The sequence below is a fragment of the Trichosurus vulpecula genome, chromosome 1 (genome assembly GCF_011100635.1).
Source record: "Trichosurus vulpecula isolate mTriVul1 chromosome 1, mTriVul1.pri, whole genome shotgun sequence".
NCBI lineage: Eukaryota > Metazoa > Chordata > Mammalia > Diprotodontia > Phalangeridae > Trichosurus > Trichosurus vulpecula.
The window spans coordinates 413104938-413393295 of NC_050573.1; the positions used below are offsets into that span (position 1 = coordinate 413104938).

Consider the following 288358-nt stretch of genomic DNA (forward strand, 5'->3'; position numbering starts at 1 on the left):
AAGGCAGAGCTATGCAAAGTTGTCAGCCTCACTCTCTCCTCCAGAGTCATCCAAGTCCAGTAGCAAGACAAAAGTAAAGAAGAATGGTGATGGCCCAGGTTGTAGTGGGTCACCTTGCCCTCCCTAAATTAAGGTCTTTCTCAAGTCTCAGTGTGTTGAGGCTTAGCCTATTCAATGACTAAAGGCTAGATGACAATTGAGACAAAAGATGGCCCAGCTTAGAGATGGGGTAGAGGAAAGATAAGGGTAAGGAAAATTTAGAAATTGAAGAAACAAAAGCTATGAATAAAAATGTATTTTTTAAAAGCAAAAACAAAAAAGATATAGCCACTCTTAAGTATGGTCATCATAAATTTAAAAAAAAAAAACTTCTTTAATGATTTTTGTCTCAGGGAATTAAGGTCTTTCCCTGAAATTGATTATTGCCCTCTGTTCAAGGAAGACGGTTTATATCTTTGATTAAAGTGAGATCAAGTACTTTAGTCTAAGATAGTCATAATATTATTTCTTAATATTTATAATACAATAAAGCAGCAGTTATCAAAACTACCTGGTACTGGCTAAGAAAGAGAGTCATGGATCAGTGGAATAGGATAGGTATACAAATGGCGAAGTCAACAACTATAGCAATCTACTCTTTGATAAATCCAAAGAGGCCAGCTTCTGGGCTAAGAATTCACTATTTCACAAAAACTGCTGGGAAAATTGGAAAATGGTAGGGCAGAAACTGGGCATAGAACAATATTTTACACCATATACCACAATAAAGTCAAAATGGGTTCGTGATTTAGGAATAAAGGCTGATACTATAAGCAATTTGGGAGAACAAGGAATAGTTTATCAGATTTATGGAAAAGAAAAGAATTCATGACACAACAAGAGATAGAGAGCATTACAAAATGCAAAATGGATAATTTTGATTATGTTAAATTGAAATGTTTTTGTATAAAAAAAGCCAATGCAACAAAGATTAGGAGGGAAGCAGAAAATTGGGAGAAAATCTTTACAACCAGTATCTCTGATAAAGGCCTCATATCTAAAATATACAGGGAACTGAGCCAAATTTATAGGAATACAGGTCATTTCCCAATTGAGAAATGGTCAAAGGATGTGAACAGGCAGTTTTCAGAGGAAGAAATTAAAGATATCTATAGGCATATGAAAAAATGCTCTAAATCACTACTGAATAGAGAAATACAAATCAAAACAACTCTTAGGTACCACATCTCTCCTGTCAGATTAGCTAACACGACAAAACAGGAAAATGATAAACGCTGGAGAGGATGTGGGAAAACTGGAACATTGTTACATTGGTGGTGGAGTTGTGAACTGATCCAGCCATTCTGGAGGGCAATTTGGAACTATGCCCAAAGGGCTATAAAAATGTTCATACCCTTCGACCCAGCAATACCACTTCTAGGGTTGTATCCCAAAGAGATCACACGAATGGGAAAGGGACCCATATGTACCAAAATATTTATAGTGGCTCTTTTTGTGGTAGGAAAGAATTGGAAATCAAAGGAATGCCCATCAATTGGGGAATGGATGAACAAGTTGTGGTATAATGGAATACTATTGTGCTATAAGAAATGGGGATGATACGGACTTCATAACAACCTGGAAAAACCTACACAACATAATGCTGAGTGAGGGGAGCAGAGACAGAAGAACATTATACACAACCACAGATATATGGATTCTGTGACGACTAACACTGGTAGACTTTGCTCTTCTCAGCAACACAAGGTGCAAAGACAACTCCAAAGGACTCACAATGGAGAATGCTATCTACATCCAGAGAAAGAACTATGGAGTCTGAATGCAGATTGAGGCACACTTTATGCTCCCCTTTTTTTTCCTTTTTTTTTCTCTTTTGTTTTTGTTTTTGGGTCTTGTTCTTTTTCTGGTTCTGTTTCCTCTTTCTCATGATTCATTCCATTGGTCATAATTCTTCTTCACAACTTGACTAGTGTGCTATACATAGAAGATACATTGGATTCCATGCTGTCTTGAGGAGGGAGGTGTGGGGGGTGGGGGGGTTGAGGGGGGAAGGTGGGGAAGAAAACCTGGAACTGAAAATTATGTAGAACTGAGTGTTGTAAACTAAAAATAAAAGCTCTCAAAAATAAAAAATAAAAACAAAAACAAAACAAAAAAAGAAAAAAAATATTCATAATACAGCCAAGGCCTTCCACAAATATTGCTAACATAAAACGTTGACACTGATCTTAAAGCCAGACCTTTGAATTGCCGTATTTCAAAGTGTTAAATCGAGATTTCAAAAAATAATGAGAATATACTAATATTCTTTTAGTGAAAACAAAATTATTTTGTTCTTAAGCAACATAATTTTTAAATTAATAAATCTTATCACATTATTATAAAATATTATTTCATCTTCATATCATCATTTTACCATTCCATTTATATGTATGTTTTATAGAATATATAAGATATTCATATATTTGTTCAGGTATATATATCTTCACATCTGTTGGAGATTCTTTTTGTGTTTGACAGGAATGAATAATCAAAAAAAAATTGAGATTATTGCCCTTTAACATTGAAGTCACAGGACTGCACCATAACCCCAACTCATTTACCACCACCATCCCCCTCAAAAAGTTGGGAGCCATGGCTTGAATGTATCTTGGGAAGTTCTTGTGGGAAATGTAATAGTTCAAAAGCTTAGTAAAAGGTGAGATTAAATGTAGATGACAGCAGCGATTTTTTTTTTAGCAATAAATTGTGAGAGCACGGAATTGGAGTAAAAGGTAGACTAGGCAGGGGACAATTTATGAGCTTGAGGGACCTACTCCCTTGACTCCTGGCTTGAGAAATTGTTTGACTTTTAGGCATATTTATTACAGACATAGGAAAGGACAGGAAGAATGAACAAAGGGATTCCCCTGAAGCAGTCATTTTCAAAATTTTCATTCAAATATCACTTCACTGGGGCAAAGGTTACCTAGTCTACCTGTTCCTACCTGCTCTCCCAAAATAATAATTTTAAAAAGAGAGGAATTATTATAATCATTCTGTTTTTAAAATGCTATCTTACACTTCTAAAAATATTCATTTATTTGTAATGGGCTTAATTTTTCTTGCTTTTTCAATGGGTGGGAGAGGAGGAAAGAGAGAGAATTTGGAACTGAAAATAAAATAAAATCGAATCTAAAAACATACATTTAAACCTGTAATGGAGAATATATTTATATACGTGTACCAGCCTTGGACAGTTTGGAGGGCTTTTGTGTACCACACCCAGAAAATCACCACTTTATAGCTCTTGAAGTTGGAGAATTGGTCTATGACCTATGACAGCATATCCATAAGATCATAAATCTAATGAGCTAGAAATGGCCTATGTATCATGTAGTCCAAACCTCTTATTTTACAGATGCAGAAAATGAAGTTTTGAGAGATTGTAAATCACCGAAGTTTAAGCAGGTATTTTGTAAGGCAGGTTTTGAACTCAGTTGCTCTAACTCCAAGGCTCCAGATTTTTCCACTATATCATACTGCCTCTTATCTATGGTCCATAGAGAGGATATATAAAAGGCACTAGAACTAATTTTAAAAGTCAGACCATCCATTGACAAGTACTTATTGTATCTCTACCAAGACCTCAGCAAGTGCCTTCACTGAGAGGCAACTGGTAATGCATTAGATAGAAAGTTGGGCCTGGAGTGAAGACACTCAGACACTTAATAGTTGTCTGACCCTGGACAAGTCACTTAACCTCCCTCTGCCTCAGTTTTCTAAATTGTAAAATGGGGATAATAATAGCACCTACCTCAAAGGATTACTGTGCAAATAAAATGAGATAATAATTGTTGTTTTTCCACACTTAACAGCATTTTATATTTTAAAATTACATGTAAAGATAGTTTTCAACATTCACTTTTATAAGATTTTGAGTTCCAATTTTTTTCTCCTTCCCTCCCCTCCTCAAGATGACACGCAAGCTGATAGAGGCTATACATGTAAAATCATATTGAACATATTTCCACATTAGTCATGTTGTGAAAGAAGTATCAGGATAAAAGGGAAAAACCATGAGAAAGGAAAAAAAAAAGAGAAAATAGTATGCTTCGATCTGCATTCAGACTCCAGAGTTCTTTCTCTGGATGTAGGCAGCATTTTCCATGAGATAATAATTGTAAAAAGTGCTTAGTACAGTACCAGGTACATAGTAAGCTGTATATAAATGAGTATTCCCTATCTCTCACTGAACATGGATGTTATAGTGATGAGGGTTTGGGGTGAGAGGTGCTCGACACCCCAAAGTACCGACACGCCGGGTCCTGCTGAAAGAATTCGACTCAAGCCTTCTCAGCCAAGGGAAGGGATAAAGTTTATTAAGAGTTAGCCAAATAAGCCTGCCCCGAGAGATCCCACCCCTTGCGACACCTGTAAGGAAAGCGGGCCAGACCAATCTGAGCTAGATTGGATCTGACCACCTTCATGGAGGCAAGATGGAGATTATATACACAAAGGTTGTGGGAGGGATTGAGGGGTGGTCTGGGGTGACCAGAAGAGGGGTCTAGGGAGGGACTTAAGGATGAGGTCAGACTCCCGGGTGGGGGAAATAGCTGAAGGCTATATGGAAATGACAACCCATCAAGGGCTGGGGTAGCCAGCTAGGGTATAGATATTTTGATCAGGATTAAGGATGGGAAACAGGATTAAGGGTGGGAAACAGCTGGACAATGGACGACTGGGCAAGGTAGGCATTTGGGCTTAATGGTTATAGCCTCAGGCCAAGGCCAGGTCAGTGGGAAGATTCAAGGAGAGTTCAAGGGTTCAAGGGGTTCCCAGAGACTGTGCCCTCATCAATAGGGGATGTTTATTTTGATGGATCGAGAATGTGACTTTTCTATGTATTCTTTCCCACAAGTGCAGGTTACAACCCCTAAATACTTTTACCATGGGTGACTCTTGTCAGGGTCTTTTCACAAATTTTCTATTGTCAATTCACGCAATATACCTGAGTCCTTTCTCTGGTTCTTTTAATATCTTGGTGGTACCAATGTAGTGCTTAGCATTTGACTCTTCCTATATGACTATCTCACCTCTCTTTGTTTTTCAGTTGCAGCTTTTCACAATTATGTCTTTCACACCATACTGTGGGGGATGTGAAAGTATAAAACATGGTCCCTGTCTCCTGGGAGTATCTTTTTTTAAAAATAAATTGTTACTGATGTCTTCAGTTTTTCACCAATTGTAGTTTTCTCTAGTATCTCTCCCCAGGCCCTCTTAGAGAGCTATCCCATATGACAAATATTATTTTTTGAAGATAAAAGACAAAAATCAGCACAACTGATCAATTCATTGAAAAAGTTTGAAAACATGTAGAATGTGTACCTGTGGATCTCCCACCTCCATGAAGATGTCCTCTCAAAATCTCTTCATGGAGCACCTAGATGGTGTAGTGGATAGAGTCAGCCCTGGAGTCAAGAAGACCTGAGTTCAAATTTTGCCTTAGACACTGTGTGTTCTGTGTGATGCTAGGCAAGTAATTTAACTGCTGTTTGCCTCTGTTTCTTCATCTGTAAAGTGGGGATAATGATAGCACCTCTCACCCCGAGCTGTGGTGAGGATCAAATGACATAATAATTGTGAAGTCTTTAGCACAGAGCTTGGCACATATTACATGCTACACAAAGGTGAGCTGGACAAAGAAATGTCAAAGCCCTCTAGTATCTTTGCCAAGAAAACTCCAAATGGGGTCATGAAGAGTCGAATAAGCTGAAACAACTGAACAACAAACATTATTATGTTTCCATTTAGCAGAGGACAAGATATGAACATGTAAAAGTAGTGAACAAGCCAAGATATGTGACTAAATGCTAAATGGTTAGGTGTAGAATACAAATGCAGGAAACCAGAGAAGAAACAGGCCAGCCACAGTTGGAAAGTCAGGAAAACTTCAAAGGGCAGGTGGGACTTGATGTACACCCTTGAGGCATGTGCAAAATAGATAAAGGAGAAAGGAGAAAACATTTAAAGGGAGAACAAGAAGAATGAAAACACTGAGGCAGGAACGAGTTTAGCGAGTTCACGGATCAGTGGGATCATTACAGAACAATGCAGATAGATTTTTTTTTCTTTTTTTGGAGGGGAGAAGGCAGGGCATTTGGGGTCAAGTGACTTGCCCAAGGTCACACAGCTAGTAAGTGTTTCAAGTGTCTGAGGGCGGATTTGAATTCAGGTCCTCTTGACTCCAGGGCTGGTGCTCTACTCACCACAGATACTAGAAATAATGGCAAATAAAACTGGATAGGTGGGGAATGGTACCACATTATAGAGCCAGAGGAGGTTAGGTTTGATATGCCTGGAAATATTGATTTATTGATGGATTCTTAACAAAGAAATGACATAAGAATAGCACTAAAAAGTATAAGAGAGTGGTACTTATATATTGAAAGAATTGAAAGAGCTATGGGAGAGGAGATATTTGAAAAGGTCATTAGTAAGCATTGTGGCTTGAGCATATACTTAGGCCACTCCTATGCTCTATGACTTCCAGCCCTTGCTGAAGGGCATACTCAACTGTTGGTTTCTGGTTGATCACTGGTTTCTCTTGATGGGGTGGGAGAGTGTGGGTTTTTCCAAAAGCCTGAGAAACGAGGCCAGGAAGAGCCACCACCCATTCAATATACTTAAAAAAGTCAGGCCAGAGTCATTGGTTTTTCTCTTCTCTCTGAAGACAGCCTACTTTCCTTCAGACTTCCAGCAAGATGAAAGTGTCTCCATGTTCCCAGCCACAGCCACAGCAGCAGCAGCAGCAGCTACATACACAAGGCAGTGAGTACATATGCTGGCCTAAATATTTCTAAGATTGTATCTGAGTTTCCTACCTGCCTTTTTGGTTTTTACTGTTTCTTTTTTTGTAGAGGTGCAAGAGTAGAGTAGAGGTGCAAGACAGTCCTCCCTCACTTAAATCCAATTCACTTGCATGTCATGGCATCACCTCCCTGATGTCATTGTCCTCTTCGAGAATGAAGGACAAGTAAGAGGGGCAAGAACTTTAAGGCTTAATTCATGATTCTAGCCTTGGTGGTTACCTTGTATAGATTGTGAGTTATGAAGTCTGGGGTGTTGATGGTGGAGAGGGTGCTTCCTGCCAAGAATTATCCAAGAAAGCAAAAGTCCAAGCCGTAATCTGGCTGGCCAGAAGACCTGGACCTTGCATTGCTGCTGGGACAATTCTGACCAAGGTGAAAGTGAAATCTGATTTGCAATCCCCTGAGGTTTCAGGGGTTTTTTACCATTTAGGAGAGTAGTTGAGTCATTGAATGAGTAATGGTGTTTCTGTGACTATTTATGAACTTCTAAGGGCTATTTGACTGCCTCATGTATTGGTGTTCAATATCTTACTCTCCTGATGTGTTTTTGTATCAGGTTTTAAATATTTTCGATATGCACTTATTAGTCATTTTTGGCCTAAGCATTCCTTTTGTGGTGAAGGAAATTAAAGGCTATCGGGGACTTCTCTCAACCCAGAGGAATGGGACCTTCTAGGAGAGGTGTAACTATCAGTGGGGTGTGCTTGTGTGTTGAGGGTGGGGGGGTTCATCTGATGACCATGAGTCAAAGATAGGAGAGCAAACTGGAAGCAAACACATTTCTTAGCACACTAAGGAAGATTGTTCACTGATACCAGCTTCAGTTCAAATCTGCTTAGAACATACAACCAACCAGCAGCATTCTATGGCAAATTTAGATAAATAAATAAAGCATTTCAACTATTCAGGGGGAAAAGGAATGTTTCTGAAGGAGTATTTGCCATGTAGCTGGCAAGGTTTGTTATCAAATGAGAAAACACCACCTGCTTAAGGACAGGACACAACGGGATGTGATGACACTTTTATAATTTTTAAAGAAGTCCTTTTAGGACTGCAGGTGCCTTTTAGCCAAGGACTAAAGGGTTTTTTTTTGTTTTGTTTTGTTTTTTTACAATAGTGGATGAGTCTATCTGCTTTTCCATGACTTTGCATGGTTATATTTTATTTCCCCTTCAGTAGTTGTTGGGGGACTTTCCACTATTTGGTTACCTAGTAGTTCAGGGATTTCTACGTTAAACTCAGCCAACATGAAGCTACTCTGTGCAAGGTACTGTGCTAGACACTGGTGATATAGAAGTCAATAGAGGATTAAATATTTGTGTCCCATTTTTTACCCTCAGCTCTGAGACTTGAGCTAGCCCTACACATAAAGGCAAAAGACTGAGGAGAACAAAGGAAGGTAATGTGTTGTTTTTGTTGGCCACCCACTGGAAATGATCATAAATTTCAAGTACATAAATGAATAGAAGAGGTAAGAAGGTGAAGGAAGACACTCCATATCTGGCCTGTTCTGGCCTATGTCTGCTGGTCGATTAGCAATAAATGAACCCGGAGGACTAATCAAAATCAACCAAGCCACTGTGAAATACAAAACAGTCAAAGAGAATGATGAGGGCACAGTCTCTGGGAACCCCTTGAACCCTTGAACTCTCCTTGAATCTTCCCACTCTACCTGGCCTTGGCCTGAGGCTATAACCATTAAGCCCAAATGCCTACCTTGCCCAGTCCTCTATTGTCCAGCTGTTTCCTATCCTTAATCTTGTCTTCCCAACGACCTCCCGCCCTTAATCCTGTTTCCCATCCTTAAACCTGATCAAAATATCTATACCCTAGCTCCGCTACCCCAGCCCTTTATGGGTTGTCATTTCCATATAGCCTTCAGCTTTGGGAGTCTGACTTCATCCCAGTCCTTTCAGGCTCCTCCTTAGACTCCTCCTTAAGTCGTTCCCTAGACCCCTCCTCTGGCCACCCCAGACCACCCCTCAATCCCTCCCACAACCTTTGTGTATATAATCTCCATCTTGCCTCCATGAAGGTGGTCAGATCCAATCTAGCTCAGATTGGTCTGGCCCGCTTTCCTTACAGGCGTTGCAAGGGGTGGGATGTCTTGGGGGCAGGCCTATGTGGCTAACTCTTAATAAACTTTATCTTTTCCCTTGGCTGAGAAAGCTTGAGTCGAATTCTTTCGGCAGGACCCGGTGTTTCGGTACTTTGGGGTGTCAAGCACCTCTCACCCCAAACCCTCATCAAGAAGACTTTGAGAGTCCTATCTTTCACAGGTAGGGGTAGGTTGATGGTACAGCGGATAGAGTACCCAGCCTGGAGTCAGGAAGACTCATTTTCCTCAGTTCAAATCCAGCCCCAGACTTACTAGATGTGTGACTCTGGGCAAATCACTTAACCCCGTTTGCCTCAGTTTCCTCATCTGTAAAATGAGCTGGAGGAGGAAATGGAAAACCACTCCAGTATCTTTGCCAAGAAAACCTGAGATGAGGTTACAAAGAGTGAGATGTGACTGAAGAACAACAAAAACCTGTGAAAGAACTGTGAGCAGAAGGAAGTAGTATTGAAGGTTGGCCTTCTCTTACTGGAGTCCTCTCTTACTGGACAATGATAAATTCCCCCAGTCTTTGTCTCAGAAGCCACAAGTTGAACCTTTCAGCATTTAAATATCTATTGGACTTTTACTGGACCTCCTCATCCAAGTTTCAGAAGCCACACCCAAATCTCATTCCTGGGGATGACTCATTCTTTTCTGCCCATCTTCTTAGGTAGAGGTGGGCTCTGTTACTTCTCCCCTCATTCCCAGAGTGTCTATTTGTATTGACAGCAATATTTGCCCAGGTCACAGACTGTCCTGACCTGCTCAAATTTAAGGGATTGAGCAGCCCACACCTGTAAAATTGTGTGTTTGGGGAGACCCTTAGCTAAGGTCTATGGCTTTTTTGGTGGAGTTCTACCCAGAAGGCAGGACTTAATTATACCTGATTCTGGGAGGGAGGGAAGGAGCACACTGGGCATAACAAGCCTTAAGGTGGGGTACATAAATGTAATCATTCAAACCCATTTCCTTTAGGAAATTCACCCTTTCCCTAGTAGATCACCTCCGGTTTAGCTTTTTCCAGAAAAGGCACAACTAACTCCTTTCTTTATCTAAAAAGGGACAAAGAGCATTCCTCCAATAAATTTAGGTGGCTCTTTAAAATAGGTCCTCAGAGAGATCCCCCAGGCTACGGAAGTACACACCTCCCAATGACATTGCTCTAGGGGACTCCACAATTTCCAGTATGAACTTTTTTATCCACCCTGAATGTCTAGGCCCTAGACTTTTGGATCCCTCCCTAGCCTCTGCTCCTGGGCTGGGAGTTACCTATCTCCTCTAGGATCAACCTGTAGCCTTCTTATCTTGGGTGGGAATTTCCCAGTTTTTGAACTAAAATCTGCAAACTGAATCCTTATCAGAAAATATAGGGTGGGTCTCTGGCTGGGGCTCCTTAATATGTACCCCTATCAGTAGAAATCTCTTCTTTTGCATGATCAGTCAGCTTCCCCTCCGCTTTCATTGCATGGTCCCTGAAGACTGAGAGCTCTATCTCTAGATGCTGAATACACTGTCCCAATTTACTTGAACTCAATAAACTGACAATCCAACTAACTTATCCTGGTAATGCTCACTGTAGTGCTTTATTTACCCTTCCAAGCAGCCTCTCAAGCAACCAAGGTAATCTCTCTGCCTGAGAGGCAACCTGGTCCCCACTCCACTGAGGGGACTCTTCTTACCCAGATCAGGAGTCACACTATCCTCCTCCATCTTTGCAGGCTTCTTCCCCCAACTCAACCATGATGTGAGCTATGAAGTCATCTCAACTCCTCCTAATCTGCTGAAATTACAACAAATGTTGGAGGCCGAACATTGATAATAGTTCAGGTTCAATACTGGGTTGAAATAAGACACTACCAAGCCATTGAACATTTAACAAAGGAGGTTTACTTTGCCCTAACACTGCAAGAATATCTAACAAAGACAGTGATACTTAGTTTTTTTCTGAATGCAGCCTCGCTCATCCAGAAATATGTCTTGTCAGTAAGTCATCAGGGTATAGCAATTTGCATGGTCTTAGGCATCCACTAAGTCTGAAAGATGTAGACTACATAAAATTGGGACTCTATGCCCCTGGATGGCCAGAGAGCTACATCAGCGAAACTGAGGCCAATCAGGTATCTGCTTTGTCTTCTTTCAGGTAATATCTCCCCATGTTGTAGGTAGGAGGAAAGAAGTTGTTTCAGGGAAATTTTGGTCCTATCAGAGATACCAAGATGGGATAACCAGATGCAAATGATTAACATACAATGATGTGGGACTAGAGTTCAGGAAAAATAATTGGCTAACAAAATATCTCTAGCTCTAAAGTTACGTGCATGTATATGTATGTGTATTTGTATATGTATACATGCACGTACATATATGTATATGCTTCCCTCTCAATTGACTTCAAGATATTTGTAAATAGCACTTGGTGAAGTATATGGCACATAGTAGGTGCTATATTAATAACTATTCTCTTCTCTCCCCATCTATAGTGTGTAGACATATAGACAGATGATAGATACTTAGATAGACAGAGACATATCTATATATATGGAACACAGAATGCTGCTGTATGTAGGCAAGAACTTAGAATGGTCCCTTTGTAGCTTGTAAATGCACTGAACTTTGTGTGGCCCATTTGCAGATTATAAAAGAAGTGAGACTGAGTGGCCCATTTTCATATCATTGGGTTAGGAAAGCATATGAAGATGGGCAGAGACCATGGACTAGCCATGTGAGATTTAGGGAACACACCTGGAGGAGTAGATTCTAGGAGAGAAAGCTTGGAACCTAAAGTAGGGTCCCGCTGTTTGGCAGATGGCAGGCCTTAGAGCTGAAATGGAGGGATCAGACCTGAGGATGCTTCTTACTGGTGATGGGGAAAGAGTTTTGTGTTTCTCTAGCCAAGAATTTCAGCTTAGCCAGAAACTAGAGGCAGCAGACACTATGGCCAACTGGCAAAACAATGTACCCTGAAGAGAGGGGGCCCAGTGAGTCCAGTAATGCATAATGCTTTGACAAAATGTTTCAACCATCAAAATGCATCTTGGACACCACAACAAGACATCAGGAGCCCTGCAGTCTAAGTATGAGCTGCACATCAAAACGTTCCCACCATGCATGATCTTTTCTCATTTTCCACACTGAGGACCCTTGTTGTAGATATGGGTCCTAAATTTATGGACAGGGAATTTTCCATTGTAAATCTTATTATACTATTCCAGTTAACTTTTTTTGCTTTGAGCTAATTATATCCTTTAGCTGGTTACTGAAAGAGAAGTACATTGGTGGGGGCTCAAGCCATATTTTAGGAGGGTAGAGTATAATGAAGTGAGGTAGCTATCCCTTGGGGAACTTGCTTGAAAAGTGGGAAACAGCTCAAAAGGGCGCTATATATAGATTTGGTAAAATCTTTGTAGATGGAATAATGGACTTCAAGGTGCCTGAGATCATCAAAAGCAATGAGTGTAGAGGGTGAAGAGAAGAGGACCCGGGACAGAGCATTTTAAAAATAATCATGCTGAGTAGATGGGAAAATGATAATGATCGAGTGGAGATGACTGGGAAGGGAAAAGTAAGACAAGAAAGAAGGAAATAAGAAGACAGAAAAGTCAAGGAGCAAGAGATTATCCAGATCATCAAGAGTGTCAAAAGGAAGATCAAGGAGGATGAGGAACTAGTCTTGTGTCTTAGAAATGAAGAAGTGAGTGCCCAGAGATATCCTGAGAAGGCAAGAGGAGTGGGTGAGGGCAAGGGCGTCTGCTAAGAAGGAACAGAATTATTTTGTGTAAAGCATCGCTCAAACAAAATCATCCAATCTGACTACAGTTGCAGTCACTTCAACATAGTCATAACGGAAATGGAGAAGTGAAACCAGAATTGCTAGATTGGTTGAAAGCTACTGTATGAGGAAGGATTAAAATGAATTGGACTTTTAGTCTGGAAACATGAAAACATAGGCCAAAAGGAAAAACAGACTAAAAGACATAATGAATTCAGCTTTGTTCGCCAAATCCTGGTGCAGTTGAACCAGGGGGCATGCCATGAAGCTTGAGATTTAAATTTAGGACAAATTGAGGAAGTGATACTTTCCCCAATGAGAGGCTGATTTAGGGAATTCGAATCCCCAAGAAGTGATACTGGTGAAAAATAAAAATAGCTTCAAAAATGGCTGAAATGCATAGATGATGGTTTTCCATAATAAGCCATATGCAGATAGAACGTTTTTGATGTTGATGTTTTCTTATCTGCAAAATGAGATTGCCCTAAATCATCTATAAGGTCTCTTCTCTCTCACAATTCTCTCAAGATTCTGGGCCACAGAGGACAATGATAATGCTACATCTTCCTTGTGCATTTCTTGTGTCATTGTTAGGAACAGAATACAGGTCTGACTGGGTCAATTTAATGTTCTTGTGTCTATAAGAAACTGAAGTATGATTTGATTATTTGGGGTTTAAAACAATATGGAATCTGTAGGGCAAAAGACCAAGTGGGCATAAAACAGAAGGCTAAACTGGGTTAGGGGGATCAAAGAAAAAGTTTATCCCGAGGGGTATTTGAGGGCAGTAGTGACTGCCCTGAATCTGAGGGGTGGCCTATAAATACAATGACCATCTGTCCTGGATTTTCTGGGCTGTCATGATTTAAAATATTTTGTCTAATACACTAAATGTCAAATAAGATAAAAAGGAAACAAACAAAGCCACCAAAATATTTGGGGGAACAAGAGCTCCAATTTGGGTTCTGGAATATGGTCATTTTATTATCATAAGCCAGAGTAAGAACACACTTGTGCCAGAGAGCTATTGGTCAGTATTCTTGAAATCTGATGGGCAAAGGAATATAGCGGGAGAGCCCTGGTGAATCCTCGAAGTGGAGAAGAAAAAGACATGGGCCCCAGAAGGGAGCAGCAAAAAACGATTTCCAACGAGGATGAACTATTTTCCCCTGGTGGAAAGATGAGTTCGGATGGCCACTGCTTTGTAGGAGATAAAGCTTCTTTGGTAGGTTGGGGATAACGCTTAAGTTGTTTTAGGGATTCTTCTGCCTCGCCGTAATACGGGCAGGTTTGTGTTTTTTAGGTTTTTATTTTTTTTATTCTACTTACTCCGGTTGAAGTATTCCTATTACTCACAATTTAGGGACAAAGTGGAGTAAAATGCACGAAAGCGATGAAGGGTAGGAGAACTGCTAAGTCTGACAGCATTCCACCTACAGGTTCCTATCCAGCTCCCACCCTGGTGGAGGCAGGGAGGTCTGAGGTGGGGAAAACCAGGCTTTGCCCTGGCGGGGAGTTACTATTAAAGACACAGTAGCCAGCAGCAGCAGCCGGGCAGTCTGTACGTGTGGCAGGCGGAGTGTCTCTGGCTGTGAGCAGTAGCAGAGAGGGGAGGGTCTGCGGCTTGGCGTAGCTGCAGCAGTCTCAGCGTCAGGCTGTAGTCTGTATGTGTGAATGTGTATATGTGTGTAAGTGAGTGTGGGTGCGTGCATGTGTGCATGCATGCATGTGTGTGTGTAGGGTGTATGTGTATATGTGTGTGTGTGTGTCAAAGAATGAGCCGCTTCCTGTCTGTCTTTCCGAGCTGGTCCTGCCATCGCCGGTGATTATCGTTGTTCTTATCTTCTGATCACCAGCACTCTAGCAGCCCACCACTGTTGGTGGTTCAGGCGGGGGAGGGAGAAAGTGAGACTCAGTGTCATCACCATCCTCTGGATCTATTGTCAGGAGAGGAAATTGGAATCAAACAGCAGCAAGAGGCAGCTGGGCGGTCACATCTGGGAATGCAAAATCGACTTCCCCCTCCTCCTGTCTCACCCTGGATCACTTCAGAAAGCACTTCTGCTTCATCCCCTGCCTCAACCAGAGGTTTCATTTTTAACTGACTATTTACAAAAACTGGAGGAGAAAGGGGGGTGGGGTGGTCTGGAAACAGAGACTGCTTTTTTTCCAGGGATTTCTTTCATGGGGATGTGTTCAAGGCAAGAGAGAATTCAGAAGGATATCGACATTGTGATACAGAAGTCCAAGGCAGAGAAGGACTGCCTGTTTGCAGGTGAGTTTGTCTCCTTCTCCTCCTCAGACCCCAGTGCCAGCTCCTTCCACCCGCTTAACCCCGGTTCTCTGAGCACGACTTGTTTGCCTGGGGGCTGCTTGTCCCCATTTCGGGTGTCATTTCACAACAGTCACAGTAACGAGATCGGGTGTCAGGAAGGGGGGGGAGGGGAGCTCTGTATTTCTCCCTTCCACCCCCTCCTACCCCCCCCCCCCCGGTCATACCCCACCCCCTGGTTTCCCTTCCTTCTCACCCCACAGTCTGGGGAAACCAGATTCAGGATCACAAACCAGATAGGAAAGGTGCTCCAAGCGAGGAGCTGAGGCTGCTGGAGCAATGCGCTTGCTTTTTAGCAGCCGCCACCAACAGATCCCGAGAATCATCCAAGCCCACCACCGGGCTCGCTGTTCCATTAGCGGGCGGCCGAGACTCGCGGCTTGGAAGGAGTTGGTTTGCGCAATGAATTGATTGGCGGCGGCCGTGGAATGGAGCTGGGGCTCCGCTCCCCTCTCCAGGGGCTCCACTCGGCACCGCTCGGCTGCGGGGCAAGGCTGCTGTCTCCGAGCTCCGAGCCCCACTGGGTTCTTTTTTCCCTCCCCAGTTTCCTGTCTCTCCCCCGCCCCCCCTTCCCTCGCTGGCCCTGGGAGCACTTATCTGGAAGTCCCCCAACCCCTCCTCGAGTCCTCGTAAAAGCAGTACCCTGCAATCTGTCTGCCAGGGGCTCCGGAGCCTGCTAGTGCCCCTACCTTGCGGTTGCATCCCCCCCCAATCAAAAAACAAAAAACAAAACCCACCCCCCAAAACCAACAACACCGAAGCCTTATTTAGAAGCAGAAAGCCTGGCTTGTTGCTGCTTGCTTCCTCCTCTGACAATGGAAATTCCCGCCGTTGCCATAGCATCGGGCACTTGTTGCGAGGGGCTTTTTCTGCTGCACGAGCTCCTTAAACCACACATTCCGCCCCCCCCCCCCGCACTTTCCCCCCTCAGCAAAATGGGATGGAGATCTTAGGTGTTTGCAACCTCCTCCTTTCCTCCACGCCTTCCCTTTCCTGCCAACCACTCCCCCACCCCGCCCCCCGCAGTAAAAAAAAAGCAAAATTTGCTTTTTAAAATGTCTCCAGACACAATAAAATATAATAATAATACTTCCCGTTTCAGATTTCAGATACTCAGACTCCACTTTTACTTTCACCTACGTTGGAGGCACCAAAAGGTACTTACGTGTACAGAGTTGCTTCATTTCCTGTTCACACATTAGTGTTTCCTTTGTTCTCGTGTGTGTTCGTGTGTATGTGTGTGTGACTTTTGCTTGTTCCTTAGCCATTGAAGTATACCTGTATTGAAAGATCTATACTTAACTACATTATAAATCACCACAGCAAAAGTACTGTATTTACCTTTAAAACATAACAGAACAAAAACATCCTACCACCAGCCATAAACAATTCACAAATAACATTTTATGTAAGATTTACATTCTTAAACTATAACTGAGATTAAAAGTACCTCAGAGACATGGATGGGCTGTATATGTTAGCATCCAGGAAAAAAGCTGCCTATGAAAAGAAAAGCTTCAGAAGATACAATAAAACAAGCTGATCCAAAGTGCTGTTTCTCTGTACACCTGTATATATTTTTATCTTGAATAATTGGGTAAAGATGAACTATACCAAAATAACATTCCTGTTTTTTTCAGACTGCTCTGTTTTGCCTTTCAAATTTGGTGGCAGATTTAGAGAGTTAAATGCTATTTGGATGCTGTTAGTAGCTCCTTCCACTCATCTTTTGAATACATACTTTGAATATCAAAGCTATAACATTTTTGAAAGAGCAGAAGGTTTATCTTGTATATAGGAAGCAGGGTTAAAAAAATGAAAGGTTAATAATAGAATTTATCTTGCTTGTTTTCTTTTTCCCACTTAAAAATTTTGTAATCAGTTTCTATGATGGCACTTTTTTGTATTCATTAGGCTTAAAGCTCAAGGTTACTTATAATTGTTTTCAAATTATGTTGGAATGTTGAGATTTGTTGTGTAGAATGTATTTGCAAAATCATTTGGCCTTCTGGTTTTGACACAGTTCAAAATGTCATCACCCAGCTAACAAATTTTGAAAGATGTGAAAACTTTAATAGAAAGCTTTCTTTGACCAAAAGGAAAAAAAACAAACAAACCCCAAAGCCCCCCAAGGCAAACATTTAATTTGAGCTCTTGCAGTTCAGAAAGCTTTCATTCACCACTACAGTTAAAAGCTATTCCTTGAGGTTTCTTAAGTCGTACCTGGGCTATATGCTTGTTCTGAAGATATTTATTGATTCGACTTAATAAGGGACAATACAAGGGTGAGTGACCCAAACCTACATTAACATGTATGTTGGGAGCTAATAAAGTATTGTGTTTCTTAACTTCCTTTAGCACCTTCTTGTTGGTAATTAAGAATGAGAAAGATTTAATAGACCAGAAGAGATTAAAATTAAGTCATGGCCACTGCACCTGATGTCTAAGGGACATACCCACTATCATTGCTTATTTTTATATTCAAAAATAATAATATACTATCTACATAGTGATGCATTAAAAACTTTTCCACATAGTTGGGTACTTGAAATACAGTCCTAGATGATTCTGTGTGTCCATTATCATGAAAGTATTGCATTGTAGTTCTTAATGTAGTAATGCTTAGAGGCCACATGAGTGTCATTTTATTTCATCATTAATACCAGAAGTCTGAAATTAAATAATAAAAGATGCCTTTTTTTATTTTGTAGTGTTAACATTCCAAATACTGTAGTTTTTCATGGTATAGGATTATTTTGTGGTTTTATGTAATATTTATGAAGGAAATAGTTTATGTCTCATAGCTGATTAAAATCCCTGGGGCCTGGATATCTGGTTAGGACAACCTTAGTCAAATGGCAAAACTGTTGCATGATGGTTCAGCCTCATAAAAAAAAATCAAACCAAACCAAAACACCAGCCTGTAATTAATTTTGCCCATGAAAAAGGAGACTTTTGCATCTCTGATATGATCAGAGATAATCCCTTTTCAGGTTTATCTCAATTGATAGAGGTAGCACCTTTTAGGGGAAAAAAAAAATCTTTGTTGCTTTTTCAGGGAATGTATAATGGTCCATTCTCAATTTTTGCATTGCAAAATCATTAACAGCTATTAGGAATTAAAAATAATAATGTTCCATTTTGTACAGTGTGCTTCATTATATTTAGAGGGCTTAGAGTCATTTCAGGTATAAGTCTTTCTTCCCCGCTAAGGTCCCATTAAAGAAAGTGAGTGGCTTATATATAAATACAGAATTCCATTCATTTAAATCAGAGTTGAATGATTTCCACATCAAGAGGAGTTGTAAGTGAAACAATATGCTATGTCCTATCGTGACACTTTTCCATGAATTAGTTGCAAGTCGTTCTTAAAAACTAAAGTTTATTCTAATATATTGCTCATAAAAAAAAGACTTATTGGTTACAGCTTTGTTAAATAATGTCGGCTTTAAATATGAAAAATACCGTGACAGTATAATAACTTTTACTTTTAGACATGATAGGTTTAGAATGATAGTGGAGAAACGTTTCTCAAAATGTGAAGCACTCTGTCATGCTTTGACTGTGCAGAATTTACTGCTCAGATGTTGGCAGAGTGTCACCAAATGCTGGATTCTTTATGCTTGTTACTTTACAAATTGGCTCTAACAATGGGATGTTCTTTAGAAATCCTGTTCTCTTTATCCCTGCCCCCCTCCCCCGCATTTAAAAAAAAAGAAAACTAAATCTGTCCTGGTATCCTAAACTCCTTCAGGGTGATCAGTTCCCATTTTTTCTCTTGACTGGTAAAGAAAGTATATAATAATTTCCTTGTATAGCAGTTTTCTCACCATGTCTAGAGAGGCCTTGAACATTTTGAGGGGCCACAAATTCAGCTGCTTTCCCCAAATGCTGGCTCAGAGCTCAGGTTGAGAGAATACTTCTGGTGAATAGTGGATACGCCAGGTTAGGAATCAGATTCTTTGAGTGCTGATGAAATTGTAAAATGCTCTGGTGTAGAGATAGACAAACTCTATAAGTCAAAGTCAAGTTATGGATTTATTAAGTGCCTCCTCTCTTCCCCAGATGGAGGAAAGGGGAGGAGGGAAAGCCTATTTATTAATATGTTTCCATTTTAACCAACCTTCCTAAGTGGATCATTTGCTTCTTGTCAGGGTTTTAGTAAATCATATTTTTAGTAGATAATATTTTTGTGGAGCGTCGCCTCAATGCTGGCAAAATGATGCTACCATTTTCCATTCTGCAATGGAAACAGTGGTGGTCACCTTGATTAGGTGTCACGAATTATTATCTAAAAATATTGCCAATTCAGCACTAGCACAGCTTTGTTTGATGTTGCATAAAACATCCATTTAATTCTTTTAATTCAGGGTTAGTTCCTGAATGTGGAGAAAAGGGAGATTGGTCTGTTCATAAATTCACTGTGAAAGCAAATGTGTGTCAACAAAGGAACATTGTTGTGAATGTGCATGTGGGAGCTAGGACTGGGATTATTTCTGGGGATTAAAAAAAAATTACATGTCATAGGTGCAGTTTTTAATAAAACAAATGCAACAATGACCATTTATGCTTAATTTTGTAATGTCTAGGTAAATTTATGAAGCACTGGTTTCATTGGCTCAACCAGAAATTCTGGACTCTACTAAAAGATTGAGATTTCATAGTTCTCTTGATTATAGGCCAGTTAGAAAGCTAGCCGAGAGCTAGTGTAGAATATACTGATTAATAATAAACTTGTCAGAATATAGGATGGCATGCTTGATTGATTATGTACATTGGACATAGCACCCATCTTCAACCCATTTCTCACCAAATTGGCTCTCTCTTCATCTGGTTTCTTGGGCCCTTTCTGTCATGGATTCTCACATTTCAGAACCAATGTGGGTGGTGACCAAACAGTTCAATGTAAAGAAGCATTTATTAAGCATTGACACAGTGGGATCTGGGGAGGACAGCAAGGTTTCTGAAATATGACTCTTCTGTTTACTGCCTTTGTCACCTTGGGCAAATCACTTGACCTCTCCGGGCCTCAGTTGCTCATCTGTTAAACAAATATGATTAGACTAGATCACCTCTTTCACATTCTTTTTTTTTTGTTTGTTTGCTTTGGTTTTTTGGAGGAGGGAAGGGAAGGCAGGGCAGTTGGGGTTAAGTAACTTGCCCAAGGTCACACAGCTAGTAAGTATGTCAAGTGTCTGAGGTCGTATTTGAACTCAGGTTCTCCTGACTCCAGGGTGGGCGTCCTACTCACTGTGCCACCTAGCTGCCCCAACTAGATTGCCTCTTAAGAGGTCACTTAAAGGCTCTAAAAAAATGAATGACACTAAGCATTTCCTGTTTACCATACATGATGGTGCCAGAGATGTAGAGACAAAAATGAGACAGCCCTTGCCCTTAAGCAGCTTATATTCTGTCAGAGAATACAGCACTTACAAAATCAATTTAAAAGTTTTTTTTTTTTGAGGGAGAGGGAACAGCAATTGGAGTCAGAAAAGGCATGTAGGTATGAGGTGACACTGAACTTCCCACTCCCATCTTTTGAATGTTAGCATTGAAAAGGATGTTCTAGACCAGTGGTTCTCAAAGTATCATTCCAAGACCCCTAGATTTCCCTTAGACCCTGTTGGAGAGTCTGTGACAGCTATTGGGGGTCTGTGAGGTCACAGCTATTTTCAGAAAAATACTAAGATATCATTTGTCTAATAAAATATACTCCCTTTTCCAACTGGTCAGATTTTCTTCATATGTTTGCTTCAACCAAAGTAACATTGCAACACATGGATTGCTGAAGCAGATGTTGGAATTCAGCTGTCCTATTAAGACAAACATAGAGATATTTGTAAAAAAATGTGTAAAACAATGCCACCCTTATTTTTTTTATTTTGGAATATAGTTATTTTTCCTAAAATTTTATGTTCACATGTTATTTTAGATGAATTAATGTTTTAATATCTGTTGGTTTTTATTTTCTAATATGGTATATAGCAAATATAAACCACATAAATAAAAGCTCAGTAATTTTTGCAAAGGGGTTCTGAGACCAAAAAGTTTGAGAACCACTCTTCTAGCCTGTCTAATTCATTCATTCAAACCTGTGTCACAAGGCCAAGAAGAGTAAAACGGCTTCTCCAAAGTCATACAACAAGGCTGTATCATCACACAAATGAATAAGGTTGAGTAAATAAATAGAGTGCTAAGTAGTGGCAAAAATCAGTGTTTTGTTTTTCTTGTCCAATTATACCCAGAGGCCAACTCTGTATCTTGTGCTTAATAATATTTGTTGAATTAAGTAGATTGGTATTGCAATATACTAGTAAGCCTTTTTTTTTCTAAAGTATAAAATTGGTAAGGGGAGCTCTGCCATCCCTATATAATATGATGAACTAATAAGAAATATGCTTATCTTAATGTATTTTATATGAACATGTTGTGTGACTCATCTTCATCTTTCCATCTTATTTGAGCACTAGTCCCATATCTGTAGCTGCTTACCTAATAATTCCATTTGGATCTCTTGCCTTTACCCTCAAATACCTTTTAAAAAGTCATATTTTGAAATACAAAGCAAAAACATAACCAGACTATGGTTGTTCTGATTTGTCAACTAACTGAAGTGCTATAGTTACAGCTCATTTTTAATGTGTTTATCAAAAACAAAAACATTAGTAAGCACTCATTAATACATTAAGTCATACTGTCCATTCATACCAAAATTTGATAGTAATAGGTCATATATTCTGTCTTTTTGTATGTGAATTCATACATAACCATGTCATCCAGCTTCGTTTACAATGAGATATTCAGGTAATGTCTTCACTGAATGACCAAGTCCACATCATGCTGAGTTCCATATTATAGTGACTGTAGTGTACTGAAGGGACTACTAGGTGGCACAGTGGATAAAGCTCCACGTGTGGAGTCAGAAAGATCTGAATTCAATTCCAGTCTCAGACATTTGCAAGCTGTGTGACCCATGGCAAGTCACTTAACCCTGTTTGCCTTAGTTTCCTCATCTGTAAAATGAGCTGGAGAAAGAAATGATAAATGATAAACCACTCCAGTATCTTGCCAAGAAAACCCCAAATGGGGTCATGAAAAATCAGACACGACTGAAAAATAGAATGTCAAAATAATTAGCACATCACATTTCTTTCAGATTTAAAATCCAGGTTATGTAGTCTTATTTTATGTCTAAAATATCTTCAAAGTTAAGATGATTTAAAATACTTTGTTTAAAACTTAGATTTACCAGTTCCTCAGGTTTGGTATTTCTTTTACCAAATAAGATCATAAGCTTTTCTGCACGTTTTTGTAAGTCTCTCTCACACCCTTCCCCCACCCTCCAGCTGATACAAGTGGCTAGCCTTTTAGTGACAAACTTCTTCCAATTTAGTTAGGTTGGTCCTTAGTAGCTTAGACTATCCCTAACTTTTCTATCATGGTGGGACCTACCACAGAGCTTGTGCTACTTGGAGTGGCCTTGAAGAACACTGAGTCATCCTCAGATCATGATGAGGCATCAGGAACATCAGTGGAGTTTTATATTTTAAGAACACAAAATGAATAGATTCTTCTGGTGTGCTTTTGACAGGTTCAAGTTAGTTTAAAAGAAATAGCTTTTGCAGTTATTTCCAATACCTACAAAACAGATATTTTTTACAAGTATGTATCCAAAGGTACTAATAAGTTGAGTGTGCTCCTAAGAAGAAATTATTGTACGCTTTAATTATTTGATATGATTTTTTCAGAACCATGAATTTAACATTAAATGCTAAGAATTATGGCTAGTAAGGTGAAGCCTTCCAATTAAAAGCAGAATTAATTATGGTGTACTATTTTTAAGGTGACTTGTAGTGATCTACATATACATTGTATTATACTGATTGCCATTTTAGTGAAATTAATTGGAATGTCAATATTTTAAAGCTAATACATACCTATGTTGAATATTACTTCTGCTTGAAGTTGTGTCAATCGAAACAGTGGGTGATTTTATGCCTAATTTTAAAAAGTACTGATGTGCTTAATTTTACAGAAATTTGCTGTCACAGGGTTAATAAACCAGGAAAATAAAGTGATATTTAAAAGCCAAAGATTTGCTTTACAGTTAACCATTCAGAATGTATTACAGTAAATATACTCCTCATTTATTCATTGCTTCCACTCTATTCCCTGTTAACCCAGGTAAACCTCATTTCTGAAAGTCAGCTGCTTCCATCGAGTATTATGAAGTAAGGGCTCTTTTAAGGCTATCTGTTTTAAAGTCTTTGTGTAAAGGCCAAGGCTAGAAGCAAAATTACACTGTAGACTGTTGTGCTGTTCAGTTTAAATGTATTGTTTATAGATTTTCCTTTAGAATCACTACTTCCTTACTAGTTCCTAACTAGGCCAAGGATTTGGGCGAGGAGGATTGGGGGGCAGGGGGAGGGGGGCAGGGAAAAGACATAGTGCTATTACAACCAGCCCTGAATCCATATCACCAAACAGGTTTTATTTAGTACCAGCATAATAGTCAGTGTTACCAAGGGTAATAAAAAAACAAACATAAATTATGTAGACTAAAGTATATAAATTTCATACATATTAGTCAACTCTGGGCCTTGGTGATACAAGTACTGTATAAAGAAACTATATGCAAGGAGCTTATCTTCCAGTGGAGGAAACAAGACATACATAGAATGAATAACTACAAATGTAGTATACAGATATATACATATATATATGTATAAGATAGCTAAATACAGAGTAGTTTTGAGAGGTAGAGCCTTTTTTAATGTATGTAGGTCTTGTCAAATTTATTTATAATAAATTCATAGTAACTTTGTGATGTATTTTCTTAATCAGTGGATGCTAAAAGTACAATAACTATCATGTTGTGGCCCATGGAATGTTTTGATGTTAAAAAGATAAGGAACTACTGCTTATAATGTGCCAAACCGAAAACTTTGTATTCCTTTATTTGGACATTTTTTCCATATATTATTAATATTAGATGAGTATTCTTTTATTTTAATGGAGTGTTGCATTCCAAAGCATGATTCATTATTGTCATTGTCGTTATAGTGTATCTTGGGGACAATGTATTTTCCAGAGTAGCATATCTTGAATTTTGTTGGGATATATCTCTAGGGAGGCTTTTCCTGCCTGATGTATCCCTTTTGTGGTTAGGATTCTCTCCAGGTCTCATTAAAAATATATGTATATATATATTTTGAACTTAACAAATAAAATGTGCCTTTCTGTATGCAAAGCAGATAAGAATAAGAGGACTGCACAGGCAGCTGTGAATCTGTATCAAGTACATCTCTTTCCCAATCATAAAACAAATTGTATATGTTATTTTTCAAAGCTGTCCTGTTTCTGTTTCCTACTGACCTTCCTTCTGTTGTCTTCTGTGCATAAAAAAAATGCTTCAATGATCTTGGTTTTCTACTCCTCCCCAACCCTAATGCCTCCTCCCCAATTTGCTAGCCTTATAGGTAGTCTTCCTCTGCCTCCAATTTCCTACACTCTCACCCCCAAGAAAGAAAAAAAACTGAAACAAACCCAAACTTCTATCAAGCATAGACAACCAAAACAAATACCTACATGGATGTCCATAAATACTTAACACCTCACTGAGAGGAGGTTGGTAGCCTGTTTCATCATTGGTTCTCTTCAGTAGTAATTTGCACTGCATTGGTTGTTTATCTCTGGTATGTATGTGTCCACTTTTCTTAACTCACACATACTCTTACCTATTGCAGGCATTATCATCTCACACCTGGAGTATTGCAGTTACCTTCTGGTTGGTCTTCTCTTTCCATTCCAGTCCATTCCTCATTCAGCTTCCAAAGCAATCTTCCCAAAAAACACATTTGATCATGTCATCCCCCTGCTCAACAAGCTCCAGTGGTTTACTATAACATCCAGAATAAAATACAAAACCTTTTACAACTTGGCTCCTTCCTGCCTTATCAGTCTTCTTCTACATTAGTCCCCTTATTCCTCTTCATGGACTTTGCAGCTACACTGGCATTCTTTCATTTTTGCTCTCTTATGCACATGGAACTATTCATATATGATTTTCTTCTTTTTCACTGATTCCCCTCATTCACGTGTGTGAAATTCTGTCTCTCCTCACTGCTATCTCCTGGCTTCCTGGCTTTCTTCAAGCCTTGGTTCATTTCCACATTCTACCAAGAGTCCTTTACCAGTATACTACATTTGTAAGTATCTTTCCTCTGAGATTATCTTTTTATACTGTGTACATTATATGTGTACAATTTTTTTGCATATTGTCTCCCATTCTTGAGATCTTTGAAAGAAGGGACACTGTTTTTGTCTTTCATTATATCCTTAGCATTTAGCACAATGCCAGGCAAATACTAAATGTTTAATAAGTCCTTGACTGATTTGATTATTTCCTTAGTTCTTCGTTCCTTATAATATTGTTGTTACATAAATTATTATGATTCTACTCACTTCACTATGCTTCTGTATACAAATCTCTGTTGTTGAGTTGTTTTACACTTGTGTCCAACTCTTTGTGACCCCTTTTTGGGGTTTTCTTGGCAGAAATCCTGGAGTGGTTTGTCATTTCTTTCTCCAGCTCATTTTACAAATGAGAAAACTTAGGCAAACCAGGGTTAAGTGACTTGCCTGTGGTCAGACAGCTAGTAAGTGTCTGAGGTCAGATTTGAACTCCCTTACTCTAGGCTTTGCGCTCTATCACTGAGCTACAAGTCTTTCCAGGTTTGTCTAAAACAGTCCTATGTCAGTTTTTACTATGAGTTACTCCTTTACTTGGGTATATCATAATTTATTCAGCCCTCCCAAATGATGGCTACCAGGCCTCAAATTTTATTGTATTTATTTAAATTATAGCCCTGTAATGCAAATTCCTTGAGGGCAAGGACTATTTAAAAAAAAAATCTGGTCTGTCTAAAGGCTCCTTAATGAATTAATGAATGAAAAAACTTTTATTTACTTTGTGCCTTGTATTTTACTAAATGCCTTACATACTTAGAACAAAATGGAACAGACTCTGCCCTCAAGAAATTTTCATTCTAATGAAGAATTTGGTTTGGAAAATCGCCAGTTGTATATTCCTTAGGATGGTTAGATTGACACACCCCTACTTGGAGTTTGACTGAGCTGATGACTGTTGAACTGGAAAAGGAGATGGGCGTGGACTGGAGAATGGTGCTGGTTGAGGACTAGGCCAATGAATGAAACATTCATTGAAGTGGGGGAGAATCTTTAGAGGATGGACCAAGTCTTCAAAGAGAGATTTCACCTGTAGCCTGTTTTAAAGACAAAATAATGTTCTTGGAAGACTTAGGAAAATATGGTATATTCAGATAAAATTGGCTAAGCAATATTGTACATCTGCTTTTGAACATGTTTCCTACCATAAAGATTTCATGCCTGTATAAGATTTGAAGTGATGGCCCCTTGAACAGCTCTAATTTACTGGTCTCTATGAACTTGTTGCCTCATACCTTAGACCTTTTAAACAAATGCTTCTACCAAGAATGTTTATTCAATTGAATTTTGCTACTAGAATACAGGTGGTAAATGTTTTTCTAACATGCAAAACATTTAACAGAATCTGGTATTCATTGCACTGAACTGCAGGCCATAATTTGCCATTTGGTAGATAGAGTATACCGCCAATATTGGGTCAGAATTTTAATGTCATTGATAATTTTCCAGTTACTAGAGGAGAAAAGAGGGAGAGAGTTTCTTTTATCCTTGAATTGGAAGAAAGAGGAGGAGTGAAAAGTGCCAGTTGGAGGACCTGTTTTAAAGCATAAAGCAGATAGTCTTTTGATGCCTACTTTTGTCTTTGGCTGCCAAGATGCTATCAAGACCCTGGAGGCAAGCGTTTTGGCTAGGGGTGGGGACCTTGAGGCCTGGAGGCCATTAGAAGTTTGGATTCAATCAAAGGGCCACATTTGAGGACCTAGGGAGACATATGTGCCTTCAGGGCCCCTGGTTCCCCACCTTTGGTTTTGGTAGTCTTTGCAAGTGGTGAGATTTCTGGGAGTACCCTGTAGGAAAGTGGGCTCTGGTGGTAGGTCCGTACACTACCTCTCTCTCTCTCTCTCTCCCCCCCCCCCTCCCTCCATGCACACACATATATACACATGCATACAGAAGAGAGAAGTAGAGCCACAGTTACGGGAAAGAGAGGAATATGCATCATTAAACGCTTCTAACACAAGAGACTGACCTACCACCTTCTCTCCCTAACCCAAAGCATGGTCTGAAGTGAGTTGCTGTTTGCAGGCTATGAGGCTTTGGTGCTAGAGGGATACATTTATCTAAACTACACCTGCCCAGTGCTATATTCTGGCTCATAAAAATGTATTACTTGTAGCAATTTGTGTTTGTGTACGTATACACACTTAATTGCAATATTCCCTTCTCCCTCCCAACCCTCCCATTAAGGTATACTCTATACCTGTAGGTTGTTGGGTCAGCATTCATGGGTTCTGTCAATAAATTTCAATCTCCAACATTTTCTGTGGTCAGTGTTACTTAGGAAACTCAACTAGGGTGTTTAACTCTCAACAGAGACTGAAATGTAACTGTAAGGTAAACTGATCTAATTAATTGCAAATGTCTGAGGTAATGTTTTAAAAGAAGAGGTAAGGTCTGCATGGAGTGTAGAAGGAAGAGAGACAAGAATTTGGCAGTGTTATTGCTAGCACTATGGGGAAGGAAGGTATTTTGACAGGTTGACGTGATTAATAGATATGACTGTGTAGTGGACATGGGTACATCAGGCTATTGTAAGTGCTGTCCATTAAGATTATCAAAACCCTTTACTGTAATCTTCAAGCAAATTTCTGGTGTTAATTTTGTTTTCCAGGTAGATTTCCTTACATGGAAGAAAGTGCACTGACTAGCCAATATATTTCTCATTTTAAGTTAATAGATTGATCAAGCCTCAGTCAGATTTGTGTAAGTTTGGTTAGCATCAATCAATCTCTACTGGGAGCTTATCATCCAAGAAATGACCTGGCAAAATGAGTTCATGAACCAGAAAAACTGATGACTAGACCTTGGACTTGTAATGACCTCATCAAAGTACAAACACCCCACAAGGCTCAGCCTGAAATAGACAGCTGGTGTTTGCCCCACACCACCTAAAGTGCGACACCACTGACATGACAGATGTTTTATGATGAGAAATGACAATGTTGGTATTTCAGGTCATTGACTTATCTGCATTTTAGAGTATTTTATTTTTATATGTGCTTCCAGTCTTTAATTTCCCTTTTAATTCCATGGCTCTAGTGGAGTTGAAGCCCTTTTTGATAAGGGCTCTCATTGATCTATATACATCAAATAAGCTAACAGAGCCTTCTTTGGCACACATGGAAATCCATTTAGAAATATTAGAAATAGAAAACCATCCCCTGTAATAAAAGTTCTCACTATATTCTCTTGAACGCAGTGTGGAATGTCTTAGTAAGCAAGCTAGGATGATTTATTTGGAGAATTTTATGGTGGGGTGGAAATAGGGAATTTATTTAAAAGTTACATTTATTTGATGAATTATCTTACTTTGATCAGTGAGGGCATACATAAAGGCCGATTGAAAAACCATTTTTCCTTGAGATTTCTTTCTGCATTGATGGCCAGATGAGAGCCATAGAATGATTTTTAGATTTTTTTTTTTTTTTAGCATTTTTGAATGTTAGGAAACTCATTTCTGAGTTAGTGTAAGTCATTAAGCTAAAGAAGCTCTGAGTCAGTTTTAGTTAGCAAGTTTTTAAAGTAAAACCTGCCATTTAAGGTATAGTCATGTGTGAATGCAAGAAGGAATTGATATTAAAGCCATTTCTCATTACCTGTAGCTTGTTTAGATGCATGTGTACTCATTGTCATTCTGTATGCCTATGTACATATGCACATACACATATATACTATAGAAATGATAAATGGATACTTTAACAATGCCATCTATATCTATGTGTATAGATTCTGCCTATGTATGCACGTGTATAGATGCCATCTTTATGTTCTCTGTGTGTGTTAGCTCCTCCATTAGAATGTCAGCTTCTTGGTCTGGGATTATTTTCTTTTTCTATTTCTGTCTTAAGAGCTTAGCACAATGTTTTGCACATGGTAAGAGCTTAATAAACGCTTTTGCATTCATTTTATCTTGCTCTGTGACCTTGGGCAAGTCATTTAACTTTTCAGTCTCAGTTTCTTCATCTGAGGTGGGGATGATAACAACACCTATCTTTCAGGGTTGTTGTGAGAATCATTTGAGTCTCTCTGCAAACTTTAAATGTTGTGATCATCTAAGGCAGGGTTTCTTAATCTGGGTTTTTTGTTGTTTTTTTGAGTGTTTGGTTGTTTTTGGTCAGGGAGCTATTTGGCAGTGTGGAAAGCCTGTGAAGCTTTTCTTAGAAGATTAAAAAAAATGAATAGAAGACATAGATTTACAAAGGAAACCAATTATTGAAAGTTACTAGAATATATGAAAAAAATTAACAGACCCTGGGCTAAAAACCCTTGATCTAAAGATAGTTATATCATACACTGTATGCACCTGTATTTAGAAGCATCTCTTTTTACAGAAAACTAATAGCAAAGCATTGTGTTGTCAGGAATCTGATAAACTCAAAAGACTTATTTGGAAGTCAATGTGCAAAACTCCGACTAAGTAAATTCCTTATCATGACAGCTCATTTGTCAGTTTATGTGTATCTACAGGGTTGATCTCCTTAGAATGGAGTCTTAGAGATTGGGGTGTTGGAGACCTAAGCTGAATGCTAAAATTGGCTTTGTGGATAACAGCTGATGCAGTCATCATCCCTCATTAAAATGCTTTGCTGCTAGATCTGCAGTAAAGAAAAAAAAGTTTGGCTTTCCAGCTGAAAAGCAGTCATTACTTGATTATCACTAGAGCATTTGAAATGATCACTCTCATGAATGGTCAGATTCATTTTTAGTTAACTAAGAGAAAAGTTAAGTAATTCACTGTGAGCCAAATTCTCCCTTTAGCTATACATGTGCCAGACTATTGGTCCATGTTAGAACAGTCCATCCTTATGTGATGACTGGCCTAGAATGTGATTTCAGTGAGAGTTTCAGTGAAGTGATTTCCATGAGAATTGTACATGTTCAGCTGAATTTGGCCCTGAGATGGTGGGGATATGGCCAAGAAAATATATAAACACTTTCTACATCATTCTAGTCTGATTTAATACACGAACTTGTGTTGACTTACTATATTAGTCTGAAATTCTTACTATCACAGCAGGAATCCCGGAATCATTTTTAGGTTTAGAGAAGTAGTGTTAAAAAATCATGAATGTAATCTTAGGACACTTTCTTAAAAACAAACAAAAAAAGCATTGCTAACATTTGTATTTGCTAGGGTACCTCCTGTGAGAAATACACCTTTCAAAATATAACAGCAGTTCATACTTTACCCCATTTCCCTGCCTTTAAATCCCAACTAAAATCTTTTACAGGAAGCCTTTCCCAATCCTTCTTAATTTTAGTGCCTTGCTTATACTAATTATTGACTAGAAGAGTGCCTGGCACATAACTGGTACTTAATGAATGTTGATTGATTGATATTCTGAGATCCAAATTCTGTACCTCAAAATGTTTAGGGAAATTTAAATTTGCCTTAGAATGTCTCCCTCCACTGAAGGTGAAAATGTTGTTTTCTCACAGGTGGTAGAGTACAAGTTCTGGAGGTCCAAGAGAAGTAAGTGGGAAATGAGTAGGGGCCTAGTTAAGACTGGTCCAAGGACCGTCTTGGCTAAGTTTGGAGATGTGTACCAAAAAACGAATGGACATCATGCAATGAAGATGGTCACAGAAAGGTAGTTGATGAAAAGAAAAAAAATGTGTTTTAACTTTGACATAAGAACTGAAACTCAAAGCTTATTTTTATTTCACTTAACAAACCACAAAAGCATCTCTTGTCTGAATTTTTAAGATAACTGAGAAGAAAAGAGGTGTCTAATGTGGGAGGTGCCCTTCACAAAACTGCGCTGTAATGGCCATTTGCTCTGGAGTCAGGACCTGGGTAGAGATCCTGCCTCTGAGGCTAAATACCGGTGAACTTGGCCATATCATTTAACCTTCCTGGGCCTCAGTTTCCTCATCTGTAAAAAATGTAGGGGTTGGATTACATCAGGCTTCTTAACATTTTTGTGTCATGGACACAATCTTGTGGACCTCTTCTCAGAATGATGTTCTTAAATGTATAAAATAAAATACATAGGATTACAAAGAAACAAATTCTATTTAAATAAAATTATCATTTTTTTTTTCAAAAAACAACACAACTTTACTACCTAGGTTAAGAACCTTTGATTTAGATGGTCTCTGAGGTCTCTTCCAGCTCTGGATTCAGGATCAACTATTAACAGTGTTTCCAATGTTTTCCATTCATTTCTGCTAACTACTAAGCCTAGTTAGGGCTTTTTTGTTTTTGTTTTTTGTTTTGGGGGGTGTTCTGGGTCATTAATCTCCGAGCTAAAATCATTTAAGTGAGTCTTGAAGTGATGAACATAAGTGCTTTTTGACTGTGTTAGGCAAAAACATCCTTTGTCTCTGGTTCTCCACTTTCCTTTTTTGTAAGGTGGAGTTCTTAATTGAACCACGGGGCAGGAACTGAAAAAAGTCCCCTAGTCCAGGATATTTCTCAAACTTTCATGGAATGGTAGGTTTCTTTAGAAACATGTCAGGTTTCTTGGGGGTAGTGAAGTGAAGAGTACATTTCCTGTATAAAAATAAACCTCAAGTGTTCTATGAAATAAACCAACGCATTCATATTTTGTGTAGATACTATTTTCGAATCAAGTTTCTTTTAAAAAAATGTCCAATTTATACTCTTGCATTTACTTTGCACGGAGTTCATTTGTCCAGAATTGTAATCTAGAACTGCATCCAGGCTGGTACTAATGGTTTGCTATGACCCTTGTGATCCATATTTTTTTCCTCAGCAAATCTCAGGATTTGTTTTGCTCATATCTTCTACTGGTTTCTCCTTGTCTCCTCAGGTCCTTTTGACCCGTTATTGTTTGTGGTTTCTCCCTAGTCTTTCCAGCTCACCAGCCTTCTCTACTTCCTCTTTCATCCCTCATTCACAGAATCTCTCACTTCAGTTAAGCAAGCAACAAACATTTACAGCTTAGTATTTTCCAAACACTGTGATAAGAGCTCTGGGTATGAAACAAATCAACAAACAAACCTCCCTCCCAGAAAACAAATGAAAAACCTAGTTATGGTTTAGGTATATGTAGAGTGGATGGAAGACAATCTACCCCATCGATATATCATTTAGATAGTTTAACATCTGGGGGTTGTACTGAATCTTGAAGGAACCTTGGAGATTCAGAGAGGCTGGAGATCTCTGTAAGAGACAAAACTCTCCCCCAGGGACAGTATTGTATAAATGGATATCAGTCAATAAGGAGGCCTGGAGACGTATAAAGAATGACAAGTGATGGATTGCAAGGTGTGTGAATGGGAGCAATGTGTAAGAAGACTGGAAAGATAAAAAAAGGTCAGGTTTTTAATGGCAAATAAGATCTTCTCTCCATTTGTATATGTAATACGGAGTTTGTGGAGTTCATTGAAACTCTTCACAAACTCAGATGACATGTTAGGAAGGTCATTTTGGTAGCTCTGTGGAGGATGGATTGGAGTGGGGAGAGATGAAGCTTAGGAAGATTAGTTAGAATTTTATTTCCTCCCCTTCCACCTGCTGGTGCCTTCCCTCCCTAACTACCTTGTATTTTATTATCTGCACATTTATATATATTTGTTTCCCCTGATAGAATATCAATTCCTTGAGACAAGAAAATGGCCTTTTTTGTCTTTCAATAATGTTTCTTGATTGATTTCTTCTCGTGCTGTATTCCCTGAAAACCTTTTTGATTCTTTTAAAAATTGTTTTATTATTACTAAGTGCTGTGGGGGAGTGTTTGCATATAGGAGGTTAAAATACCAAAGAGAAAGTTTGCAAGTATTTTAACAATTTAATCCAGGTGCTACAGATATACATATAATAAAGCCTAATCATTTACTTTTGCCTTTTCTTCCCTGGCTGAAAACTCAGTGATTATGGGTTTTAGCTAAACCTTTTTCTTGCAGTTTAGCACAGTGATCTCTGCACTCAGCAGGTGCTTGATAAACTAGGTATTAAGGATTCAGATGAAAAAGAAACAAACAAAAGCCCTCAAAACATTTCCTGTTATTATTTCTCCCTCCCTGTAAAACTTCTCCCCTCCCCACATGGAGGAGATACTAGCTCAGTTGGTCCTCAATGATAGCTCTGGATTGTAAGAAGAAGAAATGAGGTATGAGTATGTGCTGCTTTCTGAAAATGGCAGATTCAGGGAATTCCTCAACCCAGAGACCCTAATTTCCTCTAGGAAAATTATTCCTCCCATATCGGTCCCTTTGACTGCAGGTCAATAAATCTAGAGGCAAGGCTTCTAGATAGAAAGCTTAATTAGCACCAGCTGATGGGCATTTGCCAGGTGCTCAAAAGAACAAAGAGAGATACACATATGAGATTTTACACAGCCTTAGGGTCACATTACTGGCAGCAAAGGGAACCTATTGAGTGAGACTGCTAAGTCTCTTTCCTTATTTGTGACTTTGAGTAAAAGGGACAAGATATCTAGTGATTTGGGGGAGGTTGTGTTTACCTTAGGGTCTCAGGAGTAGCAAAGACCTTGGTTTGTTCCAGTAGGGAAGTTTTTACTATGGCTAATTTTATCAGAATATACTTCTAAAGTAGGCTGCCTTCAAGAATAAATAGAAATAAAATAGGAACTGAAGGCCTTTATTTTTATAACCTTGCCCCTCTATTTCTTTGACCTTTGACTTCACTGGGGAGAGGTTTCCCCACTATCTGTCTACTTCCTCCATGATGACAGGTCAATTCAACAAGCATTTATTAAGACCATGCTGTGTGGCAGGCATGCTAAGTGCTGGAGATGGAACAGTGAGTTTATACAACAGCCAGTAGACCAATTTAGTTAAAACGCTATATATGTAAAGGAAATAATGTGAAATAATTTCGGAAAGGTAGGTTAAATGTCAGGATGAGGCACCTGTATCTTTTCCAAGGGGCATTAAGAAGCCACTAAAAATATTTGCAAGGCAGTGACATGGTCAGGTCAATGCTTTAGAAAGACTTTTTGTGGCAGATAGATTAGATGGCATTGATTGGAGGCAGGGAAGCCAATTACCACCTGGTAAGGTCTATTTTGAACTTGTTGAGTTTAAGATACTGATTAGATATACAAGTGGAGATGTTTATAATGAATGACTTTATAATGAATAAGATGGTTTATAATGAATGACTAGAATTCAGAGAGATTATAGTTGTCTTTGTAGATTTGGTAGCCAGTTGTGTAGTGATGGTAATTGAACTGACGGGAGCTGATGAGGTTGATCAGTTAACTAAGAAAAGATTTTATATAGAGAGGCTAGAAGAAAGCTCAGGATGAAGCAGTGAGGAACACCTACAATGAAGTTGTAAGGTAAGTGGGCAACCCAGGAGATTGAGACCGAGTGGTCAGATTGGTGGGACACAGAAGAAAGCATAATCATGAATGCAGTAGGAGAATTGAGCATCTCGGCGGGGGTGGCGGTGGGGGGGATATGTGGCCAAGTGTCAAAAGTTGAAGAGATGTCAGGAAGAATGATTAACAGCAAACCTGTATAATTGATTATATGTAATTAAACCTACTGCTCTAGCAAGATTCAATGAAGTTGTCTGTTTTTACTTTGTGTTAGTTTTTTTTTAATTTAAATTTATTTATTTAACATATTTCGTTTTCAGCATTGATTTTCGCAACAGTTTGAATTACAAATTTTCTCCCCATTTCTACCCTCCCCCCCACTCCAAGATGGCATATATTCTGGTTGCCCTGTTCCCCAGTCAGCCCTCCCCTCTATCACCCCCCTGCCCTTTCATCCCCTTTTCCCTTCCTTTCTTGTAGGGCAAGATAAATTTCTACGCCCCATTGCCTGTGTATCTTATTTTTTAGTTGCATGCAAAAACTTTTTTTTTTTGTTTTTTGTTTTTGAACATCTGTTTTTAAAACTTTGAGTTCCAAATTCTCTCCCCTCTTCCCTTCCCACCCACCCTCCCTAAGAAGTTGAGCAATTCAACCTAGGCCACATGTGTATCATTATGTATAACCCTTCCACAATACTCATGTTGTGAAAGACTAACTACATTTTGCTCCTTCCCAACCCATCCCGCTTTATTGAATTTTCTCCCTTGACCCTGTCCCCTTTCCAAAGTGTTTGTTTTGATTACCTCCACCCCCCATCTGCCCTCCCCTCCATCATCCCCCCCCCTTTTATTTTTTTTTTTATCTTCCTCCCTCTTCTTTCCTGTGTGGTAAGATACCATACATACTCAATTGCACATCTTACCACACAGGAAAGAAGATTTTGAGTATGTATGGTATTCCCTCCTCAGGCCAAATCTGATGAGAGCAAGGTTTCCCCCTCACCTGCCCTCTCCCCTCCTCCCACAGAACTGCTTCCTCTTGCCACCTTTATGCGAGATAATCCACCCCATTCTATCTCTCCCTATCTCCCTCTCTCAGTATGTTGCTCTCTCATCCCTTAATTTCATTTTATTTCTTTTAGATATCTTCCCTTCATCTTCAACTCACCCTGTGTCTGCTCTCTCTCTTTTACATATATATATACATATACATATATACACACACATATACATACATACATACACATACATACATATACACATAGATATATACATACATACACATTCACTTATATATATATATATATACATAAACATATATATATATGCATATTCCCTTCAGCTACCCTAATACTGAGGTCTCATGAATCATACATGTCGTCTTTCCATGTAGGAATGTAAACAAAACAGTTCAACTTTAGTAAGTCCCTTGCAATTTCTGTTTCTTGATTACCTTTTCATGCTTCTCTTGATTCTTGTGTTTGAAAGTCAAATTTTCTATTCAGTTCTGGTCTTTTCACTGAGAAAGCTTGAAAGTCCTCTATTTTATTGAAAATCCCATATTTTGCCTTGGAGCATGATACTTAGTTTTGCTGGGTAGGTGATTCTAGGTTTTAATCCTAGCTCCATTGACCTCCGGAATATCGCATTCCAAGCCCTTCGATCTCTTAATGTAGAAGCTGCCAGATCTTGGGTTATTCTGATTGGGTTTCCACAATACTCAAATTGTTTCTTTCTGGCTGCTTGAAGTATTTTCTCCTTGATCTGGGAGCTCTGGAATTTGGCGACAATATTCCTAGGAGATTTCTTTTTGGGATCTATTTGAGGAGGCGATCGATGGATTCTTTCAATTTCTATTTTGCCCTGTGGCTCTAGAATATCAGGGCAGTTCTTCTTGATAATTTCTTGAAAGATGATATCTAGGCTCTTTTTTTGATCATGGCTTTCAGGTAGTCCAATAATTTTTAAATTATCTCTCCTGGATCTATTTTCCAGGTCAGTGGTTTTTCCAATGAGATATTTCACCTTGTCTTCCATTTTTTCATTCCTTTGGTTCTGTTTTATAATATCCTGATTTCTCATAAAGTCACTAGCTTCCACTTGCTCCAATCTAATTTTTAAAGTAGTATTTTCTTCAGTGGTCTTTTGGACCTCCTTTTCCATTTGGCTAATTCTGCCTTTCAAGGCATTCTTCTCCTCATTGGCTTTTTGGAGCTCTTTTGCCATTTGATTTAATCTATTTTTTAAGGTGTTGTTTTCTTCAGTGTATTTTTCAGTATTTTTTTGGGTCTCCTTTAGCAGGTCATTGACTTGTTTTTCATGGTTTTCTCGCATCCTTCTCATTTCTCTTCCCAATTTTTCCTCTACTTCTCTAACTTGCTTTTCCAAATGCTTTTTGAGCTCTTCCATGGCCTGGGACCAGTTCATGTTTTTCTTGGAGGCTTTTGTTGTAGGCTCTATGACTTTGTTGTCTTCTTTAGGCTGTAAGTTTTGGTCTTCTTTGTCACCAGAGAAAGAATCCAAAGTCTGAGACTGAATCTGGGTGTGCTTTTACTGCCTGGCCATATTCCCAACCAACTTGACCCTTGAGTTTTTCAGTGGGGTATGACTGCTTGTAGATTAACGAGTTCTATGTTCCACGTTTGGGGGGGAGGTGCCAGCTCTGTCACACCAGCACTGCTCCTTCCCCAAGAACCCCCAGCCCGGGCAGGGCTTAGATCTTCAGCAGGCTGTGCACTCCTGCTCTGATCTGCCACTTAATTCCTCCCACCAGGTGGGCCTGGGGCCAGAAGCAGCAGCAACTGTAGCTGCCCCACCTCCACTGCCCCTGGGGCTGGAAGCCGAACCTCGAACTCCTTCCACTCCTGCAGCTTTTCCCACTAACCTTCTCCGCACTCTTTGGTGTTTGTGGGTTGAGGAGTCTGGTAACTGCTGCAGCTCACTGATTCAGGGTGCTAGGGGCCCCCTCTGCCTGACTCCAAGTTTGGTTGTTCCATGCCGCTCAGGCTGGGCTCTGCTCTGCTCCATTCCGTTCCCAGCTCCCAGCTCCGTGTGGGATAGACCTCACCCAGAGACCATCCAGGCTGTCCTGGGCTGGAGCCCTGTTTCCCTTGCTGTTCTGTGGGTTCTGCCGTTCTAGAATTGGTTCAGAGCCATTTTTTATAGGTTTTTGGAGGGACTCGGTAGGGAGCTCACTCTAGTCCCTGCTTACCAGCTGCCATCTTGGCTCCACCCCCCTACTTTGTGTTAGTTTTGCTTTTTATTATAAAGGTCCCTTGAATTCAGAAGGCTTGGAAATTCCAGATTTAGTTTATCCCCTGAACAAGCCTGCGGATCATTGCCATTTATTCTTTCATTGAATAGCCCAGAACTGGATGTAGTACAGATGACCTTGTAGTAAGAAAACAGGTATAGCTTTTAAAATTTATTCTGCCTTGTGGTTAAACTGTTTTATAGAGGAAAATATTTCTGCCTTAAAGAATTTAAGTAAGAGGCTAAAGGAAAGACTTATTGAAGAACATTTCCATTTTATGCAATGAATATGAAACTTTCTAACATTTTACTATGTCTAAACTATAATGAAATCATTGAAACTGTCATACAAAGAAGCTAAACCTGAGGGAGGCTATTTATAGTGCAACTATTAATATTTTAGTATTTCCAGTTCATATGGTAATACTAATTCTACTTACTAGGGAGAAGTACAGAAATGGTTTTCATTATTATTAAGACCTTGTTACCACAGAAATGTAGAAGTGTGAAATTTATAATAGTTGTTAGGTGTAAAAAAAGAAAAATATAGCAGCAAAGTGACATAGGCATTCAAGGCTCAGCAGGATTCTTCTCTTCCCCTCTACCCCCCCCCCCACCTTTTTAATAGATTATCTGCTATTTTAAGACAGCAATATAGATCATTCTAATGCAAAAATGGTCTCTTTCCATGGAGTACAAGTAATCATAAAGTTTACTATGTTATTTTTCATAATGGACTCAAGTATGAACAGAGCTAGAAAATTGTTTGAATTTTAATACATTATTTTGTTCGGAATCTTTTATGAATACGATCGGAATGGATTAGTAGGTGAGAAGTTGAAAAAGGTTAGAGAGAATTGGATGGTCCAACTTTTCAGGTGAAAACTTGGGAATAGTCTTATGGTCTGGGCCTAGTTTAGGCCCACTTGATAGGGAGAAACTAGGCTCTTTGGGGGAAGAGTTTAGGGACTAACCAGAGGGTGATAAGACAACTGAGCTGATTTTTCTCCCTGTAGATTTCTGGGAGAGACACTAGAACCTCTGGAACCAGGTACCCAGCGAGAGACTTGGTGAAAATGGATTAGCAGCAATATATATGAAGGATGTATGATAATAGGAAATGGCGAAGAGAAGGAATGCAAACTTTTTGACCCTGAGCCCTAAACCATCATGCATTTACCTGTTTTGGCTTCTGCTTACTTGGGAGTCCTGTGGGTCCTTAGTTACGTGTGGCTCTCTGAAATAATAGTAATTCACATTTCCTCAGAGTTTAAGGGTTTATATTTGACATCTGATTGTCCAGGGGACAGCTCAGACCTATAAGTTGATTGTTGAATTATCAGCATATGTATTTACACCTAAAAAAAATCCACCAGTGCTACAAATCACAGCTTGATTTTCTGCTTTGTTAATTGTCTAGATTTAAGAAAGTGATGGAGAAACTTAATGAAGCAGATTAAATTTATAAGTATATCCTGCTTATATCCTCCCATTTCTCCAGCCAGCTATTAATTTTTTTTTTAGCACACCTTTGATTTTAGGCAGAAGGCTGAGATTTCTGACAAACACTAGTCCAAGATTGAGGAGAAGGTGTTGGACTGGGTTGTATTTCACCTCTCTTCCACACTTTTATATATTGTCTCCCCCAATTAGAATGTAAGCACCCTAAGAGCAAGGTCTGTCTTGCTTGCCTGTGCTTATTTCCCCAGTGTTTAGCCTACTACCCGACACAGAGTACAGCTTAATAAATGATCTTTACCTACTTATCAGTCTTTATTTGTGTGGCTTTTGGGAAATTGCACAGCTTTGAATAAGCTTAAAATAAAGACCTGTCTTTTTAATATCGGTATAATTCTAGTGACTCTGTGGGGCAGAGAGTAATAGAATTTTGAAGGGTAAGAAAATCAGAGTTGGTGGTCACCCAAAGGGTAATGGGGACATGCATGGATTCTACCTCTGCAACACCTTACATCCTTCACCTTCTTCCTACTCCCACCGTCATCACCTTAATTGGAGATCGTATCCCTTCGTGGCTACAGTACTAACATAGTCCTTGTTTTCAAATTTGGCGATGAAAAGAGCAGCTATAAATATTTTTTTTACATATTGTTCCTTTTCCTTTTTTTTTTATTTTACATTTATATGAGGTAAAGGCCTAGCTGTGTCAAAGGGCTTATAGTTCCAAACTGTTTTCCAAAATGTAGAGACCAATTCTCAGTTTCACCAGCACATTAGGGTACCTGTTTTCCCATAGCCCCTCAACTATTTGCCATGTTTCTCTTTTTTATTTTTATTTTTGCTAGTCTGATAAGTGTGAGTTACAAACTTAAAGTAGTTTTAATTTAAATTTCTCTTAGTAATTTGGAGCATTTTTTCCATATGCTTCTGGATTTCTTTCCTTGAAAATGGACTGTTAATAATCTTTCACCATTTAACTATAGCTAGTCTCTTTTTGGGGTCAATTTCAATACTGTTGATTACATTTCACTTATCCCATTTTAAGCAACTCAAGGTCTTTGAGACTGACTACTATTTAGAACTTTGTGGACCAGTGCCTTGAACTGGGAGGGACTCAGGGAGAGCCACATGGCAAGCTCAGTACTCAGCCACTTTCACCTTCTATCTTAATGAAATCCCTAAGTCATCCAGAAGCAGCAACCTACATAATACATAAGCCAGCAAAGATACTGCTAATTTAATTATCCATTTCAGGACACTAAGATTGTGTATTTGGTCCCTGGGGAATCTCCTCCCTTGAGGGGGTAATCATCAGTCCTAACTTGTCCCTGTTTTTGAGTACCTTGTGCATTTTTCTGGGTAGAGCTTTGGGCATTAATCTTATGGCAATGTGCCTTATCTTCATTGTTCTTAGAGATTTGGTGACTCTTTTGTCACCCTCTTTAACTTGTGGATGCCAGGAACAAGCTGGGCATAGGGCATGATCTGAGCAGTAGTGGAGTTAAAAGGGCAGAAGCCGCAAATGAGGAGATGGCTGGCCAAACTAGTATTTTTAATCATGGCTTAAATGACCTTATCCCTTATAGAAAGTAAGGGGTACTAAAAGGACTGTGTGGGAGCCAGGTTCACCATTATTAAATTTTCAGATTGAGCATTTGCACCTCAGAGATTAGCAAACACTAAAAATCAAGAGTTGATTTATTGCTTTGTTTAGTATCTAGACTCAAGAAAGTGATTTAAGAAAATGTTATTAATGCAGACTAAACTTAAGCATGTTCTGCTTATTATGGGAGATGGTTGTAAAACATTCACCAGCAATACCTCCTGACTTCCTTCTGAAATTTGACAGATCTTACTGCTGGAGATGCTTAAACTCACTAACATGTACTAAGCAAGAGTATACAGTGGATATATTTTAGAGGAAAAAAAAATTAAAATATTGAGTAATTTAAGAGTCAGCTGGTGGTGCAGTGGATCAAGCACTGGACCTGGAGTCAAATCCGGCCTCAGGTTATTACAGTTTTGTGACCCTGGTCAGGACACTTAACTTCTATTTGTCTCAGTTTCAGTCAACTGTAAAATGAACATAATAGCGCCCACTTCCAAGGGTTGTTGTGAAGATCAATTGAGATAATGATTGTGAAGTGCTTAGTACAATTCCTGGCATGTAGTAGGTGCTATATCAATGCGCATTCCATTCAATGACAAACCCTCACCATATTAAATGTTGCATTTATTGCGGGGTACAATTCTGTGCTTTCATTAGTAGAGGGAACTTTCTAGTGAGGAACCCGCTCTACAAAGGCTGATGGTTAGCTGCCTGAGTTGCTTAGGGAACTAAAAGTTTGCCCTGCAAGGCTTACTATATCAGCCTTACACCTGAATTTAAATTCAGGTCTTCCTGATTAAAAGATCAGCTCTCTAAATCACTCCATACTGCCTCCCTTAAATGTCTTATTTAGATATCAGTAATCTTGTATTTACAAGTCGCAGGGTTCTATTTAGATTGACTTTATTTAAAATTGACTTTAGAGGTCATCTAATGCAATCCTTTAAGTTTATAGCTGAAGAAACAGTGACTTACCTAAGGTCACAGAGCTAGTAAAGAGCTGAGCAGATTCGCTGACTTTGCCCAAATCCAGTGGTTTGCTTTTTAGACTTCACCACAATTAATACTAGGAAATACCTCCTGAATATTTGGAAAGTGTTGTCATATATAATATTGCAGTAAGTAGATGTGAAAACTAAAGTTTTAGTACTTCTGGTCTTAGCTGCAAAGCTACACAAGTTGATACAGTATTTGGGTTAAACATATTTTTCTTCATCCAGAATAGGAGATACATAGAAGCTCCAAATCTCAACAACCAATTATTTAGATCATCAAACTATTGTGGTTAAGAGTGGGAGAGGCTTGTGTCTATTCAAATAAAACCAACCAATTGAAGTCTGACAATTAGCATATCACAGACTCCTTCAAGATCATCTAATCCAATAATCTTATTTTACAAATGAAGAAGACAACCAGAGTGGTATAAGTTGTTCACCTAATGTTATGCCTGGCATAAATGGCAGAAGAAGCAGGATTCAAACCCATGTCCTCTGACTCAAGAGCATGTGCAGGTCCTACTGCCCTGTGCAGCCTCCTTAACAGCCTCATAGCAAGCCTGATTTCTTTTTTTTTTTTTCATTTGGAAAGCCTCCTTCCATATAGAGTACAAGAGGCAGAACACTTTCTCTTCCCCTGTCCTGGATTCACCCCTAAATCTCTAAAACTGGAAGGAAAGAATCATTGCTTTGGAATCATTGGGCTTTGATGCTGCCAACAATGTGTTTTTCTGATTATGTACAGTTTTGTGTACATAGTGGCAGCCACAGCAAAATCTGGAGGGTAATCATTTAATCCTTGTACGACTCAAGTTTTGGTAGCTGTATGCCTGAATGTAGATGTTCTTCCTTTCCTATAAAAACCCATGGTGCGCAAATGACTGTCTTTAACACCTCCTTGGATAGTGTGGTATGAGATAAAAACTCTATAGATATAAAAATGATGGATTAACTGAAAAATACTGTGATATAAAAATGCTGGATCAAAATAACGGCAAGTAGTCACATATGATTCTAGCCTTTTAAATTAACTTTCTGCTGTTCACTTGATATAGGGAAAACAGTGAAAAATAATACAATGTTAGCAATGACCAAAATGTAGCATTCAAATTTTAATTAATCCTATGAAAATATTACACACTAGGTTCTTAGGATTAGGCTAAATCTGTCTTTGCGAATACATGGGATTGCAAGGTTTTACTTCCTTTCTTGATTTTGTTGACCTATACAATTGGAAAAAGGCCATTTTGATCAGGATAGCTATTTTGAAAGTCAGCTTAGCAGTCATGTTAAATGTTGTTTTGTATACTTTGCACATAGTTTTCTGAACATTTAATATATATCTAGGTTAGAATTATGGTTAAATACATTATCAGTGTCTGATTAAGTAATGAAGTCAAGAGTATCAGTTTCTTTCCTGTACGGTTCATTTTGCCCCATGTTCCGTGCCGTATGGAACGACACTAAACCCAGCTAGCTGTCTCAGTGATGGTCCATGAAAAGGAATGGACGATAGTGTGAATGAATCACAACACATGAATCACCCAATTGAAAAACCAACATAAAATGAGTGCTCAGACACTAAGTTAGTAGCATAAACTTTGTATGTCAACACCAACATTTCTGGCTCAAATGTTTTCATGTTTATACTTGATAAATGCTAGCTATTACTGTTATTTGTAATGCCATAGAGTATATAAAACATTTTTATTTCATTTAATCCTCACAATAGCCTTCTGAGGTGTGTGGTAAAAATAATCGTAGCAGACATAGATAGCACAAATCAACAAGCATATATCAAGTGCTTACTATGTGCCAGGCACCATGCTAACCAAGCAACGTAAATCAATAGAAACACCAAGATGGTCCCTTCCCTGGAGGAACTTACATTCTAAGACAAACTGTAAAAGGAAATTGAAAAGGGATGTAGGGAAAAGGTCCCTAAACAGGAATCAAGGTGTGAGGGTGGCTTGCTTGAGCCTTTCCTTAAAATGGAGGGTCTTGGAGGAACTGACTAAAGGTTTTAGCATTGCAGCCTTTGAGGTAGGTGTGATAATCCCCATTTTACAGAAGCAGAAAGTAAAACTAAAAGAAACTTAAGTGACTTGGCCATTAAGTGCTGTAGTGAAGCAGGATTTAGATTAGTGTTCCTCAGATCCAAATCTAGTATTTCATTCACCAGCTCACACTGCTTCTCGTGTAAAGTAGCATACGTTACTGGCCGGGAAACTGAGATGATGAGAGATTAGATAGACACTAGCTAGTCCGTATCAGAAGTGTGATTCAAACTCTCCTGGATTTACGTCCAGTGGTCATCCCACTGGACTATACTGTTCTAGTTACCATTCTTTTCATGTCTTTTCTTGATTCTTATAAATCACTGAACCAAAACACCTCAGATATTTTAGTGGGTGGAAATGGTTCATTTGACACGGTAACTGCAGTATGTAAAAAATCGCATAACCTGTAAGATTAGTCTCCTGTAGATTATAATCAGTATTTGCTATAAGCCTCGAAGTTGTTCTTCTGTTGTTGCAGGGAGAAAAATGGAACTTCTTAAGATGGAATTTACAGTAGGTGTTTAATTAATGAACGGATATGACCTTACATTTTGTAACCTTTGCAGTCTTTACAGCATACTTCCTATATTTCTGATTTGAGCTTTAAAAAAAAATCTTATTGACAAGGTAAAGACTGTAGCCCTATTTATGGATGAGTAAATGGAGACTTAATGAGTGTGTGACTCGTCCAAGGTCATATAATCAGGCCTTAAAACCTGAACCTAGGTCTCTAGGTCCCTACTTCAGTACTTCATCCACTGAACCTCCCTATTGTTCCCAGACAAGTGATGTGTTAAAACGAGGAAGTCTTTTCCCAGCATGTAGGTGTTGGGATAGGAGAGTGGGTGGTGATGAGGGCTTCAAGATAATGTAATAAATTTATTGTCTTACATTTAGTAATATTCTTCATATATTGTCCTTAGGTAATGTCTTTATTACATACTTTTAATAACCTGAGTATCTGACAAAGTTAAAAATGAGTAGTCATATTCACATCTGTCCCTTTGGTGATGTATTTGAGTTAAGACAAATTAACACAAAAGTGTGTGACAATCATATTGCAATTTAAGTATCCCTGTAAGCACTAATACATAGTCATGAAATCCCTCAATTAATATTTATATGATGCCCAATGGCCATTTTGGTGGTGGTGTTCTGTATCATAATACTTCAGCAAATGGAGTTGTTTCCTATTTCAGAATTATTTTTCTTTTATGATTTTGTTTCTTTTTAAAAAATCTTCAGTACTGAGCACAATGACTTCTATGTAGGGTCACTATAAATGCTAGTTGAGTTGATTGGGTGAATGGCTGGATGCTTGAGGTAGTTTTTCAATTACTTAAGCAGTTCACTTTTATATTAGAAATGGTTCAAGTCAGTTTTTTCCTCTTTGTTGTCTAGGCTCAGAAGTGAAAGAACCTTACACTTAAATGGATGTAATAAATAGGGATGAGAATGCATGTATTACCTATCTCAAATGAGATAATGCATGTAAAGTACTTACAAAGTATTGTATAAATATGAGTTTCCTATTAAATAAACTGAAATGTTTCTGGTTGAGTTGTGGTCCAACAAGAAAAGGACTTTTTAAGCATATTTTTTGGCTGAACATAGGAATCTGCACTCTCTCCCTCTCCTCCCTCGCCCTTTCCCTTTCTCCCTCTCCTTTTCCCTCTTTCTCTTCTTATCCTGCTCCCATTCTCTCCCCTTTTCCCCCCCTACCCCTACTAGTGTTAACCTGTTGGCTAGAGTGTGGAGCAGGAGTCTGCTCAGGGTTCTATTACATCTGGACGAGCCTAAATTCAAGCTGTATTAGCTCTCTCATCTGGGTGTGTGCAAAAGCCCCGATCGTCCCATTCTCTATGTTTACATAGTTGTCTTCCCAGGTTCTTATTCAGAGGTATAGATAAATAAAATTTCATACTTTGGTATATGAAATAAATTCAATTCCAATAAAATATTGTAATTTGTCTTGCTTTTGTGCCTCACTTCCACCCAGTTCTCTTTGATTTAAGGTATGTAAGGAAATGTTGGTACTTGATCAAACATTAGCACCTCATTGCTCATGGATATCATTCCTAATATTCTAAATATATGCTATACTTATATTTGATATTCTTAGCTAAAGTCTTGTTTCCACAACTAGGTCGTAAGAATTATAATGGTAGGGACAGGTTTTCTGCTTTTCTGTTGTTCAGTTTTCAGTCATGTCTGACTCTAGTGAATCGACGTTGGGTTTTCTTGGCAAAGATGCTAGTGTGATTTGCCATTTCCCTCTCCAGCTCATTATACAGATGGGGAAACTGAGGGTTAAGTGACTAGTCCAGGGTCATACAGTTAGTAAATAGCTGAGACTGGATTTGAACTCACAAAGATGAGTCTTCCTGACTGCAGGCCTGACACTCACTCTATCTAACTGCCAAGCTTCACTCATCTTTCTTATAGCCCTTGTTACACATGAGAGACTAGATAAAAACCAGGCTGAGTTAATTAAGGCATCTATGTAAGAAAAGTTCTAAGTTTTGAAAAGTCCAGTATATACATTTATATGGAATTTGTACATACCCACAAGAAGAATCTGTTTTGGTCCCTTCAAAAACTGTTTCCTCTTACTCTTAAACCTATTGCAGCTTTTGGTAGTGATGTGATTGTATGAAATTGGGAGGTTGGTAGTGATCATACTGGACCTTACTCATTTTTGATGATGTCTTGGATCACCTACTGGCAGGGCCAGGGCAATGTGCCTGTGACTGGTGAGATCTGGTAGGGGAAAGGGGTCCCATCTGTATGGTAAAGAACAAGGCATTTTAATATTGTAGAAGAAATGATAGATTTAGAGTTAAGAGGACTTATGCTTCATTCTTCATACTGCTACTGTGTGGGTTTCATCAAGTCATTTTGTAACTTTCTAGAACTATTTCCTCCTCTGTAGGTGAGAGGACTGGTCTAGATTTACAAGGTATTTTAAGAGCTTTAACTCATTGAATCCTAGCTGGTTTTGTTAGAGGCATGTCAACTAAATTTTTGGTCTACTTGGCTATCTATCCTGCTCCTCATAGAGCTGTTCCAACCCCCTTTCCCACATCACCCATTTCATAAAAATCCTTGATAAATTCAGTCGAACGTTTAATTATTTAAAAAATATTTATGTGGTTTTCTTAAAAGAATTACTAAATTCAAATCCTAGAGGTAAGATACAAATGAATAAAAACCTGTTTAATTTTTTAAAATATCTTAAATATTCATTATTACAACTGATAGTTTTTAAAAGTAATACAATCGTGTGAACAGCCATTGGCAAACCTCTGTTGTCTTATTAGTCATGACACAGGTGTGGTGGCTCCCTACTTTCTAATTGTTGCTAACAGCATAGCTTAATGTACAGCTGGTTATGAATGGCAATTAGCAACAACCCCAGAATCATCCCCCTAGCTTGAGCACCTGGATAGCTCATATTGCTGTGGTGTGTGTTGCACTAGTGTGTGATAAATAAATATGTGAAATTATTAGTCACCATATGCTCAACTAATTTAGGAAGAGCTGCTTATTAGTGAGAGACAATGGTCTCCATCGAAAATAATGTGTCATTTGGTGACCGTGGATTAGTATTCAGGTGCTGGTTCTTCCACTTGCTTATTTCTGTGACTTTGGGTAAATTACCTACCTTCTGAGTTTCACTTTGCTTTTCTGCAAAATGAAAGGTTGGGCTAGAACAGATGTGTGAGTTGCATGTTGCCCACAACACTCTCAAGTGTGGCCTGAGCCAGCATAAAATGTATTCAGGAAATATTTAACAAAATAAATGAAAATACAGTAAATCATAGGTAAAATACATTTTAGAACTAAATCAATATGTAGCCCATAGGGATCCATTTATATGGTCCAGTGTCCCTTGTTTCTATTTTCTATCTATATTTGTTTGAGAATATTGAGCAAGAAAAACTCTGTGGTCTTTCCCAACTGTAAATCCTTGTGTAATATCAAAATTCTAGATCACTTTTGAGTATATATAATAGATCCAGGATTCTGAAATTTGTTTTAAAATTAGTATTATTAAACACTATTAAATATTTACCATTATTATTTTAACATTTTGATAAATGTATTTCAATATGATTGGTTTCCTTTTTAATCCTATGTTTTACTTTACATATTCGAAAACATTATTCTACAAAGGGGCCCATAGAGTTTCACCAGACTGCCTGCCAAAGGGATGCTTAGTACAAAAAACCTTAAGAACCTCTGCTCTGTACATTAAGGGATTCTTTTATACATATCTCTCATGACGGTCCAGGTAATTTTGAACCACACACTCCACTAAGGCCTAGTTCCAGGCACCTTCTACTAAGTTATTTCCGTAGGGAGTTCTCAGAAATGTCCAAACAAATAAAAAATCTTTGGAAGTGCTTCACATGGAAGCTAGTCAGTCTGATGTTTATTTTCTGTTAGTTTAGCTTCAGTGCCCTCGGGAATGAACCTGGAATCTTACACACTCAGTCCTGGCTTGGATCTTAACCAGAGGACAGAATTATGACTAATTCTAGCTTTAGAAAAGGATGAAAAATTTGATGCTTTAGCCTGGGTGCTAAATGATAACATACCTCTAAAGCTTTTTTTGTGTTCACCAAAATAATGGAATTGATTCTCAAGGCATCAGGCTAGAGATTCTGTCATAGCATAATAAACAAGTATATCATTTCATTATAGGTGGGTGATGGATTATAATAATTGTAATTTAAACACTGATAATTGAAACAATTATAAAATTATTTTTGAAGCTGTTTTTGTTTTATGTCAATTTTCTTTGGTTTATGTAAAATTTATGTAAGTGGGGTGGTTAAGAGGCGGAGTGGATGGAGTTCAGGGCCTGGAGTCAGGAATATTCATTGAATACTCATTATCTTCCTGAGTTCAATCTGATCTCAGAGATATATTACCTTTGTGACCTTGGGCAAGTCCCTTAACCCTGTCTGCCTCAGTTTCCTCATGTAGAAAATGAGTTAGAGAAGGAATGGCAAACCACACCAGTATCTTTGCCAAGAAAACCCCACATGAGGTTACAAAGAGTTAGATATGGCTGAAACAACTGAGTAACAATGAGATTTTTATTAATAAATATATTATAACTTAAACAGAAGTCAAGAAATATAAAGTGGTTATTCTCAGAGGGACCCTAACATTATTCCTTTTGAATATGTAAAATTGATACTTTAAGATACAGGAGCAGTGTTTCTGAGTTAGTGTTGCTGTGAGTGTTATAAATTTCAAGTACTGTGGTTTTGGTGAATTCAAATCCATTTTACACCTTGATGTCACCATGATATATTTCAAGTGAAATTTTCGTTTTTGAACATTGAAATGATTTAGTTGGGAGAAATGTTAGTATGTAGTAGTGTAGTATTGATGGGAATTATGTAAATTAGTTGTATAAATCAACACTTAGAAGAAAAAGATGAGAGTAGAGTTGTTTAAACAACGAAGATAAATTACCATTCTTTTGTATGATTTATTTCAAACATAAATCTAGTTATTTGTAAAGAAGACATAGTTTTATAGGTGTCTATATATACACATATATAGTTATATAAAAAAGTATAGCTAATCAAACATTAGTAGTTCCAGTTGCAAGTTTATTAACTAGGAAACTCATAGATGTTAGGTTATCTTCCATTATGGAAAGAGAATGGCTGTGAAATAAACTAAAAGCCAAACTTTTTGCTCAGAGTGAGTGAGTAAATGGGGTTGCTCATGCTAAGACTGGCTTCAATTGGGCAAACTGAAAACTGTTCACAAGTTTAAAAAAAGATGTGGGCATTTTTCATGCCCTATTTCAAAATATGTTCATTGTATTCAGATTTTTTTTTTGCAGTTTATAAATAGTAATTCTCAAAATGTACAAGAACTCAAATCCTTAAATATGAAAGTTTTAAATGGATGTGTGTGTGTCTGTGTGCATGCATGCATGTGTATATTTCTTGGTTAATGTAGGCTAGTCTACTTTTAGGCACTTTTCAAGTTAACTCTTAAAAGTAATAGTAAAAAAAATAATTTGTCTACATTTTTTCTGTAATAACTGTTCTAAGGATTTTACTTTAGAAATGTATAATGCATCAGAAAAGTGAAATGGACAAACTTGAGAGAGTGCTGTGACTTAGATGCTATGCTTTTATTTTTCCCATTGATTCCAGTATTCCTGGACCCACCATGTCCATGACTCTGCTTTGCTTTGGCCTTCAGTTATCCTTGTTTCTTGTGACTATGAGCTAGCTGTCTAGGTTTTTCACTCGCTTGCCATATCGGGTCTCTGTCAGGTCCTGCCTGTGTAGCATTCTTTTCTTTATGGGCCCAATGAAACATAGGATGGCAAATTATTATTTGCCTTGGTAATGAATACTATCAATCATGTCCCAGTCATCTTCCAAAGAACTCCCAATTATTGTTTTCCAAGAAGAAATTGGGAAAATCTGACAAAAAAGATTTCTCTGTTGTTCCCTGAAGTCAGGCAAACTTGGGCTTCTTTGGATGATGGAGGAATGGAATTCTAGACCTCTGTAGATACTATACTTTGTCTTCCTGGATTTGAAATAAAATTATTTTAGGTAAAGCCAATGTATTGGATTGTAAAACCTTTTTAATTAGTGATTCTTAAAATGGCATCCATGAAGTCATTTTAAGAATGTTTGATAATTGAATTTTAATATAATTGGTTTCTTTATAATCACATATATTTATTTTATGCATTTAAAGCATTCTGAAAAGGAGGCTTATAGGCTTCATCAGATTGCTGAGAGTCAAGGTATGTTAATACTCCTCTTTCAAGATAACCGTATCATGTTTAGAAAAAAAAATAAAGCAATAGAATGTATTTTTTTCTAGAAAAAGCCAATGAAGATTATTTGCATTAATTTCTTTGTGTGGATACTTTTCTTTATAATGTGGGTGACAGTGGATGGGCAACTCAAACTTTTTCTTGCAAGTGATCACTTCCTTGGTGTGTGACAGTAGGCAAATCTCTTCCCCTTTCTTAAAACCTGAGTTCCATCATCTGGGAAATGAGGAGATTGAATTAGATGATGTCTCATTACTTTCTGACTTGCTTATGTTATTAAGATAATTTGTTATTATATCAACAAACCATTATGGATTGGGACCATTTATAGCTCCTGTAGATATATTTTTAATTATTTATTTAATATTTCTAGTTTTCAGCATTGATTTCCACAAGATTTTGAATTGCAAATTTCCCCCCATTTCTATCCTTCCCCCCACTCCAAGATGGCATATATTCTAATTGCCCCATTCCCCAGTCAGCCCTCCCTTCTGTCACCCTACTTCCCCCCGCCCCCATCCCCCTTTTTCCTTACTTTCTGTAGGGCGAGATAGATGTTTATGCCCCATTGCCTGTATATCTTATTTCCTAGTTTCATGCAAAAACTTTTTTTTAAACATCTGTTTTTAAAATTTTGAGTTCCAAATTCTCTCCCCTCTTCCCTCCCAACTCACCCTCCCTAAGAAGGCAAGTAATAACACATAGGCCACATGTGTATCATTATGTAAAACCGTTACACAACCCTCATGTTGTGAAAGGATATATATTTTGCTCCTTCCTATCCTATCCCCCTCTATTCATTTCTCTCCCTTGACCCTGTCCCTTTTTGAAAGTGTTTGGTTTTTGATTACCTTCTCCCCCTATCTACCCTCCCTTCTATTGTCCCCCCTCTTCTATCTTCTTCCTTCTTTCCTGTGGGGTAAGATACTTAATCGAGTGTGTATGTTATTCCCTCCTCAGGTCAATTTTGATGACAGCAATATTCACTCATTCCCCCTCACCTGCCCCTCTTCCCTTCCTACAGAACTGCTTTTTCTTGCTGCTTTTATGCGAGATAATTTACCCCATTCTATCTCTCCCTTTCTCCCTTTCTCAATATGTTCCTCTCTCATCCCTTAATTTGATTTTATTTTTTTAGATATATTCCCTTCAGCTACCCTAATACTGAGGTCTCATGTATTATACAAATCATCTTTCCATGTAGGAATGTAATCAAAACAGTTCAACTTTATTAAGTCCCTTATGATTTCTCTTTCTTGTTTACCTTTTCATGCTTCTCTTGATTCTTGTGTTTGAAAGTCAGATTTTCTGTTCAGCTCTGGTCTTTTCACTGAGAAAGCTTGAAAGTCCTCTATTTTATTGAAAATCCATATTTTGCCTTGGAGCATGATACTCAGTTTTGCTGGGTAGGTGATTCGTGGTTTTAATCCTAGCTCCTTTGACCTTGGATCCCGTAATGTAGAAGCTGCTAGATCTGGTGTTATCCTGAGTGTTTTAATCCCAGCTCCATTGACCTCCGGAATATCGCATTCCAAGCCCTTCGATCTCTTAATGTAGAAGCTGCCAGATCTTGGGTTATTCTGATTGGGTTTCCACAATACTCAAATTGTTTCTTTCTGGCTGCTTGCAGTATTGTCTCCTTGATATGGGAGCTCTGGAATTTGGCACAATATTCCTAGGAGTTTTCTTTTTGGGATCTTTTTCAGGAGGTGATCGGTGGGATTCTTTCAATTTGTATTTTACCCTCTGGCTCTAGAATATCAGGGTAGTTCTCCTTGATAATTTCTTGAAAGATGATATCTAGTCTCTCTTTTTGATCATGGCTTTCAGGTAGTCCAATAATTTTTAAATGATCTCTCTGGATCTGTTTTCCAGGTCAGTGGTTTTTCCAATGAGATATTTCACATTGTCTTCTGTTTTTTCATTCCTTTGGTTCTGTTTTATATATCTTGATTTCTCATAAAGTCATTCCTGTATATTTCAACTCTGCTCTATGGAGCCTCTTTCTAAGTTTAACAGTGATGGAGTTTTGAAAAAATGCTATAAAGCTTGCAGGAATTTCCATGGTAATTAAGCCACCTGAAAGTGCTAATTTTTCTACTGGTACTATTTATTTGCAACTGTCATCCCAAATGCTCTTGTGTCATACATAAAGTAGTCATAGCTAAATGAAATAGCAGTTGATAATTTCTTCTCAGAAAAATGAAGAAAATAATCAGTTTTAGTATTCATCTAAAGGAGCCATATGGTTTCATGGGATACAGTATATTCCCTTGATAAGCAGAACCCACCCTCCACGCACCATGGAAATAATAGCAACATATACCCTAATAATTGATAGAAAATTAGATGGTGAATACAACTTACATTTATAAAGTAGTTGCCTTACAATAAGTCCAGAGATAGGTGAAAATATATCCCTTATTTAACAGATAAGAAAGCTGAGGCATAGAATGGTTAAGTAAGTGACATTTCTAAGATTAGAGTTAATAAAGGATGAATCTATGAATTGAACCTAGTTCTCCACTCCAAATCCAAAAAACTTGATAAGAAATTGCATACCAGGTATATACTTTGTTACCTGTTGCTTTAGTACTAAGATGGCATAGGGAATGATGGGTTAAAGCAAAATTGGAAAATACAATTTGGTCTTAAGAAATGAAAGTGGACAAAGGCTAGTAGACTGTGTAAAAGCCCGCCACTATCCATATCTTAAAAAAGGAGTTGGAAAGCTCTTGCTGTGGCAAACATTGGTTAGAATCACCAAAAACCCAAACTAATTATGGACTCAGCAGACAGGAAATAGTTGGTTTCCAATAGGAGTTATTTCAGAATTAGTTTTTTTAATGTAGACAGACCATTGGTTTGAGCTAAAGTAAAAAAGTTAATATCAAATTTGAAAAACTCACATTTACATAACACTTTAAAGTTTGTGTAGCTCTTACCTTGCCAAGATCTCAGGTGGATAGTACAATCATCCTTATCCACAGTTTATGAGGATCTGAAGGTCCTAGCTGCATGGACCCAAAGCTAGTAAATGTCTGAAACAGAGCTTGAATCCAGATCTCCTGGATGGAGTCTAACCTTTCCATTTCAACACTCTGCTGCTTGTAGAGAAAAGATGAGAGGATGATATTACAGCAGATCTAAATGTCCAGTATAAATAAACAAAATATTGATGCCCAAAACAAGAAAAGTCCAACATAAAACTTTCTTGGAAATGCTTAACTGATACCTAATAGTTACAACATTGTGGTCAGAAGAATCCAGGAGCTTAAACAGTAAACATTTATTCGCCCTTTTTGCCTAGTCATTTATTCGCAGAGAGATGAGTTAGTCCAGCATACGAGTTTAGAGCAGGGGTAAAGGGGAAGAGGGATAAGCATTCATATAGTGCCTTCTATGTGCTAGGCACTGTGTTAAGCACTTTGCCAATATTATCTCATTTGATCCTCACAACAGCCTTGTGAGGTAAGTGTTGTTATCACCATTTTACAGATGGGGAAGCTGAGGCAGAGATAGTGACTTGCTCAGGGTCACACAGTATATAGCTAGTGGCCAAGGCTAGATTTGGATTCAGGTCTTCTTGACTCCAGGCTCAGTGCTTTGTGCCCTGGGCCACCTACTTGCTTTAAGCTTTCTTTCAAAATTTTATGGAAAATAATGGAAAATTAATAATAGTGTCACCTTACAAAACAGGGAAAAGCAGTCAAGAGGAAAACAGTCTTTCAGGATCTTCGGTATATGACCCATTGAAACAAGATCATCTCAAGAACATTTGTAGATTAAATTTGAAAGAGAACACCACATTGATCCTAAATAAAACAGATTGGCCAGTTTGTTTATAATGATCTCTTTTTCTCTTGGATGATAGCAGAGGCATTGCATTTAGACTCTACTTTTACAGTATCCAATTGCAATTTTCTTCTTTCTGACATGGCACTGAAGTGATGAAGTTCTCTAGAGTGTGTGGACCTGACCAAACACATATAAAAGAATCTGGGCTGGAGGTTACAGAGTTTAAAGAACATAAATATGTAATTAAATATAATTATATAGTTTCAAACATATCCCAAAAGAGTCCAAGAAGAGTCAAGATTCTGAAAAGAGGAGAAAGAGATCACAGGATGCTACATTTGTCAAGGGAATAACAATTCAAAATAATAAAATAATTCAAGAGAAAAGACATCATGTGTCAACTGTTTGATTTCTATACAATCTCGATAGGATGGTTTATGTACATATACAGGCATCCAATAAAGCAAGGGAACAGAAAAGTTTTTCATAGATATCTTTTTGTTTTTATATTAGAATCACTTCTGTATATCCTTGTCTCCAAATGGAATACTCTTGTAATAAAGAAAAATACATTAAGTTCCTCCTGCCTCAAACAAAACAAAAACAAAACAACCCATGAAAATGACTATCTGATGATGTATGCCATATCCTCCTGTATAGATCCCCTCCGTCTTGGTGAGAAGAGGGAGATATGTTTCTTTCTCTGTTATTCCAGTCTAACATCAGTTATTTCATCAATCAGAATTTATCTTCAGTTTTAGTGTTTTTTAATTGATTTTTATGTATTTCTTCATTTCTGTTTGTTTTGTTCTGCATTTGTTATTTCTTACTGTACAATAATATTTTCACCCTATTCCTATACCTCTATTCAGCCACAATGAATATTCTTTGTTGTACATGCAACCTTCTGTCTTTGACCTCCTCAGTGGTATCTGCCAGCAATGGGTTTGCTAGTTCAATGCTATGAATAATTTAGTCATTTTTTCTTCCATAATTACGTAGAGTATGTCCTCTCCTCCCCCAACAGTTTGAACTAATTCACAACTATAACAACAGTATATAAGTGAGATTGTTTTTCTATCACCCCTCCAACACTGGCTTTCTGTTTTTTGGCTATCTTGGTCAGTTGTCTGGGTCTGAGGTGAAACCTCAGCTGTTTTTTTTTTTTTATTTTTAGTTTACAACACTCAGTTCTACATAATTTTGAGTTCCAGATTTTCTCCCCTGCCCCCCCCCCCCCCCCAACCAAGATGGCATGGAATCCGATATATCTTCTATGTATAACTTTGCATTGAACTTATTTACATACTAGTCAAGTTGTGAAGAAGAATTATGACCAAAGGAATGAATCATGAGAAAGAAGAAACAGAACCAAAAAAAGCACAAAAAACAAAAACAAAAGAGGAAAAAAAAAGGGGAAAAAAAAAGGTGGGCATAAAGTGTGCCTCAATCTGCATTCATACTTCATAGTTCTTCTCTGGATGTAGATAGCATTCTGCATTGTGAGTCCTTTGGAGTTGTCTTTGCACCTAGTGTTGCTGAGAAGAGCAAAGTCTATCAGTGTATTTTCACAGAATCCATATATCTGTGGTGTGTATAATGTTCTTCTGTCTCTGCTCCCCTCACTCAGCATTATATTGTGTAGGTTTTTCCAGGTTGGTTGAAGGTCCATATCTTCCCATTCCTTATAGCACCATAGTATTCCATTACTTTCATATACCACGACTTGTTCAGCCATTCCCCAATTGATGGGCATCCCCTTGAATTTCCAATTCTTAGCTACTACAAAAAGAGCCTCTATTAAATATTTTTGTACATATGGGTCCTTTTCCCACTCATGTGATCTCTTTGGGATACAACCCTAGAAGTGGTATTGCTGGGTCAAAGGGTATGAACATTTTTATAGCCCTTTAGGCAAAGTTCCAAATTGCTTTCCAGAATGCCTGGATCAGTTCACAACTCCACCAGCAATGTATAATGTTCCAATTTTCCCCCAACCTCTCCAGCATTTATCATTTCCTGTTTTGTCATTTTAGCCAATCTGACAGGAGAGATGTGGTACCTAAGAGTTGTTTTGATTTGCATTTCTCTAATCAGTAGTGATTTGAACATTTTTTTTTCATATGCCTATAGATATCTTTAATTTCTTCTTCTGAAAACTGCCTGTTCATGTCCTTTGACCAGTTCTCAATTGGGGAATGACTGGTATTCCTATAGAATTTGGCTCAGTTCACTGTATATTTTAGAGATCAGGGCCTTTATCAGAGATACTGGTTGTAAAGGTTTTTCTCCCAATTTTCTGGTTCCCTGCTAATCTTTGTTACATTCGGCTTTTGTTTATACAAAAACATTTCAATTTAACATAATCAAAATATCCATTTTGCATTTTGTAGTGCTCTCTATTAGTCTCTTGTTGGATCATGAATTGTTTCTGTTCCATAAATCTGAGATATGTAAACTATTCTTGCTCTTCCCAACTTGCTTATAGTATCAGCCTTTATATTCCTAAACCGCGAACCCATTTTGACTTTATTTGGTATATGGTGTAAGATGTTGGTCTATGCCCAGTTTCTGCCCTACTGTTTTCCAATTTTCCCAATCAGTTTTTGTGAAATAGTGAATTCTTAGCCCAGAAGCTGGATTCTTTGGATTATCAAAGAGTAGATTGCTATAGTCGTTGACCTTCTCCATCTTGTGTACCTATCCTATTCCACTGATCCACAACTCTGTTTCTTAGCCAGTACCAGGTAGTTTTGATGACTGCTGCTTTATAATATAGTTTAATATCTGGTATGGCTAGGCCACCTTCTATAGCATTTCTTTTCATTAATACCCTAGATATTCTAGACCTCTTGTTCTTCCAGATGAATTTTGTTATTATTTTATCCAACTCTGTAAAATAATTATTTGGTAGTTCAATTGGTATGGCACTGAATAGATAGATTGATTTAGGTAAAATTGTAATTTTATTTCATTAGCTTGGCCTAACCTTGAGCAACTGATATTTTCTATTTATTTAGATCTGACTTTATTCACGGTGAAAAGTGTTTTCATAATTATGTTCATATAAGCCCTGAATTTGGCTTGGCAGATAGACTCCCAAATATTTTATAGTGTCTACAGTAACTTTGAATGGAATTTCTCTATCTCTTGCTGTTGGGCTTTGCTAGTAATGTATAGGAATGCTGAGGATTTATGTGGGTTTATTTTTATCCTGCAACTGTGCTAAAGTTGTTTATTATTTCAAGTAGTTTTTTACTTGATCCTCTAGGATTCTCTAAGTAAATCATCATATCATCTGCAAAAAGTGATAATTTAGTTTCTTCTTTGCCTATTCTAATTCCTTTAATTTCTTTTTCTCCTCTTATTGCTACAGCTAATGTTTCTAGTACCACATTGAATAGTAGGGTGATAACGGACATCCTTGTTTCACCCCTGATCTTATTGGGAATGCATCTAGCTTATCCCCATTACAAATATGCTTGTTGATGGTTTAGGTAGATGCTATTTATAATTTTAATGAAGGCCCCATTTATTCCTATGCTTTCTAGTGTTTTTAATAGGAATGGGTGTCATATTTTGTCAACGGCTTTTTCTGCATCTATTGAGATGATCATATGGTTTCTGCTAGTTTTGTTGTTGATATAGTCAATTATAATCTCAGCTACTTTAATTTGCAATTCTATTATTAATTTGGAATGTGATTTGATAGGATCATTGGCAGTTTGCTGTTCATATCCTTTGACTACTTATTTATTGGATAAAGTCTTTTGGTTTTATATATTTATATCAATGGTATATATGTTTTGTATAGCTGACTTTTATTGTTGATATTTGAGGCAGATATCTTTTAGGCCTTTGGTTAATTTTCCTTGTATTTGCATTGATTTGTTCATGCAAAAATGACATTTTTTATAGTAGATCTCATCTTCAGTCAGCCAAGTGACTGTGGGTTCAGACATCTTAAGTTACTGTTGACTAAACAAACGTGAATCAATAGAAATTTTTTCAGTTTTTCCTTAGACAAAATATCTTCTGCCTATGTTAAAATCATGCAAGGTTCTGTGATAGACAAAACCACAGAATTAAATTTTGGTTAGTGATCCAGTGAGTATTAGCATCAGGTAAGGCATAAAAATGGGGAACAATGTGCTCTTCTTGGTATTTAGCTAGCTTTAGAGAAGATTTCTTGTGTCAAGTCTAAATTTTAAAAAAGATCAACCTAAATTGATAAAGAGATTAAACCTAGATAAACCAATTATAGCATGCAGTTGGTTAGGCTGCCCATTGAGTGAGACCATGAGGGTGTTTGAGAGAAATCAAGATGCATGCCAGTTGAGAAATTATGTAGCACTTTGAGGAGTCCACTCCTGCTTGGTACTGCCACAACCTCTTATTTTAACACCCATTTTATTTTAAACGATAACTACATGGCTACAAGTCACTCAATATCACTGTCTTATGAGATTAAAAAAACATAGATGAACCAAATAACAAAGGAAAGGAGAGGATATCAGTTGATTGTAATATTACTTACCAATGATAGATTGTGGATGTGGTCTAAAGGGCATATGTGTAATTAGAAAAAGACATTGGCATACAGCCATGGTGAAACTTAAAAGATGGATAGCTTGAGTGCTATTCTTGTAGCCAGAAAATGTCAAGAGAGCCCAGGAGGAGTGCATTGGGCATTTTATGGGAGTATTTATGGAAAGACAAGGACAAATAACACGAGGTGAGCACGTCAGTACTTTAGTCTTAGATGGAGGAGATTGTAGATTCTTTGAAGTCTTTACTGTGACCTGTATAGAAGGAAAGTTGGAGGTGTAAACTTTAAAAGTGTAAAGGTCAGTTTGGAGAATGTGGCAGTGGAAAAAGAAGCTACAGACCGTATATGATGAACTTAGTTGCACCAAGAGCTAAGTTAAAATTAGAAGATGGTACAAAGGCGAGAGTGGTGGTCTTAGCTTTGGGAAGACCCAAGTTTGAATCCAGCTTACAAATCTACTAGCTGTGTGACCTGGGGGCATTGCTTAATCTCTCTCTCAGCCTCAGTTTTTTTTCTTAATCTGTAATATGAGGGGATTGAATTTGCTGGTCTCTTATTTCTATTATGGCAGCGTATATTCACAGTAGAGACTCAGACTAGCACTGGAGTTAGGGACGGAAAGTCAGTAGTTAAGAAAGATAAAGATGGCAGAGAGTCTTAAGACAGTTGTGGATGCCATTTCCTCCTAGGTATGACCTATCCCCCTTACATACACTGAGATTCAAATTGAGCTAGTATTTTTGAAAATAGGGCACAACACCTCCTGACAGAGAGGTGATGGGCTCAAGATACAGAATGTATTGACTATGCATATTTACTACAAGGATTTTATTTTTATCTTTCTATGGCATGGGAGGGGAAGAAAATAAATGCTTATTAATTCAAAAAAAAACATCCCTTCCCCCTCCCACCCCCCAACTTCATCCCCCTGAAAAAAAGAAAAGGTACCACGCTAGGGTTTCTGGAATCAGTATGCAGTATTAAGAGGAATAATATAATGAAAAGAGTGCTGAATTTAGACTCACCAGATCTGAGCACACATCTGAGCTCTGTTGCTTACTACTGCCACCTGGGGGGCAGTATGCTTCAGTTTCCCCATATCTAAGGTAAAAAAGTGAAGAATATAATCTTTAACATTGTTTGTAATTATAAGCTATCTTTAATATGTCTCGTTATTTGTGATGCTATTCTTTTTTGGCGGGGAGGCAAATTGGGGTTGTGACTAGCTCAAGATCACACAGCTAGTAATAAGATGCTGATTTGAACTCAGGTCTCCTGACTCCAGGGCCCATGCTGTATCCATTGCGCCACCTAACTGCCACTTCTGATGATATTCTTTTGAGTGCTGCATCCATTAAAAACAAAACAAAACCCCAAAACTTACATGCTTCTAATGTATTAAACAGAGGTTCTTAACCTGGATCTCTAGATCTTTCAGTCTTCACAAATTGCAGTCCATGAACAGATTTCAGAGAGTTTGGATGTGGGTGGGGAAAATAAATACATATTTATCTATTTTTACTAATTCTTAGCTAAAATTTATCACTTCCTTCAATTGTGGATTAAACAAAAATTCTGAGTTGTCTAATGTCTGCCAAAGGGGTCCATGAAACAAAAAGATTAAGAGCTCCTAGTATAAGAAATGCTTTCTGTGTTTCACATTATTTTTCCCTTTTATTTTTCTCTGTATAAAATACTGTCATTTAGCTATAAAGTCAGTCAAGTTTCATCTAACTATTGCTTAGTATGTGGGTAACTGCATTCAGAGCTGGTGTACAAGATAATGAAACTGCAGATAAAGATTTTTCCCCCCTTGTCAAATAACGTATGTTGTCCCAACATGAATTTTTGTTTTTGTTTCAAGCAGTGGAATTTAAAACTTAATTTGATAAACTACAAGAAAGCAAACCCAGTGTAACCTACATTTTCTTCACAGTGCTTTGGGGCAGACATTTATATCAATAGGACATGAAGCATGTGCTTGGTTTCTATTATTTTTGCTGTGCCCATGCTTGGCGCTTTTTCTTGCCTTTTGCATCAATCTTATATACTCATTATTTAAGCATTTTGGCAGTTGATATTTATACAGAGCAAAATGTTATGCTGAATTAAAGTAAACAGAAAAAAACCCAGTCTATGAGGCCTCTTTTCCCCTAATAATTTATTGAGTTAGGAGAATAACACTAATTCAGCCTATTTTTGTACATTTCCCAGTCTCTTTTTGTCAAACGGCTTGTGACGTGATAACCTTCAGGGTTTACCACAACTGCGACAGTTTATTCTCATGGGTTCCTCGTAACTGTCTGAATGAACTCTGGGGAAATTCAGTGACACAAACATTTATTAATCACCTACTATATGATAGGCCATGTGAGACATGAAAACTGTAATCATTTAAATTGACTACTTTTTGTTTTAGGGGACTTAGCTGAATTCAGAATAGGGAATCTGAAGCTGGAACGATATCAGCTTGGCCTTATTATGTTTCACTTTCCATGATTTTCAGGTGTGGCCGCCCTCCCTACACCCCACCTTGGAAGATGATATACTTGCTTCCTATTTATACATATTCTTATTGGTAACCAATATCTATGGTGTTTTCCAGCTTTTGAATGTATATTTGATGCAAATGATGACTTCTGTGTTTTTTATTTTGGGGTTATGGTTGAGCTATGCTAATTCAGAACTATTTGAAGATGGGAGAGAGATCACTATTAAGGAGGTGCTTCATGAAGAAGATGTTAGTTGAGCAGGGTCCGGAACAATGGATAGGATTTAATAATTTGAGAATTAGAGGAAGTTTCTTTTAGGTGGAAGGGCATAGCATGGAAAAGAGGACGGAGATGGGGAAATGTAAGGCATGTTTAGGAATACTGACTGGTGTCTTGTGTCTGCAGAGTAGGGATGACTCCAGGGAGATAAGGCTGGAAAGGAGGCTTAGAGACAGACTGTGGAGAACTTAGAATATCAGGCAAAGAATTCAAAACTGATACAATGGGCAAGTGGGCATCATTTGAAGTTTCTGAGCCAATAAAGAGTGTGAGTAGTAATATACGTGAACAAGTTGTGGTATGGGATTGTGATCTATTTGAGGAGGCGATCGATGGATTCTTTCTATTTTGCCCTGTGGCTCTAGAATATCAGGGCAGTTCTTCTTGATAATTTCTTGAAAGATGATATCTAGGCTCTTTTTTGATCATGGCTTTCAGGTAGTCCAATAATTTTTAAATTATCTCTCCTGGATCTATTTTCCAGGTCAGTGGTTTTTTCCAAGGAGATATTTCACATTGTCTTCCATTTTTTCATTCCTTTGGTTCTGTTGATAATATCCTGATTTCTCATAAAGTCACTAGCTTCCACTTGCTCCAATCTAATTTTTAAAGTAGTATTTTCTTCAGTGGGTCTTTTGGACCTCCTTTTCCATTTGGCTAATTCTGCCTTTTAAGGCATTCTTCTCCTCATTGGCTTTTTGGAGCTCTTTTGCCATTTGAGTTAGTCTGTTTTTTAAGGTGTTGTTTTCTTCATTGTATTTTTCAGTATTTTTTGGGTCTCCTTTAGGAAGTCATTGACTTGTTTTCATGGTTTTCCTCGCATCCTTCTCATTTCTCTTCCCAATTTTCCTCTGCTTCTCTAACTGCTTTTCCAAATCCTTTTTGAGTTCTTCTATGGCCTGGGCCAGTTCATGTTTTTCTTGGAGGCTTTGGTGTAGGCTCTTGCATTTTATTGACTTCTTAGGCTGTATGTTTGGTCTTCTTTGTCAGCAAAGAAAGAATGCAAAGTCTGAGACTGAATCTCGATGCGTTTCGCTTCCTGGCCATATTCCCAGCCAACTAACTTGACCCTTGAGTTTTTCAGTGGGGTACGACTGCTTGTAGACTAGAGAGTTCTATGTTCCATGTTTGGGGGGGAGGTGCCAGCTCTGGCCACACCAGCACTGCTCCTTCCCCAAGAACCCCCAACCCAGACTGGGCTTGAGTCTTCAGCAGGCTGTGCACTCCTGCTCTGATCTGGCACTTAATTCCTCCCACCAGGTTGGCCTGAAGCTGGAAGCTAACAACAGCTGTAGCTGCCCCAGCTCCGCTGCCCCCCCCGGGGCTGGAAGCCTAACCGGGAACTCCTTCCACTCCCCGCAGCTTTTCCCACTAACTTCCTCAGCAGTCTTTGGTGTTTGATGGTTGAGGAGTTCTGGTAACTGCCGCAGCTCACTGATTCAGGGCACTAGGGCCCCCTCCGCCCGGCTCCTGGTTTCTTTGGTCCATGCCGCTCAGCTGGGGCTCAGCTCTCACTCCGTTTTCCAGCTCCTAGCTGCCCAGCTCCGTGTGGGATAGACCTCACCAGAAACCATCCAGGCTGTCCTCGGCTGGAGCCCTGCTTCCCTCTGGCTGTTTTGTGGTTCTGGCCGTTCTAGAATTGGGTTCAGAGCCATTTTTTATAGGTTTTTGGAGGGACTGCGGTAAGGAGCTCACCTAGTCCCTGCTACCAGCCGCCATCTTGGCCGTGGTATGGGATTGTGAAGTGATAATACTGTGCTATAAGAAATGATAAGCTCAGTGATCTTAGAAAAACTTGGATAGATTTGCATGAAATAATTAAGAGCGAAATGAGCGGGACCAAGAGAACATTGTATACAGTAACAGCAGTATTGTGTTACGAATGACTTTAAGCACATAAGTTATTTGTCTTTTATAAATACCCAAATTACTACAAGTAACATGAAGAAAGATGGTATCTGCATTCAGAGAAAGAAGTGATAAATAGAAATGTGTACAGAATAATTTTAACATATATATAGATTTGTGTTTAATGGTAGATGTCCAGGTGGGTGGGGTAGGGAAGATTTTTTTTGTTGTATATTGAAAGGAATAGCAAGTTGTACATAATAGATCTGCAGTTTCATCAAAGCAATCTTTTTTTCTTATTTTATTTATGGAATAAAACAAGTGTTTCCATAAGAATATACACTTATGGAACACTTGTTTTATTCCATAAATTAAAAATAAAATAAATAAATTAAAAAAAATTAATCTGATGAATGTAGGATAGTAGGGAAGACAAGAAGGTATACCTATTATTTATATGTAGAGTACCATGCTAGGAGCTGGAGATGTAAAGAAAAAAAAGAAAAAAATCCCTCTCCTTCAAGGGGCTCACTAATTGGAGGGAAAACAAAAATGTATACAGATCAGAGTTGATGTTCAACAGTTCTCTCAATTTGTTGCTCTTTTGTGGGAGATGGTTCGACTTGTCAATTTGTTTTTACTTCAGAAATCCTCCTTGGTGTAGCTTTCATGAGTAAAATATAAAACATCCTCATATCATTGTACCACTGCTACAACATTAAGAGTTGGCATTCCTCTTTAAATATTGCTTCATGAGACTGCTATTGGAGGAGAGTTAGAGAATCTTCCCTTAGTTGTTAGTAATTCCAAGATAAATTGACTTTGCCTACAAAGGATAGTTGTTCATGGATCAATCACCTGCAATGCTTTAGGGTCTCATATTGGGTGCATGAAGAAAGGTCTGTTTGTGTGCATAGATTATTAAAAGAAACCCTGGAAGGGAATGAGGGGGAGAGGAATTACTAGAGACTAAGAATTTGATCTTGTAGGTTAGATTTTTGGTTACATATTACGTTTTCAATCAAGTAAAGCCAGTATAAGGTCTGGCCTTCAGTATTTTATTTAAATGTAGTTTATTTTTTGTGATTAATTGCTAATTAATGGGTTTGGAGTTTAAATGATTAATAACGGCTACAAGACCAAAATATTGGCTCAAATGCAAGGCTGGGTTCTTTCAGGTAATGAAAGTAAAGGAGATTAATCAGACTATTTTTTGACTGTGACAGGAACTTTGTTTCTATCACCCTCCCTCCATTAATATTAGTTATTAAAACAGCTTACTTCATGAATGTGCCACACTTTTACAGTTGCAAGTACTTTAGATGACTAATTGCAAATGCCTCTTTAGAAAATGCTTCTTCCATTAAATATTTAAAATGTATTTCAATTTAATTTCTTCACCAGACAGTTTTCCTAAAAAGGAAATTGCAATATGCAAACATTCAGAAACTTTTTTTAATACACAAAGTACTCCATATTTTATTTCGTATTCCATTTTATTTAAAAGGGCAAAACAAAACCCTTTCCAAGTTTGACATTTTTGTTAAGAACCCTTGCTAAATGATAGGAGTATAATTGCTGAGTTGGGGCTTTTGACTTCTTTTTAATTTCATGAGAGACATTCATAATTTTGTTCATCTATTGATATATAAATGTCTTTTGAAAATGTCTCTTGGGGGTTCTGTTTTGTGGATTATTTAGTTGCAAATGTGTTGAAGTGTTTATCCTTAATTCCATATTTCCTGTGTTTTGGGGAGTGAATTTGATGCTGTCTTTTAATTTCTAAACTATTCTTAAATTTAACACTGTTTAAGAGTAGCACGAAATGCTTGTAAGGAGTTCTTTGGCTTTAGACATATTGCCCTATACCTGCTTTGTTTTGATCAGATCCTCCCTTGCATGAGCAGAAAAGCTACATTACCTTTTATTCCTGATTTTAATATTAGAATTATGCTAATTAAGTTAGATGTCAGATAAAGGTCAGACATCCAAGATATATAAATATTTGGCACAAATCTATAGTACCAGAGTTATTGTCTAGTAGATAATTAAGCTAATGATTCTATATTGACCTTCACTTGTGAATGGAGGGCCTCAGTGCGGGATTCTCAAAAAAAAATTACCTCAGATTTCATACCTATACTTTTAAAATAATTTCTGATTTTAAATACAAAACTCTTAATTTTAGATATAGCATATTAATATATTTTAAATATATTTTTAGCAAGCTTTGCTAACTTTATAAGTGTGTGTGGACAAAACTAGAATCATTTTAGTAACAAAGATAAAACTTTGTGATAGTTCTTCCTTCCAATGTAACATTTCTTATATTGAAAGTGGAAAATGTATTTTGTTCCAGCATTGTCCCACCGACCAGTTTCTTCCAGTTCTCAATAGTAAGTGTAAGAAGAGGTTCTTTTCCTAACATAGTGCCATGAACCTGTAATCCTACTTCAGAAATAAATATTAGCAGCAAATAATGCTTTCAAAAATAAGAGATTATATAAAAGAAAATTATATAAATTCTGATGTAGAAAGTGAAAAGAAAAATACTTTCTGCTTGGAATTTATTGAAACTTGGCTCTAGCATAGTGATATCATTTTGGTCCTCTTCAAGAATGAAGGACAGCAAATAACCAAGTTGTATTTGACATGAAAAATAGAGACTCAAAATATATAGTTTTTTTAAATGACATTCTTTTTTTAAATTTAATTTTTTCAATGGAAAAAATTGCATTGTCTTTCCATTTTACCTTTCCTCCCATTAGGGGGAAAAATCAAAACCCTTAGAAAATATGAATAATCAAGCAAAACACATTACTGTATTGACCATGTCCAAAAATGTCTTGTTCTCTTCTGTGAGTACATCAGCTCCATCTCTCTGGGTAGGTAGCAGGCTTCACCATGGCTTTCTCTGGAGTCATGGTTGGTTATTATGTTGATCAGAGTTCTCAAATCAAATTGCCTTTAGGTGAGGGAAAGTTTTTTAGCTAGTTTCCTACCTTCCTTCCTAAATTCTTGAGAATTTTCTTCAGGAGAAAGAAGTTGCACTCTGAATCTTGTGAATCTGTTGCTATTTGTAAGATGGATAGTGTAAATTCCTTGAGGAACACTTCCCACTTTTATTCCTACACCCAGCATGGAGCCCTGTAAGTGCTCAATAAATATTTGTTCAGTTGCAGTACATTTAAGGACTTACCAGCATTGAGAACAACTGAACTACAGGAAAAATACCACAAATAGAATGCATCACTTTTTTTTTTTAAGTGGATGACAATGATAGGATCATAGACCTAGATCTGGAAGAGGCTTTATGGGAGCTACTCACTTTAGTATATCACATTTCTTAAATGCAGCCAAAGATCCTATTAGCTTCTGTGGCTGTCAAATTCCACTATCGAGTCAACATTGAGTTTGAATGGCATTGTAAATCCCAGGTCATTAATTGTAGTTAATTCATGAACTACTCTATAGATATTCTTCACATACTCTACTTGTGCAGTATGCTATTTAAACAAGCAATTAGAAATTTTGATTGATCCCTATTAAGTTTTGAACCTTCATTTGAACCTTTTTAAAGTGTTATTGTATCCTGATTCTGTCTTGGATTGCAGAAATCCTCTCTCCCAGTTTTGTGTCACCTGTAGATTTGTTAAGCATGTGATCTACCTCTCCAAACAAATTATTAATAGAATTGTTAGGCAAAGTAGGACCAAGAAGAGAGGCCTTAAGTATACAATAGAGGAATACCTACATTTTGATACAGATTTATTAATTAATGGTGTGACTTTTGGTTGTTCAACCAGTTACAGATGTACATAACTAATATCTTCTAGCCCCATACCTCTAACTCCATCATAAATGTATCATGAGAGATTATTTTCAAGTGCCTAGCTAAAATCCAGGAATGCTATGTTGTGGCATTCTCTGATCCATGAGGTTAGTAACCCTCATCAAAAAAGCAAATAGTTTGGCATTACTTATGAAGGAACATATGCTGGCTCATAGTGATTATTTCCTTTTCTTAATATCCGTAGTCTATCCATTTGATAATCTCTTCTATGATTTTTTTTGCTCATGAATGCTTGCAGGTTCTTCTGTCTATAGTTTATATAAAAAAAACTTAACCATTTTTCATAATTGGGACACGTTGTCCATTGCTGTTGCCATCCAGCAGCTTCCCCTTTCTCCATGGCTCTTTACAATGCTTCATCAGCAGTTAAGCAATCACAGTTGAATAATTCAGTACACAAGAATGATTTTTTTCCAGGCTAAATGAGTTAACACATCCAGGTTCTCTCATGTTGAGGTTGTAGTTTTCCCTTTGTCCTCTTTATTTCATCCTCTGACATGAAAATATTTTCCTTAATAAAAGCAAAAGAAATAAAACAGGAGCAAAATAGTTTAGCTTCATTTACACTAAATTCAGACCTAGCCCTTCTTTTTTTCTTCTTGACCACAGCATAGATAGAAAAAGCCTTTTCTGTTGCGTTCATCATTTTGTAGATCATCTCAGTTGGTCTTTAGCCTTTTTGATAGCATACTTATTGGAACATACCCTGTTTTTTGTAACTTCAGTTAAGTGCTAAACCATGTTTGTACTTGACACATTACAGTTTGAACTACATGTGAATGTAAACATAATCATTCTCGCTAAACATCTGACCTTCTTTTTGGAATTGGGATTATTATGATTGAAAGTGATTCTTGAGAAACCCTGGCTCTCTTGAGGCAGTTTTCTTTTTAGAACTTCAAGCTGCTCTTTTCTTGGAAGTTCTGGCAATCTTTGTCAAGTTTTATGGTATAGATTAAGATTGTCATCCTTCACTGACTACCATGAGCCGTTTTTTTTATCTTTTTTTTTAAAGCTAGTCTTACTTAAATAAATTTGTTACCCAGGAAGATGATATTTGTAGTTTTACTAGCTTTACTTCTTTAAAAACATTGTCACATTCTTAGTGGGTTTAAACTGATAGCATTTTGCATTGATTTTATATTTAGCACAGATCTATAGTGGAAGACAAGTGATAAAGCAGAAATGTCCTAATGTTTATTAATACTCTACAAGTTTCCCTTTACACCCCCTCAATACCCACAATAATATCTAGAAGGAAATGAGAATGAGGTGTGAAAAGAAGGTTGGCATATACTTGTGCAGATATTAAGAAAAATTCCACTTTCAAGAGGATGGTAGAGACAATGAAATTCAGAGCTATTTTAACTGATAAGCATTAAGCTTTAGAAGAAAATGATACTGTTAGAAATGTCTTATTGTGAAAGCATTAAACATGTTTTTTAAAAGGTGGTTAGAACTGGGAGTCTTGGAAAAATAATCGAATGAGAAGAAACCTAGGTCTCAGCTCCTACTCTTAACACTTCACAGTACCAAATATCAGAACTTAAGTAATGTGGATAAAATTACTTTCTGAGGAAAATTTACATAAGAAAAAGAGATAAATATACTAAGGGTAGAATTAAGGCTGAAAAAGAATCCTAAATGCTCCTGAAACAAGTACTAAGGAAGAATTCTTAAGAATCAGAAGAGAAATAGACAAATTTGAAAATAGAAAATGCTATAGAATTGATAAAAATCAAGAGCTAATTTCATAAAGTGTTAACTTGATTAACAAAGAGGCAATTGAATTACCAAAACCAGAAAGGAAGGCTAATTCACAACAGAGAGCTATATTCACAAATAAAGAAAATTGTGAGAAACTATTATACAGTTATGTACAAAGAAAACTGAAAAATCCAAAGAAATGGATTAATATTTCCCAAGAATGTAAAACACTGAGTAACAGATAATACTAAAAACATCCAGTCTCAAAAAAAGAAATCAAGCAAACCATAAGTGAATTGTGAAGGTGGTCAAGGCAGTATTGGGGTGAGCTGTAGGTGACATGGAGTTAATCCTAACAAACATTGAAAGAGAAATTAATACTAAGACTACAGAAAAAGTCATCAAAAATAAACAAAAAGAATTATATAACATATCTTGATATCCAAACCAGGGTGATAATAGAGAAAGAGAACTATGCAATAATCATTATTAATTAATAGTAACAGTAAGACTTGATTAATAACCTTAAGGTTTAAATGCAAAGCAGTTTACGTATGTTACCTCATGATTATTAAAAAACTCTGTGGGGATCCCCACCCCCATATTAACATATAGGTCTTTGCTCTCTGTGGTATATGAACCTGGGAGTAGTGTATTTGCTTGGGTCAGGGAATTTGGGGTTATTACAAAAGACTGGATAAGCAAAGACAGGGGTAAGTTTTAAAAAGTAGCTCCATGTTTGATAAACTCAATGACATTAATAACTGGAGGAAGGATTCATTTTTAATAAGAATTTTTAGGAAAACTGCAAAGCAGTAGGAAGAAATTAGATTTATACTAACTTCTTACAACTATACACTTCCATGAGTGTAAAATAAGTATGTGGTGTAATTGTCACAATATAAAAATATTGGGTGAAAAATGAAAGAAAAGGTTCTATGGTCAGAACTATGTTTCGAGGGAATTTTTTTTTAATGCAACATAGGATAGTAAAGACCATAAAAGACAAAAATTTTGATTATATATACATGAATACAACCAACTGAGAGAGTTAGAAGAGAAGCAGTTTAATGGGAAGAATATATACATCAAATATCAGGTAAAAGTCCAATACCCTAGATATATAGGTGATTGATACAAATCTGTAGTAATACCACGGTATAAATATTTTAAGTGATATGACACATTATTTTCAAAAGAAGAATTTAAAATTGTAAATGACTATATTAAAATAGGCTTCTAATCACAGAATAAGAAAAGATATTCAAATTAAAACAACTCAGATGTTCCATCATTAAAACCTGTAAGTTAACAAAGGTGACAAAAAATAGGAAGTCAATGTTAGAGATGTGGGAAAAGAAGGTGTAAGACGGATGTTCCACACTCCAACTCCAATCAATGTCACAAGATGCTTGATGCGCCCGATAGCCTTTATTTTGTAAGAACTCTTTTGAGTTTCAGAATCAATCAAAGAATAAACTAGGTATTAATCAAATGATGACAACACACAGGAAATATCTTGTAGCTATTTGAAGAGAATCAACCTTGAATTCACATTCAAGGATAAAGGATAAACTTGGATAAACTGGCAAGACATTTGTAATCTAACATTTCTACTAGCAGGGCTAGCTAGTGGTGGAGCAGAGTCAATCAAGCTTCTGAAAAGGAATTGCTTGGAAGGGGAGAAGAGAGTATTTCGTTCCTCCAACCATCGTTAACTAAAGGATGACCCTATGAACTTCAGAATGATTTGAACTTAGGAAACATAGGAACATAGTATTCCTAGAATAGCAGTGGGTAATGGTACTTGCTGTAGATGTTGCCAACGTAGGCAGTCAGAAGGCATTTATAAGTACTTAATGTTCTGTCATTGGTGGCTAAATGCTGAGGATGCACAGAAAGACAACAGCCCCAACCTTCAAGGAACTCAAAATCCAAAGAGGGAGATAACAACATGCACCCATTTATGTACACTAATTACATATTATACATGTTTCATGTGTATGAAAGTCTCTGAGACATTCAGTTTGAGATAGCCAATAAACAGAAATAAGACTAAAGGTCAGGAGGGAGGATAGGGCTGGAGAAGTAGATCTGGGAATCATCTTCGTAGAAATGATAATTTGATCCATAGAAGCTGATGAGATTGTTAAGGGAAATAATATAGAGAAAAGAGATGAGTGCCCAAGGTAAAGCCTTGGAGAACATTCACAGTTGGGGTAGGGGTGTAAAACTTGGATAATGATTTAGTTAAGGAACAGTCAGTCAGGTAGGGGGAAACCCAGCAGAGAGGACAAAATGGCAAGCCATTTGTAACCTGCAGAGAAGAGAATTATCAAGAAGAAAACCTTGATCAAGGGTGTCAAAGTCTGCAGAGAGGCCCAGAAAGATGAAGATTGAGAAAAAGGGCCATTAAATTTGGCCATTTGGAGGTCACTGGTAACTTTAGAAAGAGCAGTTTCAGTTGAATAATGAAGTCAGAAGCCAGAGTTGAAAGGGAGAGGAAACAGCAACCATTGATTGAAGATGGCTTTTCCAAGTAGATTAGCCTCAAAAAGGAAAGAGAAATAGATATAGGATGATAGTTAGTGGGAATATATGGATCATGTTGGAGATTTTCAAGGATGATGGAGACATAAATATTATTTGTAGGTAGGGAAATAGGCAGTAGACAGGGACTGATTCAAGATTAGTGAGAGTTGGGGTAATACAGCGGGCAATCTGATGGAGAAGATAGATAAAATGGGATTGCTTGTGCATATAGACAGCATTTCCTCCGCAAGGAGAACAACAAACTCTTCACCCTAAAACCCTGGATCTCCTGTTTCATATTAAAGGAAGAGAAATAGTATTTCGTTACTGAATTAAACACACTACTGATGATGGTATCATTTATAATGAACCTTTCACAGCTCTCCTTGACAATTTTAATGCTTTGTGGAGTGGTCAAATGCCTAGACTCTGCTTACAACATCCTTTGATTGTTGCAGTTTTTATTATACAGATTATTTGAATATTCTTTACAAATACTTAAAATGAATTGTTGGCTGAAGAAAAACTTAAATCAAACAGGTTCAAATTAATTCAGTTTTCTGAACAAGGATAGAAAAGTAGGAGATGTTGCATATTGTAGATGCCACTGCCTGTCCAAAATTGGGAGTATCATTAATACAGTGTTTGAATTTATAAGGCATGTTTTCTAAAAGATAAGGCATCATGCCAGTAGTTTTGATGGACTGCCATGAAGTGAGTGGTGTTATCTGTTGGTGTAGTAGAGGCCCAATGAGTGGATTAGGTTTGTTTGGTTTTATACAGGAACAAAACAAAGTATATTTTTCAGACCTGTGACTTTTTCACTTAAAAACACAATAAAATCAGTGAGGCAGTGAGTTTTAGTGGAAGGAACAAAGGATTAAGGCACAATGGTAATGGATTCCAGACCTACCATTCTCTCAGTCAGAAGACCAAATAATCTCAAATAGATTTTATGAATGGAGCTAGGCTTTCTGGGCATCAAAAAGAGGAAAAAAACTCGGCCCTGCCCTCAAAGAGTTTGTAATCTAGAATATTAGGAAAAAAAATAGTGTCTTCTCTTTGACTTCAACTGTATTCAGTTTATGCTTTATTCTTCCTTTATGTTTATATTCCTCGTATATATAGTAATTACCTTTAATTTTTCTATGCTCTTTTTGCCTTTGGGATACGTATTGCTCTTAGTGATTCTTAACATTGTTTGACTTGTAAAGCAGTTTCAAACTAGTGTCAATTTGTTTCTTCAGCCTACTGTGCTGTGAGGGTCTGCCTTTGGAACGTTTCAACAATGTATATGCCTTTTGTTTCTCCTAACTAAATTGAGATTCAGGTCACTGCATAGAGATTTCTCTCCGTTGACCAATGGCTCTTCAGTTCTGCTACCTTTGCTTTTCAGAAGAGAAATAACAGATGTAGGAAAATGTGTGAGATGTATGTCTCCATTTTTACATAAGCTTGAATTTAATTCTTTTATTATATTATTTGATCATCTACTAATATGTTTCTTAAGCACCTAAAATGCATTAGACACTGTGGTAGATAGATAACAAAACCAAAGAAAGTTCCTGAACTCAAGGATAGACTCAAGTCTTATTCTATCAATACAGACACCCATATTAAATGCATGTATACATGTACATATATGTATATGCCTGCTTTCTCCAGATAATACATGTGAATTGTTCTCTTCTCTCCCTCTCTCTCTCTCCCTCTCTTCTCCCCCCTCTATGTATATGTGTGTGTATATATATATATAATCATGATACATGTATGAGCATGTACAGAATAAATGCAAGATAATTGGGAAAAGCAGGGTACTAGGTGAGATCAGCAAAGGTATCACCTAGAAGAAGGTGGTGCTTGAACTGAGTTGTGAAGAAGCAAGGTATTTCAAGAGGCAGAGGTAAAGAGGGAGTATATTTCAGGCCAGAGGAACAAGTAACAGAAGGAGAGAGATAGGGGATATGCAAGGAGCCATAATGAAGCCCTTTGAATAAACATCATTACTTTTGGTCCTGGAAACAGAAGGAGCCATTGGATTTTATTGAATAGTGCAGTGACATAGTCAATTTTTTGCTTAACAAAATCATTTTAGCATTTGTAAGGAGAATGAATGGATTAGAGTGGGAAAAGATTTGGAAGGGAGACTAGATACCTACTGCACTAGTGCAGAGAGAGGTGATATGGATGTGATCTACATGGTAGCTGTAATTGATGTTCTGGAGATGGAATTAACAAGATTTGACCTATTGATTGTCTGTTAGGTGAGGGAGAGTATGAAATCAAGGATAGTACCTGATCACTATATAATCCCCCGTGGCCAGTCTCTCTCCATTAAACTCATCAAAGCAGGAGTGCGTGGACACACATGAACACACACACACGCACGCACACACAAGAATGTTGTACACATCCACATTATGGAAAATTTCAATTTAGTCTTTTACATCCATTTGGCTTATGTATATGTAAATCTGCATATATCCACACACACACACACACATATCTATCTATCTATATAAATATATATATGCATATATCCACTATATATATATATCTGCAGATAATCCACATATATACACACACACACACACACACAAATATATATGAGGGAGACACTGAGATGAGAGTTCTGCTGAGGAATTCCCTCTAATGTGGATTTAACACTTGCTTTGCAACATACATTTTTGTTGACTTGCCTATAGTATGGAGAAGTTAAATGACTTGTCTAGGTATTTGAACCCAGGTCTTCCTGCTTCTGAGGCAAGCCATCCATTATTTCATATTGACATACAATATCTATGACATACATGCATATTTCTCTATATAGCATTACAACTCCCTATTAAATACAGTATCTCTTAGAGTGTGTATTTACATACAACATATAATATCTTATATGTTGGCTGGGCAGGTGGATGTGCAACTGGATCTGGATTTGAATATGAGCAAATCGTGCTGGTTACTTTTAGAAAATGGTACACTTCGTACTTTGATACTAAGCTATGCCCTGAAAATGTCAATCTTTTTCTATCAATAATTTCCTGGTGAAACTATAGTTGTGAATCATGGAACACTACAGTCCCAAAAGAATCAATACTTCAGATGATACAAAGGCCAGTAGAAAGAGGCCTATTGATTCTAAGTAAACTGTAGCATATTTCTAGTGGCTACTTATGTCTTTAAAATGATAGGACCTTAAGAGGTTAGCTATTTTTTTTTTATTTTTAAAAGTATGAGGTTGTGCAGTAAAGAAACAACCTGAGTACTATAGAATTAACAGGAAATATTTCAAGAATCAAAGATAAACTGGCATATTGAATGAGTCCTAGGTGAACAACTGGAAGTTTTCTTTCTCTTAAATTGTTTTTGTTGTTCAGTTCTGTCTGACTCTCCTGATGCCATTTGGGGTTTTCTTCACAAAGATACTGGAGTGGTTTGCTATTTCGTTCTCCAGTTCATTTTACAGATAAGGAACTTGGGTGAACAGGGTTAAATGACTTGCCCAGATTCACACAGCCAGTAAATGTCTGGAGCTGGATTTGAACTCATGATTCTAAGTTCAGTTCTCTATCCACTGAGCCACCTATTTGCCCAGCTTCTTTTAACTTAGATCTCTTATTTCAGTGGTGTAAAACAGTGGTGTCAAACTCAAATAGAGATGACTGTGAGAATGGAAGAGAATAAGTATTTTTATCGTGCCTACTGTGTGCCAAGCATTGTGCTAAGGCTTCACAAATATCATCTAAAGGCTACATTTATGTAGAAAACCACAAATTAATTAATTTTTTTGTATTGCATTTTTCTTTATTTTGTTCAACAATTCCCAAGTACATTTTAATCTGGTTCTGAGGACCGCAGGAGTTTTGTAGACTATGGGAAGGTTGCACATGTCTTAAAGACATGCTCTATTAATACATATTGAAACCTATGCTTCCTCTTTAAAAAATCTTGAATTGCCTGGGACACTTAATCTCAGTTAAGTGACAAGCAGTATCAAACCCAATTGTGGAAGGTTGGATGTGAACTCAGATCTGCCTGAGTGTGAGGTCACTATCTATTATTCTATTCTGCATCTCTATTAATCTAGAGAATTTCAGGTCTCATTCCGAAAAAGTGCAGGGACTTAAAATGGTTAGAACAAGCAGTCATTTGCATCAGTTTTTCATTGCTGACATCTATTTCTTTTAAATTACTGGTGCTTTTTGCAGTATGTCTATCCAAATGTTTTTGAAGCCTACACCCTTTGATCTGTCTGTAGATTTAGAAACTGAAGCTATATTCTCCGAGCAGTACTCTTGCAAAGTGGCATGAAGGTCATGCAAATTTAGTACTATTTACAAGCTTCTGTATATGCCTTATTGAGTTGTAAATAATATATTTCCTTGTAAAACAAGAGGTAACTTTAACAGTGCACATGGGGAGAATAAAACCATTGCTAATGGGCACATTTCAAACTAGCAAAGTAATAATAGATATCTTGATGATTTTATCAATAAAGAGGGTACAGAACGTTTGAAAATATTCCACGGAATCATATCTAGCACTTTAAGTTGTCTCATTTCTTAAGAGGTAGTGAATATGCAAGTGCAGTTCTATAGAATAGAATTTACCTTAGGTTTATATTATCTTTAAATGAAATTGATGCTTGAGTTGAATCCCATGAGGTTCTAACTGTAAGTTTGCATAGTTCGCCTTGGTTATAGTGTTACAATCACAAGGAGGCAATTAGTTTGCATGTTTCCTTATTGCTTTATCCTAATATGACATAAGCATGAGAAAAAGGAAATACTAATTTAATAAAAGGGTTTGACTTATTTTAAGCTAATTAGGGATGCTTAACAATCAGGGAAGTTAGAAGGAATCTGTTTAGTGCCTAGAATATTAAGTTTTAGATAAACTCAATAGAAAATCGAAAGTTTTTTCCTCTCATAATTTAAATACTAGCATTAATTTATTTTTTGACTGATACTGGCTCATTTGCTAAAGCCCTGAGGTATAATGCAATCAATACCATCCATTATTAGGAACGTCTGGAAGAAATCACAATCTATAAGAAATTTCTCTACTTTGACCCTGCATAGGACATCTTTCTTGAGAGATTTGTCTGACAATCTAAGAAAAAAAGATGCAAATGCCTATTGCCCAGACTTTGGACAGTTGCTCCAGAGTTTGACATATCATTGCCTGGCCAGACCATTGAGTTATTTAGCATATCAATGTATCTACCTAGGACAGACATAACAGATGGGTGGTAAGTTGGGCTCAGAATTGATTAAGAAGAGATGAGTTAATCTGAGAAATTGTGCAGGGCTTTCATATTTCAAGGCTTTTTACTCCGGCACAAAAATCTTATTTTTTAAAAAACAGAACTATTCTCTCTGTGATACAGGTACATGCATGGTTGTAAATATTGGAATAACAAAACCTCTAGCAATTCACCTTGTAGCTGATTCATAGGGAACACACCTAGACTACAACCTACTTTCATTAACAACCTAAATGTGACTACAATATACTTCCAATGACAACCTAAATGGACGAAATCCTCCCCAGCAAGTATATATACATACACACACACACACACACACACACACACACACACACACACGCCTGTGTGCGCGCAGACCAGCAGTGTATCAAGATTAAGGTATCGTTGGTGGACCACCTCTATATCTTCACTGGTGCTCATGAAATATAAACAGACTTAGAAGATAGATGGTTGTGTCCTTTCTTTTTAATATGTCCTATATGGGAGAATATGGGTGAGAGTTGTGTAGTTTCAGTTGTACTGACTTAAGGGAGTCCCTGTGTCAATAAGATTATAGATTCATTGAAGTTTATGAGCATGTTTACTAATTGACTGTTCAATGGTATTTCATTACATTAGGCATTGTGAGACATTTTAATTTTATACCTAGGAACTATTATTTATAATTCTATAAACAATTAAGGATTTTATTCCTAGGAATTAATCCCCCTAGATAGTATTCTTTCAAATTTGTGGAACTGGCTACACATTTAAATAAGACTTGAAAGTGGTTTCTATGGATTGTCTAGTGAGGAAAGCAGAAACAGGATGAAGACTTATAAACCAACTACAATAATATAAAGGAAAATAATGCTAAAAAATAGCAGAACTCAAATGCTAAGATCAATACAGTTTCCAAAGGCTAAGTAATAAAAGCCCATCCTTCCTTTTATAGGGAATGAGAGAAGTATTGCTTATATGGATAGATGCATTTGCTAAATTGTTTGGTTTTGCTTGATTGTTTTTCTTTGTTATAAGACAACGTTTTGAAGTCGAGGTTATATTAGGAAGTTATTGTGGTATAAAAAATAAAAAAGGATCAGGAAAACAAATCTTTTAAGATAAGTAATGATTCAGTTCAATTAAGCAAAAATTTAAGTGCCATTTATTTGCCTGGCACATCACTGGGTACTGGACATGCAAAGCCAAAAAAAAAAATGAATCAATTCTTGTTTTCCAGGAGATTGAGGAAGAAATTTATAAACACATCAGTAAAAATAAAAGATATTTATGAAATTGAAAGAGGCAGAGTTGTAAAAGGACATATTTTTAGGCAGACCTCCTATATGACGTTCTCCTCACTTACTGCTAGCCAGCCAGATTTGATAGCTTTTAGAAAAGGATAGTTACTAAGCAGATGTAGCAAGAATAGCTGTTAGAGACAAAATTCATCCCAAAGTCTGGGCCAATACTGTTCCCTTGTACATCTAAAGACTTTGGAGAGAGTGGAGCTCAAACTTAGCGAGCATATGTGGCAAAGGGGTAAATCATGTCTCCATGTCTCCCTTTGTGGAGACTTTAGCGCTCCCCTTAATTCAGCTCTCTGCTGGGCTCTGAGGGTTGAGATTCTTATGTAGTCTTGAAGTGGCCTTTCCTTGTGTCTTGTTTGTCTTCAGCCATTGATACACCTGCTGCTGTTAGCCACTGCTGTAATGGGAACATGGCTACCAACTTTTGTGCAGAATCTATATGTTCCTACCTTTTAAAGGTCACAAGGTTATCCTCTGTTTAAAGGGGTGATGAAGGTGGAGACAGACTCCAGCTAAACCTGCTTCATTACTAAGCTGGCCTGCTTTTCTAATGTCAGATTCTGAATTGGCTTGCTGGTTTATCCAAACCCCATATGAGTTGGCTCATTCTTCTCAAGCAGCCGTAAGATTTTTCTCTGTGGCATCATATGCTTTCATTATATGATCCACATTTTTCATTTTTTCAGAAGTGATTAAGGATTTACTCAGACTTAGTTGATATTTTTCTTTGATTGAATGGTTCAGTAGAGGTGTCAAAGAATTATACTCATTTTATCTCCTTAGATTTTGTGACTTCAATTGTTTTCACCTGATAATGGTTTCAGGACACAGACCATCTTCTAACTTTCATTATTTGGACTTGAGGAGTATTGGATACCCCTTTTTTTCAATCCTTTCCCCCTGCGTTTTCTGTCTGCAAATAAGTTGGAGTATTTGTGGCCCAAAGTCTGGATACATCATTAGTGACTTGGGGAAGTTCAAGCATTGCCATTTTCCAGTGCCTTTTACTACGAGGCGAGAAAGAGAGAGAGAGACAGAAAGAACTTAAGTCACCATATCTCTTCAGAGAATGAGAAACTGGATGACAAGTACCCTGTTCTTCCAAGGGAACTAGGCCCCTCAAATAGCATGTATGTATACAGAGAGGGAGAAAGGACCATTTGTCAGAGAGGTAGGACAAAGATCAGGAACATGCTGTGGCATAGAAACTCAGAAACTCCCATTCGTAACAATAGAAGCCAGGAGGTATGAGAAGTCAATGGGACATGAGGAAGTATAAGCCAGGGGGTATAGGTAACTAGGTAAGAGTGTTATTCGGTGATAGTTTCAGGGATGACAGGGTCTGGTAAGATTTTTTTCCCCCAATGGCATGTTTAAGTATCAGTTGTTAAAAACTGAGATTACAGTGAATAGGTAACTAAATGGGAGAGTTTCTAGAGGGGATGAGATCAAGGGCACAAATAGTGTATATTTCTTTGGCAAGGAGAAGGACCTTCTCCTACTCTAAGATTGGAATAGAGAAACAGAGCATGTGGAAAGATGATTTTGAGAGGTCCAGAATTGGGGATTTAAAGGTTACTGTGATGGATAACCTCAATTTTTGATTTTTTGCAAATTTTAAGTGTTGAATTAAGATGCCTCCTTTTGATGAATTCAGTACTGAGGCATGATATAATGTACCTTTATTACTATTTTATTGTGTAGATATGAATAGTTTGTTACAATGAGCTTTGAGGACACGGAGAGAGATTTTTGGGAGAGGTGCCAGTAAAATGTCTGCCAATTTTATGAGGTGAATTGTTCAGTCCTAGATAAGTGTGACTCTCTAATGGTTATCTGTCCTATCTGGAGTGCAGAGGACTTCCTTCGGAAGTCCACTTTGTCCCTATTCTTAGTGACTAGCTAACATCTTTTTCTAGTCATACATGTCTTTACTTATATCCCTTTTACGTCTTACATATATCTATATATAAATAACATGTAAATTTTGCACATGCATAGTAATTATCTTTCATTTCCCCTTGGGTTATTTCTAATTTTTATTCTTCTGAGATTGTGGTATGATACATAAAATGTAGAATTTAAGGTAAATATCATAGGTAAAAAGCCATACTATCCAATATATTGGCAGAATTGGGATAATGTTCCATGTAACTTTAACTCAGTGACAACTGAAGTTTCCAAAAGAACTTGAAGACATGCCATTGTGGTCTCTAGCATGGGTATCTATTTCTTTCAATATGTTCAAAATGGAACAGATTATTGTATTTCCCCCAAAAGCTTTATCAACCTTGGAGTCATCCTTGACTCTTCCCTCTCCCTAAATACCTCTATCCAACTAGTTGCCAACTATTGGGCTACCTCCCTAACATCTCTTACATTCTTCAATAATAGTCTCTAACCTAGTTCTTACCTCTTAATCTGGTACATTATAGTAGACTCCAAATTCCTTCTTGCTGACATTATTTCTCTTTTTAAATCCATACTCCATAAGTGCTATTAAATTGATCTTCCTCATACGCATATTTAACTAACAGTACTATCCCTTTACTCAAAAATATCCAGAGTCTTTCTATTGTGTTTAGAATGAAAATTATAAAATGAACAGACAATAACAACCTCATCTTGGCTTGTGCCTACGTTCAAGTCCTTTAATATTGTCTCTCCTCACCCCATCTCCATTTCAGACAAATGAGACAATTAGGTGTTCTTTGTCTTATTCCACTTTACTTCTCACTTTGCACAAATGATTTCCTTATATCTAGCATACATTCCTAAAATTATTTATGTTTTGGAAAATCTGCCCTCTCCTATTCAATGCTTTACCTAGTCTCCTCCAGTTCTTGAAATTCCTTTGTTTGATAGCCTTTATGTTTAGTTTTCTGTTTACATTTGTGTTCTCAGTAGAATATAAGCACAGTGGGGTGTGTGTGTGTGTGTGTGTGTGTGCATGCATGTGCGTATGTGTGAGGGGGTCACTGCTTGGCTTATTTTTTTATCTTTGTTACCTCAGTGTGCTTTGTACAGAATCTGTACTTAATCGAATAAGTTTTGAATTTATTTGAATATTATATGAGTGGTGCTGTGGTGAGAAAAAAACTGGATTATTGAAAGAAGAAACCTATTAGCAAAGCTGTTGCTTTCCCCTTGTGCAGATATATTCATGGATAACTGTTATTTTGTCGGAAAACCTGCTTCTGACCACAGAATAGCATTTGGTACCAATCACAGCCATCTTGGCCTCCCTTTGCTGCACTTAGCTGTAACAGGCTACCTCTTCTTTTGCCTTTTAAATTCTGTATAGCTGCATCATGAAGCCATTTATAAGAATGTAATATGGCATTGGGAAAAATATTTGAAATGAACATTTCTTTTTTTAAAATTATCTTTTAATTTATAAAATAAAACAGATAATGTAGTAGAATAAAAAAAAAGATTTTTGCACGTGAAACTGCAAATCCCTTATGTACAACTTGATATTCCTTTTAAATATATATAGTTATTATGTAAATGCCTTTTTTCCTTTTTTTCTTTTGTCTCTCCTTCCGTGCCCTAGAGATGGCTCCCATTAGACACAAATATGTACACTTATATGCTATCACTCTATACATACTTCTATTAGTTCTTTTCTCTGAATGCAGAGAGTATCTTTCAGAAGTCCTTTGTAGTTAATTTGGGTATTACTAATAGTCAAAATGACTTATTTGGTCAAAGTTCTTTTTAATACAATATTGCTGTTACTGTATACTACATTCCCTTGGTTCCACTCATTTCACTCTTCATTATTTACATCAAGTCTATCCATGTTTTTCTAAAATCAGCAAGCTTATTTCTAATAGCACAGTAGTATTTCCTAATAACCATATACCACAACTTGTTCAGCCATTCTGCAATGGACAAGCATCAATGAAATGACCATATTTATATGTTGGATAATGCAGCTTTTAGTGTAGTGTTTCATTGCATAAGGTAGAGTACTGGGCATGGAGTCAGGAAGACCTGGGCTCAAATCTAGCCTTTACCACTTGTTAATTTTGTGATTCTGGGCAAGCCACTTAAATTATATGTGCCTCTGAGATTCCCCTCAGACTTAAGTAGTCAGCCAATGACAAGGTGCAGTATTCATTGGTAGTGAAAGCAACTGCAAGAGCAGTTCTCTATTCTGATGAAATCACAGATGTTTGCAAATTTGCATTCTGTTATAATCATTACTGGTTTATCCAGGTCACTGATATCTGTGAAGGAAAATATAATCTCTAACTGGCCAAGGACAGGATTGATCCCAATTTTTCTGTCCAAGAACTGGTACAGAATCATTTGCTGCCAGGTGAACATCTGTTGGTGAAGAACTTCCTCATTCATTATTCAGCTGTGTTGGTCCTTGGCCAGCAGATACAATGATGTTCTGGAACTGTAATCAAAAGCAGTTCTAATATCATACTGGGGAAAAATTCTTTGATGATAGTGGAGATGGAGCAGTAGTAAGAGAAATGATTTGAAATCAGAAGATCAATCAGTTAGTAGACATTAAGCACAAACTTTGTGGGAAAAGCCAGTTTTGAGCTATGAAGAATTAAATATTTGGAGGTAGTTTGGTACAGTGGAAAGAGAATGAGTTTGAGACCTGCCTCCAACAATGAAGAGGTGAATACACCTAGGCGAGTCATTGAACCTTTATGCTTCAGTGTCTTCATTTCTAGAGAAAAAAGACTTGCATAGCTTATCTCATGGGATTGTTGTAAAGAAACCTTGAAGTGTTTTAAACATTCATTGGAAAAAAATAAGTTAACCTTTAAATGTGAATTTTTTACAGTAATGATGGTGAGAACAAGTCCTCATTCATCTAGTAGCTACAAGATGATACATTTCTACTTTTTAGCTCCTTAGGTTGAACAAGTCTATTCTCAGACTTCAACAAACAACATCAATAACAGTAAACATAACTAGAATTTATAAAGCACGTTAAGGTCTGGAAAACCTTTTCCAAATATTATCATCTCACTTTATTCTTACAATAATTCCGGAAGGTAAGGTGCTATTCTCAATCCCATTTTGTAGTTGAGAAGACTGAGGCAGACAGTGGTTAAGTGACATGGCCCGAAGTGTCTGAGGCTGTATTTGAACTCACTTTTTCCTGACTTCAGGTTCAGGACTCTATCCATTATGCCCCCTAGCTGGCTACAGCAGAACATACATAGAGAGTAAATGTGAAGTTATTATTCTATTGAAAGGGAAGGGTATAGGAGTGAACATGCTAAATCACTGCCTTCTGTGGCTACTTCATTTTTTTAACCTGTGCCACAAAGAGAAAAAATATAATCATCACTTTACTGATCAAGTCATCTCTGTCTAGAGATAAAAGTGTGAATTCCATGTGAACAAATTAAGTAAGCTTTACCTTTGAGAAATAAGCTTTAGCTGACATTTAATTAAAATTGTTAACTTGTTAGGATACTGTTTTCTAGAGCAATTGAATAGCAGTTATAATTAATTACAAAATGAAATAGAGAATACTCAAATTCTAGTGCTGATTCATATTCCTTGGCAATATGGTAGCATTGTTGAAATGGTTCATCTATAGTTAAGGTTTTAACTTTTTTTTTTTTTAAATTTTCAATTTCAGAGACTTTTAGCTTCAGGAAGTAAGTAGTCTTTGATATTTTCCATGCACTTTTCCATATTGAGGTGAACTTAATTCATTATATATAAATTCATCAGTGTTTCATAGGACTTGAATCTTCTGTTTTCCTTCTTGGTAGGGTTAAACAAAAGGAAATAATGTTTATCTCAATATTGTGGTCAAGAAGACCAGAGCTTCTTTAAAATAAATAGGTCTTAAAATAATATTTAGTGAATAATTTGACCTTGACAATACTGGAAAAAAAACATAATTCACATTGACTGACCACATTTTGGGTGTGTTCCCACTTAGGGAAAACACATAAAAGTCTAAGCTTAACCAGGTATATAATTAAGGGATAATTATAATTGAGAAAGTTTCTTCACTTTACATTCCATTTTTGTGAGGATTACAAATACTCATTTGAAACAATAATAAAAAGTTTCCAACAAACTCTTATTAATTTGAATAAATTAGTTCAATTAATTAAAAAAAACCAGGAAGAAGATCGTACTTTTTGGCTTCTTAACCAGGGAGCCACAGATTCCCCAGTGTGGATCGATTTCAGGGGTTCCTGAAATTGGATGGGAAAAAAAATAGTTATTTCTATTAGTAATCTAATTGAAATTTAGTTTTTCTGTCTTTTATGAAATTTTTTTCCTCAAAAACTTTATTCTGAGAAGGTAACATAGGCTTCACTACACTGCCAAAGGGTTCCATGATGCAAAAAGTATATTTCAAATACCCTTGCTTAGAATTATTTAGGAATCTCAAAAGTCATGAATCTTTGCATTGAATAGTTAGGTTTGAGTTGGATCAAGTCACCTCTTCCCCTACTTCCCTGAGTTTAAGAGAGAGAGAAAAAAGGGGGAGAGAGACAGGTAGAAACAGAATATATGGGTCAGAACTCACAAAATTCTTGTCTTGATTCCTGAAGTAATTTTCATTTATTGAAAGTTTTGTGCTTTTATTAATGAAGATGGAAGTTGAAGAAAGCAATAGACTAGTGGGATTCAAAGCTAATTCTACTAAATATTTGTTGGGAAAGAAAACATCATTGTTTTAACAGTTATGGAAAAGATCTCCTTGGAACTGTGGAAACACACACAAGCAAATGATGCAGCTTGTTCTGAGAATATTTTATTAACTGAGCATAGAAAGTATGTTCAACATGGGAGTCAGCAGGAACCTTTATTTGATCCCTGCTTTTAAAAGATCAGTTTGTCGTGTGACCCTGGGAAAGCCACTGAACCAATCTCTTAGTATCATTTATGTTCAGTCATTTGTCAGGTCCAGCTCTTCATGACCCTATCCAGGGTTTTCTTCGCAGGTACTGGAATGGTTTACTATTTCCTTCTCTAGCTCATTTTATAGATGAGGAAACTAAGATGGGGTTAAGTGACTTGCACAGGGTGGCACAGCTAGTAAGTGTTTGAGGCCATATTTGAACTCAGTCCTTCCTGATTCGAGTAGTGGTACTCTAACCACTGTGCCACCTACTTGCACCAGCAACATTAAGGCATGCTGATAAATGACTAGTTTCTTTACTTTTATCAGAGAGGAAATTCCAGCAGATGTTTGTATAATTATTGCATCTATTTTACATCTCCCTCATCAGTTAAAATGCAAGATCTTTGATGACAAAGACTTTTTCCATCTTTATCTTTTTTTCTCCAGTGCTTGGCACAGTACCAGTCACAAAGCAGGTGCTTGATAATTATTTATGATTAGTTAAAATATCTTCCAGATTTATTATTATCATGTCTCAACGTTAGGCTTCTAACCTTGTTCATTTCTCCATCTCCGTATCTATTTCTTTCCTCTTTCCAAGTGTTTTGTAGTCTATTTCCTTGTTATTACTACTTTCTGCTTTCAATGCTATTAACCCAAATATTTCCTACCATTATTCCTTCTCCAGTTCCTGAATTTCTGTATAATGATACATATTTTTTATATGTATGTTTGACTCTACCACTTTTTCACATATGCTCATCCTTTTGATGAAGCTATACACTAATCCTTACTCCCATTCCTCCAAGCCTCCATGATATCTACCTATAAAACCAAATTTGCCTACTTGAGTTAAGACCTCTGACATACTTTCCTTTTACTCATGTTTTTACATTTGTATATTCATGTCTGAAGCAATTATAAAAGTAACCAAAATGTAGCTAACGATTTCTTTGTAATACATGCACACATCCAGGAAGAAAGAGCATGTTAGATGAGTCATAGAGCATAATTTGTAATAACTCTGGAAAGGTCAGCACCCTTTTCAAAATTATTTATATATGTTAATCTCTATGATCTGCCAGTTTGCCATCCCTTGTTCTCTTATTCCCACACAACACTAGATCTCCTGTGTTTGAATTTTTGCGCTGGTTGATCTATATTCCTGAAATGCAATCTATTCCCACCTCTATCTTTGAAGCCCCAGTTTCCTTCAAGAATCAGCTCAAACACCACCTGAAGGAACATACCTTCCTTCCCTCCCCGCTACTATAGCATTCTTTGGCAAGGTTACCTTGGTTCTGTTTTGCATGTATTTTTATACATATGTATACATGTGGGTGTTGTATCCTCCATTAGAACAAAAGTTCATTCAGGGCAGCAGGTACTCGTTGTTGTAGACTGTAGAACCTAGCAATATACATAATAGGCACTTAATCAACAAATATTTATTTATCCCATGTTAGATTTACCAGGAACCTTTGGTAAATGTTTAACAACCAGCTCTCTGAAGAAAAAAAATATACATGACTCCATTAAAGTACACATTAATCAGCATCATTAATATTTTCTCCATCACTAAGTTTTAGACAGTCAATAAAACAATAAATCAAGCCCTGATTTGAAGTTTGGTGGCAGAAGTTTAAATGCTCACCCTGAAAATTTAACAGTCTAGCACTGGTGAGCTGGTTCTAACACTTCCCCACTACTGCTCTTCTTCCTGTGTTGTCACTCTTCTAATTCTGGGGTGTCTGTCTTGGTAGATATACGTTAATAATTTCATTCTTCTCCTTACATTTTTCGTGTCAAATGCCAATAGATTATATTTTGACCAATCCTTCTTAGATTTACTTACTTGCCTGGCCAAGAGCTCTTCCTCCCTGTGATGTTCAAACATGCTCCAAATATAAAAATAACCTGCTCAGTCACCCTCTTCTCAATCAGCTGTTCACTTCCCAAATTTGCCTTTGGTGATTAAAATGCCCATATATCCCCCATATATATATCTTCAGGTTCTTACTGAGACAGTTTTCTAGGTTGTGGATTTATTCGTGCCCTGGCACATCAAAAGATATTGGGGTAGTGATCATTTGCTTTAATCATCTTTTGGTTCTCTAGCCATTATCAAAGTGATCTGTCTCTGGATGTACCTGTGAATCCCTTCTTATAGCTGCTTCCTTGAAAGTGTAACTAAATTCCTTAGGGGAAGAGACTTTAAGAACTTTGCTCCAAGAGTTCAACATTTCTTCTTCACTTTTTCTTCCTTGTCACATTTTTTTTTCCTCCACAGTCCAACTTCTCGATTCAAGTCACTATATACTTTTGCTTCTTTAGATCCTCGTATTTTTGACCCTGAAACTCTTTTTTTTAAAGAAACATTTCATTCTAACATGAAATGGGGAATATAGAAGCATTCCTAAAGGTCTTCTAGGTCTCTCTCCTAGGAGACGGAAAAATTATGTCTTGAAGGTAGGTTGGCCACGGAAAAAAGTCAAACATGGTGTACTTCATACAGGTCACTGTATAAAGTCCTCTTGCCCTTCATATTGAACTGAAAGTAAGATCCTTAATCCTCTTTTGATCTTATTGGTATGTCTTGTGGCTCATCATTTGAGTGAACTACCAAATTGTTTATTGGCCAGGGTTGCCTGTCCTTGTCCTTGGGGGCTTCTGCTCAAAGCTGTTATGCTACATTGTCTTGGGAGATGAGGCCAGCATGCTCATCTGTCTTTTCTTGGCATTTAACACTTCTCTGCCAAGCCCCTTTGCATGTATCAGCTTATTAGCTTTTTGCATTTTTGATGTCATTTGGTAAACAATAAAACACTATGTAAAAGTATGCTTTTATCATTGTAAACCGGGGCATATGCATTTCTACTAGTAAGATCCCAACTTAAATAATGGCCCTTCTGATGATGCTCATCACTAATAACTTCATTTTTAAATATAGTGTCATACTGATATTCTTGTTTGTGTCCCAGCTCTGATGGCAGGGATGGGTACTATTTCCCTCATCCTAACTCGGTGCTTGACTTATAGAAAGGGGCTTAATGAATGTTTTTAGAATGTTGGATGAATAAATGATATATCAGCACCAATAACCTTAGAAGTTAAGGGCAACTCTCCCTACCCCTTTCCATATTGTTCTTAAGTTTAATTTATTCTGTCTCTCTTTGTGTCTGTCTTTCCCTATCTTTATCTCTGTCTTTCTGTCTCTCTCTCCTTTCTTTCCTCCCTTCTGTTTCTATTTGTAGGGAAGACAATTTTGTATGCTGGTCTCTTCCATTTGTTTTATATATTTGTGTGCATATGAAAAAATTCTTCTAAGGAAAAAATGTGCTATATATGTAGTATTAAGAAATGTAGCCAAGCAAATGCAAACCAGTCCCCCTTTTTTTTTGTGCTTATGCTAATATTTTCCTCATGCTTCTAATGAAAATATGTTCTTTTCACTGTGAGTGTTTAAATGGACTTCTGAGAGACTGAATTTAGGTTCCATTAAGTACACTTGAGTAAATAGTCATCATAGTAAAGCAGATAACAGGTACTAACAAGCAAAGATTTTAAAAGGTTTCTAAAAGGCCTTGTGTTTCCCTTACTTCTGCCATTCACTATTCTTTCTGCTAGTGAAAACACAAGCTAAAATTAATGGAAAGGCTTTTGCTTTTCTTTTTTTTTTAAATTGTCTTAGAAGAATTTATCATTTAGAAGGACAGTGCCAAATGTTATTTTTGTGGCTTTTTTGAATGCTTAAGATGTATTTTTCCAATATGTCATCTACTACATGGTTTCCTAAACCTTACAAAGCAGGATGAGATGTGGAATGTTCGGGAAAGTCTAGCAGCAAGAAGGTATTTTAATTCTTTCACAACTTGAATATTCTTACAGTAGATAATTAACTTTTGTAATAGTATTGTTTTATAGCTGGCTTACTGGAATACTCAGTAATGTGTCTTGGCAGCTGTTAACACAGCCAGTTTTTATCAGATGCATTTGAAAACATTTACAGATTGGAGATAAGAGTTAATTCTTGTCTAGTTCTTTCAATTGACTATTTCACAATGTCCTGTTTCCCTTGCATAGTGTATTGAGTTTGGTAGCAGGTTGAAACCATTCTCTTGGCCAGTTCCCAAATGAGAGCAGAAATGCAAAGGATCCAAAAATGGCCCATGATCCCGGTATCTTTGATGTTTGACTTAAGATAAGTATTTATACTTGTATCTCAACATCATTTTATCTGGTAGTCTCTGCATTTACTTCTGAATGCGGCATCAGGTGGCAACCACAAGTTCTTTTTAGGAAATATAGAGAAAATGTCACATTTCTCTGTATTCGTCAAGTTCTCTTTACCTCATGTCCTATTCTGGAAATAGACTTCCTTTTTCCACTTTCTGTACCTCTCACACCTCCCCTGGAACAGGGTTGTGCTGAAATGTTTGAGTTTGAAAGGACTCAACTCCTGGAATATGACTAGTATTCAATTGCTCACTAGTTCTTGGCCATCTTCTTACTACCACTGCCCTGATTGGCATGTGACTCACTAGGCTTCAGGACTGTATAATGCTCCTCCTATTTTCTCCACCTGAAGCTCCCTCTAGTTCTGCAATGATAATCAGCTCAGATCAACTCAACCATTGTTTGTGGAAGGGTATATTGATTTGCTCTCCTTTGGTCTCACTCACTGTCCCTGTTTGATACCACTCCACTTTGTGTTGTCTTTCCCTATTAGAACGTAAGTATTTTGAGAGTAGAGTCATGCTTTCCTTTTGTTTCAGCCCAGATTGGACCAGTGATTTCACTAATATAGAGACCATGTGGGTGTGGAAACTTAATTTACAATACAAGTTGGCCTCTCCAATTTATAACTTTGAGATTTGCCTCCAACTTTTAAATTAAATAATTTTCCCAGGGTCAAATAGTCAGCAGGTATTTGCCAGAAGCAGTATTGAACTCAGGTCTTCTGGGTACATTCTAAACCTTTAATAAATTTTTTATTCATTTATTCCTTCAATTACCTATAAATAATTTGTTGTGCATTTGTGTCTGACTCTTTTTTACTCTATTTGGGGTTTTCTTGGCAAAGATATTGGAGTGGTTTGCCATTTCCTTTTTCTAGCTCATTTTACAGATGAGGAAAAAGAGGCAAACAGGGTTAAGTGTCTTGCTTAGTGCCACCCAGCTAGTAAGTGTCTGAGGTCAGATTTGAATTCAGGAAGAGGAGTCTTCTGACTCCAGGTTTGCTACTCTATCCCTTGCACCATCTAGCTGCCCCCAAATCAAATCATAAGTGTAAATTAAAACAAGTATCTTTTATCTCACAACAGTAAGTAGGCTATGGCTGCCCAACATTAGTATGTGAAAGGAATAATTTCTCAGGATAATCCTCAACACTGAATGTAGTTTGTTGATTCTAGTCTGGGAATATGGACAGGTTAACTTTGAACTGTACAGAATGGGGCAGAACACACAAGTGATTTCTATCGGGGTCAGGTTTGCATTCTAGTTTCTTAATAACTATGCACGTGACCAAGTGGAAATAATTTCCCATCTATGGGCCTGTTTTCTTACCTGAAAAATAAGGTTAGTGTAGATAACACTTAAGATCTGTTTTCTTTGTTCATTTTTTTGGACTGCTTATCCAAGAACGAGAGGTGTATTATTGTGTATATAGAAAGTTGACCTCAAATTGAAGCAAGCCTGGGATACAGATGTCACATCTATTCTACAGGTTGTGTGATTCGGGGCAAATCACTTAACTTCTCAGTGTTATAGGCAACTCTCATTTTAAAGCTTGCAGAGAAAGTCCGTGATAACATTAGTTAAAGTGAGTTTCCCTAGTATAGATTCCATTGTAACAGTAAATTCACCTGCCCCAATCATACCTGGTATCTGTATCCTGATGGACTCCTTGTTTTCAGTATGTTGTGAAAATAGGATATGGAGAAGGGAATTCAGTAGTATGGAAAGCAGAAAGAAAACAAGTAAGCCTAGAATAATAAGAGGAAAATAATGGAGAAAGATAATCATTAATTTTTTTAAGAATGAGGATTTCTAAAAAAAATCACAAATCCATGCTGTTCTAAAATTCAACAAGTTAACTTTGTGTTTAATGACATTATTTTTATTTTAAAGAATCCTCATCTTTCCATGAGGCAGGTGGTGGCACAATGGATAGGGGCTAGGCCTGGAGTCAGGAAAATCTGGCCTTACTAACTAGCTGTGTGACCCTGGGCAAGGGTTTCTGTTTGCCTAAGTTTCCTCATCTCTAAAATGAGCTGGAGAAAGAAATGGCAAATCACTCCTGTATCTTTGCCAAGAAAACCCCAAATGGGGTCATGAAGGGTTGGACATGAAAAAAAAAAACAACAACAGACATCTTTCAGTACTACAAGGCATAAAGGTTTTTTTTTTTCTATTGGACAAATTCTTGAAAACCTAGGTCAATACATCACACAATTTTGTATGAGTGAAAATTAATAACTTCTGTTTTAGGAACTCCTTCCACCAACAAAGTTCACAAACTCTTTAATTTAGTGTCTTAAGCCATTATCAACCTCTCCAAGTAGTTAAATGAGTTGATTTTGATCACCTTTCATGTCATTGGCCAGTAACTGGTCTGCTCTTCCTGACTCTATTTACTATGCAGGGCTGACTCATGTTATTGAGTTTCCTGAGATTCAGTGTTCTGTGGAACAATTTAAACATCTCATTCATTCATTCATTCATTCATTCATTCCCCCACTTATTTATCTATCTATTTATTTATGTAATTATGCATTTATTCATTCATTCATTTACTTGTTTGTTTATTTAGTTATTGCTACAAAGTTTGTAATGCCTGTAGTGAAATTGCCCATTTTGGCCATTAGTCCATGTGGATATACTCAATCTTCAAAATCAAACTACACAAATACTTGTAAATAGGGTTGATTATTAAGGTTACACATCTTTCTACTTTTAGAGTGCTCAGGGTTTAGTGAAAGAATATCGTGTGTGTGCAAATTGATTCCTTATTTGTCCAGCTCATTAAGCATGGAAATTGCTAACTTTGCAGTGGATGCATTTAAAATAAATTGTAGCTTATTAAACATAATGTCTTATTTCCTTTTTTAGTGATTTAGTGAATAATGTAGTGATTCAAAAGGGAACAAAAAATCAGCTTTACAAGTCCTTTCATGAAAACCATAGTTTAAAAAGCTACAGTTTGAGTGCAACCAAGATGAATTTTTATGTATAAATAAGGTTTTTTTCCTGAATGTAGTTCTTTTATACGACGTTATGAAAAAGAAAATTTTTTTTCTATTTCTGTGCACCACTATACAATTCCAGTGTTTTGATTACACTTTTGTTATGTAACTTGATTCATCTTTTGATCTCTGCTGAGCAATAGTAATAGATAAAAAATGTAACTAACCCATGATCTGTTTGGATCTTAGGTTTGATGTGATTGTGGTTAAACTTTGTCTGGACTTCGTTGTTAATTGTACGCAGTCACATGAAGGTGGCTGTATCTGAATTGCTTGTTCAAGCTAGTTGTTCCCAAGTTGAACAGATTTTTTTTTGAGATTTTTTGTTTATAGTTACAATACTTGGTTCTACATAATTTTGAGTTCCAGATTTTCTTTCTCCCCCTCCCCCACCAAGACAGCATGGAATCCGATATATCCTCTACATCTAACTTCCCCTTGAACTTGTTTACACAATAGTAAAGTTGTAAAGAAGAATTATGACCAATGGAATGAATCACGAGAAAGAAGAGACAAGAAAAAAAAAACAAAGGAAAAAAAGGTGAGCACAAAGTGTGCCTCCATCTGTATTCAGACTCCATAGTTCTTTCTCTGGATGTAGATAGCATTCTCCATCCTTTGGAGTCCTTTGGAGTTGTCTTTACACTCTTGTTTTGCTGAGAAGAGCCAAGTCTATCAGGGTTAGTCTTCACAGAATCCATCTATCTGTGGTTGTGTATAATGTTCTCCTGGTTCAAGTTGATCGGATTTACTAACATCTGGAAAAGTCCCATTATTCAGCTCCATATGATATCTTATGTAGTATTAACAAGTAGTAGCTCAATCATTTATGGGTCTGCTAACATCTATTTTTTTTTACAAAGGAAATCTTTGGTACAGACTGAAATAAAATCTTATGAATAAATCAGAGGTATTAGCTATGTGGCTCAAAAATGTGAATGCAAGATTTGAGTTTGAGGCATATCTAATTGAAAAGATTAATTGAAGCTAATGATTAGAGTAGATTGTGAGCTTCCTGAGGCCAGAAGTCCTTTTTGCCTTCCTTTGTATCCTAGTAATCAGCACAGTGCATGGAATATAGTCATAATAATAGTAATAACAGTAAGAGCTAGCATTGAGATGGCGCTTTAAGGTTTCACATGTATCTCATTTGATCCTTACTACAACACCAGAAGTGCTATTGTTATACCCATTTTCCAGATGACAAAGCTGAAGCTGAAAGAGGTCTGTTGTGCCCTGGGTCACAGGGCTAGTAAATGTCTGAGGTGGGTTTCAGAGTCAGGTGTTTCTGACTCCCAAGTTCTACACTCTATCCATTATACCATCTCATAAGCTAGGTGGCGACATAGTAAACAGAGTGCCCCGCCTGGAGTCAGGAAGACTCATCTTCCAAGTTCAAGTCTCAACCCAGACACTTAATGGCTATGTGACCTTGGGCAAAGTCATTTAAACCTGTTCGCCTCAGTTCCTTCATCTGTAAAATGAGCTGGACAAGGAAACAGCAAACCACTCCAGTATCTTTGCCAAGAAAACCCCAAATGGGGTCATGGAGAGTTGGACATGAATGAAAATGACTCAACAACAACCAAAAAGGAATCATGCCCTTGCCATGGTGATTCTTACAATCTAGAACAACAAAGCTTATTGACTCGATTTGAATTGACTTGCGACCTATGATTGCCACCAACCAGTTAGCTAAACAGTGTAAGCAGAAGAAAATTCATGTAATTGATAATTGTTTCCGTACTTCAGACAATAGTCATGACATTCGATATTCATTCCCATGCATTGCTATATTAAGAGAGTCTTCAATTAGTCTTCGTATTTGAAGATGATGAAATGTTGTTATTAGTGATATAAGCAAGCACTTTGCTTCCTGTTCATCTTATGCATTGTCTTCTTTTTTTTTTGCAGGATTAAAAAGAGATACTGTGTGCTTAAGCTGTACTTTAGGGCATTTGTACATATTTTTGTTCCCTTTCTGTTTGGATTCTGGTCTCCAGTCACACCAGCACTTGGCACAGTGGCTGGCACATGCTAGGTGCTTAGTTTATGGTTATTGATTAACTGACTGAACATTCAGCTAGCTATTAGAGGACTGTGGTCCCCCATTCTTCACAGGTCTTACTCTGAAAAGCAAGTGTTGCCTATATTTAAACTTGTTTCTTTCCACTTTAATTTTGTGTATTTTTAATATTGGCTGCCTTTTAAAGCCTTATTTTTCTTCCTGATATTTTTATGACCAAGACTTTGCCACAGGAAAAGCCACTGAAGTTAGATCCTATAGTTATGAGTGGGAGAACTGTGTTTATTTTTGTTTACCACATAGTAGAGGACCATTAGACTTGGAATGGGTTTATGACTACATGTTTATATGCTATTGATAACTAAATGTACAAAACTCCTTTGTTTGAAAACTGACCGAGGTTTAGATGTGGTTACTGTTCTATTAAGCAAATATTTCTTATCGTGTACATAACTCTGGTGTTCTGGGGAAATACAACATTTGGATTAATTTTAGTGAACATTTATTATGTTTAGTAGTGGCTTGCCTTAAACGTTCTCTATAGACTTGTAGAATTGGAGCTGGAAAGGGATCTTGAAAGCATCTGGTCTTTGCATTGCAAAATTTGAGAGCTGGAAAGTATTTCACTGCTTGTCTATTCCAACACATTCACAAAAGCAGTCCCTCAATATTATGACAAAGGTGAGAGAGACCTGTTTGGAGACCTCCATTGAGAAGGAACCAATCAGGTCAGCTAGGTGGTACAGTGGATAGAGCACTGGCCCTAGAGTCAGGAAGACCCGAGTTCAAATCTGCCTTTCATACACTTAGTAACTGTGTGACCCTGGGCAAATCATTTAATCCTGATTAAAAGGAAAAAGGAACCGACCATCTCTTGGAAGGAACCACTTTCACTTTGGGAAAGCTAAGTCTAATCCCTTCTCTATGGCATAACCTTGGAGAAACTAGTCATTTCCTCATACAGTTCATTGTATTTATTTAATGATTCTGGGCTTCTCCCTGAAACAATGGCCTATATTGTTTAACACCAAAAGAATATTCATTGTGTTTAAGGTTGCAAGGAATGTGATATTAGAATCCCCAGAGAACTGAAGTAGTGAATCACCCAATGGTCAGTAGAGATGTAAGTGGTAGGTGTGATCAGCTTATAAAAAGTTATAAATGATGGATGACCCAGGAAAAGCACCCCAAATGATGTGATCAGAGAAATAAATGAGCAGGAACAACTCATACAAACAGAAAGCTCACATAGCAGGAGAAGAGGGTTAGTCCCTGGATGGCCCATGTATTCCCGTGTAATAAGACAAGATTTAACAGGGCCACCAGCACATTTGGTGGGCCCCCTGTAGTAGCTTTATGGGAGGACATAGAAAAATAAGTTACAATTGGGGAAGGCATCAGACAAATTGATCTTCCATGCTGGTGGGTATAACTCACTTCATGGAAGGCATCCACTATTTTTATTCATGTTTTCCCATGCAAGGCCTTGTTCTAGGTCCAGGATATAAAACTATAAAACAAACAAACAAAACCAATCCATGTACTTCAGGAGCTTTGGGATAAAGCTCTGGCACAGTTCATTCTGGGATAAAAATGCACAAATAGGCGTCTTGAATAGAGAGACCACTCACAACTGAAAGAATCACCTGTGAAGAATATTCCTTAGGAATTGAAGTCTTGAGTTGAACCTTGAAGGGGAGATCTGGATTCTAAGGAAAGATAAGCAAAAGTAGCTGTCCTAATGGAGCTTACAGTTGGAACGGGAGACTGGAAAATAGGCTAATGATGAAGTTTCTTTTACTTGTTTTTTTTTCTTTTAAATTAAATTAAATTAAATTAATTTTTGTTACATTCTAAATTCCAAGCTTTCTCCCTCCTTTCCTGCCCACCCCTCACTAGAGGAGGATACCATTTCTCACATACCACTATATGTATATATCCTGTACCATATATCTATTTGTCAGTTCTTATTCTGGAGGTGGGGATAGCATCATCTTTCCTGGGTCCTTTGTAATTATTTTGAGTATTTTATGATACTCAGAATAACTTAGACTTTAACAGTTATTCTTTAAACATTATCTCTTACTGCATAAAACATTCTCTCTGGTTCTGCTCTTTTCAGTCTGCATTATTTCATGCATCATTTCAGGTTTTCCAAAGTCAACCTGTTCATCATTTCTTCCAATTCAGTAATATTCCATCGCAGTCATATACAACTTGTTTAGCCATTCTCCAATTAATGGGCATTCTCTCAATTTATAGTTCTTTGCTAGCGCAAAGAGAGCTTCTGTAAATATTTTAGAATTTATAGGTTCTTTTCCTTTTTCCCTGATCACCTTGGGAAACCATTCCTAATAGTAGTATCCTGGGTCAAAGAGGATAGGCAGTTTAATTACTCTTTGAGCATAAATGTAGATTACTTTTCCAAAATGGTTGGATCAGTTCAGCGCTCTACCAGCAATGAATTAATGTCCCAATTTTCCCACATCCTCTCCAACATTTATCATGTTCCCCTTCTATCATTTTAGCCAATTGGATAAGTGTGAGATGATGATGTTTTATTTTGCATTTCTCTAATCAATAATGATTTAGAGCATTTTTTTTTCCATATGATGCAAAGCTTGTTTTAAAAAGATAACTTTTTCAATCAATATTACCCCCTTAAAGTCTCACATGTAGATTCTTATGTTTAGGAGGCAAAGTCCAAGTTTTTCTTTTGATTAACTCTTAAGTCTGAGTCAGTGGGAGCAACAGCAAAGAAGGGTGCTGTACTGGTGTTGGTGCTGACATTCACCTCTTAGGTGAGGGGCTAGGGATTGGACTGGCCCAGGGGATGGAGAGCTAAAAATTCAAGACTCAGATGGCTTTAGTCACTCTGGTAATGGGGAGAGTCCCCATGTCTTCCTAGGAAAAGAAGAGACTGTATAAAGAGATACTCTGGAGCCTGCTTCACTGGGGAAGAGGCAAAGGAGGAGGAACAAGGTGGCTTCTGGAACCCTTTGTCAGAGAGGGTGGAGAGGGGGTGTGCTTCCCTCTCCAGGAATTCTGGGGCACAATAGCCTTAAAGAGGAGGGAGTTTACATCCTGGAATGCATTCCTTCTCCTATTATTTTATTTCTATTTCTGGTAATGAGGCTTTAAATAACAGCAGTATGCCATTGGAATGCATCCTCATTATTTATAGATATATTTTAGCAACTTATTTCTAATGAGGCTGACATTTACAATAAAAATCACAGCTTTCCCCCTCCCCCTCCAAATTGAAAACTGTTGTCAAAACCTTTCTTGTAAGATAGACAGAATCTACTGTGAAGCCTGAGTCCTTTACAGCTTGGAAAATGACACCTGAAATATTGGGGGTTTTTGAGTTACATGGTAAATTCCACATTATTTGGATATAGCTTCCTACTGAGCAGTAAGAAGAGTTTGTTTTATGGTGTGTTTGCGCTGTTGTTGTTGGAGGTGCTGTTGGTAGGAAGTGGGTGTATTCAAATTAGCATTTTGGTGACTTCCCTCTAGAAGGAGCCTCAGGCAATTTCAGATATGTTGTTATAGTTAAAAGACATTCTTCTGTGCCAAATACACCCTTCTGTTTGGTTTTTGCCCAGTCCCTGAATGCACAGTTCTCTTTAATTGTTTAATTTCTTTTTGAAAAGATGAACTCTTTTTTTGTCTTGCATTTCCATTTCCTTCCTTCTTTTAGTCCTGTTTTCCAATTTTGTTGTCTGACTTTTGGAAGAGGGAGGTGGAAAATGTCAAAATCATAAACTCTTCACTACTGCGTATAAACTCAGTCATTCATATCATTTTCCTCTTAAAAATTTGAATTCTCTCTTTAAGTTTCATAATTATGAAGAGAGGGGGAGGAAGGAAAAATTAAGGAAAGTAATTTGGTTGTGTCTAATCGTGAAAAATTATTGAACTCAAGGGCTCTTTTTAGTGTTGATTTGAATTCACGATGTAATCTCTGAATTATTTTAGTGCTGTTTCAAGAATCCTATATTTTGGTGGCATTGATTTTTTTTTTTGTTCAGTTGTTTTCTGACTCTTAATGACTTCATAGATTGAGCTATAATAGCCCTGAAATAAGGAAGCCTTGAGTTCAAATGCTGCCTCTGACTCTGACTCTTAGCTTTGTAGCTAAGTGTGGTCCTGGGCAAGTCATTTAACCTTTCTAAGCCTCTCTAAGTTTCACCGTAGGCAATGATAATAGTATCAATTTCACAAGGGTTGTTTTGAGAATCAATTGAGTTAATACCTGTAAAATGTGTTGCAAACCTTAAAGGTTTACGTGAATGTTGAGTGATGTTAGCAGCAGCAGCAGCAGCAGCAGCAGCAGCAGCAGTAGCAGCAGCAGCAGCAATAGTGGCCTAACTCTGATGGCTTTAATTCCTTTAGCCATTGCTTTTGTAAATAGATTGATAAAACTTTATTAACCATTTACTATGGCATGGGAATGTTCTCAGGATTGGAAATGGTTGTTAGGAGTTGACATGGCTATTGTCACAGGAAAATCAATCGATTAAAAAGCATTTTATTCAACTATTACTATATGCCAAACACTGTGCTGGGCACTATGAATAGAAAGAAAGGCAAAGCCCATCCCTGCCCAGGAAGAGTAGCGTTTGTGGGGCAGACAATGTGTCTGACAATGTCATTGGGGGAGGCTCTGATAATATTACTTATCAACATTTTGTTTCTTAATTGGGGAGTGGAACTTAGTCTACGAAGAGATGCAAATTGCTTGGGTGGTTTTTATATCATTCTCTGTGGAAATAAACTACAGCATTAGTATTTCTTTTGAATTTTAATGAGTGTGTCTGAGCCATTAACCTGCTTTCACGGAGTAAATGACAGCATCAGGTGAAAGGAGTTGAGAGATGTTTTAAGAATTAGCTATCCTGAGGAAGGGAATGCATTATGGGAAAGGTGGGGCTGCTGTTAAAGGGAACCTGACTTTGGAATTCATTATAAGAATGAATAAATTGAACAGAAAATTCTCAAACTCGCCTAGTTTTAAACTCTTTTAAAGGCTGCTTTCTTATTAGCCACTTTCACATTTTCCTGTAGTATTATAAAAAGCAGGACAGCTTGGTATGATGGATGGAGCGCTAGCCAAAGGGGGGACCCCCAACCCACTTCAGAATAAATAATATGCTTTTTTTTTTTTTCTATTTGTATTAGTGAGATCATTGAGGACAGGGAATTTGCCATTTTCTACTTTTCAGAAAGAAGTATATTTTGTAGAGAATGTTTCGAACTTGGAATCAGGTAAGACTTGAGTTCAAATCCTAGTTAGGATACATTATCTGTTGTTTAGTCATGTGACTGTTGGTGACCCCATTTGGGGTTTTCTTGGCAGAGATAGCAGAATGGGTTGCTATTTTCTGAAGCTCATTTTACAGATGAGGAAACTGAGGCAAACTGGGTTAAATGACTTGCCTAGGGTCATACAGCTCATAAAGTGTTGCAGGCTGGATTCAAACTCATGACAATGAGTATTCCTGACTCCAGGCCTGGCACTCTATTTACTGTACCACCTTGTTGCCCCTGCACATTATCTGTAATCAATAGTAAAATCTCTGTCCTTATGACCCTCAGGTTCCTCTTCTGTAAAGTGGAAATAATAATACTCAGAATACCTATTTCACAGAGTTTTGAAAAAAGTGCTTTCTGTTCCTTAAAAGTCCATATCTACGTAACTTCTTATTGTGATTTATTATTATCTTTCTATCTATCCATAATGCCTTGGACGTATAGACATAGGCAATCTTCATTACACAGTGACTCAATGGATAGAATGTTGAATTCGGAGTCAGGAAGACCCGAGTTCAAATGTGGCCTAAGACACTGACTAGCTGTGTGATTCTGGGAAAGTCAACACCTCTGTCTGCCTCACTTTCCTCAACTCTAAAGAAAAGGAAGCTAATAATAACTATCTTATCGGGTTGTGGTAAGAATCAAATGAGATAGTATTTGTAAAAAGAGTCTAGCACAGTGGCTAGCATATAGTAGGCACTGTAAAAATACTTATTCCCTTCCTTTCCCCCTTCCTGTTCAAAATTATAGCATAAGTTATAGGAGGAGCTTCAGCAGTGGCCAGCAGTAGCAACATTTTGTGCCATCCCTACCACTACCACTAGTGAGGGCTGGTTTGAACAGACAGTAAATGAAATTTAAAGCCATGTCTTAAATTTTATTTATTGTCTCTTACTAACAAGTTTCATCTCCTTTCTATCACTGATTACTCCACTTTCATAACATCATAGTTTTTTTTAAAGCATAGGATTTTTATTGGCTTTAGAAAAAGTGTATGTAAAATTACATGATGTGTCTTATGAAATTTTTCTATGCTTTATTACATTAAATACTATATAGAGTGTTCCAGTGTAGACCAATTCAGGATTTGAAGGGAAAAAAAAAGTCCTTTCAGTGATATTTCGTTGTTACATTATCTCAGTTGTAAAGTATTTATATTAATTTAGAGATAAAATTTTCCATGTTACCTAGGTTAGGCTAGTAGGAAAGGTTCTTTAAGAATTTGTTTTAAGTTTGACATTTAGGGCTCTCAGATATATTTCAGAGATTTCACAGAATTTACTTTTTCACCTCGTTTTCATGTGAAAGAAGATTTATGTTCAACTTTTTTTTTTTAATTTTTGCAGGGGGAAGGCAGGGCAATTGGAGTTAAGTGACTTGCCCAAGGTCACACAGCTAGTGTGTCAAGTGTCTGAGGCTAGATTTGAACTCAGGTCCTCCTGACTCCAGAGCTGGTGCTCTACTCACTGCACCACCTAGCTGCCCCTATGTTCAACTTCTAAGAAGCATTTATTTCATTTCAAAATTCACTTTAAATACATTCTTGTTACTTTTCAAACTATTTCTTATGAAAATGGCTTTTTTTATGGAAGCTATTTTAATTTATTGATTATATTATGATTTTTTGATTCTGTTAAGTATACATACATGAAGAATACTCATGACTTTTATTTTAATAATAGCTTTTAATGATTATAACAGTTTATAATAATTAGGGAAGCATCAGTAAGAGAAAGTTTATTAAATGGCATATGACCCAAATAGCTGTTATAATTTTGCCATGTTGAGTATTTTCAGCAGTTTTCTTTTGAATAAAGGAAAATTTCTTGGCACAAAATAACGCAAAGGTTCTTGCATCAGTATTTGAAAAAACAACAACAAAACCACTGACAAGCCAAGTCTTGGGATCAAGACATGTCCTTTTTTTTTATCCTGTCATGCTTTAGATTATTTAAATAAAATCTTTGAGGATTTATTTAGATGTTTGAATTGCTTTCTCCCCTTTCTTTTTCTTGTGTTTTTTTTTAATTTTTTTTTTTTTTGCCGAATAGGTTCAGTACATTTGCCAGATGGACTTTAGCCAAAAGAAAATGCAAATTAGGAAACTCATAGGTTATGTTGAACGTCTGCTGGTTGGATCAGTGTCTATTTGTGAGTTATTTAAAATGTATCCAAATTCCTAACAATAACTGCCATTCATCCTTTTATCAAGGGAGATCAATTTGTAACCATATCAAACATAGGATGAAATTTTTTTTGCTTTATGGAAATTATGGTTACTGGGACCTTGAGTCAGTCAGAAATGTTCAGCTTTTTTTTTTTTCAAATACTATGAAGCACTAATTGCTAACAATAAGGAACAGACTAAGGTGGATTTGGATTTGGATTTTAACGCATGCTTTTTCATTCATAAGAAAACTCTGTCTCTCTGTCTTCCTCTCTCTCTCTCTCTCTCTCTCTCTCTTCCAGATTCAGAAATTAGCTCTGAATTCTACAGTCTGTAATGTTATCAGAGCTGTCGTCTTACCGATGTGAATTTTCCTTATTGGTGTAGAATGCCTACCTTGTTGTTCTCCCTGATTCTTTGTTTCTCCTCCCATAAGGAAGGGCATCTTCAAAAGGCATCTGTGCCATGTTATTGAGGCATCCCTAAAGACCTTTTGCCATTCTAGAAAAAGCGTGGCTTCCAGTGAAATGCTTGAGCTGTCCATCTGGCAGCCTGTAATAATAATGGCATATATTTATAAGCCTCCTTGCCTGTAGTGTTTAGTCGAGATACTCACAATAACCATATGACATAGGGAGTGTAAGAGGTAGTATTTATATTTTACAGATGAAGAAACTGAGATTCAGAGAGGTTGTGACTGTCAATAAGGACTGGAATCATGTTGGGGGAACAAGGATCTTTTGATTCCTAATCCAGTGTTCTTGCTTATCTGCTAATCATTTATTAACTTTTTTCCTAAAAACGTAAATTTTAATGATGTATTCCTTTTAAAATAATTTACATGGCAGTCATTTCTAGATATAACTCCCCCCCCACCCCAATCAAAACACTCACACGTACACACACAGCCATCCTTTATAACAAAGAAAATAGTTCAGTAGAACTAACCAACATAGTAATAGGAGTGTATGTGACATCTTGCAGTTACCATGGTTGCATTTCATCATCTGTTCTCCAGAATAAAGATTGCTGTCTAATCAACAAATGTTTATTAAGTGTCAGGTATGATTTTTAGGTACTAGGCATACAAAGATAAAACTGAAAAAAGACCTTGTTTTCAAAGAACTTACATTTGAAAAAGTGTGACAATATGTTAATATATAAGTATTTATATAAGAATATATATTGTATATGTGTGTGCGTATGTGTGTATATATACACATACATACACTCAGCACAAGATATGAGGGGAGGCTCTGTCACCTGGGAGGATTAGAAAAAGACTTCTGTAGGAAGTTGTCCTTTGAACATAGCTTGGGATTCTAAGTGGCAGAGGGAAGGAGGGAAATTAGCTTTGATTATTCTATCAGCTAAGAACCAATGGAAGAAAAAAATCCATGAGAAGTGTGAAGTTTCTTTGAAAAAAGTCCTAACACTTTATTAGACTAAGTGTGAAAAGCCCTTGATCAGTTCTTTTTCTTTATTAGACACATTAAAAGAAAAAAAAAGTGAAAAAAAATTGCTTCAGTCTGCACTTTTGTTCACCAGTTATATGTCTGGAGGTGGATAGCGTTTTTCATTGAGTCCTTTGGAATTGCTGTGGATCATTGTATTGATCAAAGTAGCTGTAGTTGATTGTTGTTACAATATCGCTGTTACTATGTACAATGTTCTCTTGGTTCTGCTCACTTCATTCTGCATCAGTTCATTTAAGTCTTCCAAGCTTTCCTGAAACTATTCCCTTCATCATTTCTTATAGCACACAAATAGTATTTCATCACAATCATATACCACAACTTGTCTAGTGCCTCTCTTCCCACCCACCCCCACCCTGTCCCCACCATTTCCTATATTCCTTCTTACCTTGAAGACCATTGAATGAAAGTGATGTTGTAAAAGAAGTGTATTTGAATTCGTTGAAGAGATTTGATATCATCTTGTGGTTTTACATCTGATTGTCTAGTGGTGGTGTTTCTTGTCCCTTGTTCTCAAAGAGGACCAAAATGACATCATTGTGCTTGAGTCAAGATTCATTGTGTCCCACTGTGGCTGATCAGGCCATTAGGAATCAGAATGCTCTACTCCAGGTGGGGCACAAATAGGCCGTGTGTGAACATTTGGGGTGGATACTCCAAACTTGCACATCCTGTGTTTCCTTAGAGCTGTTTCAATTCTGCTTTGCTCTTAGAGCACAGCACCTTCCCTGATGTGGGCATGCCATGCTGAGTGGTCCTGTGCCAATGTCTCCCATGTCACACAATCAATTGCAAAGTTCTTGAGAGAGACCTTGAGAATGTCTTTGTATTGCTTCTTCTGACCCCCATGTGAATGCTTGCCCTGTGTGAGTTCTCCATAAAATAGTCTTTTTGGCAAACGGATGTTTTGCATTTGAACAAAGAGCCCAGCCCATTGGAATTGCACTCTCTGAAGCAGAGTTTGAATGCTTGGCACTTTAGTTCAAGTAAGGACTTCAGTGTCTGGTACCTTATCCTGCCAGGTGATCTTCAGAATCTTCCTAAGACAATTAAAATGGAAGTGATTCAGTTTCCTGGCATGGTGCCAGTGGATTGTCCAGGTTTCACAGGCATATAACAATGAGGTCAGCCCCATAGCTCTGTAGACTTTTAGTTTGGTAATCAGTCTAATACCTCTTCTCTCCCATACTTTCCTTTGGAGCCTCCTAAACACTGAGCTAGCTCTGGCAATGCATGAGTCAACCTCATTATCGATCTGTACATCCCTGGAAAGTATACTATCAAGGTAAGTGAACTTATCCACAGCATTCAAAGCTTCTCCATTTTCTGTAACTGATGGTTCCATGTATGGAAGGTGTGGTGGTGGCTGATGGAGCACCTGTGTTTTCTTGGTGTTAATTGTTAGGCCAAAATTAGCCCAAGCAGCAGAGAATTGATCCATACAATCCATTCTTTTGAAATCCCCAAGAAGAAAGCACTTTGGGGGGGGGGCCCAGTCTTAGACTCATCTCTACTACCTTGACCAGAGAAGACCTTATAAACTCCAGAAGCTTAGAGCATTTGGACTTTTCCATCCTAACGCTATCCTCAGAATAGCAGTGGCTGGTGGTTTTGTCCCTACAGGGAGCCATGGAGAAATACTGGAAAAAGGCAGCCTCAAAAGTCTAGAAAGAGTTTGTTTGAAAAGATAAAGAATACATAAGGGGAAATCCACTAGTACCCCATGAAAGGGAAGAAAGATGAATTATCAGCTATTCTTTTATCACATGTTCCAAGCTTTAGCCCATTTTCCCCTGGACTTTGTATTACAGTTACAGATTTTTTGTGGTGATGTTTCTCCATCTCTGTTCTTCATATACCACGTCAGCAAATTCTCCTTTCTAAAAGGTAATTAATTCTGCCTATTTTTTATCGACTGATAATCATAGAGAGAGAGCTTAGAAGAAAACCAAAGCGAGCATGTTAGCTTTAGCAATAAAAAGATATATCCAGATGCCTCAAGGATACCTGTAGGACCAGTGAAAAAATAAAGCAGTTTGTCTTTGGAGTTGGGTGGTGTGAGTCAGGGCAGGGAAAGTAGCTCCAGAGCCTGTTTTTTTTTTTTTTCTTTCATTCACTGTTTTTTTCTTGGTTCCAGTGTCAGTAAGTTAGTAACATTTATTCAGCACAGATGCCACACAGTGTGAAAAGTTCTGGGGATAAAAACACAAATAAAATGGAAATCAGTTCGTGCTCTCAAGGAGCTTACAATTTAACAGGAGAAAACAACATAAAAACGAAAGCAGAAAAGTTGGGAGGGTAGGAGAAAGCGCCTTCACCCTGGGACATAGTGGAGAAGCCCAAGAGCAGTACAGCTGGTGCAAAATGATGAGCTCACTGTCTTTGGCCCATTCCTTAAATGGAGGCTTTGGAGTCCACAGCTCCATCCTCAAATCAGAGGGTCCAATCAGAAAACACTGTGTTTTGGGTACCGAGGTTGATTTGATCTTTCTGGATGACTACATTTCCTAGTGAAGACATTTCTGGCATGTTGAAGTCTGACAATGTCCAGAAGCAGTACAGTTGGTCTTCTTTTTGTTATGTACATTGCTTCTCCTCCTAAGCAAGTATTATTTGAAGTTGACTCATTAAGAATAGATTTTGCATTCTATTGAATGCAATGCTTATGAGATTTTGCTTTAAAAAAAAAGACCCAACCTGTTTTGTTAGTGCTTGTAAACAGATTTATACAGTACTCTCCACTCAGCTATCTAGCTCTTTTATCTTGTTGAGCTAAACCACCTCATAAATATGAATAATGCTTTGTATACAATTTGCTAAAAGTGGTAAAAAGAAATTCTGAATAGGAATGTAGATGTGTAGACTTGGTGTGCTATTTGCATAAAAAGCTAATTAAAGCATTGCTTTGGAAACATTCAGTATTTGGTTGAGATGCAATTTGGCTGTGAAAAGCAAAGTAGTAGAAATCATTATTGCAAATGACATACAATGGTTTTGACTCAGCACACTGTGTCTTCTATCCCCTACGATGAATCTCTCAATTACTCCTGGAGATGGAAGTACACATTTTTCACATACTTGTATTTCTTTTTTGTGGTCATCAATGACTGATGCAAAAACAAGTGAGAATGTGTTTCTGATGTAACAGATGGTAACCATTGCATTCTTATTAAGAGGATCTGGAATTCAGAGAGAGAGAGAGAGAGACAGAGAGAGAGAGAGAGAGAGAGAGAGGGAGAGAGAGAGAGAAAGAGACAGAGAGAGACTCAATTACCCAGACTGTCAACAATGTTATTAAAAGAATCTTATTAATATATATATTTTTAAAAATCATCCAAACTCGTGCACTGGAACACACACCTATACCCCCTCCACAAACTTTGCGATTTGTCAGTATCGTCCCCTCAATAGTCTTTTCTTGTAAGAAATGTAGTTCAAAAATAAAGTGTTGCATTGATTATTTGTATATTTGCATGTATCTGTGTGTGTTTGTTTATGTATGTACACAGTATACAGTGTCATAGGAAAATTTAATTGAATTATGGTCAGAATAAAATAGTTAAAATATCCTACTTTTGGACTTTGACATACACATTACATAGCTAGTCAAATCTGAAAAAAAGATAAACAAAATTAAGTAAAGGACCTGAAAAGAGTTACAGCAAAGTTGCTTTTATGGGAATAAGAATAACCAAATGGGAATAAGAAAAGAGTATTTTCAGCAGCACATATCAAATTTACAAAAAAGATGATTATGTGATAAGGCATAAATTTTTTTAGGCATAAGTATTTTATAAACAAACATAAAAATCCTTTATTAACCACAATGCAATGAAATTATGAACAGTAAAGGGCCTTTGAAAAAAGACTTTAAGCTTGAAAGAAGATGAAATAAGTTAGTTCCAAAGAACGTAAGTCAAAGATCAAATTGTATGTAACTTAATCAAAGAAAATGACAGCAATATACCAAAATTTTTGGAATGCAAAATAATCCTTAGGGCATAATGAGTATCTTTAAATGCTTTTATCACCAGAGAGAATACATCAATGAATCAATATCACTAAAAACACTAGAAAAGCAAGAAATCAAAAACCAAATAAAATGTAGTTGTCTATTATCCAATCAATCTAGGCTCGTAGCTCAGGTTTGAGACTGGAACAAAATAGGACCTTTTTAGAACTCGTGGCAGTTAATGAATAAGAAATTTACTTAGCTACAGCAGGTCTAGAACCAGTTATTTCAAGTTCAGTGTTGTGAACTGAGGTGTTTATAGGTCATTGAACAGTTATAAAAGGAAGTTTCTTTAGCCATTACCTAGCAAAGATATGCAACAAAGAAATAATTGCACTTAGCTTTAATAGATACAGCTCTCCTCCTACCCCCATACCCACTCCTCATGGAAACCCATCTGGTCATCAGAGCAGAATGTGATGATTCTTGTCTTTGGTCATCTACCAAGTTTGAGGGGCCTTGACCCCCGTGTTGTTGATACATTTATTACATCCTGGTGACCAGGAAGCCACCAGGAAAGAATGCCAAGGGGACAGCCATGAGACTTGGCCTGATTCCCAGGGCCAATCGAGATCTGTTTTTATTGTAGTTTCCTAATCTACGTTAATGGGTGGAGGGTGAGGTTGCCCTGGTAGATGTTGCTCCTATCATACATAAGAACAGTCAGAGCAGAAAAAGAGTATCAAGCAGGGATAGCTACAGCTGTTTGATTTGGATACAGCCTCCTTACCACTTTGTTGTCTAAGGTGGTTAGCTAGTCAGAATCCTGAGGGAAGAGCTAATGACTAACTTCTTATGTCCATTGAACTGATAAACTGTTTTAGGGGAAACAATAGCTAATTTGATCAGAAAAAAGATCAGATCCAATATCTATGATTAAAAAAGAATTTACAAGAAATGAAGAGGAACTTATTTAAAATGATCTAACCCATTAATATTAATAAGAGAAGTTTATGAATATTTCAAAATATATAAAATACAGATTAGCAGCACAAAAATATAGAATTTAAGAAAGTCAATCCTAGAGAAAATGAACAACCAATAAATGAATACAAAAAGGACAGAAAAACAACCTTAGAGCAGATAGATTGGCAACTATTTATGTAAGAATTGCTAATTCTTCTAAACAATATTGTTTACATGCATAATATAAAAGAATGCCTGTACCAGTATAAAAAAATACTACCTAAATTAGTGCCATACGAATCAAACCATCAAAGGAGTACTTTGTGGATTACTTTATAGAACTAGAAAAAAAATTAATCTGGAGGGGAGAAAAAGGTCAAGAATATTACAGGAAATGATGAAAAAAAATGAGGAGGGAGGCCAAGTAGTACTGAGCTTATATTACAAGAAATTGTTACAAAGCAATAATTATCGAAACTATTTGGTACTAGTTGACTAGTAGAACATAATAGCTTTTCAAGACCAAAAAGCAAATTAACCTAGTAATATAGTGTTTGATTAACCCCAGCTATTCAATTTTTATTTTAGAATGGGAAATCAGTCCAGATAAAAGAAATTTATACCCATACCGTATAGCACAGTAAAATCCAATGGTTAAAAGTACCAAGATGGAAACCTCATATCATAAACACATTAGAGGAGCAGGGCAGGAGATTCTTCTTGACTAAACAAGGGATAGTGGAGATAAAGGGAGATAATTAGTAAAAAAGGTGAAAAAAATTATGCAAAAAAATTAATGCAATTAAAATGAGGACAACAGTTAACTGCGAAAAACATTTTGTAGCAAATTTCTCCAATTTACCCAAAATATACCGAGTATTGACACTTCTTTTCTAGAGCCCTATAGAAGACTTGTAATAATTTCATATTATTACTGTGGTCATTTTGTATTTTCTTTTTGTTCTGCTTCCTTTATTTTTAATCAGGGTCATTTAACATGGGGGGCAGTGAACTTCCAAGTTTGATAACCATTTCAAAATATTTTGTTTCCCTTTAATTTTTTTATTAATTAATTTTTAGTTTTCAACTTTTATTTCCATAAGATTTTGAGTTCCAAATTTTCTCCCTCCTTCACCTTTTGCCCACCCCAGGACTTCCTGCAATCTGATATAGACTCTACATATACATTTATATTAAACTTATTTTCACATTAGTTATGTTGTAAAGAAGTATTGGAAACAATAGGAGAAACCACGAGAAAGTAGAACTTGTTTACTTTTTAAACGCACGCATTTTATTCATTGAAAAATATGCTGAGATGGGATTCATTAGCCTCATCAAAGTATGCAAGACTCTCTGCTCTATGTTATTTCATATTAGCTTTCTTTTTTTTTTCCTGATGTTTTTCTTTTAGTGGTCAAAGAATATTCCTTTATGTTCTTACATAACAATTTGTCCATTGCCTAATCACTGGATTCCCAACCTGTTTTGTTGTTATTCCTTTGTGGTACCAGCTGCAATGAATATTTGTTATACACAGGACTATTCTATCATTTACCTTCCTGCAGTATATGCCCATTAGTGAAATTTCTAGATCAATGCATATGAAAAGTTTTGTAACATTTCACTCATATTTGTAAATTGTTTTGTAGAGTGGCTGAACTAATGAAATCTCAATCAATATAATGTAAAAAGTAATTTTAGTTATTACATTTGGAGCCATTTCATTTGATCCTCACAACAAGAGAGTGAGGGAAGGGGTAATTTATTTATAAATAATGAAGTATATTCATTTCTGTCTCCTCACTTTACAAATAAGGAAAATACATGCATATACATACATATAAAGGACACTAGGTGGTGCAGTAGATAGGGTCCTGGGCATGGAGTCAGGAGGACCTGAGTTCAAATGTTGCCTCAGATACTTACTAGCTGTGTGACCCTGGCCATGTCACTTAACCATGTTTCCCTCAGTTTCTTTATCAGTAAATTGAGCTGGAGAAGGAAATGGCAAAGCACTCCAGTATCTTTGCCAAGAAAACCCAGAATGGGCTCACAAAGAGTCATACATGACTCAAATGACTGAACAACAACACACACATATATGTTATATATGACTATATAAGGAAGTTATATGTAATTTAAATGAGTGACTTACCAAGGGTCACCTAACTCATCCGTATTTGAGGTAGGTTTTGAACCTTGATATTCCTGGAGTCCAAATCCAATACTTTGTCCCCTATTCCAGAAATCAAATATATCCCACTACTCTTCACTGCTTTTATCAGCATTATTTTTCAGTAAGCATTTTTATTTGCCAAAGAAGTAAGATCCATGTGTTGTAATTTCTTATTTTTATGGCTTTATTTTTCCGTGTGCTTTTTTCCTTTTTGAAATTAATTTCTAGATGTCTCTGTTTAACAATGTGCTGCTATTATTTATGGTTTTATTATAATAGGTCAACTTCAACTTTGGGGCATTATATTAAATCATAAGCAGTAGTAAACAGTTGCTATTGTATGTGTGTCTAGATTTGCAATTCGTATAAGTTCACTGTACAAAAAAATAGTTACTCTTGAATAATTTTTAAAAATGACTCAATTATTAACTCAACACCTAAACAGTTTTTGAACTTTTTTGAAATTTTTTTTTTGCAAACTGAAGTCTTTAGCCAAGTAATTTAGAGTGCTTATGCATTTAATACTTTTGCAGCATTTTCTCTAGCCAGCCCTATTCCTCATTATACCCTCTGCATCCAGTTTCTTAAAATTTATATTCTTTGCCTCCCCTTTCCTTTTCTGCCTTTCATGTTTCCGAAGTAAATTACCACTTTCTGGAAGTATTTCTTATGGTATTTCTATTCTTACCTTGAGTAACCTCATCAGACGTTGATTACTCCTGAACTTGGCATTCAGACGCATACCAATAACATACTTCATTGTCAGAAAATTTGTTACTACAGGCAGGTGTACTGAACAGCTCTGTCCTTATCTGTATTGTGGTAAATGGTTTTATTAATGACTATGATGACAACAAAGGGGTATGCTTATCAAATTTGTAGATGACAGAGAATGATAATTAATATGATGCAATGGGGATATAGTAAGATCTTGATGAACTAGATCATTGGGCTGAATATAGGATTGAATTAATAAAGTGCTTACCTTAATTTAAAGAAAAAAATTTTTTGACCACATATGAGATGGTGAAGAGCAACTGTGAGTAGAGCACCTGCCCTGGAGTCAGGAAGACCTGAGTTCAAATGCAGCCTCAGACACTTGACACACTTAGTAGCTGTGTGACCTTGGGCAAGTCACTTAACCCAATTGCCCTGGCTTCCCTCCTTCAAAAAAAAATAAACTAAATGACAAGCAAAAGACAAGCATTTTATCTGGCCACAGGCTCAAGATGATTCAACAGAATGATATGGTTGTCCCACCAAAAAAAAAAATTAATGTAATCTTTCTTGTTTTTTTTTTTTGTTGTTGTTGTTTTTTGGAAAGGATCTGTGTTTTATTGGTTGCTTTCAGTAATTCTTGGTATAAAACTTCATCTACCTATTGAGGTTGGAACTTGCTGTTCAATTTATAGTCTTAGAGAGTTGCCCCGGGTACTTGGAGATTAAGTGACTTGCCCTGAGATAGACAGACACCCCCAATATGTGCAAAAGGCAGGTCTTCTGATCAGTACATCATATTTTAGGAAGTAAGCTCTTGAACCAGAGTATGCTTAGAAAAAAGATAAAAAAAGGATAAAAAAAAGAATTAGAATTGAATAGTATGGAGAAGACAAGACTAGGGAAGACATTATCACTGTCTCCAAATATTTGAAGCCTATCATGTGGAAAAGGAATTTGACCTATTTTCTACTCCTTAAAAGGCAGAGTATAAGTTAAAGGGTGGCAGATTACACTACCCATGTGTGTAAGTCATAGGGTGACAGATTTTTGACTCAGTGAAAGGATTTTTCCATACGTGGGTTCATGTTGTCAGTGATACAAGGAAAAACAGAACTGTATTTCAATTTGAATGTTTTTTTCCCTACTACCCCTCCACAAAAAAGAAAAAAAAAATTCTTAGAACAAATGTGTATGGAAGAGCGAAACATTTCACCTTGTCCATGAAAAAAAAAAAACACATGTCCAAAATTGTTTTCTCATTCTGCATATCCAGTCCATCATCTCTCTCTCAGGAGAGGAATAACTTGCTTCATCATGCATTGATCCTTGGGAATCATGACTGATAAAAACATTGATCACGTTTTCTATGTGTTTCAAAGTAGTTCATTTTTTTTTTTAATACTACAAATTATTCTCCTGGTTTGAAAGAGCTTACATGCATGATTGTAGTGATAGGGTGGGGGTGGAGATGACTCAAGAAAACTTTCTTCTTTCCTCTAGCAAAGTAGGATGTGGTGTTCTAGACCAGGGCTGTCCAACCTTAGGTTATCTTAGCGCTGTGTTAAAATAAAATAATTATTTGAGGGCCACACCAAGAATAAAAAAATACCATACACTGACAGAAAGTGGTGGAACATGCATCATAAATATGACAGGCGAAGGCTTGAAGCACAAAAGCAAACATAAAACAATAAAACGACAATATAACAGAATAAACGTAGGTGCATGCTGACTAGTCTGCATCGTACAAACAGAATGCATCCCATAGATCGATTGAAAATTCCTTGCAATATGTTCTGTCCGTAATACTGCTTAAAGACACCAAAGAAAATTAACATCAATGAGATGATTTATTAGTGATGGAATTAAAAAATCTAATATGCATTCCATGCAAAATCTTACTTTATTTTTTTTGCTCATGAAAATTAAAACACACAGACCCCATAAAATTGCACTGCAGGCCACATGTGGCCCATGGGCCGTATTTTGGACAGCCCTGTTCTAGACCTCCCAGTCCCAAATAAAAGGTAATTTCCATGATGTCAGATATTGTGTCATTATAATCTTCATTCCCCAATCTACTCTACACAAAGCATATGCTTTATAATAATATTTGTTAGAAAGACTTGCCATCTTTCTTAATGGTGGTCCCTACCCAGGAATAGGAAGCTACTATCATCTTTTTACTATCATCTCAGCTAATATTATAACTTCCTCTTTAGCTTTGAATAAACTCAGTTTATCTTTGAACCATTTTAATTATTAGGAAATGTAATCTTTAGGAAATTGTGAGGTTTTACATCTGACTGTATGCACAAAACTTGTGGTGGCTGGCGGTAGATAAAGTGATCAATAAACAGTTTTCTTTTACATGGTTCATAGCCTTGTTGAGGATAAGTTTACAAATATGTTGATTATATAGTGTGGGAGAATGTGCAACTAAATTACAAACCAAGTATAATCGAATTTTAAATGATGTTTGCTTGGTTAATCACTTTGAGCAGAGTTGCAGGGCCTTTGAAAATGAAATCGACTTCCTTATTTTTTAAATAGCCATTAAATTTTAATTCAGAGCCAAATAGGAATGTTTTTAATAGCAATATGATTATTGACTAATAATGTGATGATGACTATAGGTCAAACAAAATTATCAGTTTACTTTAAGTCTTATGCTGGTTTTCTTTGGTCAACTTGTATTTTCAGAATAGATGTTATTGACCTTTATTTTTATGTCACATTGATTTCTAGAGATAGCATCCTCCTTCTAGTTGAGCCCTGGGAGCATCAAACCAAGTAATTTAAGAAAATCTCTTGATGTTATGATATCCTCTGACAAGATATACAAAATTTTGTCCTAATAGTCTCCCAGCTCTCTTTAGAGAGGAAAATATATATTTCACTCCAGGGAAATATTGTAATATTTTATATGTTTATATTCTTATGTATACTCAATATATAAGAATATACATGCATTGGTAATTAATGTATTGTGTAAAATATAACACAATATATATCCTTTATTTCATTATACATAAATAATGTATACACACACACACACTCATTCATTCCTGTAATCTTGAGTATTTCCATTTTATGTCATCCTTGCCAGTTTGCAGGGTTTGGAGTGAATGCTTAAATTGTTTTATTTTATATTTCTCTTATTAGTGATTTGAATTATTTTTCATGTGCCTGTATATAGTTGTAATTTTTCTTTTTGATCACTTATCTATTAAAAATGTCCTTGGAATTATATTTGCATCAGTTCCCTTTATGGGGTATCCCAGGTGTCAATAAAGTACTCCCTGTGAATCAAATTTGACTTGCTACTTGTTTTTGAATGATTGGTGCTTTGTATTTTGCCCGCAAGTCATAGTTTGTTGACCCCAGGATAGATTTTTATCAATGGTATTTGATATAAAGATTTTTCCCACTCAGAAATTTCTCTTTTACTATTTACATTGAGAAACTTTCAAAGTGGGAAAAAATTTCTCTTTTGCTGTTGGCATCGATAGGGTCGCTAGGTAGCCCGTGGTAGATTTACTACAGTCAGGAAGGCTCATTTTCCTTAGTTCAAATCTACCTTCAGATACTTACTAGCAGTGTGGTTCTCAGGCAAGTCACTTAACCCTGTTTGCTTCAGTTTCCTCATCTGTAAAATGAGCTGTAGAATTAAAAGGCGAACCATTCTAGTATCTTTGCCAAGAAAACCCCAAATGGAGTCATGAAGAGTTGGCCATACTGAAATTACTGAACAACGTTTGCACTGATGTATCTTTCTTTTAAGATAGAGATAGCAACTGGACCTGCAATCGTTGTATACAGTTTTAAGTACACTATGACATTGCTTCTGTTATCTACTTTTCCTTACGCTTGTGTACGTTGTCTCAGATTTCTCTGGGGAAAGAATCATAGCCTCATGTGTATCTTTGTAGCTAGTGCTGTCAGAATATAAATTTTCATTCAATAAACACTTGTCTAATTAAATAGATTATAACATTATATCAGAAAATAATCTCTGAAGTTTTAAAGAGACAAGGAAACCATCCTGGCGATGCTAGTTCCAAGGACTTAGGGGTATAGAAAGCCCAGCTGTTGGGGAGTTGATCTCATTTAGTAGAGTTCCCACTGCCCTGAGGGAGGTCTGCCTGGCCCAGAATTCACTGTGGAGGAATTAGAAGAGGACTAGTGTCTATTTTTAGTGTTGTTTCCTTTTAATCCTATTGTAAATAAATTTATTTTCATTAAATTTTATGTTCTACAAATGCTTCATTGTGCTCCTTTTCCCTACATGAATCGTTCAACTGGCCTAAGAACTAGGCTTGTCCTAGTATGCTTTCAAAGGTCCCTTTCAACTTAAGATGTACAATCTTTGCTCCTAAACCGGAGAATATAATAGTGGGCATTCAATCAAAGTTTTAATAGTATTGGAGTTATAGTGAAGTTAACATTTTATGGCAGTATCTTCTGTGCTGGCATTAGGTTTGCAAAGTTGTGTTAAGTCTTTGACCAAGATATAGTTTAACCTTCAAAATACTTAAAGCACATGCAGTTCTCATTAGGACACTTTGTATTTGACCTCAAAATAGCCTCATAATAACCCTGTGGTAGTTGAACCTTGTTGAGGGATAAGAACATTGTGTCATTCTGGACATATCCCCATCTCCTGAGTTGATTCCCCACCTCCCTTTTCTGTAATCTTCTACGATTACAGCTTTCCATGGTTACAAATGTGTTTCTCCTGTTCTAACTTACAAATTAGTGCTTCCCTTTGAGGGATATGCTTACCACCTAAACACTGTTTAAGTTCTATATTGAGATAAGAGACACCGGCGAGTCATTGAACAGTTAACAAAATGTGGTTTGCTTTGTCTTAAAAGCAAGGACACACAACAAGGATACAGTTGCTGCTTACTTAACCTCTTAGCTCATGACCCCTGTTGTTTCTAAACAGAAATGCATCTGAGCAGCAGGGCATTGTGCGGTGATTTGAGTCATCTTTAGAAATCCCACCAAGTCAACCCCTTCCGTGCCCCTCCCCCCCATATGGTTAGACATTTTCATGCTCTTAGGAGATCCAGAAACTGTGTAAGGGAAGCAGAGGCCAATCAAGTCTGATAGACCTTTGTTGAATTTTTAAAGAAAACTGTTCTATATTGTGATAAGGGAGGGAACTCTGGTCCTAATACACTTCCTTTCTGTGACACTAAGGTCAAGAAGCCAGTAAGATTCATCTATGTCTTCACCCTTCCTGGGTTGTTCTAATACATGGAGCAACAAGAGACATAGAGGTCTCACCCATTAAACTAGAAGGAATAGATGGGAGAAATGATGTAAACATATGGTCGTTTCAGGTCTGTGGTTTGACTCCTCACAGAAACATTTCTTCCTTTTCCTGCCTGGAAGTAGATTTGTTGGCTCTGGTGATAGCCTTGTACATATTCTATTGCTGCCATTTCCTTCCTTAAAGGGGTCACCTGTTCCCCTAGTCTGAGAGTATGGGGGCTCCCCTGGTATTCTGCTTTCATATCCCCTTCCTTTTTCTATATGCTCAGTCTCACATGCTCTTTCCTTATGCACACCAAATAAAGGTCTATTGCTTTCAACATGGACCTGCTGGCTTAATTCTGCTCTAATGAATTTTACAGGGTAGTTAGTATAATAACATTACAACCATTTTACAGGTATGCCTTAGTGACAAGTGACTTACTCTCTTTGACACAGTCCAATCAGCAAACATTTCTTAAGCCATTTCTATTTGCCTAGTCCTATTGAGGATAAAAAATAGAAAATGAAACAATTTCTACTCTATGGAAGATGCATTCTGTTGGGGGAGACCACATTTACATATGCAAATATATACATATAGAAGAATAAATTCATACAGAATAGATACCAGAAAAAGAAACAAACAACCACAGGTAATTAAGAAGGGAGGGCATTAGACAGAAAAGTCTTCTTCTAGAGCAGGGCTGTCCAAAATGCAGCCAGCAGCTCAATTTATGTGGCTTGTCTACAAGCATAGAAATTTACATAAATGCTTTAGTAAACAAAGCCAAACTAAGGCAGAGCTCTTACTAAAATGGCAAATGAAAATATATTGGCTATTGTTTTGACAAAAACCTAAGATTGGACAGCCCTGATCTAGAGGGTGGTTCTTGATCTGTGTGTCAAAGAAAGTCAGGGATTATGTGAGGCAGAGGGGAAGAGATGGTATTCCTGCCATGAATGAGGGCCAGTCCAAATTCATGGAGATGGAGGGTCATGTTTCAGCAACTGCCAGCTGTCTAAAAGTTTTGGTGAACCATACAGTGTGAGAAAGGGAGAAATGTATGAGGCTGCCTAACTTGAGAAGGGCATTAAATGGAGATTAAATTAAAAGAGAGTAGCTTTTTATTATTTTTATTTTATTCTGGAAGAAGTAGGAAGCTACCAGTGTATTAAGGAGAAGGAAGTGACTATGTTCAAATGTATGCATTAATAATTACCCTGGCAGCTCTATAGAGTAGGTAGAGACATGAGGCAAGGAGATGAATTAGGAGGCCATTGAACTAGATCACAAAAAAGGTAATAAAACATGCTCTAAAACTGTATAGTCAGTATGAGATAGAATTGCTATTTGGATCCAGAGCTCTGTCCAAGACCAATGTTCATTTCATTATGCTCTACTGAGATTCTTCCAATCTTTTTCTAATTTTTTTTTTTTGCTTTTGTTGAACAGAAAATACTTCCAAGTACTGCCTCCTTTATGTTTTCTTTCTGGCAATATACAGGAAATAGTGTGTCAATAAACATTAACAACCACATATTTATTGAGACCAGGCTTTTGGGAGTTTTGAAATTAGCCTTTCAGATCTAATTTGTTTGATAGCCAGTAAGATTAGTATTCCAGAATTGTGCTTCATTTCCCGTTATATGCCTGTGAAACTTTATAGATATCACCCAAATTTCCCATAGCCCATAGATATTCAATAAGTATTTCTTTCTGATGAGTTAGATGAACCAACCTGTATTTTCTTAAATATTGTCTCACTTTCTTTCTTCATACTCATTCTACCCCTTCATTCAGTTTCTTCATGGTATTATTGATTTTAATCTGAACAGGACTTATACTTGTCTACATATTTTCTTCAGTAAATACAGAATGATAGGAATTCTAGAATGCTAGCTACCAAATTGCATAGACCAAGTTCTGTTGATTAATAGATTAATAATGCAAAAAGAGTAGCTGGGAATGGTAAAGACTAAGTAATCACATAGTCCCCAAAGATATTATTATAACAAGCTCCTTCATTGGGTTCAAGCAATTTGTTTATATGTTGTGCATTCTGCAAAACAAATAGAAATTTGGCATTTTATGAACTTGAAACATTCTCTCTAATCCTGAATTTTAAAATCTAATTTGCAAACTACTGCATTTTCAAGGTCCTGGGTCTTTGAGTCAGTTTGGTTGGTATTTATATACCAAGGAAATGCTTTTCTTTCTTTTTTAATATGTTATATTCCATAGTCTAATGACAAAATCTATCTAAAATATTTGATACTGTTCATGCATTGTGACTGAATCATATATCCCTAAGAAACAGTTTGTGCAATAAAATCCTGTTATGATAAACATTACCTTTGCATGTTTACCTTGTCTTTGAAAATAAATCATAAACTCATTAGATTTTCATTCATCATTAATGCTTTCAAAGTTCTTTACCCTCTTTACCCTTGTAGATTACAATAAAAAATCCCAAGGTGAGGGAAAAAAAATCTGTTGTTGCATTGGAGTATAGTTTTTATTTTCATAGAAGGTTTATTTTGATTTTCATTCTTAATGACAGAAGAGGTATGTGATGCACATGAAGAAAAACAATATTTTATTTTCTTCTGTTTGAATAAAAGTTATATGTTTTCATGTACAAACAGAAGACATGGTATGTTGGTCTAAGCACATCCTTGTGAGGAACTTCCTTTCCTAATGAAGATGCAGGACTTTTCTCTGCAACAAAGCTGTTTGAGGCACAGAGGAATTAAATAATAAATAATTTGTTCAGGATCATACAATCACTAAATGTCAGAGGTAAGACTTGAAAAAAGCTCTTCTAACAACAATGTGGCTAGCAGCTGCTGTAGGGGTGTAAGATCCAACAAGACCAGCCGCAAGAGCTACCAGCACAGGTTCTTTGATCTGCTTTTCTAAGGAAAGCAATTTTAAGGGGTTAAAGCAAACATACATATATCTTTCACTTAGTTCAGGAGGAGAAGCCAGCACCCTGAACTTCAGAGAAAATACAAATAGAAATTACAAACAGAAAATACCAACAGATCAAATAACACAATTCAACAGACAGGCTTTGTTTAATCAAGACATCACATACATAGTTACCAAAAAGAGAAGCACCAACATCTTTTCTTCAAAGCTGGGGGGTGGGGCTCCAGCAGCTACCCAGAGTTTCCACATCAACACTCTTTTAGTGAGTGAGAGCCCCAAAACAAAACACTAAGCTCTGAGTTTATATACCCTTCTTAAGGGGGGAAAGGCTTTACATCTAATCAGCAAAAGGGTGTGGACCTGGGGCTTTACATCTAGTAAGGCTTAAATAAAGGCACTTGATTACTTTAGTATTCTAAAAGAGAAAACAGTAAAAAAGTCTCACCTGGCTTAACCTTACAGCTCTTCTTAAGGACAATACCTATGTATCCACTAGGCTATTATCTCTCTGTCTCTCTCCCCTTCCATCTATTTATGTATGTATATATGTAATCTATCTACCTATTCATTTGGTACTGATCTGTGATTTCATCTTTCTTATGAGGCCCTTCGGCTTTTCTGCAGCTTATAACTTTAGGCTGTTCCTTCGTTATTCAAAACAGCTTATCTTATTTGAATTATGTTGTTTATTTTATGAAGCAAGTACTTTTCCTTCCAAAATTCTCTTTGTACTTGAAGTGGCCTTAAAAAAATTGGATGTTTGTCTGGAAAAGGCCTGTATCCCTTGAGTATGTTTTGGAATAGATTTGTGATTAGATCTTAAATTTAACATTTATGCTTCTAAGCTTAGGTTCAGAGTTATTTTTATTTAGCATTGTTAGGTGATTTTATAATTTATATTTTAATAAATTTATATTTTAATCTCATTTTCTTTTTCCAATTTGAAAAAAAAATCAAATCAACATTATCTTATTTTTTGAGGTTATCTTTGAAATTAAATTATTCACTTTCCAAGAGCTGAATTTGATTTGTTAACCAAATACTTGTAATCAGCCAGTTTTCCACACTTCCTCAGAAATTAGCTGGCTTTATGAATAACATTTTTTTTTCTTTTGTAAGGGTTTTATTTTTCAGGTTGAAATAGCAAATATGAGCCCTTTTTTCAAAATGTAAAAAGATCAGTGAAAGACTTTGTGTTTAGCTTGCCTGGGGGAGTAGCAATCCAGGCTCCCAAAGCGCTACTGCTCTCTTTGGCTTCAGTTTTCTCTGAGGGCTGCAGTTTTATAGCAACAAAACCTGTGGCTAGAACGCCTGCTTCCAAAATCCAATTCCACAGACATATGGTAAGAAAACTAAATAAAATCAATACCTTGAAGAATAAAACCTGATTTTAGCCAGTAGAAAGGAATTTCATGCTTCAAACAAGAGTAAGACTGGGACTTATATATTCTAAAATGGCAAAATAATAAAAGCCAGTTGATAAGAATGGGAATTTGTTGTTTGGCTGTGAAACGGCTAATTTGAGATAACTATTCTTTTATATTTAGTTAACGAGGTTCTGTAAAACTGTTGTGATAGATATTTGTCACATCTGTAAAGAAATCACTAAACCCCTTTTCCCACATAAAATGATCGCTTAGCAAAAGCACATTGAATAAAATAAACTCAGCAAAAAATAAACCCATTTCATAGCTTAATATTTAGCTTTATTTTTAAAAACCACCTGGAGGTTTACATTTAATCACTCCCAGCAGTGAAATAAGCTTTGCCTTTTCTTTTCTCCTCCATTTATATAGCCTGTATGTTACAAATGATTTTTAAGTTGTATTTATGAAGGCTGGTATCTTTTTTGAGTGCTCAGAAATTCACATCAAATTAACCAATTGTCTTGGAATATTTGTGGCTCAACATCTTTTCCAAAAAGGAGTTTTATTCTTGTATCTTCTTATATCTCTGCTCTAATATAGAAATCACAGGAATATCTAGTGACAGTACTCCACTAAATAGTTTAGTTACTTAAATATTTATTGTGGCAAGAACTTAAGCCCTTGTTATCACTTAAACAAGACAAAACATTTATAAAGCATTCTCTGTAATGTTTAAACCCAAAGTAAAGTTCATTTAAAATGAATTATGCAAAAAGAAAAAGGAGGTGAGATAACCAATAAACATCATTCAGTACTGGGATCAAGAAGGGTTAATAAGATTAAAACAACCAACCAAAAAAAAAACCTTACAAGTCAGAATGCTTGAGATTTACCTTACTCTAGCCATTATAAGCTCAAATACCAAAGCCCCATTGCTATTGCAAAGTAGTTTTTCTTCTCTTATAGGCATCTAAGTAGTACTCTGGATAGAGTTCTATACCTGGAGGCTTGAAGACCTCTGTTCAAATCTGACCTCATGTTAAGCTGTGGGACCCTGGGCAAGTCATTTAAATCTCTGTTTACTTAGATTTACATAGATAGGGAAACTTATCTATGAAAAGGGAATAGTAATAGCACCTACCCACAGTTTTTGTGAGGATTAAAGGTAAGTCATTTGTCACATAGTACCTGGCATCCAGTAAGCACTAGATAGCTGCTGTCACCATCCTCATCCTCCTCACCAGCTCTACTGCTTCTAATAATTATAATAAGGAATCAATATGAGAGATAGAGGACCCATTCAGCCTAAATATTGTTTCATTTTTAATTATAGTTCGTTATGAATGTGTCATTTCTCTCTAGAAGACTTAATAAATACAGAAAATGAGGAAGAATTTAGGTGGATCAATGTATTAAAATACATGTTCTTACAGTTTGAGTATTTTAGTTGTTTTTTATGAAACCAGAGGAGGACCTTTGGTGCCTTGTGTAGATCTGTTGTGAAAGACCTTTGTAAAGGTGTAAGACATTAAGTGCCCTGGATGAGGATCTTCTGGGTGCTGTTCTATCACCATTTGTTAATTTTTTTTTAATCAAATACTCAATTGGAAACATTTGCTATTTTAATGGTATGGTTCTTTACTTACTCAGCTTCACTTCACTTTAAGTGTAAGATGCCCATTAAATCAATCATTCTCATAGACCTTAGACTAAGTGTACAAAAATCCTTCAAACTGTAATGATATGGCACAAGATTTGTGTTCTGATAGGCCAAGGAAACCTGGTTATTCCCCAGAAGTCATCTATAAATGATCAAGATAGGCTGACATTTCTTTGAGAGGTACAATCTGTTCTATTACACACTAAACTGAACTGAAATTTGCCACAATCATAAAGGAGATAGGGGCTAGGGGCTAATAGATAAAAATATAGAGTTAGGCAGGGAGCCCAACTTCTCTGTAAATGTCAGGAATTTGTTTAACTGAGGTTCTGAGTAATTGTGAATGAACTTACAACTTTTCCTTTAAAATAAATTCCCTATGGAAGGAATCATGTGGACCTTAGGGGCTGTTATTGAGGCTTAAAATGAGGTAATTATGACATTATGTAATATTTTGAGCCTTATGTCAAAGATTGTAAATTTTACTTTGAAGGAACTTTTGAGAATATCAGTTATAGAAAAAGAAGCTTTTATTTCAATATAAACATTCAAACATGAAGAACATTGAAAATGCCTAATTTATTTTCCTATCGCCTCTAGGGATATCTTGTAACTTCTCGGAAATTACTTGGAATATGTGGGGGTTCTTTTCTCCCACACATTTGTTCAACTGGAATATTTGAGTCCCTCTCTAGCTGCTCTGATATGATGTAAGCGGAAGAATTTCCACTCCCACTTTAGAAGCAGATGTATACTTGACATCTCCAATTATAACTTGGAATCAATTTTCTTGTAGAAATAGCAGTTGTATTATCAAGAATCATCATCAAGAGTTACTCTATCACTTTATCACTTATAATATGCTTTATGTACAACAACCCTGAGAGGTAGATCATACATGTAATATTTCCACTTTTTAGAAATGCAAAATGAGGTTTAGAGAAGTAAAGAGAATTTCTCAATGGTTTTCCTAGTCTGTAAAGTCGTAAGTTAACACATCTTGTTCCTAAATTGGGGCCTGCCTTCTGTCAAACCTTGAGTGGATCTCAATAATTTGTGAATCCCTCTGATGGTGAAGTTACATTCCTGTGCATTTTGTGGGATTCTTGTTTATTTTCTCTTAAATTTATCACAAAGGGATCTCCTGAATGTGCTTGGGGTGTTTTCTCATATTCTTTTGATATAGGAACATAAGAGTTGTTTATCAACTACCTCTCACTATCTCTTTTATTCATAAACATGTTAGGTATGTGAGGCCAACTCTTGGCTGGCAACCGAGGATTGTACCAACTTGTGTTGATGGTTTTGTTTCCTGTGTAAAAAACATGTCAGATAACCCTATTGCCTCTTGTTGAGTTTAGGAGCCTAAAAAAGTGACTTCAGATATCAATTAATGAGGATAAACTTTCAGTCTAAAGGGTAGGTGAAAAAGTATTGATCTAGTATAAAACTTAACAAATTTTTTTGCTATGACATTTTTAATGAGTACAGTGACTAGTGGACTAGGCTCTAGATCAGGGGTGGGGAACCTGAGGTCTTGAGTCCACATCCTCTAGTTCTTCAAGTGCAGCCCTTTGACTAAATCCAAACTTCACAGGACAAATCCGCTTAGTAAAAGGATCTGTTCTGTAAAACTTGGACTCAGTCAAAAGCCCACAGGCAAGGACCTAGCAGGCCACATGTGGCCTCCAGGCTGCAGATTCCCCACCCCTGTTCTAGAAGCTTATTTCTGTGACCATGGGCATGTCACGGTTCCATATATCACAGAATATTATAAATGAGGACATGAAGCACATCAGTTTTTTAATCTCTAAAATGGAGTGCAGCTGACCAAAAGATCCCTGAAATTAATTGCCACCCTAGTATTCAGTCTCTAAGTTTAAGTTTGCCAACCTGTTTTACTATAGCCATGATTTTATCCAGCTAGAATTTTGGTTCCTCTCTGGTGTAAACTGTGAAAGACATGCATGAATTGCAGAATATCTCTCCTAGTAGCCTATCTTTCTTGAATAATCAATGGCTTCTCTTTAGGATTGTTTTTTAATGTATCTGTGAACTCAGTATCATAGACATGGTGATTGAGGGTAGTGGTTAGTTTAGGTAAAGGACTTGTCTTGTTAATGTAGGAACATGATTATGTTCTTTTCACTAAGGAAAAAAAATAAACCGTTAATCTCAGGGCATAAGCATCAGTTTAGTAATTTAATGAGATGAGATTGACACTAGGACACTAAGGACCTAATACTCTTGGTCTCCTACCCCTACCCTTTCCATTTTAGGAAGTCATCACTTTAAAAAGACAAACTATTTTTAGATCATAAATTTAACCATTTATCTACTAATACACAATGTATATAATACCTAAGAAGTACTGAAATTTAATTAAGGAAATCTTGTAAAAACAGATATTTCCTGAGAATGGTATCTCCAGTAAATCATGCTTTAGGATATTCCAGCGTTCTGAAGAGAAAGGTTTTCTTGTTTGTTTGTCCCCCCCTCCCCCCAATTGATTCATGGGCAGCTCTTGGATTCTTTTTCCCTTTGTGTTCTTTTTCCCAGTTTTCTTTACTCCTCCTTGTCTTTAACCATATTATAGCTAATTATGTTGTTTATAATACATTGACCTTAGTTCTAAATCTATTTCAACTGTATTATTTATTTTTTTCCACTTGTGAGGTCCAACAGCTAAATCATCCACGTCTGTCTTTGCACAGAATTATTTCCCTAGGAACTCTGTAAGGCACAATGTGAAACTGATTAGGATTTTACAGTCCTGGTGATTTTCCTTCTGCTCTATTACCTAGGAAATGCTGTGATACAAGAAGCTGATGAATCATTTTGTAGTTTTTCTTTCTCCCATCTGCTGTGATTATTGAAATTCTGATTGGTCATGGAAACCCCACCTGATTCTATTGGTAACAAAGTGCCAAAATGGTATGCCTCTCTCTGTGATGGTGGTTGGGGCTGGGGTTAACAGGGTGAGGAATGTGGTGGTGAAAGGGAATTAAATTAAGCCTTCTTTATAATTAAAACAGGCATTATACAACAAGGAAAAAATTAATATACTTTTTCATGTAATATGACATTCATGTAAGATTTTACTCTTGTATATTATTAGCCTTTCCCACACCCATACTTGAAGTTTGGTATGTATTAAGGCCTAATTAAAAAAAAAATTAAAAAGGAAAATATGAGATCATTTTCCTTCCTATGAAAGCCAAAAATGCATCATCAGTGATATCTATGATTTTTAAGGGTACTATTTTATTACGTCTCTTTGTTTAATCTATCTATCATCTATTTCTCTATAGTTAAGCCTGTAAGTCTCTGTAAGCATTATGATTTGTTGGAAGCATGGAGATCTGTTATTGGGGGTGGGTGTGTGAGGGAGTATAGAATAATTTGTTCTTGATTCACTCAGGCTGACTTCACCTGACCCGAGCTATACAATAATGAAGCATCAAATCTCTTTTACTTCTAACCAGACCAAGAGATAGAACTAAATGGTACCAATGGTCCTGAAGCACCATGTAGAAACAATTTCTTGATCTTGATTTTTTCCTGGCTGAAGCCTCCTTTAACATTTTAAAAACCCATCACAGAAACATTTCAGACTTGTAAAAGACCTCTGCTGCCTGTTATTCAACTTGTGCTTGAGGAGGAATCCTGCCCAGAGCATTTAAAGCCATTGCTTTAAACTTCCAGTCAAAATGAAATTCTCTTAGCCATCATGATGCACCCCACTCCACCGAGCCAAATCTACAACTCTACCCATTGTTCTTAGTTTTTCTGTCTCGGACTAAGTAGAACAAAACTAATTTCTCTTCCAAATGATAGTCTTCTATGGAAGCATAAGATGAATATGAGGCATCCTTCCCTTTTTTGTATCCTTGGTTACTATCACAGTGCCTGGTACATAGCAGACAACTAATAATGCTTGTTGATAGATTAATTTATTAATTTTCAAAATTAGCAGTCATTAAGTACTCAAGTTTACATACACTTTCAAACATAGCCTCTTGAAATTGTTTCATTGTCACAGTGTTTGAACCAGTTAAGTGCTGACTTTCTATTTTATTTCTTCACTTGAATTTTAATTGCTTAGTGACTAATTTTGTTTCTTACTCCCCATTGTGAAGGTCATTTTCTTTAACAAAGAAAACATAAACATTATTAGCTGACAAATGTTGAGCTCTCCCCAAGATCAATTATCACTTTCCTTCTCAAACTTGTTTTTTCTTCCCTCCACCCCCAATGACTGTTGTAAAAAGCTTCTCTTTGTTACCCATTATATTGTTCACAAGCATTGTTTCATTCCCAACTTTAGAATTCCTCATATTAGTTATCCTTTGCTACCTATCCTTGTTTGAATCTTCTCTATGTACCTTTTAAACCTGTTAGTCATTGAGTTTCCTATAGGGGCACTGTTCCACAATATAACCAAATAGGAGAGGAGATGACCTGCTTTGGCCCAAGCCAATCCCTTATTGCTCTCCACCATCTTGGTAGAAAATCCTACATGTAGTTACTTGGAGGTGCTCCACCGGAGTTACTCTTGTTTTTATGACTGGATGGCTTGAAGTAATGTTATAAATGTTTACGTTGATTTAAATTTGTATTGCTATGGTGATATATGCGAATTCAAAAACATAATTTTTTGCCTCTTGTTCCCTGAATTAGATGGCTCCCGCCTTAGCCCTTTAACCTTCTCTCTGATTACTCTTTCCTTCTGTGAAAACACTCCATCTCACAGCTTTAGCCCTGCGGTAATAACGTAAATTTTTGTTTCCATATTAACCTTTGACCTGAATTCTGGGGCTAGTTCTCTTCAGGACATCTCTATTTAGATGTTCTTCCCTTGTTTAATTTAATTTCCGTTTGAAATCAGCTTTATATTCTATTTTCCAGTTTTTTATAGTGATGCTACCCATTATTCTCCTAGTCATCCTCATTCAGTTCTCCATTATTTATAGTCTTTGTTCAATCCATTACCAAGTTTTGTTTGTTTGTTTGTTTTTCTAAAATGTCTGAGGCATATTTTGTTAGTCTTCCATGAACACTGTCAGACTGTCAGCCTGCCAGCCTGCAGTTTTATCATTTATTTTCTGGACTACTATAAGGAGTGCTTTTTTTTCCCCCTGATTGATATCTATGCATGAGGGCCAATGTAGTGTAAAAATGATTCGAGGTTCAATTAAAAGTAAAATAGGTGAGGGGACCTAGTGAATTATGAAGGTAAACCATTAATGGAGAGGAGAAAAAAGACTAGTAACTCTGGGAAGGTAGTCAGATAAAACAAGTATCAATATAATTGCTTGAGTCTAGGTTAATTTGTGAGAGAATGGATAAATGTATGGGTAGAAAAAAAGATTGGTTGTTCACATAGTAACCAAATAAGGCTTTTATATAGCGTCTTGTTCAATTTAAAATGTTAGAACTTTAGAAAGAATAAGTGAAAGCTTAACTAGTTTAGTAAATATATCATCGCAATAAATGTCTTTTTATTTTTATTTTATTTTAAAAAATTAAATTATTCTATTTTTAGTTTCAAATTTCTTTCCTCTCTTCTTCCTTTTCCCATTCTATCACGAAGGGAAGAAAAAGCCCATTCCATATATAAAGTTACACAAAAGAAACGAGCACAATAACCATTTTCCAAATGAAAGAAAGAAAGAAAGAAAAAGAGGAAAAAACATGCTTCAATCTGTACTGTGAGGTCACTTGGTCATTATTTGGAGGAGGACAGCATGTTTCATGGGGTCCTTTGGAATTGTGATTGTTCATTGTGTTGCTCAGGCTTTCAAAGATGATTATCATATAATTGTTATTATATAAGAGCATATATATTATACTTACATGTGTATATATGTGTGTGTATGTTTGTATGTGTGTGTATATTTGTATGTGTGTGTGTGCATATAAATGATTATATAATTTTTCTCCTGATTCTGGTCACTCAGTTCTCCATCAATTCATACAAGTTTTCTTAGGTTTTTCTGAAACCATCCTCCAAAACCATTCTCTGAAACCATACAGGACAACAGTATTCCATGACATTCATATAACATGGCTTGTTCATCTATTCAGAAATTCCTGGGCATCCTCTCAGTTTCTAGTTCATTGCTACTACCAAAAAAAAAAACAAACCCTGCTATAAATATTTTTGTTGCTTTGGTTGTGTTTGCTCTTTCATTGATCTCTTTGGGATATAGACGTAGTATCAATAACACTGGGTCAAAGCATATGCATGATTTAATAGCTTTTTGGTCATAGTTTCAAATTGCTTTATAGGATGGTTGGGATAGTGCCCATTTCCACTGACAATTCCTGTATTCCCACAGCTTATGTAACATGTGTCATTTTACTTTTCTGTTCACTTAGTAAAAGTATTCTTAAAGAAGTTATTGCACAATCAGAAAGGATGTGTGTGTGTGTGTGTGTGTGTGTGTGTGTGTGTGTGTGTAAATAAAGATTTGAATTGAGGAAGACAGATTCAAAGAGAGAGAGACAATATTTATGAGAGAGAAATTTGTGAGAGAGACAGCACCGTTGAATGGACTGTTAGCTGGTCTGGTCTGGGATTTGAGGGGAGGGAAGTAGAAGTCGTGAATTCAGCAGTTCCCATCTCTGACACATTGGTTGAGTAACTACTTTGGGCAAGTCACCTATCATCTCGGTTTCCTAGCACCATTCTCTAAGACTGTAATTTTCAGAGAAAATACTGACCATATTTTTAGTTTACAACATTAAATTCCACAAGTTTTTGAGTTCTAAATTTTCTCCCCCTTTTTCCCCACTCTCCTCCCCGAGATAGCGTGCAATCTGACATAAACACTACATATATATTCACATTAAACACATTTTCACATTAGTCATGTTGCAAAGAAGAGTTATAACCAAAGGAATGAACCATAAGAAAGAAGAAACAAAACAAAACAAAAAGAGAGAGCAAATAGTATGCTTCAGTTTGTAATTCTTTCTTTGGAGGTGGGATAGCATTTTCCATCATGAGCCTTTTGGGGTTGTCTTAGAACTTTGCATTGCTGAGGAGAGCCAAGTCTATCAAAGTTAGTCATCACACAATATGGCTGTAACTGTGTACAATGTTCTCCTGGTTCTGCTCCCCTCACTCAGCATCAGTTCATATAAGTCTTTCCAGGTTTTTCAGAAGTTCGCCTGCTTATCATGTCTTATAGCACAATGGTATTCCATTAATTCATATACCCCAGCTTGTTCAGCCATTCCCCAATTGATGGGCATCCCCTAAATTTCCAGTTTTTGGCCACCACAAAAAGTGCTGCTATAAGTATCTTTGTACATGTGGGTTTGTTTCCATACAGATTTTTTTCATAAGGGGATTTCTTTTATTTTTCTTTGTATTTTCTCTTCATTAATGGCAGTCGTATATACATATGTAATGAAAAATTTAGCTTATTTCTTAGGCTTACAGATCTAGATCTAGAGGGACCTCAGAAATGATCTAGTGAATAGTTTCATTTTATTGATGAGACTTGATTACTTATCTAATGGCTCATAGCTAGCAGATGTGGGCAGTGAAATTTCAACCTGGGGCTTCTGCCTTCAGAATCAGGGCTTTCTTTACTGTACTGTATTAAAAAATAATACTTGAAATTTAAAGGAGAATGAAAAATATTTTATGTAGTTTTTTTCTACTTAAGAAAATGTGCTTGATAAAATAGATATAGCCAATGTATGAAATGTTGATTTTTGCTTTTCTTAATTAATGTATTAGGTCTTGCGATAAGGTATCATTGTTTTCATCGTGGTGTAGAGGTTACGCTTGAATAGCTAATTTGTCATTGACTATGCTATTTTTAATGTATGTATAGCTATCAAGGTACAGGTTACTAATTCTGTAACATAATACATCTTGAAATATCAGAATGTTTGTCCATTTTTTATTGTAATTTATTCATGCATAGCTATTTTGAATGGATAATATTGGGTTTTTGAAAAAAGATCAAACATATAAAATTTGCAATATTTTGATCACTCCTTTCTTTTTCTTGCAGTGTATCCTATTCAGTACATGTATCAGAAGATTATCCAGGTATAGTGCAATATTTTCATATATTAAATTTTACTACCCTCATTTGTATGAAAAGGATTATTTTTGAAGGCTTTGGATGTGCCATCAACATTTTTTGAGTGGTTGTGTTCTGAAATCTGCTTTGGAGGACTCTAAAGAGATAGATGCTTCAATTGTTCTGTGAATTGGGTAGACTAATGTAATAGGAGGTTAATGTAATGAGTACATTTAAGCTTTTTGACTGACTTTTAGAAATATTTTCCTGACCTTGTTTTAGATCACAACCAGTAACTCAAAAATGAAAACCAGCATGTATTGAAATAGATGAAACCTTCACATTACATTAATATTATATTAAATCCAAAATTCAAAGTGATCCATGATGGCCTAGAAGCTAGATTTGGAACATCATTTGGGCCTTTATAAAATTTGGTTTCTACCTGCATTTAGAAAAGCGATCCTTGCTCTTTTCTTTATAATTCCCCTGGTTTATGATCACAAAGATATGTTTATCATGAACAAAATTAAGATTTCAGCCACGAAGAGGTTCTGCTATGGAAAAAAAGGCAAAAAAAAAAAAAACAAAAAAAAGGAGGTGAAGGAAGGAAAAAAGTATGTTAATCTATTTCCTATTGGGAATATGACATTTTTTCCTTTAGCTGTAAAATAAGTCCTTCTGTGCTCTAGTCATATGAGTAATTTGCATTTTTTCATAATAGGGAGTTTATGAATCTTTTTTATCTTTGTTATATCTCCTGTCTAAAAAGCAAAACATTTCACATGAATTATGAGGCATGCTACATTTAATGTAGAACTATCAGGGACCTTTGTCTTTTTGTTTGCCTCCCCTTGTATCTGTCGTATTTAAAAAAAAACAAAAAACTTTTACCCTACCATTACTTATGCTTCAACTACTTTGCTGTCACCCTGTTCCCACTGACACTCTTCCCCTCCTCAAACTTTTCTTTCTACTACTAATTTGGAATGGTGATGGATTTTCAAGGGGGAAAAAAAAGTGAATAACTTGAGTCCATGGATTATTTTAACCTTGAAGAAAGAATAGAAGAATTGGACTTGATCATCTCACACCAATAATCTATTCAATGATTTTTGTTACATTATTATAATTACGTAGATATGATAGTTGATGGACATAATATGTTCTCAATAGGTCCCATTGACATTCAAATATAACATCACAGAAAGAACCCTAAGCATGTATGTCATATGATTATTGCATTTATTTTCCACTGGTACATGTGCTATTGAATATGAAATGTGCTTTGTTTTTATGATACAATGAAATTAATATTTACTGAGTAATACTTGACAATGTTCACTAGAAAGTCAATGCTCTTCCATTCATTTTTAATGGAGGACAGAATTAATAAAACAAGCCGCATACCTACACATACACACCATTCATTATTTTGAGTTCTAAATTCTTCCCTTCCTTGTAGCTCCTCACCCACCCACTGAGAAGGGAAGTAATATGATGTCCATCTATCTATTAGCCATGTTATAAAAAAACCCCTCAAAATAAAGTAAAAATACTTCAATCTGCATACAAAGTGGACAGCATTTTTCGTCATCATGTCCCCTTGGAATTGTCTTGAATCATTGTATTGATCAGAAAAGCTAAGTCTTTCATAGTTTATCATCATTGCAATATTACTGTTAGTGTGTACAATTTTCTTTTGGTTCCGCTCACAGTTTTACATCAGTTCATTTAAATCTTCCCATGTTTTTCTGATCTCATTCCCTTTACCATTTTTTTACGGGATGATAGTGTACCATACCTTGTTCATCTATTCCTGAACTTATGGGCATCCCCTCAATTTCAAATCCTTGCTACCATAAAAAGTGCTTTTTTTTTTTTTTTTGTACATACAGGTTGTTTTCCCTTTTTCTTTGATCTCTGTGGAATACAGACCTAATAGTGCTATTACTGAGTAGGGTATACAATTTTATAGTATCGAGTTTATCTCCAGAATGGTTGGACCATTTCATAATCCCACTAACAAAGCATTAGTGTACCTGTTTTTCCACATTCCCTCCAACATTTGTCATTTTGCTTTTCTGTCATGGTAGCTAAACTGATAGGTCAGATGGGACCTCAGAGTTGTTTTAATCTGCATTTTTCTACAATAGTGACTTAAAGCATTTTTATGACTATTGATAGCTTTGATTTTTGATTTCTTCTGCAAATTGCCTATTCATATTTTTTGACATGAATTGGAGAATAGCTGTTCTTTTTGTAAACTTGGCTGAGTTGCCTGCATATTTGAGAAATGTGTCCTTTGTCAGAGAATATTTCTATAAAGATTATCTTCCAGTTTCCTGTTTTCCTCTAATTTTTCCTGAGTTAAGTTTGTTTGTGCAGAAGCCTTTTATTTTCATGTAAACAGTCATCGATTTTACTTTTTCTAATCCTCTTGTTTGGTCATTAGCATTTTTCTTATCCATTAATCTGACAGGTACCTTTTTCCGTTCTTGCTTAATTTCCTTGTGAGGCCACCCATTGCCTCTAAATCATTTATCCATTTTGATGTTATCTTGGAATGTGGTAGGAAATGTCATTCCATGCCTAGTTTCTGCCAAACTTCTTTCCCAGCAGTTTTCTTCAAATCTTGAGTTCTTATCCCCTAAAACTTATTGGGTTTATCAAACACTAGATAACTATGGTCTTTTACTACTCTATATTGTATACCTAATCTATGTTACTGAAGTGCCACTCTATTTCTTTGCCAGTGCCTAATTGTTTTGATAATTACTGCTTTGTGTAATATGCTTTGAAATTTCAAACTACAAGGTGGTCTTCCTTCATACTTTTTTTTTATTGATTCCCTTGATAGTCTTAGCTTTTCCAGATAATTATTTTTTTTACCTCTATAAAATAATTTTTGGTATTTTGATCAGTATGACACTGAATAGGTAAATTAACTTATATGGTATTGCCATTTTTATAACATCGGTTCAGTCTGCCCAGGAACAATTCGTAGTTCTTCAGTGTTTAGATTTGTCTATTTTTGTATGAAAAGTTTTTTTGTAATTGTATTCATATAATCCCTGGGTTTGTCTTGGCATGTAGACTCCAAAGTATTTTATATTGTCTACAGTTATTTGAAATGGAATTTCCATTTTTACTTTTCCTTGGTTGATTTTGTTGGTCATATGTAGAAATACTGATGATTTATGTGTATTTATTTTATGTATTGTAGCTTTGCTAAAGTTAATTTTTCCAACTAGATTTTTAAATTGAGTCTCTAGAGTTCTCTAAGATTGCCATATCATCTGTAAAGAATGATATTTTTGTTTTCTTGTTGCCTATTATACCTTCAATTTCCTTTTCCTGTCTCATTGCTATAGCTAGCATTTCTAATACAAAATTGAATAGTAGTGGTGATAATGGACATCCTTGCTTCACCCCAAATCTTGTTTGGAAGGCTTCTAGTTTATCCCAATTCCAGATAATACTTGCTCTTGGTTTTAGAGAGATAACTAGTGATCATTTTAAGAAAGATTCCGCCTATTTCTGTGTTTTCTTGTGTTTTATAATAAGAATGGGTTTTGTATTTTAGTCAAAGGCTTTTACTGCACCTGCCAATATAATCATCAGATTTGTGTTGTCATCGTTATATGGTTAATTATGATGTTAGTTTTCCTAAGATTGAAGCAGTACTGCATTCTTGATATGAATCCTGCCTGGTCATAGTATATGATCTTTTTGGTATATTGTTGAAATCTTGCTGGTATTCAAAATTTTTGCATCAATATTAAGGAAATTGTTTTTCTTCCTCTTTTTGCTCTCCCTGGTTTAGATATATACACTATATTTGTGTCATAAAGGGAATTTTTTTAGGGCTCCTATACCTATTTTTAAAAATAGTTTATGTATTATTGGGATTAGTTGTTCCTTAAATGTTTGGTAGGATTCACTTGTGAATCCATCTCATCCTGGGGATTTTTTTCTTAGGAAGTTCATTGATGTCTTGTTCAATTTCTTTTTCTCAGATAGGGTAATTTAAGTATTCTATTTCCTCTAGGCAATTTATATTTTTGTAAGTATTCATCTATTTCACTTAAATTGTCATTTTAATTGGCATATAATTGGGCAAAATAGTTGCCTTAATTTGATCTTGATTGGTGGTATATTCCCTTTTCATTTTTGGTTCTAGTAATTTGATTTTCTTTTTAAAAATGAAATTAACTAATGGTTTGTCCATTTTATCTTTTTTTCATAAAACTAGCTCCTAGTTTTATTTCCTTCACTTATTTTTTTTTAACTTTTTGATTTTCAGGATTTCCATTTTGGTGTTTATTTGGGGATTTTTAATTTATTCTTTATCTTTTTTTAGTTGCACGTCCAATTTATTGATCCACTTTTTCTCTGTGACCTTAATTTATGCATTTAAAGATATAAATAAACATACATAAAAATGCTCCTTTGGCTACTTCCCGCAAATTTTGTGATATTGTCTCATTGTCATTCTGTTTAATGAAATTAGTGCTTTTTTTTGACCCATTCTTTAAATGGGTCAAACACTTTAACTTTTTATCTATGCTTTCACTTCCTTTTAAAAAATGTATCCTTAATTGCCTTATGGTCTGAAAAGGGTGCATTTAATATTTCTGCTTTTCTGCAGTTGCTTGTGAGGTTTTTATATCTATGGTCAGTTTTTGTGAAGATGCCATATATAGCTGAGAAAGTTTTTTTGTTTGTTTTTCTGGAGGAGGGAAGGCAGGGCAATTGGGGTGAAGTGATTTGCCCAAGGTCACACAGCTAGTAAATATGTCAGGTGTCTGAGGTCAGATTTGAACTCAGGTCCTCCTGACTCTGGGACCAGTGCTTTACTCACTGTGCCACCTAGCTGCCCCTATAGCTAAGAAAGTTATGCTCCTTTCTATAGGCATTCAGTTTTCTCCAGAGGTGTATTATATTTAAATTTTCTAAGATGCTATCTATCTCCTTGAATTCTTTTTAAATTTATCTTATGGTTAGATGTTTCCAACTTATAGAGGGAAAGGTGAGGTCCTTGCATGAGGACAATAGTATGGCTTTATTGTCTATTTCCTCTTGTATTCATTTAACTTTTCCTTTTATAATATGGATGTCGTGCATTTTCTGCATAGGTTTTTAGTATTGATATTTGTTGTCTTTCTTGCCTTTTAGCAAGATGTAGCTTCCCTCCTTATCCCTTTTAATTAAGCCTATTTTTGCTTTGTCTGAGATCGTATTGCTACTCCTACCTTTTTTTCAGCTGAAGCATAATAGACTTTATTCCACTCAGTGACTTTAACTCCCTGTGTGTCTCTCTTTTTCAAGTGTGTTTCTTCTAAACAATAATCCATTTTTTCTCTCTTCTTTTTTTTAATGGGTGAATTCATTCCATTGACACTAAAAGTTATAATTACTAACTGTGCATTTCCCTCCATCCTATTTTTTTCTCTTTATCCTTCTCTCTCTTTTTATTCTGTCTTTCCTCTAAAGTCTGCTTTGCATTTGACCACTGCCTTCTTTCATCTGCCCTCCCTATTATTGACTTCTACTCCCTTTATCTTGTCCCTTTCTCTTCCCACTTCCTGGTTGGGTAAGAGATTTCTATTGCCAACTGAATGTGTGTGTGTGTGTGTGTGTGTTTGTGTGTGTGTGTGTGTGTGTGTATGTATGTACATATGTATATGTGTGTATATACATACATATTTATATATTTTCCTCTATAAAACAATTTAGATATGAGTAGGTTTAAACATTGCCTACCCCCTATTCTCCCCCTCCACTATAAAAACTCTTCCTTGTGTTCCTCTTTTATGTGAAATAATTTTCACTATTCTTCCTTTCCCTTTACTCTTTTCCTAAAAAATGTATCCTTAATTGCCTTATGGTCTGAAAAGGGTGCATTTAATATTTCTGCTTTTCTGCAGTTGCTTGTGAGGTTTTTATATCTATGGTCAGTTTTTGTGAAGATGCCATATATAGCTGAGAAAGTTTTTTTGTTTGTTTTTCTGGAGGAGGGAAGGCAGGGCAATTGGGGTGAAGTGATTTGCCCAAGGTCACACAGCTAGTAAATATGTCAGGTGTCTGAGGTCAGATTTGAACTCAGGCCCTCCTGACTCTGGGACCAGTGCTTTACTCACTGTGCCGCCTAGCTGCCCCTATCCATTTTTAAAAACATCATCCTGATAAAATCAACTCACTTTGAAACTCTCTTTCTGTGAAGAATCCTTCTAATTGCCCAGATAATGACAAAGTTCTTAGAGATGTGTATCATCCTCCCATATAGAATGGTAAACAATTTGGCCTTATCGAATCCCTTATGATTTCTCTTTTATGTTTACCTTTTTATGCTTCACTTGCATCTTGTAGTGGAAAGTCAAATTTCCTATTCAATTCTTGTTTTTCACCAGGAATCCTTGGAATTCCTCTATTTCACTAAATGCCCCCCCCCCTTTTTTTCCATTGAAAGTTCATGCTCAGTTTTGCTTGGTATGTTATTCTTGTTTGTAATCCCAGCTTTTGATTTTCCTTTCAGAATATCATATTCCAAACCTTCCATTCCTTTAATGTGGTACCTGTTAAATCTTGTATGATCCTGACTGTGGTTCCATGCTATTAGAATCATTTCTTTCTGGGTTTGTGAAGTATTTTCTCTTTGAACTGGGAGCTCTGGAATTTGGCTATATTTCTAGGAGTTTTCATTTTGGGATCTCTTTCAGGAGATGATTGGTAGATTCTTTCAATTTCAGCTTTACCCTTTCTAGAATATCATGACAGTATTCCTTGATAATTTCTTGAAATAGGATTTCTAGCCTCTTTCTTTGATCAAGTAATCCATTGCATCTTAAATTTTCACTCCTGGATCTATTTTCCAGGTCAGTTGTTTTTCCTATCATATTTCAATTTTCTTCTATTTTTTCATTCTTTTTCTTCATATCCCATGGAGTCATTAGTTTGTCCTTGCCCAGTTCTAATTTTAAAGAATTATTTTCTATAGTGAGTTTTTGTACCTCTTTCCAATTGACTAAGTCTGCTTTTTACGGACTTATTTTCACCAGTGATGTTTTGTTCCTCTTTTTCCACTTTGCCAATTTTGTTTAAGTTGTTATTTTCTTTGGGATGTATCTGTGCCTCTTTTACCAAGCTGTTAAGGTCCTTTCATAATTTTCTTTCTTTGATTTCATTTCTTTATCTAATTTTTCCTCTACTATTCTTATTTGATTTTGAAAACCATGGTTAAGCTTTTCTGAGAATTCTTGTTAGGCTTGGGTCCAAATCATTTTTTTTTGAGGCTTTAATTGTGTTTTTTTGCCCTCATTTTCTTCTGGGTTTGTGTCTTGGTCTCTTCCCCTTTTCCAGTCACCATAGTAGCTTTTTTTATGTTCAGATTTGTTGTTGTTGTTGTTGTTGGCTCATTTTTGCACTCTATTTCTTGATTTGGATTTTTACATTAGTTTTGGCCTGGTGGGGTTGGGAGAGTGGGGATAGGGAAGGATGGGGTGGAGAGGAATGGGCACTGTCTTTTTCCAAACTGCCATTTTTAGATCTAATTTTGTGACTTGGTAAGTTTTCAGTGCTTCCAAGGTGTTGTGATCTGCAGAGAGGTGTGGTCACTGTTCTCTTGTCTGTACTGTGGTCCCTACCCAGGGAAGGGCTTCTGATCCCTGGGGACTTGAATTGAAATTTCTTCTCTGCTCCCTTCTTCCCATGGAAGTGGAAATGATACTGTTCTTCAGAGTTCTTAATCCCTTTGGGAATTGATACTGTCCCTCAGGGCTCCCATTGCCTCTTTTTTTTTTAATTTTTGATACTGGTAATTTGTTTTTCTTTTTTAAAAATTGAATTAACCAATGTTTCATTTTTTTCCCCATAAGACTTGTTCTTAGTTTTATTTGTTAGTTCATTTTTTTAACTTTCACTTTTATTAGCTTCTCTTGATTTTTATGGGATTTCTATTTTTCTTTTTAATTGGGGATTTTTAATTTGTCCTTTTTATATCTTTAGTTGCGTGCTCAATTCATTGATTTGCTCTTTCTCTCTTGTTGATGTGTTCAGAGATATAAATTCTCCCTGAAGTGTTGCTTTAGCTTCTTCCTACCAATTTAGTCATGTTGTTTAATTTTGTCATTATCTTTAATGAAATTATCGATTGTTTCAGTGTTCTTTTGACCCACTCCCTCTTTAGGATTAGATTATTTAGTTTCCAGTAACCTAAATACTTCTAAATTTACACTGGTTGACCAAATTTCAAGGAGTTGCAGATTACATAAATCGATATTTTTATTATTCCGTTGAAATTTATTTTGTGTTATTATTTTTTTCTTTTTATTTAAGTGGAGATGATTGTTTGGTTGTCAATACTTTATTTGAGCTTGTTATTAAGTTTATAGTGAAAGTGTTTGAAAAATTAAATGAAGTGTTTTCCTTTTCATATTTGAATATTCCTGTTAATGTTTTGTGATGTGTCTGAGCCTAATTTTACATAATTTAAAAAATATGTAATGGTGGGATGTATCAGTAGGCATTATTCGTCCTTACAAATTATGTGCCTCTAATGGTATAATAACACAGCAAGTGTACTAGAAAGATTCAATTGGTGGAACCAACAACTATGCTTGATAGAACTTGACAGCTCCTTTGCATTCTAATTTTCTGCCCACTGCTTGGAGTACTCTTAAGAGATCCTTAAAGCATTTTGCTTCAGAGTTGTTATAAAAATAAAATCAGCAATTAGGATATGATTTAGTCACTGAGCGTGGCATGGTACTGTTAATCATCAGTGTACACATACCTTTTGTATGTAGGCATACAGATAATCACATTTCATTTCTTTTGAGTTGTTTAAAGACTTGAGGGTTTTTTTTTCTCTGGTAGGCAGAAAAAATGAGCTTTATCCCTCCTGAACCTCTTTGGAAAGAAAACACTTTGTAGGCAATAAAGCACTTTACATAGATAAATGTAAGTTATGATAATGATAGTGATGGTGTTTGATAGTGGATAGTTCATTGATATTTAGGAAGGGACAATTATCTTACTAGCTACCATGGACAGCACAGTAATCATCCTGTCAGTTATCATCAGAAAGCACTGGTTGATTGTGTAGCCTCTTGTCTAGTGGGCCACAAGTGGGAATATCCCAGGTCTGCACTGAAATGAATAAACTGATGAGGCTATCTCTGCAAGGCTGGTTGGTCACAGCAAGAACTATCAGTCCAACCCATTACCTCTTATCTCATAATTGACTCTTCCCTCCCCCACCTAGGATAGTTCTGGGCCAAAGGTAGTTCTGGAGGTTTTCCCATTTATAGGGCCATCCCTCTTAAAATCTCAATAGACTAAATTCCAAACAAAAAATCAAGGTGATGATTTCATTCTAATAAGATTATTTGATTTAATATTGATTTTCAAATGATACTTTCTTTGATCAGATTTATAAAGGTACGGAAATTTTAGTGTATTTAGGTTATCATAATAGAGATTATGTGATCTAGAATGAGATTTCAAAGATCTAGTCTAATCCCCTTAGTTTAAAAAAAAATGACAAAACTTTTTCAGTTAAGTGACTTCACAATCATTAAACTTATAAACAGAAAAGCTAGGTTTCCCCCTTTCAAAATTCTGTTTCTATTTGATTTAGTTCCATTCTCTCTCCAATGTGTACATATGCCTTTTTGAAAATACATCCATAGGTCAAAGTAGAGCTGACTTTGCTATTGCCTTATGATGTAATTGGCGTAGTATTAGACAACATTCAGAAGAGTTGGTACAGCCCAAAGAAAGACTAGATGTGTAGTCAAACGATCCGAATTCAATTCCAGTCTGACACTTACTACTTGTGTGTGGATTAGATCAAATGGTTTAACCTCTCTGTTTCAAATTTCTTCATATATAAAATGAATTGGCCTGAATGATCATTGAAGTTCCTTATTGCTCTAATATTTTATTATGCTATATAGCAATATAGATATATGTCGAGTGGTATATAGAGTATATATAATGATTATATATAGTTTTTATTTGTAGTTTATCTCTGTCACTTTATATAGTGATAAAATAGAGTGACAGTTATTCCTATTACCTAAGTACATTATAATCTTAAACATTTTATTTTCAAGTTATATTTACCAATATATTAAGAATGGAAGTTAGTTGTTCTTAGGAATAGCAATGTTTTCAAACACTTTTCACTTAACTTATAATTTTCAGTGTACTTTAAAATAGTATTGAAATGATGTATGCTTGTTGTCTTACTCATGTTATTTCTGAGGGCTTTTCTTTTAGATAAAATAAGGTTGGTATTGGAAGCATATTGATTTATTTGGCATTTTGGATAATCATTTGTCAGTAATTTTTCCAAAATCATTTTAGATTTTTTTTCTTTCATTTCATCTCAGCTCCAGAGATACAGATTTCATGTTTCACAATTCAGATCCATTGTTTAGCTTCTACCATTTCACTAAATTTACTAAATAGTACATCTTTGAAATGCAAATTTAGACTATAGTTTGTGGAACTCAGAAAAGAAAGTGGTACTTCAGTTCCTCTATTGCAGTTTTGGCAATAAGAGGAATAAAGATACCTTGCCTTGGGCCAGTCATTTAAACAAATAAGTTTGGATATGTGATTTGATGGAGGAAGGTCCCATAGGTTTAATTATCATCTCTATAGAAATGATTCCCAAATCCTTATATCCAACCCTAATTTCTTTCATTAGCCACAATTTAGGGGTAGGGAAACTACAGTTTACTTACCATCTGTTTTTGTACCTCCTCGAAAGTCAATAATTTTTTAAAATACATTTCCAAGTATAATGATACTTTATTTTAAAATGTACAAAATATTCTTATATTGAGGTAGTATCAAAAAAAGGCGGGGGTATTTGGGGATTTGGCCTTCTGCCTGTAAGTTGCCAATTTACGATATATTTATGCTTCTGTTGTCTGAAGAATATCTTGAATTGGATGTCCCAAAGGCATCTCAAAACTCACAAGATTCAAGACACTTCCCTACAGATATGTGGAAGACATATTGAGAATATGAGATAATAGAAGCAGGGGGATCAATCCAAGGTATTCTTTAGAGCCATAGCAATGCAAAACCATCAGAATGCCTATTTTCAGTAGTGCAGGCCAAAGATTCAATGAGTTCAAAATAATGCATTCAGTGAAATTTCCCTAGAAAACAGGCTGTGTAATAACATTATGCCTTGAGTCTACTGATACCTGCCTGATCTGGTCAGGTTCTTTGAAGGGTGATTGGGTCGTAGTTTTAGAGCTAGGAGGTACTTTATATATCATCTAGAAGAAAGTAAGGCTTAGAGAGGCTAAGTGACTTCATCACTTAACATTGTATGGATAGTAAAGGACAAAGCTGGGGTTTTGAACCCAAAGTTCCTTGACTTCAAATTCAGTCTCCTTTCTATTACCCCACAATGCCTTTCAGAGGTGATTGCCCCTTGAGTGTGGGCTCTTTCTTTTTGCCTCTGGCTCCCTGAGGATTGGGATGATGCTGGTTTATCCCATAAAAACTCTTGCATTCCATTATTAAATTTAAGAGTCTGTGTTATCTTCCTTCATTAAGAGAACACTCCAGCCATTGCTCTTTTTCACACTACTGGGATTTGAATAGGAAACTCATTATTTGAGCTCTCCCAGAAAGATCAGCAATCCTTGATATGATAACATGCCTCTATATGCACAGAGATCATTGAGACAATTACCAGGCTCTGGAATTTTTATTCACTCTTCTTTTGGCAGTCATTCCCACTGTTACTTACTTGAGTTGCCTTCCTAAACCATTCTTTTGTCTCCATCTCCAGAGGGAAAATGGAGATATTTGTTACTTCTACTAAGAGAACTTGGAAAGGACTTTATCAAAAATACAAGAGTAGATTGGATTCCTAGAGCTGTAAAGTATGTTAAGTATAACCAAGTAACATGTCCTTATTTTATAGAAGGAGCAAGTGAAACATAGCCAGTGGATGGAATTGAGATCCTTTTTTTAAGATTGTCACAGCTATTCTATTTTTTTCTTGGGTATTAAGCTTTCCCTGAAATTCAGGACCTTTTGCCTTGTAGTAATTTTGGTCTTAAGAAATACAAAATTAATTTGTTTAGATCCATTTAAATTAGAGAAAAAAATCTGGGATACATATGCTAGAATCAGTAGAATTCAAATCCTATCCCAAATCATGTTTCAAGTGATACATGGGGGCAGCTAGGTGGTGCAGTAAGTAGAGCACTGGCCTGGCCCTGGAGTCAGGAGGACCTGAGGTCAAATTCGGCCTCAGATACTTGACACATGACACACTCACTTAGCTGTGTGACCTTAGGCAAATTAATTAACCCCAATTGCCCTGCCCTTCTCTCCAAAAAAACACCCAAACAAAAACAAAAAACCCAAAGAATTGAAGATGATGACTGGTGAGGAATTATTATTTTTTGCCCCTGAAATAGCTAGTAGCTTGCCATTTTAGTCACCATCAGATTTAGAATTGGAAGAGACCTTGGACATAATTTTGTTCAATGCTCTTATTTTAAGATGAGGGAAACTGAAGGTAAAGAGGAAAATATCTTATGGTCACCCAATTAGGTTGAAGGAGTGGATCCTCTTGTTCCAGATCCAGCATTCACCTGTAATATGCTGACTTTTTTTCCTCTTGTGTAACAGGTTATGATAATGATGAGTAAAAATGAATATTACAAATGAAGGTTTTTAATATGTCTTCCTGAAGCTTGGTAGAGAATGAGATGCTTGAAAGCACAGAACGAAACCTAACTGAGCTTGCATTTGCCAAGGAATAGACTTTTTCAAATAACTGATGCTCTTCCCTTTCAGTGCCACTATTGTTTTATTTTGATCATTTTATAAGATTCCTTGTAAAATGTATCCTAGAATTTCCTACCTTCTTGAACAGACTAACAAAAATGAATTCAAGGTCATGAAGGACATAATTATGAATATCCATTATTATATTATGCAGTAATACAGTTCTGCATCTGCTTTCTAATTTTTTTTCTTGTCTCTGTCCTTAATGTAAGGCAGCCAGCTCCCATTACTTATGTGGTAATTGTATCTACTTCTAACAGGCACTTGCTTGGCTGCCCCCTGCCCTTCTTGGTTGCTATTTCTAATCTTGTATAGACTTGAGGACCTGATATCCAAGCTTGTGAAATGTTGTTAGATCAGCATCAATAAGGTACTGAGTGAAGACACCAAGAGCAGAATGTCTAGATTTAATGAAGGGAATTGAAAATTCCATATTTAGGGTTATGGTCTAAGGTATTAAGATTATTGGAATGGTGGCCTTTGAATAAGTAGAATATTCTATTTCTTATTTTTAAACTAATTTTCAGTGTAAACCTCAGATGTTTGTTTTTTTTTTTTAGGAAAAAAAAAGTATTGACTTGAATGACTATAATTAAAAATCTTGTTCTCACTATACTGACATAATATTATGAGAAGTATTCTCCAGGAGACTTGTGCTGGTACATTTAGCCAATCTGTATACTTGAGTAGCATAAGTGTAGCTGGGTAGAGTATGCTATTATAACTCTGTGGACAACAAGTAATAATAGCTAATAATGACATATACATATACGTGTGTATATATATATATATATATCTGTGTGAGAGAGAGAGATTTTAAGATTTACAAGCACTTTATAAGTATTATCTCATTTTTATCTTCAGAACAACCCAAGAAGATAGATGATTTTTTATCCCCATTTTATAGATGAGGAAACTATGGTACTGAAAACTTTTGACTAGGTTCTAATGTCTGAGATTGGATTTGAAGTCAGGACATTCTGATTCGAAATTTAACAGTCTATCAACTGTGCCACCATTTATTTATATTGAATTCTAGTAATAAAGTAATTAAGAAATATTGAGCATAAATCCAGGATAAAAATGATAGATTATTAGGAACATATTTTGAGCATACAAATACTGTTCCTGAAGATGAATTTTCCTAAATTCGACATGATCATCTATGCATGCAATTTCTTGAATCTATTATGTATCTACTTACCTTTTTATATTCTGAATCTCCTTAGTGGAATGTACACAGGATTCCTTCCTTTCACACAGGAAGTGTTTTTAAAAAAATTTTATTTGATCTTTGCTTTACCAGTATCTAGTACAGTAGAGACTTAAATACTACTTAGATACACAGTGTAGATATTTAAATGCTATTTCCTGGATTTCAATGGATTGTATTGCATCCTTTAATTTTCAAAATATAAGAAAAAGTTGAGAGTGCTGAAGGGTAGTAAAAATTGTACACCTTATTGTTAAAAACAAATTAAACATGAGACTAGTTTACATTCTGGTCAAGGACATCTGAGATGAAAGAATGCGAAGACAATAAACACCCAGAACAGCTCTTCTCTACCATATGCCATACTTATTAAATAAGTCCTTAACAATTTCTTGAAAGATAAAACATTATAAATAATGTTGATCTGCACTCTGATTATTCATAACAAATTAGGCATAAAACAGTGAGACATGCTCACCAAAGGTGTGTTAGCCACTATCACGGAAGATACAAAATACAGAGTTCAAATGGAAGAGGTATTTTGTAGAGATGCTGACTGAGGTGTTTAAGATACTTTTGTTTTCCGGTGACATCATGGTGGTTGCACCAAATTCCAGCATATTTCAGTACTTCTCAGATGAGAGCAGTGATTTAGATCTAGTGAAAGTTAGCTCCAAGATTCACTTCTAGCTCCATTTAAAGATACTGATTGGTACTATTTGCTGTTTGTCTAAAGAGGGAAACAATGTCAGAAAAAAATGTACATTGATTTTCCTTTGAGAAGGAAAGAAATAGTGGGAAAGAAAAGCAAAATTTTAAAATCTTCTTTAAGAATACTTTAATATGTTATTTGCTTTTTAAAGGCATTTGAGTATTTGTGAGATGTTTTAGATTAATTTGGGTTTGTGAATGATTGTTGGATCTTCCATTTTAAGTAACAATTTTGGAAATTAGATTTAAAATAATTTCATCATCTCCACTATTCTTATTGAATTGTGTTTACTGGGCCATGTCCAGTGACATTCTTTTCTAAATTACTAATTACTAAAGACTCATCGTGTCCTTTCCTCCATGAGACATGAATGATTGTGATATCATATTTAGTAAGATTAGACACTAGTTCTTTTTTTTTCTTTAGAGGATTCATGTGGTTTATAAATGCTTAGAATTTAAGAGAGAAACATTTGGAGCATATAAAGCAGAATTCTTTTTCTCCTAGCAATGATGACATTTTCAAAGTGGTCCTTCACCATTATTTGACACATAAGCCATCAACTTGGCTCAACATAATTGTAAATGGAACCATGATATATAGTTCCATTTATGTTTTAGGTAATAATAAAGAAATTAAGTTTTTTCAGGAATTTATTATGGACTTAATATTCAGCATCAGTGCAAGAAAACATACTTTGAGACTATATCTCTTAATTGATTTCATTTAAAAATTGACTTGTAGTTATACTATTAAGTCTATTAGAATTATTCACTGGGACCCATCTTTGGATGTGTTGCAAGTACTTAGTATTTGGGTTTCTTTTTTCATATTGCATTATTTCATGAAAATCTCTAGATTTTGTTTTATAATTTTCATACTCATAGGTCTTAATTGCATAACAGTACTTCAGTATATTAATGTGCTTTCTGTTTACCTTTTTAAAAAAATTGGACTTTTAATTTGCTTCCTTTAAAAAAAAGTTTTGGTTATACATTTAACAATGCCATAAAGTAATTGAACAGATAGCTTTTTGTTTTGATAATTTGGGTATATTTTGAATACATTAAATGAAAATGATTTTTTAGAGGTAATTTTTTTTTTGCAATCTTAAGTGATCTGAGATCCTTTTTCTCGTGCAGATAATACATATGTTTCAAGTTCAGACAATGATGAAGATGTGTTAGTTACCACTGAGCCAATTCCCATAATTTTCCATCGAATAGCAACAGGTAATATTTTGAAACACACATTTTCTATTTCAGATTAATAGTTTTCATTCTGATTCAATGTTTATTTCAAGTAAAAACAAATTCAGTTGTACATCTGTCTATACATCTCTATTTCCTTAATAAATTTAAACAAATAAATGTATATACATAAAGAATATTATTTTTGCTTTTTGTAATTATGAATATCTTGTTTGAATTTATGATGATATTTTGGTATTGTAAAAATGTTTTTGTTGCTTTTTCATTGTAGCTTTTTATAAAAAATAATAGGAAACATCTAAATAACCGATTTGTATTCATTTTGAAAACTATGCCAAGAAATATCTAGACCTAGATATGCAAAAATATACATATATACTTAATTTTCCAGAAATTTCCATGTTTGTGTATTTATTTATATTTATCTATGTGTGCATGTCCCTTCTCTCTGAAGAGATAATACACATATTTGTTGCATATATGTGTGTGTTTATATCTTTGGCATGGGTCAGGAATGAATGTGAACTTGTGTGTATACACACATATATGCTTCTGTACCTTATTTGTATTCCTTTATCTTAAAGAAAGTGACAAATATTTTAATATTATTAGAATTGAAAATTAGTCAATGTGGAGATTTCACTTTGACTTTGTTTTTATGGAAATTTATGCAAACATTAGAAACAACCTACATATTGGATAGCTTTCTAACATGATGCAATTTTATTTCCTTGCAAAGGGGTATGTGTCTGGATGCCCTTTTTTTTTAATCAGAGAAAAATCACTGTTATCTAGAATAAAGATTTATTTTATGCCCTGATTTTCGTTTCAGAGTTAAAGAAACCCAATGACATTCCGTGTTGTTTATCCATAAAATCGAAATTACAAAAGGAAAATGGAGAGGTAAGTAGGTGGTTTTAACACTGAATTTTTCCTTAAACCTATGCCTCATTCTGCTTTCCTTATTTGTGTTGTACTTAGATTGTCACACTATCCTTCCTGTTTTTAGATCTCTCGTTAATTATCTTAGATGCTTTAGGCTCCATTACCTCTCATTCTTAATCATTTCTCTACTCCTCATCCTTTCTATCTACACAGCATCTCCCCAATACCATTATCTTGCTTACCACCTCCCAATAATATTGCAGAAGCCTCCTTACATGACCTTCTTTCTCCACTCTATCTACCTGTTTCAATGCATATTCCAAAATGCTGCCTGAGTTAATGTAACTTGGACATGAATCTTGGCATATTACCCAGTCTTCAAAATTCTTTGGAGAATTTCTTAACAAATAAAGTTCAGTCTCTGACACTGTCAGTCAGTGAGCATTTTTAAAGCACCCACTGTATGCTAGACACTGTGCTTAGCACTGAGGATATAAATAAAGGTCAAAACCAATCCCTACTCTCAAGGAGCTTACTGCCTAATGGGGAGACACTAGGCCAGGGCAGAGGAACCTGTAGCCTCAAGGCCACATGTAGCCCTCTAGGTCCACAAGTGTGTCCCTTTGACCAAATCCAAACTTGAGTCAAAGGTCTACACTTGAGGACATAGAGGGCCACATGTGACCTTGAGGCTGCAGGTTCCCCACCTTTGCAGTAGGCAAAAAAACTTGTACAAACAAGATACCAAAATAAAATGGAGATAATTAGCAAAGGTTAGGCAGTAGCATTAAATGTGATCAGTGTAGGCATTTTGTATACAGTAGTATTTTGGCTGCACTTGAAAAAAGTCAGGGGGCTGAGATGAGGAGGGAGAGAATTTTAGGTTTGGGCAATAATCAGTCAAAATGCCCGATTCTTAACATAGAGTGCCTTGTTTGAAGAGCAGTAAGGAAGCCAGTGTTCCTGGAATGCAGAGTATAAGAAGTCTAGAAAAATCAAGGGGGAGGGACATATTGTGGAGGTTTTGAATATCAAATAGAGGGTTTTATATTTAATCCTACAAGGAATTGGCAACCTCTGGAGTTGATTAAATAGGGTGCCCCCCCCCCCCCAGTCTGATATTGCCCTTCCTTGAAAACCTTTTCACATTAATTCTCTTTACACACTATTCTCTGGCCAAACTGTGCTATTCTTCCCTTCCCATCCCTACAATAGTGTCTGTCCGAGATCTGGCTGAAGTCACTTGCATCTCCCTTACCTGTAGAGTTGTTATCTCTCCTTTAAAGCACACAGAAATGCTATACTCTCTACAGTTCCTTTCCCTCTCAGCTTCCTCTCTGCTCAGTAATACTCTCCTCTTTCAGTGCTCAGCAGGACTTAAATTTATTATGGAAGGCTGTGGATTTACCTTAACTTGTTTCCTTTATTTGTTATGAGCTTCCTCGTTTGTCAGTTCTACGAGGTAGAGACTATCTTTTCTAAACCTTGTCTTGTTTCCCAGTCACAGCACTGTAGCACTCAGCAAATGTTTGTTTAATGGATGGGTGGGTAGATTGCATAGATGGGGATGTTTGCAGTACTGTTGAATGGAATGTATGAGAGAGAGAGAGAGAGAGAGAGAGAGAAGAGACAAATACAGAAGCAGATACACAGACGTAGAGATGGTTGGGCGATGTGGTTCTAGTATTAGTCTTGGGGTTAAATTGTTTTCAAGTTGATGTGCTGATTGCATGTTTATATATAGTCTATGACCCTTGGCAAGTCCCAGGCAGCTTTCGAAATCTATAATTGGCAAAGCATATAGACATTTTAAACTCAAAATGTCCAAAATATAATTCATTAACTCCACTCTTCTTCCTCAAGCTCTTCTCTCTTCCTCATTTTCCCATGACTGTTGAGGGCACCTCTGTCCTCACAATCACCTAGGCTTATAAACCTAGTTGTAATCCTTTGCTTTTTATTCCCCACCTCCGCATTTAATCTGTTGTCAAGTCCAGTTAATTTCTCCTCTTTAACATTTCTATAATACTTCTTTCTTCTCCCTTACACCCTCATAGCTCAGCTATTGCAGTCGCATTTTGGTTCATCTCCTTGCCTTCACTCTTTACCTAATCCAGTCAATCTACCATTTAGCTTTCAAATTAATCTCCAGTATTTCCCTCTAATTTCCAAGATTAAATATTAAATTCTCTTTTTGGCATGGAAAGCCCTTCACAAAAAGTCCTTCCTCCCTTCCCCACCTTTAGTCTTCTTATAACTTAATTTCTCTTACATACTCTGTGATCCAGTGTTACTGGCCTCTTTGCCATTCCTTACAACAGGACACTCTGTGTCCTGACTCTGGACATTTTCACTGGTTACCCCCACGTGTGGAATGCTCTCCCTCCTCTGTTTCAGCTTCTTGGTTTCCTTCAAATCTTAACCCATGCTTTAGAAAAGTCACTTTGGTAGCTGCATACAGGTATAGGGATTACTTCTTTCCAAAGGAAATCCGTAAAGTTTTCATGGAAGAGTTGGCTTCTGAGGCAGGCTTTGAAAGATGGGAAATATTTCTTTCACTTAAAAAAATTAATGAAAAAGAGATTCATATATATTCTTCTCTCTTCCCCTATCTCTTCTCTCCCATTGAAAAGAAACTCTTGTGAAAAATAACACTTATGCAAATATGTATGTCTCACTCTTGTATGTTGAATTCATCTCCTTTATCTGGGGGTGGTTAACAGGCTTCATCATTGTTCCTCTAGAATCATGACTGGTCACTAATTTACTAAGCGTTCTTAGGTCTTTCAAACTTGACATAACAGTGTTGTTATTATTACATAAATTGTTATGCTCATTTCCCTCACTTCCTCCATCAATTGACAGAAGTCTTCCCAGGTTTCTCTGAAACAATGTCTTAGAATTTTTTTTTTAAGGCACAGTAAAGTTCCAAGTAAAGTAAAGATTCATTAAGTACTTAATGTGTGCCTGGTACTGTGTTAAGTGCTGGAAATGATAAAAATATGATAGCCATTATATATATATGAATCTGTACAAAACATTTCCACATTAGCTATAATCATCCCCCGCTACCCCATCCCCCCAAAGCAAAGAAAATAAAGGCTGAAAATATGCTTTATTCTGCCACCTGAGGCCACCAATTCTCTTAACTATGTGTGTATAGTATTTTAAATCACAAGCCCTTTGGAGTTGTGTTGTATATTGTATTAATCAGAGTTACTTAGTCCTTCACAATTGAGTATCTTTACAATATTGCTCATACTTTACATTACACAGCAAATTCACCTCCCTCCATTCACTTTACGTCCATACATATGTTTTCCCAGGTTTTTCTGAAACCAATCACTTTCATAAATTTTTATAGCCAAATAGTATTTCCTCACGCTAATGTTAAGTTAACTTGGTTAGCCGTTCTTTAGGGCACCCCCTCAGTTTTCAACTCTTAGACACCCAGTTATATTTTTGTACATATGGGTCCATTCCCATTTCCTTTAATCTGCTTTAGGGTAAAAACCTAGTACAGGTATTGCTGGGTTGAAGGATATCATAGGTTTATATCCTTTGGACATTGTTCCTAATTGTTCTTCAGAATGGTTAGACCAGTTCACAACTCCACCATCAGTGCATTATGTACCTATTTTCCTACATCCCCTCCAGCATTTGTCATTTTCTTTTTCTGTTATCTTAGCTAGACTGATGGGTGCGAGGTGGTAACTTAGGATTGTTTTAATTTGCATTTCTTTTATTATTAGTTGTTTAGAATATTTTCCATATGACTATTGTTAGTTTTGCTTTTCTTCCTGATAACTACACGTATGGGAACTTATATTCTAGTGAGGGAAGACTATATATGAACTAAATCTGAAAAGCGCTGTTGGAGGAAGTCTAGGTGGGAGGCAGAAATCAAGTGATTCTGGAGTGACATGAGGTGTAAAGCTTGCTGGCCTGAGTATTTTCTGTAAAAAAAAAAATTTGATAGTAACTGACTAATCAGACTAAGGTGTTGTAGGATGGAATCATCTTCCTAGGTGAGCAGGCTATAGGGATGGAAGGATCTTCCAGAGAGAGATGACTGCTGAGTCTTGGTGGAAAAAGAAGTTCAGCGAATCAGGAATGGGTCCAAGGAAGAAGGAAGGATTTATCCTGAGTCACCTTAGCATTTTCCTTAAAATGGAGGTTTCAGGTCCCACTTCATTCATATAACATATTTTTTTTTCAGCCATTCTACAACTGATGTGCTAACTTTTAAGTCCTAGTTGTTTGCTGCTACAAAAAGAACTGATATCACTATTTTGAGCCTCAGAATTACTCTACCACTTACAGGTTCACCAATAGAGCATTATCATGTATATTTTCTTGCAGACCTTCTGAAATTTGTCCTTTTTTAGTCAACTTGGCCCATCCAGTGGGCTTAGTATGTATCCTTAGAGTTCATTTAATTTGCAACCCTCTAGTTATTAGTTGATTGGGGAGATTAAAAAAAAATATGGCTACTGATAGCTTATAATTCTTCCATTGAAAAATACCTGGTCATATGACCATTTTTCAATTGAGGAGTGGCTGTTATTCTTCTTAATTTTGATGACTTCCTTAAATGTGTTGGATATTAGACCCTTATCAGACAAAAAATGATTCCTCTCTTGTTAAGTCATTCTAGATGTGAAGGATTTGATTGATTGGAGATTGGGGGGTGATTCATTTTTAGGCATAGGAGGAATGACTTACTCGGTGGCAGATTGAACTCAGGGAATAACTTGTCCATTTTCCCATAGTTTATCATGTATAAAAGGGAACAGTGTGGAATGAGGGCTATTTTACTGCATCCCATAAGTTTTGCTATCTTGTCTCATTATTGTCATTCTCTTGAATGAAGTTATTAATTTTTTCTATGATTTGTTCTTTGACCCAGTCATTCTTTAGGATTAGATTATTTAGTTTCCCACTTTTAGTCTATCTTTCCATGGTCCTTTATTACAAATAATTTTTATTGCATCATGATCTGAAAAAGATGCACTGACTTTCTGCCTTTCTGCACTGGATTGTGAGGTTTTTATGCCCTGGTATGTGGTCAATTTTTGTTTATGTGCCATGTACCGCTGAGAAAATTTAACTTTAGAAGGTCATTGAGAAGAACAGTTTCAGTTGTATGCTGGTCACGGGAAATATAAGGAGTTGAGTGAATTGGTAGTGAAGAAATAATGTAGAGGGCCATTAATATTGACATGTATTCTTTCTAGAAATTTAGTAGTGAAGTAGAGAATAGAAGATGATGTTTTGGGTTAAGAAAAAGTGCGTGTGTGTTTGTGTTCATGCGCGCACTCATATGTGGGCATGTGTTTAAATGATAGGAAAAACCTAAGAATGTTCCACAAGTTAAAAGAAAGGAACCAGGAAAGATGAAGAGATTTAAGATTTAAGATCTCTATAGATGAGATGATAGATGAATGATAAAATGGTAGATGTTTTCAATTTTGGTTTGTAGTGAATTAATTCAGTGCCTGGCACATAGTAGAGGCTTAGAAAATGCTTTGATGAGTGATCTTTTCACTCATAGAGACAAGTACCAGAGATGTTTGGATTGGCTAGCAAGAAAAACTGGCATAGATGTTTTAGACTGGCAGAAAAGGGATGTAATAGTGCATTGAGGGTGAAGAACAGGTACTATAAGAATGAGGCTGTATATTGGAGATGGGGAAGGACCAGAGATGGAGGGAAATAATGAAGAGTTCAAGATTTGGAAATAAAAAGAAAAGTGAAAGCTTATGCTATCAAACAAGTTTTATTTCATTGGAGGAGCTGTCAATATATCGCACTCAGGGTGACTCAGTGAAAATATGTGAAAATATGCAGTTATTGTTAGATAAAAGGAGATTTCCCTTTGGTTATCAGTGTTAGGATGACAGGGATGAAAGAGGTGGATTGTTTTAAAGCAAATGTGGATATTCTAGTCGTGAGGCAAGAAGAGTAAGGAATAGAAAGAAGCTTACTGAATAAATTAAACCCAGGGTTCTAATTAGAATATAAGTGAATTGAAAATTTCATTAAATCAGTCCCTCAGGTGGCTTCCAGTGGTTTAATAGCAGCTGGCCAGCTCCTAGGGTTACACTGAGCAAATGTTTACTTAGCACCTATTCTCATAAAAACACTGTGGGAGATAGCTGTGTACATCTAGTATTTATACTAAGTTCTAGGCTTTTAAAATTAAAATAGCTCCAGACTGCACAGTTGAGTTAAGAGAAGAGGCTGTTAGAACCATTGCATTTCATCTTTTAGCTACAGATTTAGGTAGGTTGATCTATATAAGTGTTTGTTGATGAAATCTTCTGCTACCATGTTAGGTAAGTGCCCTAAGTTGCTGACCACATTTGCCAGTAACCAGTGGATGAACCACTATTTTTTCTAGGATATCACAGGTATAGAGACCAGCCTTATGATTTCACTGATAAAGAAAACTCCCTTTACCCATGCAGGTTGGCACCTTTTATGACACTCATAGTGTTAGATTTGCCTACAGTAGTGATAGGTTCAGTGACTTTCCTGGAATCATATAGCCACGATATGTTCAGAGGTAGGACTTGAACCCAGTTTTCCTTGGCTCTGATGTTAGGTGTGTTGCCACTACACCATGGCTGCCGTCTCTTTTTTCTCACTGTCCCTGTCTTCTCCTCTGTCTCTGTCTTTGTTTCTGTCTCTGTCTGTCCCTCCTCTTCTCCTTTCTGTCTATCTATAGGATTAAATCTTGCTTTCAACAGACAAAATATGATTTGGCTTTGCCATTATTCTTCTCATAATATTATTTTTACCTAAGGAGTCAAGACAAAATAGTACGGTGGAAGAAGACTCGGAAGGAGACAATGATTCTGAAGAATTTTATTATGGAGGGCAGGTAAGCAAGCCAATCTTTCAAATCTATGGCTAATTTTTGTATCTTGGGTCATACTCTTGAGCTTACGAGTGGAAACATCACCTTGTTGTGAGTTTCAAGGGCCTGAGTCTATTCTTGGGCCTTTCACTCATTAGGAAATCCATATAACCCTTCTGTGTAAAGTTTATAATCCTTTTCCTTTCTACATGTGTTGTTTTATCAGTTGAGCTATCAGGAGAATGAGAGAGGCAATTCAAATAATCTCTTATTGTTAAATTTTCAGTGTGAGCCTTTATGCTGTGGGAATCATCAATCACTACAAACCAAGGATTGATTTATTATTCTGTTGATTGTCTAGACTTAAAGGAGTGATGGAGAAAATTAAATGTTAGTATTGCAGATTAAACTTAAAAGTTAGTCCTATCATACATTTTTCTCTTGAGAAGCTGGTTGTTAAACATTTACTCTCACACCCCTTGATGGTAGATGACACTCACTGATATTCATTAAAATTTTCACTTAAAAAAGGCATACCTCTTTAAGACCTAGGGAAAAAAAAATCATAATCACATTAGGATTTTGTGTTGAACTTAAGTTACAGTCTCAGGATATTATCCAGATCTATGAAGAGACTCAATATAGTAATCTGGGTTGTGTTCATTTCTTTTGTTAGTTTATCATGTATTCCTTTAAATTAAGGCCTCATTAGTTCATGATATCCTTTAGGATCTGTCAGTGAATTTGATTAATTTCACAAGTGTGAATTCCACATCTCACTATTTCACAGTCAATTCAGGCTCCCTCAACATATACACACAATGAAGCTTGAAGAGATGGGGATTGAATTTCAGCTAACACATTGTTGTCCTTAGAAATACGACAATGAAAAGAATGCTAACAATCAATATGCTTATGGTTTTCTATTTGTGCACTTTGACTAACTCCTATTAAGTCTTGTTCGATAATGGCACTATTAAATATCTATTTTATAGTTTCTTTTGGTCACTAAATTTAATGAAAGAAAAGCATAAAATTATAAAATGCACTATTCAGAAACACAGTTTTGGGGGAATATTCTTACAGTTTCAGTCTTTGGAAATGATGTAAAGGATGGAGAACGTAGGATATCAAAATGTGAAAGTTTTTTCTGATTTATAACAATACCAACACATAATTTGTTGATATCTTCTTGTGGAAACTGGCTGCTTTAGCCAGTAATTCAGGTTAAAGTATTAGTGTATCACAACTCTACAAGTTTTCCCTTTAGAAGGAAATTTAAAATTGCATGACTATTACTTCTGTATAGACATTTTGCAGATAGGAAATGAAAATGCCTTCTTTTTTATGTATAGAGAATTGTGGAACTTTTCTGACATTTTGTTATATTCCATGGTTTACTTCCTCAAATTCAACTTCTGGGGATCAAAGCAATCTTATTTTTAATATTTTATAAAAAGCATTGAATTATTCTAAACCGTTTGTGTCTTTAAAGAATTCAAAGCAAATCTAGTGTTGTTACTTTCTTTCTACATCAAGCAGATGCAGAATATTGAAGTAGATCCATAGTACATTGGGTTGACAAGGTGATTTGTCTAGCAAACCATTTTTATTCATGATATTTTGCTTTCTCCAACATCCAAGTACCAAGTAATTTCTAAATCAGTCATTTTCACTAGGTGAACTATGATGGGGAACTTCACAAACACCCACAGCTGGAAGCTGATTTGACAGCAGTGAGAGAAATATATGGGCCTCATGCAGTTTCTCTCAGGTACACAATAATTTTATTGAATAAAATTGAAATTAATACTTGGCTGAATATAGGGATTTTCTGTGATGTTTTATATATGGAAATTGTCCTGGAGTGAACTTTTTAAGATGCTGCATAATGAAACATTTCTGTCTTCACAAATTCCTGAGGCTTGTGTTTTATTTTGAGACTGCTATTTATGAAAGGATATACATCATCACAGTGTTCAGGTACTCATAATTTAGATTATATCAATTCCTTAATGCAATTAGTTATTTAGAGCCACTGACTTTGTGGGTCTTGAGTCCCAGGTTTGACAATAATAGATTATTGTAATCTACTTGGCAAATTGGACACCTACTGTTATCATAAATTAAGTCTTGTCTTACCTAAACTATAAAAGTTAACATACAACAATTAGCAGCATGTTTCAGTGGATAGATATATGGGCCTGGTTGGAGTCAGGAAGACTCCAGGATTCCAGATCCTGCCTCTGACATGTGGTAACTGTGTGGTCACTTGTACTTAACTTCTGAGTGCCTTATGCAACTCTCTATGATTGTAAATGACGAGCTGACAATTTTCATGGAGGGAAGGTTCTAACTGAGGATTTTCTATACTGATGCAATATGAGCCTGGACTAAAACAAAAATAACATATTCAATTTCCATTCTTAAGGCTGATATAATAGTTATACACATTTAAATAGTGTGTTTGGAAGATAACATAATTTGCTCTGTGCCTTAGGAATAAGTTTTGTTGACAAACACTGTTTTCTTCTTAATAGACATTAATTCTTAATAGACATTAATTCTTTATTCTTTCTTTCTCCATTTGAGAAAATGTCAGTTACTGACCTCAGAGTAACTGTGAGGTTCCTGGGATACCCTAAACCATTGAGATTTTTCCACGTTAGATTTGGGCTGAGAAAGAAAAGCATTAGGGAACTAGGCACTGAGAAAGAGCTCTTCATTTCTATAAATTCTCTTCCCCAAAGACTCTGGTTTGATAATTGTTCCAGTGAAAGGAAATGCAGATTAATTAAAATTACATATACCTTCCAGTGATAGACTGAGGCTACGGCAATGTGAGAGTGATATCTTCAAGGAATCTCTCGCCAGATAAAACAACTTAGTGTAATGTCAAGAACAATGGATTTAGGATCAGCAGACCTGGGGTCAAATCTCAGTTCTGTTAATAAATTACCTTGATGACTTTTGGAAATTAATGTGGCATGTTTAGCAAGGAACTTGGATTAGGTGATCTCTGCAATTACTTGTAGCTCTAAATCCTATGCTTCTGTTAGTGAGGGTATGGTTTTTATCCAGCTAAGCATTCTTGGGAGAAATTCTACTCTCCAAGAAATCATTCTCACTCTATGGTCAAATGGGCATTTGATTACTAAGCCACTGGTTAATTAACATGAATCGGTTAAGTGCTCATATGACAGCTGTTGTGATAGATGGGGCATGTACAGAGACAGAAATGGATTAGTACCTGTACTTAGGAAGTTTACATTCTGTTGGGGGAAATCATCATGAAAACATTTAAGGAAGCATGAGGTAAATTGATTATGCAAAATAATATGAGGTAATTTGGAAGAAGTATTCCCAACAGTGGTGATGAGGCAGTCTTCCCTAGATGATAGACATAGCGCTGGGCATTTAAGAAAACTAGGATTCTATGAGGTAAAGATGTGGAAGGAAAAGAGTCAAGGCATGGGGGAATCTACAGAGGCACAACCACAGGGGATGGAATATTGTGCATGAAGAACCGCAAGCAGATCAGTTGTGTCTGAAGTCTGGCAAGGTTGTCTGAAACTAAACTGCTTGTGGCAAAAATACCAAAGGAAGGCAATAAGTCAGATTGGTAGTTGTTTCACAGATAACACACAGGAGGCACTAGAGTTTTGAGACTCCAGCTTCTAAAAGGTTCACTCTTGATCTGGTCAGACAGGAGACACCTTCAGAGGAGGTAATAAACTTATTTATTATAATCTAGTCTTCTCAAAGGGCTGCCAATAATGGGAGTGCCAACTCCTATAGCATTCCTTAATCACCCTTCTCGCAGGGGCTGCCAAGAAGGGAGCGGTAACTGTGCTACACTTTGACGGGGTCAATGAAGAGAGGCACAACTTGTGCACTCCCCTAAATCCCCTAAAGTCTCAATGGGGGCCAGTTGAGGCAGGTACATGCCTTCCTCTATTGTTTCCCCACTTACTGACCAGTGCCCACTTGCTTTATAGGGCAACAGACAAGGCATCTTGCCAACATTAAATTTACAGGTGAACTTTAGCAATATTGCCATTCTGCAGAAGCATAGTAAATATCAGTTATGTCACCCCTATATCTCATGGCCCAGCCTCAATAGGACTGCCTATCACTGATTCTAACAATTACTATCTAGGATCCTTGGGGCTATTCTGGAAATTATTATCTAACACCTGGAAACTAGATTGCCATGGCTATGGATCCTGAGAAACTGAACTCTATAAAGGATAACAGAATCCTCCTTACATCCAGTACTGTATAATCATTTTGCAGTTGTGGGAGGATGGATCGTGTGTGTGTGTGTGTGTGTGTGTGTGTGTGTGTGTGTGTGTGTGTGTGTGTATGCGTATATATAGTGTGTGTATATGGTATATGCATATATGTATATATATATATATACTATATACATATGTGTATGTATATACATATATATATTACATATATATACAGAGAGAGAGAGAGAGAGAGAGAGAGAGAGAGAGAGAGAGAGAAAGAGAGAGAAAGGGCAAGAGCAAGAGCGAGCTGAGGATGACGTTGTGATTATAAACATAGTTGCCCTGAAGTATTGTGTTGCCTTCCACAGAAATATGGAAAGTTAAGAAAATGGTTTGGTTCTGAAGAAGGAAGTGGGATAAAGTTGTGGTTGTTGGTTGTGAGCCAACTATGTGTTGGTTTGTGAGCCATCATTTTTCATACATTTATATAAGCGCTTTAAAATTTGTAAATTGCTTTATAAATCCCATTGTAGTCTATCTTCACAAAAACCTTACGAGTTAGGTGCTATTATTATCCTCGATTTTCAGATGGGGAAACTGAGGCAGACATAACTTCAGTGACTTGACTTGTCCGAGGTTGCATTTGAGTTCGTATCTTTTTGTGTCCAGGTCCAGAGCTGTATCCATTTTGCCTTTGTCTACCTCAGTTCATCATCTGTTTAAATGGGAATAACGATAGTACCTACCTTGCAGGGTTGTTGTGTGGGTCAAATGAGATAATATCTTTAAGCACTTTGCCAAACTCAAGTGCAATATAAATGCTAGTTATTACTAATTGATGCAACTTACTAATAATAGGGACAAATGAGATGAAGAGCAGACAGACATAGAGGAGAAGGTGGGTGTGTAGTGGCATTGCATGAACTTCACATTATTTGAATCAGACAAAGGAAGATTGAACAAACACAACACACAGTTTGATTTATTCTATACAAGAATCTTCCCAAGAAATAGATAATAAGGGTAGATGGGTGATGAAGAACATAAGGAGGAGGGCAAAATTGGTGAGAGAGTAATAACTTATAAGCAAAATGTATCCTGAAGTCAGAGAGCAGAACATTAAGGGGGACTAAAAGGAAATAAAATCCTGTGATCGGATCTGAACTTCAGGGTAGGAGAAGACTGAAAGTGGAACAGAAGCAAATTTCAGTTACGTCTCAGTTGTTTTCAGCATACCTCCTTCGCCACCTTCTTTATAAAGAAGGGAATGTGAGGGCAAAGAGAGGAAAAAAGTATAGGAGGATGGGCTAGAGGGAAATACAGAATGAATAATTATAATAATGATATAATCATTGCCTACTTATAATTGAGAATAGGATTACAGAATGGCTTAGAAAGCAGAATTAACAATATGCTATTTACAGTAAACACATTTGAAGCATCAGGACTCACACAGTTTAAATAAGGAAGTTGACCAAAATAATACACTATACTTTAGGCAGATTCTGAAAGAGAAAGAGAAGTGATCATCATTTCAGAAAAGGTGAAAAGCAGATACAATTAAGAGAAAAACAGGGAACCTTCATTATGCTTTAAGGTACCATAATTGCATCAGTATCAACACTTAAATATGTGTGCACTGAACTGCATAGCACCTCAATGCTTAAAGGACAAATGTAGCTGAATTACAAGGAAAAATCCACAGTAAAACTATAATAATAGAGGACTTTAAGGTATCCCTTTAAGGTATCCCTAGATAAATCTTATAGAAAGATAAATAAGGTGAAGTTAAGGTTATGAATAGGATTTTAGAAAAGTTAGAGATGATAGAACTGGTAACTAAATGAGAAAAGGAAACAGTTGTTAAATTTTTCGATCTCCCAACAACTCTACAAAAATTGATCATATTTTAGGATATTAAAAACTTGAGATCCTGATTATTAAAAATTTTAACCATATAATTTGTTCACTACAATGCCATTAAAAATGTAGTCAATAAGAGGTTTTGGTAGAAGGGATTAAAATTGATCCTAGCCTATGTTATGTTTAAGTTTCTTGCCAACTACAAATCATGTGATCATTCCCATTTCAAAATTCTATATATACTTCCATCACCGTATTTCTCTTCCCTTTGCCAGGGAGGGCAAATCTGAGCACTCATGAGCCAAGAAAAAGGAGAAATCTATGAAGTCTTTGAGTAAAGAAATAACCATCTAGTTTCATTAGAATGTTGGATAGGCCTGAAACATTCCCTAGAATCAAAGACCAGTCCCCCAGATGCACTGCTTATGTTTGAAAACAGACCTATTCCTTTCATTCCTTCTTTTCAAGAGGAGGTAAGGGCTGCTGAGGTAGGTATTAGTGTCCTAGTTCTATTTGCCACCACACTGATGGCTCTCTTTTAGTTGCATTCCTGTTACACTACCTGATTTGTCAACAGTAGCACCAGGATGCCAAACAATTTTTCTTATTTGCCAATTCAGCCATGTGGGCTTTGTTTCTTCTCTAGTATCATTTAGGGAAAAAAAAAATCATTGTTATTTGAATTTCAGATATGCATTTCCTCCCCTCCTCATTGAGAGAACAAGAAAAACAAAACTTTTTACCAAGATACATAGTCAAACAAAATAAATTACTACATTGTCTAGCCTCATTAAAAAACAAAAAGCAAACACATAGAAGAATTTATAGCATCTTGAGATACAGTTTCTAAAATTTATCTTGTCTGCCAAGATTTCTTCCTGCTTGCCGAATTTGCATAATCCTTGAACCCACCATGAAAATTTCTCTCAGACTGGGCACCAAAACACATATTTAGTAAGCACACAGAGACGGCTGAGCTTGAACTGTTAGAGAACATAGAGTTCTTCCTGATAGAGAACATTGAGTTCTTCCTGATTCTCTAAACATTTCTGACCTGTTGATGTGGAAGTAACTACATAATCTGAGCAGTTTGTCACCTGATATCCTTGTTTGTGGCATGCTTTGTCTTCTAGAAAATGTGAGAGGGAAGAAGAATCTAAGGATTAGATAGTTGAAAAAAAAAAAGCCCTTCCCCAGACTCTAAAGCCTGGCATATTTAATCCTTGAATGACAGAGAATATTAATTTTCAAAATGTCAGGTAGGGTGTCACCTAATCTAAGGAAATTAGAACCAATATGTAAGGCTTACATTTAAAAAGTAATGGTGAGTCATTCTTCTTTTGAGAGACAGAATTCATGAAACTCTAGCCTAGTTTTAGTAAATACTTGTTTATTGAAAGCATTTGTGCCCAAGTTTCAGGGGGAAAAACACACCTTACTTTATTCATCCATATATTAATGTCACAGAGGTACTTTTGGAGGCATCTAGATATTCTTACTTGTTTTATAGTTCTAGTTATACAGAGGTATAATTACATATCATTTATATATAGTTATAATTTTAAGTTAGAGACTTGTACGAAGGTTAAATGACTTCTCAAGGTCACATGATGAATGGCAGATTTCAAACTCAGGGCCTCTAATTTTAAAATCAGGACTCTTTCCAGTACACTGTTCTGACAGTAAGTGAAAAAGAACAGTTGTCCAATTTTAAGTCCTGCAATACAGAGCATGGATATGGGACAGTTATTAAAATTTCTAAAGGCATTTGTCTGAGCTCTTGGTTCCAGTGCGATAAAGCATTATAGTTAGCTTATAGTTTTCGTTTCTTTTTTTCATTTTAAATATTGATTTCGTCAAGGTTGGGTAAGCAATTATTTTGAGTTATTATAAGCATGCATGTTTTATGGAGTACAATCAGTTTTCTCTCCTCACTATCCAAGGTGCATTCATAATTCTGGCAGTCGATTTAATTCTGCCAATTGCTGTGCACTCTTTCCATGTTGTGAGGCTACAGCGCCAAAGCTGATGACTGCAAAGGCTCCATCTGGGCAAACTGTAATCACGCTTTGTAACATCTCAGCATGAACGTGAAATTACTGGCATTATATGAAAATGGTATTCACAATGGAAATAGTTTTGCATATATACAATGCTATTTGTGAATTCTTTGAAGTGTTGCATAAAAACAAAAAATGATGTAACTATTTACAGATCTACACCTGCAGAATCTAGTTAATTGCAGACCTTGTAAGGTCTTTGCCTCTTTACAATGCTGCAGGCATTCTAGCGTATCCTGCAATAGAACACTTCTATCTACTTATTCCCTTGAGTTGTAAAGGAAGTAAATGGGGGAGGGTGTTAGAAAGATAAATTAAACTTTTAATGAAGAAGAAAATATTTAACATAGCATTTAAGATGTACCTGTTTATTGAAAGGTCTAAGTGAAAAGTGTTTCCATGTTGGGAGTTTCTTAAAAGACCATTATGCAGTGCTTTCCCATGGTTGGCAAATTTATTTGAAGAGAAAGTACATGAGTATTTACTTATTGATGTTTCTTCCTTATGTGCAGGATTGGGTCAGTGAGTCTTTTATGTCTTGGGAAGGTCAGAAAGAATGTTCCTATTTTCCCTTCTCTCAGTTTTCAATATTAATGACAGTTTTTATATGTTTCTATCTGGAGTACTCCTACTATAAATCATCTGTGTGTGATCATGTCACAGATCTGCGGAAAATCTTTTCTTTGCTTACCATTTACCATCAAATAAATGGGAAATTCTTGCCCTACAGACTACCCACAATCTGTTGTTCCAACCCTATCTTAGAATATGACAGCTAGGTGGCTCAGTGAATTGAGAGGTGGCCTGGAGTTAAGAAGACCTTTGTCCAAATCTGTTTGAGACACTTACTAGCTATACAACCCATGGCAAGTCTCTTAATGTCTACCTACCTTTGTTCTTTCAACTATAAAACAGGCTTAATAATAGTACCTACTGCTTCCCCCCAGATTTTTGTTAGGGTAAAATGAAATAGTATTTGTTAGTGTTTGCTATATAAACACTAGGTATTATTATTATTATTCGCTTTTACACCCATTTGTATATTCTAGATTACAGCCAGATTGGACTACTAGTTGTCCATTGTTTTTAAACTACCATCTTTTGTTATTTTTCTTTAGTCTAGAAATAACCTGTGAGTGATTGCTGTATTCTAAAGGATAAGATCTCCCCCACATCTCTTTATTATTCACTGGGAAATAATCTCAATGTCTAAGTCAGGGGTTTTTAACTTTGGAGCCAGGAACACACTTATTTGTTTGTTTCTTTGTGTGTATGTGTAAACATATTTTGATAATTACTTCAATACATTTCTTTTATAATTCAATGGATTTTATTCTATGCATTTAAAGACATTATTGCAGGGAGGGGGTCATAAAATTCAACAGGTGGCCAAAGGGGTCCATGACATAGATAAGGTAAAGAATGCCAACTCTGGTCTCTAGAATTTTGATTACATAATGTCAAATTCCAGCTGCAGATTCTTTTCTGCTTGCCTCCGTTCTTTATTCAGAAAACATTAAAAGACAGTAGAACATTTCTGCCCGAGTGCAGTCCCCTGAGGGTTCATCTCCTCAGAATTCCAGAAAGCATGATTGGGAAATACACAAGGGATTTACCCAAATCAGTTGAAGTAGTCATTAGCAATCAAAGAGGCATTCTGAGGGCAAAAGTCGTTTTATTTCATCATGTTAAAACTCTAATAAAAGAAACATATAACATAATATTAGCAATTTTTTGTGATTATTTTTTGGTGACTCTTAATTAGAAATGTCTAACAGCATTTAATTAGGTAGGCATCTTCTTGTCCTCAATATCAGGCTGTGGACATTTAAAAGAGGTTTTGTTATAGGGAAAAAAATCAGAGGCCAGTGTTCTATGAACCAATAGGTTTTTGCTGTTGAACTCTTTAAGGCAAGTACAAGGCTAACATGAAATATCTAGGGAGTGTCGTAGGGCCAATAAAATAAAACAGGAGTTCCTTGAAATCCCAAGCTCAGTGGTCTTTAAGTCATGGGAGGAAATGGAAATGGGTCCGTGATAGTTTAGCCTTCACAAATTCAGATTTCATTAATCTCTTATTCATTCTAGTTAATAATATGTGGGATGCCTAGTTCATTGATCATTTGTATTTCATGAAGTAGGTCAATGAATTTTTTTGGGTAGGGACAGTTTTTATATGTCTAATTGGTTGCTCATATCAGATGTCAGTTGCAAGAAGGTGCCAGTGGTAGACTGACAAAGCCTGTCTCTCTGGACCTGCAACATGAAATTTTCTATCATAAGTTAAGACAGTTTCCAGGGAAGGGCAGGTGGAGGGAAATGTCAGGCTAGGAGAGGAAGTGAGACTGAAGCAGGGTTAGCCTTCCTCAAATCTTCCAAAAAACAAACCAAAAAATAACTCTGTGTGTGTGTGGTGGGGTTTCTGGGGTTATTTTATCTTCCAAAGTACAAAATTCTGTTTTAGAATAGAAGAATGTTTATCTGCTTTTAGGTAGATGTGTCACTGCTCCAATTCATCTTTCATTTAATTATTCTCTGCCACATTAGTTAGTCTCAGTCAGATAACAAAATGTTCATGTGCTAAGCCTGGCTAATATTATTTTTTTTCTCTCACTTTTTTTTTTTAAATTGCAATTTAAATTATTCTTTGCCAATTCTTATTTTAGGAAATAACCAAAAGCACTTTACACCTAAAAGTATGAAACATGAAAGTAATTACAAATAGTATATTGCTTCAGTGAAAAAGAAATCCAAGTATAGCTCATTTATTTCAACGAATGTACAAGTCCATGGACCTCCATTTCTTCATCTGGCTCTTGAATTACATGGCTTCTGAGGTCCCTTTGATCTGTAGGTCTGTGTTCCCATGGTCCATTGGTGATGAGCATGGGGAGTTTGAAGGCTGGGGAAGGAATTTTTTTTTCCACCAGTGTTTCAGTGTTCCTTTAGATATCTAGAAATTTAATTACAATTAAGGGTTTGTCATTTCTAATCTGGATCAGGGGTATGTTTAAATTTTCCCCCGGAGGATTCACCTGTGTAACTAGCCAAAGTTACTCTTACCATCTCTGCCAGAATATTTCTTAATGTTATGCTATTAAATCTTATTTAGAGGTAGTACTAAAATTCAGGAATTTCTTGGTAATATAAACCAATTTATAAAATTTTAAGTTTATCAAAATTTAAAAAACAAGATATTAATTTGTTTACCTATACCACATACCTATATCAATTAATATATATTAATAATAATACATGACAATAAATTAATAAATTAAACAATAAAATAATAAACTAATTAATGTATTCAATAATATCCATTATACCTATGTCAGACTTCAGTTAAACCACATTGAAGCATTTGCCACATTAGATATTGACACCTAACTTGCAGAATGCAAATGTATACAGAGTAACTAAATTCCAAAATGGCAATATGGAGTTAATGGTTCACTGGATCATAGGTGTATAATGGGATAGGACCTCAAAGGCCATGTAGTCCAAACTCTCTGTTTATAGATGAGGAAACCAAGTTCAAGTTAGTTAAACTGTCTTGTCCCAGATCACACAGGCCTTTCATATCATAAGTAAATTTGAACCCAGGTTTAAGTGCAAGTACTCCATAGACATGGCAGAAATCCTCAAGCTGGGTTGATGATACAGGTAATATCCTGTATTCTGGAAAATCTACCGGAGTAGTCTCACCAGGTGTAGTTGTGCTTATTAACTAAAACACAAGCATTCCTTGAGTGTAGCCACTATCTATCAATCAATAAAGTATTTCATAAATACCTGGTATCGTCTTGTCACTTTGTTGCTAGGCTTGCAAAAACGAAGGGAATTGCCTCGTTTCTTAAAAAATATTACGCTGTATTAGGCTATATGATATGCACATATAAGCACTCACCAAAACAAACAAGTAAATAAATGAACAAACACACACACATAAATGAACAAACAGGTAAATACATAGGGTTTTTGGTGGTCATAATACTCTTCTAGGTGTTAAAAAAGTACAGAGTTTAGACGCCATCCTTATGGAGCTGACCGTCTAGTGGGTAAATAAGAATCAAACACTGATATTGTATAATAATACATATTAATGTTAGATGTGTTTCAGAGTTGTAAAAAGAAGGCTTTATATGTAGCCCAAGAATTAAAATTATTATCAGTTAGGGGACTTAGCTTAATCATAGAAAATTATTTTGATTCTGAAATTAATATTAATCTATCCAGATATGCAGAGGTAACATGGTAGGAAAAATCACATTGGTGAGTTGGGTTCAAATCTTACTTCTATCACTTTCTACCCATGTAACATTAGAGTGGGACCAGGAACACTCTTGGTTACTTTTATCTCCAAGTATCACTTCCATCTCCAGTCATGTGATCTGGCAGTTATATGACACAGTGAATAGAGTAGTAGACCTAGAGACAGGAAGACCTGAGTTCAAATATGAATTCAAACACTTAGTAGATGTGTGACCCTGGGCAAGTTGCATAACTTGTGTCTGCTCACTTTCTTCAGTTGTCAAATGGAGTATAATAACAGCACCAATTTTCCATGGGTGTTCTCAGTCTCAAATGAGCTAATATTTGTAAAATACTAAGCATACTGCCTGGCACATAGTATGTACTAAATGAGTGCTATATATTTTTTATTATCTTATGACCTTTTACATCATGAACAGAACACCAAAATCTTTGGTTATGCTTAGCTTTCAACCCACTTTTAATCTCCCTGGACCCCCTTAAAAATTATCTGTAAGAATTGTTGTTTTAAGTACATGAAATCATTAGATTTTTAATATTTACCCATTTAAGTCGTATACTACAATGACAATTTGTAAGTATCTGTGGCTTTATTTGGGTGCAAGAAAAATCTGATTTTGTTGTTGACTACATTATAAATTTCTTAGTAAAAAAAAAATTCATAGAATTAACCATGTAATAATAAGCCAATTCATTTGCAGAGTAACTTTTCTTGTGCACAGGTTTTACTATATTATAACCCTGCTCCAAAATCTTGTGTCCCCCATTGTCTATAGGCTAATTTATATTTAAAGCCTTTTGCAGTCTGGTTCCTATCTATCTTTCCAAACATTATGTATTACCTCCTTTCATATGCTTTCTGTTCCAACCAAAGTGACCTAAGATCTGTTCTCTGAAGCCATCAATTCTGCCCCATGGATCTCACATGCCTGGAATCTATCCCACATCACATTTAGAATCCTCAGTTTTCCTTTGAGCCTCAGGAGTCATCCTCACAAAAGCCTCTCTTCCCCTTATCCATTCTTTTTCTTTATTCTCCCATTTAAGTTATTATTGTATTAAATATCTATGAATATAGGTCTTACCTTCCTCTCTAGAAGAATGTGAATGCTGAGAAAAGAGACTAGTTTGTGTTTTGAATTTATAGACCCAGCACTGTATAATGCCTGTTATAAGCAGTTAATAAATGTTAAATCAACTTGAAATGTATACATAGAATATTAGAGCCATTTAACCTTATATTTTAAATGGTTTTCTATGCTGAGTTTTCCTGCTAATTCACTGGGCAGATGACATTCTTGACAGCCTTAGAATAGGGAAAAAATTATTGTTTCTTTTTCATTACTGATTAATATCATTTCACACAAAAGAGAGCAAGACAATGCCACATTCAAGTAGTCTTGCCATTCTGAGGGATTGTATTCTAATGGACCTGTGGTAGAGAAGTTTCATAGTACACTCTAGCTTGCTGCTGTTAAAGGGAGATGAAGATGGAAATATCTCTTCCGTCTCTTTCCTTTATGTCTTGCACTTACTAGGCGACTAATAAATATAGGTTGAATATGCTGCATTTATTGAAATTATTCCTTTTAGCAATGGAGGAACAGGGAGATGGGGAAAGGGAAAACTGAAGAAGGTAAATTTTGTTATTTTATTTTGCTGAATTAGGAGAATTTGAAGTAAATTGCCTTTCAAATTTGTATTGAATCTTAACTCTGGCTTTGATTTCCCATTGGCATGTTTTTGCTTTTTTATTTTTTAAAAGCAACTTTTGGCCTTGCTCGTCTTCCACATCATTTCTTATCCTCTTTTCTATTTTCTGTCTGTACTTTACTGATCTCTAGACTCTCTTTGCCCTCACACACTGCCAAAAATTCCCTTCCCTATGACTTTCCAAAGTAGCCTAACCATGGAGAGGTATGTTCTCATTCTAAAATGACCTCTTTCTACTATCATCAGTTAGAATTTCCATTTCTTAAGTTTCTCTGGCTGGTACAGCTAGGTGGAACAGTAGATAGAGCTCTGGGAGAACCCGAGTTCAAATGTGGTCTTAGACACTCAGCTGAGGTTAGTTCACTTAACCTCTGACTGCTTGTATCCGCATCTGTAAAATGGGGATAATAGTACCTACCTCTCAGGGTTGTTGTGATGGTCAAATAAAATAAGAATTTTGATGTGCTTAGCATGCTATCTGAAACATAGTAATAAGCATATATAAATGTTGGCTATTATTATTTATACAGTCCTAATTATTATTACTGTTCTGATTAACTAATCAAAATAATTCCTAGTGATGCTCTTAGAGTAGACATTTGTACTTTTTTCCCCCTGCTAACTTTTAAGTCAATTACTGGTGGATAGCATGCCTCTGGAGATGCTTCTGAAATGACAGGTTTTTTTTTTTAAGCATCTTATCTACTTCAGCTGATCGAGTTTGTCTAGTAATAAAATACTTTTGGCATTAAAATAGCATGCTTCTTACCTACCCTACTTTTGGAGTTTACAGTGTTCACTCCTACAGAGCCTTCACTAGAAAAAAAAATAGCTTGACATGTCAGGTTTAAAAGAAAAACTGTCAGTATTTGAAATTTCAAATCAGAAATCTTTCAATGTGGCAAATATCTTTTGTGTTTAGATTCATCTGTAAAATATTTAATTTACATGTACAAATAGCTGTATAAAGAAATTAGTAAGTGAACAAATAAAAAATATATATTTACTCTTTATTAAGCTCTCAGGGTACCAGTACAAAGATTAGAGCTTAAAACCTTATAGAGAGGAGACCTCATAATTTTAGAAGTAGTATTTCTAGTTTTAACTACCCAAGAAGGATAAATGTTTTGGGAAGGCTGAGCAATTTATATTTATCTTTGTTTCCAGGGAATATGGAGCCATTGATGATGTAGATATCGATCTGCATATTGATGTTAGCTTTCTTGATGTAAGTATCTGTAATAGGTTTGGCAAACTTTAAAGTGTCTTATTTGTTTTTTGGAGCTTTGATTTTAACTGGTTACCCTGTTCACTGACATTCCTTCCTCATATATTAAATTTTATTTTAAGATTTTTAAAATATGTGCTTTGCTCCATTACATAGATTATATGGCATTTGCTTTATCTTTCCCTGTTAAAGTGTCTTGTGGAGAAAAAACATCCACTGGCTGGTTTGAGTAATGAAAATCTATATTTTTTTGAATGGAGAAAAAACATCCACTGGCTGGTTTGAGTAATGAAAATCTATATTTTTTTGCATGGAGAAAAAACATCCACTGACTGGTTTGAGTAATGAAAATCTATACTTTTTTGCTTTGGTACCTTTTAACAATTTTTGAAATTTATAATGATTGTTGCAACATTTTTGTGTATCTTAGGCTTTTGCTGTTTTACTGTGTAAGTGAAAAAGCAAAGATTAAGAATTTGTTTTTTCCTTGACAACATAGCAGACTTTAATGTTATTTGTACTCTGTTGTGATTTTTATACCTCTCACCATATAGAATAAATACAGTTGTTTGAAAGGTGAAAAAAGAAACAATATTCAAGGACTCTATCAGAAGGCTACTAATTAATTTTTTTAAATCTTGTTTCAGGAAGAGATTGCTGTGGCTTGGGATGTGATTCGAACGGAGCCTATAATAGTCCGACTGCACTGTTCACTTACACAGTATTTAAATGGCCCAGGTTAGTCTTATTTCTTTGCCTGTTTCCTTTTTTGAAGTGTGAATGAGTAGTTTATGGGACAAGCAAATCCTACTCAGATTCAGTCTCTAAATGCTGGGTAACCACCTCAGTAATGTTGTTGATAAATGTTATGAGGCCTAAAGGTAGAAGCTTAATCTACCATAGGGTCATTGGAATCAGATGTTTGTGTACTTCATGGTCTGGATTTTTAGAAGCCTCAGGGTTCTGCCATGAAACAGTTACTGTAATGCTTAATCATTTTGCTTGCTATGATGTTTTGGTCAGCCAAGGTTGTGTGTTTGGTCTTATTTTCCAGTAAATGTTCGTAGTAAGAGGAAAAGAATTCTTGTGACGTTGAATCGAAGCAGGGCATTGGGGTGGGGGCAGGGGTGTGTGGTAGAGTAAAATGTTCTAGAATACTGCAAAGGTTGGAGTGGCCCAGGTTGTGAAGGGCTTTGTATTCCAAACAGTGGATTTAATATTTGGTCCTAGAAGTGATAGAGTGACATTGGAATTTATCAAATAGGAGTTTTGACTTGGTCAATAATTTCCTAGTCATAGTCTGATTTTTTTTTTCCTATAAAATGAAGGGGTTCTAAGTCCTGCTATCCTCTGCCATATTTTCCCCCAGAAAAATTCCTTGGTTCTTTATTGTCTTTAAGATAGTAACTATAAGCCTGGAAATCACGGTCCTTCCTAGTCCAGCTCAAAAGTACCTTTTCCTCTCCTACCCTTCGTTCACTGAAAATATTTACCAATATTCATAAGTAAAAATCACTGTGTTCCCTTCAAGCATTGTTAGTAAATGAATGCTTTGATTCTATTAGCATTTTTAGGTTAATGGACATTTGAACAATATGTAGATAAACCCCTGTTCATCTCTTCATTAAAACAAAAATCCTGTTTGTCTTTGGGTAATATATAAATTATTTTTATTTGACATATACTACTATGTATTTGTGCTACATACACTTCATAAATACAGAAATTATAGGTATTAGATTGATAGAGTAACTATTATTCTGTAAGTGATGATAAAGAATTAGTCTCATTTTCTTTGAAATAACTAAACAAAGCAAAATTAGGTTAAATGATAGATTAGTACATATCTTATAAAATTAAAAACACTTGGGAAAAATTCCTTAAGAATGCTATTAAGATAGGTACTAATGCAATGGATTGTCTTCATCTAGAATTAGGACCTGAGATTTCTTTGAGACTTAGTTGCCATCTGTGATGTAACTCTTCACAATCTTGTTTGGCCATCAGTACAACTTGGCTGCTATGTGACTTTGGGGAAATTACTTTTTTTCTCAGTTTACCTGTAATTGTAATCTATGTTCTTCTTAGGGCAATGTATTCTATAGATTTATGGATGTCACTTATGAAACTTTTCTTCCTCATTTTTTTTCTATTTGTTCCTTAAAGGTTAGGGATTGGGATTGGATTTCTCAATTTTTTTTGTATTTCCTTCCTCATCCCTTAAACTAGGCACAATAGCATGTATAATATATATATATATATGCTATATATACTATATGCTACATATATATAATATATGTATAGCATGTTCAGTAAATATTTATTGGTTTAACATGGTTACTGCTTTCAATATAAAGTTATCTTTTGTTTTATCTGTCCAAAAATTTCAACTTTCAGATTGTCCCTATTCCTGGAGTCAAAATATTATTCGATGAACAGTTCCATGTCCACCCTTTTGTGCTTTGAAAATTCTTGGTCATATTTACTCTCAGTCTTTGTTCTTCTAGAGTAGGAGGTCTTATTCTGAGGCCATGAACTAGGATTTTGGTTTTTATTTTTAATATTTTGGTAACTATTAAATATAATTTTAATCTATATTTTCTGTTTTATGCATTTTAATAAAATGCCCTCAGCAGTCAGTCAAATGGGTTTATATACAAAAGTTTAAGAACTTTGCTCTTAGTAAAGAAAACGCTTTTGACAAAATTCCATACCAGTTTTTATTAAAAACTCTAGAAATCAATTAATTTGATTTTCTTATCTTAATATAATAATATCTTACTATATCTTAATATAGTAATAAACATGTATCTAAATTCAAGAGCAATCTTTATACATGACAGGTTAAAAACTGTTCTAAATCATTAAGAGTAAAGCAAGGATGACCATTATCACCACTACCCTTTAAACATAATATAATAAAACAAAAAGGAAAAATTGAGGGAATAAACATAGGCAGAGGAAATAAAATGAATTAACTTTTTGCAGATCTGATGATGTACTTGGAGAACCTTAATTAGTAAACTGAAATTAATTGAAATATTAATAAAGGAAACATTAATTACTCTTAGGTAGATCAAACCAGTATAATAAACATGACATCTAAATTAATTTACTTACTCAGTTCTCTACAAATTAAATTTCTGAAGAAATATTTTATAGAGCTAAAAACATAATGTAATTCATATGGATGAACAAAAAATCTCAAGGGTAATAATGAAACAAGTGAGAAAGAAAGGTGTCTATAATGATCGGATCTCAAACTGTAATGCAGAGCAGTAACCATTAATTTAACTTGGTGAGAGATAGAGAATTAGATATACTACATAGAGAATTAGATATACTACACAGAGAAATAGAGAAGCATTATGTTCATAAACCCAAACATTCTAGCTCCTGGAAGAAGGACTGATTATCTGAGGAAAATCTTTTGGGAAAACTGGTCAGGCTTCTGGGAAAAAAAAATGAGTAAAGGCCTACCCCTTACACCATAAACCAAGATAAATTCTAAATGGTTATCTGCCCTAGATGTAGAAGATGACAATATAAGAAAATTAGAAGTTTAGAGGAAAATTTGCCTTATGGATCTATATATTAGAGAAGATTTTATGACTAAACAAGCAATGGAGAAGATTACTTACAATTGTCCATTTGATTATATAAAATTTAAAAAATTTTGCTGTGCAAATCTCATGCAGTAAAAATCAGATTATCAGGGAAAATAACTGGGACTTTCTCTGAGAAAGATCTCTTTTCCTTGATTTATCAAGAACAGATTCAAATTTACATGACTATGAGACATCAAAAAAAGTAGTCCAAGCTGTCAGCAACCACATGAAAAAATGTTCTAAATCATTAATAATTAGATCAGGGCAAACTAAAGCAACATTGAGGTCTGAGGTTTTGAGACTAGTAAAGAGGAAAGAAAAAATGACAAATGTTAGGCTGTGGGGAAAACTGGGACACTAGTGCACTATTGCTAAAGATGTCAATCGGTCCAGCCATTCCAGAAAACATTTTGAACTGTACCCCCAAATTTACTAAAATGTATGTATCTTTTGACCTAGCTATATCACAAGTGAGGTTATACCTTCAAAGAAATCAAAGAACTTTTTATCTATATCTATATACACAAGTATTTTAGTAGTTCTATTTTGTAAAAGTAGCTAAAAATTTTAAACAACAGATGTGTTCTTCTATTGGGTAATGGCTAATTGTAATATATGAATGTAATGGTATATTATTGCACTGTAGGAAATGAAATGATAAATAGAAGTTTTCAAGGAAACTGAGGAGCACTTTAAGAATCAAAGAGTGGATTGAGGAGAAATACAACAATTTTACAATGATAACATTATGGACATCTTTGAAAGATTTTAAAACTCTGATATATGTAACGATAAACTATGAGTCCTAAAGAATGAGGACAAAAGGCATTGCTCACCTTACATTTAAAATGCAGAAAGAAATAGACGTTTTGTCGCATGGCCAATATAGAATTGCATTTTTTCTTCTGGAATATGAAAGTATATGTCACGTGCTTTATTTTTCTATTTTTGCTTGCTCAATGGTAGAAGAGGATGTGTAGTGAGATAAACAGGTTTCTTTTAAGGAGAAAAAAGATCCCATTTTCCAAATTAATGGCCCTATTGTTTTTTATTCTCCCAAAAGCCACTCCCAAGTCCAATTCTATTCCTGGGGAAGCTAACAGGGTTATTTGAGTGCTTTATGTTTCTATTCTTATACAAATATATTTACTTTATAGTCTTGAGTGTATTATACATTTTCTTTAGTGTAAAATTGAGTCTGTTCTGCCTTCAGTATTCATGGTAAACCGAGTGCCTATACATCAGTTGGCGACCTAGTCACCTGCTGTTGGGGAGAACTGGACACAAACTATTCTTAAGCTTTATTTTAGATGTTTACCTTGATTGCCTCCAGGTCAGGAAAAGAATCAGATAGTGAAAATAACATTTCAGTATATCTGCCCACAGGATCCAGACCCAGTCTATGTGAGACTGTCCATTCAAAAACAAAACAAAACAAAACATTTGACATCTCTTTTGGGCATGTGTCTTGGATTGAGCTGTTGGCACCAGAGCAGAAGAACAGATTTATGACCTGCCAGTTCAATCAAGCAAATACTTATTAAGTAGCTACTGTATTCAGATTGAGTGCCCTGCTAGACTACAGTGACCCTGTGCTCATGGAGTATATATACAATGGTAGTGGTTGGAGAGCATTTGGGTCTGAAGGGGATAGGCCTCAGAACCTCATCTCATTCTGGCTCTGTCTTTTATCTTCTTATTTCATTCTTGTATGATTTCCATTTGGGTCAGATTCTCCAATGCCTTACTTTGAACTTGAGCCTGGGGTTGGTCCTTGGGGCCTATCTGGTCCAGGCCAGTCTTAAGAAGTCTGTTCTGTGTTTTGGCCATTCTTGAAGTACAATGTGTTCTGTGTCCGGATCAGATTGTAGGACATGGTCCTTTAAAATGGAAGAGAATAAAGTTTTGCCCCCAAAATTTAGAGCACAAAGATTTTGATCTTGGTCCTTTTCTTTTTCAGTGCCTACTGTGGATGTATTTCAGATTTCCACAAAAGAAAGATTTGGATTGGGACATCAATTAAAAAAGTAAGTTTATAAAAGAAACAAAACTAACCTTTATGCGAAGGGATTTTATTAATGCTCATTTTCCTTCTTGAAAGCAGTGAGAGTTTCTTGTATGTGGAAGATACTGTAGAGGAACCTCAAGAACCTCAAGCGTGTGCACAGACACGCTCACAAACACTCTTACACTTGACAGCATATCACCTCACATTTATGGAACAATGTGGTCCTTTAATAAATGTTCGTGTGTGTGTACACACACAGATACGTACATACATACATACATACAGCTTTCCTCCCATCTCTAAGAACTTCCTTCTCAAGGCTTGGCTAGAACAGCTCTCTCTTGGTTCCCCTTCACTTTGAATATCTTGTGTTCTAAACTAGCACCTTGTTTTATATAAACTCACCCACCAGTACTCTGCGCCTCAGTAAAAAGCAACTTCTTACCAGTTTCATTCCAGTTCACTGAATTTTTTTACAAGGTCTTGTTATACTTATTCCACATTCTCTGCTTGGTTGATAAAATACAGGTGTTGATACCTTGTTTGGATTTCTGATATGATTTCGTCAGGATGTGTTCTCAATTGATAAAGATAGAATAGCATAGGGTAATTGATGCATTAATTCAGTGAACCTACCCTTATACTTTTGTCAGTATTGAGAATTCTTGATATGAAAGCTCCTTTAAATAATGCACAAAAATTGCACAAAACTTATCTAACAAGTTATCTAGGGCAGTGGTGTCAAACATCCCCCTGAAACAGAATGAAATATAATTGGAAAATATCAAAATAAATAAAAATACCATACAAAAAATCAAGTTAATTTGTGGTTTTCTAAGTAAATATGCAGTCTTCATGGATTTGTTTCTCTTTCAATTTGATGCCACACACTTAGGGCATGCAGTAAGAGGGCATGAACCCAGTTTTTCCTGATTCTGAGGCTCACTCACTGGGCCACATTGCCTTTCAGTCCATATTTAATGTATCATTAACAATGCTGTAAATAGCTCCCTTATTAATGGGAAATCCAACAGCTGAAAACTTCAGACATCTGTAAAACAGAAGCCTTGGAAGCTAGGAGGCAGAACCTTCTGAGTTGAAGAAATTGCTATTAAAGTCATTCCTATTATTTTGTAGAGAGATTTTAAATGACAGTCTATGAACTCTTGTACTGTCACATCTAGCAAGTTTTATTTCAAACACCAGTGAAATAAAAGTGGTGACAGAGGTAGGCAGATTAATAGAGGTAGGTACTTTTGACAGATTGATAGCAAAGCTATAAATTAAAAATTTTATGGAAACACCAGAGAACAATAATTGTGTAGTAGCCATTGGCTATTTAGTGTAAATACCATTAGCCCTATAAATCTTCAGATGCAAAGGATATTGTTTTACATCTGACGTAGTACAAGAGTAAACGTGAATAATAGTGACTTTGAGTCATCACTGAAGTCACTGAAGTCTGTCCTATATATATTGTTTACAAAAGCAAAAAAAAAATTGTGAATCTGGAACTCAAAATCTTGTAAAAGTGAATGTTGAAAACTGTAATTTGAAAAAATAAAATACATTAAATGAAAAAAAAAAGACTCAAGAAGGTTTAGTGACTCACCCAGAATCATAGAAATAGTAAGGGACGGGATTTGAACTCAGGTTCTCCAGTGTTCTATGCATTAAAATGCCATATCAAAAATAAATTACTCTTTAAGATAGTAAAAAAAAATGTGTGCTGTTTTGCAAAGATTCTTATCTAAATGGTTGAACATTTTTTTTTTCCCCATAGAGGGATAAACATCATTGGGTCTTTGCGGTTTTTTGTTCGTTTTTTTTTCCATTCACACATAGACTATTTTGCTGATGCCAGAAAAGATTGGATAGCATTCTCTTTGAATTATTTATTGCAGAAATATTATATATTTACTGCTTCACATTCATGTACTGTTCCAAAGTGTTCTGAGGTCTTGTAGTGAAGTGGAAAGAAGAATCACTGAACCCTGAAGTCCTAAATCCTGAGCTCTAAGCAGGCTTTGCCACTAATCATTGTGATCCTAGACAGTCCCCTCACTACTCTGTGGTGAAGTTTCCTTACTTATAAAATGAATGTTGGACTACATCTTTTCAAGTCCTTCCAATTCTTAAATTACATGTTTTTCCCTTCATTTAATCTTCATAATATTAAAGAGGAGGAAACAACAGTGCATAAAAGGTTAATTGAATTTTCATGTATCATGTAGGACATTAATGAGTAGAGCAGCACGAAAACTCAGGAATCCATTCTTGTTTGCAACTATGTGATTGTTATGTCCTCTTTGTAAACCTACCATTTTAGGATGTGGAGTCTATTGAAGATTATCTAATAATTCTGTGCTATCTTTAGCATTGGTCCTCTGTATAGGTGGAATAGGCAGCCACATAGTTTGATTCAAAATTTGCTGAAATGTTCTTCCTTTCAACATGTCTACCTCAGTTACCTGCCAAGATGCCTGAAATTTTTTCCATTAGTCACACTTTTGGGTTAAAAAGGCTTTACAGCCCTCTATTAAAATGCAAATGTTACCTAGGAGTGGGGAATATATTAAGCTGTTATCACTCCTTTACACTTTAGTTTATATTCATTTGTCAGTTAACAGGTTTTGTAACTTGGCCCTCAAAAAAAAAAGTGGAACCCAAGACAGGTAAGGTTGGATAGGAAAATGATATTTTAAAAAGTCATGGAAATGAGAGGAGTCCATTAAGACTCCATATGAAGGCAAGGAGCTTTTCAATTCTCCAGGTGAGGAATTCTCGTGGCTGCTGGGTAGAAGGGAAATAAATGAAACTTTTGACCACTTCAAAATTACTTAAGGCCAGCTCTTCACGTATTATTTTCACATCAAATCTTCTAAAATATTTTTCATGAAGGAAACTATAATAGAATTTGCATTTACTCTCATATCATTATTGAAATGGGATTGATTCATTTCTTAGGCAATAAAACAAAGAAATTAGTAACAAATTAAATCATATTCTCTAGTTTTTTAAAAGTTAATTAAATTTATTAAAAATATTATATCTTTTCTAGTTGTGCAACTACTGTTGATCCTCAGGAGTGTTCTGAAAGATCTTTACACAGTTGATTTGTGAGATACTTGCTATCCTTAATCTTTTCTTTTTTCTTTCTTTCTCTCCCTCCATCCCTTCCTTCCTTCCTCCCTTCCTTGATCCCTTCCTTCTTTCTTCCATTCCTCCCTTCCTCCCTTTCTTCTTTCCTTCCTTATTTCTTCCATTTCTCCCTTCCTTCCTTTCCTCCCTTTCTTCAATTCCTTCCTCTCTCCCTTCCTCCCTTTCTTCCTTCCTCCCTACCTTGCTTCTTTCCTTCCACCTGATATGTCATAGCCATGTCTACAGAGAGCTTTTGCCACATAACTGACTTCAAAAATACAACGTGTGGTTCTTAAGTAACAACACTCTGACGATAGTGTTGCCCTTCCATCAATGTATAGCTGTTCTATCCAAATGAAAATCTTTTATCCACAATTTTGTTTATTTTGATGACAGTAGTGGTTATTTGTGTTTACTTTACTGACATTTGACTGACTTAGAACTTTTGACCATGATCAAATGGACCTAGGTTAAGTGAGCTGTTTTCCCATATTAGTTAATTCTCTGTCAGTTAAGTAGTAGAACACTTTATGCCATATATATGTGTGTGTTTCATTTCAGTCTTTTGCTGAGTTTTAAGTCTGTAGTTTTTAATGATAGATATTGCTCCAAAAATATGTAAAAATCATATTTCTTAAAGAGAACATTTCAATGACCTAGAGATATTGCAGGGGCCGTTGGCATGGGGAAATCAAGCTTCTCAAGGATCATTCAAGCCTATAGGGAAACAGAATCCATTGAACAGAAGTTCAAAAGAAACTGTGTCTCAAAACAAAACAAAACAAAAAACCCAAACTGGTGTTCTCTCTGTTCTTCTGGTTTCAATAAGCCTACACTGCACTGTAGATCAAACAGTAAAAATCTTTCTAGCTTCCAGGTCCTTCTGAAGGTCATTTTTTCCCCAAAAGGAATAACTAGGTTATTCTGTAGCAACCATATGTCACTACTTGGTATTTTTTTTCCTATGGGAAATTCAACTCAGAAAGAGTCAAGAAAGAGAGTGACTTTTGTAGGTAGATATGATGCAAGTGGGCCAGGTACAAGGAATACCATAACATAGGCCTAGAGACAGAACAGGGCAGTGAGCTGAGTAAATCTCAGTAAATAATCTAATTTGACTTCCAAGTCTTTCCAATTCCACTGCTACAATACCTCTTGAACTGATCTTTTTTCCATTTCCATTGGAAACCCTCTAGTTCAAGCCCAAATCACAGTCACATGAACTATTTTAAAAAGTCTCCAGTCTCTATTTTTTCTAGTGTATCCTTAAACACTGCAACCTGAATCAGGCACCTGAACACTAAACTTCTCTACTCAAAAACCCTCAGTGGCTCCTATTGCATAACCAATAGAACATAAAGTCCTTAATACATCACTCCCTTTCACATTCTCAATTTGGAAGCCAAATGAAAATCTTAGCTTAAATTATGTTGGAACTATGATGACAGAACTTCTTTCAATTGACAGGATCATGCAGACATATGTTACGCAACAGTGGAAACAGAGCAAAGAAAAATCTAACTGCACACACAATAAAAAGCTCTCCGAGAAGAAAGTGAAATCCCCTCTTCACATATTTTCTACCTTGCGCAGGTAACAGCCCACCCCTATCATTGCCTTGTTAAGTTACAAAGATTATAATAATGCCATTTTCCTATTTCTAATGGCAATCTTTTTAAGTTGTTCATTTCTCTTTTAATAGCTGTCATTAACTTTGCAGTGAATCTCGTTCTCTTTCCCTTTCAACTTCACGTTGCTGACTCTGATAACCTCCAACTTTTAAAAATACTTTTTCTGTAGTTTTTTGTTGCACATACAGTTTATTGCCACTTCTCGGAGTGTGTGCGTGCAACATTAAAATATTTACCTTTAATTTGGGCCTGGATACATATATTTTTTTTACATGACAGTTTATTCATCAGGAAAAGTTCTTTCATGTCCTTGTGAACACAAAACTCCTAATTTAAATGCTCTGGTTTATTAGAAAACATATCACATGACAATGTTGAAAATACTCATTCATCTCTGTATTAACCCTTTATTAAGTCCCCCCCCTTTTTTTTTGGTGAGCTGAACTCTGACCATGCAAGTAGTATCTGAATGGTTTTTATATCAGTCGTATCCTGTAAAAATTCTTATTTTCTCCCCCTAAGGTCGCCGAGTTATCCTCCCCCAGGTTGTGGTAAAAACAAATCCAAACTGAAACCGGAGCAAGATGGCATCTCCAAGACTCACAAGCTGCTGCGGAGGACTTGTTCCAGCACAGTCAAGGCTGAGGATGTGTGTGGGACCAAGTCCCACAGGACCTTTGGCCGCTCTCTGTCCAGCGACCCCCGAGCTGAGCAGGCTGTGACTATTAAATCGCACAAGCTGCTGAGCCGTTCTTGTGCTGCAGCTGTCAAACAGGAGGAGTGCATCACTCTAAAGCCACATAAATTATTGACTCGATCTTGTTCTGGGGACCCTCGATGTGAGCACAACAGTACTTTGAAGCCCCACAAACTGCTAAGCAGGTCTTACTCCAGTAACCTGAGAATGGAGGAGCTAGATGGGCTGAAGAACCACAAGTTACTCAGCAAGTCTCACCCCAGTGCCCCCAAGTCATCCAAAACGGAGCTTTTCAAGGAACCTATCGCAGAGGGCAGGAGACTCTCTCTTACCTCAGGGCTTATTGGTATCTTAACACCATCTACATCTTCATCGCCCCAGACAGCTGTGCGTAAATCTTTTTCATTTTAGACCTTTATAAAATGGTAGCCAAGAGTTTGTGAGAAGTAGAGTGGCAGAGTGATTAAAGAGCTAGTCCCAGAATCAGAAAAACTTAGGTTCATTGCCCTACCTCTGACCCTGAGTGGTAAACTTGGATTAAGTTATTTAAGATGTCACTGGTAACTTTATAAACTTTATAAAATATAAAATATAAGTTGCATAAAAAGTTCATCTTGGCATTGGTAAAGTAAGTTGATCACCTAGAGCCTCCTACAACTGATAAAATCATTGGTCCAATGCCTCTCTCTTCCCACCCTTCAACAAATAAAAAGTTGCTAGCAGGTTACAGGCATTTGTGGCAACTATAGGCAGTAGGGTTAGGCGTTCTTACAACACTGGTAAATATTTTGGATTTGGTTTCAAAGAGAAAAGTGCAGCTATTCATTTGAGTTTTATAAACAATGCATCTGTCATGGAAATGTGTGAAAAGGAACTGAATTAATACTCATCATGGTAATGTGTCTTGGTAAAAGAAAGCTTTCCCTTCTTAAAATGCATATTATTTTAATATTATAACTTATAAATTTATTTAACCTCTAATCCTTTCTTATGACTTTTGTTTTATGGTTAAATTTTAGAGCCAGATCCCTTCTTTGCAAACTTAATAGTGAAAGGCCATATCTGAGTAGTATTATGTAGATAGATAGGCAATATTTAAATTTTCACTGTAAAGCTGTGCTCTGGGTCCAGGTTATGAGATAATTACCTGATGATGAGGCTACTTTGTTACTTTACTAACAAAACCCTTCTGGATGAAATTCATGGCATACCAGTCTCAGACCAAGTCTCCAGACCAGACTCAGTCAAATTTGTTTTTTTCTAAAATGGGTTATCAGAGCAAAATTCTACTATTTGTTGTTTATAAAGAGGTAGCAAATGATATTTATAAAGAGCCAGCTGGATAGTGCAGCAGATATACTGCCAGGTCTGAATGATTCATATTTTTGAGTTCAAATCTAGCCTCAGATACTTAGTAGCTATATGACCCTAGGCAAGTCACTTAATCCTTTCTGCCTCCATTTCCTCATTTGAAAAATGAGCTGGAGAAGGACGTGGCAAACCACTCCAGCATCTTTGCTAAGAAAATTCCAAATGGGGTCATAAAGAGTCAGACACGACTGAAACAACACAGTGATATAAAACCCATTTCTCTTACTGTCACAGACAAAATGGTGTCCGTTGTAGTGAAACGAAGATGTTTTACTCTTACTTGGCCAAATAAGTTTACTTTAACATTAGTTGTCGGTATCATTGATCTCTTGTAGCACTGACCTTCTCAGATGCTGTGGATCCATTTTATAAGTAATTTTAGAAACTCGAAATACCAAAATGTGTAGCTGATGAGAGAGAATACTTGTTTTCAGCTACTTGTTTTTCAGTGGTTTTATAAATGTAATGCATGCACACTTCCAACTGCAAAATCAAAAACAGTGTTTAATTCTTGTTTATTTGTGAAAACTTCCTTCTGTCCATTGCACAGTTTATGCCAATGTTCTTAAAGGATGCATCTTACAAAAATGTTCTTGGGGTGAGATTGGCAAAGTTATTTTGGAGATAGTCAACAATAATCCATTTTCATATATAAGTAAGATATTTTCAGGGACACAGAAGGAAAGGGGGTGTGAAAGACAACATTCAAAGAGCAGTAATGCCATTCTCAGCATCTACACAATCTGTTTTTTATAAGCAGATTCATAGATTTCAGTGAGAATCTTAACAAATAGTGTGGAGCAAGATGTCTAGTTATAGTCATCTAAGTTGAATTGGGATACCATAATAAGGGAGACACATCCGTATGCCAGCCTTTCTACTAGAAGATATTTAGAAACTAAGCAAACTGACTTTTTGTTTGAGAAATTAGAGAAATAATGTCAGAGACAATGAGGAATTGGAAAACCAGAGAATGAATGAAGAAATATCAAAATCTTTTTTTTGTGCTTTAAAGCTCTAATTCAGGAAAGCATAGGAAGCTATCTTCAGGTTCATGGTTTTCAAGAAAATTTCAGTTTTTTCATCAATCCTGTCTCTCTTTTCTCTTCATAGCCAAATTATAATGCAAAATGCGTTCCGGTACGAGACCGAGGTTTTCTTATTCAGGTATGAGAGAAAATTCCGTGTATTATTGAAATAGTTTAGCTCTGCATCTTCCCTTTAATCATTTGTAAATAGAACTTATTATTTTCCTTTCCATTATCCTTAGACAATTGAGTTTGCTGAGCAGCGGATACCTGTATTAAATGAATACTGTGTAGTATGTGATGAACCCCATGTATTTCAAAATGGCCCCATGTTAAGGGTAAGTCTTCATTTCTAGAAATTTTAGTCTTAACTAAATAAGCAGAGGAAAAAAGGGGTTAAAACAGAAGATGATTTCTTTTAGTATATGAACAGCATATATTCCCAATTATAGGTTGCCTTTTCTAAAGAGAATGGTAATTCCCTAAAAAATTATGTCTCGGTACCCAACAATCAGAGAGTAGATTAGATACCCATGAAAGTATTGTAAAGGAAAGTAACTTCCTACAAATGCAAACGCTTAGGATACAAAGAAAGGATTGGAGAGGTATAGGATGTATAACTTAAGGACAAAGAATAGGGTATTGATAAATTTCTGGCATTTTGGTAGATAAACAGTGCTAGATATTTTCAGACGTGAGAGCCACATTTGTGGGAATAATTTTATTGTGTTCTTTTTCCAACACATACCAATGTGTATGTATGGTATTTTGATACTATATATATCTATACCCCTTTATCCTTTTCATTAAATCAATATGTCAATAAATATTATTAAGCAAAGCACTAAGTCCATAAGCATTTATTTATTGCCATTTACTGTGCTAGACCCTGGGGATGCAAAAAGAGGCCAAAAACGGCCTCTGTCTCCAAGGAGCTCACAATTTAATGGGTAGGGGTTGGGGGTGGGGGAAGTGGCAACAAAAAATATGTACACACAGCTATATGCAATATAAATAGGAAATGATTAATAGGGGGAAGACACTAGAATTGAGGGTTGGGGAAAGCATCTTGTGGAAGATATGATTTTTGTTGGCATTTAAAAGAAGCCAGGAAGAAATGAGGAAGAGAAAGAGCATTCCAGAAACAGCCAGGAAAAATTCCTGCATCCAAAAAATGGATGTCTGTCTGTCTCTTTTCCTAGAGGTCAAAGTGTATCTTGTTATGGACAATAGTGTCCCAGCCACTTTGTATTAGTTTTTGGGACTGTTACATGGGTTATTTTGTAGTGGGGGCTGCTAGTCTGATTTTCAGAGTTTCACAAAATTGACTTTGGATCTGGAATGAGTAATTTTTCTAGCAAAGTGACAAAAAAACCCTATAGGAAATTGAACTCAGCTCCCTTAAAGGAGTGACCTTCTAGGATCAAAATATGTGAGATATAGGTGCTTAATCTGTTTGGCACCATTCAGTTGCTGCTTTTTAATTTTCACTCCAAGATGACAGGAGTGATAAATTAGTTTGAGACCTCTAAACTGGAAAAAAACTGGTGGTGAATTTTTTTGAGGTTTATTACTTGACAAGCAAATGAAATTTCATCCCCTAGTTGCAGATTAAAATCTCTGATGTGAAATAAATCTTTTACTTTCTTCACAAACACTCTAGACTCTATCTGTATCTGAGGGCTTTATTTTTCTTTTAGTTTCTGTGCTCTCATCCTGTCTCCTCTATGATGTTGCTGCTTATTTTAAGCCTTTTAGGTTAACCAGGTGCCTGTGGTTCTGGGACAGTGGAAGGATTTAGAGTCAGTGCGGGTGTCACAGCAAAAAGGAATTTATTGATAGCATCTACTTGTGCCTCATGCTTGGAGTAGGGCATATCTCTCCCCTCCCACCCTCCCACCCCCATTCATACCCACCCCCCTGCTCCCCCTACCCCCCCCATATACACACATACATACACATACCCTCCCCCTCTCATATCAAGGCCAGTGCTCTAAGCTTTCAATATAAATACATTTCATCCACATTATGTCATTCAAACAGAAATCCTCCTATAACCTGAGTATTGTCCCATCTCCATCTCTACCCTAATCTCTGTTAAAGCAAGAATCCACAAATAATCAGGCATCCTATATTTGGGGTAGTCTCCTGAAGAATGCGTGTCGGCCTGGTAGGATTTTGACTGAAACAGAACAGACTTTAACCTTAGCTTGAGGCTGTGGAATATGTAAAACCAGCCTTTAGTCTACTCTCAATCTGTTTTGAGAGTAGGGGTGAAACTCAGGGTCTTCCTGAAAATCAATCAGAGGTAGCAGTTGGCCAAAAAAAAAAAGTTTTCTTCTAGGTGCTGTTCTCATTTCCCAGAAACAGGCTCTTTCCTAGAGCCAAACTGCTGTTCGCTTTTCATTTCTTACTTTTTTTTCCTTTCCATCCTCCAAAGGTTCTAATACTTAACTCAAAACAATGAGTTTCTGTTTCATCAACAGCTTATTTTGAGCACTAGTCAAGCAAATCAGTTCCCTAGAATTTGGAAAGCAGATCTTTGTTCATCTACAGAATAAGCTTAGGTTTTTCCATGATGAACTCAAATTGTAAAATTAATTTTAAAGTTTTCACGTATACTTTGAATCTGTATTACAGCTGACATGTAACCAGTGTGACTGTTCAGAAGTTTTAGAGTTGTTTTATTTTTTTTTTCCATTTCATTTTGGAGCAGTGTTTTTTGGTTGAAGGTTGGGGAGGAACAACGAAGGATCAGAACATCCTTCAAAATGTTTTCTTTGGAGAGGGAGGGACTAATGCAGAATGCTTATACAAAGCTCAGGTTCTAATAAAATATGTTGCGAGCTTTTGCTCATTTAATTATTTACATACAGTTTCAAATGTCTATAAGATGGATGCATAACTGTCATTCGAGAAGCAAGAAGGGGAATTGGGAGAATAAGATTCTTACTTTATTGGCAATTTTTATTTTTCTGTGAGGTGGCATCCAATACATTGGACAGACCTCAATTCCATATTCTTGTTTGGACACAGGCAAGAGTCACATGAGATTGGACAGAAAAGTTATGAAGCGAATTTTTTTGAGGCAATATCCACATGGATAAGAACCCAGATCTGTTAGGTTAATGGAATATTATTTTATGACATTATTCCTTATGTGCACAGCAACCCATACTGGTCACTTAACCATTGCTATTGCCAATGATGAATAAGTTATTTCAGAATCCTGCCTCAGGCATATACTATCTATTTGAAACTGGGGAAGTCTGCCTGCTCTGGGTTTCAGTGTTTTCAATCTGTAAAGTGAGTGTTGGACTAGAACACTAGATAGGTCCCTTCTAGTTCTATAGTTACAATCCATGTTTTCTTTATTTTCTAGAACTGAACCTCTTTTTACATTAAGAATGATAAATAAAGCTGTTTTTCTAGCTGTATGATTTGCCAAAGCAAAACTAAGATATTAGATTAAATGAAAATGCGCAAAGATTTTCTTGACACACACATAATATACATATAACACAGGTGTATGTGTGTGTAATAGTGTGTGTATATAAATATAAACATGTTTATTTGCATAAGAATTTATCTATATACATATTAATATATAATTTGAAAAACCTTTTCAAGTAGCCATATTTTTTAAATGGACAGTTTATAGAAATAAATTTTATGCTTCTGAATGGTTTATTGAACTAGACTTGTAGCCAACGAGTCAGGCCTAATTAAGGAAGATCAGCAATAAACGTGAACTTAGATTGTATGTGACAAAAGTTTTTGATTGAGCTCTCATAATTCTTTCCCAACTATCAAGTTTTTAAATTAGTGGAAGTATTCTAAGAAATTTTGTGATAGTCTTATACTTTCAACAATTCCTCCTTATCCTCTGTACTAATGATTTCCCTTCTCGATAGATAGTACCAGGGTGAGGAACCTTCAGCCTTGGGTGTGCCTTTGGACTGAATCTGTTTTACAGAACAAATCCTTAAGAGGATTTGTTCTGTGAAGTGTGGATTCAGGCAGAGGGCTGCACTTGAGGACCTAGAGGGCCACAGGTGGTATGTTGTCTTGCCTAGTGGTAATGGAGGGTGATATTTCAAGGGCTTCATTGAAACTTTGAAATATTGTCCAATGTCGTAATCCAAAGGAACTCAATTTGGATTACCATTGCACCTGTGTTAATAAGTTGGCCTAAACGTCAGTGAGGCATATTAGGACAGTAACTAGAATCCCTATTGCTAATCATTTTATTTCTTAAGATGTTCTGATTTTCCAAAATTCAGTTTATTTTCTAAATATCTAATATTGTATATCTAAAATCTAAATAATCTAAAAAAAGAGAATAAAATAGATTCTATTAACTGTAGGCCACTGAACTAGACTTGGATTCCTGAAGAAATTCTGGAATGCATAATTAAATGATTAGTGCATATATAGGAAAGGAAGCAAGGAATTCCAAAGAGGCAGCATGGCTTCAAGAACACTTCATGTTAAATTAACCTTATTTCCTATTATGAAATTAGTAGGTCAGAATTCTCTTCTAGCTATAGTTTATCAAAATTTTAGCACATTTGATAAACCGTCTCATAATCCTGTTGTAGAAAAGATGTAGAGATACAACTACATGATTTAGGAGCTAAGTGAATTCCCAGGCTCAAAGCACAGTAATTGATGTTTCTTTGGCAGGGTTGGGGAGAGAGACTTAGGAAAAGTACTCCCCAGTGATCTTTTCTGGATTCCCTGCTGTTTAATATGTTGAGGTAGATGACCCATATATACAAGAATATTTATAGAAGTACTGTTTGTTGTTGGAAAACAAACAAACAGAAGCCAAATATGTACCCTTCACTTTTGAAGTTGCTGAATAAATTTTGGCATATGAATGAAATAGAATTTTATTGTGCCATAAGAAATGAGGAATATGAATAATTTTCAGGAATTGGAAACACTATCTGCCTATCATCTTTCTATCATCTGTCTCTGTATATTTCTATCTTCAATGTTGTAAGAGAAACAAGAGTTAACTTGACTTATGAAGGGCTGAAGAGAAGTTGAGATGGAAATCTTTGGTGTTATACTCCAAAACTCTTGAGGGGTTTGTACCAAAATCTTCCTACCTTACGCTTTTCCCCCTTATGACTAAGAAAATAGCTCAATTTTATTGTTCTCATTTCAATGTTCCATGACTAGACTGATGGCCTCAGGTTGGTGATGTCGACCATAAAATTTTGTTACTCACTGCAGCAATCATCATAAAGGCTCAATGATTTTAGGGAATTTTAAAATGAAAAGACTTGCTCAGTTTCTCCTAGCACTTCATTTCCTTCGTTTGGGAAGCACAAAGTTTTTTGTCCAAAATAAATTTACCGAAGGATATTAGGCATATCTGGCTGGAGATGAACATCGGATACTGTTGTCCTCTGTCTGTGTCCTTATTTGAGAGGCAGTATGGCAGATCTCTAGATTTTAGATCTGCATGTACCTACTACATCCATTTTCCACCTTTCCCTTTTTATGTAGGTACCATCTTTGATGTATATTAGAGATGATCTCACCTTTCTAGAGGTTCCAAGTCTTGGTGAGGACAAGGCACAATTCGTTACCTCCTCCTTTACGTTGTTGCTTGGGAATCTACCATAACTGGAAGAGAGTGATGAGAAAATATGGGACTGAAACATCCTCTCATTTACTCAGGGTTAGCTGAAAAGGGAAGTATAGAGGATCTTTTCTGTGACACCAAGTGCTATGGGACAATATGGATTCAAACAGAGAATATGTGTGAGATTACTATTGGGAAAAGATCGAAAGTTTCTTTGCTTAAGAGGTGAAAGGAAAAAGAAGAGAACAATTGATATATAATACATTCCAGTTGTCTGGCAAGTGACAAGAATGATCCTATAGTTGGAAAGAGGAGGTATAAACTTGTAATACAAAAAGATTTTTTCTTTTTAGAGGGGCAGTTAAGGCCTCAGTCATTAATGTAGGTAGCTATAGATGTGTATATCCTTGCATGTATCCTATTAATTTATATTCCTCACAGTGAGAAAGGATAGCATTTGGAGTCACAAGATTCTCAGAAACAAAACATTTTTTTATACATCATAACAGCTGGGGGTGTGGAACTCTACAGACTAGCCATTATGTAAATCACTGCAGGAATTAGTTTTGTCCCTATTGCCATCATCTATGCTATCATAGCTGAGAAAATCAAGCTTAGAACTCATGCACAAGAGTGAATTCTTAAGTTTTTCCTATTGATGATTTTTTTTAAGTGACTTTTTCTATTGCTTCTGTTAGATGCATGGAACTCATAAGATTCCATTCACCATTATCTTAACCCTCTTATTTCTTCTGTAGATAGTTTTGACTATTAAATTATAAGCTCCTTGAGGACCTGGATTGTCTTTTGAGTTTTTCTTTTTATCTCCGGTGCTTAGCCTTTTGCCTGGCACATACCAGGTGGTTGATAAAATCTTTATTGATTTACTGACTAACTGACTTTCTCCAACAGGAGCGTTATTCTTCTTTTCCAAGTCTTATACAGACTCAGCTTTTCTTTTGATCATAGAAGAGTGATCAGTGTCTATCTAGAGAAAGTGAGTTTGAACCACGCAATTTCCAAAAGGACCCTGAGTATGTCACTGACAATATATAAACTTCCTATTACCAGGCAGCTGCTATTTCTCTTCCAAATAGAGTTGTCGCTACTTCTGTCTAGTATTAGACAGTTTTTACCTCTGTCTTGAGAATCATCTCACCAGCCAAGGTCTGTTGTTTCCTCATTATCTTATAGTTTATCCTTAAGCTCCAATTTTGAAACTCCATGTGATCCAATGAGAAGCAGAAACCCAGCAGAAGATAACAAATTATGAAAATTCAGATCTAATTAAGTAATGATAGAGCCTCTGCAAATTGCTTTGTAAACATTAAGGCATGATATCAATATAAGCTAATATTATTTATAAGTATATATAATAGTAGTCCATGATTATGTATATTATAAAAATCATAACATTTTATATATGTGCTTTTAAAAATAGTCTAATAGTATGGAAAAGAAAACTGCCAATAACTATGCTTTTATGGGACATAAATATAATATTTTAAAATGCTGACTCTTATTCTGTTGGATGGGAATTCTAACTTTAATACTCTTTGCATTACCCCACATGTGATATTAAAAATCAGGTTGTCATTTATCACCAATCTGTCTCTGTCTTTCTTTTCTTTTATCTGTTTGTTGATTGTGTCTTTCAAGAGCTGTGTTAAGCTTCAGGTTATTAAAAATATTGTATCCAGTGCATAAGATTCTTGATAAACATTTTAAAAAGTAATGTTATGCCTTAAGTATATATATTCAAACTTTCATCACATATTTATTTGGGTAGTTGTCTCCATCTAGATGGAGTTCAGCCATTCTGTAGAGGGCATATGTAATTTTGGGTAAAGTTGCATATGATTTATAAAGAGATTATTTTGAATTATATTGATAAAGAAAAAGTATTTAATTTTTGTCATTCTTCTTATATTTTTAGTAACATAAAGAGGAATATCTAATATCCTTCCTAAAGCTTAAGTACTATTTACTTAGAATTGCTTTTTTAAAGTCATGCTTCAATTTATTTCACTCTAATAAAGACATTTTTAAGGCCTCCCCCATATTTTTGGGACTCATCAGTTGTTGGAGATACAGAGCAAAGGAGCTTATATTCTATTAGGAGTAGAAGGGAAGAGGGGGGGAAAAACAAAACAAGACAAAAAAACGTGGAACGTGGTAACTGAAAAGTGCATGTGAAATATATAGAGTAATTGGTATTGGTACATAGTATTGTTCAGCTGCATAGTGCTGACCACTGGTGGGATCAGTATTGAATTCTGGCTAAAATAAGAAGAATGATACAGTGGGTAGGGCCCAGGATTTATACTGAAGGCCTGCCTTAGGCACACTGTACAACTTTTTTTAAAAAATATTTCTGGACTTCAGTTTTCTTCTCTGTAATATTGGAAGGTTACGTTTTCCTTACATCTCTAAATCTATGATCTCCTCCTAAGAAAAGTGTTTCCTTTCATTTCAAATGTTTTTGCGTACAGACATACTTTAACAAAACAAACCATGCTGTTTTGTGATAAATTATTTCATTATACATTTAGTGTGTGATAATAGTCAGGAGGATCCATCCATGTTCAGAAAAAAGTATTAACCAGAGTCTATGAAACTCGGTCTTGAATCTTATGGATTAATGGTTGGAAGGCAAGGTCAAATATTTTAATAATGTAACATTAAGGATGGAGTATTTAAGAAATGCCAAGATAGTGTAATTGCTTTGTTGCAAATTTTTAAAATGAATTAATGAATAATTTACCAAATTGCATGTGATACTTAAGCATTGTATTAAATTCTATGTAATAAAATGTGTTATTTGCATATTTGGTTTGCCTGTAATGGCCATTAAAGTAACTGCCCTCTTTTCAATAGCTTCTGTGGTTTCCCTAGAGATAATCAAAGTTCACAGAGGGAGAGGGCAGAGGGAAATCTATGAAATTAATTACAGTGTTCAGTAAGGAAGATTAATCCCAAAGAACATCCTGTATTGTCCTCAAAGAGATATCTAATATTGACCATCTAAAATGAATATGTTCAAGTTGAGAAATTTCTACTACAGTGCCATCTTGTGTTGTAATTTTGAACTTCTGCCCATTTTCATTAATGAACAATAACAGGTTGATATGGTAGTTAAAAAAAAAAAACTAGATGCTTTACCTCAAATGTATGCGATTCAGACTCTGATTAATCAATGTAATTGTTTATAAATTAGTACTTGAGAACAGGAAATGCAACGTGTTTTATCTTAGAGAATCCCATTTGTAATGAGTTAATAATAATGACACATTTAAAGGATACCAATTTCATGTTGTTAAAAATTTTTGTACATCAAAAAAAATTGTTCAGTGAGATGACACAAGGGCTTTTGTTGCAAAAAAAAAACAAAGACTTGATACATTGGAGGGAGATAATTTGTGTTAGAGGACTTGGGTTCAAATCTAGGGTTTTAAACAACTTGGATTTAAACAACTAAAGAGATAAAAGTAATATTGTGCTTACAGCATGAAATATATTACAAAATATAGAACTGTGGAGGAAAGAAAAAAAGGAAAGGGAACTAACAATAGAGTTTGACTTAAAAGAATGAAGCAAAATTATGTAGTAAGGGAGTAAAAGGGTAAAAAAAAATCATAGTAAACCTTTGGGAAAGAATTTTATTACAAAAAAGTAGAATTTGGCCAACACAAGCAAGACAACAGTCTCCTGAAATTAGGTAAGAATGGACATATCCTCTGAATGATCAGTGTAAATACTAAGCCTAATGTTATAATTACCTAAATAAGGGGTTATTTACAAGTGATAAAAAGGATGTGTGTGTCTGTATGTGTTTACATGCATGCAATATATCTAATTATGAACCTTAGTTATGTAGCTCTACTTTATTCATTCTCACAGTCCTTTTAGGAAGATGAAGATAGTTAAAAGTTTGTGTTCACATTGTAGTTATTTTGGAATGTGAGTTGAATTACAGCCATGACCCCTTTGGTATATCACTTAGGATTCTGGGAATATTCTATGAAATTTACTTTTCCAATAGCTGTTTTCATAAAACTTAAAAACCAACGAAGATCAATCAGAGTTGGATATTATGCTAATTGAGTTGTTACTGAGCTGAATTTTGTTACTTGGATACAAAATTAAATGCCAAAAGTAAAAGTAGAAATTTATTTCAGTTCACTTATTTTACTCTTTTATTGAAAACAGAATCAGTTTTTGGCCCTGGAATTATGAATGTTTTTTGTTTGTTTTTTATATTTTAATGACAAATTTTGTTTAAAAATGTCAAAACCATTCTTAGCTCATGGATGTGGGAGGGATGGCTGGGAAGGGTTGGCAGGGGGGCCATAATTTTTCAACCTCTGACCTAAAGCAAGAATTTATATATGACATAGTAGTTGTTGTTGTTTTTAGTATTCATATATATATATATATATATATATATATATATATATATATATATAGACACACACACATATGTATTCATATATGTGTAAAAATAAAGTATGAAAGTAAACATAATTGAGTTATCCAAACTCTATAATACTGTCCACTCAACCTTCATGAATGTTATATTCGTGTTTATGGTCTTAACCTCTTAAATAGCAACCTCTTTGACTTCATTGCATTTTAGAATTGATAAATTTTGGTAATAGCATAAGGAACACTCCACCCCTATCACAAGATTACTAATGTTTTCCTGACCAATGACTATTCTGCTTTATGCCTTGAACAACTGAAATAATAATGTGTCATACAAGTAATGATTTTCAGAGTCTGCCTTCTGATTATTCTGGTATTTATGTAGTCTATATTAGGCACAAGGTAAATTAAGGAAAAGAGAAAAAAATGAAGCTAATGTCATTGGGGTAATTGATGGGTGGTTAGAGAAATGTTTACATTAAGTTAGGGAGGAAGAAAGATAAGATGGTGGTTGTTGGTAAAGGAAGGCAGGGGAAGTAGCACGACCTACTGGCATTGAGTATGATGAAACATTTATTTATATGGTGATTCTCCTTATATTGAAAATACTTCTTGTGTCTCGATGACAGATTTATTCTCTTTACTTAATTTCAAGTGTGTGTGTGTATTTTTTACCTCAGAAACTTCTTGTACTGAAACAAAGCATAGCTCCAGAGGGAGAGGGGACACATTTTTTTTTAAATGTTTCAGACTGAAAGAAAGCCAGGAATCTTGATAATTGGTGAGCTAGTATTGAGGATAGGAATGTTTCCATAATTTCCCACTGTTTAAGTGAATGAGTAAGTCATCCTCTGAAACAAGTAAGCATAAGAACATTGGCAATAACTAATGCCTTTTGTCTGGGGTGCAGTGGCTCAGGGAATTGGATTATGTCAGGCTTCATCTGCTGCCTAATGCAATGTAACTTAGGGGATGAGATAAATCACGTGCATGACACTGTATTAGGCTTGAAAGATGATCACTCTTCCAAAGTAATCACAAAGTGAATATTTCAATGTTGTAAATTTCAGGAGGTTATTGAAGTACAAATTTGTTGCAGCAAAATCAGTCTGCTTTCACAAGTAATGTAAAAAGTTTTTGGGTGCATGCCCATTCTTTGCAGATAAAGTTGTTTTCTTAAAGATGGCATTCCTGTTTAAAAACAAACAACTATGTTTGTTGCATTAAAAAAAATTATAATAGGTGTATTTCTTTTGTTTTTAGTTGTTGAGTTTTTGTATAGTTAACATGTATGAAAAAAGGAAAACCCAAGGAACTCAGTGTGTTTTAGGAAGGAGGAGCACATCTGTCTGGTTTGGTTTTCTTTAAATTTGTTGATAAAATCAGCTCATTTGTATAAATTATAAATGTTAAAAATCTGATATTATTGAAAACCTTAGTAGTCACTGTTTAGTTGACTATTCAAAAAATCAAATTTGTACAAGTTCCATAGCGTTATAAAAAAATAGAAGAAATAAAATTAAAAATTAAAGAAATGGTAAAACTCCAGAAGTTTATATTTTACACTGTGTGGAGTAATGCAAAATGAGCTTAACTTTTCAAAAAATCAAGAATATTGTAATTTGTTATATTCTGTTCTGTTTTGTAGCCTACTGTATGTGAACGTGAGCTCTGCGTATTTGCTTTCCAAACTCTTGGAGTAATGAATGAAGCTGCTGATGAAATAGCAACTGGGGCTCAGGTAGGGCTATGTGATATTAATTATGTTCTTAATTTGGTATTAGTAATTCGTACTAGTCTACAATTTCAGAATAAATAGCTTATTTTAATGTCTAAAAATGTTGGAAAAGATAGGTTGTTCAGGGTCTCAACATTTTCGACTGAAGGTATATCCTTTTTTCTTCATTCCTTACAATAAAGGACAAAATCATCAGCTTCTCATAATTTAAAGATTAAATGAAATAAGCCGCTCCCTAAAGGAAGAGAAAATGTGGTATATCTGTCTATTGCTAAAAGTTACCCTTTTATCGGAGAAATTAAGAGAGCTTTAATGGGTTTACTAATTACTTTTATCATATCACCTTCTTATCTACATCCAACAAATAATATCATAGGACAGAAACAAAAGACTTCAGTCATTACTGAAGGAGTTGGAATGAAAAAGCCTTCCAATTTCCTGTACCATTTTAAGAAGCGATGTTGGAAAGGGTTGGAGCTCATAAAACAGTAGCCACTGCTATTCACTATCTAGATTCTAGGAGATTCAAATAAACCATTTTCTGGTTACCTAAACAAAGAAGATAACAATCATTCATGGTCTTATTGTATATTTCCACAAATAGCCCAAGGATGTTTTCCTACTCACTGATCCCAGTCCTGAAAATGCAGAATAAGTTCATTTATAGATTGTTTAAATACAACAACAAGAACAGCTCAGTTATTTTTGATAGTAGAGTAAGGTTTTATTTTTAAAACTACTAACAGTAATTTTTTTAAAGTGTTATCATTTTTGAGTTTTAACACATTTGAAACTGTGGTTGTTAAGTCTAATTTCTAAATACCCTAACCTTTTGAAAATAGTACCAGCTATCTTCTTCACCTATGCCACACTTCACTTGTGGTGTTCATCCCTAAATCACTTACAGCACGGGCCAAGTCTTTTCTCCTTTCCGCCTTTAAAACAGCCAGGCCACGTGATCTTATGATGTCCTTTCTAAAAATGTATGCAAATCCCTTGATAATTCATGACCCTAATTAGAAGCAGTGTTTCTATTCAGTGAGTTAGAGACTCTGGAGAAATGGACTGGAAGCTCTACTCCACCCTAACCTTGCTTTGGTACCTTAAGTAAGTCAGCCATCATTTCAGCGTCTCAGTTTTCTCTTCTGTAAAAGAGTGAGGTTGGACTAAGTGTCCTCTAAAATTTCTTCCAGCTCTATCATCCTGTGAGCAAGGTAGTCTCTAAGTTTCTTGCCCACTCTTAATCGCTTGTGAATTGAAATGCATGTATTTCCTTTGCCAGTATATGAATTTGGTACGTGTTCAAGGTTTCATCCAGTCCTCAGTAACACTTTCACATTTCTTAGTTTGTAATTTTCTAGGAGGAAAGACATATTTAGTTTTATTTGTGTGGTGCCTCTTATGTAGATAAACACTAGTCATACGATAAAACATTTTAGTGAAAGGGGAAAAAATGTGATTTGAGTGGCAAAAATATTGTCTCTTCCTCATTTTTATTTTATATTTTACTTTTAAATTTTCCTCTTTTTAAAGAACAAACTGAAAAATTTACTCCATGAATTCTTGGAATGTTGGTGAATAAAACTAGCACATAAAAATAAATAACATTCATCTTTTTAGCTCATTTTATCAATTTTGATTCAGCATATCTGCATTTATATAAAATAAGAAACAGGCATATTTTGGGGGGGGTAAGGGGGGAAGGCAAGGCAATTGGGGTTAAGTCACTTGCCCAAGGTCACACATGTGTCTGAGGACAGATTTGAACTCAGGTCCTCCTGACTCCAGGCCTGGTGCTCCACTCACTGTGCCACCTAGCTGCCCCAGGCACATTTTTAAAATTTTTTAAAAGTACTAGTAGGTGAATGAAACATGTTAGTATGAGAATTGCTCCCTTCCCTTTCTCTTCTTAGTACATTATAATATATATATTTGTTGTTGTGGTTGCTACCATTACATGATGACATAGACATGATTTTGGCTTTTATTTTAAGATCATGCCCCCCCCTTTTTAATCTATATATCTTTTGGGGGGGGGAAATTGTTTATCCTCCCTTCAATCTCAACTCAGAATTGTGATGTTAGTTTCACATTCATGATGAGATTAGGAAACACTGAAAATATTTTGGATTGCGATGAAGCTTTTTTTTCTCCTGTTTGGGAGTGGTAGGAGTGCAGCTGGAAAACAAGAAAAAAATCACAGCTAGGGTTTTGAAAATCGCATACCTGCTTTTGAAGTTTAACCTTTATTTAATTTTCCAAACTGCTTTAATTCAATAAAAAGGACAAAAAAATCTACCTGACCCAAATGTGGCCATTTTAATTATTATACTTTTTAAAATGTCTTTTATTTTTGCTTTGTTATCTGTTATATTTAGTTTTCATGCCTGCTACCTTGCTAATTAATTCAGCTAGATTTTAAAATTCTGAATGTTTTGGGTAAAAGCTCAAAAAGTTTAGGTTCATGAATGTCACATGAACTCATAGACACATACTTCTAGAGGCCAGATTCTTATTAAATATCACCATTTCACATCACGTAGGCTCTAACTACCCCTACTACAGCCACATTAATTTTTAAAAAAAATCTTTAAACAGGAATTTTAATTATTTTTTTTGAGGTTTGTAGAATTTATAGAATTTTTTTTGTCATTTATGTGGGTCCATATAAGTCTAAGCTTATGACATTAGCATCATTTCATGCAATCTGCTATCTTACTTTTGATGGTGGAATGAGTTGTAGCACAGAGGATTTCATCCAATGAAAAGGAACTCAGAGTTCTAGTGAAAGCGGATGAGGACTCTAGTATCAAAGAGATTAAGTGGCTGAGCTTGATGAACTAAGTTTTCCTCACTTTAAATCTACCATTGTTTCCATACTAGCTGAAATTGCCTTGACTTACCTGTAAGTTGCAAAAATGGCTTTGCTGAAATTTTCGCCTTTAAAAAAACAAAAATACCTTGTCAATGACTTTAATTGTTTTTGTTTTTCAATTTTATCCTTAAATATATTGCCCTGTACCACTGAGGCTGATCCTTGCAAACTGTTTGGCAATTAATGTCAGATGATTTGAAGGAAAAATAAATATTTGTTATTTATTTTTATTCAGTTATGTGGTACAGTGGATAGAGTGCCAAGCCTTCAGTCAGGAAGAGTTACCTTTCCTTAGTTCAAATGTAGCCTCAGACACTTACTAGCTCTGAGACCCTGGGCAAGTCACTTACTTGTTTTCCTCAGTTTCCTCATCTGTAAAATGAGATGAAGAAGGAAAGGCAAAAAACTCCTGTATCTTTGCCAAGGAAACTGCAAAAAGGGTCATACAGAATCAGTTACGACTGAAAATGACTGAATAACAATTTATTTTTAAATTTGGGCATAGTTTTTTCCTCTTGAACCCTCCTTCCAAGATGTGGGCCCTATATTATATTATTATTACTAAGATAAGCTTTCCATATGGGATATTTAGTGTTTGTACTCTAATTGCTAACCTTCTTGTGCAGTTCCAAATGTTTCATTTGCAGTAGGAGTTACTGTGGACATTACAGAAATTTTCTTTCTTATTGCATGAACTGGGAAACTTCAAAATAAACTGATGCAAGGAAAAAAGTAAAAAAATTTCCTGAATTATTCAATGAAGGAATGACTGGTTGACAGCATGCTGGTACAAGAGAATTAACTGGTTTTATGTTTGCACTTCTAGGTGGTAGACCTGCTTGTGTCTATGTGTCGATCTGCCTTGGAATCCCCCAGGAAAGTGGTTATTTTTGAGCCATATCCGTCTGTGGTAGATCCTAATGATCCTCAAATGCTGGCCTTCAATCCTAGGGTAAGTAATGATTCTTTTTAGAACTTCTGGTTTTCTCAGAAATCAGCTGTTCCAATGCTATTCCAATTTTAGAGGTGTGGGTAAGCAGAAAGAATTTGGCCAAGGTCACACAATTTTAGTAATTTAGTAATAAAACTGGAATGCGGACCCAGGTGATGGTATGCTGTTAAATTTTTCCTCATCTCTTTCTCAAGTATAGACCATCAACAGAACTATAAATCAATCCTTGATTTGTTGTTTTTGCCAATTTCTAAGGTGTAAATGCTCACAATGAAATTTTACCAATTGACTCTTGTGAACAGCTGATACAAGATGGTCTTGAACCCAGGTTTCCCATTCTTTAACTCAATACTTTTTCTACAACACAAAAGCCTAGCAGTATTTTAGATTTTCCAGATCAGTCTACTTAAATTGCTAGTCTTCTGCCTTCTTCCTCTAATTCTTTCCCAGTCTGGTTTTTTTTTCTTTCTCTCATTTTCAACTGTATATTCCCACTTCAAGGACATCATACAGGCCATTCGTTTTTGGATATTTGTATTTCTTCTTTCAAAACCTCACTAAAAACTTTTAAACATTGTAAGTCTATACTTTTTTATTGCCAATCAAATCAAGTCATGTCCTTTTCATAATTTAATAAATTGTGGCATTATTAATTTGCCATTGCTTCTGTGGGTGCATAATCAAGGTCTACATTTTTTACGTATACTTGACCTGTTAACACATTTCATTTTACTGGAAGTAATATCTTTTATTCTTTGCTTTCTTCTGTTTTCCCTGCTATACCTAGAATAGGACCTCCTATGGAATGAATCTTAGATAAAGAGTGAACTGATTAGCCAGTTGGAAGGAGTTCTGGGAGACCACCCTCTCTATCCTGGGGCTTAGATTGGAAACTTCGACATCGAATTATGTGTTTCTTGATGGTTTGATTTCTCATATCACAGTAGAGCTAACTGTTCCTCTTAACATTCATTCTGCAATTGTACAAAGAAACTATTTATTCAGAGAGCTTTTTTCCCATCCATTCCTTGACAATCAACTGCAATGATGGGCACTCTTGCGTATATTTTAATTACGTTTGAAACCAAATGACCAATTGAGGATATAATTTCATTTATGTAATTAGCAGAGTCCTGGTCTGACACTCACTTAATTTGAAAGATGTGTCTTAAAATGTATGTTTTGTGGTGGATATCAGTGTTTGGAGTGTACTCTGTTTATTATACCCATAAATGACCAAGGGTTATTATGGTGGGAAAAATTCAAACATCAGTATCTTGCATTTGATTTGTGTAGTTGCTTTTTTTCTTCCCACTCAGTGCCATAGTAACAGCCTCCAAAGACATGAAACAGGAGCAATTAAGGCTAAGGCTGTAGACAAAGAAAGATTATTTTTCATGGATCAACCAAAGGGACATTCTCACATCTCATAGTAGTGACAGCTTAGTATTCTGTTTTTCTTCCAGCTCATTCAAAGTTCATGCAGTGTCAGGCAGGTTTTAGTCCTCTTAAGGGGGGGAAATAATTTATTATGTGCTTATTATAAAATAATTATATATATATAAATATAATTTATGTAGTATATAACACATTATATATTTATATAATATACACCTAAATATATAAATAAAAATTATATAGATATAAAAATATATATTATATGTGTACATATACATACAGACACACGTGCGTGCGTGCGTGTATGTGTGTGTGTATAAATTATATAATAACCTATTGTGTGCCAAGGAGTATGCCATGTCTTGGGATTACAGAAATAACACTGAAACCGTCTTTGTTCATGGTCTATTTGGGAAGACAGTATGTACTTGTATAAGTATTTTCAGAATGAATCAAGCCAAATCAACACAAAACAATAAAAGGAAGGAAGTTAAAAACAAGGAAGGGAATTTAGTGGGAATCAGGTTAAGTAAAAAGGCTTCATATCATAGTGCTTGAGGTGGGTTTTGAAGAAAGTGAGACGTTATCTGAGGTAGGGTAAAGAGGGAGTGCAATAAATTCTGGGAATGAGTGATAGAGCATACAAAGGCACAGAGACAATAGATGCAATGACCTGTGTAAGAACCAAAGGGAAAAGAAAGCCTGTTTGGTTGGATACAGGAGCAGGAATCATATATAACAAAGTGGGAAGGTTAAGTTGTGAATGGCGTTAAAAGCCAAACAGAGGACTTTATTTTTGTATCCTAGAGGTAATAAGAAGTGATCAGAGGTGAATGCAAAAGATTTTGTGGAGCAAGAAATGATATTTGGCAAGTGACTGGATATGTGTGCATAAAAATTAGTTAAGAAATCAAGGATAGCACTGAGATTATATGATCATACCCTTGATAGAAATAGAGATATTCTATAGAGATTCATTTGTGGGAAAGATGAGTTCTGTTTTAGGCACACTGTGTTTCAGGTGTCTAAAGCGCATCTAGTTTAAAATAGTTAATATGACATGGCGGCTCAGAAGAGAGATGGACTGGATAGATCTGGATAGATAGAGCCACATGCATTGAGATAATTATTAAATGCCTAGTAGTTAATGAAGTCATCAAGTGAGAGAATGGAGACAGAAAAGGAAAAAAGGACCTCAGGACAGAATCTTGGTTTGTTATACCTATAGTTATAAGGAATGAGATGAATGATGAACCATTATTGAACACAACCAGTGGCTAGCTATAGGAAGGGGATCAGAAAAATCAGTGTCACAAAAACCCAGAGAAGAGCAAGTATCTAGGAGAAAAGGATGCACAACTGTGGGAAATGGTGAGAAGTCTAAAAGAATAAGGACTGAGCCAGAAAAATCCTCACTATATTTGATAATTAACATATCATTTTTAACTATAAATAGAGCAATTTTGTGTGATGAAGGTGGAAGATAGTGGAGTGAGAAAGTAAGTGAGGGGAAGAAGTAGTGGCATTGAGTGTTGATATTTTTCTAAGAGTTTGACTGAGAACAGGAGCAGAGATTTCAAATAGTATAGCATAGTTAAGATATTCTAAAAATCATAGATTTGAAAATGTTTGTAGGCAGCAGAAAGAGAAAGAAAGAAATTGGGAGAAACTAAATAAACATAAGAGGGGTGTGGTCGAAGGGGCAATCTGCTGGAGAAGATGAAGGACGGTATCAAAGGTATTTCACCTTGGCAAGGAGAAGGGTTGCTTCATTATCAGAAATTGGAGTAACAGAGAAGTTGAAGTGTATAAAAATAATAACTTTTTAAAAAATTAAATTAAAAAAATTAACAAGTATTTATTTTCTCTTCCAGTCACCTCTCCTCTCTAGTAAAAACAAAAAAAGAAAGAAAAGAAAAACCCTTTTTAACAAATATATATAAGCAAATATTGGTCATGTCTAAAAAATGTCTTAATCCAATTATTAACTCTGTCACTTCTCTTTCAAGAGATGGGTGACATTCTTCATCATCAGTATTCAGGAATCAAAATTTGTCATTACATCGATCAGAGTTTTAAGTCTTTTAAAGTTTGTTTTGACAATGTTGTTGAAGAACCATTACCTTCTGATTTACCCTCAATTAAAGCTTTGCATGTAGAGAGGGGATTCTAAATGAAGAAATGCTTGCATTCACGAGTTTGTAAGTTAATATCAAGTGTGTGTTTTCATTTAAACAGAAGAAGAACTATGACCGAGTAATGAAAGCATTGGATAGTATTACATCTATTAGAGAAATGACACAGGTAAGTAAACATGCTATTTTACTGTTTTTATTGTCATTGTTTGTTTTTGCAATTTAGGTATATTGCTTAGCACTTTTAAAATTTATTTCCGTTTGTATCATGTTCCCTAAGATGGACATTTCCTCTAAAGGAAAATAAGACTATACAGATGATTGCTTTTCATCAGAAAATTTGAATTACTGTGTGATGTTACTGTATTAGATGTGACATTGTCACTATCTTTTGTGAAAAGGAAATAACACAGTTATGGTAAGTTATGATATGCTGTATAGTATAGTTTGCAATCAGGGACAGCATTATCGTCTTTAAAATTACCATCCGCCTCTTCCCTACACCTTCTGGTAGTATATTGCACAAGGTTAAGCTCTCAGTAAATGATTTTCAGTAATGTAAATGACTTTGCTATAGCTGTATATTTATACTATATCCTAGACCCCAGGCATTCCTGGTTATATAAATAGCTGCGAAGTTTGACTCTGGCATCAGACCTTTGCCAAAAATGGCTGGTTCTTTTCTGGGTCATATATAAGCTATTTTAAATGGGAGGCAATGTCGACTGATGAGCACTCAACTAAGGAATCTAGAGACTAGAGTTGTATAACTGACTCCCTCAGTGACCTACCTGCTCTGTAACCTTGGGCAAGTTACTTAATCTCTTGATGTCACTGTCTCTTCAACGTGAAGATGAAAATAGTAGTGTTTGGTATCTTTTTTCTGTGCCTTATAGAAGTAAGTGTTATTATATCACATCTGCAGAATGTTTTGAGATGTGTATTACAATTCATTGTCAGTATTGCTAAATATATCATTTTGTACTTCTGAGTCATTAAAGGGAGATTTCCACTTAAGTTAAATTCTCTGAATGTTTTTCATTGAATATAGTAAGTTGTGTAGGCCTTCATTGGTATAATTTGAGAGAAAGTGACAAAGTGTTGGGGGCAAGGACAGGGAGAAGAGGAAGGGAGAGTTCATTTTAGTGAAATTTCTATTCATTTTCCTTATGGAAAGCCCTAGACTCAAGCAAATACCCTCGGATATAAACATTCATTGGAGTTATAAAGTGTTCTCTTTCATCCTAATTTTATAGGTATCATTTAACCTTGGGGAGAAATTTCTAGAGCAAGTTTAGTTGTTATAAAGACAAAGTTGTAAATTTTAAAGGCTAAATGTCAAGAAATCTTTAAATTTGGCATACTAATCAGTCTGCATTTCTTTTGTTAGATGCGTGTTAGATACTTTAGAAGTGTTAGATGTGTGTTAGATACTTTAAAAAATAGGTGTTTTAAGAGAAATCAAGAATTATTATCTTTTATAGGCACCATATTTGGAAATCAAGAAACAGATGGATAAACAGGACCCCCTTGCTCATCCTCTATTGCAATGGTATAAAACTTCAGTGTTCTTTTTTAATAAAAATGTAGAATGTGGCCTTATTCTGCCTGCTTTTAAAGAAGGGAAAAGGAAAACAACAACAACGCATGTTGGTTTATTTTTTTAAACCTGCAATGCTAAGATTCTCCTAGAAGCTTATGAGCCCTGAAGATTATATAAGCCTTTAATGACTCTCATTTTAATTAAAAGTTCTACATCACTGGGGAAAGAATACACTGTCTTGCATTGCAAAGATATGCAGTCCATTTAACTGCTGTTTGTCCATAGTAAAAACCTTGATTAACAGGATTGCACAGGTAATGAGTTGTTCCGGTTAATTTAATTTTCTGGTTAAGTCAAGATTAAGCTGGAAAGTCAGTTGTTTCAATATTTTAGGTTAGAAAATGTTTCTAAAATTCATTAGTATCTTTTCTTGCCCTAGTTATTGCATCATCCTTTAATGTTAGAAGATGTTTGTGTGCTTCAAGATCTCCTCCCCACTCTCCTCATTCCACCTTCCACCCCACCCCTACCTCCCCACCCTCTGCTTTTTCTGGAAGGTCTGCAAAATGAGTCCTTGTGGTAATTTCTAGATGTTAAGAGACTTAACTGAATGTCTCCTGAGCCCAGAACACAAGCCCCACTTTTTTTTTTGTAGTCCCTAATATTGCTTTGTCTTTTTCATCACTTTTTCCTAAAAATGGAACACTGGATTAGCTGAGACAAGCTAATTGTTCAACAATGTAGAATGGTTAGGAAATTGTATCCTAGTACCTCCTGTTCACTCCTGTTTGACAATTGTTTCCCTTCTGAGTTAGTCTCTACCAGAGAATTTGATATATTATGCTAAAACATGGTCACAAAAGAAACAGCCACAAACCACTGAAAGTGGAATTTTCAGTATTTGAAATTTTATTTAAAAAAGAAATATTAAAGTCCTCTCCATGTTACATAATATGTGGCTGCCTATGTAGAACCCCTCTAGTCCTTCCCTTGCACTGGAGGGATATATCTTACTAGTCAGAGATTCTGCTTAGTTGAAATCAGTTTAATCAAGGTTTTTAAACATGGAATTAGTTGAAATGGAGAAAGATCTTGACAAAAAAGGTTTGAAATTTTAAATTAGACCTCAGTTCAAATCCCTCCACTAACATTCACTAGGGGCAAATCACTTATGCTCTCTGAACTTCCGTTTCCTCAGCTGTAAATCAGTGATGATAATTTGTAATACTTGCATCCTAGAGTTCCTGTGATGATGAAATTAGCTATCTTAGGTTGATATTTGTGCGTGTGAACAATTATTATTATTATAACTTACAATGTCCAGAAATGAATCTAAACTGTGTATTGATATACACACTATATACGTGCGTATGTATATATTCACACATACATTTATGTGTATAGATATGTATGCACACACTTTTTCATCATTGGAGCATTCTTCAGTATATGCTTACACAATATTCAAAGGATCTATGATTTTCTCAGCATTTTATCAGAAAAATTCTTGTTCTTGGGAATCCCGCTGCCTAATCAGATCATGGTCCATCTGTAACTAAGTAGATGAATCTTAGGGAATTTGTGGAGGCTTTGGAATGTTGAATAATTTGCATAGGTTCAAATAGCTAATAAGAATTAGAGGTGGGATTTGAATCTATGACTTCCTCAATCCCAGTCTTTACACACACACACACACACACACACACACACACAATCATCATTATCATCTAATATACCATGCCACCTCCTTATGTCATAACAAAGTATGTTGAAAAGGAAAAGAACGTCCTTCTTTCTTTCCTCTTGTCTCACAGATTATTTGATATCCATCTATCCATCTGTCCATGACAGTTATTCACCTTTCCAACAGAAGAGATACTGTTTTCTTTTCCAGAGTTTCTTATTCCTTAATGATAAGTTATTTATATTTTGTTCATTTTAAAAAAAACACTTTCACATATTTTTTAAAAGTATTTTTCATTTTCTGGTTGAATCCATTGATGATTATAATCATTTTCTTTACAAAGTATTTGAGTAAGTACATTTAGGCTTTTCTGTAACTGACAACATATATCATCCTTTGATTTTAAAGTGAGACTCTTAGTTTTAAATAAAGAGTTTTAAATGATCTTTCTTGAGAAAGTGGGAAATGTCGAAATAATTGTCAACTATCTCATCATTTTATGTTGATGATAATTATGTAAAACATATCCTAGAAGTGTTTATTTCACTAAGATTATTATTGAAACTTTTTTTGAGCTTTGACTTTTCTTTTTCTTCTGGCTAGTCTTCAATGCTAACTTAAAAGTTGAAGTCTTTTAGATTTGTTTTAAGAAACAAAGGAAAATATTATATAATTAAATAAAATTATTACAAAATCTTTGGCAAAGGAAGCATAGGTCTTAATCACTTGCTTCCTAAGAAGAAAAGCATTTTTTGCATATTTTGTGGCTGACCAATCATTTTAATTTCAGGGTTATTTCAAGTAATAGGTCGCATATTGTGAAACTGCCAGTTAACCGGGTAAGTTATTTTTCTCCCCATTCTTGTCAATCTTTTAAAATAGAGGAATGCTTGTAAGGTCAGACAACCAGGGGTGGAAGAACTAATTGATATATATCTGCTTTGTAAGTTGCTTTTTGTTTGTTGTACCAAAACTCTGATATTTTAAGATAGGGCATTTATCTTGATACCATAAATAGATAACATCAATTAATATCAGATCATTTCAGGATTCCACCATTATTGAAAAGAACATCCCTGAGAGTATAAACAGAAAAGAAACATTTGTTTTCTTCATTTTTTTTACATTCACCAAATGTCTTTTTTTTTTTTTTTTGCCTGTATTAACAGCAGGTTAGAACCAAAGATATGATTGTGTAAGGGAAATTCCTGACTCTGATCTTTCTCAGTATGTAAAGTGCGGAAGAGATTCTTTTGTTTTTACCATAGAAACTGGGGGATGAAGGGGAAGTAGCCTTTGACTACTCTGTTCTCTCTCTCTCTCTCTTTCTCTCTCCCTCTGTCTCATTTATCCTTCTTGTCTCTATAATCTATCTGTCTGTTTATGTCTCTGTCCGTCCATCTGTCTGTCTATCTATCCATCCATCCACCCATCCACCTATCTACTTACCTTCCTACCTAATTGTGTTGTTATTTGGTGGGCTGTCCCTTTCAAAGATTATTTGATGGTTTCTTTAAATAGTTACGGTTCTAGCAAAGAGAAAATTGGAACCAAGAAGGCCTGCTATAACCATAGGGCAAATATTAAAGAGTATAGTCAATTTGTGAATTATGCATTTCATGGATCATCCATTGTGGCCATTTAAAAATCTTGAATTAGATTTCCTTTGCTATCCAGCATGTTCCCAGCCCATTTATCTACTAGAATGGTTATTGGGTTCTCCTTGGGGAACTCAACCTTGTAAACCAAAGAAAAAACTTATTAAGAATGCTCAGTGTTCAGACAAAATTTAATAATGTATTTCAAAGTTACATATAAATGATTTGAGATTATTGGCACATTTGCTCCTTTCCTAGTACACTTACAGATTCATTGTACTATATTTTATTATTCCTTTCAAGATTCAAATGTAATTTTTTTGGCATAGCATTTTCAGGTGTTTGAATCAGCCTATTAATCAGATCAGCTTCAAATGACTTGAGGTAGATCTTGCGTAATGGGGTTCTGTTGGAACTAGTGAGATCTCAGTGAGCCTTCAACCTTGGAAATATGTTCAGCTTGACACTTTTCCATTTGTCATATTTTATTTAACAGCAATTGAAGTTCATGCACACTCCCCATCAATTCCTCCTTCTCAGCAGTCCACCAGCCAAAGAATCCAATTTTAGAGCTGCTAAAAAACTCTTTGGAAGTACCTTTGCATTTCAGTGAGTATGGCTTAATACTACATGTAATGTTGGCCCCCTATACAAGAGTGTTTAATGAGTACAGAAGGAGGAAATGTTTAATTCCCAAGGGCTGGTAGGCAATTCCAAGTTGCTAGCAAGTAAAGGATTGAGTTGCAAACACTGAAATTTTGGGTAGCATAACTTCATCTTCTTTATTTTTTTTTATCATAACTTCTAACACCATGTCTTTGGCTTTTTTCCCTCTCTCTGTTTTTAGTGGCTCCCACATTGAAAACTGGCACTCCATCCTAAGGAATGGCTTAGTCGTTGCTTCTAATACACGGCTGCAGGTAAATTTTCTTCATTTATGATAGATGATGCTAAAAATGTGTGATCATTTTTTTCTCTCAATCTTTTATAGTGGTATGTAGTCTTGTAGTGCGCATACCTACTGAACATCTAAATTAGAGAGGGACTCTTGATCAAATCTTGTAGTTATCAGTAGCATTGTTCAGAAAAGTTCAGAAAGCAAGTATATGTCTTTTCCTTGTGTTCATTGAACTCATGTTGGCCACATCTATCTCACTGCTGTTTGGTGAAATTCCTCTTCTGTTATTCAAATGGGAGAAGAAGGCCCTAGATGGAAAAGTTAAAAACAATTCCTATGGAAGCAGTGACACTAAATAGTGAACCTAATGCAATAGACAACACAATCATATATGCCTTTTTTTTTGTAGTCACAAAATGTTTTAGTTTTTTTGTTATTAAAGAGATGAAAGAACATGTGAGAGCCCATTAATTACTATTTTTTCTTATCTATTGAATTACTCTCAGCATGTTGGCAGAATGTTGGAAGCAGGAATCCTCACCTGCTTCTGATCTCCACCTCTATACTTCACTTCCAGTGACATTTCACTGCTATGTAGCTAACTAGTGTTCACCTAAAAGTAGTTGAGGTCAGTTTAGAAAGAAAAGATGGCCAGAAATCTTCCTGACTTGTCTCTGCACTCATACTGTAAATGAAAGGTGAAAAAAATATTGAAAGAAATCAACTTATCACCAAGCATCTAGTAGCCACCTACTATTAGGTGTCAAGCACTATGCTAGGTTCCAGGGTTACAAATTAAAAATTAAATAAAATTTCAAGGTTTTAAAAAATTCTGTGCAATATTTATTGTTTATTTACATCTTGTCTAAAGGTAAAATAAGGCAGTAGCCAGCAAATTAAAAAAAGAGGGAAGGAATTGGGAGTCAACTTCTTATATTCAAGCGGCTGGGTTACATATAGTTCATTGACTCTGACCCATCAGACTCTGATCTGTCATTGACTGTACATGTTGCTGTTTTGTATCGGGTAGAGTCTATTTGGTCAGTTTCAGAGAATGAAATGTTTTTTTTTTTAAGCTCACCTGCAAAAAGTTAAAATTCAGTCAATGACTAAGGTGAGATGTATTGGGTGTGCCAGAAGGCCTATCCACTTTCTGTGTGCAATGCTTATTGAAATTCATTACAATAGACGTTGTAATACAATGTGTGAGTCTCCATCAGAGTGTACATGTGAATATTCCATGCTTTTGGATGATTGTGCTTTTTGTTTGTTCACAAAATGTGAGAGCGGCTAAATTCAAAGCCAACTAGTGTGTTCTGTAATAAACAATTACTTCTACCTCCACTGTGTTTGGAGGACTGTGCGAAGGCTGTGAATTGGCTACTTACTGATGCACACGCATTGTCTAAATCAAAATTCTTGATGCAAGGATGATGCTAATCTTTTCAAATCAGATTATATTTCATCCTAGATGTTCAGGACCTTGGAATAGTAAGAGCTCTATTATTTTGTAAGCAGTGTTCTGATGTGAGACTGTTTCTGTTCTTCATTTGAAACATTTAAAAGTAGTGACAGGCTTCTCTCTCCCTTCTTTTTAGCTCCATGGTGCAATGTATGGGAGTGGAATATATCTTAGCCCATTGTCAAGCATATCATTTGGTTACTCAGGTAACACTGCAAATCACACTCTAACTTAATTTCATTGTCTTTCATTTCTCTTGTTCATGTTTTGATTTTTATTGGTATCTCTTTTTCTCAACGTTGAAGCATAATTACTACATTTGTGTTAAATATCATTACAAATGTCAGAAAACAAAGGGAATCATGATAATGTAGTGGTAGCAGGAACAAGAGTCACACTTTTCAACTCAGGAAAAGCTGGATTCAAGTCATAACACAGTGATGGTTTCATCTTGTGCCAATCACTTACCTTTCTAGTGCTATAAGACGATAATTATAGAGGATGTGCTCGTATTTGTTGGTAAAGACTGTTTCTTCACTGAGACTTTTATACACCATTAAAATCAGAAGTCTAGAATAACAACAAAAACATACAAAACAAAACAAAAAAATAGACTTAATAGTTCATTTTTTTTGGAGGGGGGAAGGCAGGGCAATTGGGGTTAAGTGACTTGCCCAAGGTCACACAGCTAGTAAGTGTGTCGAGTGTCTGAGGCTGGATTTGAACTCAGGTCCTCCTGATTCCAGGGCCGGTGCTCTACTCACTGTGCCACCTAGCTGCCCCTAAGACTTGATAATTCATGAACTGGAAATCCATCAGTTTTCTCCATGACTTTCCTTTTCCCTGAACACTTTAATTTTTCATTTATATGTTTTATGTTTGTAATTCCTGCTTTATTAAGATGTGCATATGTATGTGTGTGTTACATATCCTTGAATATGATGATCTTCTTGGAGCCTGTGCTTCAAGATTATCTAATAAGGAAATATTTGTGTGGCTTCTGGGACCTAAAATCCATTGCATGTTATGGATTACATCTCTATGATGAGATTGCAACAGCAAATTAGGGATGTGTTCAAGGTACATCAGTGACCTTTGAGGGCAGTAGTGTAGGGGGAAGTATCAAACCTAGAAATGTAGACAATCAAATAATAACTCATGTTGGTAAATCACTTATTATATCAAACAAGTTGTAATGTAGATAGAAACAGGTGTTAGTGGCACTTTTCAAATAAAGCAACTGAGGCTCAGAGACTTTTAATGACATGTTTTTGGCCATACAATTAAAAGGTGCAGAATGGAAATTTGAACTGAGGTCTCAACTCCAAATCTAGTGCTCTTCGAACTAGTATGACTTTGCTAATGTGAAGTTTGTACTATAGTACCTGCCCATGAAGGATAAAATCTTAGTGTTTGGTCTTATTTTGTTAACTTCAGAGAAGAATTTTTTCTTCAAAAAAGAAAAAAAATAGATTTTAGTTTTTTTGAGTTCATTCTGTGTAGGTTTTATTTTTATTGACTTTTATTCTGTATAGCATTCAAATATTCTTGGTGCTGTGTAAATCCACTCACATAGAAATGGCAGATGCCCCAGATTCAAAGAATGTTGTATGGAACATAGAACATTCCTGAGGGTGATAATAGGGCCACATGGGACATGAAGCAAATACTACTAAGTAATAGAACTATGCATAGAGCTACAGAGATGCATTAAATAATGTTTTTTTAATCTTCTTGGTCTGAACACTTCACTTCCAACCAGAGAACTTGCTCTGTAGGAATAATGATATATTTCAAAGCTACTTTCATAATTTACCATTTCTCCAGGTTTGAATCCAGTTTTGGAAAATATCATTTTGGGGAGATGAATTAACTTGTTAACAGGCCAGAATGTTTCTGTGTTCTCAGTCACAGTGACAGGAGATTATTTTATGATCATCACTCCAGATCACCACTTAAAGTTAATACAAATAAAACACATAAAGGATAGCCTGTAACACTGCTTGAGAGAAGCAGTATAGTATAGTGAACTGAGTGCTGGGTTTAAAGTCTGGAGAACTTGTATTCATATGTTGTCTGCTAGCTCTGTGACCATGAATGAACCTGTAATCTCTATCAAACTAATAATAGTTTAATAAAAAGACTAATAATGCCTGCAGTCCTTGTCTCATGGTATTTGTGAGACTTGAGGTAACTAACTAACATGTCAGTAGTTTTGTAACCTTGAAGTACCATACAAATGTCAAGTTTATTATCATCATTATTATTATTATTATTATCATTATCATTATTATTATTACTGCTACTACAATTTTGTATTACATTATGTGGGTCAGTGCAATTTTAAGCCGTCAAGCCATTGAAGTTTAAAATTATTCAAAGACTTTTGGGACACCTGGAATTTTAATTTTTACCATTATTATTTCATTTCAACATTAAACATATTTCAAGGCCTGTATGTTAAAGTGTTTAGGGTTTTAATATAATAAATTAAAACAGAAGTGATTTTAAAAAATCATTGAACATCTTGGTAAAAATGGAGAGGGGAGAGAAACGTTTTTATTGCTTTAAAACAAAAGATTCTGTAAACTGTGGTGGTGGGATGCAATGTGGTGGTTGGGATCTACAAATGCACATATGACTCCCTAACTAAGTTAATAAGCCTTCTTTTCAACACAGTAAGTGTCACAGTCACATATATTAATGTTGTCCAATTGCATATAGTTTCTGCTGTGATTGAGAAGGTAGAAAAAATGAAAAAAATCTGCTATGAATTTAGAAATATTTTTAAATGAATTTGTATATTATTAGTCAGTGGCCATAAATGGTAAAACTACTATCATGGGAGGCTTCAAAAATTTTTTTGATGAGAAAAAAGGGTCTTCAGAAGCAAATGTTTGGAAATCATTGGTCTGTCTTCCTTTTCCATAAAATACCTTAGGACTTGGTATCTCCTCTCCCTGTTTCCTATAGAAAGCAATCCTTTGTCCTGATAAGTTGTACTAGGTATTATATGTACCCTACAAGGGTTCCAGGTGAGCAAATGTCAGTTTTCCTTAGGGACAAGTAAGTGTCCTTCTGATGTGATGAGTGATGTAAGATTTGGGGAGATCCAGAGGGGTGAGCCAAAGCTTTTATCCTATTATCTATACAAAATCCAATGCAAAAAGACAGAGGGTGATAGAAGGGTGTGACATATAAAAAGTTTAAGAGATAATTTTGAGGTAATCATTTTATTAATTATGACTATGAAACAATAACACAAGGCTGGTCATTTGGGTGTCCCTCAGAATCCAAAGATAGATCTTGGTGTCCTATTGATTATATGCTTTTGTAAGAGTGGGTGTTCCCTACAGATGGCAGTCAACTCTGATTGGTTAATAATGAGAAGAATGAATATTATCATGAGAGGTGGACCTCTGCTAACTGATGCTTGGGGAAGTGACTTAGATTATATCACTCTTACTTGCAGACCACCCCCAGCCCCAGGCCATCTAGACAAAGAACCCTGTCTCCTCTCTTCTTGCCCCCACCCTTTAGCCCCCAAGTCTGAGATAATTACAATGGGCTTGCCAATTGGGTCTGAACAAGGAGAATGTTAAATCCAATCTAATCAGCCCCATTCTTCAGGTGCTAAATTGACCTAGTAGGGAATGAGGAAATAGGAAGGGAAAAAATCCTAGATCTCCCCTATAGTAATTCATTATTAATGTAAGAGAGAATTTCTCTTTTTCTCTTCTCAGGAGTAAATGGATCTTTAACAAGAGATGAAGCAACTAGATGATGACAAATAAAGCTTATTTTCCCTCTTACTGAGAATATAACTATTATTTTCCTTTACAGTTTTGAGAAAATAAAAACAATGACAAAGATAAATTATTATTATTATTATATCTTGCTATATCTTTACTACAACTTTGGGAGAGGTTGGTGCTATTTATTATCCCCTTTTTATAGCTACAGAAATTGAGACAGAGGTTAAGTGACTTGTCAAAGGTGACATATTTTAGTAAGTGTCTGAGACAGAATTTGAACTCAAGTCTTCCTGACACCATGTCCTATATTCTTACATACTCTACTACCTATTAATAGTTTAAATTAGGGGTAATCAACATGATGGCTTTTGAGATGCCTAAGAAAGTTTTATCATATGTGAGGCAAAGAAAAATTGATGTCTAACTAGGTCATGCTCCTGTTAAGATTACTTAAGTTTTAAGAGCTTTTTCTATTTCAATTTTATGACACCATTTTGACAATATTTTACTTATTTATTCATGGAGTATGTATGTGATTTCATTTGTATAATGATCTCCCAATTGAAATAACCTGGACCAATGCTGATCAGCACTGGCTTTGCAACGTATAGTTTTAGAGTTGTTTTGTGCCTTGAGAAATTATGTAACTTGCTCAGGGTCTGTCTCTGTCTCTCTGTCTCTGTCTTTCTCTCTCACTCTCTCTGTCTCACTTTCTCTCTGTCTCTGTCTCTGTGTCTCTCTCTCTATCTCTCTTCTCTCTCTCTTTTTGTCTCCTCTCTCCCTTTTTTCTCCTTTCTCTTTTCTCTCTGTTTCTGTCTCTCTCTCTCTGTCTCTGTCTCTCTCTCTCTGTCTCTCTCTCTCTCTCTCTCTCACACACACACACACACACACACACACACACACACACACACACACATATACACCTCAGAAGTATGATTTTAACTCATGTCTTCTTGACTCTTGGGGGGCCTGATCACTGTGTATTAAACTACAGCTGCCAATTTAATGTTTTTTTTATGATAGGAATATGTGTATATGTGTGTGTGTTCATTTCTATCATTATTTAGCTCATATGAGGCTAAAGCTGCCACACTTCTAGTACTAAATAGAACAGCTAAAGCTCTCCTTTATAACCTGAGCTGCCACTATTACCCCTAATCCCTTGAAGCATCTAACTCTAAGCTAATGTTAGAATTGTATCTCTCCACGGAATTTGACAAAAAAGGTCAATCATATGTTGAGCTTGCATCATCTAGTCCCTGAAATGATGGCTTGGTATTCTTTGTTTCTGTTTTGTTTCGTTTGGGTATTTTTAGGGATGAACAAGAAACAGAAGGTGTCAGCCAAGGATGAACCGGCCTCCAGCAGTAAAGGCAGTAATACTTTACAGGTAATGCAATTAATCATGTAACTCTTTTTGGCTGGTGACCCATGGATTTGTTAGCTAGGAGGAAGCTAATGTTTGTGGTTTTAAGCCAAAAAAATGATTATTTTGAGTGGTCAGCAGAATTAAAGAACAAAGATCAAATAAGAGCACGGAAATTGAAATGCTTTCTCCAGCAAATATTCACAGCTATAGGCTGAAAAATACATCCTTTGATGAATTGTGCAATTTAACAGGGTGCGGCTGGGAGAAGGGGAGAGTAAAAGAAATAAACATTTTTACAAGCAAAAGCCTTCATGCCATAAGACTTTTTACCCTAGTGCCTTCTGTATTCTATGTGCCTTAGTAAATTTTACTTGTAAAAATGAAACCATTAATACTAGTCCTTACATAACTTTTTAATTTCTCTTGATTTTCGTGTTTATAAAGAATAGTGGCACATGCTTAGCCAATGATATAGTTTACATTGGACTGTTTATATACATATATTTACATGTATGTTTATATTATGTATATATTTATGTACATATATGAATATGTGTTTATATATGTCATTATATATGTGTTTGCATGTCTATATCCATCATATCTGTAGCTGTATCTATAGATACATAGCAATACATATAGGTATGCATACATATACACACATGGACCCATATAGATAGATAGATAGATAGATAGATAGATAGATAGATAGATAGATAAATAGATAGATACATAGATATCTCGTTGGATCCTTGTCCAATGTGCTAGGTAGTAAAAGACTTTTCATTTTATCTAAGAGCAAATGGAGCATCGAAGAGGCTGAGCAGTTTGCCTGTGGTCAGAAGGAGCTGGTGGTATATCCCAGTCCCAGTCCTTTGTAAAGCCATCTCTTATCTTATCCACTCCTCAGATTTTCCTGTATCACCTTGTTTGCATCACAGATTTCGAGGAAAGAAAATGAGAATTCAGAAAGTGCCCATTTTTATTCCTGGCAAGTATTTTCAAAGAGTAATTATACTTTCCTTAGGGAGGAATGGCTTCTTCTTTTGTAGAGATGCCAAACTCCTCCCAGGGCTGTTACCTAATGTATGTTATATTCAAAAAAGCCAGAAGAGGTATGTTGATATGACTAGATTCAATAAAAATATTAACAACAAAGAATCACCAGGATCCTCCCTCTATATCAGAGGAAGCGGGCTAGTACAGTGGATAGAACACTGGACCTGGAGTCAGGAAGCCCCAAGTTTAGATGTGGCCTCTCACTTTCAGTTCCTCTCTCTTACTACTCTTTTCCCTTTTTCTCTCTTCCCCTCCCCCCCACACCCAATCATGATTTTAGAGTATGTGCCCCCGTATTTGATTCAAATATGTCCTTATACACTTTAAAGGAGAAATTTTTGGTAAGGTCTAGCCCCTTCTCGGAACAAATTCTTTTCTTCTTATACCTGGGGGCGGCTAGATAGTACAGTGGACAGAATGCTGGACCCGGAATCAGGAAAACCTGAATTCAAATACTACCTCAGACCCTTACTACCTTGGTGAACCCAGGGAAGTTTTTTTTAACCTCTCTGGTCCTCAGTTTCCTCATCTCTAAAATAGGGATACTAGTAACATCTGTCTCCCAGGCTTTTTGTGAGGATCAAACAAGAATGTAGTTGTAAACCACTTCATAAATCTTAAAGCATACATCAGCTATCGTTATGATTTTTTTTCACTGTGACACTTCAATTCCTTCATATTGTTGTGTATCTTGTTATAAAAAGAACCAGATTATATCAGTCAAATGAGACTAAGTCAGTTTCATGATATATCGTGAGATGGCTAAGTGACAATATCAGAGCATTTGTAACAAATTTGTCTTGATGGATAATGTAGTGACATTGGCATAATTTGCTGCTTACCACTGTAATTCCTAATTGTTTTCTTCTGGAAACTGTTTCAATTGTAAATACTTCTTAAAGTTGACTTTCTTCTTACGCATATGATTTCCTAATTTTTGTTGTAATATCTCAACTTCTCTTTATACTCTTTAGTCTCAGAAAAAAGGACAGCAATCCCAGTTCTTGCAAAGTCGTAACTTAAAATGCATAGCCTTATGTGAAGGTAAGTTGAAACAATTCACAAACCTTAACTGGATCTTTCTTCCCTCTTGGGCTTCCTAAATGACTATCTGTAGAGATAACTTTACATCACTACTTAAATGATCATGTTTCGATATGAACTTACATGTACATATTTGTTTATTAGTATTGAAAAAAAGGTTCCTTATTTTATGACTTTATATTATAATCCAAATACTCCCTTTTTCTAGCTGCCTCACTCCATTTAAACCTGTTCTCATAGCCTCCAATTCCTGGATCCTTCTGCATTCTTAAGAGTTCATCACTTATATTTTTGCTTAACTTTCTTCTCTCGGGGGAAATCTGGATGTTCTCGATGTTCTTTCTTGGTGCTTGTCTCATTAAATTCCAGTCTGGTTCACTCACTGTCACCTTTTCTGCTCTTACTCCTGGGTCTCTTAGTATTGTCGGAGCAAGTCTTAGATTGTGCTAACTAGGTCCACTGGACAATTATCATATCTAAGTTGAACTACATCCTGTCTGCTATGTAGCAGTCCTCTTCTCCATCTCTGTTTTTGATTCTACCTCTCATATTTTAGCACTTGTTCCATAGCTTCTCCATCTTCACACCCCGCCGCCTCTCCTACCCTTCTCTCAGTGCTTGATCTTGTTATTTTATTTTCTTGGTGAAATTGACAGCCACCTAGGGGGGAAAAAGCAAAACAAAACAACTTTCCATCTCAAAACATCTTCGTTTTAATCCTTCCATTTCTCCTACACTCCTCTCTTGGCAGGTTAACCTTCTCCTTGCCAAGTTAAAATCCTTCACAAGAGCCCTTAAACTCCTCGCTTTCCATTTAGTTTATTCAAATAAGTATTTATTAGAGACCTACCATATGCAAGACTCTGCTAGGCACTGGACATACAAAGACAGAAACTAAATAGCCCTTCTCCTCAAGAAGCCCATGTTTACTGGGAGATTCCACACACAGATAAACAAACTCAAGATAAAGTTTGTATCTTGATATCAAGATAAAGTATCAGGGTGAGGATAAAAGGAGAAGGAAAGCATCCAAGGGTGCTTGGAACCGGCAGTGAGAGATAGCCTGAAGCTGGAAAAAAGGAGGACATGATTGGTGAAGACATGAAGTGGTTTTGAAGTATGGAGGAGGGCTGATGAGAAATCTCTATAGATAAGCCTTAATTTTCTCAGTAGAGTGGGAAGCCATGTCATCTGCTGAGAGATGGGTAGGAGTGGAGGTGGGGCTCAAGAAGATTTATAACAGCTGCTCTGGGGAATGTGAGAATGGGAGAGAAAGAGAAATAGAGAAAGAGTATACCATGGCCCCATTTCTCTCCTCCCCTTCTCCTCCAAAGAATAAACTATACTTAACTGTGTGTACTTCCCCAACACTCATTTATTCTTTAACTCTATGCAATCTGGTTTCTGTAACTTATCATCTACTGAAATTATTTTCTCTGAAGTTACCAATTGTTAAAGCCAGTAGACTTTTCTCAGTCTTCATCCTGTTTGGATGTTAGTTCGTGCTGGTGACTCCCTCCTCCCACAACCAATGCACCCCTACTGCTACCTTGTAGTTTATTTTTTATTTGCGTTCTATGGAAACGCTCTGTCTTGCTTCTCTGCCTTCTTGGTTCCTTTATTGGTTCATCTTCTTGTTTTTCTCTAAGTGTGAGTGGCCTCTATGTTCTCTTTTGGACCATTTTTATTTACTCCTCTCCCCTCCAGTCCCATGGTATCAGCTCTTTTCTCTGCTGTTCTAAATCTCAAGCCCTGATCTCTTTCCTGAGCTCCACTTTCCTGATGGCTGCTCTATAAACACTTCAAACTCATCTTTCCAAAAGCAAATTAACTGTCTTCGTTTCCCCTCTCCCCTGTCACTCCTTCTTCTCACAGATTTGCTATTTTTATCAATGGAAATAGCCTCTAGATATTGCCGGGTTCAGATCCTCAGAAACATCACTGATTTTTCCATCTCTCTTATCACGTGCATCTCTTTCAGATGTGCTGTGTTCCAAATTCTTCATCCATGGTGTCCATGTTTCTCATAGTCCTTTCATCTTGTCCATTTACACAACCATTGCCACCCTTCTTCATATTCTCAGTATCTCTAGCCAGATAATTGTAATGACTTGCTTATTGATCTCTGTCTTTCTAGTCTTTCCTTTTTCTAATCCTCTTCCCAGAGCTACCAGATTAACCTTTCTGTTTCATAGATCTGTCACTTTTCCGCTCAACAACGTTTAGGGCCCATTGGATAAAATACAAACAGCTCAGTATGACATTTAAGATATTATGCAGTTTGTGTCTGACTTATTTTCCCAGACTAATCTCACATTGTCTCCCTTCATACATTCTATGCTTCAACCAAACTGAACTATTAGTTACCCTCTAATGTTGTTCCAGGCTCTCTAATTCCCTGCACTTATACAGGCCATAATTCAGAGTTGGATAGCACTTCTTCTATTCATCTACTTGTTAAATTATTTTTTAAAATCCTCTTTCTTCAAAATTCCACTTAAGTATTACCGTTTCCTTTGAGCCTTCCCCGATTTACTCACTCTGCAAATTTTCTTATGGTACCTTGTCTGTATCTTTTCTTTGCCTTTATTATGCTCAACCTTGCATCATAATTATTTTGTCTATGTCTGATGATCCCTGTTATAAGACCGTTATCTCTTTGAGGGTAGAGAACAATCCTGTATTTCTTTACTGTCCTATAGGATAGTAAGACCTAACATATAATATCTCTCCCTCTCCTTTCTCACTTCTAATCTTTTTTCTTCCCTCCCAAATTATAATTGTAGAGTTTTACTCTTAGGATTTAATTCAAATACGTTGTATGCACGTATATATACGTACATGTGTATGTGTGTTTATGCATGTTTATACTTATAGGAAGAGGGAGAGAAAAAGAAGCTTTTTGTGAACCAAAAGGTAGATTTAGAGATTATGCCTCCGCATTCTATTCTTACCCTTCTATATGTGTATATATTCACAACTGAAAACTACACACATTTTAAGTAAAGAAAATAAGAATTTAGAAAATGCCCATTTTTATTCTTGGCAAACACTTTCAAAGAGTAATTATACTTTTCTGAAAGGGGAATGATTGTCTCTTTGTAGAGATGCCAACCTAGTCCTTCAGCTGTTATTCAATGTGTTATGTTAAAAGAAGCCAGAAAATATGTTAATATAACTAGATTTGGTAATAATATTTGCTTATGCAATGAGAAACCAGGAGAATCCTCCCTTTAAATTGTCTTTCTACATGTATTCCCTGCCCCCCTCAAAAAATAAAAGTTTGGTGGTAAAAGTAATCTTAGTCATTATTTAGCCCAATTCTCCCCTTTTAAGAGCAGTTATGTATATGGGTTAAAAAAAAAAGCAGAAACAAAAACGAAATATGGGCAAAAACTGGTCTTCCATCCACTAACTGATTCTGTAAATTTCTTGAACACAGACCTTGCCGCTGGTGTTAGCAGAGTTGATTTCTATTTTTAAATACAATTCTTTTTCCTAGAGTGTTGGAGTAGTGCTGTAACAAAGACTTTTTCCATTATGTATTCTTTCATTAGGGTTTTTCTAGGATCTAGAAGTAAAATCATATTGATTCCTTTAGAGAAAAATAGTGCTTTCATTTCATCAGTCTAATAGTTTATATTTCATTGCAGTGATAACATCACCGGATCTGCACAAACATGGAGAAATATGGGTTGTTCCAAACACTGATCATGTCTGTACAAGATTCTTCTTTGTGTAAGTAACAGTATTTTTTCCTCAGTTTTGTTAAAAGAAAGTGTATATGTATGAGTGTGTTGGGGACTAGGGGGAGTGTTTCAAGACATTTTTGCTTAGTCCCATAGTAAAGCAAAATAGAGAAAATGTTTTGCCTTACCATCAGCATACTGGTCTTGTTATTTGAAGAAGGAAATACTGCAACAACAGCCTGTTAGTATTAATAATTTAGGGGACTGAAGAATAACCAAAATATAAATCTTGATTAACACATTTTAAAATCAAAGCAGAAAATGGAAAATAAAAATGAAATCCTTTTATATAGTTATTTTTCATTAACAAATAATGAGTGTTTAACTCTGTTTCCCTGTACTTATTTTATTTTTGGTTTACATATTTGAATTTTTAGCTCACCTTATTGTTACCAGTTTGAAGGGCAGTAGTGTACTATGGAAAAATCACTGGCACCAAAGTCAGAGGACCTGTTTTCAAATTCCATTTCTGACTCTGTCTTCCTCTGTTACCCTGTGTAATTTATTTAACCTCCATGGGTCATCTGTAAAATGAGGGGGTTGGACTGGATTTTCACTAAGGTCAATCAGTCAGTCACTGAGTATTTAGTAAGCACCAGTAGGTTCCAGGCACTGTGCTAAGTCCTTTCTGGTTCTCAGTGTATTAGCTTATGTTCCTATGATCTGCTTTTTAGTTAACATAACCCATTTCACATTTAGCATTAATATGGATTATTACCATAGCTCTCACCATTAAAAATGTAACACCTAATATTTTTCTCAGTTGTTCAAAGGCAATGAATTTCTTTTCATGCTTGCGCATACACACACACACACACACACACACACACACACACACACACACAGATACAGATATAGATATATAGGTTATAATTATGAATAGTCCTTCTTGTTCACAGTTGGCAGCTTGGCTTTCCATAAGGAAGCTACAGTCATTAAGATAATATTATTGAACAAACCCAAGTGGTGTCTAGACAGCAAGTCCTAAAGTTCTCTCCTGCTCAACCATAGAAATTATATTTGACATTTTTCTGGAATTCATTCCAATTCATTTCAAGAACCATCCATTAACTCTGAAAATGTTGAAACTGAGGCATTGGTAGCAACCTAATTCTTAAGCTTCCTATTCTCAGGCTTGTATTCTTCTTTGAAATACAGTAACTAAAAACATTTCCCATGGGTAGAAAATGTGTTGTTGGGCAGAAGTCTTACCATACCTAATATACAGGGTCTAGCACTTAGCCCCATGTCAGGCATCTAGTAGACACTTAATAAATACCAGTTGAATGACTGAACAATGACTTGTGCCTTTCATAGGGAGGGCCTTGCTACCTTCTGCTACTTTGTGTCCCTAAATAGTTCACAAGACATATTATTTTAAGATTGTAATTTTCATTTCTTTATTAACACAAATGAGGTTACATACTTTTACTTGGCACCTCAGGAGAGAATAGGCTAATTACATGAAATTGATAAGATTCCAATTATATAAAAAAAGTAGAATTTGTTAACCAACTATTGTACTTTCTAATTATGATCATAAGTTTCTTTCTTTGTAAAATATGGGGTTGTATTGTTCCACTGATAGTAAGGCTCCCTACTGAATGATAATTTCTTAGGAAGAGACGACATGGAAGAGAATGAAAAGCTTTATCACAGTTATATAATTATCAAACAAAAACTTAATTTCTCCTTTACTTTATATCCTGCTCTATTGAGGAGCTATGATCCCTGGTGACTAGAAATAGATTAATGTGGCTTTGTTCCTTACCTTTGTCATTAAATGAAAATAATAAATGTTAAAAATAGTTTTCATGTTAATCTGATTCTCAGAGTGTAACAAAGAATAAAAACCATTACTTACTGTTTTATTCATATTCCTTCAAGAGGAAAAAGTCATGTCCAGAGTGACATTCTGAGAAATGAATCATTCAGCCAAGCTTTAGGTAAAAGGCTTATGGACTGCTGTACCAGAAGGGCATGTGATAAACTTGGTGGAATGTCATTCTAAAAAGAAGGTATTGTAAGATTATATGAGCAGAGCCAACAATGAAGGTCCTAAAATGTACGTGTGAATTTGTATTGACTCATAAAATAGACGTCAGATCACTCAATATAGATGAACTTACAGCCTCCTGACTAAATGCAGAAAAATATTGTTTAGTTAAATTCAATTAAATACCAGCACACTTTGATAGAAGTGTTATTAATGATGACAATGCTACTAGTACTTGAGATGAAAAGGATAAAATGTTATTTTTTCAGTAAGCTTTTATGAAGAAGTGTCTAGGAAGTATAAGGCACTGAGATGGGCACTAGGGGAATAGATAGAAAGGATAAATATACCACAGTCCTTGCCCTCTAGAAGCTTTCTCTTGGGGCTTGAATGCAGAAATGCCAAGAATATCAATAGATCCTGTTGCCATTTGTGCAAATATCTGTTTATCCTTGATACAGTGGAAGAAAGGACAGGCTTTGGAGTCAGAGGACCTGAGTTCAAATCCATGTTACCTACTTACTGCCTGTGTGATTTTGGTCAAATCAGTTCATGTCTAGGAGCCTCAGTCTCATCATCTGCAAAATGACTTCTAAGGTCTCTTTCATCTCTAAAACCTATGATTCTGTCATCCAACCTGAATACTAACCTCTCTCAGTGCTCTAGGCAACTCTCTAAGACCACAAAGTTCAGAGAATTTGCCAAGCCATACTGGGAGAAGTAGTTTCTATATCAGTGAAATAATAAAATCACAGACATAGCCATCATCATGTTTGTCATCATGGTCCGTGTCTCTGTCTTTCTATTTTCTTCTCTATTTGTGTCTCTTTGTCTCTATCTCTTAGTATCTATCTGTCTTTGTCTCTGTCGCATATTTGTATACTAACTACTACTCAAACTTCCAAAGTATGGTATGAACTGTGAGAATTAATGATAAAGATTGGAAACTGTCTGAAGGAAGGAGAAAGAATGGGTAGTTTCAGGTACCTGGGTAGACAAAAATCAGAACATCGCATACAATAAATTTCATTCTAAATTTCTTGTTAGATGTGACTAAATTGGAAGCAGGTTTAATTTACGTAAGTTATTTATCACACTTAAAGGCGATTGAATGCTTGAATGAAAAGCATTTATTAAGCCTTTACTTTGTACCAAACACCATTCCAAGCATTGGGGTGACAAATTGAGATAGTCCCTGCCTTCAAGAAGCTTACCTTCATTTTCATTTAATCAGCACTTATTTTCTCTTACCGTATCCCCCTCTACCTTAAAAGAAAAAAAAAGAGAAAAACAAAACCCCTGTAACAAATATGCAAAGTTAAGTAAAACAGATTTTCACATTGCCTGTGTCCAAAAATGGGTGTTTTATTTTGCTTCTTGAATTATCCACCTCTCTGTCAAGATTTTGAGTAGCATAGTTCGTCATCAGTACTCTGGTATCTGGTTAGCCATTGCAGTGGTTAGAGTTTTGTTGTTTTTATTGTATAAATTCTTCTCCTAGTTTGGAAGGAGCTTACCTTCTAGTGGGGGAGACAATACTTATAAGGGATTAGTGCTCAGGAAGGGAGTTGTGGTCTGGGAAATCACAAAAATGATGAGGGCAATGACAGAGAAATCAATTGTCATTCTCTTTCTGCTGGCAGTGGGAGTATCAATTTCTTAAAGCAAGAGTTGGAAACCTGTGAGGTAGGATGGAGAAGATCCAGATTGGATAGTTGAGAAGTAATAAGGCAGGGAAAATGGATGGTATCAAGAGGGAGCTGCTTTGTTCCAGGAAATACAGAGTTGTTTGACTTTGCCAAGGCTTGGCTCCTGGTGGTCTAGTTCAGAGGATGGAGGAACAGTTCAGCAAATTCCTACGACTTGGCAAAAGATTCCTTGAAACTTAATCAGGAGTTTATCAATACAAAGTTCATTAAATGATATAGTAAAAAAAAAACTACCATATTTTAAAAAAAGATACAGAAATGCTGTTCAGTGATTTATTAATTTTTCTGTAACAATCAGAATCATAGAATATTAGATCTGGGAGGGACCTCAGCTACCGTCTAGTCCAGGAGTCCTCAACATTTTTTTTTTTAAATCATGGACCCCTTTCACAATCTGGTGATGCCTGTGGACCTCTAATCAGAATAATGTTTTTAAGTACCTAAAATAAAGTAGAGGATTACAAAGGAAATAAATTCTATTGAATTGCAATAGTTGTTAATGAAGTTCATGAATCTCAAGTTAAGAATCTGATTTCCAGTCCAACTCCTTCCTCAAAAAGAATCCCAACTATAATATAAAGAACAATTGACCATTTGCCTCCTGTTGAAAACTTCTTGTGAGGGAGATTTTTGTGTTTCTGGTTAGACATTCCATTCTTTCTATTGTAGTAGGTAAGGGGCATTATATTGTACCTCAGTGAAGGCATTTTTTCATGGGGGGGTAATAGATTGTTACCAGGGCTATTTTCTTAATCATCTCTATGTAACTAATTCCTATATATGTGCTTAATCCCTAAACACATGTCTCTTCTGAAGTTTCATATTATACTTCTGTATGCATATTCACTATTTACTCCTAATGATCTTGTCACCCCAAATGCTACCTGTCTAAAATGACTCCATTATCTTCATTTTCAAATCAGATACGTCTTATAATGTCCTCACTTTTGAATTCTAGATGCTACCACTCCCCCAGTATCCCAATCGTAAAACCTCCATTATATCTCTACTACAATAGACTTTTATTTCAAAGGATCATAGATTTAGAAGAGGAAATAAGTTCTATCATGTCCAGCCCCATCATTTTGCAGATGAGGAAACTGATGCTCAAAGATATTAAGTAAATTTCCTGTGGCCTCACAAATAATAAATGTCATGTCTTTTTTAGCTAATCGGTACTGAACATCACTGTCATATTAATCTTAACTCATTGCTTTGATTGTTGTCATTCTGGGAATGAAAAACACCCAGCAGTTCTCCATTGCAAAGCAAATATAGTCTAACCTTCTTAAAATAACTTTCATGCCCCCCTATAATTTGGGCCTAAATTACCTACCTAAACTTGTTCCCAGATTATCTATCCACTTTGCTCCAGCCATATTTACTGATATAGTTGCTGTAACTAGTTTCTTTTTTCCCTTACTTTGACTCTCTCAAAATCCTCTAATGCCTACCAAAATATGGTCAAAGGCCCAATTAAAATGCCTCTTTATTTGTGAAATCTTCCCAGATTATTATAGCTATACACGATCTCTAACTCTTCTGAATTTCTAAAGCACATTCTTTTTTACAACTTATATGGTACTTACTATGTGTGTTATGATGAGTATCCCTAGAGAAATGATAAATTTTTAGAGGGCAAAGACTATATCACATTTTTTTTTGTATCACACACAATGCTTTTTATAGAGTAAGTACTTCATAAATGTTTGGTGAATGAAAAAAAATAAAAGCATTCCCAGTGAAATATAAGGTCTGTCATGTTTACAAAACCTAGAAAAGCTTCAGGTATGGGCCTAGTGACAGACTCTATCTGTTATACAAAGACCAACATAGCTTCAAGCTGAGGACATTTGTATAAGTTGGCTAGTAGTTGATGTATTTTTTTTTTGATGTTTCCTCAGTCCTTTGGTGCCCTTTATTTCTCCAGTGCAGATGGCAAAATAGTGAAAAAGTTGGTAGCCAAGACTGGAGGGCAGGAAACATTTTTTTTTTGTTTGTTTCTGCTAAATGAAGGGTGCTTTATTCATAGAAGGGGATAAAAGAGGTGGCAGAGTTGGTCTTGTGCACTCAAATGCTACAAAATGATCCTTTTCTGGAACACTTTGTTATCTCATCTCCCTGTGAGCTAAGCAAAGGGACCACCATGGATGTCATTACCATTTATGTACCAATATCTTACAAGTTTTATGAAGAACTTTGACAAAATCCTCCCAACTGACTGACCACATATCTTGAAATTATTTCAATGTGCAGGTTGGCACAAAGCACTATAATGAAGTCTATGTTAGAGCCTAAGCTTTAGAAATGAAAAACAAAAAACAAAACTGAGAGACCAAAGACCTGTAGATTGGCTAGGTGGCAGATGCTTATAAACTATGATGATTTTCATCAAACTGTATGTAGTCAGTCTATTTACCAGTTGTAGTCAGTTTCGAAGACAAAATCAATTAGGGTAAAAATGACAACGTATATTATTATAGCAACTGGAGCCCTACCCATTAAAAAAATAACACTGTAGAAACCCCCCAAAATGAGAAATATAAAGACATGAAAACACCTATCATCAATTTCTTTTTTTAAATTTAGTTTTCATTTTTAGTTTACAACATTCAGTTCCACAAATTTTTGAGTTCCAAATTTTCTCTCCTTCTCTCTTCTCCCCCTTCGCCCCCAAGACAGCATGTAATCTGATATAGGTTCTACATATACCTTTGCATTAAACTTATTTACATAATTGTCAAGTTCTAAAGAATTATGACTAATGAAATGATTCATGAGAAACAAGAAACCAAAAAGAAGAGAAAAAAAGAGAGTAAATAGTTTGCCTCAATCTGCATTCAGACTCCATAATTCTTTCTCTGGATGTGCATAGCTTTTTCCATCATGAATCTTTTAGAGCTGGCTTTGAACCTTGCATTGATGAGAAAAACCGAGTCTATCAAAGTTAGTCATCAGAGATACCGTGTGTCTATAATTGTGGATAACATTCTCCTGGTTCTGCTCCACTCACTCAGCATCAGTTCATATATGTTTTTTCCAGGTTATAATGAAGTCTGTCTGTTCTTCATTTCTTGTAGCACAGTAGTATTCCATTATATTTATATACCACAACTTGTTTAGCCATTCCCCAATTGATGGGCATCCCCTTGATTTCCAGTTCTTTACCACCACAAAAAGAGCTGCTATAAATATTTTTGTACATACTGGTCCATTTCCCACTTGTATAATCTCTTTGGGATACAGCCCTAGTAGTGGTATTGCTGGGTCAAGGAATATGCACATTTTTATAGTCCTTTGGGCAATTATTCTCCAGAATGGCTGGATCAGTTCACAAGTCCACCAACAATGTAACAATGTTCCAATCTTCCCACATCCTCTCCAGCATTTGTCATTTTCCTGTTTTGTCATGTTAGCCAGTCTGACAGGAGAGTTGTTTTGATTTGCATTTCTCTAATCAATAGTGATTTAGAGCATTTTTTCATATGCCTGTAGATATCTTTAATTTCTTCCTCTGAAAACTGCCTGTTCATATACTTTGACCATTTCCCAATTGGGGAATGACTTGTATTCCTATAAATTTGACTCAGTTCCCTGTGTATTTTAGATATGAGGCATTTATCAGAGATACTAGTTTATCACTGATTTCTTTGGGAAATGTGTTTGATGCAAATCAATCAGAACAACAAGGTGGATGAAACAGCCCAGAAACTGTCCTGTAGAGTAAGCATTTGATCAAGCAGAGAATAAACAAGTAAACACTTTATCAAGCATATTGATATAGCAAGCAGAGCAGTTATAAATCATTATGGAGGTCAGTGCAAGGATCATAGAAGTCTTCCATGAAAGCAGAAAGCAGTTCAGTGGAAAACAAGCTTGAAGTGAATCTTGCTAAGCCAAATCACTGGTCCCAAGAGCACTGGCAAGTAAAACTCGGACAAGAAATATACATGAAATGGAACATATCAGCCAGCTTGTCTGTAGTCAACTATGGTCATCAATGATTGATAATTGAACTATCATTTCAATATCTGAACACCATGTAAGGAATGCCAATGGCACTTAAGAAAATTAATCTAGGACCTGATCAGATACATACAGAAATAAAAAATCCATTCTAAAGGTACTAAGGGATGATTTTTCAAAATATCTTAAAGGGGTATAGTGAGTTCTGCTATAATAGTTGCTTGCAAAATAGAAAATTTATTCCAACGCAATTGATGTATTAGGGAACATTTTGAGCATAACACAAATTTTGAATTTGCTTGTAACTCAACATCCTGAGCAAGATACAGTGAGAGAACACAGAAAACTCCAAACTTTCATAATAACTTACAAGCTACAACCCTTAGGATACCCACTTCCAGAAGAAAACTTTTGGTCTTTGTCAAGGCAGAGTGCCCTATTTATTGTATGTCTTTCTAGTGCAGTGGAAGTTGTGGGTGAAGGAAGGCTAACTCAAACTCTCCCTCCTACCCCACCTTTTGGCATAGCCCAGGTGTTAGAGTTAAGATCCACAAAGGCAACATCTTCCAGGCTATTGTGTGAGAGCCAGGCATAGGTTGAACAGCAGCCCACGGTAGACCCTGCCATTATTTATTATAGTATTTATGTAGTATATAAAATGATACTTCTGTTTTTATTATGTTGCTATCTTTTATGTGTCACTGATCTAGTATTTAAGCACTGCTTCCCCAGCTCCATTTTCCCCATAAACTTTGTGGTTTTTATCGTGGGATTTTACATAGGAGTGGTACTTTTGGGGAATGCATTATTAGTAGACCTGACTGTACTCCAAAACAACAGAAAATATCACAGATGGTACATCACTTTGCTATATAAGTATTAGTTACCTAATACATTCTGAATTGAATTGAGTGATACAATTTCCTTCAAAAAAACAAACCAATAACCCAATAAATACCAATGCTTATGCTTTGCTTCATGTTTATTAAATCTTCATGAGAATATTCTATATTTGCATGCAGAGTAATCTTGATGAATAATTGAGAAAAGAACAAGAAGGCATTTGCAAACAATTTTCAGCAGATTGCATCTTCAGCTGACCATGATGTAGAAAATATAAGATCTCCTATGTTTTTCCCTTAGTTGAATACAAAGTAGGAATGTGAGTTAGTGAGTCAAAATTCATCCTTAAAGATGTTGTTCAAAGAGCAGTGTGTATTTGTGCAGGCCATAAAGCTTGCCAGACACTTAATGTGCCTTGTCTTCATTGGCCATTGCATCAAAACTTGAGATAGATGCTACTGTTTTCCACATTTTACAAATGAGGAAACAGCCTCAATTAAGTGACCTACCTAGGGTCATACAGTTAATAACTATCTGTGTTGAGATTGAAATCCAAGTTTGTTTCCCATGCACATGTTAAAATCATACAGGATTTTCATTAAGTCCTTTCCTGTAAAATCACATAGGAGAAATAGAACGATGGAGAAAACTGTATTCATTTATGTATGCACTAAATACTGAAGATGTTTAGCAGTATCACGGAGGATGACCTATGCAGAGTCCATATGCAAAGATTGCTCAATTGATTGTGAGTATATTTAGGTGTTCCTTATCACATAGAATATTGCAATTTATGTCTCAGGCTCTACAGTTTCCCAAATCCTCAGTGCAATTCATGGTCATTGAAAAGAGTTAAGGGTGTGAATATGTATGTGCTATGCTAACTGGGTAAGAGAATCAATCATGATAATCCATCAGTGCACAGGAATCATACATTTTGAGCTGAGATTTATGACCTTATAGGTGAAATGGCTAAGTGCACCATGAAATTATATTTATTTTTGGTTTTGGATTCACAATGGAACCAACTCTATCAATTCTTCTTCCCCTTCACCTCCAAAGAAAACATATGAGCAATCCTCTTGTTTAGTCAGAATATCCTTAGATCTTCTGTTTCATTCATGACTAGTATGTGTTGGTTTCATTCAGTAATATGTCAGCTCAGCCAGTTTCTACCCAGTGATTTCACACATTAAATATTTGTTGATGTTATTAACAGAGTAATTTCTGCAAACTTCTACCTCCTTCAAAGTTACTCTTGTCCCTTACTCTCTGCTCACATAGTTACCACCCTCATTCCCTCTTCCCTGCATGTTTGGAAGTCTCCCGATTGACCTAAAAGCTGCCAGTCTTTGTAAGCCATATACCACCAAGCTTCCAATTGGAGATCCCTGTTAGTATCAATCATTTCTTTGCTCAAGAAGCCTTGGGTGACTCTCCATTGACTCAAAATATAAGTCCTCATATTTGTCATTTAAAGCTCTTAACCAATCGAGTTATTTCCAAATTATCTTTCCAGACTGATTTCACCTTACCTAACCAACATCATATATTTACTGTTACTTATACACAATTTTTCTGGGCAGCTAGGTGCATGACGCAGTAGATAGAGTTCCAGGCCTACGGTCAGGAAGACTTACTTTCCTGAGTTCAAATCTGACCTTAGACATGTATTAGTTATGAGACCCTGGAAAAGTCACTTTCACTTAACCCTGTTTGCCTCGGTTTCCTCATATGTAAACGAGCTGGAGAAGGAAATGGCAAACCACTCCAGTATCTTTGCCAAGAAAACTCCAAAGGGGTCAGGAAGAGTCAGACACTACTGAAATGATTGAATAACAACAATACACAATGCACCTCTTTTCAGATTCCCCTGGCTGTTACTCCTCCCCCTCCTCAAGTAACTTCATATACTTTGTATTTATTTATCTCAATAATTGTTTTCTTCCATTTATTCCTCCCATCTTCACCCCAACCTAGTAGAATGTAAACTTCTTGTGCACAGAGGCTGTTTCATTTTTGCCTTTGTCTCCCCAGTGCCTGTCATGTACTATACTAGGCACTTAATAAAGACTTTTTTTTTTAATTCTCTGTTAGGAGCTTGGTCTTATAAGTTCTAAATTTACTGATAAGTATATCAAATTAGTGATAAGCATATTGGACAACTGTTTTGTACCATTGTTTGTCTTTATTTGAACTCAACATAAATGAAAAGTAATCACTCCCTTTATGAGTCCATTTCAAGTGTTACACATCTCATTGATTTTAATTGCCAGAATAGTACCATTTCCGAATCTCAACATTCTTGTAAAAGAATTCTTGACTATTGTAAAAGGGACAAATTGTCTGTCTTTATAATCTACTACTTTTAGCACAGAAGGAGCTGAGACATGGTTTCAAGTCTAGTCTCAATACATGAAGAAGCAGCTAGAACCTTTATTTTAATAAGGTCCAGTCATGTATGTTTCTATTGGTTTCCAAGGAAATTTGAGTAATCCGTGTAAATGTCTAATGATTGAAAGGCAGTAGCAAAGTATGGTGTATGTTCATGGAATAGAGAGGCTTTCAAAGGAAAACAAATCTAATGGAGATAAACTAAAGAGTGTTGAGTGTGTGTGTGTGTGTGTGTGTGTGTGTGTGTATTAGTGTATGTATATATACATATATATTATATATATATTTACAACTTTACATAGATTGGTCACAGCTAAAAGTAGGAGTGCTGGTTCTCATTCCAAATGAAGAAATACAGTGACAAATTTTGAACTATTTCTGTTTATATTTAAATTTTCACTTAATAAGTATTTGTTTAGGTAAACTGTTTTCACTATTAAGAGACTTTATATGAATGCTATTTGCATTTCCCAAGAATAATTTAATTTCACAATCCTTAATTTACACTAGCAATATTTTGGGCCCAGTTGACCTCTATGGTCAAGAAAGAAGTCCTTATAGAAAGGAATTTTTTTAAAAAGGTCTTTATAGAAGAAATGTGCACATGAAGTTCAGTTCATGATTTTTTTCATTGTTCTTCCATATTTTGGATATTGTTTTATTTTTTGAGAAAAAAAAAACTGTCTAGTTTAAATCTGGGAATGAGGACAGATTTATTTCATGGAGAAAATCTTAGCATGGACACTTGTTGACTAAAGGGAATTGGGGAGGGAAAATCCAGATATTTGAAGTTAGTTACAGCAGTCTATTTTATTTTGTTGGTCTGCCTTGTCAGAAGTGACAAATCAACGTAATTAATTGACAAAATAAAATAGTCTCCTAATTGGAAAGGACTTTGAGTACTATCATTAATATACCTGAATGATTATGATCCTGGTTCTGGGAGGAACCTCACTATCTCCAAGACAACCCATTCCATTTTGGGGCAGCTCTAAAAATCAGGAAATATTTCCTTAAAGTAAAGCCTGCTCAGTCAGTTTACTGGCAATATGTTATCTTCTTCTGAACTAGCATGGTTCTTACTCCTGATCATATGGGATGATATTTGGGAAGGAGAGCTATAAAGCATCATAGATCATGTGTTAAATGTTGTTTTTAGTTTTGGGTGCCACACTTTGGGGAAGGATCTAGACAAATGGGAGCATTCAGAGGAGGGCATCCAGAATGGTGAAAATCCTTGAGGTGATGCTATATATGGATCAGGTAAAGAATCCAAGACTGTTTAGCCTAGGGAAGAGAAGACTTGGGGAATTGGGTGAAGGTGGGCATTCAGATATTTGTGGAAGAGGGATAAGATTTTTTTTTCCATTTGGCAACAGAGGGCAAAACTAGGAACAATTAATTCAAAGCTGTAGAATGCCAGAGGTAATAGACTCTATGTAAAGGAAAACTTCCTTTCCTAACAGAGCTATTAAAAAATGAATTGGACTATCTTGGGACTGGGATATGCTGGTTATCCCTAGGTAGTGAAGGTCATCAAGCAAAGGCTGAATTACCTTTCTTAGGACATTTCATAAAGTGGAGTGGATGAAATTTGTTTTTTAGGAACAGATTAGAATAAAATGGCCTTTGAGGCTCCTTCCAATGCTGAGGTTCTGTGATTCATATCCTGTTTATCTGCCTTGAGTGAACTTCTGCCCCTTTGCCCTTCACTCTCGCATGTCTTACCTGCTAGATATGCCCCCATCATATCTCAGTATTCCCTAATTTAACTTTTTTTTGTGAATAAAACCCCAGACTTATCAAGCCTTTGTGGTGAAACTATTACATAAAAGCATTTGTATTAAATCAACAAAGTAAGCGAGATTGCATAAACTAAATGCCCTAGGTCATCGGAAGAGGTCATTAGGTATATAGATTTAATAGGAAGATAAGAGGATCACTCTAGATCATTGAGAAGGAATTCCATTTTCTGCTAATTTTAGTTTGATGCTGTCAAATTTGTCATGCTCTGCAATTTATAGGACATTTAAGGGTAGTAAAGAAAAGACAGGGGCCTATGTTAATCTGTGAAGCTCTCTGATTACATCTTTGATTCCCTGTTTTTAAGTTAATTACCAGACCTCTCTGAAGCTTCTATCCTGAAGTCATTTTTTATGGGGAAGAATTAATTCACCACCTATTACTCACTGACTATTATCATGGGAGCTTAACAGATGTATTCAAAGTAAACTTCCTGTTATCTTAGTGAGTTTATTTAAGGAAATGAACTATTCTGAAATAAAATTACTTCTGAATCAGATGATTCAGAAATTGTCCATTATAGGATACTGTGCAAATTTTATGGATTTTTTTTATGGCTAAAGTTCAAAGAATTACTTGTACTTGAACTGTACCTTCTTAATTTAGAAAGTATAGAGTAAGATCAGAAAAGACTGGATCAAATCTATAATGAGAGCAAGATACAAAAAGAGACAAAATGGTAAGCACAGAAGGATATATGTGTAGGGCTGAGGAGAGGAGGGAGAAAAGGCACAGAATTAATGGTGAAATGGTAAATAAGGTTAGAGCAAGTCAGGCAAAACAGAGAAGAAAAAGGGTATAGTTAACTTAATTTCTATAATGTTGAGAAGCCCATTACTGGAATAAGATTGAAATTCAAAGGTAAGGTGTGAATAGGTATGTGCTCTGCTAACTGGGTAAAAGAGCTGGTGAATTTTATGGTAGGGTAAAAGATACAGGGGTACATGATTGATACTCTCAAGTGCAATGAAGAACACTGCTAATCAATCTTTGAAAATAAGGAGGGGGAATCAAATGGCTGAGAAAATGGAAAAATGGTTTGTCTCTTTGGTGATTTGAACATGCATATCTGCTAACCATTCTGGAGAGCCATTTGGAATGATGCCCAGAGGGTTATAAAACTTTGCATATCCTTTGATCCAGCAGTACCATTACTAGGACTGTACCCCAAAGAGATTAAAAGAAAAGGACTTAAATGTATAAAAATATTTGTAGAAAATCTTTTTGTGGTGGCAAAGAATTAGAAGTTGAGCGGATGCCCATCAATTGGGGAATGGCTGAACATGTTGTGCTATATGATAGTGATAAAATACTATGGTGCTATAAGAAATGATAAGCAGGGTGCTTTCAGGAAAAACCAGGGAAGATTTACATCAACTGACGCAAAGTGAAATGAACAGAACCAATAATACATTGTGAACAGTGACAGCAATATTGTATGATGATCAATAGTGAATGACTTAGTTATTTCTTCAGCAATATAACAATCCAAAACAATTCTGAAAGGCTTCTGATGAAAAATACTATCCACTCCCAGAGAAAGAACTGATGGTGTCCGAATGCAGATTGAAGCATAATTTTTTTTTTACATCATCATCATCATCATCATCATCATTTTGGTCTGCATTTTCTTTTGCAACATAGCTCATAGAGACTGCACATGTATAATCTATATCAAATTGCTTATCTTCTCAAGGAGGAGTGAAAGAGTGAGGAAATTTGGAACTCAAAATTTTAAAAAATAATTAAAAAGATTTTTGTTTAGGTGTAATTGAGAAGAAATAAAAGAAAAATTATGTAAAATTAAAATATAATGTATATCTGGAAAAAAAAGAAGTGTACAGGGTGTCCCTGAAGTCTGGACACATAGACAAAAATGCTTTTTTGAAATATTTGGAATATTGACAGACCTTAGTTCCCTTGACTTCTTTTTCTGGGGTATGCTAAAGGAGAAGGTGTACTCAATGAAAATCACAGATGCAACACACTTGATTGAACTCATAAAGAGTGAATTGATGGCAATGTGGAGTTATTACATCAAGTTCATGTAAATCTTGCAAAGCGCATCAACCTTTGCGTCACAAATGATGGAAATCACACTGAAGATGTTATTTGTCAATATTCCAGTTAAATAAAATGTTGCTGAAAATTTCATTCATTTCATTTCTTAAAAATATGCATTTTTGCCTGTGTGTCCAAACTTTACAAACACCCAGTATATCTGGGGGGAAAAGGTCCACTGAACATTTTTAAAATCTGAATTATCTTATTTTTCTCTGTGTGACATTCAATTACAAAGTAAGTTCCTATGCCATTAAAATACTTTCTTTAAATATTCGTATTTTCCTTGTTTCACTTTTTAGATATGAAGATGGTCAAGTAGGAGATACAAGCATCAACACTCAAGAAGGAGGCATTCATAAAGAGATTCTCCGGGTAATTGGTAACCAAACTGCGACTGGCTAAAGGACCACTGTGGTTTCCCTATCATGATTTGAAAGCCTTCCTCGGTTTCAAAGCTGGATTTTGAACTGAAGAAGATGAAAAAAAAATTGTTATTATAAACCAAATTAACCCTTTGAATACTGATTTTTTCTTAATCTTTCTAAGTCTCATTGAAATACCTAAAATGGTATGCAATTTACCAACTGTAGGGGTATGGAATCTAGTAATAAAATTCAACAGCACTAAAACAAAAGTTTGGGCTGCTCACAATAAAAAGATTTAAAAAGGAGTTTTGTGCTGATATTTTTATATTAAACTCTTTAATTGGACATTTTGGTATTATATACCGGCATTTTAAATTTAGGTTAACCAAAATAGAATAAAGAGAGAATATTTTATAATGGAGCCTTCATCTATACAGGATACTTTGCAATAAGTTATGTTTGTACATTCTAATGTACTATATTTATTAGTACTATGGAACATTAGAATGTCATGGAAGGGATGTTACTTATCCTAGTTGGGTTTTTTTTGTAATACAAAAAATAACTAGGATTTAGATGCAGTTCCTTGCCAAAAAAAGTGAGTGTATATGTGTTTTGCATATATATGCATATATGTGTGTGTATATCAACATGACTATAAATATATCTATACGTGCACATACGCATATATGTGACTACACCGATGGTGCAAATGTAGGATCCTATCCTCATCCTGTACGAAGACATAAATGTCAATAATCAGTAAATCTAAATCTAAACAAGATATGAGCCAACTCCTAGGCCCTTCATTGGAATTATGGCTAACTTTTCATTGAAAATGTGCATGTGTACAATGTTTCTAGTTGCCTATGTTTTATACAACAGGCTAAAGAAAATATTGTACATATTCAGCTCCCAGTATGTGAAAGTTCATCATTTAAATTTCACCGCCATTTTGGGGGTATTAATAAATTTCTACATGAACAAAATATAATGCTTAATACTTAAAATTTGATGATCATTTATTCAAAATCAATCCCTGAAAGTTTAAGCAGTGTTATTATTTTTTTTTTCATTTCCTACCATGGGAATGGAGGCAGTGTTGGTCAATGGAAAGAGCACTAAACTCGATTTCAGGAGACTTGGTTTCTAGTCTTGGCCCCATCACTCATTACCTTTGTGACCTTGGGCGTCAGCTTCCTCCTCCAGAAAATGTGATTGAAGGGAACTAAATGGTCCCTAAGGTCCCTTCAAACTCTGATGTATATGATTCTATTTTTTAAAATATTATAATACCTTTATGTTATGTCAGATTTTTTACATTTTTCCATCTAATACAACTTATTTTTTTTCTTATTGAGAAAGAAGACATTAAAGCTTCTTTTATATTAAAAGAAAGCCAATAAGTTTATAAATTACAATATCTGTTCAAACACCAGCTTTTAAGAGTCATATGTTTATGAAATCATGCTTCTTTCCCTGTATCCCAAGGTTCACTGTGGAATTTAATTGATAGTATTCCATTTAGCAAGGGATCTTTGTGGAATCAGTCTGTTCCTGTCAGTACTTACACTCATGGGACTGTTGTGCAATTCTGAACCTGGAAACAAGGTTTACATCTAATGTGATTTCATTAACATAAACACGAAAATACACCCATCTGTCCCTATACATCAACTGTCGGTCATTTATACCTCTAATCCAACAAAATCTCATGTGAAATAGCCTCTGTTGAGCAATTAACAGATTAGGAAAACTATCATACACACATGAATTCAAGCATAAAAATTTTTAATGATCCTAGTTTGGAAATATTGATCATAATGATATTATCACCTTGCACCTGATTACTGTTGATCTTTGCTATCTTATACCTTTGGACCCATGCCACATCTAGGAGAAAGAATTCACTATAGGGGAAGCAGGTGAACCCTCCCCCTGCCCAATGTGAATGGGTTCATTTGGGGTGCTTCTGCAGAGTAAAGGAAGGCTCTGCATGTTTTTACCTAGCCTTTCCAAGTCATCAAGGAAGTCCATGCTTTACCTGCACAATTTCAGTGATATATAAAAAGGACTAAATTAGCATTGGAATAAGACATACATATTGTAAGCCCCTGGAAAAGAAAACCCATACAGCATAAATTTAATTACAAAGTTAACATGAAGAAAAACTAGTTGTTATATTTATTACTAAGTGACAATATAATGGAACAAAATCCTTCATCATGTTAAACTTAAAATACATTCTAATGAGAGAAAAAAAAAGCCCTCTCCCATGATGGGGGATGACTTTAACAATATTATATTGTAGATATGACTAATGTTTAGGTGATGAAGTAGGAGAATTATTTAGCTGGATCTTCCTGGGCAAAGTATCTAAACAGAACTGATTTTTAATGATCAATTTACAAACAATATATTTTTGATGCCATTACGGTCTGGTGGTAAAGAGAGTGTCACATCAAATTATCTTAATCTAATTTTATTTGCCAAACCATAATGATTTAGGAAATACTGTTATTCAGAAGCCCAGGGGGTTATTTATCAACTTTAATATTCAAGGGGTTAAATATTATGGTTATTTCTCAATTCAGTAGCCCGATTTTAAAATATTTGTTGAGTACTGAGACTTGTTCAATGATTCTAGGTTTTAATACTGTACTAGTGTTTTTTCTTAATCACTTGAAAATTGTTTACTGATGCTGTATAATAATTATATTAATTTTGTACACATTGATACTAAAGCAGAATCCACTGAACAAGCTAATAATTTATTTTCATTCATGAGGATGTGGTCAGGTACAAGAAGTGGAATAGAAAGGACAAAGAGAGGAGCTGGCTTAAGGAATCTACTTTCTCCTTAACTTCATTTGTAAACAGTTTACTACTTAGATGAATGTCCTTTTTTGACATTATTTCAAGGAAAGAGATCTGTTCATACTGTATTTGAAAAGCTTAAAAAGTAATGATGTACTTAAAGCCTGTTCAGTTAGAATTGGGCAATTATATTTTAATGGAAAGGGTCTTTGTTTTGTTTTGGTGGTGGTTGGCTTTGGTAAATTTTTAAACAAGTTAAGGGTTTTTTAAATTAAAATTTGAGATAAATACATACAACTTTACATCCTTATTTGTTGTCAAATAACTTTTAATCGCTGAGATCAATCCTAACATTCTCATTTCACACAGTAGATATTTGTCGTAAGAAATTTTAAAAACTTAAGAGTAAATTCTTCAATTTTCTTCTCCTGGCAAAAGTAGCAGCACTAAACGTGCGCAGTTTTCATCATCCAATGAATATAGTTGAATGGATTTTAGAAGTTTTAAATGCAATTAATATGATGTTGTCGAATATAGTATATAGGCCAGGGGGACAGAAGATTTTAAGGGGCAGCATTCAGAATCCATGTTGAGGAATTTGGTTGATTTTATTTGTCCACAATTTGGTGTATAATAAATTTTAACTTGACCCTCTGGCTTCATTCCCCTGAATGTATATTAATGTCAAGTTGCTACTCTGAGCATTTCGGAACTTATGACTCTAAAAAAAAATTATGGTGTAAATCTGTCTTGACTGAATATTTCATTACAATACTACCTCAGGATGAAAGAGAGGCCAGTGTTTTGCAGGAAAATGTTTCTCCCATATGAGGAGCAAGAAGAAAATCACAAATTGGAGAAAATCATCAACTGCTTTGTAATGCAGCCATTCCTGAGCAAAGGGATCATCAACTTTGCCCCTCTTAAACTCTTGAAAATACAGTATGTCCAAGTTGAAATTCAAAATTAATGATTCCCTAGTTCCACTAGCTTTCTATGTTTACTGGTTTTCCATACCCTTGGTAAAACCTTAATCCCCATGGATGAAAATTAGGAGGAGAAAAATGAACAACTTGTTTCAGTTGGCCAACTGAAGTTGCAGACTTTTGGGGCAGTTGATTCCTGGTGATTTTTATTTTTTTTGTCAGAGTGTAGAATTGATGTATATTATTACCCAGCCAATATTTCTTTGAAGTTTTGTATACAGTATGATATATTAGGTATAAGTTTTTGTAGGTCAAAAGAATTTAAGTAGCTTTTAGACAAAACATATCTAGAGTGTGAAAAAGCTGTGTTGAAGTATAGATGACTTAAACATTTACCAGCAAGTCAGTAAAAGTAATTCTGATACATTCAACATAATTTAATGTTCTAAAATTATTTTCAATTTGCCCAATATTTACTGTATCTTTTGAAAAAATACAGTCATTTCTTTATGTAAACATTAAGATATGCCTCTGTTTCTTTAACTATACAGCCTTCTTGACAAATTTCTTGAATTTTGTGCACAAAATAGTATTGCAGCCTGCTACTTAGCCTCTGGTGCCTTAGAGTTATTATAAATATTTAACAATATGTACATAATGTAAATACTGCCAAAAGATCACTAAGGCCAAATATTTTCTCTATCACTTTTTATGGCACTTGCTTTCTATTGCTACTCTAGCCTCTTTTATCCAGCTTTGTAACAGTTACAACATTGTAGCCAATGTAAATGTTTACTTTCAATAAATCTGAATTTGTTCAACAAGTACTGTATATGTGGGCACTATTGTGAGAACTCGAGCAGAGCTTGGCCTCCTCTCTTACTGAATCTTGCCTCTGGGTTTTGCTATTTTTTGGACGGTCTAAATGAAATCTAAAACAAATAGATATTATGCATTTTTCTCCTTCTGCTGACAGTCAGATGAAAACATTCTTGTCTTGATATTCAGAGCGTTTTGAGAGAGGCCCCAGGAAATAATTGATTATGGATGTCAGTGCTATTTCAGTTTTTAACTACAGACTATAATGTTGGATTCAAAAATAGTATAACTTAGATTTACACACTTTCAAATATATAGTGCCATTTGAGATCTGTAGGCATGATATCTGAAGAGGCATTTTAAATGAACCATCTTGGATTTTTGAAGAATTTCTTGCCTAGAAATATGATGTACATTTCAAGACAATATAATATCCTTTAAAAATTTTTATTGTTACATTTTATTTTTATCACTTCAATATATTCTTTGTCTTCCCTGAGAGACAACCTTTATAAGAAAGAACAAAAGGGGGGTAGGAGTGGGAGTGGGGATATAGTTCAATAAAAGCATGACCATGTCAAGTAAAGTACAGTGTTATGTCTAGTTGTATCTAGTTTATCACATCTGTAGCTCCCCACTTCAAAGAAGGAAGAGAGGTAGAGTCTCATAGTTCTTCTTCAGGGCCAAACTTGGTCATTATAATTTCATACCCCTCAGTTTAGTTTTGTTTCCTTGTTCTTTTCATTTATATCACTGAAGTCATTATGTGTATTGTTTCTTTAATTATGCTCAGTTCACTTTACATCCATATAGACATACATATATGTGTATATGTATCTGTAGCTATCTATAGATATCTATATAGGAGATTTATCTTCCTAGGTTTCTATATCTATGAAGAGAAATGTCTTCTCATGCTTCTTTTCCTTATATTCATTGCTTTTATTTCAAAGTAATAGCTCCTTTACATGTACATATGAAAAAGTCTCCCAATACTTTTTTAAAGCCTGGGTTTTAAAATGATATCTCTAAATCACAATGACTAAATAATCATCCCAAGAAATTAGTCCACTTTGTAGTTATCTAAGAAAATAGAATTTGCTAATTAGGGTTACAGAATGGACCTGTGATTTCGTTAACAAAGGGATGGATGAAGAAACTTCCTCTACCAATGCAAGTCAATGTCTTCCCTGCAGCTTACAGACTTGAAGAGTTGCCCAAAGCATTGAAAGGTTTAGTGACTTTTCCAGGGTCACGCAGCTTTCTACCTATTATGCTATGCTGCTTCTCCAAATTTACTAAAAACACACATATTAAACTTGTGATTAATTTCATATTTCTAGGACTTAAATATATTAATTTATGGGAAAGAAGCCATAGACTAAAATATAGCCTGGCATAGAAAAAGCTACATTTGATTTAAGGAAGTCTAATATTCATTAAATTTTTAGTATCTCCCTTGAGATAAATGTAAGGCACTGTTCCTGCTGTACAGTGTGGGGAGAAAACATCCCTCATAAAAGAACGAGACAATAGCAGAAAGCAAATCAAGTCTGAAGTGTTACAAGAGAGCCTACAAGTGTTATGAAAAATTTAACAAACAGTCCCTGTAGGGAAGGTTTCATGGATGGGATGGGACCTGAAAAAATCTTGAAGTATGGTTCAAGGAGGGCAGTCAAGGCTGATGGGACAGCATGAGCAAAGGCATATACATCAAGAATTGGCAACAGATTTGATTGCTTGAAGTCATGAGTTTGCATTAAGCCATAATGGGAAGTAAGGTTGGCTTGCTATGGTGTAAACCTAGAAAGCAAAGGATTTTAGACTTGTTTGAGTAGCTTTCAGTTCCTAACCAAGAACTGACCTGAAGGGGAGTCTGGTAAGCAGTGTGCCGAAAAGATTCAAGGGCACGTTGTGAAGGCAAGGAGTCCTAAGTAGGTACAGTGATTCAGACATAAAATTATGAAAACCTAGATGAAACTCCTATGTATGAAGCATTTCAAAGACAACTGTTTAAACAGAATGTGGGAATTAGCCTGAAAAATGCTAGCAGAGACAGAACAAGTACCCCCCCTTTTCAACCTGTGACCTTGGACAAGCAGCTCAATCTTTCAAGGCCTCAGTTTCCTTGTCTGTAAAATGTGGGGACTGGACTAGAGTGAGGTTCTTAACCTTTTTTGTGTCATGGACTCATTTCACTATCTGGTTAACCTCTGGGCCCTTTCTCAGAGCATAGTTTTTTTTTTTTTTAAAGAACATTAACTATATAGAATTAGAAAGGAACCCAATTATATCAAAATGCAGTTATCCGGATATTTTACAAAAATTCACAGACTCTTACTGAAGAACTCCCTCACCGGAGAATATCTGAAACCCTAACATTCGAGGTCTTGGCATTTTATGATTTTATATTGTAAACAGGCAAAGAGAAGGAAGAGTCCCATGTTTCACTGGGTTAGGAAGTTTAAACATTACATCCACTTTATAGAGGGGAGAAAACAAAGTCATATTACAGGTTGTAGAGACAGGACTAAAATCCAGGTATCCTTATTGTAAGATCAATACCCTTCTATATCTCATGCCTTCTGTTGAATTTGAGGTGAAAAAATCCACATCACATTCTGAATACAGTTGGACTGGGAATTAATCTTTGTAAGTGATAGCTGAAGCCATGAGTGACCTTTGTAAGAGACAACAGAGGGAAGTGAGAAGATCAATATAAAACCTTGAGAAGTAATCCACATTTAGGAACTAGAGACAAAAAAGCCATTGAAAGAGAAGGAATTATCAAAGAAATAGAATATTGATATGAGTCAGTGTCATGGGAGCCAAAAGAAGAGAATGAAAATGATCTTCAAAGCTACATGGATTTATCATTGTAAATATTCTCTCTAATGACACAAATTTCAAGCCCTCCATGCCCTAGTAAAAACTTTAATGATTCCCTTGGATGTTATTATGACATGGTCCTCAGCATTCTGGTGATGAGTCTTTTAAATAATCTTCAAAAGGGAAAATGTGGCTGATAATAGGGACTATGCCTACCTAATTTGCTTCTGACTTTCCCAGAGGGAGTGAGTTTCCTCTTGCCTACCATAAATCAGAGAAAGTAAAAAGCAACTAACTGGCCAAAAGTGCCTGCCCCAGCTATACTCCTTGTAATCCAGAAGCCCATAAGCAGCTTCTTAGCCATCACACATGAGAAGAGGAAGGGCTAGGTTCAGCTTGTGACAATGATAAACATACATACATACATATATACACACATATATGCATGTATATATGCACATATATGGCTTATTTATTTGAATTATAAAGTAAAGAATTATAAATAACAAGTACCCTATTTATGTCATGACTACTGTGGAAATTGCAAATATATTCAAGAAAATAGAATGCAGAGAATTAGAACAGTGGGAGCGGGGTGGGGGGAAGTAAGAACATTCTTTAGAACTCAGATGTTTGCAAGAACTTTGCACCAATAATCAATAAAAATTTATAAAGCACCTAGTATGTGCTAGGCACTGGGGATACAAATACAAAAAACAAAAGTCATTGCCCTCAAGGAGTTTACAATCTAATGGGTAGAGACAGCACACAATAAGAAGCTGAAAAAGGAGAGAAGGGTGTCCAACTGATATTTAGTGGAGAAATCATTGTAGTCTCAAAGTAGTGCAGTCAGAGGAGAAATCTGGAGATGTCTGAGTTGAATTCCTTCCTTAAATGGAGGTTGGGGTGTTCATCACTCCACTCTCCAATCATAGGGGCAGAAGTTAATGAGGAGGTAGAGAAATGAAGAAACCTCCATTAAGAAGAGAATTCAGCACAGATATTTCATTTCCCACCAGTTGCATTACCCTGGAACTTCCCTGACTTCTCTATCATGCCCCATTTAGTTTGTTAATGATAAAACCTCAGTGTCCTGTAATGTTCCATCAGCCTTGAAGACTTGTGTTTAAAAGCATAGTCAAGTAATATCATTTGAAACACAATGGGTTTTTTTGAAGCCTGTTTTTTTCAGAGCTATATTTCAAGAAATCATAAATGAAAACTGCACAGGATAAAAGCAAAATGTCCCAGCTTTTTGAAAAAAAATAATTAAAAAAATTAAATGCCCAATAATATCTTCTAGCCAAAGCCTCTGTGGCTTTTTTTTCTTTTTTTTTTTTTAGGTTTTGATGGCTAGAATGAGTATAAATAGCAATTGTTTTCTGTTCTGGGCAGAATCTCTAAGGGTCTTGATCTCCCAAACTGATATTTTTGTGATACTAAATTGGTCCATCTTTTGCCTCAATTCTTACCTCACCCTTAAGTCATTAAATGGGCATTGCCTCAAACAAACTGAGACCTGGAAAAGGCCCTAATTTAGAAAGGCCAAAGTCAGCCACTACATCCTGGCCATCCTCAGTTTTGTTGACTTCTGTCTTACCACTGGACTTGAATGCCTCTGGAGGAAAGAGTGAGGTTGATGACTTTGTGCAGCTTTGCCTCACTTAAATCCAATTCATGTGATGTTGTTGGTGCTCTTTGAGGATGAAGGGCAAACAACAACAATCAGTCTCCAGTACTCTACCTCAGCACTACCCTCTTTGTCCCTGTGATTGGAGGGTGGGGCCGTGAGCACAGAAAGGAGAAAAAGAAGTAGCTGTCAGAAGTACTTAATTGATCCTCTTTCAAGCCTCAGTGTGGCTTTGAATTTTTTTAAATAGCCTTTAATCTTTTACAATTGTTTTCTTTATCTGCTTCTTCTGGACCCACATCTTTGTATGCATATCCCTGATGCACAGCATTATTTTCCACATCCTACCTGACCATTCCTTCCATTTCTCTTGTATTCAAGTAGAATTTCTGGAATTTAAGGTAATCTAATGCTTTATTAACTCAGGTTACTCTATTTTATGACTTTTTAATGGAAGCTAGGGTTTGTAGTTTATAGATCACCCTAGGTCTATGAAAATAAAAAAAAAGATGCTACTAAGCACATTAACAATGTGAACTAAAGCATCAAGGAGTTAAGTTACCAACTAATGAGGAAATCTTATTTTTAAGCACTTTAGAAGCATGCATTTACTTATAAATAATTCATTTGCTAATTAAATTCTTTTTTTTTTTTGAAGGAAGTCCACAATGTCCATTTTCCCCATCACTTTGCTAGCCTCACTTCAGCAACTCTATTGAAGGAATAAATCCATCAATCAACACATATTTATTAAACTCTTACTATGTGCCAGGCACCATATCTGGTGATACATAGACCAGTAAAAAAAAAAAAAAAAGTCTCTATTCTCAGGGATAGTACATTCTAATGGAGGAGGCAATATGTAAATAGTAAGCTATATACAACATGTATATATAATATGCATTCATAGTTACATACAGTAGATGAAGGTAATCTGAAAGAGGAGAGCCTTAGTAGATGAAGGGAATGGGAAAGTCCTCCTGCAGAATGTACAGTTTGAGCTGAGTCTAGAAAGAAGCCAAGGAAAATAAGAAGTAGAAGTGAAAAGGCAGAACATTCCAAACATGACAGAGAATCAGGGAAAAGTCATGGACATAAGGAAGTGGCTCATTGAGTTCAAGGACTGGCAAGTAGGCTAATGTAACTGGATAAAGTGCATGGAGGAAAGTAAAATATAAGAAGACTGAAAAGTTTGGAAGGGGCCAGATCATGAAGAACTTTAAGTGTTCTTTCTCTGGGTTGGAAAATTATTTCCTGAGGGCTAAATTTTTGTTCTGTCTTTGAACTAAGAATGGTCTTTACATTTTTAAAATACAATAATACTTTCTCTAAAAATGTAAAAACCATGCTTAGCTCAGTGTACACCAATAGGGCTGGATTTTGTCTCTTGTAAGAAATGTGGTTTTGGGGATCACTGGACTGCCTAGGCAGGGCCAAAGTCCTGAGGAAGAGCCCTGTGATAATCCCTAAGGAAGGCTGTGCAGACCACAGGACTCCCAAAGGAGGACCAAATGGTAGCCCCCCTTTATCTGTGGGGATCTCAGGGCTTCCTAGGGTCAGACCCTAAGGAGGACCCAAGTGAAGGCCCCTTAAGAAGGCTGTGCAGACCAAAGGGTTCCCCAGGGAAATCCCAAGTGATAGCCCTCTTAACACCACAGTGGGGATCACAGGACTCCCCAAGGCAGAGTCAGGAAGTTAGTCCCAGTGGTGCTTCTGCAGCTCATTGCTTTCCTGGTAGCATAACCTTAGGATCAGATCCATGTGATTTGCCCATTCTCACCCAAAGAACTCAGGACTAGAGTGGGCAGAGGAAGGCATTTATTACACTCCTCCAGAGAGCTGGTGCAGTGCTCACTAGAAACACTCACACTGATACAGCAGCAGGAGTGGGGGTAAACATCACCTCCACTCCTGTTGGAGTTATGGCTAGTTTACATTCTTTACTTTTTTACTTTGTACATAGTTTCCTTAGGTTATACAGTTTATATAGGTAAGAATATAAGGATACAGAAGTAGAAGTGAAGTTAATTAGTTCTATCTTCCTTGTCTGAGGATGAATCTACAGTCTTTATTGCTACCTTCCCTTTTTAACATATGCAAATTATGCAAATCAGTAGACCTGGACCCTTGACCAAAACCAGACCCTTGAACTGACATGATAAGCTTGAACTGGTTCAACTGGTTTGGCCTCTCCAGTTTCCCTGACACCAGGATGGCCATTGTCTTGGCAAATAAGTGTTAACTCAGTTATATGGATAGCTTCTGTGGGAGCAACACCAGATACCATACTATCTTTTCTTACACCTCTGGAAAGCAGTTTACTGACTTTTTTTTTCATTAGATTTTACATAAGGTCATGGAGGTAATAGAAAACCACTGGAACTCATCCTTTAGAGGGGTGTGTTGGTCAGACTAACACTTTAAAAAATGACTTGGAGGCCAAGTAGAGAATGGATTGGAGTGGGGAGAGACTTGAGGCAAATAGTCAAGTTAGAAGGTTACTGAAGTAGTCCAGGCCAAAGGACATAAGGACCTGAAGTAAGTTCATGTCTGTATGGGAGAAAGAATGGAGCACATTAGGACAGATATTATGGTATTAAAAATTACAAGATTTAGAAACAAATTGGATATGTGGGGTGAGTGAAAATGAGATGTCATCAATGACACTTAGGTTGTGAGCCAGAATGAATGGGAAGATGGTGATTCCCTCAAAAGTGATAAGGAAATTTGAAGTGGTGATGGTTTCGGGGAACATATAATGAATTGTATTTTAGAAATGTTGAGTTTGAGATGCCTGTAGGATGTCAAGTCCTAGATGTCCAAAAGACAGTTGATGATGAAGGACTGCTGCTTAGGAGATAGACAGAGGCTGACTATATAGACATGGTACTAAGCTGCACAGAGTTAGTTATTGAACCCATGGGATTTGGTGATTTGTGGGGGTGGGGGGCTGGAGCTCTGAAGACAATTCCAAAAATGGAGCTGCAAAATAGTTTGATTGACAGGTAGACAGAGGCAAGATGGTGGATTAGAGGCAACCCAGCTGAATTCTCTCAACATTCCTCTCCAAGAAACTTTAAAATAATGCTTCAAATCAAATTTTGCAGTGGTAAAGCCAAGAAAAGGTCAAAGTAAGACTTTTTTTTGGCCTAAGAGAACTTAGGTGGAAAGCAGGAGGAGTTTGTGACCTGTCTAGAGCCCACACATGTGGTGGCAGCAACAGCAGCTGAAGCAGGAGCAACAGCTTTGGGAGCTTTCAGCCTTGAGATGATAAGTGGGTCAGTCAACTGGTCAGAAAGAGAATATGGGGACCTTTTGTTCTCACTGGGTACAGTTAGCTCTGACGGGCAACTCTATTGCCCGTACTTAGTTCCAGGGTTATAGTTCCAGGGCAGGTAGGAATGCTGGGAGGTCTGTTACAAGGAAGCAGGGATGCTGATCACAGTTTCAAAGCAAAGAGAACACCACCACATGTGGCTGCAGGGGACCAGGGACCCTTCCGGGGTAAAGACCAGAGTTCAGACAGGGAGAGTGTCACATTGTAAACAAGAAAAGCTTGCAGACCCCCAGAACTAGTTCTGAAAAGAACAAAATTGACAAGCCTGACACTTATGACAGTGTCTCCCCAACCACAAGTGAGCTGAGCGCAACTTTAACAGTTCTTTTAAGAAATAAGCTAGAAAAATGAGCAAAAAAGAAAAATGATTTGACCATAAAAAATTTAAAAACCTACTATGGTGGCAGAGAAGACCAAGACATAAACTCAGAAGATGATAACAATGTGAAAACAGCTACAAATAAAGCCTCAAAGAAAAATGTTAAATGAATCCAAGTCCAACAAGAATTTCTGGAAGAGTTATAGAAAGAGATAAGAGTGGTAGAAGAATAACTAGGAAAAGAAATGAGAATGGTGCAAGAAAATTATGAAAAGAGAATTAATAACTTGGTAAAAGAGGCACACACAAAAATACTGAAGAAAATAATATGTTAAAAAACAGAATTGACCTAATGGAAAAAGAGGTACAAAATCCCACTGAAGAAAGTCATTCCTAAAAATTAGAATCAGGCAAGTGAAAGCTAATGGCTCCCTGAGACATCAAGAAGCAATAAAACAAAGTCAGAAGAATGAAAAAAAATATGAAATATCTCATTGGAAAAAAAATGACCTGAAAATAGATTTAAAAAGAGATAACTTAAGAATTATCAGACTACCTGAAAGCCATGATAAAAAGACCCTAGACATCATATTTCAACAAATCATCAAGAGAAACTGCCTCAATACCTTAGATCCAGATTGTAAAATAGAATTTCCAAGAATCCACTGGTCACCTCCTGAATGACACTCTAAAATAAAAACTCCCAGGGATATCATAACCAAATTCCAGAGCTCATAGGTCAAAGAGAAAATAAGCAGATAGAAAGAAACAATTCACATATCATGGAATCAGTCAGGATCACAGAAGATTTAGCAGCTTCTGTGTTAAAGGAGCAGAGGGCTTGGAATATGATACTCTGGAAAGCAAGGGAGCTAGGATTACATCCAAGAATAACCTATCCAGCAAAACTGAGTATGATACTTCAGGGAGGAAATGGATATTTAATGAAATAGAAGCATTCCTGATGAAAAGACCAGAGCTGATAGAAAATTTGACATTAAAAGACAAGATTCAAGAGAATCATAAAAAGGTAAATATGAAAGAGTGATCATAAGGATCTTGATAAAGTTAAACTCTTTACATTGCTGCACATAAAGATGATACATGTTACTCCTAAGAACTTTGTCATTTTTAGGGCAGTTAGGAGTTTACATAGACAGAAGGCATGGATGCAAGTTGATTATGTTGTGATGATCTCCCCCCCCCCAAAAAAAATAAAGGAATGAGAAAAAGGGATGCACTAGGAGAAGGGGGAAGGGGAGATAGAATGGGAAAAATTTCCTCACGTAAAAGAGGCACATAAGGAAGAATTTTTACAATGGAGGGAGAAATGGTGGGGGTTGCTAAAGGGTAATGCTTGAATCTCACTCTCATCAGGTTCAAAAAGGGAAAAATACACACAAACACACACACACTCAGTTGAATATAGAAATATTACTTACCCAGTAGGGAAATATGAGGGGAAAAAGATAAGAGGAAAGTGAGGGGAGATAATAAAAGAGAGGACAGATTAAGGGGGGCAGTGGTTAGAAGCAAAATAGACTTTTTAGGAAGGACAGGATAAAAAGAGAGAGGAAGAAAGAGAAGAAAATAGGATAGAAGGAAATACATAGTAATTATAACTGTAAGTGTGAATGCAATAAGCTCACCTCACTGATAAAATGGAAGTGGATAGCAAAATGGATTAGAAACCAGAATCCTAAAATATGCTGTTTACAAGAAACACACATGAAACAGAAAGACAGAATTAAAATAAAGGACTGAAGTAGAATCTAATATGCTTTAAAAAATAGGCAAGGGTAGAAATCATGGTCTCAGACAAAGCAAAAGCAAAAATAGACCTAATTAAAAGGGATAATCAGGGAAGCTACCATAGATAATGAATATCAGATTTTTTAAGAGTAAGTTTCTGTGATAAAACCTCATTTCTCAAATGTATACTGAGCATACAATTGAGTTAAATTTATAAAAAATAAGAGCCATTCCCCAACTGATAGTGAAAAGATATAAACAGAATGTTTTCAGAAGAAGAAATCAAAGCTATTTATATTGATATGAAAAAGTGCTCTAAATCATTATTGATTAGAGAAAAGTAAATTAAAATAACTTTGAGGTACCACTTTATACCTATCAGAAATGACAAATGCTAAAGGGGATGAGGGAAGATAGGTACACTAATGAATTGTTGGTGGAGTAGTGAACTGGTCTAACCATTTTGGAGAATAATTTGGAACTAGACCCAAAGGGCTATAAAACTGTGCATATCCTTTGACTCAGCAATAACACTACTGGGTCTGTATTCCAAAGAGACCAAAGAAAAAGGAAAAGGGCTTATGTGTACAAAAATATTTAAAGCAGCTCTTTTAGTGGTGACAAAGAATTGAAAATCGAAGGGATGCCAATCAATTGGGGAATGGCTGAACAAGTTGTTGCATATGATTGTGATGGAGTACTGTTGTGCTATGGAAAATGACAAGAGGGGTGGTTTGGGCGGGCATGGGGGGGGAAGGACCTATATGAACTGATGCAAAGTGAAGTGAGAAGAACCAGAAAAACATGCACAATAACATGTTGTAAATGATGCTCAACTGTGAAAGGTTTGGCTACTCTGACTAATACTATGGTCCAAGACAGTCCCAGAGGATTCATGATGAAAAAATGCTGTCCACCTCCAGGAAGTGAACTGATGAACTGTGAGTACAAATTGAAATACAAGTTTCTCACTTTCTTTATTTTTCTTCCTTTTTTGAAATATGGAAATGTTTTGCATGATTTCATATGTATTATGGATATCATATTGCTTGCCTTCTCAATGAGTAAAGGAGGGGTAGGAGAGAGAGAATTTGGAACTCAAATTTAAGAAGAAAAGAATGTTAAAAACATTTTTTAAATAAAATTTTGATTAATGGCACCACTGTTAAAATACTGTTTAGTCTCCTAAAATCAATATTTTGAAGAATGTTGTGCATTTGTTTGTTTAAAATTCTCACGTTTAATTTTGAAAATTCCTCTATTTCTGCTTTATGGTCACCGCTCATACACAAGAAAATTAATGAAAAATAAATATGCCAATTTGTACTCTACTAATTCATGCTAGCCTTCCTTTTAGTAAATTTCAATTCATGAATTTTCCCTTCTCTTAGTCACAAAGGCATGTACATTCCCCAGTAGGGAAACAGGCAGGAAAACAGATCACAGAGGAGATTTTTTGATTTTATGCAGAAAAGCTTTTCATCGTCTTTCAGAGAAAAAATAGAAGTGGATTCTGTTTTGTATAAGTGAAATATAGCTAAGTGAAATATGAATCAATTTCATCTCTAAAAATAGTATTCTAAATTGACATCATCAGAATGCCTGTCCCTCCTGGGTGGAGTATTCTAAATCTGTTGACATTTTTTACTTTGATATAATTTCTGACCATACCCTATAAAAAGCACTAAGATACACAGGCAATGGGGTGTAGAAATTTATCTTGCCCTACAAGAAAGGAAGGGAAAAGGGGATGAGAGGGGAGGGGGGTGATAGAGGGGAGGGCTGACTGGGGAACAGGGCAACCAGAATATAAGCCATCTTGGAGTGGGGGGGAGGGTAGAAATGGGGAGAAAATTTGTAATTCAAAATGTTGTGAAAATCAATGCTGAAAGCCAAATATGTTAAATAAATAAATTGCATTTAAAAAAAAAAAAGCACTTTCCCTAAGAAAGCCAGGGGGTGGAAGAGAGAATTTCAGGCACGAGGGTTAGCCAGTGAAAAAGCACAGTCCGAGGAGGAGTGTCATGTGTGAGAACAGCAAGAAGGCCAGTGTCACTGGATCATAAAGGAAGTAGAGGAGAATAAAGTATGAGAAACCTGGAAAAGTAGGAAGCATCCAGATTATGAAGGGCTTTAAGAGCCTAATGGAACATTCTTTACTTGGTCGTGGACATGATAGGGAACCACAGGAGTTACTGAGTGGGAGGTGGGACAATGTGGTCAGACCTGTACATTGGCAGTTATATGGGGGATTACCTGGAGTGGGGAGACCAACTAGCAGCCTATTGTGATAGTGCAAGCATGAGGTGGTGAGGCCAATACCAAAGTGGAGGCCTATCCATTAAGGCAGACTGTCAAGTGATAACAACAGCTAGCATTTATATAACACCTACTCTGTGAGAGGCACTATACTAAACACTTTAGAAATATTATCTTATTTGATCCTTACAACCTTGTGATGTAGGTACTATTATTATCTCCATTTTATAGCTGAGGAAACTGGGACAAACAGAAGTTAAGTGACTTGCCCAGGAGCATACAGCTAGTAAGTGTTTAAGGTTTGATTTGTACTCAGTCTTCCTGACTCCAAGGCCAGTGCTCTTATCCATTGCATCACCAGTCTGTCTAAGTGATCAAAAAGAACCTGCTTTGAGACTCAGTTCTTACAGCCCACTGATAAGAATCTTTGGTTCCTAGTTGACTGGAAAGATGTTTTGTTTTTTTTTTTGAAAGGAAATTGATAGGCATACGTACTGGCATAGAAAAATGCCTCTATTACTTGTTTGCACTGCTGAGCATAGTGTTCATGGTACTGATGTCACTTCATTTTGTAAGGGAATAGATCTAGCCAGAGTTCCTGGGACTGATGATGCCATGTGTGTTCGAATTATTTATATTTGTCATTCTTTATGGCATAGCAACATTCCATTATATTCACATACCACCCTTTGTTTAACCATTCCCTCACCACTGCGTACATATTTTGTTTCAGGTTTTTTGTTATTACACATCCTGCTTCTAGGAACATTTTTGTCCATATAGATCTTTTCTTGCATTAATATACAGCTTTAGGATATAACCTTAGTAGTAGAAACTACATCAAATGGCATTTTCAATTTAGTAAGCTTTGTTGTTTAATTAATTATTTCTGTATAATAAATTTTCAAGAAAAGTTGAACTAGTTCAGTAAATTGTTTATCCTCAGTGAATCCAACATTGAGTTTCTCTATCCTTTGCTATCGTTGCTAACTCAACACATACAAAGTTATAACTTGGGGTGTTTTAAGTTACATTTCTCTGATTATGAGTAATTTTGAACATGTGTCAGATGGTTATGAATAATTTGTATTTCTTCTTTTGAAAATTGGATGATAGCCAGGAGGACAAGCTAAATTTGCAGGCCTGAAAAGAGCCCCACTTCAACCTACTTGCTCCTAAAAAACCCCTCTTTTCCATGTATTCAGGTGTGTGTGTGTGTGTGTGTGTATGTGTGGGTGAAAGCATCTTCTATTGTGGCCTCCCAGACTCCTCATGGGTCTATTTGGATGATGACCACTTAATGACAGTAGATAAAATAATCAAAGAATAAATTTAAATTTCTAGATGCCTTTACTAAAGGAAAGTCATCATCTTTGACAACAAAAATCAACAAAGGTATTTTGTGACTGTTCATCTTTATGTACCCAATAGAAACTTTTGAAGATTGTTGGAAAAATTAGGTAGAAGTTTTTCTTGAGTGTTCATATCAGAATTCTGTAACTTCCTTACCCCTTACACACACACACACACACACACACACACACACACACACACACACACACACACAAAATCCATCAGAGTCAGCATCATCAAACATTTATTAAGCACCTACTATGTGCTAGATACTTTGCTAAGTGCTGGGAATTAAAAGAAAAACATGACAGTCCCTACCCTCAAGGACCTTACAATCTGGTAGGGGAGGACAACACATAAAAAGAGGCTGAAAAGGGGAGGGGTAGTGCCAGTGCCCTGTGCACGATGAAGTCCTGTAGCCAGGATGGGAAATGAGAGATGTAAGTCACAGAGGTGATTTCATCTTGCAGAATTATGAGTTTCTAGAGGTCCTAAGAGGTCAGCCAGGGGGAAATGATGAGGTGAATTCCTTTCTTGCCCTCATTAAAGGGTGGAGATTAGGGACGATCTCTCCAATGTCCAATTTCTACCCTTTCCAAACAGAGGAAGGGAAGAAGCAGCAAGGACAAGGGGTGCTAAGGAGGATGAATTTCAGAGTTGACTTCATCTTGAGAATGATAAATTTCTGAAGATCATGAAATCCAGGAGGTCAGCCAGATGAAAAATGTACATCATCTGTGAATAAGAAGGAAAACCATAGCTTTTACATATACCTGAATATTTTGTCATGAAAATTTAGCTATACTGTTATATTGCCCCTGGGTCTAGGCTCATGGAGTATGAGCAATAAATATGAATTATGGATATTATTGTGGATTCTTTTCTTTCTTCTTTCCCCCTTAAGTTCTTAGCACAATGGACAGAGCACTATATTTGAAGCTAGAGGCCCAGGGATCAAACACTATTTCTGTTATTATGTGTATGACCTAAATGAGTCATTTACCATTTCTGGGCATCAGTTACCTTATCTGTAAAATGAGTGGGTTGGATTAGGTGATTTCTGAGGTTTCTTATAGTTCTACATCTAGGACTCTATGATCCCACATTTTTTTTGTGAGCCACACTGTGACTATTTTTCTTTTTTGTTCATTTGCTTTCTCAAGCTATTATTTGTGGTTTAAATATCTGTCTATCTATCTATTTATCTATCTATCACCTATTTCTCTATCTCACTTTCTATCCATCGATTTAGCTACATATCTACTATCTATATATAGACATATTGGTTTTTAATATTTATATAAGCCTGCATTTTTTCCTCTAGTTTATCTTTAACAAAAGGCAGATTTGTTGACACATTTTCAAGCATGTCAGTAAAGAATGTGACCCAGGGTAAGGTTGATAGGTACTAGGTGGTGACATTGCTGACAGGGTGTTATTGTCTAGGGTGCCACTAACAAAAGGGAGAAGATCCCCAAGACAACCCTGGAATCTGAGTGACCAGCACAGGGTTCTACTTGACATCCCACAGGAGTCACAACAAGAGAGAGAGCTAGATCAAAGTGAAAATTGCTTTTAAAAATGATAAAAACAAAAAGACTGATAGTTAATACAGGTGGGAATCAGCAAGTTAAACATGAAGATAGGAAATTAGCAACCTCAAAGTCTACCTCCACCCCCACCAAGTAGACCTATCTCTGTGATAGCTTTGTAAAAGAAAACCTTTCTGTAGCCTATTCATTAACCCTTTGGTTTGCTGTGTTTCGGAGAGAATGATGGGTCACTGGTTTCTCAAGAAGTACTTGTTTTCTGCCTTATCTTTTAGACCCAGAGTGCTACACAATCTATCCAGCCTTATCCTGACAAATACCCACTGGGTTATTGCAGCCCTTTTTACTGTCTCATAAACCATAACACCATTCCTGCTCTCAGGATTTTGCTCTGTTCCCTCCCCACCTTCACTGGGCTGCTACTTGCTATTCTGGAAGCCTTTGAGATTTTACCCACTCTTCAAGGCTCAGGTTTCTTCCATGAAAACTTTCCCGACTATGAGATCCCTCACTGATTTCTCTTTTCTATCGATCAATAAACAAACATTTATTAAGCACCTAGGCGTTGTGCTAAGCAGTGAGGTTATAAAAAGAAACAAAAGATAATCCCTGCCCTCAAGAAACTTGCAATCTAATGGGGAGAGACAACAACATACAAGCAAATATATGCAAAGCAAATGATTTCCAAAATAAGAAGGAAATAGTTTCAACTGAGAGAAAGCCTAGAAATTAAGAGGGGTTTAGGAAAGGCTTCTTATAGAAGATCAGATTTTATTGGGATTTAAAGGAAGCCAGGAAGGTGAGGGAGAGAATTCCAGGCATGGTGGATGGCCAGAGAGAATGCCCAGAACCGAGCATTGGAGTGTCTTGTGCTGCACTGTTACCCTCTTCATTCTATATAATGTCCACAGCAGTTGGCTGTTATTTCATGTATACCTTTCACAGCATCGGAATTGCAAAATCAGAAAATCTTATAGTTGGAAGGATTTTTAGGGAACATATTTCTGCAAATAATCCCCTCCACAAGAGATCAGATGGTCACCTAGCCTTTGACATAAGATTTCTCCTCAGGGAGAAACATCATCGTTATCATCATCATCAGCAGCAGCAGCATCATCACTAGATTTGCATAGTGCTTTAAGGTTTCTAAAATGCTTTACAAATATCACTTCATTTGATCTTCACAACAACCCTGAGAGGTAGGTGCTATTATTTCCCTCATTTTAGAGATGAAAAAAAAAACTGAGGCAAACGGAGATTAAGGAACTTGCACCAGGTCACAGTGCTTGTGTCTAAGGCTGGATTTCACTCAGGTCTTCCAGATTCCAGTTCCAGGACTCTCCTCCCTCACCTCCCACCACACCATCTAAGCATCGTACTCCATCTTGGAGTAGATTACTATCCTCTATTTAGTTCTAGTTGTTAAGAAATGCTTTTCTTGACACCAGACCTAATGCAGCCTTTTACCATTGGTCCTTGTTCTGCCTTCTAGATCCAAGCAAAGCTAATCCAATCTAAAACTAATCTTCCATATGAAAGCCCTTCTTGAAGACAGCTACTATGCTCCTTCTAAGTCTTCTCTAAGCTAAACTTCTGTAGTTCCTTTAGTTATTTCTCATATGGTACACTCACAAGGTACTTCACCACTCCATCTTTCTAGTTTGTGATTGTTCTTCCCAAAATGTAGTTCCCAGAAAAGAATACAATACTCCATATATAGTCTGATCAGGGCAGAGTACAGTGGCACTCTCACCTTCCCAAACCTGGGTACCATGTTTCTCTTTAAGCTAGGAGCAAATTGGAATTTTTGACCACTATAATACATAATTGCTTCTTTGCACCCACTGTCCAGAAAACCCCACTTAGTCAGATATACTGCTACCTAGCTAACATTTGTTGATTAAATTACTGATTTATTAGTTAACAGGCTCTATAGATCAGAGGAGAGGGAAGAGGTGTCAGGGAATACTTCATAGAACAGGTGACATTTGAGTTGGGCTCTAAAGGATCCATAGGAATAGGATATTCTAAAGGATATCCATAGAATAGAGTGGGAAATTGCAGAATGTATGAGCAAAGGGCTAGAAAGTGCAAGGTGTTTTCAAAGGCAAACCAGCGCAATCAGCGTTTATTTTAATATGAGGTAAGTTTAGAAAATAAGGAGAGGATTAGATTAAGGAGTGCTTTGAATTGATTTTATCTTGAGGATGACTTAGATGAGAACCAAGATAGAATGCTTATCTTATTTGCAGATATCACAAAGATAAACATTTGATATCTGACTCAGGTTCCAAAAATATTTCATTAGGTTAGAACCTCGGGCCAATTAAATGCAATTAGATTTTTTTGGAGTTGAATGTAAAAAGAGGCAGCAGGGCATAGTAGAGGAGAGCCTCCAAGTCAGGATCTCCTGGGTTCAAGCTCTACTTCTGACAGATACTAGCTGTGTGACCCTGGCCAAGTCACTTAACCTTTAAGTGCCCCAAGCAGCTTGCAAAGACCCTAAGTTTCAATGTAAGTGCTGATCTATATTGGGATCAGAGATATGTATGTAGCTATGTATATATGCATATACACACACATATACACAAACCTCTGTTTTAAATTTTCATTGTTTTTGAAGCCCTTATCTATCTTTGCCATCTACTAGTTCCTTCTCTCATCTAAAATTAATTTATATTTATTTTTCATTTACATATACATATACCTAATTTTTGCCCCCTAAGGATGTTTTTTGAGAGAGTAATTATTTTATTTTTTGTTTCATATCTCCTGTGCCATGCATAATATCTGGCTCATAGCAGCCACATATACATACATACATATACATATATGTATACATATGCTTATATGTAATAAGCTAGTAAGTGGTAAGCATATGAATTAAAATCCTGATGATTTTTGTAACTTTTCAGAAGATGCAAAGTTAGGATTCAGGCATATGCTCTCTAAATATCCAACATTTGAATTGATTTAACATGTTGGGAATTAATCCTTGAGCTAAGAGAGACTATTTTTCATTTTCTTATTGTGTCCCAACTGCCTGTCCTTTGCACTAAAGAAAACAAATAATTGGTGAATTAATTGAATTGAAAAGGAGGTAAATAGTTAAACACTGAGGTGGGAATTGAGGGGACACAATCACTTTCCTTTTATTTGAACCTCCCCTTTATTCTATGCTTTCACCAATATGTGGAGGGTAGCGGTTGTTTCTTTCTTTGTATTAGTATTTACAGGACCTAGCTCTGGTTCTAGCACGATGTAGGTGTTTTAGAAATACTTACTCATTGATTGATGAAACAAAGGAAAGAAAAAATTCTAGACAGGATGATATTTTCCTTACTCTGCACCTTTATACCAACTGTAAGAAACAGGATAAGAGTTATAAGTATTCCAATTTGACATAGCTTCCACTAGGAAACTCATGCAGCTTGGCCTTCACAGATTCTAATGGTCTCCCACAGCTCCCATTCTCAGCCCAGGACAAGGAAACAAATTAGTTTTATAGCCTTTTAGGAATAATTGCCAAGGGGGTTCCTTTCAGCCAAAAAGCCCAGTGCCTCTGGAACTCATGTTACAAAAGATAAGAGAAACTAGCAATCTCCAGGCACTTCAATTCAACAGCAACATATGTTTCCTAACTAGAAAATAACAATCCAGTCAAGAAGTAGTGTGGAAAGAGAGTGTGTAAGAGAGTAGAGTCAAGGGGACAGATGCAAGAGATGTTGTAGAGATAGAATCAGCAACATTTTGTAACTGATTGGATATGGTGGCTGAGGGGAAGTGAGGAGTCAAAGGGGATAGTCCTGTTGCACAATCATGGTGTCCTTGATAGAAACAGAGAAAATTGGAAGAGGGATGAGTTTGGAGGGAAAGAGGAGTTTTGTGATTTTTGTTTTGACATGTGGAGTTGCAGGAAGCCACAGGACAAATCCAGATATAGGGAACTTTTATCAGGATGGCTAAATGAATGGTCACATTTAAAAGCCGTTCTGCTTCACCAACCATAAAATTCCCAGAAATGTGCAGAATAAACTGAAATGACAATTTCATTGTCATATATTTCAAATTATAATAGTGGGGGAGGGAGAAATCCTCACAAAGAAAATCTCACTTCTTCATTTACTATTACTAAAATATTCATTGAGTTGAAATGAATGAAGAATTCTTGATATTCCAACAGTAATTTTCAAAGATCATCATCAACAAAAGATCTTGGACTTCCTGTTGATTAGTATGGTGTGTATCTGTGTTATGTGTATATGTGTGTTTATGTGTGTTAGGGTTTGATTATGGGAAGGTGCAGAGAACAAGTCAGTCTGTGTTGTGGGATATTTGAGGGGGAATTAGTTTTTTTTCCCTGAAAATGTATGGCACATCTAACTCTTTATGACTCCATATTTATTTTTATCTCTTCTTCAGTGTATTTGCCTTTGTCTAACTGGAGATGTCCACCCCCAGGCACATGGACAAAGTCAGGCTGGCAGCCAGTCTGTGCTGTGCCAGATATAGGATGTCAGCAGCTGGAGCTGCTTTGTAGAACTCTGAACTTCACAATATTTCTTGATACTTTCTTGCATCTGATTTCTACTTTATGACTTGTTACAATGTCCTTTCCTTCCCCTTTCTCCTTTCATTGTTCCCCTTCCTTTTCCTTTATCTTTGTACATCCGTTGTTGTGTATATTAGATTAGTTTGTGTTCAATTTTCAGCCTGCTGTCTAAATGTATTATGTGGGGACTACAATGTCATTGCTTTATGGAATGATAAAGTAAAGTCATGTGTACTATATGTTGTGGTGTGATTATATTAACTTCCATTTATACTTGCAGTTCAGCCATGTAGATGGCAGCTGCTTACTTATCCCCTCAGTTCTAGGGGTAACCTTGAGAAGTGAGAGAGAGAGAGAGAGAGAGTGTGTGTGTGTGTGTGTGTAGTTTTAAATTCTATAATTTGTAAGCCCCTATGAGTGTACTTCTTTCAATAATTATCAGTCAATATCTTTAGTCAGACTTAATCAGCTTTTTTCAGTTGTGTCTGAATCTTCATGACCCTGTGGACCATACTGCCCATGGGGTTTTCTTGGCAAAGATACTGGAGTGGTTTGCCATATTCCAGTGGATTAAGGCAAACAAAGGTTAAATGACTTGCCCAAGGTTACGCATCTAGTAAGTGTCTGAGGCTGGATTTGAACCCAGATCTTGACACCAGGCCTAGCACTCTATCCATTGAGCCAACTAGGTGGCCCTAATTTGCTTTTAGAAATTGGCATCTTTGATCATGGAGTTGGTACAAATATCCCTTCACCTTCAGGTAACACACTTTCCCCCAGTACATATAGAGTCCAGGGGAAAAGTAGACAAGCTCAGAATTTTTATGGCCAAGGTGGGGGGTAGGATTGGGGGGTGGGGTGGGGAATAGCTCACAGCCCTGGAGTCCTTTAGGTGTTTTGTCCCAGGAATGTTGTGGTTTTTCTGCTGGGTTCTTTGTAAAGTTTTGAATCTGTCTTTCCTCATCCCACCCACTCTGTCCTTACTCTTAATGCAGACATTGTTGCCAATGAAAAAGTCCAAATCCTGAGGGGAGGAGACTGAAGCCAACGCTAAGTCATTCTCTTCCCATCACAAGCAATTGCTTTTTGAACCCTTGGCTGGAAGGCTTTAAATAAGACCTACAGAGTATGAGCAAGTGCCTCAAAACCATTGGAACTGATTTCTTTGGTCATGTCACTTTTGTGCATTTAATGACTTTTGAAGACATCTAAAGTTTTCAAGGACCTTTATACTTATTCTAAAGCCTGAAATTGATTGATTCAATAGGAATGTACAGGCCTTGGTCACACTCAGTAAACAACTGAGATACATTCTTATCTTCTTGGGGTATCAGGACAAAGCATCTTGTCACTTACTTTAAATGGAGTAAAATAATTGTCTAGGCTCACCTCCACCAGTACGCATGTAAGCTCCTTAAGAGAAGGAATTATTTCATTCTTTGTATTTCTATCACCAATAACTAGCAACATTCCTGGTTGTTGATTGATGACTGACTACTCTGGTAAGTAATAAGTAGGCAACCAGTAACACTGTTTGAGCTAATTCCTGCCTGTATGATGCCACCTTCATCTGGGGTCACTCCTGCTCAGAATCCCTCCCCTTTTTCATCTCCTATCTTGAATGTTAGCTCAGTGAGGCTAAGGATTGTTTCATTTTTCTCTTTGTATCCCTAATGTCTAGCAGCTCAATGCCTGATACATAGGAGGGGCTGGATAAATGTTGATTGATGGAGTACCTGCCCAGACAATTTACATGGCAAACAAAAGGATTCCCATTCTACATTGTACACATGATCTAGATAGATACACAGAAGTACCAATTTTCAGGATTTGTGATTTGTCCCATATGGGTACCTGCCTCCATCAACACAGATTTCAGTATGTTAGAATGGGAATACTTGGTGGATCTAAAGCCAAACAGCCTTAGTTAAAATACCATCTCTGCCCTTTATTATCTATATATTCTTAGACAAGTGCTTTAATATTCATATCTTGATTTCCTGATTCATAAATTGAGAAGTGTGAACCATAGGACCTCTAAGATCCCTTCCAGCTCTAAAGATATTATTTTAATAGATAGCATTCTTTATTTGTTGTGGTGGGAAAATTCAGCAGTCAAGTTTGTGAAGAGACTTTCTGAACTCGGGCAGCATAGGCATAAGCCAAGAAACATACTATCCGTTAGCAGACCTATATTTACTTTTGTCCTGCCACTGGACTTCAATGATTCAAGAAGGAAGAGTGAGGCCGACCACTTTGCACAACTCTGTCTCGCTTAAATCCGATTGACGCACAAATCAAGACATAACCTGTGATGTCATTGGTCCTCCTCAAAAATGAAGGACAAGCAACAACATACTTGAGGTCTTTCCAGGTTGGTGGGACTTGCTAAAGCTTGGGGTCTGCTGACATAGTTTTCAAGAATCAAGGGTCACCTACGAGTCACAAAGAGTTAACATAAGTAGAAGGCTTTAGAGGAGAATATATACGCACACATGCACATAAACATATTTTCAGTTCAATTGCCTTATTTTTTTTTCCAGTACTTTGGGGATTGAAAAAAAGTATTATGTAGTTTCACCGTTGGATTTCTCAACCCATATTTTTATTGCATTTTTTTTATGCTTGTCCTACCATTTTTTTCCTGTATTATAGTAATCCTCACATGCCAGAAGTATTCTGGTATATGCCATTCACCTGACACATTCTTCTTGACATGACATTTCATCTGGATGCAATTGCATTATTCCACTATTTGCTTCTTTATCATACTCTAGAAGTGTGAATGTTGGTACCTGTCATACCAACATCCAAATCTTAAAAATACATATTATAAATATGAAACTTCAAAAATAATCACTGATTTACTGCTCTTACAACCTCCTTTCAGCTTAAAACATTTTAATTTTGACTGACCTGATAGGAGATGAGGAGGCAAGAAGATGTGGCAAAAGATGGGGTTACCTTTAGATTACATTTTCACTTGGTAGTTTTTCCTTTTCTTTGTCTCACCATCATCCACCTTCCTTTTCCAGCTAAGGCTGTTATTTGCAGGGGTTTGATAATGAAAAGTTAGCAAGTATATTTTGCCTGAATCATATCAGGTTCAGTTTATCTAACCCAAGCCTATGTGAGTTGAATCTCTAATAGAGCCTAACCATTTTTATTATCATCTTTTAGCCCAGAAAAAAATTAAGGTGGCTTCGCAAATTAAAACAAAAGTTGGACCACAAATGCCACTTCTGAGCAGAGTGGACACCTTCTATATTGCTAAGACTTTATAAAGCACCATATCCACAACAACAAAAAACCTTGGCAAGGCCATGCCCAAGCGATTGGGGGCAGATCTGCTTTTTGCAGTTTCATTTATTTGTGGCTTATGCATTTTCCGTAGAGCTGAGGTTGTAATGCAAAAATGTTGCTTTGTAGAGATTTTGAGAGTTTCAATATTTGAGAACTGAGTTATCTTGGCATGCAAATCCTTTTTTTACTGTGAAGACAATGGAAGAGAGTTGAATATTTGAAGCCTCAAGTGCACCCCCACTCAAAGAAGCCAAAACAGCTCTCAGGATGATTGCTGATATATATGTACTACAAAGAGGGCAGAAAATGGTTTTTCATGGGTATGGTTTACATAGACACTTGTTATTTTCTCCTAAAATTATATAAATTTCCTTTAAAGGCAAGTGCTTTCCTTTTGAGAGCTCCATGTATCTTTAGAGATCATCCAAATTTGTTTGATTTTTCTTTTTAGTGTTAGACTGTTTATTCTAACATTCTAACATGAAGTGACTACAATTGGTCTGCTGGCCCAAATTGATATTGCAGGGATCCATTAGAGGCATTTTCTGGATGTCCCAAGGGCTGTAGGCGTCTACCAGGGAATATTTTCATCAGGATCTCTATCTGTATTTTTGTACATGTTTTCAGTGATTCACTGGAGAAATTTATGGTTTGCCATCTGTGCTACAGGGATGCATAGGAGGAACTTTCATTTAGGACAAATAGGATTCTCACCTGAATTTGAGAAAATTAGCTTCATTGGACCCCAGATTCTCGATTCCTATTGAAAGAGCTGTGTGAATGTGACTTCAGAACTCATCTGTTACTAGACTTTCTGATGGAACATCTCTCTCTCTCTCTCTCTGTTTTTGTACTATTTTCTATTTTCCTTTAATTTTGTTTTTTTTTCCCTAAACATTTTCTGTTTCATTGATCTTTAGTATATCACCGCCCCCCCCCCCCCCAATCAGGGAAGAAAACACAAGCAAAATATCAGGACTCAGAGAAGCTCGTGAAGCATACAAGAACTCAAAGCACTCACATATGCCATTGACTTACCTCCTAGAAAGCAACTGCAATCAGGGCAGTCTTCAACCATTACAAATGAATTCTTCTTACCCATAGAATCCCATATAGTTCCTCCAAGACTCATAGTATCACCTTGTGGCTTAGCGACTGCCTCCTTGCCCCTGACCTGCACCAAAAAGAAAAAAAAATAAAGGTAAAAATGCCTTGGAGCTAAGTATGCAAGAAACTCTCCCTTATTATCTTACTTGCAGTATCCTAATACCTAACATATTGTTCCCTGTTTTCATTTTGTGTCATTTCCACAGCCTCTTAAAACCAAAACCAAGCTTTCCAGTTTTCCTAAGATGCTTATTTAGGAACTACAAGGATTATCTTTTTCCTTCTTTCTTCAGTAAACCATCACTCTTTCAAAGGAATAGTGCCCAAACTTTTAAACTCTGGGTTGGATTAGATCATCTATAAGGTCCTCTCTACTTCTAATGTAGAAATTTCAAAACAACACTAAAAACTTCGCATCGCAGAATTTATCCAATCCCACAAAGAAGACATTTGCCTTTTTTTGTTTTTGCTTTTGCGGATTATAAAGAACCCAGGCCCTATGAGCAAAAACTTATTCTCCTCGCCGAGAAGAAAGATGTGTCAACTAAGGACAATGCTAGTTTAGAATATATACTTGTTTTCAAAAGCTTACAGAAGAACATGGTGACAAGTTCTGAGCAGGATACCTGCATAAAAGAGTCAAGTACAGTAGAAGGAAAAACAAGTCTGAAAAAGCTGGGCATGAGAAACAATTATGCAAGAACATCAAGATCAGGAAGGAAGAAAATGAACAGAAGGAAAAGTGGAATCATTATGTCAGCATTTCCATAACAAACTATTTTCTTCATTGATAACAATAGAATCACCAGATCTGGACTCTAATATCTCAATCCTGGTGTGAGATTTATGAGGCAATAGAAATAGTACTTAAGATAGAGACAGGAAATAGAGTATTCTTGGAAGAAATCTATGCTATATATAATTATCGAAGTATTTAAGTACCAATTCTCAATACTTCTAAAGATGGAAAGCTATCAAGTCTCTGGTAGATATCATGACCGGTATTATTACTGAAAAATTAGTCAAGAGGACATCAGTAACTGCTTATGTGCTCATTTTGTGTTATTCATTAAAATATATGAAGGGACAGAGGTTTTTATAAGTTATTTTCTTTAGTAGATCATGTTTTCGTAATCAGTTGACTGAAAGATACAGAGAACACAAAATGCCAATGTATTTATTGTTGGTTGATTTAAAAAAATCTTACTCAGTAGCCAAATGAAGTCTGAAATGATTTTCTTTGACATGCTATTTCCCATGTATATGGCAGAATCACACAATATTCCTTGAGAGATGCAAATGCAAATATAATGCTGTTCAACAATCTTCTGGTTGACAAAATCAAATGAGAATGTCCAGTGTATAGACCAAATGGGAAAAAGAATTCCTCATTGATGATGACTCCTTCACATATTATTTTTGTAAATGTTTTTATAGGTGTTTTGCTTCTGGGGTTCATTTGAGCCAATTCTAGAACTGGCTGAATTAGTTAATTTATGTCCCTGACATTTCAACTCAAAGTTGCATGTAACCCATTTTGTGTGCTTATCTCAGAACAATCCATTATTGACTTAGTTTTGAGTAGACATAATGCCCCAACCTTAGTCATCAGAAATATGACCTACTTAGAAAAGTTTTCCACCCACTTTATTTCTCAAATGCACAGAACACTTTGAAAAGTCCTTATCTACAAACAACAGAGAGGAGTAGGTTCATACTCTGAGAATCCATCATAAACCAGTGGAGGATTTGACATATCATTGCACTCCAAACTTATCTGCCTTGAATGTTTTAGCACATGCTCTTGGATTATTAAATTAAATTCTCTCATCCATTTCATTTTCATGTTTGGAACTTTTCATGGCCAGGATGTGGGTCCTATTTTTGGCCAAAAAAAAAAATCAGTGTCCACAGCTGTTGGTCTAAAATTAAAGAACCTTCAGATTTTCTCGTCTTTATAAGGGTATATGTTCAGAAATGATCATAGTTGATGACTTCCTTTTCACTTATTGCTCCTTATTCTTTAGGCAACACCCACTTGGAATAGTAGCTATAAGGCTGAAAGGTACATTAGAGGTCATTTAGTCCAAGTCTGCTGGTCAAGGCTATAGTTCTTTGTTTTCATTTTTCCCTTATCATTTGCTCAAAGTTCTATATTGCTTTAAGGATCAAAGGTTTTCCCTTACCCACTGTGAGCCCACCATGGGCAATCAATTGCCAAGTCTTGCTGATTATCCCTTCATAACATCCTGCCATCCATTCTCTTTTCTCTATTTACATAGCACTATCCTGGTTCAGAGTTTCATTACTTTTTGTCTCAGCTACTACAATAGCCTCCTAATTAGCCTCTCTGCCTCCAACAGAGCTGCCAAAGTAATAATCCTTAGGCATAGATTCAACCATGTCATTCCCCTGCTCAAATAACTTCAGTGGTTCCATATTGATTCTAAGTTAAAATGCAAATTCCTCCTGGAATTTGGCTGGAAATCAAACCCCTTCACGATCTAGTTCCAATCTACTTTTCCAGACATATTTCATCGCTTCTCTTCATGCATTCTATGTTCCCCAAATTTTCCATGGCATCACTGGGACTCTGCCCATGCAGGCTTACCTTCCTCCTTGGAATCTACTACCTCCTTTCTCATCTCGGCTACTCACAATGCTTATCTTCATTCAAGAATTAGCTCAGTCAATCATTTCTCTGTGAAGACTTTCATAATTCCTCCCCTCCATCAGTATTATTATTATTTTCAGCTTATGTAGTGTTTACTTACCTGTGAGGTAAGCCCTTTTCAGGCAAAGACTTTAGATTTTTGTCCTTATATCCCCAGATCCTAACACAGCACCTTAAGTAGCCTATTTTTCTGACTTTCTGAATTTCAGCTGCAGCCTCTCCCTGGAACCTCATTGCTCATTCTGTGGTCTCCTCATCTTTTGATATCCCTTTGCTATGACTGCCCCTTTCTCTCATTCTTGAGTTACTCCTGATATCACCTGTATAGAGGCCAGGTCACCCAGCCTTCCTTGCCCTCCCAGCTATGCTTCTGCCTCTCCAACAGCATGCACCCTATCTAACTCCATTGCCTCCTCCATTCTCATTCTTCTCTCATTGGTACATTGTCTTTCCTCATTAGAATGTAAACTCCTCGAGGGTACACAATGTCATTCCTTTTGCTTATGTTTGTATCTCATCTCTTAGCAAGTAGTGCCTGGCACATAGTAAATATTTAATGGATGCTTATTTCCATTGAAAAGCTCACAAGAACAACCAAGAACTGAACAAATTTGTCATTTGCTTCAATCATTAATGAGCATAATATGATGAAATTCAAGCTACTCCATTTAGTAGATGTTATGTTTTTCTGGTTCCTTTAGACCAGTTTCATAGTGAACTAAATTAGTTCATTTGCATCTCTGCCATTTCCATTCCAGGTGTTATATAAGCCATTTGTGAATGCTTATCTCAGAAACAATCCATTTATATGGTTCTTTAGAGTTTACTAATCACTTTCCCTATAACAGTCCAGTGAGGTAGGAAATGAGGAAACAGAAGCCTAGGGAGATTTCTGATTTACCCAAGGCCACATAGCCAATGAACTGTTGGAAGCAGGACTTACATTCAGACCTTCTATGAGATCATTGAAAGGAAAATCACAGTGACAGGAAGTATAGAACAGAACCCTGACCCCTCAGACCAAATTCCTACCAATTCTCTATCCATTTCACCTAAGGAGAAAAGGAGCCATCTTGTAAACTTCCCAAAAATCAGATTCCCTTGCAGGCAAGATATGTAGGCCCCATCCCCCAATCACTTCTGCCATATTTGTGGGACTAGGCAATTCTATTTAAGGGCATAACTCAAGAGGAGGAAGGTTGGAGAGAATTAAGAATGGAACCTGAATATGCCCTAGGATCAGAGGATTATAGATTTAGATCTAAAAGCTATTTAAAGCTAAAAGCTTGTTTAAACCCCTCATTTTACAGATAGGGAAACTGAGTCCCATAGAGGTGAAAAGAGTTGCCCAAAACCATATATTTTGAAAGTTGGAGAGCTAGGATTTGAACTCAGGTTCTCAGACAACAAATCCAATATACTTTATACACAGAGAAAGTCACACACTTACTAAATGATTCTTATGGGGAGTTTTGGTCAGGAAGTGAAGAAACAAACCTGAAAATTGTAGATCTTAAGAAAGAATGTTCTTTCCCTTCAATTGTGAGAATCCATTGTTTATCGGTGCCTGAACTTCAAGGGAAAAAATCAGTTAGTGCTATTTTTGTCCCAAGAGAAAAGCCAAGTTAAAAGTAACTACTAGGTCATTTTTGGGGTTGATTTTAAAATATAGGAAACTATTCAGTTTATGACACTGATTCTAAGAGATAGCAATAATAAAGAGACTTTAAGCAAGCCATTTTGGCTTTTAGGAAGCCATTGTGCGTAGAACTCTGGACCTGGAGTCAGGAAGACCTGAGTTCAAATAACACCACCGGCACTTCTAGCTGTGAGACTCTGGGCAAGTCACTTCAGTTTCACCAACTGTAAAATTGGGATAATAGTAGTATCTCTCTCCTAGGGTTGTTAGGATTAAATGAGATAAACATTTGTGAAATGCTTAGCACAGTGCTTGGCATGTAGTAGGTGCTTAATAAATGGTGTTTCCCTACTTCTTTTTTGTAACCAAGTTTGAATGAAATAACTTGACAGGGGTTCTTAACATAGGATTCATGGAATCCCCAAGACTCCATGGAGATTTATGGACATATTTCAGGAGGTCTATGACCTTGAATCAGAAAAAACATATTTTTATTTCCACTAACTTCTAATTTAGCATTTCCTTCAATTATTTAAAAACAATATTCTGCAAAAAGGTCCATAGAATTCACCAGACTACCAAAGGGGTCCATAACACAAAGAGGCTAATAAGTCCTTACTCAGAGGCATGTTTCACTTAGAGAAGAGAAGAGGAGAAACATGAAATTTAAAAATGTTTGAAGGACTACTATGAAGAAGTGAGAGTATATTTACTCTCTTTGACCCCAGAACACAAAAGTAGAAACAATTATTGTAAATTGCAGAAGCAAAATCATTTATTTTGTGAGGCAGTTGGGATTGAGTGGCTTGCCAGGATCACACAGCTAGTGTCAAATATCTGAGGCCAGATTTAAACTCAGGTCCTCCTGACTCCAGGGCCAGCACTCTATCCACTGCACCACCTAGCTGCCCCTTGCCCCCACAAGAGGTAAATTTAAACTTAGATGTTCATAATGTCATAGATTAGAGCTGGAAAGGACCATAGAAACCATCGGGTCCAACTTCTTCATTTCACAGACGTGGAAATTAAAGCACAGATATAATAAGTGACCTTCCCTCCATCATAAAGCCAGTTAGTTTCTAATGAAGCATCTGAACCTAGGTCTTCCTGGCTTGAAACTCAGTGTGCCTGCTCTGATGGAAGGACAATCTTCCAACAAATTAGAATTCTCAAAAGAAAACAAAAAGCACTAAGTCTTTTGGATGACCAATTACTAAGTGTGTTGTAACAGGGATGTTTTTTCTTGGTATGAGTTGAACTAGAAAGTCTATAGAGTCACTGCTGATTTTGAGATCATTGATTCTGTGACTTGGCTTCTGTATTTGAATGTTTACCCTCAGAAAGCATGTTATGAAAAGGTTTTGCTGCATTCATTATTTACAACATTTAAGGCACTTATTTTCCATGTTCACCTACCTGAAGGCAGAGGATTGTATCAAATGACCCAGTTCAGCTCTGGTGCTATTTCTTTTGTCAGGCTTTTCTTATGTCCTTCTCTAAGCACCTGACTACTTCTCCAAAAAAAAGAAAAAAAAAATCAACCCTTAATTTATTAGGCAGCTAGATAGATAGACTGCTGGGCCTGGAGTCAAGAAGAATTGAGCTTAAATCAGATCTTAGACACTTTACTAGTTCTATGACCTCGAGCAAGTCACTTAAACTCTCTTTACCTCAGTTTTCTCAACTGTAAAATGAGGATAATAATAGTACCTACCTCCCAGGGTTGTTGTGAAGATCAAATGATATAATAACTGTAAAGCGCTTAGCACAAGATCTGCCACATAGTAGGCACTTTATTGACCCTATGCTGTTATTATTAATTTACTTTGTAAATATTTTACATTTACTTTTTGGTGTACTTGTAGTTTCCTCCAATATAATATAAGTTCTTGAGGGCAGGTATTGTTTGACGTTTGATTTTGTATCCCCGCTGGCCAGAGGTCAGTTAATCAATGAGCAATAAATCCTGAGAAAGGATTTACAGAGAAGAGGGGATTTGAGATGAATCTTGAAAGAAGCCAAGGAGACAGAGATGGGGCTCAAGAAGGAGAGTATTCCAGGCATGAGGGACAGTCAGGGAAAAGGCATGGAGATCAGAGATAGGGAATATCATGGGCAATGAGCAAAAAGCAGACCAACATGGTTGGATGTAAGGTACGGAGAGAGAAGCAAGGAGAGAGTGCAAGAAGACTGGAAAAGTAGCAAGGGGACAGGCTGAGAAGGGGTCAAAGAGAGAACCAAATCTGATCCTGGAGGTAATAAGGAGACACTGAAGTTCACTGAGTAGGAGTAAGTACTTCCTGAATGCTGTTGAATGACTGATTGATTGTCATTGTGAGGACTACTGCAGCTTCTTGATTTTACTCTGCCATGCAGAATGTAAGATCCCAGCCAACTTATAAACTATATATTCTCAAATGATAATACTCCACATACATAAACATTGTAGTTTCGTACTCATATGGAGGTCAGACCTTGGAATTCTGGCTGAATCCCATATGAACACAATCCTCAACCCAGAAGTGAGTGGGGAAAGGTCTCTGCACTCCTGAAAAACTATCACAAACCCCATGTATGAAATCAATATGCTTAATTCCTGAGATAACTCACTCAGATCCTCTTTATTTGTATTGACTATAAGATTCTGAACAAAATATGTTTGCTATAATTTGCCTGCAGAAAATTAAAAGCACCAAATCATAACCTCCTTTGTAAAATGAGGGGTGTTAGTTTAACTGTTTTCCAAGATCTCTTGCAGAGATACAATTCAATGCTCAAATTCTGGGTATTTTAGAAGGGAAACAGTAGTAGTCAGAGGCAAGTCCAAAGACAGTGATAGACAACTACACAGTAAAATAATGGATCTCATAATTATGACTAAGTCATCAAGAAAAGGTCAAACTATACTCAGTGTCTTCTATTTAAGGAAGCAAGCAAGGACATAATGCATTTTATTAAGCTTTCCATCAAAACATGTACAAAAATATTAATAAATTGCTCTGATAGATGCATTTCTGGAGTGTTTGGCTCTGCTCATCCACAATGAATTAGCCCAGATGGATGCAGCTAGGAACCTGCTACACTTAGCCAATAATATGAGCACATCAAGTCCTGCCTGTAATCAGGGTCGTTCTTGTGGAAGAGCCTGCAGGCCCTCTAGGCCCAAGGCTGGCAGGAATCTAGTTTTCTGAGAGATTGCAGCTAGTATGGCACAGGAGGTTACATGCTTCATGAGATCATAGAGAACAGAGCCTCTTGCTAGTTCGCTTCAGGACCCCACTACTTTCTAGTGAGCACTAGAGGTAAAAGGCTCATTTAATGGCCTGAAAAATGGATTCATCTCAACTCCTATTATGATACATTTGGATTTTCACAAATAGGCCGTTGCAGAGACATCAACTATTATGATAGGTGCTACTCTTAGACTACCGTGTCTTAATTCACATTCCTAAAGATACTTTTCTCACAATCCAATTGATGCAAAAAAAGTTAAGTGGAATAAGGTGCTCACAAACAAATCTTTCTTTGAGGGGATGGTACCTCATAATTTAATTTTGTTTTTTCCCCCATTAGCAAATGTGTATTTAGAGGCACCTGAATGGCAGAATGGAAAGTTCTGGGCCTGAAGTCAAGAAAACCAGAGTTCAAATCCAGCCTCAGACACTTACCAGCTGTGTGATTGTGAGCAAGTCACTTAACCTCTACCTCAGTTTCCTCAGTTATGAAATGGGGATAATAATAGTGTCTACCCCCTAGGGCTGTTGTGAGGATCCAGTGATCTTCTATTCTCTTGGCTGGTCTCCTCCATAATTTTCTATATTTTCTGTGTTAACTGCTCCACCCCAAACAAACATATAAAGAAATGAAAAAATCAAGGCAAAACAAACAAACCATATCTTCAGACTATACAGAAGCTAAATTAAGGCTAGCTTCATTGGATGTTATTTTTCTTGAAGAGGCACCTTAACCTCCATCTATATTTCTAGTGTATGGGATGCACAGATTTCCTGCAATAAGTAACTCTTCACACAAAATGTGGATCAACCCTTCCCTCTGTGTTCTGGCCCACTCATCCTCACATTGGTGGATCTGGATGACTCTAGAGAAGTACCATCATTACACAGCTACATCTCGAATTCTCTCAGGGTTTTAGAGATGTGTGTGTGTGTGTGTGTGTGTGTGTGTGTGTGTGTGTGTGTGTGGTAGGGGAGGGGATCTCTATACTCCAGTACAATTCCCATACACACAAGGTCAGTCATAGTGACAATTTTTTTTTAAAAAAACATAAATTTTCATTGCCATCTTTCTTTTTTACATCGTCCAAATTTCCCCTTGTATCTCCTTCTTTCACTTCCAGAAAAACTTCCTACATAACAAATAATTTTTTCAAAGAAAAATAAGATGAATAAGGGAAGAAAATCAGGACAACAAACTTAAAAAAATCTGAAAACATATAATGGGCTATACATGCACAGTACTCATCTATGCAAATGAGTGGGGGTATGGTATATACATGTAACAATATTATTGTGCCATAAGAAATTATTAAATGGAAAATTTCTGAGGAAACTAGGAAGACCTTCATGAATTGATACAGAATGAAATGATCAGAATAAGAACAATTTATACAATCATAACATTATAGAGAAAAACAACTTTGAAAGACTCAAACTCTGATCAACACTATGCTAAACCATTCGTCCAAAAAAATGATGATACATCATTTCAATCTCATCATGACAGAGAGGTGATCAAGTTAAAATGCAGAAAAGAGATATACATTTTTAAACATAGCTAATGTGGGAGTTTGCTTTGCCAGACTGCATAGTTAAATATTGAAGGTTTCATTTTTCATCTAAAAAAATGCTCAATGCATGGCAGGGTAGTAGGAGGGACAAATTAAGAAAAATAATTCTTGTTACAAAAAAAAAAATACAAAATATACATACATAGAATAGGATGAGTTATCCATGATTATCTCTTCTTTTGGACTATGTTCTTTGTAATTTTGAAACATTCATTTTAGATTGTTTCGTGTTTGTTCTCTCCGATTATATTGTTGTATTCATTGTGTATATTGTTTACTTGACTTTAATTCCTTCACTCTGCATCAGTCTTTAAGTGATTCTTTTTATTCATTATACTCTAACAGCACAGTTATATTCAATTAAATTAATATAACATCATTTGTTTATTTTTCCATATTAGATGGGCATCTACTTTATTTCCATTTCTTTTCTTCCATAAAAACTATAGCTATAAACATTTTGGTGTATATAGGGACTTTCCTCTTATAAATGACCCCTATGAAGTATATACCTAGTAGAGGAGGATATAGGCTTTTTAGTCACTCTATTTTTATAATTCCTAATTGCTTTCCAGGATGGTTGCACTGATTTCCAGCTTCACCAACAACACACTAATGTGCCTATCTTCTCACAACTTCTCCAACATTTGCATTTTTCCATTTCAACACTTTTAAAAATCTCAGATGCATGTTGATTTTGTTTGTGGTGAAAATTTTCATTTCATTAAAATTATCTATTTAATATTTTGTAATTTCCTCTAGCTCAGGCTTGGTTAAGAATTCATCTCCTACCCATAGCTGTGAAACACATATGACCTACTTCTCTTCTAATTTTTATGACATGATCTTTAATACTTTGGTCACATAGACATTTTGAATTTATTATAGAATAGGGTATAAGATGTTGGCTCAAGTCTAATTTCCACTAGACTGCTTTTCCAGTTCTAACAGCAGTGATTTTCAAATAGAGAATTCTTTCCTAAGTAATTTATATTTTAGGGTTTATTAAACACAAAGCTATTGAGTTCCATTATTTCTGATTCTCTTTTTTTTTCCTAATCTGTTCCATTTTTCTACTTTTCTATTTTTTAACCAGTTCCAAATGTTTTTGATGGCTCCTGCTTTATAATATCATTTAAAGTCTGAAAGTGCTATTCCCCCTTCATTCTTATCTTCTTATTTCACACGATATTCTAGATCTTTTGTTTCTCCAAATGAATTTTATTATTATTTTATCAGTTCATATAAAATATCCCTTTGGTAATCTGTTACAGGATTAAAAATATTAATTAATTTTGTTATTGTTCTGTTCTAGCCATGAGCACTGAATATTCCTTCAGTTATTTGAGTTGTTATTTATTTCATTAAGGAGCCCGTTGCAATTGAATTTGCACAAGTCTTTTTCCTGCTTTGGGACACCATTCACTTTTAAATCTAAAGCATATATTTAAGGATGAAGTAAGAACAATAATAATAAATACATCAGTTATTCAATATAAAGCAATGCAGAAATAATCAATATGTTATAGTCCACTCATAAACCTTGGTCACACTCTTCCACTAATGCATGCAGTATCTGTGGGGAAGAGCAAGCACCTAGCAATCTAGAAGTGAGTAACTGAGTGAAATGAATGAGTGAGCACAGCTTATAACTCTGAACCATAGGCCTTGATGTTCTGGATTACTTCATTAATGATCTGTAACACATAAAGCTACTTCTCTGCTACCTACTTCTGTTCCACGCCCCTCTCTTGCTGGGAAAAATCCTTTCATCTTCTATTTTTGACCTGATAAAGCAGTGGCAAATTCTTTTAACTCATATAAATCCTTAAAGGGGGTCTGAGGAAATATGCTATTAGAAAGCAGTTCCCCTAAGGTCTTCAGGTTGGCTTTCTGGGCAATGTGGAGAAGCCTAGCCATCTCCTTACTCAATTGCTTATTATAATAGCAATTCAACTTGTAATAATAGCAAAGCAGAGCTCATAACAAAATTCCTCATGTTGGCTCTATAGGGGATGTAATCAATGTTAGCCAGCTCTTCTCTTAGCCAGATGTGGTATCATCCAATCAGCATCAGCCTGCACTTCAACAAAACATCTAAAAAGCTGTCTTTCTCCTTTGCTTTTCTTTCTCAAATAAGATGGGGGAAGCAGAGAGAAACCAGGAACTTTTGAGGGATTTCATCCCATTCAAACTATAGATGAAGATAAAGGGCAATAGGTAGAATTCATTCAACAGCTCCTGCTATTGTCTTCTCACTCAGCTCCTTTTGCTTTCTTAGTTTTTCTCCTGCTTAGTCCTTCGACACTCTAAATGGCTTAAATCAGAGCCTTCTGGTTTTGTGATTCGTCTTTCGCATATGACTTATTATTCACAAAATCTACCTTTCTTTTTCTTTTGAAACCAATAGTTCTTTATCATCTCATAGTTCCAAAGAGTTATTTGATTTGCCATTTTCTGTGTTTTACATTTTCAACCTCTAAAAACAGTTATGCCAAATGAACTGAGGGACTATGATGCCTTATAAGATCAGTCATTACTCTGTGCTGAAACAGGTCATCTACTTCTCTACTAGGTCCACCTATAGCCTGTGTCTCACGTTCCATCGGAAAAAAACAAACTATGATTCTGGGTACTTGAAGTTTAACTTTTTTGTTGTTGTTCACAAAAATTTTTGTCTGCCTCTTTTTGTAACTGAACTGTTAACGTAAGAAAGAGATAATACCTTACTCTAGGCATCACAAGTTGCATAATGTATCAATCATACCAGAAGTACTAGAATTAATTCTTTGGAAAGTGGTACAACATGCCTAAATTTAGGCCCAGTTATATTCTGTCCAAGCAGGCTTGTTGCTCACATCCAAGGAGTTAGTTTTACACTGGCTACTGCATTTATTGCTTACATCTCGACCTCTCTAGGGGCAAGGTTCAGTTGATAATGTTTCCTCTCTGCTAAGAGAGTGTAGTGGAAGGTCATAGGGGACCTCACACATGCAACTGTGATTTTTCATGGCCTGAACTGTGAAGTAGTCATGCACTATCATAAGACCTTTGTGCTTTAAGGACAACTGGAGTGGTTAGCAGTTTTGCTGTAATTCTTACCAACTTCTCTCCATTCTCTCCCCAGGTGTCATTAATAATAGATTTTGTCATATGCCTGCATCTGTCCCAGGGTAAACACCTCAACAAAAATGTCTCAATTCCCCTCTCATGGTGGATTTTCTTCATGACCAAGGCATTTTCTAGAAGGAAATTATCTAGATCCAAAGCCTTTCCTCTCTCATCACTACTGATCAAGGTACTGAATTTATTTTGTAATTCTGGACTGCACAGTTCACAAGACTCAGATAAAAGTGCCCAGTCTCTAATCTAATGACTTAAATCTAGAAGAAGAAAATAACATCAGAATAATTATGCTGCCTTACTATTGTGCACAGAACTTTGTGACAAGAACTCAGGCCATTTGTCCACCCCCCCAACACCCTTCTGGACAAACTATGGTTTCTACATGCATTCTTTCCCCCTCTATAATGCCTTGCACTTACTAGGCAATTAATGAATTCTTGTTAAATTGAATGCAATTATACTCACCCTGAGCACAAAACCATAATTAGCACAGCATCAGGCCTTAACTCCAGGGTGCTAATGTCTGTTGCAGGTAGAGGAAAGTATATGCATCTCTTCCCCACAGCAAATACTGTATTTGTTGGTCCATGTCTCTATAGGGCACTAGTACTAATTATCTTTTCTCCCCCCTCAAAACCTACCCCTTTTCTGAACTTCCCAATTATGGAAGGTACCACCATATTTCTAGTTGTCCAGGTTTACAACCTTGGAGGGATTCCTCACTTTCTCACATAACCAAACAGTCATTAAATTTGTTTTTTCTTCTCCTACATCTCTTATATCCATCTCTTTCTCTACGCTCATGTGACCAGTACCCTAGCTCAGGATCTCATCACTTTTTTGTGATGAAATCAGGGTTAAGTGACTTGCCCAGGGTCACACAGCTAGTTAAGTGTCAAGTGTCTGAGGCTGGGTTTGAACTCAGGTTCTCCTGTCTCCAGAGCTGGTGCTATATCCATTGAGCCATCTATCTGCCCTGCTTTCATCACTCCTTGCCTGGGCTATTTCAGTAGCCCATTAATTAGTCTCCCGGCCTTAAGTCTCCTTTCTAAATCACCATCCATACAGCTGCTAAAATATAGCCCTGACTTGCTCAATAAACTTTAGTGGTTTCCTATAACCTTTACAGGTAATTACCTCTCTAGAGGCATCTAGGTGGCACAGTGGATAGAGTATATAGGCCCTGGAGTCAGGAAGATTCATCTTCCTGAGTTCAAATCTGGCCTCAGATACTTACTGGCTGTGTGGCTGGCTGGGCAAGTCACTTAACCCTGCTTACCTCAGTTCCTCTTCTGTAAAATGAACTGGAGAAGGAAATGGCAACACGACCCCAACATCTCTGCCAAGAAAATCCAAAAAGGGGTCACAAAGAGTTGGACATGACAGAACAACAAAAATTACTTCTACAATCAAGTACAAACTCATCGGTTTGGCATTTAAGCCCTTCACAATCTGGTTCCTTCTTATTTTTCTATCCTTATTATACCCTGTCTCCCTTCACACCTTCTCCTGCCTAGACAAACTGGACTTTTTGCTCTTTCTTACATATAACACTCCATCTCCTGTCTTGGAGTCTGAACAGGCTGTCCCTCATGCCTTGAATTCACTCCTTCCTCATTTCTACCTTTTAGAAACCCCAGTTTCCTTCAAAGCTCAGCTCAAACACTAGGCTCTGCATGAGATATTTCTTGATTTTCCCCACATGCCAGGGTCTCCTTTCCAAAATCACCTTCTATTTATTTTGTATATACCACTTTGCACATATTTTGTCTCCCCCTATAGAATATAAGCTCCTGAAGAACAGTAATAGTTCCATTTTTTTCTTTACCTTTCCAACACCAAGTACAATGCTTGACACATAGTGCTTTATAAGTGTGTTTTTATTGAATATAATGTCCATTTCCCAGATTCCACTGTTTATCCAACATCTATGGGCTAGAATCTGGAATAATGGCTGCCCTGTTTTCCAGTGCAAGTGAAGTTACCATCAGACTATCCTAAGTAACTAATCCTAAGTAATCCTAAAGCAATCCTAATCCACCACCCTTCAAATATTCTCTGTACCACCATCAATCACCACCTTCTCTAAACATTTTTTGGCCCAGGTTAAATAGTTCCTAGTTATGGCTCTACATGAGCAGCATAGCCCTAGCAGAGAGTAATCATTTAGAGGAGTTTCAGACTTCCTATTCTGACGTATAGTGTATTCTGCAAACTGCCAAAGGAGAAATGGCCACCATTGCCTTTCCGGGAAACCCTTGGGTATAGCAGACCAAGTCTTACTATCCTTCATCAGCCTTCACACCAGAAGGCATTTATGGATATCACAAGAAAGAGTGGTATCCCTTTCCAGCCCTTTTATGTATAGGTCTGTGACCTCTTGCTGGAGTTGCCTTCTTCACTCTGTATTCATCCCATTGCAATGGCAACCACACTGGCATACCCAGGATGACTGATTGTGCAGGTTCTTTTATCTGCTTTACTAAGGAAAGCAACTTAAGAAGGGGTCAATCATCTTCTTTAATTACATAAAATGCAAACATAGAAAATACAGAATAGAGAAATAAAGACCAACAGACAGGGCTCTACTGTGTGAATCAAAGCAAAACTTTTACATATATACATACACACACACACACACACACACTTTACATTCACCATTAGACTGAGAGAGCCTTTACCTCTGAGCAGTTGGGGAAGCTCTGAACATATGGCCACTCAAGAGTCTCGACCGGGGAATCACAACATCTTTCTTATAAGCAAGTCCCCAGAGCAAAAGCTCACCTCTCACAATATATATACTCTTTCAGCTAATAGGCTCAGAGCCAGAAGGCATCGCAACCTAACTCATTACTTAATTAGCTTATTAATGAAAGGTGTGTAAGCCTTCCTACAAGCAAGGGAGCTTCCCTTAATGGGCTTCACATGAGGCCTGTTAATGGGCAGGGAAGATCTTATTCCCCATTAACCTTACGCCCATGTTTCACTGGCTTTTGCTAGAGAACAACTTTGTCCTCATATACTACTACTAATTACAAAATTATAGAATTCCACTGTTGTAAGGGATCTCAGAACCCATCTGGCCAGACACAATAAATTATTCTCATATAGCATACTTGTCAGTTTGTCATCAAGGATTGGCTTGAAAGCATTTCCCAGTAAATCCACAGTCTCCCAAGACAGCCCATTCCAATTTGGGATAGCCCTAATATTTAGGAATGTTTTTCTCTCCCCTTAATTTATCTCTGCACAACATTCATACATTATTCCTCGTTTTGTTTTCTGGGGCCAAGGAGAACCAATAAAATGCCACTTGAACATAACAGACTTCAAAAACAAAATGAAGTGAATGATCATATCTATCTGCCCCCAGTCTTCTCTTCTTTAGTATGCTAAACTTCCTAGTTCATAAAATCCCCATCTTCCTTCAAGATATATCTAAAATACTACTCACCTTTCTTGAGCCATCCAGAATGCTAACATCTCCCCAGCTACCTAGTATTTAACTACTTTGTGTTTGTTCTTTTTATATATCTACTCTGTTATTCCTGGCCCCATCCTCCCCAGATCCCCACCCTCCCCACCCCAGAACTAGCGTTCTGTTCCTGGGGCTCTGCACTCTAATAGGTGAATTTTTTCCTCACCTTTCCCCAAATAAGACCTTCACGAAGTTTCCTGGCCATTTCCTAACCACGCCAATGTTGGTATACTACCACCCCCTCTTTAGTTCCCATCGGTGTGCTATCATCTGTCCTTAGAATGTAATCTCTTTGAAGGAAGAGCCTAGCTTGCTTTCTTGTATCTGTATCCATAGTGCTTAGTAAGCATTTAATAAACACTTTCTCATTCATTCATTTGTTCACTCATATGTGTTTACATACTTGTTGTTTTTGTTATTTAATTAAAATAAAGAACCAAAAAGGCTTTAGGCATGTATCCCATGAAAGATTTGTGAATTTGTCAGGAAAGGGAAACAAAGGGCTTAGGAATTCCCTCCACCAATGCAGATAGCCATCCATCTATGATTTAGTAACTAACTCTTAGGGAATTGACACATAGATGTTAAATGACTTTCCTGGGGTCACAAAACTAGTAAGTTTCAGGGAGTCAGTTTTGAAGCTATGTATTTCTGACTCTGGACCAATCAGTACTCTATTCACTGTAAAAAGCTCCCTCATGCTCTGAATGTCAAAGTGAAGATATTCAAGGAAGCGGGTAAAGGATGACCATAATTGTTTGCATTTTAAAGAATCCAAATGTCTTGTTATTTAATGTAAGAATATTCTACTTTCCCTTTGTGGAAGGTGGCTTCAGCCAGAACAAATAGATTCAGCTAGGTCTCAGACTGGATAGAGTCCTGGGCCTGGACTTAAGAAGATTTCATTTCAAATCAGGCCTCAGACACTTATTAGCTCTGTGACCCTGGGTAAGTCACTTAACCTCTGTTTGCCTCAATTTCCTCAACTGTAAAATGGGGATAATAATGGCACCAACCTCTCATGGCTTTTATAAGGATAAAATGAGATAATAATTGTCAAGCACTTAGTACAGTGCCCGGCACTTAGTGGGCACTATATAAAATTGCTTATTCTCTTTCTTTGCTCTTCCCCTTCATGGAGGTGGTGTATCTTCTCATGGAAGGAAAGATAAATTGTAAAATCAGCCTCATTCTTAATAACACTCCAACACAGTAGTAAAACATGACAAAATGCTTGTAATGATTTGCATTTACAAAGTGCCTTTCTATTCAACTCAGCCCACACAGATCTCTCCCTTCTCTGAACTCTTACAAGGCTTAACTGCTTCTACTATTCAAACTAGATTGTTTTCCCTGTCTTCGATATGTCTTGTCTGTCTGGTAGGTACAGTTCACATCTTAAGAAAAGGCAAAGTATATATTATACTTCTTGCTGCCACACTTTATCCAGTGTGTTATGCAAAGTGGGTGCCCCCCCCCATCTGATTTGCATTGAGCTCCAAGTAGTTGACATTTTCATTTTATTTTTAAAGATTTTTTAAAAATTAAAATCTTCAATGGAACAACTGCAGGTCACAAATGCAGCAACATTTGCCATTATTCGTTTTGTTGAGATCCAAAATGGAATTATCAGTGATTTCTACAGAATAGAATGCCTCCAGTTTTATTAATGCATGTAAAAAATTCCAAGAGCCATGAAAATAGATGGTGCTTATATTGAATAGCTCATCTTTGATTCTCTTTTCATCTTTATTGGACTTGATGGGATTGTATTTATCCCTTCCTCCCGATTGATTTCAGTGCCTGTATTTTACACTTTTCTTTGGTTGGCGTAATCTTCCAGGAAGATAAGAAGAAGGTTCCCACTGAGAGATGCAGACCAGGCATTGGCCCTGTGCCCATGCTGGATAAACGCTACTGGAACAAACATCGGGCAGAGACAAAGTTGCTGATGCTCTAGTTTTCTGCCTGTAGATCTTCTCCTACTCACGTGAGTTTGCCTGTCATAGATTGGGACTGCAATAAAGTGGTCAGGGCCAGCTAGTTCTTGTTAGACCCAAGGAAAGGAAAGGAGTAAAGTAATGGCCTGCTTGCATTTCCTCAGCAGGATACCATCTCCCAGGGTCTTTGCCTAGAATGCTCTTCCTCATACATACCTTTTGGTTTTTCTGGCTTCCTTCAACACCCTGGTCAAACCTCACCTTCTGCAAGAGACCTTTTCTGCCTCCTCTAGCTGGCTCTCTCAGATCACCTTCCACTATTCTGTATTCATCTTGTCTATATCTAGGTGTTCATATCTTTCTCATTGGGCTAGTGTTCAGTCATTTTTCAGTTGTGTCTGACTCATTGTGACCTCATTTGGGGTTTTCTTGGAAAAGATACTGGCATGGTTTGCCATTTCCTTCTCTAGCTCATTTTACAGATGAAGAAACTGAGGCAAACAGGGTTAAGGGACTTGCCCAGGGTTACACAGCTAATAAGAGTATGAAGCTAGATTTAAATTCATGAAGATGGTCCTTCCTGATTCCAAGCCCAGTGTTCTATCCACTTTGTGATCTAGCTGTCTCTTTTCTTAATGACTCTCTCATTAAAATGTATATTCCTTGAGAGGAGGGACTGTGTTTTCTTTTGTTTTTGCCTTTTTTTTCCATCTTCTGTGCTTAGTGCAGTGCCTAACATGTAAGCAAGTAGTTAATAAATGTTTGTTGCCTACCTAATGGTTTCCTTATTTGCCTCTCTCCCCCGAACTCTTTCTTCCAGAAGGTGGGGCTTCCTGAGAGAAGAGCTTTTGTGTGAGTGGATGCACAAAATGAGTGATTTTGCTCTTGATGCTCTCTTGGGATGGCTGACAGGCAAAAAAGATGAGAGAGGCAGAGGGGAGAGGTTGTTCCCTTGGCTCATCATCTTTGATGAGTTCACATCTCATAAGAGCTGCCACGTGATCTGCCAGAACCAGGAATGGCAACTCTGATCATGCTTTCTGGGACGGTTCAATAAACCAATTGAAACTCACTACACTAGAAAGTCCTCACCCAGTCAGCATTTCTGGCTCAGGTCACTTTCCTTGACTGTCTATGAGTACCAGGAAATTCCCATTTGGGTATTGAAGTCACTCAAAGACAATCCGGATAATAACTTGGGTTAAGGAGGTAAGGAAAGTCTCCCATTTGCTTTCAAATTTCATGGATAGGTGCCATGTCCACTCAAATATGTCATTATTTTGAGTAGGCAACACCACTTCAACCTCCAATCTCTCTGATTTGCAAAAACCTCAGGCATTGGCCACTTTTCATCCATTGGCAAATATATGTTTTTGCTCATTCCTTTCTCCCGCCCTGTAATGCCCACACTCCATCTCTGTGATCTAAATTTTACCACTAAGCATGGCCCCTCTCCCCTTGGAGCTGACCACAGAAGATCTGGGTTTGAATTCCAATTGTACCTCTTATTAGTTACGTGATCTTATATGGGTTACTTCACTGGTCTAAGCTACAGTTTCTTTATCTGTAAAACAGGGAATTAGGTCTTTTACTGAAATTCTATAATAATAGTTAGCCTTTATATAGTCTTTAAGATTTTATAAAGTATTTTACAAATATTATCTCATTTCATTTGCACAATAACTGTAGGAGGTAGGTATTATTATTGTCCACACTTTACAGATGAGAAAACTGAGGCAAGCATAAGTTACATGACTTACCCAGCATTGTACAGCTATTATCTAAGGTCAAATTTGAACTCGGGGCTTCCTGACTCTGAGATATCAGTGTAAATTCTTCGTACCTATAAACCTAAAATCCTGTCCTCCCCAATGACCTCAGCCAAAAGAGATGTTTGTTTCTCCTGGCATCTTCGGGAACTTATTGCCTGAGCTGCTTAAGTGCAACTTTGCAAAATTAACTTATGCTACAGTCATTTCTTTTCATATTTTATCTTCCCTTCTAGACTGTAAACTCCTAGAAGACAGGGGACATTTAAAGCTTCTTTGTATCTTCCATGCCTAGCACAATGCACTTAATAATAGCCATGCATACTTAGAGGGATGTGTACCTATCTATCTATATCTATATCTATCTTTCCCATTTACTTTGCTATTGCTAGATGTAAAGAAGGCCTCAGAAACACTCAGACATGTACCTATAGGTCAGCCAAGGTCCAAGTCTCATTAGTAGCTATCAATTTTGAGTTATTTAGCCACATTGAGACCTGCCTCTGAATTCCCCCCAGGTCTTCAAATATATGAACCAATAAGCAGATATCCATATCACTCTTTAAATTCATTAAGCTGATCACAGAATTCTCTTGATCAGCCCTCTTGTGCCCCTTCCTACACTAGCTATGATGTATATGGATTTTAGAAGCCTTGGTCTCAAAATACTATGCACTCAGAGTAAAAACAAAACAAAAAATAGTGTACTGAAAGGAATCTTTTCTCTACACTATGAGTGAGTAGAAAGCAATTATAAACATGTCTCTGGTAGATGTCAGGGGCTGTCGGTTGCACAGAAAGCATTCAGTTGTTATTGAAAATCTGATTTCTGTTTGTTGATGCATTGCATAAGCCCTTTTTATGGAAACCTTGATGTTGCTCCTTGCCAGTAGTGATCACATTGAGCTCTGAAAAGGCATCACTGAAAGGCGCAGAGGAAGAGAGAGAATAATAGATATATCTGACTCTTTGATAGATTATGAAATATCACATCCATCATAAATCTTAGACAGGCTGTGAAGAAGGAGAAAAAAAGAGTAGTGATGGCATTGTGAGGAGAAACAAGTCATTGAAAATGTAGAAAAGCCTGGGCTGCATGAAGTTATTCAGAGAGGATTCATGCAAATAAGTGTAAAGCTAGGCAAGACTGGGAAGGAGGTGGAATTGATTTGGGGACACCTCAGTTTCACTTGCAGCATTCTTCTTCCTTCAGACATCCCTGGGAAAGAAAAGCATTGCTCTCCATTTCTCCAAGTAAGATATTCTGACTTTATAATTACACCTCAAATTTGATACTGCATGTTCCCCCCACCCACCCTCAAAACTTTACTGTATTTGTGTAACATTATCTCAAGCAATAATTTCTCTCTGCTAGGACTGGTCTAATAAACTAATAAGTGCTGGATTTTTGATGGCTGATGATAGTCTCAAGTGTTATTCTCACTTAAATGTAATTTTTATATTGAATTGATTTTCTACCTATGGTTACTAATTCAGAAAGTGTCAGTTTAATATAGAAGTTACTGAAAAATTAGTTATATTCTCTACCTTAGGCTGAAGGCAGAATATTAATTCCAGTGTTACTGACTAAAGGAATGAATGAAAAGTACTTATTAAACAAGATATGCATACAAAGAGAAAAGGAAGACATTAATGACTGGATTTAAAGTGTTTGCTTTCTAATAGGTGGAGACAAGGTATAGGAGATTTCAGCTGCAAGCCAGGTGGAAAGGCCAATGTTTCTTGGGTTGGGTGCAGCAGCAAAACATGTGGTAATGCATTTTCACTAATGCACTCATATAATTTTCATCTATTTCTGATGTTGAGCCATTGAGCTTTCTTTTCTAGGCTTTCAGAAACTATAGCTAGGTCTCATATCCATAAGAGTTACTCTCCTGGAAGATTACTATAAGGGACAGGCTGGAAGCAGGACTAGTGTTCTTGAAAGTCCTGCTGCTCTTGAGGGCTCATGGACTGTCACTCCTGGGTTCTCTGGGTTCTCTTCTCCAAGGCTGAATGGAAGATGGGTGGTCAAGGTGACCTATGAACTTATGATTTTATCATCTAACTACTACTTAGAGCAGTTAAAAATTCTGTGGCATGCATCAAGCTACAGTTTCTAGGCTTGCTGGATCCCTCCAAAAGCTAAAGTAGAAGATGTAACTTCAGTCCTCGAAAGTGTTAGCTTTCATTGCTGTTATGGTGAAGGACTGCAAAGACCTTTTCTTTGAGAGAATAAGTCCTGACACCTTCCCTGGGGCCTTGTAGAGCACCTTACTTGTTGTATAGGCAATGGACCAGATAGTAGGCTAGTCATACTTACAGTGGAAAGAGCCCCACAACAGGAGTCCGAAGAGAATGAGATTTTGGCCCAGGCACCAGTGAGTTTAGAACAAATCACTCTAATTGTGCCTTCCATTTTCCCCTCATCATTCAAATGGGGCTAATAATACTTTCACTACCTATCTTAAAAAGAAGTCACGAGTATTAAAAATGAGAACAGGTTCTAAATTCACTTGAAAAGTCTAAAGTATCACATATGTTATTATTATTATTATAGACTATTGAACTGAAAAAAATTACCTTTCTCCAAGCTTTGAGACTCATATCATTCTACTTCAAAACTGCCGTATACACTTGTATTGCCAGATAAATGAATGAACAAATGGAAAATATTTACTAAGTGCTTCCTATGAGCCAGACACTGTGTTAAGCACTGGGAATACAAACACAAAAAAGCAAGACGACCCTTGTCCTCAAGAAACTTACATTCCAATAGGGCAAGAGAATTTATATTGGCAAATAGTGATGGCCAAGAAAGAATGATTTTATCTGGAAGGTCACAGGCATTGTATAGTCATAAGGTGACTTAGCAACATCCTTTCCAGGAATGGTAGTGCTGATTTGATTCCTTTACCAGAAATATAGGATGACAGTAGGGAGAGACTATTGATTGGGCTATTGGGAAGGTGGCTAGAGAACACTATGGAAGGTGGGAGACCTGTTAGATGTGACAAGCTGTCATCAGTTAGGAGTAAAGGATCCCAGGTTGGGAGCAGGAATGACTTATCCATAGCTGTGGGTAAAGGACAGCTCTAACAGGCCTGAAGAGTCTGGAGAAGTGGCTATCTTCTTCCTCTACCTTTCTCCTTTAAAATATTATATTGATACTTCTTATAATACATTTACTTTTTCACTTATTTTATTTTTAATTTAATTTAATAGTATAATAAAAAGATGATTGTGCATGAAACTGCAAATCTATTATGTACAACTTGCTATTGATTATAAATATAATAAAGCTATGATGTAAATTTCTTTTTTTCTTTTTTCTTTTTTTTCTTCCTTCTCTCCCTCCTCCTCCACCCTAGAGATGGCTACCATTAGATACAAATAAGTATATATCCATATACACATGTATAATATGTATATATAATTGTTCTATGCATACTTCTATTTATCCATTCTTTCTCTGTATGCAGATAGCATCTTTCTTCATATGTCCTTTATAGTTAATTTGGATATTTGTAAGAGTCAAAATTACTTATTTGCTCAAAGTGGTTCTTAAAACAGTATTGCTATTACTGTTACTTCTCGAATAGCACTTTTATCTTCTTACATCCCTATGCTCAAAGATCTACAATTTCTTGCCCATTGACAAGTGGATAACTCTCCTGTTTTAAGCTAAGATAGTTCCCCCTCTCTTTCGCCAGCCCCCAAGAGGGAAGGAAGTAACCTCTGACACTTAAGGCCCAGAGTTGTAAGGCTCAAGTTGTTGACATTGATTTTTGGTTGACTGAGGGTATACAATAATCAGTCCATGAGGAATCAGTGTCCTTGAACCTTGGTGGATGTCCCAAAGCCACAATAGTCACCACAACCTATGATGCTGACCAGTCCTGTTTCTGTATAGAAACAAGAGGGACCCACATCTACTTGAGCTAGTGCCTGCACATTTGCTAAATATCCATCTCATACTTTAGCTACATAAATCTTCTTTTGGGAATTAAGTGGTCTGTTAGTATCTTATCTCATTCCAGTCTTGAATCCAAACTACGAGACTGTCTTGGGTCAGAATCAGTCTATAACAATTGCTCATTGGCACTAATCATTTCTTGTTCCTTTTGTAATTTTTTCTACATATATCTAACCTCAAGAAGATTTGAAGCACCCTGAGGGCAAGGACTGGGTCTTATGTTAACATTTGTATTCCCTATGCCACCCAATATACTATCTTTCACATAGCAGGTGATCAGCCATTTTTTGGTGGATTAAGGGGTTTGTCCACACTAGTTTCCCATGTTCATCTTCCAGTTCTTTTCCTTGCTATGCCCATGTCCTATCAAGGTTTCTGAAATTTCCAGTTTTCTTTCAGTTAAGGCATTGTCCCCAAAAGGCCCCAGTTAAAATGAGTATTGCTTCATGTGAGCTAAAACAATAATCATTTAGTATCCATGGAAAAAAATAACATGGATTTTTTTCAGGCTAGTAAGAGGGAAGTCTGAAGGGCATAAGGAAAGGTCCTGAACATGGGCCCCTGATATTGTATAACAGATCTGGGTGGCATGCTGCAGTGGAAGGTCTAGAATCACCAAGGGATACACTGATCATCTCTGGATCAAAAGAAGGAAGGGAGTCCAACAAAGGAAATGGAAATTACTGGAGGGAGGAATCTTCAGGTATTTAATAATTCTAATGATGCTATCATGTTTAGACCCATTACATAGTCAGTCAATAAGCTTTTGTAGAGCACCTACTATTTGCCATGTACTTTACTAAGTACTGGGACACAAAACAAAGCAAAAGATATTCTCTGCTCTCAGGGAGTTCA

The 288358-nt window shown here is 36.2% G+C and overlaps 1 protein-coding gene across 1 annotated transcript; it reads left to right on the forward strand.

Annotated features, from left to right (window-relative positions):
• The first annotated feature begins 14273 nt into the window (after nucleotides 1-14273).
• PARP8 (poly(ADP-ribose) polymerase family member 8) lies at nucleotides 14274-236053 on the forward strand. Its single transcript, XM_036742146.1, has 26 exons — nucleotides 14274-14996; nucleotides 16156-16210; nucleotides 130535-130572; nucleotides 146445-146534; nucleotides 147346-147416; nucleotides 154207-154284; nucleotides 155940-156034; nucleotides 169574-169634; nucleotides 170282-170372; nucleotides 175203-175269; nucleotides 179859-179984; nucleotides 180545-181106; nucleotides 183204-183257; nucleotides 183361-183456; nucleotides 194791-194883; nucleotides 198582-198707; nucleotides 202344-202409; nucleotides 203725-203792; nucleotides 206258-206306; nucleotides 207562-207674; nucleotides 207913-207985; nucleotides 209562-209631; nucleotides 214497-214570; nucleotides 216583-216652; nucleotides 220306-220390; nucleotides 235476-236053. Exons 1-26 carry the CDS (start codon nucleotides 14906-14908, stop codon nucleotides 235576-235578), a joined length of 2565 nt encoding a protein of 854 aa, XP_036598041.1. The 5' UTR covers nucleotides 14274-14905; the 3' UTR covers nucleotides 235579-236053.
• The last annotated feature ends 52305 nt before the right edge of the window (nucleotides 236054-288358 follow it).

Bases quoted from the DNA above. Each gene is read 5' to 3' on its own strand.
- PARP8 (XM_036742146.1), top strand. From the start codon at position 14,906: ATGGGGATGTGTTCAAGGCAAGAGAGAATTCAGAAGGATATCGACATT. The intron at 170,373-175,202 runs GTTAGTCTTATT...TTTCTTTTTCAG, and splicing joins ACAGTATTTAAATGGCCCAG to TGCCTACTGTGGATGTATTT. The intron at 207,675-207,912 runs GTGAGTATGGCT...CTCTGTTTTTAG, and splicing joins GGAAGTACCTTTGCATTTCA to TGGCTCCCACATTGAAAACT.